Source organism: Mustelus asterias, chromosome 5 (genome assembly GCF_964213995.1).
Source record: "Mustelus asterias chromosome 5, sMusAst1.hap1.1, whole genome shotgun sequence".
Lineage (NCBI taxonomy): Eukaryota > Metazoa > Chordata > Chondrichthyes > Carcharhiniformes > Triakidae > Mustelus > Mustelus asterias.
Genome location: NC_135805.1, coordinates 28878995 through 29131118, shown reverse-complemented (window position 1 = coordinate 29131118; position 252124 = coordinate 28878995). Strand labels below are relative to the sequence as shown.

At 44.8% G+C, this 252124-nt stretch overlaps 2 protein-coding genes and 3 pseudogenes across 5 annotated transcripts; 3 read left to right on the top strand and 2 right to left on the bottom strand.

Annotated features, from left to right (window-relative positions):
* Positions 1–9567: 9567 nt before the first annotated feature.
* Positions 9568–9737, top strand: LOC144494531 (U2 spliceosomal RNA; annotated as a pseudogene).
* A 507-nt stretch (positions 9738–10244) lies between these two features.
* Positions 10245–10450, bottom strand: LOC144494543 (U2 spliceosomal RNA; annotated as a pseudogene).
* Positions 10451–28473: 18023 nt separating this feature from the next.
* Positions 28474–46020, top strand: slc60a2b (solute carrier family 60 member 2b). Of its 2 annotated transcripts, XM_078212349.1 has the most exons (4): positions 28474–28639; positions 34807–34923; positions 38957–40026; positions 40072–46020. In XM_078212349.1, exons 1-4 carry the CDS (start codon positions 28474–28476, stop codon positions 40177–40179), a joined length of 1461 nt encoding a protein of 486 aa, XP_078068475.1. In that variant the 3' UTR covers positions 40180–46020. The 2 variants fall into 2 exon arrangements, with proteins under 2 accessions (XP_078068475.1, XP_078068474.1); XM_078212348.1 differs by having other exon boundaries at positions 38957–46020.
* On the top strand, positions 36763–36881 carry LOC144494456 (5S ribosomal RNA; annotated as a pseudogene).
* A 5239-nt stretch (positions 46021–51259) lies between the features above and the next one.
* On the bottom strand, positions 51260–241347 carry rev3l (REV3 like, DNA directed polymerase zeta catalytic subunit). Of its 3 annotated transcripts, XM_078212340.1 has the most exons (33): positions 240785–241305; positions 166305–166494; positions 161777–161851; positions 157018–157178; positions 151727–151907; positions 148516–148610; positions 148091–148195; positions 144682–144766; positions 144458–144597; positions 143210–143335; positions 140323–140566; positions 137746–137888; positions 133444–133590; positions 129003–132966; positions 125246–126165; positions 122048–122130; positions 115644–115766; positions 113581–113788; positions 111850–111961; positions 104795–104910; positions 100387–100505; positions 97708–97826; positions 95322–95463; positions 83284–83528; positions 80232–80340; positions 78917–79123; positions 76428–76537; positions 72456–72570; positions 70557–70694; positions 69356–69546; positions 62199–62445; positions 54544–54753; positions 51260–52260 (listed from the first exon to the last, which is right to left on the bottom strand). In XM_078212340.1, exons 1-33 carry the CDS (start codon positions 240921–240923, stop codon positions 52120–52122), a joined length of 9450 nt encoding a protein of 3149 aa, XP_078068466.1. In that variant the 5' UTR covers positions 240924–241305; the 3' UTR covers positions 51260–52119. The 3 variants fall into 3 exon arrangements, with proteins under 3 accessions (XP_078068466.1, XP_078068464.1, XP_078068465.1); XM_078212338.1 differs by having other exon boundaries at positions 129003–133590; positions 240785–241347; XM_078212339.1 differs by having other exon boundaries at positions 111850–111958; positions 129003–133590; positions 240785–241347.
* Positions 241348–252124: the final 10777 nt, after the last annotated feature.

Here is a 252124-nt window from a genome sequence, read left to right as displayed (position 1 = left end):
GGATGGAGGGGTGGAGGGGGTGATGGTGGAGGAGGGGTGGAGGGGGTGATGGTGGAGGAGGGGTGGAGGGGGTGATGGTGGAGGAGGGGTGGAGGGGGTGATGGTGGAGGAGGGGTGGAGGGGGTGATGGTGGAGGAGGGGTGGAGGGGGTGATGGTGGAGGAGGGGTGGAGGGGGTGATGGTGGAGGAGGGGTGGAGGGGGTGATGGTGGAGGAGGGGTGGAGGGGGTGATGGTGGAGGAGGGGTGGGAGGGGGGGGTGATGGTGGAGGAGGGGTGGAGGGGGTGATGGTGGAGGGAGGGGTGGAGGGGGTGATGGTGGAGGGGGTGATGGTGGAGGGGGTGATGGTGGAGGGGGTGATGGTGGAGGGGGTGATGGTGGAGGGGGTGATGGTGGAGGGGGTGATGGTGGAGGGGGTGATGGTGGAGGGGGTGATGGTGGAGGGGGTGATGGTGGAGGGGGTGATGGTGGAGGGGGTGATGGTGGAGGGGGTGATGGTGGAGGGGGTGATGGTGGAGGAGGGGTGGAGGGGGTGATGGTGGAGGGGGTGATGGTGGAGGGGGTGATGGTGGAGGAGGGGTGGAGGGGGTGATGGTGGAGGAGGGGTGGAGGGGGTGATGGTGGAGGAGGGGTGGAGGGGGTGATGGTGGAGGAGGGGTGGAGGGGGTGATGGTGGAGGAGGGGTGGAGGGGGTGATGGTGGAGGGGGTGATGGTGGAGGGGGTGATGGTGGAGGGGGTGATGGTGGAGGGGGTGATGGTGGAGGGGGTGATGGTGGAGGGGGTGATGGTGGAGGGGGTGATGGTGGAGGGGGTGATGGAGGAGGGGGTAATGGTGGAGGGGGTGATGGAGGAGGGGGTAAGAGGGGTGAGATGGGGAGGGGGTAATGGGGGTGATGAGGAGGAGGGTGACGGGGGGGGGTGTGATAGTGGGGGAGGGGGTGATAAGGTAGGTGGGGGAGGGAGTAGTGATGGGGGGTGATGTGGGGAGGGGGTAAGGGCGGAGGTGGGGGTGATGGGGAGGAGGTGATGGGGGTGTGATTGGGGAGGGGGGTTTTGGGGGGAGGGGCTGATGGGGGGAGGGGGGGTTTTGGGGGGATGGGGAGAGGATGAGGGAGGTGATTGGGGGGAGGGGTGTGATGGAGGGAGAGGGAGTGAATGAAGGGTGATGAGGAGGGGGGTGATGGGGTGGGGGAGGGGTAGTGATGGGGAGGGGATTGTGTGGGGAGGGGGGATGATGGGGGAGGGGGGTCAGGGTGAGGGGGAAGTTGATGGGGGAGGGGGTGAGGGTGTGATTGGGGAGGGGTGAGGGTGATGGGGGGAGGGGGTGAGGGTAAGGGGTGAGGGAGGGGGAGGTGGTGAGGGGGAGAGGGGTTTTGGGGGAGGAGGGGATGGGGAGAGGGTGAGGGAGGTGATTGGGGGGAGGGGATGATGGAGGGGTCTGATGGAGGGAGGGGGAGTAAATGAGGGGCGAGTGGGGGCAGTGTCTGTGAGTGAGGGGAGGGGGTGAGGTGGGGAGTGAGTCTGAGTGAGGGAGAGGATCAGGGGAGAGACAGGGAAGGGGGGATTAATTTTGGTCGTTGGGGAGTGGGGAGGGGGTTGGGGAGGGGGCAGGGGTAGTTGGGATTGGTTTGGGAGGGTTTGGGGGAGATTGTCGGTGAGGGTGGGATGTGGTGGAGACTCAGCATGATGTGGGCGATATGGTGGCACAGTGGTTAGCACTGTTGCCTCACAGCACCAGGACCCGGGCTCATTCCCGGCTTGGGTCACTGTCTGTGTGGAGTTTGCACATTCTCCCCGTATCTGCATGGGTTTCCTCCGGGTGCTCCGGTTTCCTCCCACATTCCGAAGATGTGCGGGTTAGATGGATTGGCTATACTAAATTGCCCCTTGGTGTCAGGGAACTAGCTAGTGTAAATGCATGGAGTTACGGGGATATGGCCTGGCTGGGATTGTGGTCGGTGCAGACTCAATGGGCCAAATGGCCTCCTTCTGCACAGTAGGGATTCTATGATTCTACCTACATTATTATCCACGATTCACTCACTCAGAGAAATATATGTTCATAGAAACCCTACAGTGCAGAAGGAGGCCATTCGGCCCGTTCTGTGTTATTTACGGAAAGTCAGCCTCAATTTGTGGACAAAGAACCAAGAAAATTACAGCACAGGAACAGGCCCTTCGGCCCTCCAAGCCTGCACCGACCATGCTGCCCGACTTAACTAAAACCCCCTACCCTTCCGGGGACCATATCCCTCTATTCCCATCTCATTCATGTTATTGTCAAGTGGGAATAAATCCTGTCTCGAAGAATCCTCTCCAATAATTTCCCTCCCACTGATGTAAGGCTCACCGGCCTGTAATTACCTGGATTATTCTTGCTACCCTTCGTAAACAAAGGAACAACATTGGCTATTCTCCAATCCTCCGGGACCTCCCCTGTAGCCAGTGAGGATACAAAGATTTCTCTCAAGGCCCCAGCAATTTCCTCCCTTGCCTCTCTCAGTATTCTGGGGTATATCCCATCAGGCCCTGGGGACTTGTCTACCTTAATGTTTCTCAAGAACCCCAATACCACCTCCTTTTTGATCTCAACATGACTCAAACTATCCACACATCCTTTCCCAGACTCATCATCCACCAAATCCTTCTCTTTGGTGAATACTGACGCAAAGTACTCATTTAATACCTTGCCCATTTCTTCTGGCTCCACGCATAGATTCCGTCCCCTGTCCTTGAGTGGGCCAACCCTCTCCCTGGCTACCCTCGAGCTCTTTTTTCCATTGAAATAGTGTAATAGTGTTTGACTAACTTGCTGGAGGTTTTCAAGGAGTTAACAAAGAGGGTCGATGGGAGTAATGCTGCTTGATGTGCAATGCATGGACTTTCAAAAGGCATTTGATACAGTGCCACACAACAGACTTGTGAGAAAAGTCGCAGCTTCTGGTGTGAAAGCTAGGGACATTGGATATGGAATTGATTATGTGATGGGAAGAATCGTTTTTAATGGATGTTCTCTGGGTTGAAGGTCGGTTGAGGAAAAGTGGAGTTCCCAGGAGTTGGTGTTCAAACCGCAATTTGATCTGAAGACCTTAAGGCAGGATTGTTGCCATGTAGGCAGCAAGATCAGGTTGGGAAGATTCCCTGCCTGGGCTGACCTGTCTTCGTGGAAACACCCCCCCCCCCCCTCCCCGGGAAACCAGAGGACCCGGAGGATTTAAATAATTTCAGATCACGACATTTAAACAGATCTGATCTGCCCATCAAGAGTATTTATGCATCCTTCATTAATCTTTACTTTGATACTATGGGTTAATACCCAACGAATGAGGAGAATGGAATCTATGTGAACCTAGCACAAATTTCAGATGTCCTGCTGAGTTTGACTTTCTACCTGTCTGATTCATACTGTGCCCCCTTCCCCCTGTTAACAAAAATGAAATGGGATCTGCCAGAAATGGGGAGTGGAACGTTTGAATCTCTCCCCTTGCCATTTTTCAGAATTTCTGGATGACACAAACTTGGGAGTATAGAATCATAGAATCCAACAGTGCAGAAGGAGGTCATTCAGCGTATTGAGTCTGCACCGACCACAATCCCACTCAGGCCCTATCCCCACAACCCATTGCATCCACCCTAGCTTGTCCCCCTGACATTAAGGGGCAATTTAGCATGGCCAATCCAGCTAACCCACACATCTTTGGACTATGGGAGGAAACCCACGCAGACACGGGGAGGATGTGCAGACTCCACACAGACAGTGACCCAAACCGGGAATCGAACCCTGGTCCCTGACGCTGTGAGGCAGCAGTGCTAGCCACTGTGCCACCGTGCCATCCCATATGGGTGACGGAATATCATGAACTTCATGAGGACATTGGTCAAATGGGTGGAGAACCAGAGGGTGTTGATTTCAAAAGAACAAAAACAATTTTTATGCAGTGTGTGTGTTAGGATCTGGAATGCACTGCCTGAGAATGTGGTTCAAACTGATCCAAATGGGGCTTTCAAAGGGGAATCGGATAAGGTCCTGAAGAGGAAAAAGAATACAAGGCGCTGAGAGCCAGAATGGAGATGATGGACTGAATGGCCTCCTCTGCTGTAACCATTCCATGATTCTACTTGTATATTTATTCACACCGGGAAGAGTAGTGATACCCTTGGTTACACAAGTGCTAGATTTGCACACTGCCCATGTTACACTCCAAAATAGTACTCGTATGAATGTACCTCACACACGCTACCACACAAACTCACTGTCACAAGCCAAATTGTTGGAGTTAAGTCTCCTGGAGAATTTTCCCCAGCCTGTCACCCATGTGCTTTGCATTCTGCAGCACCCCGCCTGTCAGGTGACTTGCTCTTACCCAGTGAATAATTATTTAACTCTGTAATGGTTCGAGTTTTCTCCTTTTAATTTAAAATGGAAGGGTGGGCTATGTGGAAGATATGTTTGTGAATGATGCCCCAAAGCCTCCTGTCCACATTGTAAGGATTATTTATGGGAGTTTTGGAAGAAAAGGCTGACTTGCATTTATTAAGTGTCTTTCACAATGTCAAAGAACTTTACAGCCAATGGAATAATTTTTCTGGGATGTAGTTGCAGTGTAACCGGTTTGTTCACATTACAGTACATCGTGAAAAACAGTGAGTTGGTGTCCTATTAATTTGATTTTAATGATATTGACTGAGAAATAATTCTGGACCCTGGGGCTAACCTCCCCCATTCTTCATCAAAATCAAAGAATCCTACACTGCAGGAGGCCCATCGAGTCTGCACCGACCACAATTCCACTCAGGCCCTGTCTCCACAGCCCCATGCACGGAGGCACAGTGCTTATCACTGCTGCCTCACAGCGCCAGGGACCTGGGTTCATTTCCCGGTTTGGGTGACTGTGTGGAGTTTGCATGTTCTCCCTGTGTCTGCATGGGTTTCCTCCGGATGTTCCAGTTTCCTCCCACAGTCTGAAAGATATGCTGGTTAGATGCATTGGCCATGGTAAATTCTCCCTCCGTGTACCCGAACAGGTGCCGGAGTGTGGCGACTAGGGGATTCTCACAGTAGCTTCACTGCAATGTTAATGTAAGGCTGCTTGTGACACTATTAAATAAACTTTAAAATCAGTGCCAAGTGCCTGGAATTGGGGTTAGGGAGAGAGCAGTCGGCAAGGAAGAGATCCAGAGACTGAGGAAAGAGGCAGAGAAATTAACCAATTGGAGAGGATTTATGTGACATTCAAATACTCACCAACAGGCAGTCAACTTAAAATATTCTCACCCAACTCAGACTGATCGATTCACACCATTCTCCATTCAGACTGTGATCGATTCACACCATTCTCCATTCAGACTGATCGATTCACACCATTCTCCATTCAGACTGATCGATTCACACCATTCTCCATTCAGACTGATCGTTTCACACCATTCTCCATTCAGACTGATCGATTCACACCATTCTCCATTCAGACTGATCGTTTCACACCATTCTCCATTCAGACTGATCGTTTCACACCATTCTCCATTCAGACTGATCGTTTCACACCATTCTCCATTCAGACTGATCGTTTCACACCATTCTCCATTCAGACTGATCGTTTCACACCATTCTCCATTCAGACTGATCGTTTCACACCATTCTCCATTCAGACTGATCGTTTCACACCATTCTCCATTCAGACTGATCGATTCACACCATTCTCCATTCAGACTGATCGTTTCACACCATTCTCCATTCAGACTGATCGTTTCACACCATTCTCCATTCAGACTGATCGTTTCACACCATTCTCCATTCAGACTGATCGATTCACACGATTCTCCATTCAGACTGATCGTTTCACACCATTCTCCATTCAGACTGTGATCATTTCATCTCCTTCTAGAACCAGAGAATCGTCGACTCCTACAGTACAGCTGGCCCTTCGGCCCATCGAGTCTGCACAACCACAATCCCACCCATGCCCTATCCCCATAACCCCATGCATTTACCTGAGGTAGTGCTCCTGACACTAAGGGGTAATGTAGCATAGCCAATCCACCTAACCCGCACATCTTTGGACTGTGGGAGGAAACTGGAGCACCCGGAGGAAACCCATGCAGACACGGGCAGAATGTGCTAACTCCACACAAACAGTGACTCAAGCTGGGAATCGAACCACTGTGCCACCGTGCCGTGAGATCTTATTAATTATCCTCTGAACACTATCTTTTTGGCGAGTGGTTAGGTGGACTGGCCTTGCTAAATTGCCCCTTTAGTGTTCCATGACTGTACTGGACTGTATGGATTGTCCTGTAAAGTCGATAGCAGTGGGCCCATCTCCTTGAACTGCTGCAGTCCTTGTGATGGTGTTTCTAAAATGATGTTAGCGTGTGGACTTTGAGGATATTGCCAATGTAGGGACCATGGTCCGAGTCAGTCCATGTCTTTGAGGTGATTGCATTCCCACAATATGGTGGTCTTCAACATTAGAGGTCACAACGACAGAGATCCTATTGAAGTGCTACTTCTGAAGCCGATTGCCATGATGTTGGGTAGTGTCCGTTGTGTTTTCTAGTGGCGAGAGATGTCAATAGTCCTCTGTAGACTATGACTCGTTACTTGCTTTACACTGCAAAGCGTGTCAGTGCCTCTAAGGTGGTTTGTAATGTGTTGAGATTGTGAAAGTCGATTTCGTAATGAAAGTCTAGGGTAGGTACAGGGGAGGTGTTATCCTCTGCTGGGGAAAGCAGGAGATTTACACAGAACATAGAACAGTACAGCACAGAACAGGCCCTTCGGCCCACAATGTTGTGCCGAGCTTTATCTGAAACCAAGATCAAGCTATCCCACTCCCTATCATCCTGGTGTGCTCCATGTGCCTATCCAATAACCGCTTAAATGTTCCTAAAGTGTCTGACTCCACTATCACTGCAGGCAGTCCATTCCACACCCAACCACTCTCTGAGTAAAGAACCTACCTCGGACATCCTTCCTATATCTCCCACCATGAACCCTATAGTTATGCCCCCTTGTAATAGCTCCATCCACCCAAGGAAATAGTCTTTGAACGTTCACTCTATCTATCCCCTTCATCATTTTATAAACCTCTATTAAGTCTCCCCTCAACCTCCTCCGCTCCAGAGAGAACAGCCCTCGCTCCCTCAACCTTTCCTCATAAGACCTACCCTCCAAAACAGGCAGCATCCTGGTAAACCTCCTTTGCACTCTTTCCAGCGCTTCCACATCCTTCTTATAGTGAGGTGACCAGAACTGCACACAATATTCCAAATGTGGTCTCACCAAGGTCCTGTACAGTTGCAGCATAACCCCACGGCTCTTAAACTCCAACCCCCTGTTAATAAAAGCTAACATACTATAGGCCTTCTTCACAGCTCTATCCACTTGAGTGGCAACCTTCAGAGATCTGTGGATATGGACCCAAGATCTCTCTGTTCCTCCACAGCCTTCAGAACCCTACCTTTGACCCTGTAATCCACATTTAAATCTGTCCTACCAAAATGAATCACCTCACATTTATCAGGGTTAAACTCCATCTGCCATTTTTCAGCCCAGCTTTGCATCCTATGTCTCTTTGCAGCCTACAACAGCCCTTCACCTCATCCACTACTCCACCAATCTTGGTGTCATCAGCAAATTTACTGATCCACCCTTCAGCCCCCTCTAAGTCATTAATAAAAATCACAAATAGCAGAGGACCAAACACGGATTCCTGTGGCACTCCGCTAGCAACCTGCCTCCAGTCTGAAAATTTTCCATCCACCACCACCCTCTATCTTCTATCAGATAGCCAGTTACCTATCCAATCGGCCAACTTTCCCTCTATCCCACACCTCCTTACTTTCATCATAAGCCGACCATGGGGGATCTTATCAAACGCCTTACTAAAATCCATGTATATGACATCAACTGCCCTACCTTCATCAACACACTTAGTTACCTCCTCAAAAAATTCTATCAAATTTGTGAGGCACGACTTGCCCTTCACAAATCCGTGCTGACTATCCCGGATTAATCCGCATCTTTCTAAATGGTCGTAAATCCCATCCCTAAGGACCTTTTCCACCAATTTACCAACCACCGAAGTAAGACTAACCGGCCTATAATTACCAGGGCCTTTTCTATTCCCTTTCTTAAACAGAGGAACAACATTCGCCACTCTCCAGTCCTCTGGCACCATCCCCGTGGACAAAGATCAAAGCCAAAGGCTCTGCAATCTCATCCCTTGCCTCCCAAAGAATCCTAGGATATATTTCATCAGGCCCAGGGGACTTATCGACCTTCAGTTTATTCAAAACTGCGAGTACATCCTCCCTCCGAACATCTATTTCCTCCAGCCTATTAGCCTGTAACACCTTCTCTTCCTCAAAAACATGGCCCCTCTCCTTGGTGAACACTGAAGAAAAGTATTCATTCATCACCTCTCCTATCTCTACTGACTCCATACACAAGATCCCACTACTGTCCTTGACCAGCCCTAACCTCACCCTGGTCATTCTTTTATTCCTCACATAAGAGTAAAAAGCCTTGGGGTTTTCCTTGATCCGACCCGCCAAGGACTTCTCATGCCCCCTCCAAGCTCTCCGAAGCCCCTTTTTCAGCTCATTCCTTGCTAACTTGTAATCCTCAATCGAGCCATCTGAACCTTGTTTCCTCATCCCTACATAAGCTTCCCTCTTCCTTTTTACAAGACATTCCACCTCTTGTGAACCATGGTTCCCTCATTCGGCCATTTCCTCCCTGCCTGACGGACATACCTATCAAGGACACACAGTATTTGTTCCTTGAACAAGTTTTGGATTTGATCAGTTGCATGAAATGAACAGCAGGTCCATCGTTGAGTACAAATCTTAGCCCAGCCAGCGTCAACTTCAATTCAGCGTACAGCCAGCACGTTCATACAGTGCAGAAGGAGGCCATTTGGCCCATTGAGCCTGCCCTGTCAACAATCCCAACTGGACCCTTTTCCCATAACCCCACGTATTTGTCCTGCTAATCTCCCTGACACTAAAGGTCAATTTAGCACGGCCAACCCACCTAACCCGCACATCTTTGGACTGTGGGAGGAAACCGGAGCACCCGGAGGAAACCCATGCAGACACTGGGAGAACGTGCAAACTCCACGCAGACAGTGCCCCGAGGCTGGAATTGAACCTGGGTCCCTGGCACTGTGAGGCAGCAATGCTAACCCACTGTGCCACCCCGTTGTCAGTCAAAGTGCTGAATCTTGTGTTTCTTTGGGAACAGAAATCTGGTGAAGCTTTCTTTTGTCACCTGACAGTTGAACGATGAGCTTTCAGATAGTGCTGTAGTGCTCTCAATTTAAGCTGAATCTTGGTGCTGAATCAGGAAGATTTCCGCCAACGCTCCCTCTCCCCCTGTTTTTATTTAAGGATTTCTAATGCAAATATTAGCAAGTAGCTGGTACTTTTGAACTGGTTTCTAATGTTTGGCCTTCCCTGAAGCATGCCAAATTAACATATTTTATAAAACGCATACTGCATTATTGGCAAGCTATAATGAATGTAAATAATACGTAAGTGTTGTCTTTGGTGAGTTCTTGCTTGTAAATCGCTTCTCGGCCTTTTGGCTAAGATCAAGTGTAGTATGGACGGTATGGATTGCCCGTCTGTGCTGTGCTTGGTTGGGGTCATTAGGTTGTATTATAAGCTTCATTTAAAAATGAAGCAATTTTAAAAACCGGCATCTCGGCCTTTTTTGGCTGAGATGCAAATGAGATCAGCCTTGGAGGAGGTGGGCTTGCGCCTGCTCCAATCAGCTTGTCTCATGTAGATCAAGCCCGAGACGGGGGCTGTAGAACCTGGTATGGCCACAGGGGATGCCGACTCTGTCAACGCCGGCATCTCCACATCTTGTCAGCTTGGATCAGGAATGTCTCAACTTGTTGAGACTTTGAATTGGATTTGATTTGATTGAATTGGAAAAGTACAAAAAAAGGCTCAGGAGATTTGCTAGTTTGCACTAACTGACCCACAGCACAGGTGTTTATCTGTTTGTTCTGTCAACTGACCCTTACTTTTAAATCATACTGAGTTTTCTATCCCCACCCCCCTGACCCGAGTCCCATCCTCCTGGTGACACCAGTTTTTTTAAATGCTTTTCCAATTCAATCAAATCAAATCAAATCCAATTCAGAGTCTCAACAAGTTGAGACATTTCAGATCCAGGCTGACAAGACAGGGCAAGCGACCAAACCACCCTGTCCTGGGCCTGATCTACATGAGCCAAGCTGATTGGAGAAGGGGGAGGTTCCTCCTCCAAGACTTGAGCTCATTTGCAGCTTAGCCAAAAGGCCGAGATGCCGCTTTAAAAAATCGCTTCATATGAAACATATGAAGCTTCAGTGTAACCTAATGACCTCAACCAAGTGCGGCCGACCATGGGCTGCCGACCATACTACACTTGATCTTAGCCAAAAGGCCGAGAAGTGATTTAAAAAAATTTTATTTCAAAAAAATATACTTTATTCACAAAAAAAAACTCTCCAATAAAACATTGCAAAATTACAGATCCAAAAGTCATAAACAGTGCAAGAAAAGAATCATTTTTACAGTACAATACAGTGCTTATTTACAAAAACATTACATTTCGTTACATTTCATTTCTTAAAACTATTTCCATGTGTCAGAGTTTACTGTGTGCCGTTATTTTTCAGGTTGGCACACAGTTACGCAGGTCGAGGGTATTCTGCAGTTACCGGGCCCTCGGTCTGCCTCGGTTGAGACGCTTTACATGGTGGCCTTTCCCCATTGTGCCTTGGCGGCGGCTGCCCCAAGCTTGAGCGCGTCCCTGAGCACGTAGTCCTGGACCTTGGAATGTGCCAGTCTGCAACACTCGGTTGAGGACAATTCTTTCAGCTGGAAGATCAGCAAGTTTCGGGCGGACCAAAGCGCGTCCTTCACCGAGTTGATGACCCTCCAGCAGCAGTTGATATTTGTCTCGGTGTGCGTCCCCGGAAACAGCCCGTAGAGCACAGAGTCCTGCGTCACCGAGCTGCTCGGGACGAACCGCGACAAGTACCACTGCATCTCACTCCAGACCTTCTTTGCAAAGGCACATTCCACAAGGAGGTGTGCGACCGTCTCATCAGCCCCGCAGCCGCTTCGAGGGCAGCGTGCAGTGAGGTTGAGACCTCGGGCGTGCATAAAAGATCTGACGGGGAGTGCCCTTCTCACCACCAGCCAAGCCAGGTCTTGGTGCTTGTTTGTGAGTTCTGGTGATGAGGCATTCTGCCAGATGACATTGACAGTCCGCTCAGGGAACCATCCGACAGGATCTGCCGTCTCCTTTTCTCTCAGGGCCTCAAGGACATTACGTGCTGACCACTGCTTGATAGCCATGTGGTCAAAGGTGTGTTTCCGGAAGAATTTCTCCACGAAGGACAGGTGCTGCGGTATGGTCCAACTACTTGGAGCGTTCCGCGGCAATGTGGCCAGACCCATCCTCCGCAACACTTGGGACAGGTAGAACCTCAAAAAATAGTGGCACTTGCTGCTAGTGTACCAAGGATCTACACACAGCTTGATGCAGCCACACACAAAGGTTTGTGCATCGCCTCCCTCCGGACACGATCCATCTTTGATCTCCAGATGAACTTGAAGATGGCCCGGGTCACTGCTGCTGCGCAGGACTTGGGGAGCGGCCACACCTGCGCCATGTACAGCAACACGGACAGAACCTCGCATCGGATCACAAGGTTCTTCCCAGTGATGGAGAGGGAGCGTTGCTCCCACAATCCCAATTTTTGTCTGGCTTTGGCGATGCGCTCCTCCCAGTTTTTGGCGCATGCCCCTGCCGCTCCAAACCATATCCCCAGCACCTTGAGGTAGTCTACCCTAATGGTGAAAGGGATAAAGGATGTGTCAGGCCAGTTCCCAAAGAACATGGCCTCACTCTTACCCTGGTTGACTTTGGCCCCCGAGGCCAGCTCGAACTGCTCACAGACTCGAAGAAGCCTGCGAACAGACGAGGGGTCCGAGCAGAAAACAGCCACATCATCCATGTAGAGGGAGGCTTTGACTTGCGTCCCTCCGCTGCCTGGGATTGTAACCCCTTTGATGCCTGGGTCGCTTCTGAGGGCCTCGGCAAAGGGTTCAATGCAACACACAAAAAGGACGGAGGAGAGAGGGCAGCCCTGTCTGACTCCAGACCTGATTTGAAACATATCTGATTCCCACCCATTGATTGAAACTGCGCTACTGATGTCTGTGTAGAGCAGTTGGATCCAATTGCAGATTCCCTCCCCAAAGCCCATTTTGGAGAGCACATCCATCATGTAGCTGTGCGATATTCTGTCAAATGCCTTTTCCTGGTCTAGACTGATGAGGCAGGTGTCCACCTGCCTGTCCTGCACGTAGGCGATCGTATCCCTGAGTAGCGCGAGGCTATCAGAGATCTTCCTGCCGGGTACAGCACAGGTTTGATCAGTATGGATCACTGACCCCAGAGCAGACTTGACCCGGTTGGCGATGACCTTGGCCAGAATCTTGTAATCCACATTCAATAGTGAAATAGGTTTCTAATTTCTTCCCTTTCCCCCTTCTGCTTGTAGATGAGGGTAATGATGCCTTTCCTCATGGATTCTGACCTCCTGGAAGTATACTCTCGTATACTTCCAGGAGGTCCGGGCCCGTCAAGTCCCACAACGCCGAGTAAAACTCAGCCGGTAAGCCGTCGCTGCCAGGAGTTTTACCCTTCTGAAGGGACTCGACTGCCTTTGTCAGCTCATCCAGAGCTACCGGTCTGTCCAGGCTCTCCCGCTCGCCGTCGTCCAAGACTTGCGTGATAGACGACAGGAAAGACTGGGAGGCCGTGCTGTCTGTTGGCTTCAGGTCATACAGTCCGGTATAGAAGGATTTGCAAATCCTCAGAATGTCAGACTGCGATGACCTTACAGAGCCATCTTCTTCCTTCAGGCTTGTGATCACAGAGGTTTCTCTGTGCACCTTCTGGAAGAAGAAGCGCGAGCACGTTTCGTCCTGCTCCACGGAGCGGACCCTGGACCGGAAGATAACCTTGGAGGCCTCCGAGGCAAAGAGCGAGGCTTGCTGGCTCTTCACCTCCCGGAGGTCCTCCTTGACATCAACCCCCATCAACTGCAGTTGGAGTAGCTCCTGCATGCTTTTCTGGAGTCGGGACATTTCCCCCCGTCTCTCCCTGGCCTTCTGAACCCCTTTTCGGGTAAAGAACCTCTTGATGTTGCCCTTGATGGTTTCCCACCAGAGCGATGGAGACTCAAAGAAGGGTTTCACGGTTCTCCAACCATGGTAAACCCTCTTGAGTTCCTCGAGGTTCTCTGGGGTCAACAGTTCTACATTAAGCTTCCAGGACCCCCTGCCCACTTTCTGGTTTTCCTCCAGCTGACATTCTGCCAGCAGGAGGCAGTGGTCAGAGAAGAACACCGGCTTGACGTCGGTGGACCTGACCGTGAGCGCGTGGGATGCAAACATGAAGTCGATCCTGGAGTGGACAGACCCGTCTGGCCGCGACCACGTGTATCTACGCTGCCCTCCGTCTGCTTGGTCGCTGAAGACGTCGAGTAGCTTGGCATCTTTGACTGTTTCCAGCAGGGCTCTGGACGTAGCGTCCAGTTTACTTTCGGCCCTGTTGGATCGGCCGGCCTTGTCAATGATACAGTTAAAATCCCCACCCAGTATGATTGGCCTGGAGGTGGTGAGTAGCAGTGGCAGCTGTTCAAAAAGTGCCAGCCGCTCGGTCTTGACGGCAGGGGCATACACATTAATCAGCCTGAGAGGGCAGTTTTTGTATGTGATGTCTGCTACGAGGAGGCGTCCTTCCACCACCTCCTTAACTTCGGAGACGGTGAAGTCGCCCCCCCCCACAGCAGAATGCCTAGGCCGGATGAACGGCAGTCGTTCCCACCTGACCAGATGGACGGTGCGTGGGACCACACACTCGACCAGCGCCTGTAGTTGCTGAGGTGGGGTATTCCACACTCCTGCAGGAACAGCAGGTCGGCCTTGACCTTGGCCAGGTAGGACAAGCTGGCTGCACATCTCAGACTATCTTTAACACTGCGAACATTTAAAGATGCAAACTTTAAAGACATTTTAATGTTTAAAAGGTTTGTCAGTTCTTACGTGTCCTTCAGTCAGCCTCCTCCAGGTGCTGCATTCCTGTGGCGCTGACGAAATTCTGCAGGGCTGAGGTAGCAGTCCGACCCTGCCTCAGGTCCCCGACCACGACTGGGTGACATGGTCGGTGTCGTGTAGCCCTCGGTTGGTGCCGGGCTTGCGGGCCGATCTCCGCCTTGGGCGTCGTCGGTGTCCTCGTTCCTGTTGTCCGGGGTTTGGGGGGCCTCGGCCGCACTGCTGCATCCGTCGGCTGGATGGTCCCCGGCTGCTTTGTGGTCGTTGGTCCGAGTCCGTTGTGGTTCCCGTGCCGCTTTTCTATGGAGCCGTTTGATACTTTGTCGGCTGCCCGTTTTGTTTTCCTCGTCTGAGGAGACGTCGCCACTGGAGACCCTAGCTGCGTAGGATTTCCTTTTCTGGGTGCTTTTCTTTTTCTTTACCACCTGCCAGGGGCCCTCGGGATCTCCGTTCTCCTGCTCCATGTCCTTTGCGCCCTCTGCTGGTGGTGGTGTGGATGTGTCATCATCCTGCTGCACTGGGGGGGTCCACCTTTGCTTCAGAAGCTTTCTCCGTGCCAGCTTCTTTTGCTGTGGACTTCTTGTTCCCTGAGGCAGCAGGAGCACTCGCCTTCCTCGCTCCGCCTCCGGTGATCTGGGCGTAAGTGACCTTCCGCTTGGGGCAGACTCTGTAAACATGGCCAGTCTCCCCACACAGGTTGCAACATTTGCTGTCTTTGCACTCATCGGTCGAGTGCCCCTCCTTCAGGCAGTTTCTGCATACGGTGACGCTGCAGCTTGCGGCAAAATGGCCGGTTTTGGCACAGTTGTGGCTGGCCCGTGTAGTACAGGAAGCCTCGATTCCCTCCGATGGCAAAATTGGAGGGCGGGTGCAGAAGGCCTCCCTTGGGGTCAGTCTTCAGGGTGACTCTCACCTGCCTTTTACAGGTCCATATTCCGTACTGGTCCATGACGTCCACGCTCTCTCCCTTCACCTCCACGTACCTGGAGAGGAACGTCAGCACATCAGCCGCAGGGACGTAGTGGTTATACATTTGGAATGTGATAACCTGGTTCCGCTGGGACGGCATGGTGAACAGGGGCTCCGCCGTCAGGATAGAGAGGGGCCCCTCTTTGCCTTTCTCCTTCACCACTGTCAGGAGCTTGACGCATCCTGACAGGCTTCTGAAGCTGACATCCACGTGCGGCGGCTTGCTGTACTCAGCCACACCGTAGATGTCTGCTGCTTGGAATCCGCAGCACTCGAACAATACCTTCTTCACGAGATAATCGCGGCCCACAGGCGAGCCTCCTCCCGAAGGCTTCACCCGGATGGTGTTGGGCTGCCTTTGGCCTGTAGCTTTCAGAGCAGCTGCAGCCATAGCTCGAAAACACTGAGTCTTACTGTACCGGCGTTAGGTCCAAGCCAGAGGCTTGAAACCAGCATAAAGATCCACCAGTAGCAGCAGAGCTCAAGTGTTGCAGACGGTCGTCTGCCGGTCGTCCGACGCCTGCTTCTTCAATCCACAATCCCCATCGAAACTCGATAGCTCCTTGCGAAATCCGAGCCCTTGGCTTTGATCATACACTTGATCTTAGCCAAAAGGCCGAGAAGCGATTACTGAAGTGACACTTGCCAAGCAGCCTGTTCACGGATGCTCAATTTGGGTTCCGCCAGGGTCACTCAGTTCCCAACCTCATTACAGTCTTGGTTCAAACATGGACAAAAGAGCTGAAACCTAGAGGTGAGGTGAGGTGACATCAAGGCAGCATTTGACCCAGTGTGGCATCAAGGAGCCCGAGCAAAACTGGGGTCAATGGGAATCAGGGGGAAAGCCCTCCACTGTTTGGAATCATACCTGTCACAAAGGAAGATGGTTGTGGTTGTTGGAGGTCAATCATCCCATCTCAGTTCCAGGACATCACTGCAGGAGTTCCTCAGGCTAGTGTCCTAGGCCCGACCATCTTCAGCTACTTCATCAATGACCTTCCTTCGTAAGATCAAAAGTAGGGGTGTTTGCTGATGACTGCACAATGTTCAGCACCATTCACAACTCCTCAGATACTGAAGCAGTCCATGTCCAAATACAGCAGGACCTGGACAATATCCAGGCTTGGGCTGACAAGTGGCAAATAACATTAAAACCACACAAGCGTTAGGCAATGATCACCGCCAGCAAGAGAGAGAATCTAACCTTCACTTCTTGACATTCAATGGCATTACAATCGCTGAATCCACCACTGCCAACATCCTGGGGATCACCATTGACCAGAAACTGAACTGGATGAACCATATAATTACCATGGCTATCGGAGCAGGTCTGAGGCTAGCAATCCTCTGGCAAATAACTCGCCTCATGACTCCCCAAAGCTTGTCCACCATCTACAAGGCACGTCAGGAGTGTGATGGAATACTCCTCACTTGCCTGGATGGGTGCAGCTCCAACAACACTCGAGAAGCTCAATGCCATCCAGGATGGAGCAGTCCATTGATTGGCACCACATCCACAAACCATCCACTCCCTTCACCACTGATGCTCAGTGGCAGCAGGAAGTCACCAAGATTCCTTAGACAGCACCTCCAAACCCACAACCACTACCATCTAGCAGGACAAGGGTGTGTTACATGGGAACACCACCACCTGCAAGTTCCCCTCCAAGTACCTCACCATCATAACTTGGAAATATATCGCTGTTCCTTCGCAGTTGCTGGGTCAAAATCCCAGAGCTCCCTCTAACAGCACTGTGGGTCTACCTACACCACATGGATTGCAGCGTTTCAAGAAGGCAGCTCACTCCACCACCTCAAGGGCAGTTGGGGAGGGGCAACAAAGGCTGGCCTCGCCAGTGATGCCAACATTTCAAGAATTAATTTTTTTTTAAAAAATCTCCTCTTCCCTTGACCCAAGCCCCACCCTCTTGGTGACAGCAGCTACTGAGTGCTGACAGGTCAGAGCACTGAGTGTCAGAAGGCCCGCAGCCTCATGACGTGCCCCAGTGCGGAGTCTGGATGGGGCTCTCTCAAGCTGTGCTTCCTCAGAGGTGCTGAGTGGCACTGTTTTCTCCGGCTCTCGAGTGAACTTTGTGAATAAAAGAACTTTGTGATCCCACACAGTGCAGCACAAAGTCATAGCTAGTTTGAAGATTTATTTGGGTTAGTGTAAGGAGTAGGGATACATGGCTTGATTTCAGTTGTTAACTCATAGAATCCCTACAGTGCAGGAGATCATTCAGCCCATCAAGCCTGCACCGACTCTGACAGCATCTTACCCAGGCCCACCTCCATCCACACCTCCAGTCCTATCCCCGTAACCCCACGTATTTACCCCACTAAACCCCCTAACCATGGAACACTAAGGGGCAATTTAGCATGGCCAATCCACCTAACCTGCCCATCTTTGAACTGTGGGAGGAAACTGGAGCACCCGGAGAAAACCCACGCAGACATGGGGAGAATGTGCAAACTCCACACAGTGACCCAAGCCGGGACCCTGGTGCTGTGAGGCAGCAGTGCTAACCATTGTGCCACCGTGCTGCCATCTTGCGATTTCGAAAGCAGGTTTAGATTTAGATTGAAATAATGACTATATTTGGCTATGATGCGCTTAATTAGTAGAATTTACTGGCAAATTCTGGAAGTACTTATCCAAATAGTTTGTGTTAACTGGTTGTGCGTTCATTACGAATCAGCATGAATGAAGTGCCAATTGTGTAAGGATTCAGATAGATGAAGTCTTGTTGGTATGTTACCTGGCTCTTCTGCTCCATTACTGACCATCTAGGAGCTATACACATGGCAAGTAACAGGTCTGTGTTCTGTATTGGACAGTGAATGTGTGCATGATGCCAACAAAGATTCATCATGTGATGTAATCATGTAATGTAATCACTACAGTGCAGTAGAAGGCCATTCAGCCCATCGAGCCTGCACCGACGACAATCCCACCCAGGTCCTATCCCCATAACCCCATGCATTTACCCTATCTAGTTCCCCTGACATTAAGGGGCAATTAAGCATGGCCAATCCACCTAACGCGCACATCTTGGTCTGTGGGAGGAAATCGGAGCACCCGGAGGAAACCCACGCAGACATGGGGAGAACATGCAGACTCTACACGGTCAACCAAGCCAGGAACCGAACCCGAGTCCCTGGCGCTGTGATGCAGCAGTGCCACGGGCACATGTCACATATTACTTGCCCTGCCTGTGGAACTTGCTCCCTCCTTGTTGCTGTCTGCTTGTGCAGAGAAGAGAAGATAGAGGATTTGCATTATTTATTCAGGCAGTGTTGGAGAGGACACAAGGCGGTGAGCACGCTCTGGGGTCAGTGGTTGGGGCTGACTCGGACAGACATCTGAAGCCAAGACGCTATCTTACAGCCTTGAGAATCGTTTCTATTCAGGGATTTGCGGATTTGTTAAATTGAGGTGAATTATCTGAATCTCCTGTGGATGATGTTGTCGTGTTGGCTGCTTCACTCTGCCATGTGACAGGAGGCACTGCCTTTCTAAAACAAAATCTCACTTTATTAAGGAACCGTTAAAAATGATGTCACTGAGGCAGTTGCTTCCGAGATTAGCACATCCTGTTAGTAAAATGATTTAGTAAGAGTTTTAACAACAGGTTAAAGTCCAACAGGTTTATTTGGTAGCAAATGCCATTAGCTTTCGGAGAGCTGCTCCTTCGTCAGATGGAGTGGAAATCTGCTCTCAAACAGGGCACAGAGACACAAAATCAAGTTACAGAATACTGATTAGAATGCGAATCTCTACAACCAACCAGGTCTTAAAGATACAGACAATGTGAGTGGAGGGAGCATTAAGCACAGGTTAAAGAGATGTGTATTGTCTCCAGACAGGACAGCCAGCAAGTCCAGGAGACAAGCTGTGGGGGTTACTGATAGTGTGACATAAAGCCAACATGAAGGCCGTTGGAAGGGTCCTGTAACCCCGCCAACAGCTGCAAATCGTGCCGGACACCATCACCGACACTAATCTGAACGTTGATGCCTGTGGAAGACACCTTAAACCCCGCCAACCGCTGCAAACCTAGCCAGCCCCGCCTGACACTGTCACCGACACTAATCTGAACGTTGATGCCCGTGGAAGACTTCTGCAACCCCACCAACTGCTGGCCTTTATGACACACGACAGCGCTGAGCAGAAACTGATAGCCAAGTTCCACACACATGAGGACGGCCTAAACCGGGATGTTGGCTTTATGTCACACTATCAGTCACCCCCACAGCTTGCCTTCTGGACTTGCTGGCTGTCCTGTCTGGAGACAATACACATCGCTTTAACCTGTGCTTAATGTTCCCTCCACTCACATTGTCTGTATCTTTAAGACCTGGTTGGTTGTAGAGATTCGCATTCTAATCAGTATTCTGTACCTCGATTTTGTGTCTCTGTGCCCTGTTTGAGAGCAGATTTCCACTCCATCTGACGAAGGAGCAGCGCTCCGAAAGCTAATGGCATTTGCTACCAAATAAACCTGTTGGACTTTAATCTGGTGTTGTTAAAACCCTTACTGTGTTTACCCCAGTCCAACGCCGGCATCTCCGCATAGTGAAATGATTGACAGAAGCAGAATATTTGAACATTGCTCTTGTTGTGGTTTAGGGTTATGGAATAACAGATGGATTTTAATTTTGACTAATGCAGAGTGATGTTTGTTAGGTCAAGGCGCATGTCAAGGTGAAGATGATGGCTAGGAAAATAGGGAAGGATCTGGTGTGATTTGTGACTGCAATGTGAAACTTATCAAGTCTCGTTGAGTACCAGAGTGGATTCTTTGATTAGAATTCAATCTAATTTAATGCAATCTTGGAGACATGTAGAGTTGGGACTGTTGGGACTATCGAGCTTCCTGAAGGACATTAGTACATTCTAAAAATGTTCAGAGAACAAATAATGAGGATGATTCAGGTAAAACTGGGCAAGTGCTCACTTAATGAACAAAAACTGTAATCCCCCCTGCACCACCACCACCACCACGGGATAGCGCCGATGTGCAACAGACTCACAAAAAAGTAAATTAGTTAACACTTTCCCACAAGGTGCTCCACAAAGCTGTGTCCTCAACCCCCTACTATACTCCTTATACACCCATGACTGTGTGGCCAAATTCCCCTCCAACTCAATTTTCAAGTTTGCTGATGACACCACTGTAGTGGGTCAGATCTCAAACAATGATGAGACAGAGTGCAGGAAAGAGATAGAGAATCTGGTGAACTGGTGCAATGACAATAATCTCTCCCTCAATGTTAACAAAACGAAGGAGATAGTCATCAACTTAAGGAAGTGCAGTGGAGGACATACCCCTGTCTACAGCAATGGGGACAAAGTAGAAATAGTAGAGAGCTTCGGATTTTAGGTGTCCAGATCACCAACAACTTGTCCTGGTCCCCCCCCATGCCTACAGTTAAGAAAGCTCACCGACGCCTCTACTTTCTCAGGAGACCAAGGAAATTTGGCATGTCCACTACGACTGTCATCAACTTATACAGATGCACCATAGAAAACATTCTTTCTGGATGTATCTTTGGCATAGCTCCTGCTCTGTCCAAGATCGCAAGAATGAAGCCCAGTCCATCACTCAAACCAGCCTCCTACCCATTGACGCTGTCTACACTTCCAGCTGCCTTGGAAAAGCAGCCAGCATAATCCAGAACCCCTCGCACCCCGGACATACTCTCTTCCACCTTCTTCCGCCAGGTAAAAGATACAAAAGTCTGAGGTCATGTAGACTCAAGAACAGCTTCTTCCCTGCTGCCATCAGACTTTTGAATGGACCTACCTCACATTAAGTTGATCTTTCTCTACACCCTAGCTATGACTGTAACACATTCTGCACTCTCTCCTTCTCTACGTATGGTATGCTTTGTCTGTATAGCGTGCAAGAAACAATACTTTTCACATTATGCTAATACATATGACAATAATAAATCAAATCAAAAAGCTTTCGTATCCGATTTGGATGAGTACTTGGTTGGGAATGGAATTGGAAATGACAAGAAAACAGGGACAGAGTGAGAGAATGCAATGCAACACGTAGCCCACTGGAGCTTTGAGTGGGTCCATGGAAGGCAGCAGGCCAGGATTATTTTGGGATGGATACTATTCTCAGTGGGAAGATGATGAGGGGGGAGAGGTTATGATGAGAGAACCCAGGTGACCATATCTTTACTGAGGTTCTTTCAGGCTGCAGAGAAATACAAATGTAGAATTACACTGAGACTATTTGCATACTAATCCATAGCTTTGCAAGTTAAATTTCAGAGTCGATTTCAGACATGGGGTGCTGATGTGGTTTTTGGAACTCTCTTGATGTGGGAGAATCATATTGTGCAGGGCCAGTGGTTAGGCCCTGTTATATTGGCAGCCGCACGGACATTATGTGAAATCTGCTCCATTCCCTCCATAGCAGAAGGACAAAGGTCATTTGTTGCAGCTAAATGAGCAGGAATTAAGTTGCGTGAGCTATGTTGATACAGGCTCTGGTGCTCGCTGCTGCCTGACTTCAGAGTGAAGTGAGCCGGCCTGCTGGAGGCTTGCTTTGCGATTTTGAGCTTAATCCGATTAAACCCTGCTAATTCTCATTTGGATAAGTTCCAATCGTGCTTTTAATCGGAATAAAAGCCATTTCCCTGATGAAGTGGCGCTGAAAGTGTTGGTGTTTGCATGCCTTTGCTCCGTTGTGATGGGTCCATTAGTGAGAGGCAGTATCGACATCATGTGCACTTCCGTAGGGCTGGGGAAAGGAGTTGAGGGTGGCTGTAAATAACAACAACCATTAACTCCTCTCAATTCGGCTTGGTGAGAGCATTCTCAGTCAAAAAGGTCTTGATGGGTTCAAGCACACTTCAGACCCTGAGCTCCCGTTCCAGGTTGAAACTCCAGTGCGTTACTGAGGGAGTGCTTCCTTGTTGTCGGTGCTGCCTTTCAAAGATCCCCCTGCACCATCTGAAGGGGAGGAGTAGAGGAATTTTCCTGGTCTCTCATTCCTCAGCCAGCAAACTGGCTGCTGTGTTTGTCAGTAACAACAGTGTTAGTGCTTCAAATCGGAATCATAGAATCCTACAGTACAGAAGGAGGCCATTCAGTCCATCGAGCCTGCACCAACCACAATCCCACCTAGGCCCTATCCCCGTAACCCCGAGCATTTGCCCTAGCTAGTCCCCCGAAACGAAGGGTCAATTTAGCATGGTCAATCCATAAATAGTGATGTCTTGAGTGTACATATGACAGAGGAGGTGGTGCTGGAAGTCTTAAAGCACATCAAGGTAGATCAATCCCCGTGACCTGATGAAGTGTATCCCAGGACACTGGGAGGCTAGGGAGGAAATTGCGGGTCCCCTGGCAGAGATATTTGAATCATCAGATGGAGTTTAATTTGGATAAATGCGAGGTGACGCATTTTGGTAGATTGAACCAGGGCAGGACTTACTCAGTTAATGGCAAGGTGTTGGAGAGAGTTACAGAACAAAGAGATCTATGGGTACAGATTCATAGTTCCTTGCAAGTGGAGTTGCAGGTGGACAGAGTGGTGAAGAATACATTCAGTATGCTTGGTTTCCTTGGTCAGAACATTGAATACAGGAGTTGGGACGTCTTGTTGAAGTTGTACAAGACATTGGTAAGGCCACACTTGGAATACTGTGTACAGTTCTAGTCATCCTATTATAGAAAGGATATTATTAAACGAGAAAGAATATTATTAAACTAGAAAGAGTGCAGGAAAGTCTTACTAGGATGCTACCGGGACTTGATGGTTTGAGTTATAAGGAGAGGCTGGATAGATTGGGACTTTTTTCTCTGGAGCGTAGGAGACTGAGGGGTGATCTTATAGAGGTCTATAAAATAATGAGGGGCACAGACCAGCTAGATAGTCAATATCTTTTCCCAAAGGTAGGGGAGTCTAAAACTAGAGGGCATGGGTTTAAGGTGGGAGGGCAGAGATACAAAAGGGTCTCGAGGGGCAATTTTTTCACACAGAGGGTGGTGAGTGTCTGGAACGAGTTGCCAGAGGCAGTAGTAGAGGCAGGTACAATTTTATCTTCTTAGAAGCATTTAGACAGTTACATGGGTAGGATGGGTATAGAGGGATATGGGACAAACGCGGGCAATTGGGACTAACTTCGTGGTTAAAAACAAATGGGCGGCATGGACAAGTTGGGCCGAAGGGCCTGTTTCCATACTGTAAACCCATCATAACTGTATGACTCTATAATCCACCTAACCCACACATCTTTGGACTGTGGGAGGAAACCGGAGCATCCGGAAGAAACCACACAGACACGGAGAGAACGTGCAAACTCCACACAGACAGTGACCCAAGCCGGGAATTGAACCCGGGTCCCTGGTGCTGTGAGGCAGCAACGCTAACCACTGTGCCACCCGAGGGCACTTGGGGGTGTGAAAGGTGCATATAAATGCATGTTTTCCGTTTGAGTATTCATTATCTTTATCATCCTTTGTTTCTTCCAGAACATTTTTGTTGATTAAATTGAGAGATTTTTCATTTTAAACATTTTATTTATTTTGGGCCCGAGACATTGATTTATTTTCAGTTGATTTTGTGTGATTCCCTTTTTAAAGTAAACTCGGGCGATCACAGTCCCCTCACCAGAGAAACACCAAGCATCACAATCAGTAACAGTCGGAATTTTCCTGTCCCGCCTGATTATTGTCCCTTACACCAGCTGTTCCCAACCTTTTCACAACACGACACACTTCAATGAGAGTAACAATTCCACGGCGCACCCACTTTTTTCAGCTGATTCGATTGCTCATTAACACCACATTTACTATGCTTATAGTCAACAGCTGCACAAGCTTGAAGGGTGGCAGAGGGCGGGCAAGTGGGGACTGGGAGGAGAACAGCTGCTTGGCCTGGGAACCCAGCCTCGGATACTCTGGCACTGACTGGGAGGAGGGACAGCAGCCCCCTGGTCTGGGAGCCCAGCCTCGGATTCCCTGTGGGACTGACTGGGAGGTACATCAAATAAAAACAGAAGAATGACCCAGATTTGCTCCAAACTTCCAAGTGATTAAAGCCATTGATCCCAGTGTGGTGAAGCGACGCAACTCACACACACAGCACGGTGGCACAGTGGTTAGCACTGCTGCCTCACAGCGCCAGGGACCCAGGTTCAATTCCCAGCTTGGGTGACTGTCTGTGCGGAGTCTGCACGCACTCCCCGTTTCTGCGTGGGTTTCCTCCGGATGCTCCGGTTTCCTCCCACAGTCCGAAAGATGCGCTGGTTAGGTGCATTGGCCATGCTAAATTCTCCCTCAGTATTACCTGAACAGGCGCCGGAGTGTGGTGCCTAGGGGATTTTCACAGTAACTTCATTGCAATGGAAGACTACTTGTGACTAAAAAAAAACACGTACAAGAAAAGTTACGGGGAGCCTTTTCACTGGTGAAATAGCCTTGTCTTGGCCCCAACCTCGTCCCCAGCCTCTATGCTTATTGACCTATTGTTCTGGACCCCCGCCACCCCCGCCCACCACCTCCATGCAGCCAAAAGGTGACTCTAAAAAGAAAATGCAAAATAAGTGACTATTCCAGTACTTCACTGCCAAAGAAACTTCAGCCCCTCTCTCAGGCTGCCTCAGTTATCCTGACTTCCTGAGTATGCTCCTCTCATGATCATTGCTCAGCCCCTGGTCATTTTCCCAGTTGGAGTTTTCTCAGGTTAACAGGTTCTCCCAAGAAGGATCCACACTCCCTTCCCATCCCTTCTCTAAGAAACCAAACTCCCAGAAAGAAATCTTTCCATTCCTTGTCGCAATCCTACTTTTTAAAAAGAAAAGCCCATTGCAAAACTAAACTAAAACGAATTAGTGGATCACTGGGAAGTCTTCAAGAGAGGATGGCACCTGTACAAGAAGGACGGATTGCACCTAAACTGGAGGGGTACGAATATCCTAGCTGGGAGTTTTGCTCGTGTGGTTCAAACTAATGTGGCAGGGGGGTGGGGATCAGAACAATAGGTCAATAAGCATAGAGGCTGGGGACGAGGTTGGGCCAAGACAAGGCTATCTAAGAGGAAGAGCATTCTGGGGGAGGATGACCTCAGTGGGCCTGGAGGTCTGGAGTGCATCTGCTTCAATGCAAGGAGCATCACAGGCAAGACAGACGAGCTCAGAGCCTTAATGCTTGCGCGGAACGTGGATGTGGTTGCAGTGATGGAGACTTGGTTAAAAGAAGGACAGGACTGGCAGCTGAATATTCCGGGGTATAAGTGTTTTAGGCGAGCCAGAGGAGGGGCGAGGAGAGGTGGGGGAGTAGCAATGCTGGTTAGGGAGCATATTACAGCGGTACAGAGGGTGGGCAATATGGAAGGGTCAGGTAACGAGTCACTGTGGGTGGAGCTCAGAAACAGGAAGGGCGCAGTCACTATGCTGGGGGTATACTACAAGCCTCCCAACAGCCCACGGGAAGTTGAGGAACAGATATGCAAGGAGATTCTGGACAGGTGCAGAAAAAATAGGGTTGTTGTAGTGGGAGATTTTAATTTCCCTCACATGGACTGGAAATCGTTTAGGGCTAGGGGCCTGGATAGGGAAGAATTTATAAAATGTGTACAGGAAGGTTCTTTGGAACAATATGTTGACAGTCCAACTAGAGAGTATACTGGACCTCGTACTGGGGAATGAGCCCGGTCAGGTCATCAAAGTTGCAGTAGGGGAACATGTGGCAAATAGTGATGACAATTCTGTAAACTTTAGGATAGTAATGGAAAAAGATGAGTGTTGTCCTATGGATAAGGTGCTGAATTGGGGGAAGGCTAACTACAGCCGGATTAGGCAGGATTTGGTGGCTGTTGATTGGGAGAGGCTGTTTGAGGGTAAATCCACATCTGGCATGTGGGAGTCTTTTAAGGAGCAGTTGATAGGACTGCAGGACAGGCATGTGCCTGTAAAGAGGAAGGATAGGAAAGGTAGGATTCAAGAGCCGTGGATAGCCAGTGAAATTGTGGGTCTAATCAAAAAGAAAAAAGAGGCATACATGAGGTCCAGGCAGCTAAAAACAGATGGAGCACTAGAGGAATACAGAGAAAGTAGAAAAGAACTCAAACAGGGACTTAGAAAGGCAAAAAGGGGTCACTAAATGTCCTTGGCAGACAGGATTAAGGAGAATCCTAAGGCATTTTATACATACGTTAGGAACAAGAGGGTTGTTAGGGAAAAAAATCGGACCTCTCAGGGACAAAGGAGGGGAATTATGCTTAGAACCAAAGGAAGTAGGTGAAATCCTAAATGAATACTTTGCATCAGTATTCACAAAGGAGAGGGACATGTTGACTGGTATTGTCTCAGAGAGATGTGTTGACCCGTTAGAAAAAATCTCAATTGCAAGGGAGGAAGTGTTGAGGTTTTTTAGGAAACATTAAGATAGACAAATCCCCAGGGCCAGATGGCATCTATCCTAGACTCCTCAGGGAGGCGAGAGATGCAATTGCTGGGCCTCTAACAGAAATCTTTGTCTCTTCACTGGACACAGGTGAGGTCCCAGAGGATTGGAGGATAGCAAATGTGGTCCCGTTATTTAAGAAGGGTAGCAAGGATAACCCGGGCAATTATAGGCCGGTGAGCTTGACGTCCATGGTAGGGAAGTTGTTGGAGAAGATTCTTAGAGGTAGGATATATGCGCATTTAGAACTGAATAATCTCATTAGCGATTGACAGCATGGTTTTGTATGAGGGAGGTCATGCCTCACAAATTTGGTTGAGTTTTTTGAGGAGGTGACAAAAACGATTGACGAGGGAAGGGCCGTGGATGTCGTCTATATGGATTTTAGTAAAGCGTTTGACAAGGTCCCTCATGGCAGGCTGGTGCAAAAGGTTAAATCTCACGGGATAAAAGGTGAGCTAGCTAGATGGGTGGAGAATTGGCTTAGCCATAGAAGACAGAGGGTAGCAGTGGAGGGGTCTTTTTCTGGTTGGAGGTCTGTGACTAGTGGTGTTCCGCAGGGCTCTGTACTGGGACCTCTGCTGTTTGTGATATATATAAATGATTTGGAGGAAGATATAACTGGTGTGATCAGTAAGTTTGCGGACGACACGAGGATTGCTGGAGTTGAGGATAGTGATGAACATTGTCAGAGAATACAGCAGGATATAGATAGGCTGGAACATTGGGCAGAGAAATGGCAGATGGAATTTAATCCAGATAAATGCGAAGTGATGCATTTTGGTAGATCTAATGTAAGGGGGAGCTATACAATAAATGGCAGAACCATCAGGAGTATAGACACACACAGGGACCTGGGTGTACAAGTCCACAGATCCTTAAAGGTGGCAGCACAGGTGGAGAGGGGGTGAAGAAGGCATATGGCATGCTTGCCTTTATTGGACAGGGCATAGAATATAAAAGTTGGCATATGATGTTGCAGCTGTATAGAATGATGGTTAGGCCACATTTGGAATACTGCGTCCAGTTCTGGTCGCCACACTACCAGAAGGACGTGGAGGCTTTGGAGAGAGTACAGAGAAGGTTTACCAGGATGTTGCCTGGTATGGAGGGGAGATTGGGTAAACTGGGGTTGTTCTCCCTGGAAAGACGGAGGATGAGGGGCGACCTAATAGAGGTGTATAAAATTATGAAGGGCATAGAGCATAGAACATTACAGCGCAGTACAGGCCCTCGATGTTGCGCCGACCAGTGAAACCAATCTAAAGCCCATCTAACCTACACTATTCCAATATCATCCATATGTTTATCCAATAACCATTTGAATGCTCTTAATGTTGACGAGTCCACTACTGCTGCAGGCAGGGCATTCCACGCCCTTACTACTCTCTGAGTAAAGAACCTACCTCTAACATCTGTCCTATATCTATCACATAGATAGGGTGAACAGTGGGAAGCTTTTTCCCAGGTCGGAGGTGACGAACACAAGGGTTCACGGGTTCAAGGTGAGGGGGGCAAAGTTCAACACAGACATCAGGGGGACGTATTTTACACAGAGGGTAGTGGGGGCCTGGAATGCACTGCCAAGCAAGGTGATTGAGGCGGACACACTGGGATCATTTAAGACTTACCTAGATAGCCACATGAACAGACTGGGAATAGAGGGATACAAAAGAATGGTCGAGTGGGCACATGAGCGGCGCAGGCTTGGAGGGCCGAAGGGCCTGTTCCTGGCTGTATTGTCCTTTGTTCTAAAGAATGAAAAATAAAATGCAAATCGGAAATGTAGGCAGAAGATGTGGGGATGACATGAGGCAGGTTAACCTGGTACTGAGGAGCATTGTGGAGTTAACAGCTTAGTGCTGCACAAAAGCTGTTTACTTGTGTTACCTGTCGTCTATGATATCTAGTGACTACTGTTTGTTTTCCTTCTTTCTGCTCAGGGGATGACGATTGCTATTCTGGGACCTACGTTTAAAGAGTTGGCAACCAACGTTGACAAAAATATCAGCGACATCTCCTATATCTTTGTGGGCCGTTCTCTGGGCTATGTAGGAGGCTGTCTGACTGGCGGGGTACTCTTTGACCACATAAATCCTCATTTGTTAATTGGTAAGTTCAAGACATCAACAGTAGAGTGAACAGAGAATGGTCTTGTCAAATGACCACAGGTGGCACAGTGGTTAGCGCTGCTTCTTCACAGCGCCAGGGACCCGGGTTCGATTCCCGGCTTGGGTCACTGTCTGTGTGGAGTTTGCTCGTTCTCCCCGTGTCTGTGGGTTTCCTCCGGGTCCTCCAGTTTCCTCCCACAGTCTAAAGATGTGCAGGTCATGTGGATTGGCCGTGCTAAATTGACCCTAAGTGTCAGGGGGACTAGCTAGGGTAAATGCATGGTGTTATGGGGATAGAGCCTGGGTGGGATTGTGGCCGGTGCAGACTCGATGGGCTGAATGGCCAGCTGTACTGGAGGATTCGATGATTCACTGATTCTAGAATGGTGTGAAATGATCACAGTCTGAATGGAGAATGGTGTGAAACGATCAGTCTGAATGGAGAATGGTGTGAATCGATCAGACTGAATGGAGAATGGTGTGAATCGATCAGTCTGAATGGAGAATGGTGTGAATCGATCAGTCTGAATGGAGAATGGTGTGAATCGATCAGTCTGAATGGAGAATGGTGTGAAACGATCAGTCTGAATGGAGAATGGTGTGAATCGATCAGTCTGAATGGAGAATGGTGTGAAACGATCAGTCTGAGTGGAGAATGGTGTGAAACGATCAGTCTGAATGGAGAATGGTGTGAAACGATCAGTCTGAATGGAGAATGGTGTGAATCGATCAGTCTGAATGGAGAATGGTGTGAATCGATCAGTCTGAATGGAGAATGGTGTGAATCGATCAGTCTGAATGGAGAATGGTGTGAATCGATCAGTCTGAATGGAGAATGGTGTGAATCGATCAGTCTGAATGGAGAATGGTGTGAATCGATCAGTCTGAATGGAGAATGGTGTGAATCGATCAGTCTGAATGGAGAATGGTGTGAATCGATCAGTCTGAATGGAGAATGGTGTGAATCGATCAGTCTGAATGGAGAATGGTGTGAATCGATCACAGTCTGAATGGAGAATGATGTGAAACGATCAGTCTGAATGGAGAATGGTGTGAATCGATCAGTCTGAATGGAGAATGGTGTGAATCGATCACAGTCTGAATGGAGAATGGTGTGAATCGATCAGTCTGAATGGAGAATGGTGTGAATCGATCAGTCTGAACGGAGAATGGTGTGAAACGATCACAGTCTGAATGGAGAATGGTGTGAATCGATCACAGTCTGAATGGAGAATGGTGTGAATCGATCAGTCTGAATGGAGAATGGTGTGAAACGATCACAGTCTGAATGGAGAATGGTGTGAAACGATCAGTCTGAATGGAGAATGGTGTGAATCGATCAGTCTGAATGGAGAATGGTGTGAAACGATCAGTCTGAATGGAGAATGGTGTGAATCGATCACAGTCTGAATGGAGAATGGTGTGAAACGATCAGTCTGAATGGAGAATGGTGTGAATCGATCACAGTCTGAGTGGAGAATGGTGTGAATCGATCACAGTCTGAGTGGAGAATGGTGTGAATCGATCACAGTCTGAGTGGAGAATGGTGTGAATCGATCAGTCTGAATGGAGAATGGTGTGAAACGATCAGTCTGAATGGAGAATGGTGTGAATCGATCAGTCTGAATGGAGAATGGTGTGAATCGATCAGTCTGAATGGAGAATGGTGTGAATCGATCAGTCTGAATTGAGAATGGTGTGAAACGATCAGTCTGAATGGAGAATGGTGTGAATCGATCAGTCTGAATGGAGAATGGTGTGAATCGATCAGTCTGAATGGAGAATGGTGTGAAACGCTCAGTCTGAGTGGAGAATGGTGTGAATCGATCAGTCTGAATGGAGAATGGTGTGAATCGATCAGTCTGAATGGAGAATGGTGTGAATCGATCAGTCTGAATGGAGAATGGTGTGAAACGATCAGTCTGAATGGAGAATGGTGTGAAACGATCAGTCTGAATGGAGAATGGTGTGAATCGATCAGTCTGAATGGAGAATGGTGTGAATCGATCACAGTCTGAATGGAGAATGGTGTGAAACGATCAGTCTGAATGGAGAATGGTGTGAATCGATCAGTCTGAATGGAGAATGGTGTGAATCGATCAGTCTGAATGGAGAATGGTGTGAATCGATCAGTCTGAATGGAGAATGGTGTGAAACGATCAGTCTGAATGGAGAATGGTGTGAATCGATCAGTCTGAATGGAGAATGGTGTGAATCGATCAGTCTGAATGGAGAATGGTGTGAATCGATCAGTCTGAATTGAGAATGGTGTGAAACGATCAGTCTGAATGGAGAATGGTGTGAATCGATCAGTCTGAATGGAGAATGGTGTGAATCGATCAGTCTGAATGGAGAATGGTGTGAAACGCTCAGTCTGAGTGGAGAATGGTGTGAATCGATCAGTCTGAATGGAGAATGGTGTGAATCGATCAGTCTGAATGGAGAATGGTGTGAATCGATCAGTCTGAATGGAGAATGGTGTGAAACGATCAGTCTGAATGGAGAATGGTGTGAAACGATCAGTCTGAATGGAGAATGGTGTGAATCGATCAGTCTGAATGGAGAATGGTGTGAATCGATCACAGTCTGAATGGAGAATGGTGTGAAACGATCAGTCTGAATGGAGAATGGTGTGAATCGATCAGTCTGAATGGAGAATGGTGTGAATCGATCACAGTCTGAATGGAGAATGGTGTGAATCGATCAGTCTGAATGGAGAATGGTGTGAATCGATCAGTCTGAATGGAGAATGGTGTGAAACGATCAGTCTGAATGGAGAATGGTGTGAAACGATCAGTCTGAATGGAGAATGGTGTGAAACGATCAGTCTGAATGGAGAATGGTGTGAATCGATCAGTCTGAATGGAGAATGGTGTGAATCGATCAGTCTGAATGGAGAATGGTGTGAATCGATCACAGTCTGAATGGAGAATGGTGTGAATCGATCAGTCTGAATGGAGAATGGTGTGAAACGATCACAGTCTGAATGGAGAATGGTGTGAATCGATCACAGTCTGAATGGAGAATGGTGTGAATCGATCAGTCTGAATGGAGAATGGTGTGAAACGATCAGTCTGAGTGGAGAATGGTGTGAAACGATCAGTCTGAATGGAGAATGGTGTGAATCGATCAGTCTGAATGGAGAATGGTGTGAATCGATCAGTCTGAATGGAGAATGGTGTGAATCGATCAGTCTGAATGGAGAATGGTGTGAATCGATCAGTCTGAATGGAGTTTGGTGTGAATCGATCAGTCTGAATGGAGAATGGTGTGAATCGATCAGTCTGAATGGAGAATGGTGTGAATCGATCAGTCTGAATGGAGAATGGTGTGAAACGCTCAGTCTGAATGGAGAATGGTGTGAATCGATCAGTCTGAATGGAGAATGGTGTGAATCGATCAGTCTGAATGGAGAATGGTGTGAATCGATCAGTCTGAATGGAGAATGGTGTGAAACGATCGGTCTGAATGGAGAATGGTGTGAATCGATAGCAGTCTGAATGGAGAATGGTGTGAATCGATCAGTCTGAATGGAGAATGGTGTGAATCGATCAGTCTGAATGGAGAATGGTGTGAATCGATCACAGTCTGAATGGAGAATGGTGTGAAACGATCAGTCTGAATGGAGAATGGTGTGAAACGATCAGTCTGAATGGAGAATGGTGTGAATCGATCACAGTCTGAATGGAGAATGGTGTGAATCGATCAGTCTGAATGGAGAATGGTGTGAATCGATCAGTCTGAATGGAGAATGGTGTGAAACGATCAGTCTGAATGGAGAATGGTGTGAAACGATCAGTCTGAGTTGGGTGAGGATATTTTACACTGAATGCCTGTTGGTGAGTATTTGAATGTGACATTAACCTGAGGCAGCACGGTTTCAGCATTGACATTCATTTAGAAGCAGTTTAATCATTCACTCTCTATTGGGTAAACTATTAACAGAAATGTCGATTACAAAGGTGCCGGTTGATTAACGGTGAAGTTTGCGAATGACACGAAGATGGCTGGACTTGCGGATAGCGATGAACATTGTCGGACAATACAGCAGGATATAGATAGGCTGGAAAATTGGGCGGAGGAATGGCAGATGGAATTTAAGGAATTGAATTGAAGGAATCGAATTGAAGGAAAGGAATTGAAGGAGCAGTGCTCCGAAAGCTTATGGTATTTGCTACCAAATAAACCTGTTGGACTTTAACCTGGTGTTGTGAGACTTCTTAGATGGAATTTAATCCAGATAAACGCGAAGTGATGCATTTTGGAAGAACTAATGTAGGGGGGAGTTATACAATAAATGGCAGAGCCATCAGGAGTATAGAAACACAAAGGGACCTAGGTGCGCAAGTCCACAAATCCTTGAAGGTGGCAGCACAGGTGGAGAAGGCGGTGAAGAAGGCATATGGTATGCTTGCCTTTATAGGACGGGGTATAGAGTATAAAAGCTGGAGTCTGATGTTGCAGCTGTATAGAATGCTGGTTAGGCCACATTTGGAGTACTGCCTCCAGTTCTGGTCGCCGCACTACCAGAAGGACATGGAGGCTTTAGAGAGAGTGCAGAGAAGGTTCACCAGGATGTTGCCTGGCTATGAGGAGAGATTGGGTTAACTGGGCTTGTTCTCCCTGGAAAGACAGAGAATGAGGGGAGACCTAATAGAGGTGTACTAAATTATGAAGCGTATAGATAGGGTGAACAGTGGGAAGCTTTTTCCCAGGTCGGAGGTGACGATCACGAGGGGTCACGGGCTCAAGGTGAGAGGGGCGAGGTATAACTCAGATATTAGAGGGATGTTTTTTTACACAGAGGGTGGTGGGGGCCTGGAATGCGCTGCCAAGTAGGGTGGTGGAGGCAGACACGCTGGCATCGTTTTAAGACTTACCTGGATAGTCACATGAGCAGTCTGGGAATGGAGCGATACAAACGATTGGTCTAGTTGGACTAATGAGCGGCACAGGCTTGGAGGGCCGAAGGGCCTGTTTCCTGTGCTGTACTGTTCTTTGTTCTTTGAGTGTGATGGGCCGTATGGCCTTTTATGCCATTTGATATTAATTTTTTTATATTCATTTGTGGGACATGGGCGTTGCTGTCAGATTTTAGCCCATGTCAGGTCCGCAAGCTGTTTCAATTACCTGTTAAAGTGTAATCCGCCTGACAAGGAGAATCTGGCCGGGACTGCTGCAAGATATGAGAGGTGGTTAATAGGTGAGCTCTACAGGTTTGGTATTGTGTATAATGAGCATTGGCTTTAACACCATCACACCCACTATAAATGGTGGGTCGGTACGTTATAGGATTATACAGACCAAGAGAATTAGTGTTACAAAGAATTAGTGTTACCACGTTAACATCCTCTCCAATTGGTTAATTTCTCTGCCTCTTTCCCTAGTCCCTGGATTTCTTCCTTGCCGACTGCTCTCTCCCTAACCCCAATTCCAGGCACTTGGCACTGATTTTGCACTGATTTTAAAGTTTATTTAATAGTGTCACAAGCAGCCTTACATTAACACTGCAATGAAGTTACTGCGAAAATCCCCTAGGCGCTTGTTTGGCTACACTGAGGGAGAATTTAGCATGGCCAATACACCTAGCCAGCACGTCTTTCGGATTGTGGGAGGAAACCGGAGCTCCCGGAGGAAACCCACGCAGAGATGGGGAGAACGTGCAGACTCCGCACAGACAGTGACCCAAGCCGGGAATTGAAACTGGATCCGTGGCGCTGAGGCAGCAGTGCTAACCATTCTGCCACCACCGCCCCCGCCCCCCCCCTCCCCACACTGATTATTTGAGAGGATAAAAGGTGATTTTTTTCCTCACTGAAATGAAAACTGGTGAGCAGGTGCTGCCTGAAATCGGCAAGTTAAAATGAATCTGCTGCTTGAGGGCGGAAAGCAGTCAATGCGATCTCACCTTTACAGCAAACACAATTTGCTCATTATACATGAACAGTGGAGCCAAAATGTTTGTTACCTGCAAATCTCACCTATTAACCGCCTCTCCTAACTAGCAGCAGACTCCTCGCTAAGGTGATTACACTTTAACGAGGTGAAAAGGGATGAATGAAACAGCTCGAGGATCTGAGCTGTCTCAAACCTTCAGAGATACGAGAACCTGTTTTGTACGAATCCTGACTAAGTAGTTGACGCTGTTCCTATTGGAAACCTCCTCAGGGATTTCGATGCTGATGACTGCGTTAGGAATGTTCACTATTCCGTGGTGTACGAAGGCTGTACTACTGACGGCTTTGATGTCCCTCATTGGAATTTCAATGGGCTTCCTGGACACAGGTTAGTAAAATCCTTTGAAATGCACGACTGTCCCTTGTTTAGCACACCTAATGTCTTTTTAAAAACCGCTTACTAAAGGAAAATCACTCTTCTATAAGAAACCATGTGATAAGGATGGGTTAAACTTTATTAGCGTCACGAGTAGGTTTATATTAACACTGCAATGAAGTTACTGTGAAAATCCCCTAGTCGCCACACTCCGGCGCCTGTTCGGGTACACTGAGGGAGAATTTAGCATGGCCAATGCACCCAATCAGCACGTCTTTTCGACTGTGGGAGGAAACCGGAGCACCCGGAGGAAACCCATGCAGACACGAGGAGAATGTGCAGACTCCACACAGACAGTGACCCAAGCCAGGAATTGAACCCGTGTCCCTGGTGCTGTGAGGCAGCAATGCTAACCACTGCGCCACCATGCCGCCCTTCGGAACATAGGACATGGGTTAGGAACAGGAGTAGGCCATTTAGCCTATTAAGTCTGTGTCATCATTCAGTTTAAATCCTAGCTGATCCTCTACCTCAACACTTTCCTTTACTAACTCCATATTCCTTGATGTCAGTCTCCAGAAATCTATCTGCCTTGAACATGCTCAGTGATTGAGCTTCCACACCCCTTTGGAATAGAGAATTCCAACGATTCACCAGCCTCTAAGTGAAGAACTTCCTTCTCATAAGAACATAAGAAATAGGAGCAGGAGTAGGCCATCTAGCCCCTCGAGCCTGCCCCGCCATTCAATAAGATCATGGCTGATCTGATAGTGGTTTAGTTTCACTTACCCGTCCGCTCCCCATAACCCTTAATTCCCTTATTGATCAGAAATCTATCTACCTGTGACTTAAACATATTTAACGAGGTAGCCTCCACTGCTTCAGTGGGCAGAGAATTCCAGAGATTCACTACCCTCTGAGAGAAGAAGTCCCTCCTCAACTCTGTTCTAAACTGACTCCCCTTTTTTTGAAGCTGTGTCCTCTAGTTCTTGTTTCCTTTCTAAGTGGAAAGAATCTCTCTGCCTCTACCCTGTCGATCCCCTTCATTATCTTATATGTCTCTATAAGATCTCCCCTCAGCCTTCTAAACTCCAACGAGTACAGACCCAATCTACTCAATCTCTCCTCATAAGCTAACCCCCTCATCTCCGGTATCAACCTGGTGAACCTTCTCTGTACCCCCTCCAAGGCCAATATATCCTTCTGCAAATAAGGGGACCAAAATTGCACACAGTATTCCAGCTGCGGCCTCACCAGTACCTTGTACAATTGCAGCAAGACCTCCCTGCTTTTATACTCCATCCCCTTCGCGATAAAGGCCAACATTCCATTTGTCGTCTTGATCACCTGCTGCTCCTGCAAACTGAGTTTTTGCGATTCATGCACAAGGACTCCCAGGTCCCTCTGCACAGTAGCATGTTGTAATTTTTCACCATTTAAATAATAGTCCATTTTACTATTATTACTTCCAAAGTGGATAACCTCACACTTGTCAACGTTATGCTCCATCTGCCAGATCATCTGCCAGATCCTCGCCCACTCACTTAGCCTATCCAAATCTCTCTGCAGACTTTCCGCATCCTCCACGCAATTCGCTTTCCCACTCATCTTTGTGTCATCCACAAACTTTGTTACCCTACACTTGGTTCCCTCCTCCAGATCGTCTATGTATATGGTAAACAGTTCTCATCTGGGTCTTAAATGGCCAAGCCCTCATTCTGAGACTGTGTCCCCTGATCCCAGACTCACCAGCCAGGGGAGATATCCTATCCACGTCGACTCTGTCATGCCCTGAAAGAATTTTGTTAGTTTCAATTAAATCATTCTTCGAAACTCCGGCCCGTTTCCTCAACCTACGGCCATACTAGTCTGAAAACGCCTGATCTCGTCTGATCTTGGAAGCTAAGCAGACTCAGGCCTGGTTAACACTTGGATGGGAGACTGCCTGGGAACACCAGGTGCAGTAGGCTTTCTGGGTGACACAGTGGTTAGCACTGCTGCCTCACAGCGCCAAGGACCTGGATTCAATTCTGGCCATGGGTCATTGTCTGTGTGGAGTTTGCACGTTCTCCCCGTGTCTGCGTGGGTTTCCTCTGGGTGCACCGGTTTCCTCCCACAGTCCAAAAGACGTGCTGGTTAGGTGCATTGGCCGTGCTAAATTCTCTCTGTGTACCCGAACAGGTGCCGGAGTGTGGTGACTGGGGGATTTTCGCAGTAACTTTATTGCAGGGTTAATTTAATCCCACTTGTGAAACTAATAAATAAACTTTAAACAGAAGCAAGAGTACCCACTCCATCTGACAAAGGAGCAGCGCTCCGAAAGCTAATGGCATTTGCTACCAAATAAACCTGTTGGACTTTAACCTGGTGTTGTTAAAACTCTTACTGTGTTTACCCCAGTCCAACGCCGGCATCTCCACATCATTTCTTGTATAGGTCAGTGTTGCCTGACTTGAACGCCTCAGACCTGGACTTCAGCAAGCAGTGGATATTCCTGTTCATCCATGGTTTCCAGTTGGGAAACATACGGATTTGCTGCTTTGGTACACAGGCTTCTACACACTTACTAATGAAGTCAGTAACCGTAGTGGCGTACCCGTTCAGGGTAATGCAGAGTGGCTAGTTAAAATCTCCACCTGGAGTCCATGTGAAGTACCCTGAACCCTTTAACTGTTTCTATTCTTCTGTAGGATGTGGCCGCAGTTCAGAGTCAATGAATCAAAGGGGCAGCGATATTCTAAAGGAGCATTAGTGAACCGGATGACAATGGTCATCATTAAACTTTATCATTTTCCACTGGCTGTGGCGGGATTTGAACCCAGGTTCCCCCTGAACATTACCCTGGGTCTCTGGATTACTAGATGACAATACCACTACACCACCTTTGGCTACTGTGGTAGTAGATTTTGCCACATTAAACTGAGCTTGACAGTCCCGAATATCCTGACAGTTACTTTGTGTTGGTGTTTTAGGTTTCAACAATAAAAGTCTTTGTTCTTTCCGTTAAGCTTCTACACCAATTTGGCCGTGCAGTACACTCCCCCACCATCCTGGGGATCCAGATCAAATTCAGATTCCATTGTCAGACTGTGTTTACAAAGGCTGTCCATTTACCTCCGTATTCATACTTCTGAAGGTCTTCCCCACACTAATCTTGCGCCAGCTCTTTCAATCAGTTAGGATCATGTGTGAATCTGAGGAGCTGCAACCACCACCGAATTCTTATATCTGAACTTGCCAGCAACTTCCAAACTTGTTGCCACCGTCACCGAGATTAGCAGAACATCGACACATCCTGACTTAGAGTCATAGAGGTTGACAGCATGGAAACAGACTCTTCAGCCCAACTTGTCCATGCCGACCTTTTTTTTTTAACCACTAAGCTAGTCCCAATTGCTCGTGTTTGGCCCAAATCCCTCTATACCCATCTTACCCATGTAACTGTCTAAATGTTTTTTAAAAGACAAAATTGTACCCGCCTCTACTACTGCCGTTGGCAGCTTGTTCCTGACACTCCCACAAAAAATTGCTGAGTGAACCCATTTGTACCTCTCCCCTCACCTTAAACCTGTGCCCTCTAGTTTTAGACTCCCCTACTTTGGGAAAAGATATTGACTATCTAGCTGATCTGTGCCCCTCATTATTTTATAGACCTCTATAAGATCACCCCTCAGCCTTCTACACTCCAGAGAAAAGCGTAGACTTGGAAATATATCGCCGTTTCTTCACTGTCACTGGATCAAAATCCTGGAACTCCCTCCCTAACAGCACAATAGATATACCTGCACCTTAGGGACTGCAGTGTTTCAAGAAGATGGCTCATCATCGCCTTCTCGAGGGCGACTAGGGATGGGCAATAAATGCTGGAGAGAGGCTCCTGTAAATATTAAAAAATAGCCTGTGCTGCTCTATATATGTCCAGTGCTTATAGCTATTGCGTTTTAATGATAGCATCATTAGTTTTTCAGATAACTGAGAAGTGCTGACCTTGCCTGGGGTTTGAAACTGTCGCAGCGAATAACCAGTCTTACTGCTTTGTTCACAGGTGGCAATTTGCTGATTTTGCTGACATGGGGCAGGAAAGTCGGGCCCTACATGCAGGCCTTGCACTTCAGTTTTGCTTTGGGTGCATTTGTGGCTCCGATCCTGGCAAAGCCGCTGCTGGGCAGCTTGGGGAAGAGCATCAACGGGAGCGGGAATAACCTCTTGACCAACACGAGAAACAGCTCGCAAAGCAAAGTGGCCAGACTGGTGGACATGCTGAAAACAGCTGACCCTTTCACCTGGACGTACCTTGTTATTGGAAGCTTTGTGTTGTTAATTTCTGTATCCTTCTTCATTATTTACTTAAAGAACGGTCCCAGCCGGAACAGGCCTGGTAATTCTTCAGCAGAGGCTCAATTCACAAGGTACCACAATGTTATTCTCTTCCTCCTCTCCTCCTTCTTCTTCTGGTATGTGGGTGCTGAGGTGGCCTATGGATCCTACATCTTTACTTATGCCAAAGACTTTGTTCACTTTGATGACAACCAGGCCGCAGGCTTAAACTCCTTGTTCTGGGGGACGTTTGCCACTGGAAGAGGAATCGCAATATTCTTAGCCACGTGCTTTCACCCGGGAACTCTGATACTGCTCAGTCTAATCGGCTGCACCATCTCTTCCCTGCTTCTAGCGCTCTACAACACTAACATCATTGCTCTGTGGCTGGGCACCGGTCTCTATGGAATCTCGATGGCAGCCACCTTTCCCAGTGGCGTGTCCTGGGTCAAGCAGTACACACACACCACCGGGAAGTCGGCAGCTCTGTTTGTCTTTGGCGCCGCGTTGGGCGAAATGGTGGTTCCAGCTTTGGTAGGGTTTCTCCAGGGCATCAGTGCCATCAAGCATTACCCTATCTTGATGCTGACGGCTTTGGGGACCTCAGCAATGACAGCCATCTTGTTCCCGGTGATGTATAAGCTGGCTTCCTCCCCGAGCAGTGTCCAGCCGGTAAGCGATGACCGGAAAGCTCTGTTGGGGTCAGGGCCTGACGAAGATGAAATCAGCGAGGAGCTGCCCGAGGATTGGAATGATGCCGATTTTGAAGTGATTGAAATGAGTGACGTAAAGAATGACATAGATGGCACGCCAGCTAGAAATGCTTCTACAAGGACCACTGACCGATTCTCTCCAGAACACAGCGTGTTCCCTTCACTCTCCTCCCCTGTGTATCTCGGTGGCTCACCAAAAAAGAAACTACTGCAGTTGGAGAGAGAAAAAAATGACTGAACACTATAAAACTAAGCCGAAATTTGGGTATGTTTACAGGTGTGTCAGCGGACAACAGGCTGGAAGAATTCGAGATGACTCGATACTTGAACTATATTTAATCCTCGCGTGTCTGTTTTTAAAATGTGACTACATAAGCAGATTGCTTGTAATTCTGTGATTATTAGGCTAAATTAGCATTGGTTTAAATGAGTGTAAATTTTATGTTGATTTTGATGTCTGAATTTGCATGACAATTTCTGGCTCGGGTGCAGGGAAGTTTTGCTGACAGCAGATTTACAGACTGTCAATCTGTGGGGAACTAGTCCTGATTATGCTCGATGTTGTTTCTCTTTGATTATCTGTCAGATTTTTAACCCTAATCTCCCTTCAACCGGTCCACCCATTGGGCTGCAGAACTAGTTTTAGAAAGAGCATCATGTGGCAAATATTCTCTTTGTAATTCACCTCCCTTACTGCGGGAGGGAATCCCGAAAACCTCTGTTTCACTACACTTTTGGGGAAAAGGTTGGATGTGAAATGTGTAATTCAGACACTCGGCTTCGTGCGGGTGCCGTGTGCGTGAAACATACGGGAAATACAAGGATAATGACTTGAAAATGAAAAAAAAAAATTTGTGTGAAGTTAAAGAGCAGGGAAAATGGAGAGCAGGTCCAGATGTGATGGGCTGAATGGCCAGCTCCTGTGCTGCATTATTCCAAGGTTCCATGCACTTATTATCTTTAAAAAAGACCCATTTGGTATTTGTTAAAGCCACTGGGCTGAACTGCATTTTAAGGCGCTCGGAGCAGAAACTCTCAGGTTGTGGTACAACCAATGGCAATGTTAAACACAGGAAATCAAAGACTTTTGAATGTCTCAGAAACATGGCTTGCTTCTGGAAGCAGGCGCAACCCCTGATCGCACTACGGTTCTAGCTTAAAAAGAATGCAAAAGGTGGGTCTCTCTGGTCTTTCTGTATGTGGGGCTTGTCCCGACTGGAAGGCTGTGCACTTGGGGGTGGGGGTGGGGTGGGGGAGGAGTAAGGAACTCTGCAGGTTTGGAATTCTCAGTAGTTTTGTTTGGACACCATGAAATGTCGTAACGACCGACTGAAAATGCATCAGTAACTTCATGCAAAGCAGATTCTGTGGGATAAAAATATCAAAACTACATTTCCATTATTCCAAATGAATTAGTCACAGTACTGCGAGTTCTGGTCACTGATGTTATACCGTCCAAGGTAACAATATCTTACTCCAGAACCACTGAAAATTTGAGAAGTCCCTTCATTGGAGTGTTTGGAAAGTTTAATTCTGTTAGTATATGTTGTGAACTGACCGCACAAGCTGTGAGATTTGAATATTGTGCTGGATAATCACATTGGAATATCCCGAAAACTGAATTTTAAAAAAAATTAGCCATCGACTATATATAGGGTGGAAGTTAGTCTCTGGTATGTGAAAGCAGTTTGATTTGTAAATAGCTACTTGATATTTTATAAAAGAAACTATCTCCATGTTTGCTTTACATATGCTGGTGAGAGATTTATTTATTTAGTTGGTGTTTTTTTTCCTTTATTTTTCGAGTAGTATGTTTTCTTTTCTTAATTTTAAACTGAAAACCGGAAGTGAGCCGCTAAGGAGTCTGGGAAGGTTTTTTTTTAAGCGCGTGAAGTATAAAAGGTAGGCTGCAGTATACAGCGGGCAGCGTCGGGAGCGGGCAGCGGAGTGAGCAGGGAGCAGAGTGTGAGCTATAAGGGCTTTGGCTCACAGGCCTTCGGGGGACAGGGCGAGCAGGGGTGAGTTTTTAATTCTTCTTTACTTTTCTCTGTGCACCTTGGTATAAAGGGTCAAATATGAGTGAGAAGCCACTGTGTTGTTCCCAGTGTAGGATGTGGGAGGTCCTGGAGGCACCTGGCCTCCCGGACATCCACATCTGTGAGGGGTGTGTCGAGCTGCAGTTCCTGAGGGACCGTGTTAAGGAGCTGGAACTGCAGCTCGAGGATCTTAGGCTGTTAAGGGAGAATGAGGAGGTGATAGACAAGAGCTATCATCAGGTGGTCACACCAGGGCCACGGGTGGAGGCCAAGTGGGTGACGGCCAGGAAAGGTAAAGCTCGGGTGATTGAGAGCACCCCAGTGGATGTGCCCCTACACAACAAGTACTCCTGCCTGAGTACTGCTGGGGGGACAGCCCGCCTGGGGGAAGCAGCAGTGGCCGTGTCTCCGGAGTGGAGTCCGGCCCTGTAACTCAGAGGGCTAAGGAAAAGAGGAGGAAGGCAGTGTTAATTGGGGACTCGACAGTAAGGGGGTCGGACAGGCGATTTTGCGGAGGCAGGCGGGAGTCTCGGATGGTGGTCTGCCTCCCTGGGGCCGGGATCCAGGATGTCGCTGGTCGGCTCCCAGAAATCCTGAGGGGGGAGGGAGAGGAGCCAGAGGTAGCAGTACATATTGGTACCGCTGATGTGGGAAGGAAGGGGTCATGAAAAGAGAGTATAGGGAATTAGGGAGACAGCTGAGAAGGAGGAAAGCAAAGGTAGTAATCTCAGGATTGCTGCCTGTGCCACGGGAGGGTGAGGGCAGGAATGGGGTGAGGTGGAGGATGAATGTGTGGCTGAGGGACTGGTGCAGGGGGCAGGGAATCAGATTCCTGGACCATTGGGACTTCTTTAGGGGCAGGTGTGTGACCTGTACACAAAGAAACAGGTGGCACTTGAATCCCAGGGGGACCAATATCCTGGCGGGAAGGTTGGCTGAGGCTACTGGGAAGAGTTTAAACTAGATAGGTTGGGGGGAGGGGATCGAGACGAGGTGACTGGGAGCGAGGAAGTTAGCTCGCAAACAGAGAAGGGTTATAGACAGTGCAAGAGGGAGGATGGACGGGGGATAGAGAAGGGGAGAGCTCAGACCAAAGGATTGAGTTGTGTTTCCTTTAATGCCAGGAGTATAGTGAATAAAGGGGATGAGCTCAGAGCGTGGATCGATGCCTGGAAGTCTGATGTGGTGGCCATTACGGAGACTTGGATGTCTCAGGGACAGGACTGGATACTCCAGGTGCCGGGATTCAGATGTTTCAGGAAGGATAGGGAGGGAGGCAAGAGAGGGGGTGGAGTGGCACTGCTGATCAGGGTTAGTGTCACAGCTGTAGAGAAGGTGTATGCTGTGGAGGGATTGTCTACAGAGTCTCTGTGGGTGGAAGTTTGGAGTGGGAAGGGGTCGATCACTTTGCTGGGAGTTTTCTATAGGCCGCCCAATAGTAACAGGGAGGTGGAGGAGCAGATAGGGAAACAGATCCTGGAGAGTTGCAATATTAGCAGAGTTGTTGTGATGGGAGACTTTAATTTCCCAAACATAGATTGGAATATCCCTAGGGTAAGGGGATTGGATGGGGAGGAGTTCGTTAGGTGTGTTCAGGAGGGTTTCCTGACACAGCATGTGGACAAGCCTACGAGAGGAGAGGCTGTACTTGATCTGATACTGACCAATGAACCTGGACAGGTGTCAGATCTCTCAGTGGGAGAGCATCTTGGGGATAGCGATCATAACTCTATCTCCTTTATGTTTGCATTGGAAAAAGAGAGGATCAGGCAAGCTAGGAAAGCGTTTATATGGAGTAAGGGGAAATATGAAGACATAAGGCAGCAAATTAGGGGAGTAAATTGGAAGGAGGTATTCTCGGGGAAATGTACTGAAGAGAGATGGCAGTTTTTCAAGGAATGTCTGTCTAGAGTTCTACAGGACAATGTTCCGAGCAGACTGAGAGGTGTTGGTAGGTTAAAGGAACCGTGGTGCACGAAAGCTGTGCGGGACCTAGTCGAGAAGAAAAGGAAAGCGTACAAAAGGTTCAGAGAGCTTGGCGAAGACAGGGATCTAGATGAGTATATGGCTTGTAGGAAGGGACTAAAGAAGGAAATTAGGAGAGCCAGAAGGGGTCACGCGAAGGCCTTGGCAGGTAGGATTAAGGAAAACCCTAAGGCGTTCTATAAATATGTGAAGAGTAAAAGGATGAGACGTGAAGGAATAGGGCCTATAAAAGGTGAAGGTGGGAAAATCTGTACGGAACCAGTAGAAATGGCAGAGGTGCTTAATGAGTATTTTGCCTTGGTTTTCACAGAGAAGGACCTGGGTGGATGTACTGTGGGCTTGCGGTGGACTGAAAAGATTGAGTATGTGGACTTTAACAAAGAGGTTGGAATCTTTGAATGGCATCAAGATAGATAAGTCGCCGGGTCCGGATGGGATGTACCCCAGGTTACTGTGGGAGGCGAGGGAAGAGATTGCAGAGCCTCTGGCGATGATCTTTGCGTCGTCGATGGAGACGGGAGAGGTGCCGGAGGATTGGAGGATTGCGGATGTGGTTCCTATTTTCAAGAAAGGGAATAGTGATAGCCCAGGAAATTGCTGTTTGTCATTTTCATAAATGACCTGGATGAGGAAGTGGAGGGATGGGTTGGTAAGTTTGCCGACGACACGAAGGTTGCTGGGGTTGTGGATAGTCTGGAGGGATGTCAGAAGTTACAGAGGGACATAGATAGGATGCAAGACTGGGCGGAGAAGTGGCAGATGGATTTCAATCCAGATGAATGCGTAGTGGTCCATTTTGGCAGGTCAAATGGGATGAAGGAGTACAATATAAAGGGAAAGACTCTTAGTACTGTAGAGGGTCAGAAGGACCTTGGGGTCCGGGTCCATAGAACTCTAAAATCGGCCCCGCAGGTGGAGGAGGTGGTTAAAAAGGCGTATGTTGTGCTGGCCTTTATCAATCGAGGGATTGAGTTTAGGAGTCCGGGGATAATGATGCAGCTATATAAGACCCTCGTCAGACCCCACTTGGAGTACTGTGCTCAGTTCTGGTCACCTCACTACTGGAAGGATGTGGAAAAGATTGAAAGGGTGCAGAGGCGATTTACAAGGATGTTGCCTGGATTGAGTGGCATGCCTTATGAGGATAGGCTGAGGGAGCTCGGTCTTTTCTCCTTGGAGAGACATAGGATGAGAGGAGACCTAATAGAGGTATATAAGATGTTGAGAGGCATAGATCGGGTGGACTCTGAGGCTTTTTCCCAGGGTGGAAATGACTGCTACGAGAGGACACAGGTTTAAGGTGCTGGGGGGTGGGTACAGGGGAAATGTTAGGGGGAAGTTTTTCACACAGGGTGGTGGGCAAGTGGAATCGGCTGCTGTCAGTGGTGGTGGAGGCAAACTCCAAAGGGTCTTTTAAGAGACTCCTGGAGGAGTACATGGGACTTAATAGGATGGAGGGTTATAGGTAGGCCTAAAAGGTAGGGATATGTTCGGCACAGCTTGTGGGGCCGAAGGGCCTGTTTTGTGCTGTAGTTTTTCTATGTTTCTATAATTACAGCTATTTAATTGTAACTGTGATTTGGACTGTACACACATCTCCAACCTATTATGTTTTTTCAATTTTCTTTCCAGATATTAATATTTGTGAATTTCTAAGAACTGTCTCTGGAATCCAGCTGTTTATCAGTTTCACAATTCAGCCTCCCAGTGCAGCAGTTTAATTAAATGTGCTTTCCAATCCATTCAGTTGAGGCTACATTTTCAGGAACACCCTTATATACACAAATTGGCAAATTATGTTACAATTGTATAAAACGTTGGTTAGGCCACATTTGGAATACTGTGTCCAGTTCTGGGAGCCACACTACCAGATCGACGTGGAAGCTTTGGAGGGAATACAGAAAAGGTTTACCAGGATGTTGCATAAACTGGGATTGTTCTCCCTGGAAAGACGGAGGCTAAAGGGCGACTTGATAGAAGTTTATAAAATTATGAGGGGTACGGATAGGATGAACCGTTGGAAGCTTTTTCCCAGGGCAGAAATTACAAGGGGGCACAAGATCAAGATAAGGGAGGGGGGAAAGGTTCAGTGGAGATGTGTGCGGGGAAGTTTTTTTATACAGAGGGTGGTGGGGGCCTGGAAATGCACTGCCAAGTGAGGTGGTTGAGGCAGATATGTTAGTGACGTTTATCTGGATAGACACATGAACAGGTGGGGAATAGAGGGATACCGGCAGTTGGTTTAGATAGCACAACATGATCAGCGCAAGCTTGGTAGGCCGAAGGGCCTGTTCCTGTATTGTCCTTTGTTCAACCAGAAAAACCCCCAGGAATATTCATTTTTATGGATCTGGACATGGCTTGAACAAAGCCTCAAGCTGTGCATAGCAAGCCTTTAGGTTGAAACAAAGAACAATACAGCACAGGAACAGGCCCTTCGGCCCTCCAAGCCTGCATGTGTTCCTAACTAGACCATCCGTTTGTATCCCTCTATTCCCAGTCTGTTCACGTGGCTATCTAGATAAGTCTTAAATGATCCTAGCATGTCTGCCTCAACCACCTTGCTTGGTAGTGCATTCCAGGCCCCCACCACCCTCTGTGTAAAATACGTCCCCCGCATATCTGTATTGAACCTTGCCCCCCTTACCTTGAACTTGTGACCCCTTGTGTTTGTCATTTCTGACCTGGGAAAAACCTTCCAACTGTTCACCCTATCTATGTCCTTCATAATTTTATAAACTTCTATTAGGTCACCCGTCAACCTCAGTCTTTCCAGGGAGAACAACCCTAGTTTACTCAATCTCACCTCGTAGCTAATACCCTCCATACCAGGCAACATCCTGGTAAACCTTTTCTGCACTCTCTCTCTCCAAAGCCTCCACGTCCTTCTGGTAGTGTGGCGACCAGAACTGGACGCAGTATTCCAAATGTGGCCTAAACGGCGTTCTATATAACTGCAACATCATATGCCAACTTTTATACTCTATGCCCTGTCCAATAAAGGCAAGCATGCCATATGCCACCTTCACCACCTTTTTCACCTGTGCTGCCACCTTTAAAGGATCTGTGGGCTTGCACACCCAGATCCCTCTGTGTCTATACTCCTGATGGTTCTGCCATTTATTGTATAGCTCCCCCTGCATTAGATCTACCAAAATGCATCACTTCACATTTATCTGGATTAAATTCCATCTGCCATTTCTCCACCCAATTTTCCAGCCTATCTATATTCTGCTGTATTCTCTGACAATGTTCATCACTATCCGCAACTCCAGCAATCTTTGTGTCGTCTGCAAACTTAGTCAGACCAGCTACATCATCTTCCAAATCATTTATATATATCACAAACAGCAGAGGTCCCAGTGCGGAACACCACTAGTCACAGACCTCCAACTGGAAAAAGACCCCTCCACTGCTACCCTCTGTCTTCTATGGCCAAGCCAGTTCTGTACCCTTCTAGCTAGTTCATCTTTTGCACCAGCCTGCCATGAGGGACCTTGTCAAGTGCTTTACTAAAATCCATGTAGATGACATCCACGGCCCTTGCCTTGCAAATCATTTTTGTCACCTCAAAAAAACTCAACCAAATTAGTGAGGCATGACCTCCCTCGTATTAAACCATGTTGTCTATGGCTAATGAGACTATTCAGTTCTAAATGTGTATAGATCCTATCTCTAAGAATCTTCTCCAACAATTCCCTACCATGGATGTCAAGCTCACTGACCTATAATTACCTGGGTTATCCTTGCTACCCTTCTTAAATAACGGGACCACATTTGCTATCCTCCAATCCTCTGGGACCTCACCTGTGTCCAATGAAGAAACAAAGATTTCTGTTGGAGGCCCAGCAATTCCATCTCTTGTCTCTCTCAGTAATCTAGGACAGATGCCATCTGGCCCTGGGGATTTGTCTACCTTAATGCTTCCTAAAACACCTAACATTTCCTCCCTTGTAATTGCGATTTGTTCTAACGGGTCTACACATCCCTCTGAGACACTACCAATCAACGTGTCCCTCTCCTTTGTGAATACTGATGTAAAGTATTCATTTAGGATCTCACCTACTTCCTTGGGTTCCAAGCATAATTCCCCATCTTTGTTCTGGAGAGGTCTGACTCTTTCTCTGACAACCCTCTTGTTCCTAACGTATGTATTAAAATGCCTTGGGATTCTCCTTAATCCTGTCTGCCAAGGACATTTAGTGACCCCTTTTTTCCTTTCTAAGTCCCTGTTTGAGTTCTTTTCTACTTTCTCCGTATTCCTCTAGTGCTTCATCTGTTTTTAGCTGCCTGGACCTTATGTATGCCTCTTTTCTTTTTGATTAGACCCACAATTTCTCTGGTTATCCTTTCCTGTCCTTTTTACAGGCATATATATGCCTGTCCTGCACTCCTATCAACTGCTCCTTAAAAGACTCCCACGTGCCAGATGTGGATTTACCCTCGAACAGCCTCTCTCAATCAACAGCTGCCTAATCCAGCTATAGTTAGCCTTCCCCCAATTCAGCACCTTATCCATAGGACAACACTCATCCTTTTCCATGACAATCCGAAAGTTTAGAGAATTGTGGTCACTTCGCCACATGTTCCCCCACTGAAACTTTGATGACCTGACCGGGCTCATTCCCCAGTACTAGGTCCAGTATAGCCCCCTCTCTCGTTGGACTATCAACATATTGTTCCAAAGAACCTTCCTGGACACATTTTACAAATTCATCCCCATCCGGACCCCCAGCCCCAAGGGATTTCCAGTCTATATAAGGGAAATTAAAGTCTTCCACTACAACAACCCTATTTTTTCTACACCTGTCCAGAGTCTCCTTACATATCCGTTCCTCAACTTCCCGTGCGCTGTTGGGCCTGTAGTATACCCCCAGCATAGTGACTGTGCCCTTCCTGTTTGAGTTCTACCCCCAGTGTCTCGTTCCATGATCCTTCCAAATTGTCCACCCTCTGTACCGCTGTAATATGCTCCCTAACCAGTATTGCTACTCCCCCACCTCTTCTAGCCCCTCCTCTGTCACACCTAAACACTTATACCCCAGAATATTCAGCTGCCAGTCCTGTCCTTTTAACCAAGTCTCTATCACTGCAACCACATTCAAGTTCCACACATGAATTAAGGCTCAAAGTTCATCTGTCTTGCCTGTTGGGCAAGTGAGGGGAATGCAATCTCATACATAACAGAATCGGTCATTATTGCCTTGACTAAAATGAGTTCCAAGTTTACTTGCTTTACATGACTGATGTGTGCAGCATGTCACAGGTAGTGAATAGCACTGATGATTGTGGATGAAATTGTTTTGTAGTACAGGAATAAGTTCAGTAGCTGATCAGTTCTGTTGCACTGGGATATTTTACGCCAACTTAATCAGGTTTTATAAATCTCATCACTGGGAGTTCCAGAGGATATGGCCTTAACAGTTAAACTGGAATTCATTTACACTGAAAATCAAACTTGTACAAATGGCTGCTTACAATGAAATGTATCAGCTACCAATGCCTTCTTTATATCCAGCAAAGAAGCTCTGCTTTAATTACTGACAAATTATCACAAATCATAATACCAATTTGCTGTAATCTGGTTTATTGAGCAGTAGCTATTGCACAATGGAAATATTCTCCTAAAATGTGCCATTTTACACACGCACCCCTGCCCCCCCTCCTCGTAAATGAATGTTAGAATCCTCATCACATGAGAGGCAGAGGGAGTTCCACTATGATCCTTTAGGCAGAGTAATAATTCTGAATTTGATGGATGTAGTTGAATGGCAAACTAGTTACTGTCCATTGGATGTATGATGGAATTGCTAGCTGAACTGTGGTATTTCCACGAGTCCTGTACTTTGATAATGAAGAGAGTTGTGAATATTAGGATACCTCTCACTGATTAATAAGTAAAGACTGCACCAGTTGTTTTGATATAGATCTTAACATGAAACTGCAGGCACCCTCCTTAACAAGTACACTGATCTGCTTTTCAGTGGATGGGTGAAATTTCTGCAGTTTGTGACACCTATGTAACTTCAGAAACTTAGAAGAGGAGCTTTATTAATCCTTTCAAAAGGCAACAAAGCTTCCAAGTTATGTAAAATGTGTGTCAGCGTGCCGGAATCAGAGATTCCTCTACATTTTCATTTGTTATCTCACTGGAGATATATGTACTTGTTTCTTCAATGAGAGTATTGAACAAATCCTTTCATTTACTCGCTGTCTGAATCTTTTTGTGACATTTAACGGTTGTGGCCATTGTACCATGGAATCCATATTCCAATGCACATCTACAAATTAAAGCCTTTCCACCTGGGAAGAATTCTGTATTTACGGATTGATTTGTATTGTTGAGTCAATGTAAAAAATATAGCAATTGAGTAAATGTGCGTGTTGCTGGGTTAATTGCACTCAAACCTGCATAACCAACATTACACTGTGACCCTGATCCTTTTCCTGGATTTTCACAAGTCTCAAATGTTGATGGCACAATACCCATCGGATAAAGATGCTTTTAAAGTTATTATGGCCGGAAACCAAAATAACTATCAGCCAACTGGAGTTGAATCACAAAATTAAGTTGCAATTTTCCTGTTGAAAATGAAGAATCTTGAACTGGTTAAAGAAACATCCCTAGGAACAATATCCTGGTTTCAGGAATTTTCTTCTGGGCCCACTCCAGGTCGGTTTTTAACCTACACTGTGCGGCAAATCAAAGCGGTACCAATTCTTTTCAGAATTGTCCTGAAGTTTCTTTCAGTTTGAGAGATTGAATAAACTGGCATTGTTCTCCCTGGAAAGACAGAGGCTGAGGGACGACCTGATAAAATTATGAGGGGTATAGATAGGGTGAACAGTTGGAAGCTTCTTCCCAGGACAGAAATGACAATCACAAGGGTGCACAAGTTCAAGATAAGGGGGAGAAAGTTTCAGTGGAGATGTGCAGGGGAAGATTTTTTTTTACAGAGGGTGGTGGGGGCCTGGAATGCATTGCCAAGTGAGGTGGTTGAGGCAGATACGTTAGCGACATTTAAGACTTATCGAGAGGCATATGAACAAACGGGGAATAGGGGACATGAGGAATTCTCGAGTGCAAGTTCCCATGGTCTTTGCCAGTCCATGTGTGTCCCACAGTTTGATTTCCCACCCCCAAAACAGACCACCTGGTTTTTCAAACAAGGTACATTTTTAATAATCTGATTTATTCTAATTCAGCGACAATGTCAAAAAATATTTTTGAAAGAAAAATTCCAAAGTTCACAGGATGGTTAGAAGAGTCCAACAAATCAGAAGCTACAAAATAAACAGGATCATATAATTCCTTTATATTTCCATACAACTTTACAACCATTGAAAAAAAGTACCTCATTTGTACAAATTTTGGCAAATCAGACTGGACATAATGAGAAACTTGTTAAGCTTTTCTTTGAAAACAATATAAACTTTTAAAAAGGACATGAAGTGCCATAATATATAATCCGAATAAATAATCAAGATATTGCAACAACCCCACACAGCACTGTTTCCAAAATCTTGTCTAGCCATGATTGTTTTCGTAGCAAAGCACCCAGAAACATCAACATGACAGTGCTCTTAACAAACTGCTACATTTTGTACTGCAAGTTTACTACGGTGCACACTAGAGAAAGCAACTATCAAAAAAAGTAAACAAAAAATATATATAATTGAAAAAAGTTGTTAAAACATACAACACATAAAACTTCAATATAGTAGAAAATCATCTGTAAACATACGCAGCTTGAAATTTGCACCATTGATAATTACCCCCATTTCAGTGCCCATAGATCAGAACTCCATTTACCATAATTGCATATGAAATATTACTGTACACTTATTTACAGGGCTGTTCAATCACCCATTACAATGGAAATGATACAGGTTCACAATTTTAGCTTTTAAAAAAAAAGATCTCCCAACAAGTGAAATGATTACCTAATAGACCCTTCCTCGGCACTGCAACAGACAGCGTACTGTTCACACAAAAGTAGATATGGCAAACGCTTCAACTGAGTCGGCTGTAAAAGCTCAGCTTTTGCAGTCATGGCACAACTCACCACGACCAGGATTGCTGTGCACACAATAAAAATGCAAATGAGCAAAATCGGCCACGTGCCCCAGCCAATGCCCCAAGTGGATTCGAGTTGTTAAAACTGGTCCAACAATTGATGAAGATATGGGGCCTTTGTAAGGTCACGAGTGACGCTGAACAGCTTATACAGGACTGGGCAATCCAGCGACACACACTGAACTTGTCTATCCACACAGCCCGTGCAATTCCTGCAAATCTAAAAACAAAACAAATTCATGACTAATCAGCTACTCAAAAGAAGACAAAGAGTTCTTAACAACTGCAGTCTGTTAGGCATTAGAAATTAACAGCAAACCAACCACAGAATGGTGTTTGACATCACAATTCAAAAATGCAACTCATGTAAGTTAGCTTAACTTCCTGACTTTCCATAAGCCATTATCTTGGTGCATTTGGTTTTCAAAGTGGGAGAGCTAAAAGTGGTACAGAGGAGAGGGGGAGGTGAAAAATACATGCATTACATAGATGATTTGGAGTTGGGGACTGAGTGTAGTGTGTCAAAGTTCACAGAAGACACTAAGATGGCAGAGAAAAATGTGCAGAGCACACTGAAGGTCTGCAGAGGGATATAGATAGGCTAAGCGAGTGGGCGGGGGTCTGGCAGATGGAGTACAATGTTGGCAAATGCGAGGTCATCCATTTTGGTAGGAATAACAGCAAAATGGACTATTATTTAAATGGGAAAAAAATTGTAGCATGCTGCTGTGCAGAGGGATCTGGGTGTCCTTGTGCAAGAATCACAAAAAGGTGGTTTGCAGGTGCAGCAGGTAATTAAGGCGGCCAATGGAATTTTGTCCTTCATTGCTAGAGGGATGGGGTTTAAAAGCAAGGAGGTTATGTTGCAGCTGTATAAGGTGCTGGTGAGGCCACACCTGGAATACTGTGTACAGTTTTGGTCTCCTTATTTGAGAAAGGATATACTGGCACTGGAGGGGGTGCAGAGGAGATTCACTAGGTTGATTCTGGGGTTGAGAGGACTGGTTTATGAAGGGAATAGATAAGATAGAAGCAGGGAGATTGTTTCCACTGGCAGGTGAATCTAGAACTAGGGATCATGGCCTCAAAATAAGGGGAAGCAGATTTAGGACTGAGTTGAGGAGGAACTTCTTCAACCAAAGGGTTGTGAATCTGTGGAATTCCCTGCCCAGTGAAGCAGTTGAGACTACCTCATTTAATGTTTTTAAGGCAAGGATAGATAAATTTTTGAACAGTAAAGGAATTAAGGGTTATGGTGAGCAGGCGGGTAAGTGGAGCTAAAGATCAGCCATGATCTCATTAAATGGCGGAGCAGGCTCGAGGGGTCAGATGGCCTACTCCTGCTCCTAGTTTGTATGTTCTTATAGACTCTCAAAAGACACAGAAAGGAGGGAGATAGAGAGGGGATTGGACAATGAGACAGTGGAGATGAAGACAAGGAAGGAATAAACTTCTATTTGAAATCTTGTCACTGCAAAGAGTCATTACACATGCTGGAAGCACTCACAAACACAAATCACAGAATTGATGGCGTTTCAGCCATGTTCATCAGGACCCCAAAAGAAAACCTCAAACTTAAATCTCAGACACTTGTTTATACAAGGGATGTTGAAAATAAGTCTTCTGAATTAGTGCTCAGTCCATAGAATTTATAGATAACCACTAAAGGTAAATATTCAAGGAAAGTAGGAACAGCAGTTGGCCGTTTGACCCCTCGAGCCTGCTCCACCATTCAATAGGATTACGGATAATCCAACATTCCTCATGTCCACTTTCCTGCCCTTTCCCATATATATTTCCCAATCATAACCCTCGATTCCCTTACTAATCAAAAATCTCTTTCAGCCTTAAATATACGGAAGGACTTTGCTCCCATAGCTCTCTGTGGCAAGGAGTCTTAAATTGGTGCCCCTTTATTCTGAGACTATGCCCTCTGGTTGTAGACTCTCCCATGAGGGGGAACATCCTCTCAGCATTTAGCCTGTCAAGCCCCTTAAGAATCCTATATGTTTCAATGAAATCCCCTCTCATTCTTCTAAATTCCAATGAGTCCCAACCTGTTTAACCTTTCCTCATAAGACAATCCCTCCATACCGGCGAACATCCTACTGAACCTTCTCTGAATTGCTTCCAATGAAAGAAAATCTCTCCTCAAATAAGGGGATTAAAACAGAGAGAGAGAGAAAGGAAGACCCCAAAAGAAGGACCTCAAGTGAGGGAGAAAGGGAGAGAAACCTCGAGCGAGAGTGAGAGAGAAAAAGGAATTGCAGTCAGGGCTAGGCAGCAGTAGGCTTCACCATCAGACACTCTGCTATTCTGGGGTAGAATGGGGAGGAAAATCTAGCCTAAAATGTTCAATTTATTTATTGTTAAAATTGCTCGTGAGATTCATTAAGAGAATTTTAAATGGTTGTCCATTTAGATCCCTTATGTTGTTTCAGCCTTTGCTTTTTAGGCAGAGCACCCGCTTATCTTCTAAGTTTTAAAAATTGAGCACAAGTACCTTTAGCAGCTGAGCTTGTTTCCATTCCCACTCTCGAATCTCCTGGTGAAGGATCACAGCCACTTGCTGAGGATTGCTTCGACACTTGCTACAGATACCTAGCTGGGTCAACTCATCACAGACTGGACAGTGCAAGGTGGTGAAATACTGGGAGATAGTTCCTTTACGACTATCCTGTATATTGCGAGCTGTGGAAAATGCCTTCTGGACCTAAAAAAAAAACCAGGTTAAACATAAAGATTAGGAGCACTTGATTTAGTTGCTTTACATTTTGAGTGTAGGTTTGTAGTGTAGAAGACTGTTTCAAAAAATAAAAGAAGAAAATTACAGCACAGGAACAGGCCTTTCGGCCCTCCAAGCCTGCACCGACCATGCTGCCCGACTGAACTAAAACCCCCTACCCTTCCATATCCCTCTATTCCCATCCTATTCATGTATTTGTCCAGACGCCCCTTAAAAGTCACTATCGTATCTTCTTCCACTACATCCCCTGGCAGAATGTTCCAGGTACCCACCACCCTCTGTGTAAAAAACTTGCCTCGTACATCTCCTTTAAACCTTGTCCCTCGCACCTTAAACCTATGCCCCCTGGTAATGGACTCTTCCACCCTGGGAAAAAGTTTCTGACTATCCCCTGACAGACTCTGTCCATGCCCCTCATAATCTTGTAGACTTCTATCAGGTCGCCCCTCAACCTCCGTCACTCCAGTGAGAACAAACCAAGTTTCTCCAACCTCTTCTCATAGCTAATGCCCTCCATACCAGGCAACACTCTGGTAAATCTTTTCTGTAACCTCTCCAAAGCCTCCACATCCTTCTGGTAGTGTGGCAACCAGAATTGAACACTATATTCAAGTGCGGCCTAACTAAAGTTCTATGAAGCTGCAACACGACTTGCCAATTTTTAAACTCAATGCCCCGGCCAATGAAGGCAAGCATGCCGTATGCCTTCTTGACTACCTTCTCCACCTGCGTTGCCACTTTCAGTGACCTGTGTACCTGTACACCCAGATCCCTCTGCCTTTCAATACTCTTAAGGGTTCTGCCATTTACTGTATATTTCCTATCTTTATTAGGCCTTCCAAAATGCATTACCTCACATTTATCCGGATTAAACTCCATCTGCCATCTCTCCGCCCAAGCCACCAACCGATCTGCATCCTGCTGTATCCTCTGATGGTCCTCATCGCTATCCGCAAATCCACCAACCTTTGTGTCGTCCGCAAACTTACTAATCAATCCAGTTACCTTTTCCTCCAAATCATTTATATATATTACAAACAGCAAAGGTCCCAGCACTGATCCCTGAGGAATGCCACTTGTCACAGCCCTCCATTCAGAAACACACCCTCCCACTGCTACCCTCTGTCTTCTACGAAATGCCCTGTTTGAGAGCACATTTCCACTCCATCTGACGAAGGAGCAGCGCTCCGAAAGCTAATGGTATTTGCTACCAAATAAAGCTGTTGGACTTTAACCTGGTGTTGTTAAAACTCTTACTGGGACCTCCCCTGTAGCCAGTGAGGATACAAATATTTCTCTCAAGGCCCCAGCAATTTCCTCCCTTGCCACTCAGTATTTTGGGGTATATCCCATCAGGCCCTGGGGACTTGTCTACCTTAATATTTCTCAGGAACCCCAATACCACCTCCTTTTTGATCTCAACATGATTCAAACTGCACACCCTTTCCCAGATTCATCATTACACCAAATCCTTCTCTTTGGTGAATACTGACTCAAAGTACTCATTTAATACCTCGTCCATTTTCTCTGGCTCCATGCATTGATTCCCTCCCTTGTCCTTGAGTGGGCCAACCCTCTCCCTGGCTACCCTCTTGCTCTTTATATATGGAAAAAGCCTTGAGATTTTCCTTAATCCTGCTGGCCAATGATTTTTCTTGACCCCTTTTAGCCCTCCTTACTCCTTGCTTAAGTTTCTTTCTACTTTCTTTTAAAGTATTCAGATAAAATCAAAATGAGATGACAGGCAGACATCTCCATGGCAAAAAGCAAGTTTACAATTTGCTGACTGTTGTTCTTTATTTGGAAGTATGTAACAGTCACACCCATCATGAATTAGACTGTCAAAGAACAGTACAGCACAGGAACAGGCCCTTCGGCCCACCAAGCCTGCGCCAACGCATGATACTTTTCTAAAGACCTTTTGCCTCTACGCCGTCTGTATCCCTTTATTCCCGGCCTATTGATGTATCTGTCAAGAGTGAGGCGGCACGGTAGCACAGTGGTTAGCACTGCTGCTTCACAGCTCCAGGGACCTGGGTTCGATTCCCGACTTGGGTCACTGTCTGTGTGGAGTTTGCACATTCTTCTCGTGTCTGCGTGGGTTTCCTCCGGGTGCTCTGGTTTCCTCCCACAGTCCAAAGATGTGCGGGTTAGGTTGATTGGCCATGCTAAAATTGCCCTTAGTGTCTTGAGATGCATAGGTTAGAGGGATTAGTGGGTAAAATATGTAGGGGTATGGGGGTAGGGCTTGGGTGGGATTGTGGTCGGTGCAGACTCGATGGGCCGAATGGCCTCTTTCTGTGGTGTAGGGTTTCTATGATCTATGATTTCTATGCCTCAAACATTGCTATTGTATCTGCTTCCACCACTTCCTCTGGCAGCACATTCCAGACACTTCAATGCAGACAGACGATCGGTAACGTTTCTATGTTTCTAATAAAAGCAAAATGCTGCAGTTCTGGAAATCTGAAATATTGGCAATGTTGTTGTCACTGGGCTGTAACCCAGGCTCTGTACTTACAAGGTAAGAGCAGGTCCTGCTGTCCTAACAAAGCCATCCATTATAACAAACTTAGACACAGGTCCACAAATCTGTGCTCAAGGAATGACACCTTTAGTGCTGAAGTGCGAAAGCCCACGTACAATTCTGTGAGGTGTTTACTGGAGAGACCAAGGTGTCGGGGTACACTTACAGAACAGTTAATTACGAGACACAGCACGCTATTTTGACACAAAACCTCAGTTAACCCTCAATTAAAATACTGAGTCTGTTTTGGTTCCCGCACATAGCAGGTTTAGAAGCTTTGGAAAGGGTGAACGGGATGGAGTTGGGACTAATTCCCAGTTTAAAACATCTTAGTTATCACAATAGGCAAACCCTGGGGGACCGCACTATCTCCTGCCCAGACTGAAGAACTATTCTACCCTCTACTTTTTATTCCTCAGCCAATTTCTTAAGCAGCCACTTTAATCTTATGCTCTTCAATTTTGATAAAATGTCCATTATATGATACTATCAATTGCCTTTTCTAAGTCCATGATACATCATCAACCATGCCATCATTAAGTTAGTCAAACATGATGGGCTTCAACGGGCGGCACGGTAGCGCAGTGGTTAGCACTGCTGCTTCACAGCTCCAGGGACCTGGGTTCGATTCCCGGCTTGGGTCACTGTCTGTGTGGAGTTTGCACATTCTCGTGTCTGCATGGGTTTCCTCCGGGTGCCCCGGTTTCCTCCCACAGTCCAAAGATGTGCGGGTTAGGTTGATTGGCCAGGTTAAAAATTGCCCCTTAGAATCCTGAGATGCGTAGGTTAGAGGGATTAGCGGGTAAATATGTGGAGGTAGGGCCTGGGTGGGATTGTGGTCGGTGCAGATCTGATGGGCCGAATGGCCTCCTTCTGCACTGTAGGGTTTCTATATCTATGCAGCCTTCTTTTATTAGCTCATATTTTTCTAAGTCACAAATATGTCTCAAACTATTCCCTCGGGCTGTCGCCAGGCCAACCGGCCTGGAGTCCTTGGGTTTAATCATTTCCCTTTTCTTGAAGACGGATTTAAATGTTTACAATTCTCCAGACCTGTGCCACCACTCTCGAATACGAGGGGGGTTGGAAAATTGCAACCAAAACTTCTATACTTTCCACATTTACTTCCCTCAGCATCCTAGATACATCCTATCCAGACTGGGTGACTATTTTCCTCTTTGTTCAATATTAACCTTTTCAGTGCCTCCTATTTGTATCTTATCCAATTTCTCGACCACCTTCTCCTCTCCAACTATCGACCCTCTCAAGAACAGCTTCTTCCCTGCTGCCATCAGACTTTTGAATGGACCTATCGTATATTAAGTTGCTCTTTCTCTATACCCTTGCTATGACTGTAACACTATATTCCATACTCTCTCCTTTCCTTCTCTTCTATGTACTCTATGAATGGTATACTTTGTCTGTACAGCGCACAAGAAAGAATACTTTTCACTGTATCCCAATACATGTGACAATAATAAACCAAATCAAATCCAGTGACATGGGCAACATCCTGTGCTTTACTGAAATCAGATGCAAAGTATTTAGTACATCTCTGCCCCCACAAGATGATCTCCTTGTTGAGTCTTAATTTGCCCCCATCCTTCCTTCGAATATCTTCACCCTACAGATGCTTTTAAAGAATTTTGGGCTTTTTTTGTTAGCAACTAATCTATTCTCATATCTGCCGCTTGTCCCTTTTTCAGTCATCTTCTGTACTGTGTGCGTTCACCTTGAATCTGTACTGAATTATAAACCTGGCATTCAACACGAGCCCCTCCCTCAGTAGAATTTTAATCTGACTATACGCGTTGCTATGTATTGGTATTGTTCCGATTTTGTCCGTGCTCTGTACAGCCATTCATCCAAGTGGATCAAAAATTTAAAATGCAAGCTACTTATAATTACAGAAACACTAGTTAGAATAGTTTAAACATTAATGGATCTGCAAGGTCATTTTATTCTGGATGAGTATTAGAAAGAGATCAGGTTGAGTGCTTTCAGACATACTATACGAGAACAGGATACAGGGTCGCATTGTGCAGGTGGTTTGGAACAGAGAGATGAATTAATCCATGGAAAAGATGATCCGAGTTGTGACAAAGAAGCAGCGCTAGCTCAGATTTAAACGGGTGTTAGTTCTGATGTTAATTCCGAAGCAGCGAATAGCAATAAGGGCAATAACTAGTTGGGGGGGGCCACAGGGATCAGTACTGGGACCGCAGCTCATCACGATATACACTAATGATTTGGAGAATGGAACAGCGTGTACTGTGGTCAAATGGAGGATGATACAAAGGTGGGAGAGAAAACAGAGTGTAAGGAGGATGTAAATAGTTTACAAAGATATATTAACAGGTTAAGTGAGTGGGCAGAACATTAGCAAATGGAATTCAATGCAGGAAGATAAGGGATTACTCATTTTGGAAGAAAGAATCAGAAGCCAGATTATTTAGAGAGAGAGAGACTGAGGAAAGCTCTTTGACAAAGGGACTTGGGGGTCCTTGCTCATGAATCCCTGAATGCTAGCACACAGGTGCAGAAAGTAAATGGAAAACTGGCTGTTATTTCAAGGTGGCTGGAGTACAAAAGTAGTGTTGTTGTAGCTGTACAAGGTATTAGCGAAGACACATTTAGAATAGTGTGCGCAGTTTTGGTCCCCTTATTTAAGGGAAATATATATTGGAGACAGTGCAGAGAAGTCTTTCTAGGATGTTACCGGTTATGGAGGGAATGTCATACGAGGAAAGATTAAAAGATTAAAGGTTGGGTTTGTGCACCTTGGAGTTCAGAAGAATGAGAGGTGATAGGATTGAAACATAAGATTCTTAGGGGTCAGACAAGTAAATGTTGGGAGGATGTTTCCACTCATGGGAGTGTGGAGGACCAGAGGTTGCAGAATAGCGTTATTTAAGATGGATTTGAGGAAGAATTTCTTCCTCTCAAAAGAGTGGTGAATCTTTGGAATTCTTTACTCCAGAAAGCTGCGAGTCCTTGAACATTCTCAAAACTGAGATAAGTGTTATGGAGAGAAAGCAGGAAAGTGGATTTAGTGAGTCAGCCATGATCTTTTTGAATGGGAGAGCAGATTTGAAGGGCTGAATGGCCTACTCCTGTTCCTATTTCTTATGGTCTACATGAGCCAAAAGGCAGACTAGGGTCAAGTCTGGAAGCAGCCCGAGACCTCAATATCTTTATTACGAGGTATAAAATCTAAACTTTTATTTCTACATTTCAAATGCACTTTGTTACTCTGGTTTAGATTGTGACTGCCATCATTCAACATCATCGACTCTTTTGCCAGGCCACAGAATCTGAGGCTGCCTTCAGCCTGGAAGCACTGGCCATTCCCCTCCAAAGTCTAGTGACCCCATCCAGTAGCCTGGAGAAAGGATAGATCAATTTGTCCAGGCCAGTGAATAGCAAGTTAGCAACCAATTTCCAACCCAAGTCTTAGAAAAAATGTATCCAGGATTGTAAAATGTGTGCAGTATGGGGTTGGAACAGGGAATAACTGGCCTCGAGTATGAATCATAGAATCCCTACAGTACAGAAGGAGACTTCCAGCCCATCGCATCTGTACCAACCGCAATCCCACCCAGACCCTAGTCCTGTAACCCCACACATTTACCCTAGCTAATCCCCCTGACACTAGGGTCAATTTAGCATGGCCAATCCACCTAACCCGCACATCTTTGAACTGTGGGAGGAAACACACGCAGACACAGGGAGAACGTGCAGACAATAGCCCAAGCCGGGAATTGAACCCGGGTCCCTGGCGCTGTGAAACACAGTAAGAAGTTTAACAACACCAGGTTAAAGTCCAACAGGTTTATTGGTAGAAACAGCAGTGCTAACCACTGTGCCACCTCTAGAGTATGGCTTCAGAATTACTGATAACTCACCAGCAGCTAGTCCAAGTGACCATTGTACCCGGATGAGCCTGGAGTGTTGGGAGAGATATTTGATACAAGGTGACTGTTGTGCATACTCTATAACTGGGCTCACTGGATAACTGTCACCAGCTGGATTACTGACCAATTTACTTCCATTCCTAACCCAGGCGTGCAGAAGCCAATTCAAAAGCAGATCTCCTACTTCTGTAGCTGAAATCGTGCAGCGTAGAGAGTGAAAACTTATAGCCACCCCATTTTTAAGTTTTGGTATCATGCTGAGAAATGGAGTTACTGGATCATTGAGAAAGGACTGACCTTCCATCTTCCAAACGGAGTGAGATTATACAACTGTTTTTTCTGCTGTTCTTTTTAAATTGTAACAGTAGGAAATCCTGGCCAACATTCCTTCATCACGATCAGAAACAGTTCCTTTTACCAATCTACCATTGTGTTGTGTTTGCTGTGCTTGAACAGCACTGTGTCTCATCACGTAACCAAGACTCCCTGATCAAGAGGGAGCATGAACCACCAAGGTGAATGTGGGCACTGAAACAGACACTGCAGCCATTGGGAGAGAACTGGGCCAGCTTTCTCCCACTGTGGACAATCATTGTAACAGTGCAAAATAACACAGTTCAGAACAACAGCCTTTTCTGAGCTCCTTTGCATTAGCGTCTTGTTGATATTCCCGATAGTCTGAGACTTAAATACAACTCAGTGAGCAGATCAATGAAAACAAGATACAAATCTAATGCTTGCTTGGAGGAAAAAGCAAATTATTGCGGATGCTGGAATCTGAAGCCAAAAAAAATGTTGGAAAGTCTCAGCAGGTCTGGCAGCATCTGTAAGGAGAGAGAAGAGTTGACGTTTCCAGTCCAGGTGACCCTTTGTCAAAGCTCTTTTCTCTCCTTACAGATGCTGCCAGACCTGCTGAGATTTTCCAGCATTTTCTCTTTTGGCTTGTTTTGAGAAATCGGAGTGATTCTTACCCTGGGTAACTCATGGTACCAGCTGAAGACATCCACACCGATCAGAGAGAATATCCTGTTGAGGGGTGGCAGGATCTGTTTCATGATGTAGTAGGTAGCATTCAGTCTCACGCTGGGATCCTGCAGCACCTCAATCGGCCGTCGGACCAGCTGAATGAGGGGCAGGCCTGGCACTCCATACACAATGACGTAAGGAACTCTCTCGCCTGCCCTGGGCTCAGAACGGCGATCATATGACAGCATCCTCCTGTTTAGAAGCAAGGCCAGTGTTAGCAATTTGTGCAGTTAATATTTACTGCCTCAATGTGAGGACCTGGCAAGACTACCATTATTTCAATAGCTCCTTCGCCCCTTTCCTCTACCCGGATGCACTCATCAGGATTTATTGCATTAATGGGATTTGAAGGCCCTTTTGTGTTAATGTTTTGTGTTTTAAAATATTCCATTCAAATTGCTTCAATGCAACTTCACTGGACACTGCAAATTCTGCATTAACCAACAGATGGCGTCACGTGGAAGCATCCTTCAACCGCAGGCTGAAAAAAATGACAAATTAAACAGACATACCCTTCCAGAATGTTGCTAAGCAAATCGTACATTCCTGTAACACACAGAAAATGTAAAGGCATCTCAGAACTTTACAGGCAATGGACCTGGCACTTGACAATACATATATTTTTCAAAAACCAGGAAGGGATGTTACAAGATACAGGTGTGGAGATGCTGGTGTTGGACTGGGGTGAGCACAGTAAGAAGTCTCACAACACCTGGTTAAAGTCCAACAGGTTTATTTGGTAGCAAATACCATAAGCTTTCGGAGCGCTGCTCCTTCGTCAGATGGAGTGGAAATGTGCTCTCAAACAGTGCACAGAGACACAACATCAAGTTACAGAATACTGATTAGAATGCAAATCCCTAAAGATACAGATGCAAGGGAGGGAGCAATGAGGGCAGAAGGAGGAACGAGATAGCACTGAAGACCTGGAAGATTCCGGCTGGAATATTGGGACTGGAGGAAATCAGAGAGATCAAGTAAACCTTGTGAATTTGTTTGCATGTCGGTCCTTTTCTGGCCCACTTTCAATACACTGGGCTATTGTACAACCAACCTACTGAACACAGAACAGTTCAAATTCCACCACAGCAGCGAGTGACACAGAACAGCATAAAGATACAAAGCAGGTGGAGACATGCGACTGGCCACGGTCCAACTCCCACACCCACCAAAATAAGACTTAAGAAATGCAGGAGACGTTTGAAAAGAACAAATTCAGACATTGCATATATTGTTCACTTAAGTGGAATATATGGACCTGGATTCCCCATTTTCCAACCTGAAGGAACACAAGTGATACAAATGACAACCTAAACACTATCCATTGGGCATGGATTTTGGGATCGCTTTTCTGTATGTTACAAGGTACGGCGGCACGGTGGCACAGTGGTCAGCCTGCTGTCTCACAGCTCCAGGGACCCGGGTTCAATTCCCAGCTTGAGTCACTGTCTGTGCAGCATCTGCACATTCTCCCCGTATCTGTGTGGGTTTCCTCCGGGTGCTCCAGTTTCCTCCCACAGTCTGAAAGACGTGCTGGTTAGGTGCATTGGCCATGCTAAATCCTCTCTCAGTGTACCCGAACAGGCACCGGAGTGTGGCGACTAGGGGATTTTCACAGTAACTTCATTGCAGTGTTAATGTAAGCCCACTTATGACACTAATAAATAAAGGTAAAAGGGATGTGAACTAGAAAGATTTGAAAGCACAATGGAACAGTTTTAAAAAAGCAGTGTAATTGTGTAGAATGTAAAGGACCAATATTTCCCCCTCCACTCAAAGTTTGAGCGCTTGTTTCCATAAAAAGGACACATCAGAATGAGACCTTGCCTCTCAGGCAGTGCTTCGGACCGAATTCACAGCAGCCCCTGGAACAGTTTTCTTTTTGAATGTTTTATGACTCGAATTGATATCTTCTGATGTTCCAACATCATTCTGAACAGTGAGCCACGATATTACAGCAGTTAATCTTCAGCAAGGGCAGGGACAAAAATAAGGGTCATTTCCAGTGGAATCTGACCATTTACACTGTCAAGATGGTGCTGAAATGTTGGTTCTGTGGCGCTGAACAAAGCGGTCACCGAAAAGAGCGGGCGCAGGGCTGCAGGTGGAATGGCATTCTCCCCAGGTGCCAGTAACTCTGCTGCCCCTGTTTCAGGAGCAGTGCTGCATCGGAATGCCTGCCTTTTGCTGTCTCAGCTCCCACAGGGGAGGCAGCAACCATCCTCCCCAACTTTAATCTAGAATCTGTTCCTCACAATCCTCATGATGCATTTTAGCCGGTGACCCACAGCCCATCCACACTTGGACAACAGCAGCAGTTTTCTATGAAGTAAACTCTCAAAACATAAAAGAGTTGGGGCTGAGGATAAGTTATTCAGCCAGATCCTATCCGAATGGTTCATTAACTTACAATACACTACACAATACACTCGTTTATCTTTCCACCTTCATTTTCTTACCTGGAAAAAAGTGTTTCAAATTCTCAGCAGTATGAGCAAATACTTTTTGTTTGGTACCTGTATTAAGTGTATTTATCAACCATAATTCAGTCTCTGATCCTGGCTGGTGTATTTTGAGGTAACATTTACTGGATCTACACTGTTTAATACATTGCAGTCTTCTTCCCATAGCCATCTTTTTATTGACTTTAAATCTCATGCTTCTGCGATTTTCCCCCCAAACCTTCACATTTGGATGAGTCTTTTTCTGATTTTCCCACAACATACGGTAGTGATTTTCCTGTAACATACGGTAGTGACTTTTAAGAGGCCTCTTGACAAATACATGAATAGGATGGGAATAGAGGGATATGGTCCCCGGAAGGGTAGGGGGTTTTAGTTAAGTCGGGCAGCATGGTCGGTGCAGGCTTGGAGGGCCGAAGGGCCTGTTCCTGTGCTGTAATTTTCTTTGTTCTTTATACCGTGCTAACTGCTGGTCAAAGTTAAACACAGTATTCAGTGCTGTCGGCCATTTTGAGTGAGTTGAAGGATGAGAGACTGAAAAAAATAAATTGCCCCACATTCAGAGAGTGGGGCAGAGGCAAGCCCACAGGCCCATTAAAATCACCTCAGAAATTTGGAAAACAAATTGAACCAGCCATCAGGAACTAGGTGGAAGGATGCCCATCTGAAAATAACCCAATGGCAGCCAACAAATCTGGAAGGGACAGACTTTGTCTGATCAACCGTAGGCAATTTAAAAGAAAAATTGGATCGCGTTGTGCTCCCTCATCACGAACGATGAATATATTTATTTACTAAAAAAGGACAATTTACAGAACTGTTCACTGAGTGATGTTAAATTGAATACAAGAGCTGATATTCCAAGTTAATAGCTGGAGAGACCTATAGGAACATTGAAAATAGACGGAGGAGGCCATTCGGCCCTTCGAGTCTGCACCACCATTCAATATGATCATGGCTGATCATGCACTTTCAGTATCTCACTCCCACTTTCTCTCAATACCCCTTGATCCCTTCAGCCACAAGGGTCACATCCAGCTCCCCCTTGAACATATTTAACGAACTGGGCCCAACAGCTTGCTGAGTGAAGTTCTTCCTCATCTCAGTCCTGAATGGCTTACCTCTTATTCTTACACTGTGACCCCTCGTTCTGGACTTTTCCAACATTGGGAACATTCTTTCCATATCCAGCCTGTCCAGTCCCATCAGGACTTTACATGTTTCAATGAGATCCCCTCTCATTCTTCTAAACTGCAGTGAGTACAAGCCCAGTCTCTCTTCATTTGTCAGCCCTGCCATTCCAGGAGTCAGTCTGGTGAACCTTCGATGGACTCCTGCAATAGCAAGAATGTCCTTCCTTCGACCAGGGGACCAAAACTGCACACAATACTCAAGGTGTGGCCTCACCAAGGCTCTGTATAAGTGCAGCAAGACATCTTTACTCCTATACTCGAATCCTCTTGCTCTGAAGGCCAGCGTGCCAAAAGCTTTCCTCACTGCCTGCTGTACTGCATTCAAACCTTCAGCGATTGTTCCAACATAACACCCAGATCACGCTGCGCTTCCCTTTTGCCTAAACTGCCACCATTTAGATAATAATCTTCCTTCCCGTTTTTGCTACCATAGTGGATAACCTCACATTTATCCACATTATATTGCATTTGTCAAATGTTTGCCCACTCATCCAGCCTGTCCAAGTCACCGTGCAGCCTCTTCGCACCCTACTCCACAGCACACACTGCCGCCCAGCTTAGTGTCGTCTGCAAATTTGGAGATATTGCATTCAATTCCTTCGTCCAAATCATTGATGTATATTCTGAATAGCTGGGGTTCCAGCACTGAACCCTGCGGTACCCCACTAGTCACTGCCTGCCACTCTGAAAAGGACCCGTTTATTCCCACTTTGTTTCCTGTCTGCCAACCAGTTCTCTATCCACATCAATACATTACCCCCAATACCATGAGCTTTAATTTGGCTCACTAATCTCTTGTGTGGGACCTTGTCAAAAGACAGCAGAGTACATCAGTAATGGCGAAAAGGAAATAATTAGAGGACAGTCTTGAGAGATTTATGGTCACATTCAGTGAGGGAGATCTGACTGACTACAGGAGATGGTGGCACTGGACTGGTAATCCAGAGGGCCAGGCTCATACCATGGGGGTCACTGGTTCAAATCCCACACAGCAGCCAGCAGAATTTCAGTTGAATTACTTAAATTCAATTGAAAGCTGCTCTCAAAAATGCATCTTGAAGCTATTAATTACTATAGAAACCCATCTGGGGGCTTCACTAATGTCCTTCAGAGGGGGCAATATGCTTACCTGGTCTGCATGCGACTCCAGGCCCACAGCAATGTGGTTGTCTTAACAGCTCTCTGCAATTGCCCAGTCGTAGCAAACAGCTACAGCAAAATTAAAAGTGAATAAAACCGGACACACTGCCTGGCATTGACTTGGGCACTGGAAACAATGGCATACTCAGCCCTGCAAAGTCCTCCTTATTAATGTCTGGGGTCATCTGCCAAAATTGGGGGAACAATCTCAGCAGTGAGCCAAGCAAAAGCCTGACAGTTACATTTACTGAATTTACTGATAGGCGGCACGGTGGCACAGTGGCTAGCACTGCTGCCTCTCAGCTCCAGGGACCTGGGTTCGACTCCAGCCTCGGGTCACTGTCTGTGTACAGCTTGTACATTCTCCCCGTGTCTGCGTGGGTTCTTCCGGGTGCTCCGGTTTCCTCCCACAGTCCAAAGCTGTGCGGGTTAGGTTGATTGGCCATGATAAATTGCCCATAGTGACCCGAGATGTGTAGGCTAGAGGGATTAGCAGGGTAAATGTGTGGGGTTGTGGGGATAGGGCCTGGGATAGGATTGTTGTCAGTGCAGACTCGATGGGCCAAATGGCCTCCTTTTGCACTGTAGGGTTTCTATGATATCTTACACAATGTCTTGGACTCCGCCATCATCATCTATGTGCTGTTCCACAGGCAGGACAGACCCAGCACAGGGGGCATCACAGTAGAACAGTCAGGAGGGAAATGCTCAGGAAGTCCTTAATATCGACTCTGGACCCCACTAAGTCTCATGGCATCAGGTCAAGCGCAGGCAAGGAAATGTCTGGCTGATTACCGCATACTGCCACTTACCACACACACACCTCTCAGCTGATGAATCAGTACGCCTCCACATTGAGCACCATTTGGAAAGGCAGAGACTTCTCTGGTTGGGAGATTTCAATGTCTCTCAGGACTGGCTCGGTAGCACCATTACTGATGGAACTGGCCAAGGACATTGCTGAGAGACTGGGTTTGCGGCAGGTGGAACCAAAGGACATGGAGATTGGGAGAAAAAGTGGAATTGAGACTGATGATCAGCCACGATTGTAGTCAATGGTGGAGCAGGCTCGAGGGGTCTTAAGTTAGTCTACAACTGTTTCTATTGACTGTACACTTATTGTAACTATTCACCTGCATTCAATGGTGGTGTAACCGCACTGATGAAAGAAAGCTTTCATTCACTCCAATGTTTCAATTTGAATAGCTTTATCATTTTATTACTGATCTAAAATGTTGGGAGTTAGCAGTGTCCGAGTTGCTCATCTACAAACAGATTTAGATGTTCTGAGGGATTGGCCTTTGGCCAACAATGTTTAACTCGGAAAAATTTATTTCTGTGGCGATAAATTATTTAAATCAGATGGATTAGAGGAAGAGCTTACAATTTATCTAATAGGTTGGGTATTAGGCAGTTCTTTTTTTCCCTACAGAAAAATGAACCAATGGAACAGGCTTGTGTGGTGAATGCTAGGTCACTGGGTACCTTCAAGAAAGAATTAGATCAGTCTCTGCCTGGGGCAGGGATCACCTCATACTAAAAGTATGCATCATTAGGGCCAACAAGATAGTCTGGACTCATTTTGATTGGCGGGGCGGGGGGGCACATTCTCATCTGCATCTTAAAACAGAGGCCTCTTATCTTTAAACTGTGCCCCTAGTTCTAGTCACCTCCACAAGAGGAAACATCTGCCTGGAACTATTCCATCATCCTTTTGCAGTCCAGCCACCGTTGTCCAGTCCCGTTTATTCTCACCACTGCTTGCCGATTCTTCCAATACATTGCTCTTACTCAATCTTTCTTCAACAATTTGGTGTGCACATTATGTGGCCATGGGGATTTGTTGGTTTTAATAAATTGGAGGAGGATGTTGAATGCTGGAACTGGACCACAGCTTAGCACTATCCTGGGGGATACTTCTGTGAATGTTAATTGAATGTGTTTCAACTTTTCTATTTATATTCAATAGCGCTAATAAGTTTTCATCCACTCCAGAGCTGGTACTTAAATAGCCTTCTAATTTTATTAGCAGCCTAATTAAACTTTTAATTACAATTTTTATTCAAATAAGATTTACAAATCCTCCAGAGAATGAGACACAGCTGTGAGATGTAATTTACCACAGTGCACTGGTTGCTTTGTTCTAACCAGGAGGCATTCTTCCCCCCCCCCCCCCCCCCGCCCCCCCGACTTCCATAGGCTTATGTTGACCTAAATGCTACATTCACAGAGTTACTTTTCAAACCACTCAACAGAACCAACAACCATTCATCCCTCCTGAAACCAATATCAGCACCACTCACTCACCTGGTCAGTTCAAGAGCGGGGACACATGCCCCCGGGCGATAGGAATCTCTTCCACGGTACTCTTTGGCAAAAGTCAGATCCTGCATGCTGGCTTTCCCTTCCAGTACCTTGGTGCATTGCCTCTGAACATACTGCTTGATCTGACTGATGTCTCTTGTTTCAAACAGCAGCTTTATTGAGCGCTCTAGAATCTGTAGAAAGGTTCACAAATGAAACAACAGCAGATATCCCTGTGATACACAAAGCATTTGGCTCAAAACTAGCTATAAATATATCTGTACCTCATTAAAATAACACCCACATTACTGGAATCATGACATCTCTGGATAGGTTTGGGAACATACCTTAAAAAGCAAATGAACATTTTTCACACGCACAGATCTCATTTCTTGGATTCCAAGTCTCTTTCAAGAGACTTCAGACAAAGAATAGAAGATCGGAACTTTGTTTGGCCATAGCTCTTACAACTGCAGAGAACCAAGTCAGCCGTGAACTATCCACCCCACTTGTCACTCAGCAGTCCACCCCCACTATTCAAATTCATTCATTTCTGCTGCTTGCTTATGGAAGAGTATGGAACAGTAGGCGTTCATTTTTGGACTTATCCAGAAGTTGTGCAGTATTAACCCTATGTGCTAAAGCAGCCAAACTAATTTCAAAATTAGAATGCCAAATGATTTGGGTAGAACTCTCACTTCTGTCAGTAGGTTGTAGGTTGAAGCCCCACACCGAGACTTGCATAACCTAGGCTGGCCCTTGACTGTCTTCGAGTGAGGTCCCATTTTATCAGCATCGCTGACAATCAAATGTCAACAATCTGGATTATAAACATTGCTTTTGCTGTTTTTTAAAAAATTCATTCATTGGACATGGGCATCGCTAGCTGGCCAGCATTTATTGCCCATCTCTTGTCCTTGGAGTGCAGTTGAGAGCGAACGACATGGCTGTGGAGTGACATGTAGGCCAGACCATGTATGGATGGCAGATTTCCTCCCCTAAAGGACATTAGTGAACCAGATGGGTTTTTCCTGACAATTGACAATGGCTTCATAGTCATCAGTAGATTCTTAATTCCAGATTTTTTTTTTATTGAATTCAAATTCCACCATCTACCATGGTAGGATTTGAACCTGGGTCCCCAGAACATTAGCTCTGAATTTGTACATTCTATGCAATAAAAATATATACAAGTACATCTTACCTTGGAGACAGCAGGACAAGAGTCTCTCCGCACAGTTTCGATTCCCTTGGCATCGAATACAGGATCTTTCTGATCTAAACTCTCATACATATAACCAACATATCTTTTCTTCGATTGTAAAACACATGGTAAGTAAACCTATTAGAACAAAACAAAACATCCTATAACTCCTTAGAGTTTGTGACTTTTGGTTAAGCAACAGAACATCACAAGCAAAGCAAATTGTGATTAACCTGGGACTGTTTAAACTGTCAAATTGTTTTCATGAAATATTGAGGATGTGATGAGCTCTTCTTCATTTTCATCATATTGGAATGATGTGCAAGAGTAATATAAGCCACAACCCTATTTACATCATTATGTTGTCCTTACTAAGAATAGAATTGAGTATCCCTTTTAATTTAGGCGAAACAGTTAAATTACTTGTACATCAAAAGCAGTGTCTTGTGATACTTGGTCAAGGACGTTGAAGCTGTAACAGTCATATAGAATCCCCACCACTACTGATGTTATTCGCTGCTTCTCAGGCAGACTCTCAAACTTTCAAAGGAACTGGAACTTGAAAAAGAGCCTAGGAATTTACTGGCATTACCTGATCTTCAATATGTTAATATCTCTTCAAAACTGTATGATCAAGATCAGGCAACTCGATCAGCAAGATCTTTGAAACATAGAAGATAGGAGCAGGAGGAGGCCATTCGGCCCTTCGAGTCTGCTCTGTCATTCATTACAATCATGGCTGATCGTCCAACTCAATAGCCTAATCCTGCTTTCTCCCCGTAACCTTTGATTCCATTTACCCCAAGTGCTATATCCAGCCGCCTCTTGAATATATTCAATGTTTTGGCATCAACTGCTTCCTGTGGTAATGAATTCCACTGGCTCACCACTCTTTATGTGAAGAAATGTCTCCTCACCTCCATCCTAAATGGTCTACCCTGTATCCTCAGAATGTGACCCCTGGTTCTGGACACCCCCACCATCAGGAACATCCTCCCTGCATCTACCCTATCTAGACCTGTTAGAATTTTATAAGTCTCTATGAGATCCCCCCTTATTCATCTGAACTCCAGCCAAAATAATTCTAGCTGAGTCAATCTCGCTTCATACATCAGTCCCGCCATCCTCGGAATCAGCCTGGCAAACCTTCGCTGCACTCCCTCCTTCCTCAGAAAAGGAGATCAAAACTGCAAACAATACTCTAGATGTGGCCTCACCAAGGCCCTGTATAATTGCATCCCTGCTCCTGTACTCTAAACCCCTCGCAATGAAGGCCAACATACCATTTGCCTTCTTTACTGCCTGCTGCACCTGCATACTTACCTTCAGTGACTGGTGCATAAGGACACCCAGGTCCCGCTGCACATTCCCCTTTCCCATTAAGGTAGTAATCTGCTTTCTTGTTTTTGCTTCCAAAGTGAATAACGTCACATTTATCCAAATTATACTGCATCTGCTATTGATTTGCCCACTTACCCATCCTGCCCAGATCATGCTGAAGGATCTCTGCATCCTCAGGGTCACAGTTCACCCTCTCACCCAACTTGGGATCATCTGCAAACTTTGAGATGTTACATTTTGTTCCCTCATCCAAATTATTAATATATATTGTGAATAGTTGGGGACCAGCACCAATCCCTGTGGCACCCCACTAGTTACTGCCTGCCAATTTGAAAAGCACCCATTAATTCCTACTCTTTGTTTCCTCTCTGCCAACCAGGTTTCTATCCATCTCAATACACTTCCCCCAATCCCATGCCACTTTAATCTTGCACGATAATCTCTTATGCGGGACTTTGTCAAACGCTTTGCAAAGTAACTTGCTCAGCAGGAAATGCAGACTAACGTAGTTACATCTGTGCTCTACTTTCTCCCCATTACTGAAAGGGGGCACCTTACCTTCTCAAACTTTAGTTTCACAGGCTTTGGGTTTGTGGCAGTCACAGCATCGGCAATCTCCTGTCCAATCCTGAAAGCCTGTTCCTTGGTGGCTCCTTTCAATAGCACAAACATGCTGCACAAGAACAAAATCAACTCAGACAACCACAGCAAATAGTAACAACGTTTGCCGTTTTAATTTACATTTGCAGTTTGGCTTCTCTTGTTTTACTTTGTGCGGGCCTCACCGATACTTTTTTCCGTTTAGAAGAATGAGGGATGATCCCATTTGAAACATCCCATCAAATTCATTCAGAATTTTCTCAGAGGTTATTTCTCCCACTGGGGAATCCACAGCGTGAGTGCACAGCCTCGGGGGAAGGAATGATCATTTCAGACTGAGATGAGGAGACATTTCTTCACTCAGGAGGGCTGTGAATCTTTGAAATTCTTCATCTACCCCCCCATTGAATATATTTACCACAGAGTTAGAAAGATTATTGACCAAGGAATCAAGAGATATACAGGGCAAGGATGGGCAACTGGAGGGAAGCACATGATCAGCCATGGTCATACTGAGTGTTGGAGCAGGTTCGACAGGCCATACGATCTACTCCGGTTTCTATTTCTAACGTGCTAATGTTTCAATTGTCCACCATTCCCACATTTTGCTATTTTTTCTGGCTATGGAATTATAAATGGTCTTTTAGCACTAGTGTTTGGTTATGAAGCAGTTTGCAGGTTATTCAACTCATTTATTCCCTCATTACGGTTCTTTCAATTTAAAAAATAAACAGATGACCTGAACCATTATTTGCTTCGAGTGGCTGGAAAAACAGGCATTATTGCCCATCCCAAGTTGTCTTGAAGGTGTCCCGTGAAAGTGAGTGCTAGACCAATGACAATATTGTAAGAAGTCGCAAAACACCCAGGTTAAAGTCCAACAGGTTTATTTGGTATCACGAGCTTTCGGAGCATTGTTCCTTCATCAGGTGAGTGAGCCACTCACCTGATGAAGGAGCAGCGCTCCGAAAGCTCGTGATACCAAATAAACATGTTGGACTTTAACCTGGTGTTTTGAGACTTCTTACTGTGCCCACCCCAGTCCAATGCCGACATCTCCATATAATGACCATATTGGTGTGGGAGTTTAGACACATGTAGGCCAGACTGGGCAAAGACCACACGTTTTCTTACCTGCAAGGGGCATACTGTTTTTGTCATAATCTGATAGCTTCGTAGACTGTTTCATGAATAAAAACTTTTTTTAAGATTAAAAAGAATCCAAATTCTTGAGCTACCACCTTTATCTTGTTCTGAAGGGTTACACAGCCAAAATATTAATTAACATCTGTCTTTTCTCTTTAGGTACTGACAGATCAGTGATGTCTTTTCAGGATTTTAAGCTTCCGTTTTACAGGAATGGATTAAGTCCCACGAAACACCATTAAAATGATATGCCTCTTCAGAGCCACATAAAGCGATACTCAGGCAGATGACTCAATGCTTGGTCAATGAGTTAGGTTTTAAGTAGAAGGGGGTAAAGAGATGAAGTAGTTTAGGAAGTGTATTTTAAGAGGTTAGCAGCCCTACCAACAGTGGACTGATTAAAATCAGGGTTGTTCAAAAGCCCAGAGTTAGAGGATTTTAAAAATTCAATTTTTATCAGATGTGAGCTTCGTTGGCTAGGCCAGCATTTACTGAGAGGCAGCATGGTGGCACAGTGGTTAGCACTGCTGCTTCACAGTGCCAGGGACCCAGGTTCGATTCCTGGCTTGGGTCACTGTCAGTGTGGAGTCTGCATGTTCTCCCCGTGTCCGCATGGGTTTCCTCCGGTTTCCTCCCACAGTCCAAAGATGTGCAGGTTAAGTGCATTGGCCATGCTAAATTGCCCCTTAGTATCCCGGGATATGTAGGTTAGAGGGATTAGTGAGGTGTGGGGATAAGACCTAGGTGGGATTGTTGTTGGTGCAGACCCGATGGGCCAAATGGCCTCCTTCTACACTGTCGGGTTTCTATGATCTCAGTGACTGCAGTTATCTCAGTTGTGGGAGCTAGAGGAGATTTGAAATGTTTCACGTATTCTTTCATAAGATGAAGATGTCGCTGGCAAGGCATTCAATTCCTAAACTGAATGGCTTGTTAGGCCATTTCAAAGGGCAGTTAAGAGGGCAATTAAGAGGAAACAACAGGTCAGTTAGCTTAGCATCTATCGTAGGGAAATCTTTAGAAACTATGTTACAACAGAGCACTTAGATGAATTCAAGATAATCATGGTTTTGTAAAAGGAAATAGAGTTGGCTTAAATAGGTAATTTTCTGGTTGGTAGGATGTGACGAGTGTTGTGCCACTGGGGCCTCAGATTTTGACAATTAAATAATGGCTTGCACAAAAGGAACAAAGGTATGGTTGCTAAATTTGCTGATGACACAAAGATAGGGAGGAAAGTGAGTTATGAAGAGGACACTTTGGGGCTACAAAATAATAAAGATAGGTGAGGTGTGTGGCAAATGGATGTGATGTCGGAATATGTGAGCGTGCCCACAATAAAAAAGTATATTATCTAAATGGTGAGAGATTGCACAGCTGAGATGCAGAACGATCTGGCATGGATTGCAAAAAGGTTGGTATGCAGGTACAGCAAGTAATACAGCAAGGTTAACAGAATGTTATTGTTCATTGCAAGGCGAACTGAACACATGAGTAGGGAGGTTATGCTTCAGTTATATGGATTATTAGTGAGAATGGATCTGGAGTACAGTGTACAGTTTTGGACACTTTATTTAAATGCATTGGAAGCAATTCAGGGAAAGTTTACTCGACTAATATCTGGAATGGATAACAGAAACAGAAAATGCTGGAAAATCTCAGCAGGTCCAACAGCATCTGTGAGGAGAGAATAGAGCCAACATTTCGAGTCTAGATGACCCTTTGTGAGAGCTAAGAGAATCAGCAGAGATTTATACTATGAGAGTGGGGGGATGGAATGGGAAAAAGGGAATGTAAATGAAGATACAGAAGGCTGAGAAAGGTGCTGAAAGTGTCCATTAAGTGATCAGAATGTGTGAAAAGAGGTAAAGAGGTTGTTTGGTGTTGGATTAGTCAAGTCTAGAGATAACACAGGCATGGATGACGGTTTCAGCAGCAGGTAAGCTGAGACAGAAGTGGAATCGGATGAGTTAAGAGGTGGAAATAGGCAGTCTTAATCATGGTCTGGGTATACGGCCAGGATACATTTGATGCCACAGATTTTTAGAACACATTCTTGTACTTAGGAAATTTGGTTGACTTGTGTACTGGTATGCAAATACTCTTCTCAGCTATTGAGGCAAGATAGTCCAAGATCAATGTTCCCATGGCAGCTCACTACTGAGATTTCTATCCTTTACAAATATTCTCTAAGGTTGGCCAAGTGGGCCCATATGAGGAACTCGGAACGATGCCAGTCAAAAACTGGGCTCCCTCTGAGCAGCAAACCCAGTAATCAGGCTTTCATGTCGAAAGCAGTTTGGATGAAAGGTGATATGTAAAACATTACCCCTCTTTACATGTAGATCAGCAATCATTAGCACTGCTGCCTCACTGCGCCTGGGTTCAATTCCGGCCTTGGATCACTCTGTGTGGAGTCAGCGCGTTCTCCCCGTGTCTGTGTGGGTTTCCTCCGGGTGCTTCGGTTTCCTCCCACAGTCCAAAGATGCGCGGCTAAGGTTGATTGGTCACGATAAATTGACACTGTCAGGGGGATTGGGAGGGTAAATGTGTGGGGTCACGGGAATAGGGACTGGGTGGGACTGTGGTCAGTGCAGACTCGATGGGCCGAATGGCCTCCTTCTGCACTGTAGGGATTCTATGAATATTTCCAGATGAGATTATCAACATTTGTATTTTGGTTTTGATCTTTGCCAGCTACATGGAAATCTGGTATTGGCTACATTAACTATTAAATAGCTATTTAACACAGCAGTTGATTATAGTTTGATCAACAGTTGGTACCTATCAGTGTCTCCGTACACAACATGGGCTCCCCACTTCTTTGTCTCATTCACCAACTTTATTGCCCGCTCAAGGGTCTCTCTTGCTTTGAGAACAATGCTGTCACCAATCTATATAAAAAAAAATCAAAAAAATTATTCAGTACAAACAAGATATATTACATCCTAATTTGACACAACTTTTACCTGATACAGAAAAATTCTTCACAGCATTCTTTCATATGTTTTAATAAAAGTAGAAAACGTTAAATTTACCCAGAGGTGACAAACATTTCAAAGTATCAAAAGATGGTTGTGGCAGAGAAGGCCGCCATTTGACCCATCATGTCTGTACCAGCTTCTCCAAATGAGCATCATGACTAGTGCCACTCCCCTGCCTTTCCTCCCCATACCTCTGCACAGTGTTTCTATTCAGATAAACATCTAACGCCCTCTTCAATGCCTTGATTGAACCTGCCTCCATCACACCTCCAGGCAGTGCATTCCAGACCCCAATCACTCACCACGTTGAAAAGTTTTTTCTTGCATCACATTTGCTCCTTTTGCAAATCACTTTAAATCTGTGCCCTCTCGTTCTTGATCCTTTTACAAGGGGGAACAGCTTCTCCCTATCTGCTCTGTCCAGCTCCCTCGTGATTTTGAACATCTCTATCAAATCTCCTCTTAGCCTTCTTCTCTCCCAGGAGAACAGCCCCAACCTCTCCAATCTACCTCATAACTGAAGTTGCCCATCCCTGGAACCACTCTTGTAAACCTCTTTCAAATGCGTTCACATCCTTCCTACAGTGTGGTGCCCAGAACAGTACAGAACACCCCAGCTGATGAGATTCAGCATAACCTTCTTGCTCTTGTACTCTGTGTCCCTATTAATACAGCCCAGAATACAGTAAGCTTTATTAACTGCTCTCTCCAGTTGCCCTGCCATTGTCAATGATACATGCACATATACACCAAGGTCCCTCTGCTCCTGCACTCCTTAACAATTTATTTATTAACTTTTATTTTGTATTGTCTCCCCATATTCCACCGACCAAAATGCATCACCACACATTTCTCAGCATTCTCTATCACCTATCTGCCCACTCCGCCAACTTGCCCATGTCCTTCTGAAGTTCTTCACCATCCTCCTCACAGTGTACAATATTTTGAAGTTTTGTATCATCTGCACCTTTGAAATTGTTCCTTGCACACCAAGATCTAGATCATTAATGTATATCAAGACTTAGAAAATTAAAATTTAGACCACACTACTCGAGTGAATTAACAGTTATTTGTATGAAGGTAAACTGAGATTCAGATCCATGGCCTTTGGAAAAGGGTAAGAGTTTTAACAAAACCAGGTTAAAGTCCAACAGGTTTATTTGGTAGCAAATACCATAAGCTTTCAGAGCGCTGCTCCTTCGTCAGATGGAGTGGAAATGCGCGCTCAAACAGTGCACAGAGACACAAAATCAAGTTACAGAATACTGATTAGAATGCGAATCCCTACAACCAGCCAGGTCTTAAAGATACAGACAATGTGGGTGGAGGGAGCATTAAGCACAGGTTAATGCTCCCTCCACCCACATTGTCTGTATCTTTAAGACCTGGCTGGCTGTAGGGATTTGCATTCTAATCAGTATTCTGTAACTTGATTTTGTGACTCTGTATGCCCTGTTTGAGAGCAGATATCCACTCCATCTGACAAAGGAGCAGCGCTCCAAAAGCTAATGGCATTTGCTACCAAATAAACCTGTTGGACGTTAACCTGTTGTTAAAACTCTTACCATGAGAATAATGACAGAGATGAGAAGCGAAGCTTGAAATGTAGGAGTTATTTCTACTGGAGCAGAAAAGGCAAAGTGTAAATTTAATGAAAGTGGGAATTATGAAGAAGGTTTTTGAGAAATTTGGGTCAGATTGGGGTTTTCTTGGATTTGAAGTTTCTGCGACTGGTGCCATAAAGTCAAAACTTTCATTTAATAGAGAAATTAGGATGTTTAAAATTGCACAGTAGTCTCAGCTGGCCTAACTATTCCAATATACATATTCATCATTACCTCTTCTGAGTACTGTGTTCTAGTTATAAACCCCAAAATATTGTCTGATTTCTTATAGTTGCAATTATGCAATTGCATCACTTGTCTCCTATACAGCCACATACTTCCATTCAGAGTGAATGCCCATTCCTGGTTTAATTCCCCAAATCTATTAGCTCATACTTGTACTTGTCTACATTAAGTTGCATTTGTCACCTAGCTGCCCATACCACTAATGTCAGTACTCCTAAAAATTATTGCTGTATCATTCCAGCAATAATAATAGCATACAATAAACAATTTCAGCTATATTTGCATACGAGTTCAGCAAATAAATAGGCCCAAATAAAGCTCAAAGCCACTCAGTACATTTACATAATTATACATTGAGGCAGCCCACATTTGGTTAAAATGGAGGCTTTATATTGAGAAAGATCACTTTGGAAAATGTGTATTTGACAGATTAACATACCTCAACACATGGCATTCTTCCAGAAAAGTTAGCAGCAGTGTAACCATAAGTGAAGTTGGCGATGAGCTTCAGACCCAGCTGTCGAGCGTGAAGCAATTTTGTAAGTGCTTTGTCCTTCTTGTGGGCTTTCATGCACTGTTTCACCATTATTCTGGTCTTCAATATTTCTTCGAGCATGCATGGCAACACACCTTTGCGCACAGATGGCTGCAAATCCAACAACAAGTTGCTGAAAAAGTTGCATCTTAGAAAGACATTTAAACCTTGCCCCACAGTATTAACCTCTGTTTTGCAGTTTTCCTTAATTTGAATCAGTCCAGAGACAAGTGGATTCAATGCTTAGAAATTTATCGACATCAATCACAAGGCCATAAGAAATAGGAACAGGAATAGGCCATTCGGTCCTTTGAGCATGCTCTACCATTCACTAGGATCATGGCCAACAAGGTTACGCCTGTGCTAATGCACTTCCTACCCCTCTTCATTTAACCTGCATGTCCTCCTGTTCCTGTCCTCATGTACTTATCAATTACATCTTAAATGCAATTTGTCTCAGCTACTCGTGTGGTAGCGAATCCCACATTCTAACCACTCGGTATACATAAAGTTATTCTCAAGTTCCTTATTAGGTTTATTAAAGACTCCTAGTTTTAGTCTCCTGCACAGTGGGAACATCTCTGTCTATCCTACCAATTTTAAAATACTTTGTGTCAAATCACCCCTCAAACTTAACTCAGGCTCAAGAGCCCCAGCCAGTTCAGTCTTTACCTGACTAATGAAAGCAATTTCCGTTGCCAACAGAGCTGCCACTGATTTTTTTTAGCCTGTCCCTGGTACATTGCAGGGTCACGCCAGAGAAGACTCACAACTGAACACAGTTCCTTGAGAAGATATGGGAGAGAGATTCGCCTCTCTTTCTTCATTGGTGCTTGGGAAGAGCAAAAACAAATTCTTCACATACATATCCCAATGTTCAACCCCAGACATCAGTACAAAGGCTTTTTTGGAGCAGATGATTTTAAAATAAGGTTTAGGATCAACAATGCATGAACAGGTGAGATTTGTGCTTTTGGCCACTTTTGCTGATACTGGGCCACCAATAAACTTCTCTGCTCAAAGTTGGTCCCACTATTTAATGTGAACCAGGCAGGTGGTGTGTGTTTAGTTCACTGCATACTGTCCACAGCACCCTACACTCAGGTATTCCAATCAATAATAATCCCAATAATAGAGCATTCAATATCCTTGGAATGATTTTAAAACATCCCTCGACTAGTTTTACCTTCAGTACTGTATAGAGTTGACTAATTCATACCTTAACAAAGGCCACCCCGTTAGGTGATATAGTGATATCATTCCAAAGTCGATGAAGTAATTCTGGAGGCACTTTCTGGGAAATGCAGCCAAACTTAAACTCTTCTTCCCTGATGAAAGATAGAAGGACAATGTTTAAGATAAACACAAAATATGGCGGATACTGGAATCGGAAACAAAAACAGAAAAATGTTGGAAAATCTCAGCAGGTCTGACAGCATCCATACAGCCAATGCTGCGAGTCCAGATGACCCTTTGTCAGAGCGGTTTTGTTTTGTTTTTCCTGGCAAATACCACAACACAGAACCTTTCCCTCTCCTCGCCTCCTGTGCCATCAGTGTAACTCAGCACTTTCTCCAGCAGACTGTCTGCTGGACTCAGGCCTGAAGGCATTTGACAAGGTGCCAAACCAAAGGCTGCTACATAAGATAAAGGTGCACGGTGTTACGGGTAATGTATTAGCATGGATAGAGGATTGGTTAACTAACAGAAAGCAAACAGTGGGGGTAAATGGGTGTTTTTCTGGTTGGCGATCAGTGACTAGTGGTGTGCCTCAGGGATCAGTGTTGGGACCGCAATTGTTTACTATTTACATAGATGATTTGGAGTTGGGGACCAAGTGTAGTGTGTCAAAGTTCGCAGATGACACTAAGATGGGTGGAAGAGCAAAGTGTGCAGAGGACGCTGAAAGTCTGCAAAGGAATAAAGATAGTCTAAGTGAGTGGGCGAGGGTCTGGCAGATGGAGTACAATGTTGGTAAATGTGAGGTCATCCATTTTGGTAGGAATAACAGCAACATGGACTATTATTTAAATGGTAAAAAATTGCAGCGTGCTGCTGTGCAGAGGGACCTGGGTGTCCTTGTGCAAGAATCGCGAGTTGGTTTGCGGTGCAGCAGGTAATTAAGGCAGCAAATGGAATTTTGTCCTTCATCACTAGAGAGATGGAGTTTAAAAACAGCGAGGTTCTGTTGCAGCTGTATAAGGTGCTGGTGAGACCACACCTGGAGTACTTTGTACAGTTTTGGTCTCCTTACTTGAGAAAGGATACACTGGCACTGGAGGGGGTGCAGAGGAGATTCACTAGGTTGATTCCGGAGTTGAGAGGGTTAGCTTATGAGGAGAGACTGAGTAGATTCGGGCTATACTCATTGGAATTCGGGAGAATGAGGGGAGATCTTATAGAAACATAAGATTATGAAGGGAATAGATAAGATAGAAGCAGGGAAGTTGTTTTCACTGGCGGGTGAAACTAGAACTAGGGGGCATAGCCTCAAAATAAGGGGAAGCAGATTTAGGACTGAGTTGAGGAGGAACTTCTTCACAAAGGGTTGTGAATCTGTGGAATTCCCTGCCCAGTGAAGCAGTTGAAGCTACCGCATTGAACGTTTTTAAGGCAAGGATAGATACATTTTTGAACAGTAGAGGAATTAAGGGTTATGGTGAGCGGGCAGGTAAGTGGAGCTGAGTCCACGAAAAGATCAGCCATGATCTTATTGAATGGCGGAGCAGGCTCGAGGGACCAGATGGCCTACTCCTGCTCCGAGTTCTTATGTTCTTATGACAAAGTGATGGCATCTTCACAACTGCCTTTCTCCTTCCTCATTTTTATGAGGAGACAGTCAAATCTGGCTTGTGAGCACAGATTGTGATCAGCAATGAAACACAACAGACTGCCAGTGAATGGCACCACTTCACCTCGTGTTGTTTCCCTCCTGGTTAGGGAGCAATCAACATTGTAAGGTGGGTAGAGACAGAGCTCACTTTTGAAGCAACTTCAGATTCTCAAAATGCAAACACCTTTCAGGTTGGAAACTCAAAAAGTCAATATTTCACAATCAGTTGATTACATTGAAAGTACTAGAACAATTACACCTTCATGGTTTTTAAATTTTTTTTTACTCCATTCTCAAAGTGACAAAGCCAATGCTCAGTGGACCAGGCAAACCCAAATCCATTCTTTACTCGCCCCAAAAACCAAATTCAAATTCCAACTGAATCCAATTCATGGTCCCCACAAAAGACAAACAAGATCCAAGCTGAGAAGATAAGGCATTGGACCCAATCTTGGCTTGATCCGACCGACGCTTGATCTAAACCAAAAAGGCCGAGATGCTTGCATCTTCATGGTACTATTGAAAATGAGATAAATTGGCAGGAATTATACTGTATAGTTAGTTTAAGCTTAATTTTTAAAGGGAATTACTGCCTCATTTAGCTGAACATAGCTGGACAACTGACCATGGCCACGTATGTTAAAAACCTCAGTTAGACAATTTCAATTAGTGTATTTTCAGTTTTATAGCAAATCTTCACTTTTTTCTACAAGATAAACTGACCTTTGTTGCACTATTACACTGGTTGCATCACTTGGGCATAGGTTTACGGTGAGGGGGGAGAGATACAAAAGGGTCCAGAGGGGCAATCTTTTCACTCAGAGGGGGAGTCTGGAACAAGCTGCCAGAGGTAGTAGTAGAGGCGGGTACAATTTTGTCTTTTAAAAAGCATTTAGACAGTTACATGAGTAAGATGGGTATAGAGGGATATGGGCCAAACGCGGGCAATTGAGACTAGCTTAGTGGTTAAAAACTGGGCAGCATGGACAAGTTGGGCCGAAGGGCCTGTTTCCATGCTGTAAACCTCTATGACTCTAAGTTGATTGATCCTCAACAGAAAATAAATTCTGCTGCGATATTGCTGCGTTATTTTACAGATTATTTATTATGTAGTAGAATGCAAATGAGCTCCAGTAGAATCAGTTACTGTCCAATTGGAATAAAATTTAAGCTGTTTAAATGGCCACCTGAGGACAGTCTGGTTTTAATGTTATTTTTTGGAACCGTCTCAGATCCAATCGTCATTGAGGCTAATCAGTGAACAGAGACTTCCTCTGGTTCCATGTGGGATAATGGGCAGTAGGACTCTGCCACCAGCCCCGTCTATCACAATCTCTTTTACTCCAGACCAGGTAGTGCCCTGTGCGTGGGAGGCCCCTTCTGCCACATCAGCGGATAGCACAACTCAAAATACAATTAGAAAAGAAAGAGGTCTTACTTTCCAAGGTAGTCAATATTGCCCAGGCACGTAGAGTAGCAATAGTTGTAAGCGATGATGATGGAAGGGTACAGGGACTGAAAATCCAGAACCAGGACTGAGTTGCTGTAGAAGCGTGATTCAGGTTCCATCACCAGAGGAATGCACTGAGGAGCTCTCATATGAGATCGTTGTTGGACACTGGGAGTTACAGCGATGTAGTTCATTGGTTTCGCAAAACGGAACATCATTGACTCCACACGATACTGGAAACATAGCAATGTGTTACACAGACTGCTTGTTGGTCAACCATAACATTTTTGTTTCGCCCATTTCTTTCCTTTATTGAATCATAGAATCCTACAGTGCAGAAGGCAGCAATTTGGCCCATCAAGTCTGCCTCTCCATTTTTTTTTGTTGTCCCAAAAGTTTTTACTAAACTAAACTGGTATCTTTCCTATCCAGTGATATTCTTTTTAACAGGCTGAGATGGGAGTGCTGGCAGATGATTCATCGTAAGAAGTCTCACAACACCAGGTTAAAGTCCAACAGGTTTATTTGGTAGCAAAAGCCACTAGCTTTCAGAGCGCTGCCCCTTCGTCAGGTAAATGGGAGTTCTGTTCACAAACAGGACATATAAAGACACAAACTCAATTTACAAAATAATGGTTGGAATGCGAGTCTTTACAGGTAATCAAGTCTTGAAGGTCCTGTGTGGTGAAGAGGTCTTGTTCGAACCTGTGCATGAAGATGTTGGCATATCGAGGTGCGAATTTAGTCCCCATGGCTGTTCCGTGTGTCTGGATGAAGAACTGGTTGTTGAAGGTGAAGACATTATGGTCCAGGATTAAACGGATGAGTTGTAAAATTGTATCTGGAGATTGGCAGTTGTCGGCATTGAGTACTGAGGCAGTTGCAGCAATGCCGTAGTTGTGGGGGATGCTGGTGTAGAGTGCCGAGACATCCATTGTGACGAGGAGTGCTCCTGGTTCAACTGCTCCATGTGTGTTGAGTTTCTGTAGGAAGTCCGTAGTGTTGCGACAAAAGCTGGGGGTTCTTTGTACAATGGGTTTCAGGATGCCCTCAACATAGCTGGAGAGGTTCTCGCACAGGGTCCCATTGCCTGATACGACGGGACGGCCGGGTGTGTTTGCCTTGTGTATCTTCGGGAGGCTGTAGAGATCTCCAACGCGGGGGGTACGTGGGATGAGAGCACGGAGGGTGCTCTGAAGATCCGGATCAAAGGTCTTGATCAGTCTGTTGAGTTGACAGGCGTGTTCTTTGGTCAGATCTGCAGGTAACTCAGCACACACGGAGCAGTTGAACCAGGAGCACTCCTCGTCACAATGGATGTCTCGGCACTCTACACCAGCATCCCCCACGACGATGGCATTGCTGCAACTGCCTCAGTACTCAACGCCGACAACTGCCAATCTCCGGATGCAATTTTACAACTCATCCGCTTCATCCTGGACTGCAATGTCTTCACCTTCAACAACCAGTTCTTCATCCAGACACGGAACAGCCATGGAGACCAAATTCGCACCTCAATATGCCAACATCTTCATGCACAGGTTCGAACAAGACCTCTTCACCGCACAGGACCTTCAAGACTTGATTACCTGTAAAGACTCACATTCCAACCATTATTTTGTAAATTGAGTTTGTGTCTTTATATGCCCTGATTGTGAACAGAACTCCCACTTACCTGACGAAGGGGCAGTGCTCCGAAAGCGAGTAGCTTTTGCTTCCAAATAAACCTGTTGGACTTTAACCTGGCGTTGTGAGACTTCTTACTGTGTTTACCCCAGTCCAACGCCGGCATCTCCACAAGATGATTCATCCACAGGGAGAGAAGTAGGGATGTCAGATCACAAACTCAGTTATTTCTTCATTAGTGCCCTCTGCATGAGGGGCCGCTGGGCAGCTTTTGGGGAACCTAGAAGAGTATATCCTGGTTGTGAGTATTCAGAGATTGACAGCTGATCTCACAGTGCCCTAGATGAAGATCAAGTAACTACACAGACTTAAACATAGCTCAATCCCACTGGATTTAGAAGCAAGTTTACAAAGTAAGCAAATAGTGTTTGTACAACTATTATTTACACTGAATATATCATAGAATTCCTTCAGTGCAAAAGGAGGCCATTTGGCCCATCGAGTCAACTCTCCAAGAGTATCTTACCCAAGCCCACCCCCAGCATTTACCATGGCCCATCCACCTAACTTGCGCATCTTTGGAGCACCCAGAGGAACCCTGCTGACACAGGGAGAAGTCGCAAACTCCACACAGACTCCACCCAAGGCCGGAATTGAACCTGTTCCCTGGCTGTGAAGCAGCAGTGCTAACCACCGTGTCACCTTCAACCTTGGGGAGTTCTGTACTCTGAGGTGAGGCAAAAATTTCAAAGACCCTCTTCCAGGGCAAATACTGCACTTACAGCAGAATCAAGCTCTCTTCCACCCAACCCAACAAGGTGGTTCAGTCTGCTCAAATTATGAAAGACAGGTGCTGCACCAACGTGACATTGGGCGCGATTCATCCGAATTGATTCCAAGCGTTCCCACCAGTGGGAAAACCAGCGTGCTCCCCACTGGTGTTAGCAGTGCCTGAGAGGATGGGATTCACCTACCTGAACAATGCAAATAAAGGCATACCGCAGCACAAGCCTGCCAGCCCACCTTCAGAGAGATCAGGGCACTGTTTTTAAATGGACACACTGATCTCAGCGTCCAGAGACAGTCCTCCCATATCCCCACAATGGAAATGGCGACCCTCTACCCCCACTCCCCACAAATGACAAGGGGAGCACCCCCCAACTCCTCAGCACAGAGAAGCATCCTCCCCCCCCCCCCCCCCCCCCACCACTAAAAGAATGGCTGACCTACGCCATGTAGGCACGAGGGTGCCCCCCCGCCCCATTCATAGGCCTCACCAACCCCTCACAAGAAAAGCAGTCCAATATGGGGTCCCTCAGGCTCCCCTTTCAGGTTCCGCCCCTTGGCAGTGCCAACCTTGCACTGGCCTGGCCCCTGACATTGACATCTTGGCAGTGACACCCTGACCTCCGTTGGGGGAGGGGGGGGGGGAGGGAGGAGAAGAGGAGGGGGGGGGGGGGGAGGAGGAAGGAGAAAGAAGAGGGACAAGGAGGCAAGGGTTATGCCCATCTGCCACTGCCAGGCTGCAGAGGGCAGGTCCCTCAAGGGTCCTGGGGGTTGAGTGAGCTTGGGCTAGGGGAAAGGCGTTAGCCTTGGGATTCTCCCCCAGGATGGGAGTTCCGTGGCTAGGCTAGCCCTGGGAAATCTGAAGATAACTCTCGACATGATTTTAGGCAACTTTCTGTTCAACATCCTCATTCTTGTCTGTGTACTCTGAAATCTTTCAAGTGGCTTGGTCACTTTAAAATTCATGCCCCCCAATCACAGTAGCAATCCATTCTGTAGAAGTGATTACCCCTTCTCTCTCACAGATGCTCCAGATGTGAGAAGATCCCTTCGAAGTCCTCAGAATGACAGGGGGGAATCCCTTTTGTAGCCTGGATGAGCAGCAGGTGCAGCCTGGCCACTTTGATGTATTGTGATTGACAACTGAACAGCAGATCAGTCATTTCATTGCTGTTACAAGCTAGTAAGTATCTTTCCCTTTGCACCACAGGTTCTCTCTCAAAAAAAATGCTGTGTTCAAACAATGAGGCTAAGTTTCTGAGCCTTCCGAGAAAGCTCAAAAGCTTTGAAAACCTTTGTTTTCATTCAATTCCACACTCCAGTACCACAGCCTTTGACTGACAGCTTGATGCTTTACCACAACAGGGAAGAACATAAGAAATAGGAGCAGGAGTAGGCCATCTGGCCCTTTGAGCCTGCCCCACCATTCAACAAGATCATGGCTGATCTGAAGCGAATCAGTTCCACTTACCCGCCTGCTCCCCATAACCCCTAATTCCCTTATCGATCAGAAAACTATCTACCCGTGATTTAAACATATTCAACGAGGAAGCCTCCACCACTTCAATGGGCAGAGAATTCCAGAGAATTCCAACTCTTTGTTGCTTTGGAGAAAGGCAGAGGTGTGACTGGTGACAGGATTTTTGGGGTAAGATTTAATTTAAAGTACTTTTTCGCGGGTGTTATTTATTTATTTAATTATTTTTAAATTTTGGCGTGAAACAGGCAGTGGCCGCGGGGTTTACTGGGAAGGGTCTTTTGAGTTTTTTTTAGTGCACGGGAGGTTTAAAAGGCAGGCCCCACTATCTAACGGGCAGCGTTGGGAGAGGGCAGCGGAGTGAGAGGGAGCTGAGTGAGAACTGAGGGGCTTTGGCTCATCGGGCTTAGGCAGAAAGGGCGAGCAGGGGTGAGTTTCTTATTTTTTTATTTATAATTTACTTTTCTCTGTGTACCTTGGAAGAAAGGGTGAAATATGAGTGTTAAGCCAGTGTGTTGCTCGCAGTGCAGTATGTGGGAGGTCCTGGAGGCACCTGGCCTCCCGGACATCCACATCTGTGAGGGGTGTGTCGAGCTGCGGTTCCTGAGGGACCGTGTTAAGGAGCTGGAACTGCAGCTCGAGGATCTTAGGCTGTTAAGGGAGAATGAGGTGGTGATAGACAAGAGCTATCATCAGGTGGTCACACCAGGGCCACGGGAGGAGGCCAAGTGGGTGACAGCCAGGAAGGGTAAAACACGGGTGATTGAGAGCACCCCGGTGGAAGTGCCCCTACACAACAAGTACTCCTGCCTGAGTACTGTTGGGGGGGACAGCCCATCTGGGGGAAGCAGCAGTGGCCGTGTCTCCGGGATGGAGTCCGGCCCTGCAACTCAGAGGGCTAAGGAAAGGAGGAGGAAGGCGGTATTAATCGGGGACTCAACAGTCAGGGGGACGGACAGGCGATTTTGCGGAGGCAGGCGGGAGTCTCGCATGGTGGTCTGCCTCCCTGGGGCTGGGATCCAGGATGTCGCTGGGCGAGTCCCAGAAATCCTGAGGTGGGAGGGAGAGGAGCCGGAGGTAGCGGTACATATTGGTACCGCTGATGTGGGTAAGAAGGGGGAAGGGAACATGAAAAAAGAGTATAGGGAATTAGGGAGACAGCTGAGGAGGAGGAAAGCAAAGGTAGTAATCTCGGGATTGCTGCCTGTGCCACGGGAAGGTGAGGAAAGGAATGGAGTGAGGTGGAGGATGAATGTGTGGCTGAGGGAATGGTGCAGGGGGCAGGGATTCAGGTTCCTGGACCATTGGGACCTCTTTAGGGGCAGGTGTGACCTGTATACTAAAAACGGGTGGCACTTGAATCCCAGGGGGACCAATATCCTGGCAGGAAGGTTGGCTAAGGCTACTGGGGTGAGTTTAAACTAGATAGGTTGGGGGGAGGGGATCAAAGTGACGTGACAGAGTGAGGAAGGTAGCTCGCAAACAGAAGGGTTATAGGCAGTGCAAGAGGGCAGGTGGACTGGGAACAGAGAAGGGGAGAGGTCAGACCATAGGATTGAGAGGTGTCTACTCTAATGCCAGGAGTATAGTGAATAAACAACTAGCTAAAGGAGGAGGGGGCTTGGGAGATGTTAGTAGTGCTTCAACAAACCGGGTCCAGATAAAGGCTGGCATAAAGACACTTTGCCTGAATGCACGAAGCATTCGAAACAAAGTAAATGAGTTGATGGCACAAATCCATACAAATGAATATGATCTAATGTCCATCACAGAAACGTGGTTGCAGGGTGACCGGGACTGGGAACTGAATATACAGGGTTATCAGGCATTGAGGAAGGATAGACAGGTAGAAAAAGGAGGTGGGGTAGCTTTGTTAATAAAGGATAATATCAGGACGGTTGTGAGAGACGACATAGGCTCTAAGGAGCAAAACGTGGAATCGTTGTGGGTGGAGATAAGGAATAGTAGGGGGAGAAAGACACTGGTAGGCGTGGTCTATAGGCCCCCAAATAATAACTTAGAGGTGGGGAGGGCTATAAACAAGCAAATAATGGTTGCGTGCAAAAGTGGAACGGCAATAATCATGGGGGATTTTAACCTACATATTGATTGGTCGACTCAAATTGGACATGGAGGGCTTGAGGTTGAGTTCTTGGAATGCTGTCGGGATTGTTTCATTGAACAGTATGTTACAGAACCTACGAGAGAGCGAGCTATCTTGGATCTGGTTCTGTGCAATGAGACAGGTAGGATTAAGGATCTTCTTGTGAAGGATCCTCTTGGGATGAGTGATCATAATATGGTGGAATTTCTGATACAGATGGAGGGTGAGAAAGTAGGGTCCCAAACCAGTGTCCTCTGCTTGAACAGAGGGGAGTACGATAGGATGAGGGTGGAATTGGCTAATGTAGACTGGGCGAGCAGACTGGTAGGTAGGACAGCTGAGGAACAGTGGAGGATTTTTAAGGAGATTTTTTTAAGTACTCAGCAAAAATATATTCCGGTGATAAAGGAGGACTGTAAGAAAAAGGATAACCGGATGTGGATAACGAAGGAAATAAAGGAGAGTATTAAAATAAAATCAGATGCGTACAGAGTGGCCAAAAATAGTGGAGAATTAGTGGATTGGGAAAGCTTTAAAGAAAAACAAAGAACGACTAAGAAAGCGATTAAGAAAGGAAAGATAGATTATGAAACTAAACTAGCTCAAAATATAAAAAATGATAGTAAAAGTTTTTACAAGTATATAAAAAGGAATAGAGTGGCTAGAGTGAATGTTGGACCCTTGGAAGATGAGAGGGGGGATTTAATAGTGGAAAACGAGGAAATGGCTGAGACTTTAAATAAGTTCTTTGTGTCGGTCTTCACGGTGGAAGACACAAATAGTTTGCCGAATATTAGAGATCGAGAGTTGGTGGGAGGGGAGGTCCTTAATACAATTACTGTTACTAAGGAGGTGGTGCTTGGTAGACTAATAGGACTGAAGGTAGACAAGTCCCCGGGCCCGGATGGAATGCATCCCAGGGTACTGAAAGAAATGGCTGAGGTAATAGCAGATGCGTTAGTAGTAATTTATCAAAATTCGCTGGACTCTGGGGTAGTGCCGGCTGACTGGAAAACAGCTACTGTTACGCCACTGTTTAAAAAAGGAAGTAGACAAAAGGCGGGTAACTACAGGCCGGTTAGCTTAACGTCCGTAGTTGGGAAGATGCTAGAGTCCATTATTAAAGAGGAAATAACAGAGCACCTGAATAAGAATGGTTCGATCAAGCAGACGCAGCATGGATTCATTTAGGGAAAGTCGTGTTTGACGAATCTACTGGACTTTTATGAAGATGTCACTAGTGCGGTTGACAGAGGGGAACCGGTGGATGTGGTGTTTTTAGATTTCCAGAAGGCGTTCAATAAGGTGCCTCACAAAAGGTTGCTGCAGAAGATTGGGGTACACGGAGTTAGGGGTAAGGTGTTGGCGTGGATTGGGGATTGGCTCTCTAACAGGAAGCAGAAAGTTGGGATAAATGGGTGCTTTTCTGGTTGGCAGTTGGTGACCAGTGGCGTGCCGCAGGGGTCGGTGCTGGGGCCTCAATTGTTTACCATTTACGTAGATGATCTGGAGGAGGGGACTGAATGTAGGGCATTCAAGTTTGCTGATGACACGAAGGTGAGTGGGAAAGCGAATTGCGTGGAGGACACGGAAAGTCTGCAGAGAGATTTGGATAGGCTGAGCGAGTGGGCGAGGATCTGGCAGATGGAATATAACGTTAGCAAATGTGAGGTTATCCACTTTGGAAGAAATAATAGTAAATTGGAATATTATTTAAATGGAGAAAAATTACATCGTGCGACTGTGCAGAGGGACCTGGGGGTCCTTGTGCACGAATCGCAAAAACTCAGTCTGCAGGTGCAGCAGGTGATCAAGGCGGCGAATGGAATGTTGGCCTTTATCGCGAGGGGGATAGAATATAAAGGCAGGGAGGTCTTGCTGCAACTGTACAAGGCACTGGTGAGGCCGCAACTGGAGTACTGTGTGCAGTTTTGGTCCCCTTATTTGCGAAAGGATATATTGGCCTTGGAGGGAGTGCAGAGAAGGTTCACCAGGTTGATACCGGAGATGAGGGGTGTAGCTTATGAGGAGAGATTAAACAGATTGGGTCTGTACTCGTTGGAGTTTAGAAGGATGAGGGGTGATCTTATAGAGACATATAAGATAATGAAGGGGCTGGATAGGGTAGAGGTGGAGAGATTCTTTCCACTTAGAAGGGAAACCAGAACTAGAGGGCACAGCCTCAAAATAAGGGGGGGCCGGTTCAGAACAGAGTTGAGGGGGAACTTCTTCTCTCAGAGGGTAGTGAATCTCTGGAGCTTTCAGTTCCTCTTTTCTAAACAATGTTTATAAACATAATTTCTCTGGCTATTTGGACCCAACAAGGATGTTTCTAAACATTGCCATTAGAAAGGAGCAACCGAAAGCTCTCCCCTGCTGTTTTAAAGCATCAAGCTGTCAATCAAAGGCTAGTTAAAGGTATTGGAGTGAGAAATTGAATGAAAACAAAGCTTTCCAAAGGGATTCAAAGCTTTTAAAGGGTTTTCAGCTTTTTAGGAAGACTCAGAATGTCTAAACGGAGTGAGCACCTGTGGTGAAAAGGGAAAGATACCTGCTCGCTTGAAACAACAATGAAGTGTGTGGTCTGCTGTTCAGCTGTCTATCCGAGTAGATCAAAGTGGCCAGACTGCACCTGCTGCTCATTCAGGGTACAAAATGAAAATCTCCCTTTCCAAAACTGACATTCCCTGTCAGTCTGAGCACTTCAAAAGGATCTTTTCACATCTTGGGCATCTGAAAGAGAAAGAGCAATCCCTTCCGCACAATGGAGTGCTGTCTTGATTTTGAAAGCTTCTAAGTGCCCAGGGGGCATGGATAGTAAAGTGACCAGGGCACCTCAAAGGTTTCACAGCATACAGACAAGGATGAAGATTCTGAACAGACAGCTGCCTGAAATTACCATGTCAAGCGTGATTGTCAGGTTTTCCAGGGCTAGAAGGGGCAGCCCAGCCTTGGGATCTCCACCCCAAGGAAGAACCCAAGGTCAGCTTTCGACATTTATCCACCTTTAAGAAGTTTTTTAAAAAAAAGTAATGTTCTCTGCAGCCATCACAGCTTTGGGTTTTTTTTTTGTTGCTGCCAGGCTTCCTGGAGAAGTCCTTTATTGCTGCTTCAATGGGGTTTTGTTTATTTTTACTGTGGGCCTCAGGTACTTTTTGGAATTTGTTTTATGACCCTGCATTGTTAGGAGGAAGACTGGCCGACAGGTCAGGTGACAGGAGCTCTTTCGGTTTCAATTCTGAGTTGCTGTTTTAGTTTAGAAGGGGGTGACCATCAGACTGGAAAGTAGTGTTTCTCCCTCGCTTTATCTGGTTTTGGAAATTCTGCTGTTAGCTGGAAGCAAGGTTCCTGGCCTTCCTGGAGAAGAGAATCTGCAGTTGGAAGTTGGCTTGACCAAAATCTCTCTCCCTGGTGTTTTGGGAAGCTGTCCTGACTCCAAGCTTGCCTGTGTGTGCCTCAAGAGAACTGCAGCGTTCAACCAAAGGATTAAATTCCAGTATCACGCGAGCACTAGTCTTTGCTGTGTTAAACCTGCAGAAAAGGTTTTTGTTTATGGGATGTTTGTTTGTTTGATTGGGACATTTCCTATATCCTCTTGTTTGTAAAAGTTATTGCTAATTTTCTTTCCATACATGTTAACAATATACTTAAATAAACTTTGTTTGATAAAAGCTCCCTAGTGGGTCAGTTGAATCATACCCGAAGTGAAATATCTCATGTTCACCCTAGCTAAATTCAAATAGCAAAACTCATGATTCAGGTGGACTTCAAGAAACACTTTGGAGTTTCTAACCTGAATTATAACAAGCTCCTTGCCCCCAGCCAGCACTCTCCCAACCCAGAAGACCCTTGGGGGACCTTTCCACTTCAGTCCGGCACTCTTTACCCCCACCCCCCGAATCCAAGGCGTCAGGGTCCCTGCATTTCATGAGCAGCAACAAAGCCCGCCAGGCAGACCTCCCTCTGGGGAGTCAGGTGCATGGCCGGAGGCCCCTGAATCGGGCTTTTCGTCCACTTATTACATTACAATGAACAGTTTTGTATAATGAACAGGATCCCGACCAATCTGGGCAGGAACCTGGTCGGGGGCAGCACAGCGTGCTGGGTGAATCACAACAGGTTTAATGCCCGTCGAAAATCCTGTTTTAGCCCTAATACTTGATTCAATAAGTGGCCAGGATTCCTGTTAGCAGCTGGTGGGCCTGGTGAATCCCCCCACTATTTCTCAGTGTTAAATTAGAAGCAATTTTTACCATGAGCTCACATCCATTAAAACATCACTTGACAGTCAAAATTCATTTCTCATTTCATATTCAATGAACAGGACAGCACGGTGGCACAGTGGTTAGCATTGCTGGCTCACAGCGCCAGGGACCCAGCTTCGATTCCCAGCCTTGGGTCACTGTCTGTGTGGAGTTTGCGGGTGAAACTACAACTAGGGGGTATGGCCTCAAAATAAGGGGGAGCAGATTTAGGAATACTTGGGCGGCTCGGTGGCACAGTGGTTAGCACTGCTGCCTCACAGCGCCAGGGACCCGGGTTCGATTCCTGGCGTGGGTCACTGTCTGTGTGGAGTTTGCACGTTCTCCCCATGTCTGCGTGGGTTTCCTCTCGGTGCTCCGGTTTCCTCCCACAGTCCGAAAGATGTGCTGGTTAGGTGCATTGGCCATGCTAAATTCCTCAGTGTACCCGAACAGGTGCCAGAGTGTGGCGACTAGGGGATTTTCACAGTAACTTCATTGCAGTGTTAATGTAAGCCTACTCGTGACACCAATAAATAAACTTTAAACTTCACTTGAAGTGCTGATTAAGTGTCAACTTTCTAATCAAAGACTGGATAATTAACACATTAGAGTAAACTTTCCTGAGAAACATAAGAACATAAGAACTAGGAGCAGGAGTAGGCCATCTGGCCCCTCGAGCCTGCTCCGCCATTCAATAAGATCATGGCTGATCTTTTCATGGACTCAGCTCCACTTACTCACCTGCTCTCCATAACCCTCAACTCCTTTACTGTTCAAAAATTTATCTATCCTTGCCTTAAAAACATTCAATGAGGTAGCCTCAACTGCTTCACTGGGCAGAGAATTCCACAGATTCACAACCCTTTCTGTGAAGAAGTTCCTCCTCAACGCAGTCCTAAATCTGCTCCCCCTTATTTTGAGGCCATACCCCCTAGTTGTAGTTTCACCCGCCAGTGGAAACAACTTCCCTGCTTCTATCTTATCTATTCCCTTCATAATCTTATATATTTCTAAGGTACCCCTCTTTCGGCACATGCCCCCAGATGTTAGTAGCAGGGCTGGGTTTGCTGCTGTTGTTTTCTAGGTCGATGCTGAGTGGTCTGTCTGGTTTCATTTCTTTTATTACACTTTGTAGCAGTTTGATCCAACTGAGTGGTATGCAGGCCAGAGCCCTTCCCTGAAGGACATGAGTTGGGTTTTTATGACAATGTTTTATAGTTACTGTAACTTGTAATTGCAGAGTTATTAATGGTATTCAAATTCCACCTGCTACTACCTTAGGCTTTGAACCCATGCCCCCAGAGCATTAGCCTGGGCCTCTCGATTATTAGCCCAGCAGCATTACCACTACACCAACACTTTTCCCTCCCCTTTTCCAAAGGGATTTCCAAAAGATAGTTCAGCTTAAATTTCAGAGAACAAGGTTGCCTGGAAAATGCTTCGGTAAGAGGCGATTCAGGGCAGTGCTGTTGCCATGCCTCACTGTCAAAGGTTCAAATGAACAAAAACTCTATTTGCAGACAAAAGGTAAAGTGCCAGAAAAACTTTGCATGATTTTCTTCAATGTCTTTCTTGTTCATGAGAATTTGAATACTTGCAAATTACAAATGCCACAGGAAAAAGATAAAAAGTCATTAGTATGTGTTTTACACAGATATATTACCCTAACATCTTCTAAACAGTTTGCATTCAACTTACATATTGCAAAGGAAGGCTAATTGTAGTAAATGGTGATATACAAGAACAACAGGATCACTTCTGCACCAGGCACAGAGTTTAAACCACTAACCTGTGCACCCCTCGTTAGCACATGGTAGAACAGGATACCGAACAACCGTGCCAATTCACTTGTCCTTCCGATTAAATCCAGTTGTTCCAGCAACTGTAGATTTCCACGTACACGACAAATATAATGGTCAACCATTTTCCACCTGCAATCATGAAATGAACTCCTAAACGTTGGAAGCACCAAAACACTCCAGAGGTTAATGGGTTTATTATGGAATTCTGCCTACAAAGGAATTCTCGGTTGTGTCTTATTCAAAGTCATGAACATTCTTCTAAATTCATTTGCGCTCAGCGCAGAAACGTAGGCCGGCACAGTGGTTAGCACTGCTGCCTCTCAGCGCCAGGGACCCGGATTCGATTCCCAGCTTGGGGTCACTGTGTGTGCGGAGTCTGCACGTTCTCCCCATGTCTGCGTGAGTTTCCTCTGGGTGCTCCAGTTTCCTCCCACAGTCCAAAGATGTGTGGGTTAGGTGCACTGGCCATGCTAAATTGCCCCTCAATGTCAGGGGATTAACAGGGTAAATATGTGGGGTTGCAGGAATAGGGTCTGGGTGGGATTGTGATCCGTGCAGACTGGATGGGCCAAATGGCCTCCTTCTGCACTGTAGGGATTCCATAGGCCATGATTCTCCCAGCCCACTGCGCTGCCAGGAGAATCGCGTGTCAGCCGACTCGCAAGTTTCCTGCGAGAGTTCGCGCTGCGTTTGCGTCTCCTGAGGCAGATTTCCAGCAGTGTCTGAGCCGTGCTGGAAACCGGCTGGGAGACGGGGTCAGCATTTACATCATATTTAGCATACTATTCAAATACTATTCGCGGACCCGGGACTGAATTTTCTGGGCCCTCTAGCACCTCCCATCACACCAGATTGTTTCATAGACTCACAGAAACCCTACAGTGCAGAAAGAGGCCATTTGGCCCATCGAGTCTGCACCGACCACAATCCCACCCAGGCCCTACCCTCTTATCCCTACATATGGACCTGCTAATCCCTCTAACCTACACATCTCAGGACTCTAAGGAGCAAATTTTAGCATGGCCAATCAACCTAACCCGCACATCTTTGGAGTGTGGGAGGAAACCGGGGCACCCGGAGGAAACCCATGCAGACACGAGGAGAATGTGCAAACTCCACACAGACAGGAGTCGAACCCAGGTCCCTGGAGCTGTGAAGCAGCAGCACTAACCACTGTGCTACCGTGCTGCTCACTCCATCCGTTTCACTCCAGCGGGTATTGCTATAGCTCCCCACTAATGGGGAGCGGACGGCCCGGCCCTACTGGAGTCAAGAGGGCGGGCAATCGGGGGCCCCTTGGGGGTCGGACGATTGGGGGGGGGGGGGGGGGGGGGGGGGTGTCCCCTGGGCATGGGCACCCTGGGAGTGCCAGCCTATGCAGCCTAGCACTACCAAGGTGGCAGGGCCTGATGGAGGGGTGGTCGATCTGGGGGGAGGGGAAGAGAAAGAGAGGGGGTCCTGCTACCACTGGGATTGATGGGGGCAGGTGGGAGGCCACCAATCAGGGTGGGGGGGACTGGCACTGCAGGGTGCTGGAGATCAGGATGGTCCTGCACTGGGTTGAGGTTGGCCCGAATGGTTTTGGGGGGGGGGGGGCTGTTGGTGATAGGGTTGGTGGGGGCGGGGGGGCTGTTGGTGATAGGGTTGGTGGGGGCGGGGGGGCTGTTGGTGATAGGGTTGGTGGGGTGGGGGGGGGGCAGCACTACAGGGTTCGCTGGTTGGCCAGCAAACAGGAGGCTGATAGTTCGGGGCCACTGCACATGCTCAGAGGCCTGCTGGTTTTGGCCTTTCGGGTGGGAATAGGCCCCGCCCCCTGAAATCTAACGACATTCACGCTGGTGGCCTCTGCATTTCACAGAGTGTGGGGGGATTCTAGTGTGAACTCCCACTGAAAAAAACAGCGTGAATTACTCCAGTTTTCCCACGAATTCAACACTTCAGAATCTTTTGGCAGAATTCCAGCCATACTTTGTCATTTACGGAAGTGAATAAATCCACCCTCATTCTTTTTGGTTTATGATGGTTAAGGATGTAAACACTAAAATACGATAGAGTCTCAATTTTAAGTCAGAGTGTGTACATTCAGAAACATCAGTCACTGAACGTGTACGGGTGTCCATCAACTCCGCCGATCAAACATTTGGAGAAGCAAAAGGAGGGTGTGCCCAAGTTTAATTTAATTAACTATTTTTACTTTGTATTGCAGGTCTGCTACTCCTGGTTCTTGGTGTGGTTGCTTTATTGCTTCATTTAACATTAGCTAGATTGAGTAACTTAATATGAATCAAAGAGTTGTAAACTGGAATCTAAAAATAATCCAGATCTAAGCTTTCTAGTTAACTATTAAAATATAGCTGCAGGACAAACATTTACCTGTACAGATCGGTCTTATTATCAAACCAGTCAGACAGGACACGGAAGGAAAAGAGTGGAAATCGCTGATGAAGAACGTGAAAGACTACGTTCTCAAAAGAGTAATTGTTGAGAGCAACCTGTCGGGGGGAAAAAAAACAATACTGTACAAAAATCACTGCATTTTGTACACATTTCTAGACATTGTACAGTTACCTGGGCATACAAAATAGGAGAAGTAGGCCATTCAGCCCTTCGAGCCTACTCTGCCATTCCATAAGGTCATAGCTGATCGGTTTGTGTTTTGAATTCTACATTCTCATCAACCCCGATAACCTTGCCGATCTACCTCTGCCTGAAAAAATATTCAGTGACCCCGCTTCAAAAACCTTCTGAGGCAAAGAGCTGCAAAATCGCAACCACTCAGAAAAAAATTCTCTTCATCAGTACTCCTTAGTCCTGGACTCTCCCATGAGAGGAAACATCCTTTCAATGTCCACCTCGCCAATACCATTCAGGATCTTATCTACTTCAATAAAGTCTGCCCTCAACTCTTCTAAACTCCAATGGAAACAAGGTCAGCATTTCCCACCTACCCTCATAAGACAACCCGCTCATTAGAGGTATCAGTCTACTAAACCTCCTCTGAACCGCCTCCAAGACATTTATATCCTTCCTTAAATATGGAGACGAAAACTGCACACAGTATTCATGATGTGGTCTCACCAATTCCCTGCATAACATGAAGGTAATCAAGAGCATGCCAGTGAAGGTATCACACAATAATGTTCAGGTTGAAATTTGCTCCGTTGAGATAGGTTTGGGAACAAAAAGACGAAATATCTACTAAATGTCTATCATGGTTCAGACAGGGAAGATATCGGACAGCTGTCAGTTACTGGAACGGATTAGAAGATGTAAATTTTACATTGCATACTGGCCATCTTTAGAGGAACAATGTAATTATGGCAATTAAAGCATGGTATTGCAAATGTGTAACAATGATTGAATCATATTGAGACCAATGCTTTCCCCATGAACTGTATTCAGTTGCAAAATGTACTAAACAGCTCCCATTCCATTCAGCTTCCAAAGTCTTTTATTGTAACTGGCAATGAGTTTGCTGGGTGGCATTTCTTTTAAGCAATTGAAGATTTAGCTGTAATGCCAACCAGTGTTTGGTTGGACATTTAATCTCTTAAAATGCTTCTGCAGGATGTTTCAAAATAAACCGCAGTGTGGGTCAAAATGTAAAAAATTGTTTATTCATTACAAACTGCTACTCACTTGAGTTAATTAATTAAACCTCATGTTTTGTTTTTAATTATGGCCAGAGTTCCTATGGTAAGAGAGAGAAAGCTTGTAAACAAACCCAACGATTTCCCTTCGATCTGTCCAAGTTGTCCGTTTAGAAACTAAGGACAACGGAAGTAAATTTACATAACACAAAGGACAAGAAACCCAGAACAGATCTCTGCTCAACACCACTAATCAATGTTCCCCCGACAGTTTTGGCCTGTGCTGCAAATTATTTCAAAATGTCCTACAAATGTGTTCTAAAGGGATGCGTAACCAAGCATCTGCCATCATTTCAGCTGAAATTTCAAAGACGGTTCTATTAGAAGCTATAGAATCCAATTAAAATGCTCAGGAAGTTGCAACAAAGACTTTGGAACCAAAAGGAAAAGGAGATTATTTAGAACACTTTGCTGCACAGCACAGCTTAGGAAAGACATTTGCCTGAAAAGATAATTTGTTCAAGTTTACATGTAGAGATTAAACCTGTCTCATTCCCCCAACAAAAGGACAACTGTTCTTTCAGAACCACTTTTGCACTATAGGAATGCAGCTGTTTGCAGATGTATGGATACCTTCCTTTGACTGAATTGTGGTGTAGGCAAAACATAGGAACCAGTTGCTTGCGATTTTTTGTCAGTGTAAAGAAGCCAACGTAGGATTGTTTAACTCTTTGGAAATCTGTATAAAAGTGGAGCCCAGCACATAGACATTGATTCCCCAGTACAAATGTGAGAGTGGCATACGGATAAATTCTTTTGGAGCTGTACGTTGTAAACTTGAGCACATGGTTTTCTGGTGATCATGGATATCATTTATTGCAAGATTATTTTACTGTGTATTGTTGTCACATAATGCACAGGACACCACTTCAAGTAAACTCAGATAACATGATAACAGGGCACTCAACCCAAAATGGGCGGCACGGTAGTTAGCACTGCTGCCTCACAGCACCAGGGACCTGGGTTCGATTCCCGACTTGGTTCACTGTGTGTGGAGTTTGCACCTTCTCCCAGTGTGTGTGGGTTTCCTCCAGGTGTTCCGGTTTCATCCCACGCTCCAAAGATGTGCAGGTTAGGTGGATTGACCATGCTAAATTGCCCCTTAGTGTCAGGGGGACTAGCTAGGGTAAATGCATGGGGCTATGGGGATAGGGCCCAGGTGGGAATTTGGTAGGTGCAGACTCGATGGCTGAATGGCCTCCTTCTGCACTGTAGGATTCTATGAATCATGACCAGTGTTTGCCCTATAAACAAACAAACAGATTTAATAATTTACCCATTTCAACATCCCTTCAATTCCTTTCATTCAACTAAGCTTGATAAAGTTGATATAGTTTCTACCTCAGCTAATGCAAAGTTACCCAGTTTCTGCCACTTATACGTTACAAAGATGAGCAGTTACCTCGCTCCTCATCATTCTCCATACGTTGAGAATGATCCGTCCCACAACATTTATCTCGGACATGGCAGTGGCACCATATTCATCTCTCTCTGGAGCAAACCGATTCTCTTTATTATCATCTAATAAAACAAAAAGTGTTAGAATTCCATAACGTACTTGTGCCAAGTTATTTTTGGAACCTCTTTGTACTAGTCTTAAAATAATGTTTGCTTTGTATTCTGCACCTGGTGCAGAAGGTGAAGTCGCATGGGATCAGAGGTGAGCTGGCAAGGTGGATACAAAACTGGCTCGGTCAAAGAAGACAGAGGGTAGCAGTGGAAGGGTGCGTTTCTGAATGGAGGGTCATGACAAGTGGTGTTCCTCAGGGATCAGTGCTGGGACCTTAATATATAAATGGTTTGGAGGAAAATGTAACTGGATTGATTAGTAAGTTTGCGGACGACACAAAGGTTGGTGGATTTACGGATAGCGATGAGGACCATCAGAGGATACAGCAGGATATAGATCAGTTGGAGACTTGGGTGGAGAGATGGCAGATGGAGTTTAATCCGGACAAATGTGAGGTAATGCATTTTGGAAGGTCTAATACAGAGAGGAAATATACAGTAAATGGCAGAACCCTTAACAGTATTGATAGACAAAAGGGATCTGGGTGTACAGGTATACAGGTCACTGAAATGGCAGTACAGGTGGAGAAGGTAGTCAAGAAGGAAATGGCATGCCTGCCTTCATCGGCCGGGGCATGGAGTTTAAAAATTGGCAAGTCATGTTGCAGCTTTACAGAACCTAAGTTAGGCCGCACTTGGAATAGTGTTCAATTCTGGTCGCTACACTACCAGAAGGATGTGGAGGCTTTGGAGAGGGTACAGAAAAGATTTACCAGGATGTTGCCTGGTATGGAGGGCATTAGCTATGAGGAGAGGTTGGAGAAACTTGGTTTGTTCTCACTGGAGCGACGGAAGTGGAGGGGAGACCTGATAGAAGTCTACAAGATTATGAGAGGCATGGACAGAGTGGATATCAGAAGCTTTTTCCCAGGGTGGAAGAGTCAATTACTAGGGGGCATAGGTTTAAGGTGCGAGGGGCAAGGTTTAAAGGAGATGTACAAGGCAGATTCTTTACAGAGAGTAGTGGGGGCCGGGAGCTCGTTGCCGGGGGAGGTAGTGGAAGCGGATACGATAGTGACTTTTAAGGGGCGTCTTGACAAGTACATGAATAGGATGGGAATAGAGGGATATGGTCCCCGGAAGGGTAGGGGGTTTTAGTTAAGTAAGTCGGGCAGCATGGCCGGTGCAGGCTTGGAGGGCCGAAGGGCCTGTTCCTGTGCTGTAATTTTCTTTGTATTCTGAGTAATAGTGATAATTTATATACATGTCCATGCCTGATTAAGCATTTTAAGTACAATTAGATTTGATATCATTTAACGAGGACTCGATCATAAATGAGAAATCAAAATAAACAATTTTACTTGAAAGCTCATGTAAATATTTCAATTTATTTGAGATAAATTTAAATATCTGTAATTCATTATTCCCTTTCAAGTAATGGAAATTTTAAACACACATTCAATTTGCTGTAAATTCTGCGGGTGGAGGGTGGTTCCCCGCACAGGGCCAGGTCCAGAAGTTGGGCTATCAGCCAGATAATGGGAATAAGGTGGAGAAGCAGAGGGTGGAATTTAATGCCCTCCTCTGAGGCGAGTTTGGAGGTGGGGCAGAAATGTAGCAGGTGGGGACCCCATTGCCTTGATTAAGCCTCTAACAGGACTAGACAGGGTAGATGTTCCCGATGGTGGGGGAGTCCAGAACCAGGGGTCACAGTCTGAGGATTCAGGGTAGACCATTTAGGACGGAGGTGAGGAGACATTGTGTCACCCAAAGAGTGGTGAGCCTGTGGAATTCATTACCACAGGAAGGAGTTGATGCCAAAACATTGAATGTATTCAAGAGGCGGCTGGATATAGCACTTGGGGTGAATGCGATCAAAGGTTATGGGGAAAAAGCAGGATTAGGCTATTGAGTTGGACGATCAGCCATGATCGTGATGAATGGTGGAGCAGGCTCGAAGGGCCAAATGGCCTCCTCCTATCTTCTATGTTTCTATGCAAGTCTGGGGCAGGAAGGCCAGTGCCTGGTATTTACCCAACAGCGGCAATGGATTCCTGTTGGCGTTGCTGGCAGACCTCTGGGGTGGGGGTGGGGCGGGTTTGTTCAAAGGACTGATCAAGGGCAGGGGACAGTCACCTCCTTCTATTGTTGCCAACACCCCCTTGGCAGCAACCACAGTCCTCCTAGTGATAGATATGGATATCTATGGTGTGCTGAAATGTACAAATGCCCTGTCAGTTTAAATGCATAATGCTGCAAGATCAGGCAGATTGACGAGCCAAATGGCCCAACTTTCAGGATTGCATATTATATTGTACTGCCGAGCAATACAGATCTGCCAGCCTCCTATTGGCTGGCTGCTCTCAATGGGCAAGACTTCTGACCTTGGGGTCCTTGATCTGAGGGAAGGCCTAGTTTAGTGCCCAATAGTTAGTTAATGCAGTAGGCCTTCCCAAATAGAGACAACATGGGCGAGACGCTGTCACCTACATTAGACTCCACCCAGGCAATGTACAGCAAATGGACAAGATCAGCTCAGAGGCTCAAAGACTGTGATCTCTAAACTTCAAATGGTCCCCCTTATTGTGTCAACTTTTACAGCTGGTATATTTCTGCTTCTACAATACCATTTTGCAATACTTGATACTGTACTGTTCAATGGTTTGATTGATCTGTGTTTGGTTATGCTAGTCTGTTCGCTGATCTCCATGCGCTGCACTTGATTGCTTAAACCTGTACATGGAGCTAGAGTGTTAAATGACTGACACCATCCAGGTGTTTCTGGAATCTTGGCTGAGTGCATGTGAAAAAAATCCTGTATTTGCTGAGGTACTTTAAATACTATAAATAAACCTGTTGTAGATTTAGAACTAATTTCATCTTTGCATGGAGATAAGTCAGATATATAAAGGCATAGAAACAAAATGGTGAATACATAACAAAAAGTGGAGGTAGGAATGGTTGAGAAAAGTTCAACTTTACCAACTCCAGAACCAGGAGGCCCTTCCATTTCCTGGGAGCAATACCTATTGCTTACTACAACAATGGACAGCTTGGATGCGATACTCACACATTGTCTTAGAGCAGAAAGCCAGCAAATATTTAAGCAGCTTACAGAAGGTACATTTATGTTTAATACAGCAGTAACTGCTCTTGGAAGATTCTTCGGACCAAGGAAAAGTATGATGATCCGATGATATACATTCTGCTAGAAGTCCCAGGGAATTGGCGAACCCATCAAACAATACATGCCAGCATTGCAGCAACTGGCTTCTACATGTAAATTTGGCACATTATTCAATCAATTGGTTATAAATGAGTTTGTTGGTTAGAGTTCAGTTTAATGAATGAGGAAATGTTTCCTCATGGAAAAAAAACACAACCTTGACAGTCCAAATTGAACTTGCCATGTTAGGTTCAAAGAGGTTACGCAGCAATGCATCCATAGACTCAGAGTCTAAGCCCAACCAACTCTAGTGCAAGGGTTACAGACAAAGAGGTCTCAAGCACTCTCATCAACATTACCCTATCACGGTCACATACCTTCTGAACAATACCCAAATTGTGGAAACACTCTGAGCCAATTAAGTGTAACACATGCTTTGAGTGGAAACATTTTGCAAAGATGTGCAGGCTGTTGAATAAGAATTCATTGGTTTGACATGTGGAAGAGTCTCTCTACTCGAGTGTGTGGTAAAACATGTGTACACCATCACGCACAGTAAAGCACCAGCTCATTTTAAGGAGGGCTCAGTCAGGTTCGCAGACAATCTCAGTCAATCAAACCACTGAACACTACAGATACCACTGGCAAAACTGCAGACAATCTGCTAGCTACATTTAATTGTTGAAAATATAGGTGATTCGCCTCAGCACTTTTGACAGCAAAATAAAAATCATGAATCATTCTGTAAACTGATTCGCTGTCTTCTACACTTTCTATGAATCTCAATTCCACCCCAACCATCACTTCAATTTCTCTCTCCCTTCAGCAAGTCTGTTCTGGTCTCCCAGTTGCATACTAAATGTCAAAAGTGCCATTATGCTGAAATGATTCAAACAAGTAAGGCAAGTATGAGGGAGAGAGGAATAGAATGGGTCTGCTGACAGGATTAGATGAAGGAGACTTGTGTGGAGCAGAAATACTGACAGATCTGTTTGGCCAAAGGGAGTGTTTCTATGTTGCAAATTCTGTTCTTTTATGCAAGGCAACTTATTCAGAGGTTATCCCTCCTTTAGTATATAATGCCTTGGCTTCATTTTTCTCAAGAGGTGTATTTGCCAACTTTAATCAGTATTACCTGGAATGCGGGAGATCATTCGGCAAAGATCAAATTCTAACGCAGCAGCTCGGTGAAAAAGGTAGCCCCAAGAATGCATCTGGACTTCATATCCCAGCAGGATATCAGGATCGTACCTAACACAAGTTCAATATGATTATTTAATTAACTATCCATTCAGTTTCATTGTGCAGAAAGATTAAAATACAAGATGCACAAACCATTTGGAAAGCCAGAATTTGCAGAGTGAGAACATTTCAAAGGAACTTTCTCAGGTGCTCTTGGTGCCTTACCCTTGCATTCGCCCTGGCACCTTGTCTGTACATGGTGCCTGTGTGTATGTACCCTCCCTCAGTTCTTTCGAAGAACATATGAAAGCACTAGTACAAGGGAGAAGAGCATTTGCAGCAATGTCTTCTATTCCCACCTCTCCTCACATAGCTAGCTGCAGAGTCCCTATCAAGGTTACAACCTCTCCCTATTCCTCACCCACAGTGATATCTCCCAACGACATGGCGCCAGTCTCTATGCACACACTGATGATTAACAACTTCAGCTCTCCACCACTTCTCTTGATCCCATGCCTGTCTGTTTTGTCAGCTTCTTCATCCAACATCCAAATGTGGAGGAGCCGCAATTTCCTCAGCAGTCTTCGGAACTACCACAAACTCGCCAGCCCTCGTCATCGATTCCATCCCCTTCCCTAGTCACTGTCTCAGGCTAAACTCAACTTTTCACAATCTCAGTGACTTACCACTCTGCAAACTGAGTCTCTGATCCCATATCTTACTCTGTCACCAAATATTGCCAACTTCCATCACTGTGACACCATCCATCTCAGCCCATCAATGTTTGCTGTCGACATATATTCGCAAGTGCTAATTCCTATAAAATGCATCACCCATGGCTCAGTTGGTGACATACTCTCCTCTGAATCGCAAGCTTCCAGACTCAAGTCCCACTCCAGGGTTTGAGCACAAAAATCAAGGCTGACACTCCAGTATAGTACTGAGGGAGTGCTGCAGGGTTGGGGATGCCATCTTTCAGATGAGACATTAAAACGATGCCCCATCTGCCTACTTGGTGGCTATAAATGAAAGAAGATCTATTTAGAAGAGGAGCCTGGGAGTTAATCCCCAGTTTGTTGGCCAATATCGATCCTTCAACTAACATCACACAATTATCTGGTCATTATCACATGGCTGCTTGTGAGTTTGCAAATTAGCTCGGTACTTGATAAAATTTCTCTCTGTAGTCTTCCACCAAGGAATTTTCACAGGAGGTACACAATGAATGTAGGTGATGGTCACATTAATTTCAAAAGTTCAATAGAATTCCCTTCAATGAATCCCGAGAGGACATGGAGATTAAGGTTTGTGGAAAATTGTTTGAGTTCTAGACCTTGACTGTTCTTGGTAAAAAGGAATTAGCAAAGGAAACACTTGGGGTGCCACATATGTTACATGACAACGGCGACTACACTTCAAGAACTTTCATTGGCTGTAAACTCAGACATCCCGTAGGCATGAATGCAAGTCTTAATTTTCTTCTAAAGGCTTCACCATTGAAATCTGGTCTTTAAATTCCTTTATGGCCTCTCTTCAAGGAGTTGCAGCCTGCATCACCCTAATGTCAACTCTCATGCCCTTCGTTAACTAGCTGGTCATTTATGCACCTCCCTTTCCATTCATTCCACGACAGCCCCACTTCTCAGGAACTCCTGTCCCCCACCCAACTCTTTCAGAACCCATCTTTTCAGCTCAACTTTTGGTCCATTGCCACTGGTGAACACATCCCGTGAAATACGGAAAATAGAATCATAACAGCGCAGAAAGTGGCCATTCGGCCCATCATGTCCATGCTCATACTAGCTCTCTACAAGAGCCCCACACATTTATCTTCAGGTACTTATCCAATACCCTTTCGAAAGACTCGATAGAATCTACTTCCACCACACAGGCAGTGTCCCCCAGACCTAACCACGTGCTGCGTAACTCATGTTTCCTTTGGTTTTATGGTCAGTCACCTTAAATCTGTGCCTTGTGGTTCTCAAACCCTCTGCTAAAGAAAATAGTCTCTCTACCTACTCTGTCTAGACACCTCATGATCAAAATCTTCTATCAAATCTTTCAATTTTCTCTTCTGCATGGAGAACAACCTCAGCTTCTCCAATTCATCTAGAAACCAATTTTGTGAATCTTTTCTGCATCTTCGCTAACGCCTTGACTCCCTTCCTCAAGTGCAGTGCCCAGAACTGGACAATTCATCCTCATTTCCTTACTTTTATATCCTATGCCTTTATTTAAAAAGCCGAGGAATAAATTTGCCTTTTCAATCTGTTTCTCAATCTACCCCACCACCACGATGAGTAGATCACATATACCCACTGCACTCAGTCCAGAATCACACTTTTCCTCTCCTCGTCCTTCCTACCGAAATGCAAGACTTCAAATTTTTCTGCATTAAGTTTGCTCTGCCAAGTGTTCACACATTCTGCCAGCCCAAGTCCTCAAAGTTTACCAAAGTCCAAAGATCCAAAAATCGGTGGATTGGCCATGCTAAAGTGCTCCTTAGTGTCCAAAGCTGTGTGGGTTAGGGGGATTAGAACACAAGAACAAGGAGCAGGAGTAGGCCATCTGGCCCCTAGAGCCTGCTCCGCCATTCAATAAGATCATGGCTGATCTTTATGGACTCAGCTCCACTTACCCACCCGCTCACCATAACCCTTAATTCCTTTACTGTTCAAAAATTTATCTATACTTGCCTTAAAAACATTTAATGAGGCAGCCTCAACTGCTTCACTGGGCAGGGAATTCCACAGATTCACAACCCTTTCTGTGAAAAAGTTCCTCCTCAACTCAGTCCTAAATCTGCTTCCCCTTATTTTGAGGCTGTGCCCCCTAGTTCTAGTTTCACCCGCCAGTGGAAACAACTTCCCAGCTTCGATCTTATCTATTCCCTTCATAATATGTTTCTATAAGATCTCCCCTCAATCTTCTGAATTCCAATGAGTATCGCCCCAGTCTACTCAGTCTCTCCTCATAAGCCAACCCTCTCAACTCCAGAATCAACCTAGTGAATCTCCTCTGCACCCCCCCCAGTGCCAGTATAATCCTTTCTCAAGTGAGACCAAAACTGTACACAGTACTCCAGGTGTGGCCTCACCAGCACTTTATACAGCTGCAACATAATCTCACTGTTTTTAAACTCCATCCCTCTAGCAACGAAGGACAAAATTCCATTTGCCTTCTTAATTACCTGCTGCACCTGCAAACCAGCTCCTTGAGATTCCTGCACAAGGACACCCAGGTCCCTCTGCATAGCAGCATGCTGCAATTTTTTACCATTTAAATAATAGTCCATTTTGCTGTTATTCCTACCAAAATGGATGACCTCACATTTACCAACATTGTGCTCCGTCTGCCAGACCCTCGCCCACTCACTTAGACTATCTATATCCCTTTGCAGACTTTCAGCGTCCTCTGCACACTTTGCTCTTCCACCCAACTTGGTGTCATCTGAGAATTTTGACACATTACACTTGGTCCTCAACTCCAAATCATCTATGTAAATTGCAAACAATTGCGGTCCCAACACTGATCCCTGAGGCACACCACTAGACACTGATCGCCAACCAGAAAAACACTCATTTACCTCCACTCTGCTTTCTGTTAGTTATCCAATCCTCTATCCATGCTAATACATTACCTGTAACACTGTGCATGTTATATCTTATGTAACAGCCTTTGGTGCGGCACCTTGTCAAATGCCTTCTGGAAATCCAGATACACCACATCCACAAGTTCCCCATTGTCCACTGCACATGTAATGTTCTCAAAGAATTCCACCAAATTAGTCAAACATGACCTGCCCTTCATGAACCCATGCTGCATCTTCCCAATGGGACAATTGATATCCAGATGTCTCGCTATTTCTTCCTTGATGATAGATTCAAGCATACTACAGAAGTTAAGCTAACCGGCCTATAGTTATGTCTTTTGTCTACCTCCTTTCTTAAACAGTAGCGTCGCATTTGCTGTTTTCCAATCTGTGGGATAATTAGTGGGATAAATACATTGGTTACAGGCAGGATGCTCTGTTGAAGAGACTTGATGGGCTGAATGGCCTCCATCTGCACTGTAGGGATTCCATGATCCTCCTCACAGTTTACAACACCAAATTTCATGGCATCTGTGAATTTTGAAATTGTTCTCTGTACCCAAGTCTACCTCATTAGCAGTGATCCTAATGCAAACCCCAGACAAATTCACCCAGTCTGAAACAACCATTCACCACTACAAATGGCTAAGGAATTTGTCTTCACAAAGGCGGCATGAACAATGTATCTACCAGAAATTGAGAAACATAAGTTTTAGTGAGGACCTGAAGGAAATCAGTATTAGCAGAAAAATGGTTTTGTGGAAATTAATGGAATTGAAGGCGGATAAATCTCCAGGGCCTGATAATCCCAGAGTACTTAAGGAACTGGCCCTAAAAATGGGTGGATCCATTCATGGTCATTTTCCAAAATTCTTTGGACTCAGGAATGGTTCCTACAGATTGGAGAGTAGCTAATGTAAGCCCATAATTCAAAAAGACAGAGGGATTTTTTAAAATTCATTCGTGGGACACGGACGTCACTGGCTGGCCAGCATTTATTACCCATCCCTAGTTGCCCGAGGGTACTTAAGAGTCAACCACATTGCTGTGGCTCTGGAGTCACATGTAGGCCAGACCAGGTAAGGACAGCAGATTTCCTTCCCTAAAGGTCATTGATTCATGGTCATCAGTAGATTCTTAATTCCAGACATTTTTAATTGAATTCAAATTCCACCACCTGCCCTGGTGGGATTCAAACTTGGGTCCCCAGAACATTAGTTGAGTTTCTGGATTAATAGTCTAGCAATAATACCACTAGGCCATCGCCTCTCCTATAGACCTGTGAGCCTAACGCCAGTAGTAGAGAAGTTGCTAGAGTCCATTATCAAGGATTTCATGGCACAGCATTTGGAAAGCAGTGGTATCAGACAAAGTCTGCATGGATTTACAAAAGGAAAATCATGCTTGGCAAATCTACTGGAATTCTTTGAAGATGTAACCAGTAGAGTTGGCCGAGGAGAACTTGTGGATGTAGTTTAGACTTTCTAAAAGCTCTCATTAGCAGATTGCTATGTAATGTTAAAGTGGATGGGATTGCAGGTAACATGTTGAGATGGATAGAAAGCTAGTTAGTAGGCACGAAGTAGAGCTGAAGTAAATGGGTCTTTTTCCAGTTGGCAGGCAGTGACTAGCGGGTACCACAGGATCTGTGCTAGTACCCCAACTGTTCATATTATTAATGCATTATCTCCAAATTTGCAGATGATTCAAAGTTGGGAGGGTGAGTTGTGAGGAGGATGCAGCGATGCTTCAGCATGATTTGGACAGGCTGAGTGTGTGGGCATATGCATGGCAGATGCAGTATAATGTGGATAAATGTGAGGTTATCCACTTTGGTAGCAATAATAGGAAGGCAGATTATTATTTGAATTGGTGTAAATTGAGAGAGGTAGATACTCAGCAAGACCTTGGTGTCTTTATGCATCAGTCACTGATTCCTGGGATGGCAGGTGTCATTTGAGGAGAAACAAAGTTGGTTAGCATTATATTCACTGGAGTTTAGAAGACTAAGAGAGGCTCTCAGAAATTTATAAAATTCTAACAGGATTAGACAGAGTAGATACAGGAAACATGTTCCTGATGGTGGGGGAATCCAGAACTAAGGGTCACAGATTGAGGATAAGGGGTAAACCTTTTAGGACTGAGAAATTTCTTCACCCAAGAGTGGTGAATCTGTGGAATTCACTACCACAGAAAGTAGTTGAGGCCATAACGTTGTATGATTTCAAGAAGGAATTAGATATAGCCTTTGGGGCTAAAGGGGTCAGGGGATATGGGGAGAAGCGGGGGGGTGATAATCAGCTATGATCATAATGAATGGTGGAGCAGACTCAAAGGGCCGAATGGTCACTCTTGCTTCTACATGTTTCTTTGTAATTCCATATTCTGTCACTCGGCCAACTTTGCTGATAAGCCTATTAATGGCACTTCTCCAAATGCTTTTTGGAAGTCCACATACAAGTCAACGCATTACCCTCAAACACCTCTGCTATCTCAAAACACTGAATCAAGACAGGTAAGCACAATTTGCCTTTAACAAATCCAATAAAATCAAAATACCGCGTTGCTGGAAATCTGAAATAAAAACCGAAAATACTGGGTAAACTCAGCAGGACTGGCAGCATCTGTAGAGACAAACAGAGTTAGCATTTCTTTAAAGAATTGTAAAAAGGGTCATTTAGAGCTGAAAAGTTCACTCTGCTTCTGTTGAGTACATGATGTGGAGATGCCGGCGTTGGACTGGGGTGAACACAGTAAGAGTTTTAACAACACCAGGTTAAAGTCAGGCAGGTTTATTTGGTAGCAAATACCATTAGCTTTCGGAGCGCTGCTCCTTCGTCAGATGGAGTGGAAATGTGCTCTCAAACAGGGCACAGAGACACAAAATCAAGTTACAGAATACTGATTAGAATGCGAATCCCTACAACCAACCAGATCTTAAAGATGCAGACAATGTGGGTGGAGGGATTCGCATTCTAATCAGTATTCTGTAACGTGATTTTGTGTCTCTGTGCCCTGTTTGAGAGCACATTTCCACTCCATCTGACGAAGGAGCAGCGCTCCGAAAGCTAATGGTATTTGCTACCAAATAAACCTGTCGGACTTTAACCTGGTGTTGTTAAAACTCTTACTCTGTTGAGTACAACATTCCCCTCGTGAATAGTAGCTTTTCCCTTCTCTTTACAGAACATGCATTAATCAAAAACATTAACGCAAACAGATACCATCACTGAGCAACAATCAGCAACATCATGCCAAATGCAGATCAATCACTAGAGTATGTTAGCATTACTCTGGTGGGCCCACAAAGCTAAAGTTATTCCCATCAGCCATTAAGACACCACCCAAATTCACTCCCTTTCAAAGAAACAGATTTTATTACCCAAAGGGGGGGGGGGGGGTTATAAAAAAAATACCTTCTGATGTTATTAATGAGTTCCTGAAATAGCTCCTTCTCGTCATTCACGTAAGAAACCTGAAGACCTGTGACACCAGATCGAACAAGCAGTGGGGGTTTGCTCCCGACTCCTGAAATAGTGAATAAACACTTTGCCATTAACGTAACAGAGCCTGGAAATTCAGAGTAACATCTGGTGCTGTAAAACAGTACATCAGCTCAGAGCATCTGGCGTAAAGCAAGGCCTCTGTTATTCATTAAAATAAAACCGTGGCTTACTTATTTTCCCAGATGATCTTAGTTAGAGAGGAAACAATATAAAATATTACCAACTAGAAGGCAGCGTGCACATTGAACAATGCAGCTTTAAATAGATGGTGAGCAGAATTTTACAGGAGGGAATCTAATGTTTTATAAGCTTGTCATCAGCTAACTCAGTCAATCTGCAATGGCTGATTTTTAAATCATTAAGTAAAGATATCATTTTCTGGTATCCAAGTATTAACATGGAGTCTCCCCCACTACACATCAGTGGGTTTACAGCTGGGCATTGGAACTGGTCTCAGTGTCCAAGTGTAGGAAAGGAAGAAAGGATCGCTATCCGTGGTTGCTATGCAGTTACCACAGTTAGAAAGTAGTCATGTTGGCAAGGACAGGATTGGTCACTAATGCGATGTCTTTATAATACTAAGTCACACAAGAATGACTACTTCAACAATTTGGTGAATTAGAAAGATTGACATGTATAGGAACACCTTATTCAAGAATCGCTGATAACAAGAGATTCTGCATTTTTCAACTGCACGTTCTTGAGGTTAACACTTGTACCAAGATTTGTACATCTGTATAGTCCGACCTTGGCCCATTCACAAATAGCATACAGTCATTGAATATTTTTCTACATTAAAGGGCACTATGTAAATGCAGGTTGTTATTGTAATCACAGAATTCCTACAGTGCAGAGAGGTGCCATTCGGCCCATCGAGTCTGCACCGACAACAATCCCACCCAGGCCCTATCCCCATAGCCACACGTGTTTACCCTGCTAGCCCCCCTGATACTAAAGGACCAATTTAGCATGGCCAATCAACCTAACTTGCACATTTTTGGACTGTGGAAGGAAACCGCAGCACCCAAAGGAAACCCATGCAGACACAGGGAGAATGTGCAAACTCTACACTGACAGTGACCCGAGGCTGGAATTGAACCCAGGTCCCTGGTGTTGTGAGGCCGCAGTGCTAACCACTGTGCCACCCATATACAATAATATAGTACGCAGGGTTTGTTTAGCGGGGGGTCAAGACCACCAAATTATGGATTAATTTAAGAAGCAATCAGTGAATTAATTACAGCAATTAATTCATTCCATTTAACTACAATTATTTTTCAAATGAGTAAAGCGTAAGAGGGCGCTGAGTGGATTCCAGCAGCAAATTGAATAAATGTAAATACTGAAGTGCACTTAGTCACCTGAATGAATATTTGTCTTCATAAAACAAATGTGAACAAAAGTGGTTTGCTCTCCCTCAAAATGTAAAACACTGGCACAGCAATTACACAATAGGCCATTGATTCTGGTGATAGTGTGCGGCTTATTGAACAGTTTCTGTATTCTCCAGTGTTCATGCACACTGTTGATATTATTTTAGTTATTTATCATACTGTATCTAACAATTATTGATACCAATTATGGCCAACTATTAACAGCAGCAATAAATAACAAGTGACTATTTGGCCTATTGCTTCATACCAGAAGGAGAAGCACCTCTGTTGGAGCAGATATGGCCCTTATCAATTACTATAGCACCGATAACTTCAGTTTTGTTTGTTTGTGGTAGTAGTGCATCAGAAGATATGCAGTAGAATAAGGCACAGATGGGATCAAATTCAGGATCAGGCTCCAAATCACGCCTGGAACGGGCATGTAACTCCATACTCATGAGTACAAGGTACTGCACCTGAAAGGAGAAATAGGTCAGAGAACTAATGCACATTGCAGTTAAATGTTAATCATAAAAACTGTCTAAGCATTACTTCAAGCAGAGGGTGTAAAAAAATCATGAATAAAAACAGAAAATGCTGGAAATACTCAGTCGGTCAGGCAGCATCTTGAGAGAAAAATAGAATTAACATTTCAGGTCTGAAAATTTTCTTCAGAGACCTGAAATGTTGCCACAGGTGCTGCCCAACCCGTTTTGTTTTAAAGTTTATTTATTAGTGTCACAAATAGGCTTACATCAACTGCAATGAAGTTACTGCGAAAATCCCGTAGTCGCCACCGCACTCCGGCACCTGTTCGGGTTACACCGAGGGAGAATTTAGCACGGCCAACGCACCTAACCAGCACGTCTTTCGGACTGTGGGAGGAAACCGGAGCACCCGGAGGAAACCCAAGCAGACACGGGGAGAACGTGCAAACTCCACACAGACAGTGACCCAAGGCTGGAATCGAAACTGGGTCCCTGGCGCTGTGAGGCAGCAGTGCTAACCACTGTGCCGCCCACCTGTTGAGTGTTTACAGCATTTCCTGTTTTTATTTCAGATTTCCAGCATCCACAGTATTTTGCTTTCGTGAAGAAATGCAGTTTTCTTTTAAAAAAAAGTATTTTTTAAAAAAAAACGAATTCAACATGAATTAGGAAAGTGCACTGAGGCATGCAAAATCAAAGTTTCAATCCATCTGGAATTATGCGCTCAAAACTATATTCTAAAACAAAAAGGACTTTTAACCTTCTTGGATAGTGAATAGAGCCAAACTTCAAAAGATATATTGGTCTTGGGGAGGGGGTGGGGGGGGGGGGGAGGGTGTATAGGAGGACAGGTTCCATAAATTGGTTGGTGCCCCTTTAAGTATAAACAGTTGACAAATTGTCTAATCAGATTGCTTAAGTCAAGATAATAAAGGGATTTCAAAAAGGTAGATAAGAAAATATGACACCTGATGGGTTGGGTAAACGAGTACAAGGGGATACAACCTTAAAAGTAAAACAAACCTTCATCGAACCTCTTTCTGTTCCTCTCTTTCTCTCATTTTCATCTAGCTTTTCCTTAAATGTGTCTTTGCTTGTTGACTCACCATCCACTTGTAGTACAGAGCTCCATGTGGTTAAAGAAGCTTCTCCTGAATTTACACTTGGATTTACTCATTAGCTCATCCTTACAGACATTAGTCCTGGTCTCCCCAGCCAGTGGATACACTATATCTATCCTAACAAACCTCATTGTTTTATTTACTTTATTGGATGTGGGCCTCACTGGCAAAGCCAGCCTCTGTCACCCTTGGGCTGAGTGGCTTGCCAGGTCATTTCAGAGGGTAGTTCAGAATCACATTGCTACGGGTCTGGAGTCACACCATAAAGTGCGTTAGTGAACTAGATGGATTTTTATAGTGTCTTGTGTCACCATTACGGAGACAAATTCCAGATTTATTAATCGACCCCGAATTCCACCAGCTGCCATGGTGGGATTTGAACCCGTGTCCTTGGAGTATTAGCCTGGACCTCTGAATTACTAATCCAGTGATATTACTCCAATGTTGCCCTTCTAAGAGGGCCCCAAATCTGTTCAATCTTTTCTGATAGGTATCTCAGTCTGGTATCATTCTAGTGAATCTTTTTTGCATCCTCTCCAATGCCTCCATGTTCTTCCTTTTAAGTGGAGGCCAGCAATGTTCCCAGAACCGCAAGTGCAGTAGAGTCTATACAAATTAAAACAAACTTTTCTTTTCACTTCTATTGCTATACAAACGAAGCCGTGCTTTGCTTACTTTTTTTTTAAAAAATGACCTTAACCTGCATAGAGAAAATACAATACCTCATGCAAAGCTTTTGCCTCCTGGAGGTTTTGTTGGCTGACTTTAAAGCCGTAAGAGTTGTTCAGAGTTGGCCCCTCTATCTGAGACACGCTTTTCTTTGCAGACTGAAAAGCAAACTGGTTCTGGAATAAAATGCAAAGTTTAAACTTTATTTTAAAGTTCATTCATTTATTAGTGTCACAAGTAGCCTTACATTAACACGGCAATGAAGTTACTGTAAAAATCCCCTAGTCACAACACTCCGGCACCTGTTCGGGTACACTGAGGGAGAATTTAGCACAGCCAATGCACATAACCAGCACATCTTTCGAACTGTGGGAGGAAACCAGAGCACCCAGAGGACACCAACGCAGACACGGGGAGAATGTGCAGACTCCGCACAGACAGTGACCCAAACCGGGAATCAATATGCAGTTGCTCAAGTGCCAAAAACAGATTTACTTTGATATACAGTATTTCAATTCATGGAATAGAATTCCTACAGTGCAGAAGGAGGCCATTCGGCCCATCGAACCTGCACTGACAACAATCCCACCCAGGCCCTATCTCCGTAACCCCACGTATTTACCCAGTTATTCCCCTTAACACTAACGGGCAATTTAGTATGGCCAATCAACCTAATCTTTGGAGTGTGGGAGGAAATCCACGCAGACACAGGGAGAACATGCAAACTCCACACAGAAAGTGACTCGAGGCCGGAATTGAACCTGGATCCCTGATGCTGTGAGGCAATGTGAACCACTGTGCCACCGCACCCGCCCATTGCAGTTGTGTTTCTAGATGTTGACTAACCAAGAGGAGAACCACTCAAGACCTTGAGCTACCTCAATGTGAAATAAACTGGTATCATAAATCTGCACATTGTATACCACGGCTTTAATGCAAACGTCCATCGAATGACAGTGTGTTTGTGGGATGTTGCTCGTACCTGCAGCAACACCAGTTTCAGATGCTATCTGAAAGCAAGTTCTTTGTTTGCAGATGCATCATGCAAAACCCACTGGGCTCTGCGTCAATAACCACTGTAACCAACAAGCTAGCTCGAAAGGGCTGTTCAGCATCAGAATATTAAAAGCATGAGCTACAGTCTGTCAAGAAATCAAAGAACCTTCAGAATGACAATCAGTTAGGCAGATGTTTGCTCAGTTCTGAAGAGCCATTTTGGATATTACCTTCATTAGCCAGGGCATCAAGTATAAAAGTTGGCAAATTATGTTACAGTCATACAAAATGCTGGTTTGGGCACAATTGGAATACTGTGTCCAATTCTGATTGCCACATAACCAGAAAGACAGAGGCTTTGGAGTACAGAACAGAAAACGTTTACCAGGATGTTGCCTGGTACGGAGGGTATTAGCTATGAAGCGAGATTGAATAAACTGGGATTGTTCTCCCTGGAAAGACGGAGGCTGAGGGGAGACCTGATAGAAGTTTATAAAATTATGAGGGGTATAGATAGGGTGAACAGTTGGAAGCTTTTTCCCAGGGCAGAAATGACAATTACACGGGGGCACAAGTTCAAGGTAAGGGGGGAAAGGTTCAGAGGAGATGTGCGGGGGACGTATTTTTACACAGAGGGTGGTGGGGGCCTGGAATGCACTGCCAAGTGAGGTGGTGGAGACAGACACGTTAGCGACATTTAAGATTTATCTGGATAGACACATGAACAGGTGGGGAATAGAGGGATACAGGTCTAGATAGAACAACATGATCAGCCCAGGCTTGGTGCGTCAAAGGACCTGTTCCTGTGCTTTACTGTTCTTGGTTCTTGATAATGTTGGAAAAAGACATTTTGTTGAAGTTTTTCATCTTGCACTCATCAGGACAATTGCAAGAATACCAATGTCAGTTTGTCTGTTTCTCTCAAATTCAGTCAGGCTGGCTGAGTTTTTCCAGCACTTTGTTTTTATTTCAGGTCTCTAGCAGCTACAATTTATTCTAATACCCAGCACATGAATTGTACATTCAGCACGCGCACACTGTTCATCAGCACAGTAGCAGTAAATCAGAGAGTGGGGGAGGCTTTGCAAGAGTTTTAAAGTTGAGAAAGTTGACAGTTCCACAGAGATCAGTGCTATCGAAGCTGTTGGATAAGATCGTGCACCTAAATCGTTCAAATCCTGCATTTGACTAAAACATTTCCAAGATTAAACATCCATGTTGCTGGCGACAAAAGGAGTGAACAATGAGGTGCAAACAAAAGGCATGGTCTGTTAAAGCCTATTACAATATCCATTTTACGTAATGCAGCAACTCAACTCCCAACTCCCCAAGGCACAAGTCCGGAGTGTAATGGAATACTCTCCACTTGTCTGGATGAGTGCCGCTCCAACAACACTTAAAGTTCAACACCATTCAGGACTACACAGCCCACTTGATTGGCACCCATTTCAAACATTCACAACCTCCGGCACCAGTGTCAGCAGCATGTACTGTCTACAAGGTGTGGAGATGCCGGCGTTGGACTGGGGTAAGCACAGTAAGTCGTCTCAACACCAGGTTAAACTCCAACAGGTTTATTTGGTAGCACAAGCTTGCGGAGCGCTGCGCCTTCATCAGGTGAGTGGAGAATTGGGTTCACAAACAAGGCATATATAGACACAGACTTAATTACAAGATAATGGTTGGAATGCGAGTCTTAACAGGTAATCAAGTCTTTACAGGTGCAGACAATCTGAATGGAGAGAGGGTTAAACACAGATTAAAGAGGTTTGAATCGTCTCAAGCCAGAACAGCTAGTAAAATTTTGCAAATCCAGGCAAGTCGTGGGGTTTACAGATAGTGTGACATGAACCCAAGATCCCGGTTGAGGCCGTCCTCATGTGTGTGGAACTTGGCTATCGGTTTCTGCTCGGCGATTCTGCGTTGTCGTATGTCGTGAAGGCCACCTTGGAGAACGCTTGCCCGAAGATCAGAGGCTGAATGCCCTTGACTGCTGAAGTGTTCCTCGACAGAAAGGGAACACTCCTGCCTGTGACTGTCGAGCGGTGTCCATTCATCCATTGTCGCAGCGTCAGCATGGCCTCACCGATGTACCATGCCTCAGGACAACCTTTCCTGCAGCGTATCAGGTAGACAACGTTGGCTGAGTCGCAAGAGTATGTACCGTGTACCTGGTGGATGGTGTTCTCACGTGAGATGATGGCATCCGTGTCGATGATCTGGCACGTCTTGCAGAGGTTGCTGTGGCAGGGTTGTGTGGTGTTGTGGTCACTGTTCTCCGGAAGGCTGGGTATGCTGCGAACAATGGTCTGTTTGAGGTTGCGCGGTTGTTTGAAGGCAAGTAGTGGGAGTGTGGGGATGGTCTTGGCGAGATGTTCGTCTTCAGCGATGACATGTTGAAGGCTCCAAAGATGTCATAGCTTCTCCGCTCCGGGGAAGTACTGGACGACAAAGGGTACTCTGTCCGCCATGTCCGTGTTTGTCTTCAGAAGAGGTTGGTGTGGTTTTTCGCTGTGGCGCGTCGGAACTGTCGATCGATGAGTCGAGCTCCATATCCTATTCTTACGAGGGTGCCTTTCAGTGTCTGTTGCATTCCTCCTCATCTGAGCAGATCCTGTGTATATGGAGGGCTTGTCCATAGGGAATGGCTTCTTTTAACTTAGGGTGGAAGCTGGAGAAGTGGAGCATCGTGAGGTTACCTATAGGTTTGCAGTACAGTGAAGTGTTGAGGTGACCGTCCTTGATGGAGATGCGTGTGTCCAAGAATGCAACCGATTCTGGAGAATAGTCCATGGTGAGTCTGATCGTGGGATGGAACTTGATGTCATCACCTAGTTGTTTCAGTAATTGCTCGCCGTGAGTCCCAAGGAAGAAAATGTCATCGATGTACTTAGTGTATAGCGTTGGTTGAAGGTCCTGTGCGGTGAAGAGGTCTTGTTCGAACCTGTGCATGAAGATGTTGGCATATTGAGGTGCGAATTTGGTCCCTCCCCATGGCTGTTCCATGTGTCTGGATGAAGAACTGGTTGTTGAAGGTGAAGACCTTCAAACAGAAGGTGTTGCTGCAACTGTACAAGGTACTAGTGAGACCACATTTAGAAGTGCAGTGGAGGATATACCTCTGTCTACATCAATGGGGATGGAGTGGAAATGGTTGAGAGCTTCAAGTTTCTAGGTGTCCAGATCACCAACAACCTGTCCTGGTCCCTCCACGCCAATGCGATAGTGAAAAAAGCCCACCAACACCTCCACTTTCTCAGAAGGCACCATAGAAAGCATTCTTTCTGGTTGTACCACAGCTTGGTATGGCTCCTGCTCTGCCCAGGATCGCAATAAACTACAAGGGTCATGAACGAAACCCAATCCATCACGCAAAACAATCTCCCATCCATTGACTCTGTCTACACTTCCTGCTGCCTCGGCAAAACAGCCAGCATAATTAAGGACTCCACGCACCCCGGACATTCTCTCTTCCACCTTCTTCAGTCAGGAAAAAGATACAGAAGTCTGGGGACATGTACCAACTGACTCAAGAAAAGCTTCTTCCCTGCTGCCATCAGACTTTTGAATGGACCTACCTTGCATTCAGTTGATCTTTCTCTAAACCCTAGCTATGACTGTAACACTACATTCTGCACCCGCTCCTTTCCTTCTCTATGAACGGTATGCTTTGTCTGTACAGCACGCAAGAAACAATACTTTTACTGTATACTAATACATGTGACAATAATAAATCAAATCAAGAATACTGTGTACAGTTTTGATCCCTTATTAAAGGAAAGATACATCATGATTGGAGGCAGTACAGAGGAAGTTTACTAGGATGATCCTGGGTATGGAGGGACTGTCATATGAGGAAAGATTCATTAGGTTTGGTCAGTACTCCTTGGCATTCAGAAGAATGAGATGATTCAAGCATTCTTAGGGGGTTAGACAGGGCAAATGTTGGGAGGTTGTTTCCACTCATGGGAGTGTGTGGAACCAGAGGGCATAGTCGCAGAATAAGGGGGTCTTCATTTAGGATGGATGAGGAAGAATGTCTTCTCTTGAGTGGTGAACCTTTGGAATTCTTTACCCCAGGAAGCTGTGGACGCCGCATCCTTGAACATTTTCAGTTAACAGATGGAAGGATAACTGGAACCGAATAATGTGACAGAATAGAATGAAAAATGTGGATGATATAAATTTAGATAATACATTTATAACGCAGCATAGTGGCACAGTGGTCAGCACTGCTGCCTCACAGCTCCAGGGACCAGGGTTTGACTCCCGGCTTGGGTCACTGTCTGTGTGGAGTCTGTACATTCTCCCCATGTCTGTGTGGGTTTCCTCAGGGTGCTCGGTTTCTTCCCACAGTCCAAAGATGTGCGGGTTAGGTGCATTGGCCATGCACCGGGACACGTAGGTCAGCAGGATTAGTGGGGTAAATATGTGGGGTTACGAGGATAGGGCCTAGGTGGGATTATTGTCGGTGCAGGCACAACAGGCCGAATGGCCTCCTTCTGCACTGTAAGGAATCTATGATCTGATGATATAATTTGTACAATAAATTTATAGAGCTAGAAATATGTTTATTCTATAAAGTAATATTTTATATCAATTTTAGATGTAAAGATAAAGTACAGATCTTGAATCTTGTGGAAAAGAGAGACATGTTGCTGAATTTTCCACCTTGTACTCATCAGGACAAATATAATTGGCGTTCTTGTGTTTTGTCCTGGTGAGTGCAAGATGAAACGCTTCAGCAACATGTCTCGCTTTTCAGCAAGAAGATATCTCCACCTTGGCCCCTCACAATTTTACACTTAAGGCAGCACCCTCGGCAAGAGGGAGATCTTAATTACTTAATTCAGCTCTTTGCAACATGCAATAAATGTTACAAATGTTATATTCCTCACCAGAAATCAGTTTTTCTCCAAAATTATCCAGCGGCAAATTTATCATTGAATTTATTCTTAAAATGTATTTCTTAGTGTCACAAGTAGGCTTACATTAACACTGCAACGACGTTAGTGAAAATTCCCTAGTCACCACAATCCGGCGCCTGTTCGGGTACAGAGGGAGAATTTAGCACGGCCAATGCACCTAACCAGCACGTCTTTCGAATTGAGGGAGGAAACCGGAACATCCTGAGGAAACCCACACAGACACGGGGAGAACGTGCAGACTCCGCACAGACAGTGACCCAAACTAGGAATCAAACCTGGGTCCCTGGCGCTGTGAGGCAGCAGTGCTAGCCACTGTGCCACATAGCAAGCACTGGGTAACATTTTAACCAGTCTCACCTCTGCTAAGACATTCACAACAAATCAGAAACATAAGAATGCCAAGACATTCACAGGCTGGATAAACTTTGTTGAATTTACTTAGCATCTTCAAATGCCTGCAGGGGAACAAAATCTGCACATCCAATGCATATTTAAAAACACTGCAATACATGAACATTCAGCTTGTGCATTACCTTAAGTTGAGTAGTCAGTAGCACTCTCCTCAAGGTATCAGAATTACTTGCCCTTCTTTGACTCATCTTCTGAAGCCTGGGCTCTGAATATATTAAAATAATTTGTATATTAAACAAAAAAATCATAAATCCAAACCAGTAAAGTTCACCGAGGTATACACTATATCCAGTTTAACTAGGACCAGAATTTGATAAATAAGTGAGGAGATGCTATTAAACCCAGGCTGACATCTGACCGAGAATCAGAGTAAACCTTAAACATCACCTATTATTGCTGGACAAAATTATAGAATCTTTAAATGCTGTAACATCCATATGGTTTGAATGGCTCATTCAGTACAATGCATTTTTGTAAGTAAAAGGACCCATTATACATTATTTGCTGCATCTAGCTGTCTCGTGGCATTGGAATAGTCAAGTAATAATGCCACTGAGAGGAGCCTATGAAATGCTTCACGAGTTGCAGACTTAATTTAACAATGAGCAAGCTAAAATACTGGACTATCAAGAGAATGAAGAGATTCATTCGGTTGATTCCAAAGTTGATAGAGTTGGCTTATGAGGAGAGACTGAGTAGACTGGGACTATACTCATCGGAATTCAGAAGAATAAGGGGAGATCTTACAGAAACATATCAGATTACGAAGGGAATAGATAAGATACAAGCAGGGAAGTTGTTTCCACTGGCAGGTGAAACTAGAACTAGGGGGCATAGCCTCAAAATAAGGGGGAACAGATTTAGGACTGAGTTGAGGAGGAAGTTCCTTACCCAAAAGATTGTGAATCTGTGGAATTCTCTGCCCAGTGAAGCAGTTGAGGCTACCTCGTTAAATGATTTTAAGGCAAGGATAGATACATTTTTGAACAGTAATGGAATTAAGGATTATGGTGAGCGGGCGGGTAAGTGGAGCTGAGTCCACAAAAGAAAAATCAGCCAAATGCCTACTCCTGCTCCTTGTTCTTATGTTCGAATGAGCATCGCCTCCTCCATCCGTTTACCACCCTCTTCTCTTTTAAGCTCCTCCTTATAACGCCTCTTTGACCAAGTCTACGATAATAACCCTTCTTTAGCTCAGCACCCATTACTGTCAGATTTTTGAAATATTTGTTCAGGGGATGTGGATGTCGCTGGCTGGGCCAGCATTGATTGCCCATCCCTAATTGCCCTTGAACTGAGTGGTTCGCTAGGGTATTTCTGAGGGCATTTAACAGTCAACCACATTGCTGTGGCTCTGGAGTCACATGTAGACCAGGTAAGGATGGCAGAATTCCTTCTCTAAAAGACATCAGTGAATTAGATGGGTTTTTACAACAACCAACAATGGTTTCGTGGTCCTCAGTTGATTCTTAATTCCAGATTTAAAAAAAACTGAACTCAAATTTCACCATCTGCCTTGGTTGAGCATTACCCTGGGTCTCAGGTTTACTCGTCTAGTGACGATATCACTACGCTTACCCCTTTCCCAGATTACACGCTTCTACAACCTTGAAGAACAAGGCAACAGATGCATGGAAACACCTCCATCTGCAAGTTCCCCTCCAAGCCTTACACCATCCAGACTTGGAATTATGTCATTGTCCCTTCAATCACTGGGTCAAAGTCAAGCAATTCCCTCCCTAATGGCACTGTGTACTTGCACTTGGAGTGCAGTGGTTCAATGTGGGGGTCTCAAGGGCAATAAATGCTGGCCGAGCCATCGACACCCACATCTTATGAAAGAGTAAAAAAACACCTTTACAAAGTGCCTTGTGACTTCCCATCCAGAACAGTGTCAACTGAGTCAACAAGGAACCATTCCAATCTGGGACTTTCAAAAGCAGTTCTGGGGTTGTGAACAAAAAGAGAAAACACTCTGCTCTTTTGCACTTCCTAGTACTGACTCAGAACAGCACAAGGCAGCAAAAAGTAGAAAGCCTTCTTTTGTGTCGGACAGATTTTAACTATTTGCAGGTGGTCAGGCAAAAAGCCAGCAAGCGCATCTAAATGGAGTGGTGCAGGTACACACACAGTGCCATTAGGAAGGGAGTTTGATGATTTTGACACCACAACAGTGAAGGAACAGCAATATAATTCTAAGGATGGTGAGGGGCTTGGGGAGAGCTTGCAGGAGCTTCCATGCATCTATTGCCCTTGTCCTTTGAGGCAGTAGAGGCCACATTGAAAAGAGGAATGGATGCTGAACAAAAGAAGCATTATTGTAGACTTGGTCAAAGTGGTGTTATAAGGAGGAGCTTAAAGGAGAAGAGAGGGGTAAACAGATGGAGGAGGTATTTAAGGAGGTGATGTTCATTCTGTAATTCTCTTGGTTGTCCAGTATTTTAACTTGCTTGTGGTTTAATTAAATCTGCAACTAGCAAAGCGGTTCCTCTCAATAGCATCGTTACTGAACTACTTTAATGCCTAGAGACAGCTGGAATAACCCAATTTACATTTGCCCACACAGTGACTGGATAGATCAGGTTTGCGTGGGCAGTGCTCAGGTGACAGCAGGAAGTTCAACGTGAGAAAATACAAGCACAACAGATTCACAGTACCCTGAATCCCATGATGAAGTATCTGGCAATGACTGTTTGAAAGCAGGAATTGAGTGGAGTTGACAGATACCTTGCCTAAAACAGAACTTATTTTAACCTGGCTATCGCATGCTGTTAAACAGCAGCAGTTATTTTTAAAGTTACAATGTGGTAAGAACAGAGGTAAGAGAATGAGAACACACTTCCTACAGGCAACGCCAAATTTAAATGTTGAACATATTGATATGCTACTTCTTCCGTTGGCTACAGTTTTCAGAATGGAGGAAATCCTTAGTCTACAGAAATCGGAGTTTGATATCTAGGCTCCAGGTTCTAGAAGATAAAGATAATTTTGACATCATTTCATCAAAACCTAATTTTTTTTTAACCTTAAAACACTGGACCGAAATAAAGTGCCCAAATCTCTGACTTTAATAATGGATTAAAACATTCACACTTCGTTTGAACAAAACCTCAAATAATACAATCTAGTCATTGACATTTTGAAAATAAAGGGGGCAATTAAACCCAGTAGAAATTAAATCTGAGCATTTTTTTGGGGGAGGTCCTACTAAAACTTATACAAAAGGTGTTATACTGAAATTTCAACATGAAATCAGCAGCAGAGAATTACAGTAATATCTAATAAAACAGTTCAAGAGCTGAAAATGAATGACTACTCACCCATTTGTATAGGGGTGCAGTAAAGAACATCAGGAATTCCATCACTTCTAACCCGTTGTGCGATAGGTGTGCTATGTCGAGCAGGTGCAGAATTCTCAGCAGTTTTTTCTTTAGGCTGAGGAGGTGACCTTGGTGGCTGTTGCTCATCACACTGTCCCGCGCTCGAAGACACGCTATCGTTGGTCGGCGATGGACAATTCTCTGCTGCAGTCTCCGTGCTGAAGGCTGCTGTTGGTTTAAGGGTGTCCCTACCTTCTTCATTTGGTTCCCACTGCCTTGCATTCGGAGAAGCTGGTTGCTGCCACGGGGATAACAGCGGTGAATCAGGAGAACTGTAGCCACGGTAGTAATCGTCATCATCTTCAAGTGGCTGCGTTACTTTTGGTAACTGGCTTGCTGGCGAGGGAGGTTTCACGTTGTTCTGCTCTGGGACTTTGAGCAGCGGTGTTTCAGGAGAGGAGGAAGCTTCACTTGGCTGCGCTTCCTCCTGCTCTGCAACTGCAGAAATCACCACAGCCAACTCTTCAGCCAGAGAAGTCCTACCTTCTTGTGAAGGCTGCAAGCAAGGATTCTGGTTGGTATGCTCAGCAAGACCAGGCTGATTTTTTGAGCGTTTCTTTGAATGCTCGTATTCTCTTTTGGCCTGAAGCCACAGCTGCACGCGCTGTAAACTAGGTGGACTTTTACATGGCAGGATTATAATCTTTCGGTCTTCAGAAGCTCCTAGACCAGCCCCCAGCTTTTGCACAGTAGAATGTCTATTCGCAGTAAAAGCTGGGGAGCCGGGTCTCGCGTTTTGCGTCATCGCTGACAAAGCTGTCTTCCAGAACTGCAGCCCTTCCAACGAAAAATCGCCATCAAACTCCGACAATTCATTAGGTAATCTAGTTTCAACCATCAATAGCCGTCCTCCTATCTCCCTATCATTGAAGGAAAAAAAAATTTAGTCAGCTGGATATTCCTCATCTCACTCTGTAATCAAAGCCGCACCAGTTGTAAGTTAAAATCCTCCTGCATCTTGTGCACATGAGTAATTATAAAAACCACAAAATTCTTACCATCTGACACTTGTGCTTCATCACTTGCTTACCTCTACTGTTCTAATCAGGCGAGATAATCGCCCTAAACTTCCATTTTGCCAAAGTCAAGAAAGATCGAGTCTCTGCTTTGTTTTGAAGAATCTAATGAAGAAATTTATAATTGCAAGTATCTATAAAACTCATCTCACTTCTGAGACTTTTGTTGGTGTTTTTGGTGTGTTCTTTACAATAAAAAAAGTTAAAGTTTATTATTTATTAGTCACAAGTAGGCTTACATTAACACTACAATGAAGTTGTTGTGAAAATCCCCTCATCGCCACACTCCGGCGCCTGTTCGGGTACACTGAGGGAGAATTTAGCATGGCCAATGCACCTAACCTGCACATCTTTGGACTATGGGAGGAAACCAGAGCACCTGGAGGAAACGCACGCAGACACACAGGGAACATGCAGACGCCACATAGACAGTGACCCAAGCCGGGAATTGAACCCGGGTCCCTGGCACTGTGAGGCAGCAATGCTAACCACTATGCCCCAAGTGTTGCACCCAGCACTGAGGCAGAATGACTATATTGGGAAACAATTGCAGTTGTATTTGTTTTGCAAGAAATTATCTGCATTTACCTTTACAAAAGAAACAACATTGAAACAGGACCCTGTGGAAATTCTTACATCAATTTCCTGTTGATTTGTCAGCACCTTCTCCAAGTTTTCTAAGACCTACCATGGGTTTATCACCACCACTCTTAGAAAACCACCAAGGTAAACACCTCCGAGGTGACACTGTGGCTGTCTATAGAAAGCACTCACCACCAAACAAGGTACTATAAAATCAAAGATAGGTTACTTGCCTGATATTAGTGCACACAATTTAAATTTATAGGGCCTCACACATTGCACCAAAGTCTAGAGAGATTAAGCGGAGATTAGCAAAAAACAAGAGGTAACCAACTAAAAATGTTCAGTTTACCAGCACAAAGCTGGTGTTTGTTTGCAACAAACTTTTCTCTCTACTCCGTCCAGACCCCTCATGATTTTCAGCACTCGTTGCATACTCAGCCCAGTTTACCTTGTAGTACAACAGTGAGTGGTCAAAATGCCAACAATTCTGGTAACAGAACCAAGGAGGAATAAACCTGAAGAATCAGAACGTTACAGCACAGAAGGGAGAGATTGATTTTGAAACGCGAATTCTGAAAGAAACAGATTGCAAGGGGGGCAAATATGGAATCTGCGGGCATTCTGGATACAAAGCACCAAACAAACACCGTACCACTCAGCTGACCCACAGACTTCAAGAAGCACGGAGGGTGGGGGGTTGGGAGCAAACTTCCAAAAGATCCGGAGGCTTCAAAATGCGCGAGAGAGAGGGTGAGACAGAGCAGGTGCGGTGCTGATGCTGCCGGTGGTGGGACTCACTGTGGGCTGTCCACATTCGGAGAAAATCAAGTGGGACATCAGAGAACCAGATAAATCATTGGCTGGTGAGTATTTAGGTGCGGCACGGTGGCACAGGTTCCCGGCTTGGGTCACTGTCTCTGTGGAGTTTGCATGTTCTCCCCGTGTCTGCGTGGGTTTCCTCCTGGTGCTCCGGTTTCCTCCCACAGTCCAAAAGACGTGGTTAGGTGCATTGACCATGCTAAATTCTTCCTCATTGTACCCAAACAAGCACCAGAGTGTGGTGACTAGGGGATTTTCACAGTAACTTCATCGTCGTGTTAATGTAAGCCTACTTGTGACACTAATAAATAAAAAAGTCAGGAGGGTGTGGAGCTTGAAGGAAGGGGAACACTCAGGTGGTGGTGTTCCTATGTATCTGCTACCAATTCCAGCACAGTGTTTTAGGAAGAATATGAAACTTTACAGGGTACAGCGTAGATTTAGAATGGTTCCAGGATGAAAGTACATGGGAGAAGCTGGGGCTGTTCTCCTTAAAGAGAAGGTTGCGAGGAGATTTGATAGGTGCTTTCAAAATCATGAGGGGTCTGGACGGAGGAGAGAGAAAAGTTGTTCCCTTTGTTGGAAGGGCCAAAAACCAGAGGATAAATTTAAAGTGATGAGCAAAAGAATCAAATGCAACAGGAAGAAAACTTTTGTTTAAAACATAGCAAGTGTGTACAATCTGGAACGCACTGAGTGTGGTCGAGACAAATACTGTGAAAAGCACCTGCAAGGAAAAGGAACGGCAGGATTACCCGGAAAGGGGCTGGCTGAACTGCTTTCGCAGAGAGCCAGTGTGGACTCCAATCAGCCAGATGGTCCCCTTCTGTGCTCTAACCAGTTTCTGGATTCTAATCTACTTCCTAAAATAATCTACTTATGCAAAAATTAATAAAACTGCTAAACAAATACAATAATGGTTATGGCAACAGGAAATTTATTGGCAAGAATATTAAAAGATTAGAGCTCGATTCCAGGTAGTTAAGAATTCATCTAAATTACTGACAGTGAATTTCTAAGAGGGTGCAGAGATTGTATATGTTAAATATCACTCCAGAAGAACCAGTTTTAGAGCATCAATATTTATACAAAAACAAGAAAATAATTAAGTTACACAGTCTGAATATCATACCTTTATCAATCTACAAATCAAAATAGTTTAAACCAATGTTTCTGTCATTATGGGGCAACATCATATAATTAATTCTAAAATAGGACTTTCCTTAGTTAATATGTTCATGATTTTACATTGCTGGAGGGGCAGTTAGACTTCTCACCTGGGTTTCTCCGGAGCATCCGAAGGGTCACTGCAGAATGGTTCTTGGTAGACAGTTTCTGCCAGGTTATGATCAAACAGGGTTGCCACAATTTCCTCTCGGCTTGGTGGTGACATTAAAGGCTTTAAAATGTGAGCGCCCGACATGCGGCTGATGTAACAGCTATTTTTGGTCTGTAACGGGGAGCTAACGGATGCTGGAGAGCTATGAGATGTCGCTGGGGAACCATTGCTGTACTTGGAAGCACAGAGCTCTGGATCGTCACAGCTGATTGCCGCCATGTCGTCCCCAATAAACCCTACAGCTCCATTGGGACTTGAACCAGTGGAGAGGGCAGACAAACAAACATCAGAGCGGTCACATTCTCTTCCACTTCCTTCATCCAGCAGCATCATTTGGCAACTGGATGACTTTACAGGACTACAGGAAGTTCCATCCTCCAAAGAGTCATGATCAGGGGTTTGATCCTTCAGCTCCACAGTCGACATTCCAGACAAATGGGTACTAGATGACTCCGAGGAGCTTGACAGTGCATTCTGAATGGGCATTTCAGAGGTTTCATTTAATTGTTTCAACTTGTCTCCGCTGTCTAAAAAGGACTTTTCAAACAGATCGGGGCTGATCGAGCCAGACCTGGCCCACTCGGTACTCTCTGCAGACTGGTGCACTTGGTCAGAGTGTTGCATTTTACTGTTCTGGGACTTGTAAGCGCAAGTCTCCATAACGGCCTGGGATGGAACAGACTCCTGAACAACATCACTCAAAAACTTCTGAGGCAGATTTTGTTCAGCTGCTGGCATGAACTGACACCCAGAATATATGGTACAATATCTGGTTTGCCCAACGGTGTTGATGTCAAAGTTGTAAGATGGCGGGAGCTCGGGCGATAAACTGTCAAAACTGTAACTATCAAAGCCTGCGTCTGAATGAAAAACAGGGCTGTCGTCAGAAAAGGGACATTTAGATTGCGAAGTCTGAGATTTCTTAGTGAGCTCTCTTTTTGAAGGTTTGGCCTTTTTCGGTGCAATCTTTGCACTTCTGGTGTTTTTAGTCTTTTTAGAACCAGCATCCTTTGGGGACTTGGAATCAGCAGCCGGGAGAAAACCAGAAAAATCAATGTTAGCGGAACTTTTATTGAGTTCACTTTGCTCACTTGGGCAAGAAATACTTCGATGAAACAGTGCTTTTGGTGAAGGGGCTTGAACATTTCCTTGGTGTGCTTTCTGCTGCCTTTTCTGCAGCAACTCTCTCAAAACGGTGAGACTAGACTGACTGTTACCAACAGGTGCTTGGCCATCTATCCTTAGACTGAGTTCAGGTTTCTGAGATTGAGGCAGGATATTGGCTTCCAGGAAAGTTTCCGACACGGATCTTGGCTTTATTCTAGGAGGTGTGAAATCTGATATGTCCAAAATGTTGCCAGTTTCTTGCTCCCTTTCCAAAACTTTCTTCAAGTTATTGTGGCTACATGGTGTAAAGTTAAGACACTGACCGTCCTTCTCACTGGCTAGTGGAGAAATCCTGACAGGCAAATCTGTGACACTATTTGCTTGTGGATATGCTGAATGTTGATTTACCTCAGAAATCAATAAAGCAGCGGGTTTTGACTGCTGATGACTTTTGGATCGCTGGAATGATTGGGGCGGATAATTTACTTTGCCATCAATCTCCAGCTCCGATTGAGAAAACGTGGACTTCTGGTCAGATTTATACATTTGCATGCTCTCTCCATTTTGCCTCTCTCGCGCTTCAGAAACATGCAGACCACCGCCAGTTTTTGTGCGGTTCATAAGCTGTGACCTCTGCTGCATTGGATTGTTTCTCTGTAGTCTGAACACGTCTTCGGTTGACTGAACTGGCAGGGGAGAGTACTGTAAAGACTGCGGGTGAGGCTGATCTATCGAAGGGGCTGTTAAGTGATCAAAACAATGCTCACCTTGAGGAAGACTCAAAGGTGCCTGTGACGTGAGGTTCGTGCCCATTGACAATGGGAAATTCTCTGTCATTTGAGCTTTGTTATCCAACACGTAAATAGACTCGGAGTGTCCGCATGAAGAACTCGTTTTACTTAGACTGAAAGGCAGACTGGGATGCAGCTGGGACTGAGAACATGTGGCCAATTGAGATAGAGAGTCTGAGACGTGCTCACCTGGTGGATAAGAGAAGTCAGGCAGGTTTGTGTTATCATCGGCTTCCAGCAGAGAACAATAGTAGCCCGCAGAATCGCCCTGAATTTCCTCAGAATAAGGCTGTGTTGAAGGAACATGCCCTGTTGAACAGATGCTGAGGGGAACGTTGGGTTGCTCATCAGTGTTGGGAACGGGGTCTGATTCCGCAACATGCACATTATCAAAATTTCCACAAAACCTATTGATGGCTCTCTCTTTGGAGGACAAATTCGGTTCACTAGCGATGAGCTCGGGGCTTCCCTTTTGCTCGTGCGGTTCTGAACTTTGAAGTGTTCCCTGCTTCTCAGCAGGTTCTGGAACTGTACTTTTTTGTTTCCGAGTCCATCTTTTTCTCGTTTTCTTGTGCTGCTTTAACTGTTGATCATCTTTTTCACCATCTGTCACTTGCTTGGCTTTCTGGGATACTCTCCTCTTTTTAGCTGCAGTGCCAGCCGTGCAAGGGGATTTTTTCCTGGATTTTAAACATTGCTTTTTGCCACGATTTCTACTGCTTTGCAACAAATGGTCAGAACTGTTTAAAACACAGGGGTCACTATCTCTTACAAGTGCGTTGTCTTCTGTTGATGCAATGGATGGCATTTCACCCTCTTGCATTTCACTTGGTGACCAGCAACGAGGTGGTGATGGTTTAGAAGGGCTTGGCAGTCTCTCAGACATAAAACCGAGCTTATACATTACGTCTTTATATTCAGTTGTACAGTCATCAGCCTCAGCACTGTAACAAGGCGAAGGTGGGGAAAGTGGCGAAAATTCTACTTTTTTTGCACTTCTTCTTACTTGAGTTTGGCTAGCGACGCTAATTTTCTCCTTTCTTTTGAATCTTCCAGCTCTCTTTTTTAAGCTCGACTGAACTTTTGGTTTTTTCCCTCTCTTTGGTGTAGGTGTTGCAAAAGGTTTGATAACAAGAGGAGGTTCAGTGACTTTGGGCCACCAGTCTTTTAATGGTGAAATCTTGTGATATTTTTGCAGTTTATCTTCATTGAGCATAACGTGGTCTTCGTTTGAATCCACTTTCCCGATCTTAACCAGCATATTCTTCCTACCCTTGAATCGGTTAATAATAATGTATTTTATAATCACAGGGGGTTCCTTCTTGTTAAGCCTTCTCCTTTTGCGTGATCGCTGAGAACGGTCTGTACTGTTATCATTGGCTTTCGAATATTCTGGCCGAATCGGATTGGTCTTGAAGATTTCTGAACCGTGGCCGTGTTCACCATCTTCCGCTTCGTAGCTTACTTTCCGCTTTGTTCGGAGTGTATACTTACTGCAAGCTAACCGAAACGACTGCCCCTCTAGGTTATTGTCCAGCGACCCTTCCTTGTTAAAAGGTTCAGATTCCAAAGGAAGACCGTTATCTAAAGATTTTAGCGAATGATGATCCGGCGACATGTCATTTTGCAGTACCCTGCTGCCACAAGAGTTCAGTTCGGTGGATTGGGCACTTTTTATTTTTGGAGCTGTAGAGTGTCCTGTCAACCGGGTAATATTGGATTTCTTTTTACTCAACTTGAGCTTTAGCCTGCGGTCATCTTGTTTCTGAAGTTTAGATGTCCTGTTGAAGACTTTTTCTGGACATTTCAAGCAGTTGGGAAGTACCACACTGGGGAAAAACGTGTACTGTGCCTCATGCTGATCAATAACAGTCTTCTCTCTTTGGGTTGCTTGGAAGTCTTCATATCTGATTTTAAGTTCACTACGGCTTTTCTCAATGTTGCTTTCAGCATCTGTTGCAGTAGTTTTATGTTCTTCAAAAAGTTGAACCCCATTTTTTAGACCTATTAGGGGAATCAAAGGTTTATCATACACACTGTTTTCTTTTTTATTGGATACATGAGGCACTTTATTAGCTATCCGCCCGACTAAGCAACTGAGAGTTGAGTTACTATGAAATTCATCTTCACTGGTTAGGTTTGTCTGGTGCGTAAATGACAAATGCTTCTCACAGTTAATGCTGATATAATGCTTTACCCTCTGAAGTCTATCAGTGTGTGATGGCACATGACTTTCATAGTCACTGGTTATATGTTTGTTTTCACAGACTGCATCTGCAGATCTATCTACCATATTAGCATCCGCAAACTTCATGTTGCAAAGGCCAATTTCTTCACTAGGTGCGCTGTACTTTAAATCATAACCGGTTTCATTCGTAAAGTTAGAAACAGAGTGTTCAGGCTTTTTTGTTGTGATGAATGAGTTTTGATACGAAGGTAATTCTGTAGAGTTCAAACCATCAAGTGTATGCGGTGTGGTACCTGCATGATTGTACTGCAGCTCAACATGATCAGATGATGGCAGGTCTAATATCACAGGCTCTTTGTGAAACGTAGTCTTTGTCAGCACTTTGTCTCGTACTGCTAACGTAGAATGAGTTCTTGAACCATCTTCATTTAAAGTGTTATCTAAAATTCAATAAGTTCAATAAAACAGCCACGGAATTACTGAAGGATAAAAGAACATGAAAATAGTTCAACTCAATGCAATAAAATGCCAACAGATTTTGTAATATTGAAAGCACATTGGCACCAACTTTCGCTCTCTCTTCCTATGCTGTCCACTTGTATCTAAGCTGAGGTTAGTTCATGGGACAAATCTTCACACATCAGCATCTCGCTGGGCCCCAGACTTGAAAAGTATTCAAAGCAGTCACTTCTTTTCCTCCCCAAAACAAAGTAAAATTATCAAATTTAAAGCAATTGCAACAGTCCTGTGATCGATATATGCAAAGTTGTTTATTTAGGGTAACTTACACTGAGCACTGGCCCACAAGAGCTGAGGGCAAGTCATTCTTGATGTTGCACCCATCACCTTGTTGTAAGTTTAAAAAATAGTAACAAAGGCCTCTGACCAAGTATGTTGCAAGTATTCGAGTGATAAATCACTCAGCACAGGAGGCCATTCAGGTCTTTCATGCTTGTGCTCACTCTTTCAAAATACTACCATTTAGGCCCACTCCCCTGTTCTTTCCCTACAACCCTACTCCTTTTCAGGTAGATGTGGCACGTGGTCAGAGGAACTAACAAGAGGAGGAAAAGAATTGCTGGGCAAAACTGCAAGGAAGTGACAATTTCTGGATAAACACATCGACTTTTGAATTATATTTAAACACAACACTGACGGGATCCACGCAGCCAGAACAGGGAAGAGGAGATAGATGTCTATCTCAGGTAAAGTACGAGAACATTTCAGATCCGTGTGTGTGAACTTGATAATTTGTTTAATGTAGAAAGCAAGCAGACAGCTCATCCCAGAAATGACTGGAGGTGACAAAAGGATGCCACTGTGGCGTCAAAAACAAGTACAGCATTGGTTTGACATGAATGGCACCACGCTGGGGAGTTTGACAATTAGAGATTTCTAGACGCTTTCAATACGCTGCCAATATTAGAGGTTTCATGTTTCATAAATATCATATCCACAACTGAATGTCCATTGAACTATAAAACTATCTTGTCTAATCTGAAAGTGCCCCAAAGCCCTTCAGCAGTTTAATCATCAAAAAAAAATCAAACTAATTAACCCTGTGATGCCCTCAGGGATACCCCAAGAGGCACTTTATAAATTAAAGTTTGTACCTTATTTGCATTTGCACCTCCTTGAAAAGCAATAGAAGCACTTTGCTAAATAATAACACTAACCAACAAAACCATCTACAAATTTATCTTCGGTTAGCCAGTTAGTGGCTGCAAAGTCAACAATGTGCAAAATAAAAAGCAAATTCCAATTGCAAAGTAGCAGTTAAAGCTCTGGGGAATTTATCTAATCAACCCTCATCATCGGGTCAAGACAGGCCGTTTCTGTTTAGGAAAATTAACAGTGTTTTTCACATTTCAGCTCGAAGAGAGTTGACCAATCCAATGAGCTGTTAACATGAGGTGAGAAAGTGCAAAGAGAAGTGGGAAGGCAGCAGAGGAAGAGAGAGAAAAGGAGATACTGAGAACAGTGTGGTGAGGGTGACAGGTCCTGGCTACACTCTTATTTGATTAAGAAAAAGGAGCTTATCTCAACTGACTCGCAGTCACTATGACCCACAGCTCCTGTTTCCTTGACATGGAGACAGATTAAAGGGCCACTCTCTCCAAAGGAATGCTGCCTGCGGTGCTTTCCGGTTACCTCAGTATGCTTATTCTGCCATTGTATTGGATACCAACTAAAATATGAACATTGCGAATAGTACCACTATCATTCCTACCCCCTTAAACTACAAAATACACTGAATTTTCAGTGTTAATGAAAGATCCCGTAATAGACATTTGCCTGCATTCTAAGTTTATTTACAGAACCATAAAATGGCTACAGCGGAGGAGGCCATTTGGCCTGTCGAGCCTCTGCCAGCTATTCAACTGAGCTACTCTGCTAATGTCACCTGCCCTTCATTTCCCTAGAGCCCTGCAGATTCTCTCTTCAGATAATTATCCAATTCCCTTCTGAAAACCCCGATTTAAACCTGCCTTTATCACCCTCAGTGTATTCCAGATTCTAACCGCTCACTGCATAAAAGTATTTCCTCACCACGCCAATCATCTCAAATCTGTCTCCTCTGGTTCTCCGCCCTTCCACTAATGTGAATAGTGTCTCCATCTACTCTGTCCAGAACTCTCATGATTTTGAACACCTCAATCAAATCTCCTCTCAACCTTCTCATCTCTCAGGAGACAGCCTCGTCTGTTTTTTTTAAAAACCAATTTATCCACATAACGGAAAGCCCTCATCCAAGAACCATTCTTTTTTCACCCTCTCCAACATTTTCACTTCCTACATGAAGTGTGCTGCCAGAACTGGACACACTATTCCAGTTAAGACTGAACCATCATTTTCTTATTTTTGTACTCTTCTGCCTCTAGTTACAAAGCCCAGGCCCCGGTGTGTCTTATTAACCGCTTTCTCAACCTGCCCTATCACCTTCAATGATTTGTGTACATTTACCTCCAGGTCCCTCTGTTCCTCAGCAACATTGAGAATCGAATCCTTTTTCTTTTAATATTGCCTTTCCTCACTCTTTGCACCACAATAAATCACCTCATGCTTCACCACATCACATTTTAGCCTCCCACCTGTTTGCCCTTTCCACCAGCCCCCCTATGTCCATGTTTATCACTATCCTCCCCACAATTCACAATACTTCCAAGTTTTGTGACATCTGCAAAGGTTGAAATTATGCTCTACACACCCACGTCATGGTCATTAATATAGATTTAAAAAGCAATGGTCCAAATACCGAGTCCTGAGGGAACACCACTATAGAACCATAGAAAAGTTACTGTGCAGAAAGAGACCATTCAGTTCATCATGTCTGAGCTGGCCAGAGAAAAAAGACAAAGAAACTCGTCATTCATTTTAATCCCATTTTCTAACAGCTAGTCCATAGCTTTGCTGGTTACAGCATTCCAGGTGCGGATCTAGGTACCTTTTAAAGGAGTCAAGCGTTTCAGCCTCAATCACCAATTCAGGCAGTGAATTCCAAACGCTCACCACCCTCTGGGTGAAAAAGGGTTTCCTCGTGTTCCCTCCAATCCTTCTATCAATCTGTGATCCCTGGCAATTGACCCCTCAGCGAGGGGAAAACAAGTCTTTCCTGTCAACCCATTCCATGCCCCTCAATTTTGAACATTTCCATTAGGTCACCACTCGCCTCTTCTGTTCCAAGGAAAACAATCCTAATCTCTCCTCATAGCTGCAATTTTCAAGCCCGACCAACATTCTTCACATCTCTTGTTGTCACCACAACAATTCTGCTCTTCCTGTAATGTAGTGACCAGAACTGTACACAAAACTCCAGCAGTGGCTGCATGAGCATTTTATACAGTTCCAGCGTTACAATCCCTGCTGCTTTTCATTCAATATCTTATCCAATAAAGGAAAACATCCTTGACCACCTTGTCCACCTGTCCTGCCACCTTCAGGGACCTGTGGACATGCACTCCAAGGTCTCATACTTCCTCAAGCCCGGTTGTCAAGAAAAATCTACTGAAGCGTTAGGGCACATAGAAAATTATAAAAAAAGCAAATCACTGCGGATGCTGGAATCTGAAACCAAAGAGAAAAAATGGTGGAAAATCTCAGCAGGTGCGGCTGCATCTATAAGTAGAGAAAAAAGCTGACGTTTCGAGTCCAGATGACCCTTTGTCAAAGCTGAAAATTATAATGATTAGGCAGAGTCAACATAGCTTTACTGAACAATTAAGTGGGGATTCACTGTGCACTTATGAAGCAGAACAGATCAAAACAGTGGGGGCTTGGGTTAGGAGGAGCATGCTTGTAATGTGAATGTCTGTACATGAAAACCTATAAAAGTACAGGTTCCAGCTCTATCCTACAGGGTCTGGCTTTCTGGAATAGAACAATTTTGTTTGACAAAGCTATTGGATCTTCAAGTATGTAACAAGCAGGTAGCTAAAGGGGATCTTCAATCTTGCCACAGCCTGAAATTAATCCATAGCATCAAGAATGTAATTATCCACCTCCCCTCCCAATCCATCAAATACCTGCACGTTACGCAAGCTTATCTAGCCCTTCAAATCACAATGGGTGACACCATAGACAACAAAGACACATACCAGTGTTCTCATCTGCAGCTCCATCAAGTTGAGGGATGGAAAGATTAGCCATCATGTTCCGATTTCCTCGCCACTCCGTCTGACCATCAGAGAACGCGTTATCTTCCTCTGATGAGCAATCACTAAGATTCTTCTCTGAAAATCTGAAACATTACGCCTTTTCAAATAACTCTGCACCATCGACTTCATGTATTTTCAGCATAAGCAATAGCCTATTAGATTGAAAAACTTACTGCATCCAGGTTTGCTGACAACACAAAAGGTTATTTCCCCTGGTTGGGGACTGTGGAATAGGGGATCAGAGTGTCAGGATAAGGGATCAAACATTTTAAGGTTTAAAATTTATTTATTAGTGTCACAAGTCGGCTTACATTAACATGGCAATGAAGTTGCTGTGAAAATCCCCTAGTTGCCACATGCTGGTGCCTGTTCGGGCACACCGAGGGAGAATGTAACATGGCCAATCCACCTAACCAGCACGTCTTTCGGACTGTGAGAGGAAACTGGAGCACCTGGAGGAAACCCACGCAGACATGGGGAGAACGCACAAACTCCAAAGACAGTGACCCAAGCCAGGAATTGAACCCAGGTTCCTGGCGCTGTGAGGCAGCAGTGCTAACCATTGTGCCACCGTGCCAAACTGAGTAAGATGAGAAATTTCTTCACTCGGGAATTGCAAATCTTTGGAATTCTCTAACTCCAAGGATCGCAGATCCTCAATTGTTTACCAGACAGGTTGGAATAGTCTGACTTTTGCCTTTTCTGGGAATCAAGTAATATTGGGACCCAAGTGGAGTCAAGGCAGATCAATCATCATCGGTATTGGATGGCAGAGCAAGCTTGAAGGGCCGTATGGTTCTATTCCTGCTCCTATTTCATATTCGCTTAAGACTTATTCACCAAAGCTACGATTCCCCAGAGTCAATCTCAAATCCTGAAGGAATGAAGGTAAACTCTCCCGTAACTGAGAATTCTTCAAAGTGAGTTAAATTCTGTGTCAATTGGTCAGTTGAAATTTCACAAAACTGCAAATTATTGGATGCTTACACCTCAGCTACATGCCTTGAGAGATCGGAGACCGGTTACCAGATCCCTGCTGCATAGTGATCAAAACACCAGAGGGGTGGATTACTGCATTTAACCACTGGTGCGATGACACTACAGAATTTAATTAAAATTCTTTAAAAATGGATTGAATTCTCTTCAATAACATAAAAGCAAAATACTGCAGATGCTGAAATCTGAAACAAACAGAAAATGCTGGAAAAGCTCAGCTGGTCGGACAGCATCCGTGGAGAGGGAACACAGCCAACGTCGAGTCTGGATGACCCTTCGTCAGAGCATAAATTCTCTTCAATCCATTCCCTAACCTTTTGCATAATGAACTACTCTTGATTATCCATTTTTCTTTAAATCCACATCAAATTATGCAAAGGCCTTTTTAGGTATAATTTAAATTAGTGAATTAAGCAACTTTGAACTAACATGTGTATATCTCTACAATTCATTTTAAAAAGCAGATTTTCAATGCATACCTGCATTGAGAACTTCAGTAAGTCTCTGGCTTCAATAACAATTTCCCCCCCTCACCTAACTGTCAGAAAATGGATGGATTATGGGGTTCGAAGTTCAACTGGACAGGGCACACAGATTGCAAGCGAACTGATTCAGCCGAAAGATAGTGCTGGAGAAGGTTGCAAGAAGAGTTTTTACCAAGAGCCAAAGGAGGTAGCTTTGGTCACCTGAACATCTAATACTGGTCAACTGAAACTGAAATATTTCAAGTCAACAATTAAATAGCAAATGCAGATAACATGACAGCATTTGTGCTCTGGTGGTAGAGTGTGCTAATATTAGAGCTAAAACTTATACCATACTGTCCTTCCTTTGGTTCAATATCAAATAAATATTGTCGCTAGATGGACAAGACATTGGTAAGGCCACACTTGGAATACTGTGTGCAATTCTGGTCACCCTATTATAGAAAGGATATTATTAAACTAGAAAGAGTCCAGAAAAGATTTACTAGGATGCTCCTGGGACTTGATGGTTTGAGTTTTAAGGAGAGGCTGAATAGACTGGGACTTTTTTCTCTGGAGCGTAGGAGGCTGAGGGGTGACCTTATAGAGGTCTACAAAATAATGAGGGCATAGACAAGGTAGATAGTCAATATCTTTTCCCAAAGGTAGGGGAGTCTAAAACTAGAGGGCATAGGTTTAAGGTGAGAGGGGAGATGCATAAAAGTGTCCAGAGGGGCAATTTTTTCACAGAGGATGGTGAGTGTCTGGAACAAGCTGCCAGAGGTAGTAGTAGAGGCGGATACAATTTTATCTTTTAAAAAGCATTTAGATAGTTACATGGGTACGATGGGTATAGAGGGATATGGGCCAAATGCGGGCAATTGTGATTAGTTTAGGGGTTTAAAAAAAAAAAGGGCAGCATGGACAATTTGGGCTGGAGGGCCTGTTTCCATGCTGTAAACCTCTATGACAAGAATAAAAATTAAGTACTCAAAAATCATCGGCTAAAAATCGGCTTTTCCAAGAGTTTGATACACTAGATCTATAAATTTCTTACCTCATTTTCCCAACATTATCTGAAAAATCACCGTCCCAACGCTGAGACATGATTAGACTGAGTTCCAATTCTTCTTTTTGAATTTTGGGCTCATTTTCTTCATCATCACTATTCTGTTGGTAGCTACAGTTTCCTGCAGATTGTTGTGAAGATCGACCGAGTGCAAACGGGGATCTTGCATTCCCAAATCCGTCTTCCTCTAACCCAGCTAACAGATGCACCATTGCCTGGTCCTGGCTGGCATCTATTTGAACAGGTTACATATTGAAAAGTGTTAGTTTGCAAACATTAAATCTCACCCACTTACAAAACTGAGCGCCTTGAGGTAAAAGCAAATTACTGCAGGTGCTGGAATCTGAAACCAAAAGAGAAAATGCGGAAAAATCTCAGCAGGTCTGGCAGCATCTGTAAAGGGAGAAAAGAGCTGACGTCGAGTCCAGATGACCCTTTGTCAAAACTAAAAAGCATAGAAAGTGGGAGACACTTATACTGTAGTGTGAGGGAATGAAAGATGGTTATGAGGAGAGATTGGGGAAACTGGGGTTGTTCTCCTTGGAAAGACAGAGGATGAGGGGAGACTTAATAGAGGTGTATAAAATTATGAAAGGCATAGATAGGGTGAACGGTGGGAAGCTTTTCCCCGGGTCGGTGGTGACGTTCACGAGGGGTCATAGGTTCAAGGTGAAGGGGGGGAGGTTTAACACAGATATCAGAAGGACATATTTCACACAGAGGGTCGTGGGGGCCTGGAATGTGTTGCCGGGCAAGGTGGTGGAGGCGGACACACTGGGAACGTTTAAGACTTATCTAGACAGCTATATGAACGGAGTGGGAATGGAGGGATACAAAAGAGTGGTCTAGTTTGGACCAGGGAGCGGCGCGGGCTAATTGTTCCTGGTTTCTCGTTTCAAGGCTTCATTCTATGATCATCTTGCTGGTGCCAGTACAGAGTGAGACTGCGGATAGTTGGGAACCTGTCTCGGGGGCAGGGAATTCATATGGTGTTCGTGGAAGTGGAAATGACTAGGGTTGGGAAGCATTTTCCGATCGGGGCCATTGTGATCTCCTGGACTCGTTTCGATCGCCTCAGGGGGTCGGAGAGGAATTTCCCAGATTTTTTTTCCCCATATTGGCCCTGGGGTTTTTCACTCTTGGTTTTCGCCTCTCCCTGGAGATCACATGGTCTGGAATGGGGGGGTGGGGGTAAGTTAATAGGTTGTAATGAACAAAGCATCGTAGCTGTGAGGGACAGCTCGGTGGATAGGATATTGGTATGTAGATAGGCTGGAAAATTGGGCGGGGATCCTGGATTCAGGATTCAATCCTGGACCGGGGAGCGGCGCGGGCTTGGAGGGCCGAAGGGCCTGTTCCTGTGCTGTATTGTTCTTTGTTCATAGTCACAAAAACAAGGGGAAAGGCTGCTAATGGCAGTCCATAGAGAGAGTAAAGGGTGTGAATGGCCAAACGGCAGAGCTAAAATCAGAGGGTAAGCTGCGACAGAAGATGATATGGGGAGTCATTTTATTAAATTTTTAAACTGTTCTCTACCTTTGTTTCTTTATTGCCTTTCTGTATTTTTCTCCCCCCGCCCCCACTCTTTCCTCCTTTCCTTACCTTTTCTCCCCCCTTTTCTCAATTCTACCTCTCTCCCATCCATCTCCCCCCTACCTCCACATTTTCATCTGGACTCAAAACGTCAGCTCTTTTCTCTCATTACAGATGCTGCCAGACCTGCTGAGGTTTTCCAGCATTTTCTCTTTTGGTTTGAGTACCTTGAGGTTTTGTTTTCAAAGTAGATACTTCTAAGTTATTTATGATGGTCATACTGACATAGCAGTTGAAAACAAATGAGAAAGACAGCACCAGGGGGGGAAGGAACAGGAAGGGTTGAGGGGGAATGGATATGATAGAGAGCCCAGGGGTGCAAGTGTCAGAGGGTGAGAGGGTCATAGAATCCCTACAGTGCAGGAGGTGGTTATTTGGCCCATTGATCTGCATCAATCATAATCCCACCTAGGCCCTATTCCTTGAGAGAATCAGACAAGCATGCCAGGGGCACAGGGGCATGGGAGGATAGTGGACTTTGAATTTTTTTCAGCTGGGAATTAAAAACAAGTTAACATGACCACTATTTAAGTTATTACAGCTACAAAGTTTGGGAAGAGGAGCAGGAACAGTGCACCCTGTCCACAGTCATACAGTATCTTATTTGTGACTGATTAGGGCTCATCTCAGGACTGCAGGAAACTTGAATGGTAGGATTCAAACTTGAATTGTAGGAAAGGTTTAAAATTCAAGTTTATTTATTAGTGTAGGCTTACATTAACACTGCAATGAAGTTACTGTGAAAATCCCCTAGTCGCCACACTCCGGCACCTGCTCAGGTACTCGGAGGGAGAATTTAGCATGGCCAATACACCTAACCAGCATGTCTTTCGGACTGTGGGAGGAAACCGGAGCACCCGGAGGAAACCCACGCAGACACGGGGACAACGTGCAGACTCTGCACTGACAGTGACCCAAGCCAGGAATTGAATCCGGGACCCTGGCGCTGAGAGGCAGCAGTGCTAACCATTGTGCTCCCGTGCTGCCCCTGCTTACCTACAGATAATTTATTTGATGTGAAGTACACTGAAGTAACCACTGTGTGAAAGGTAAGCACACAATTGGAAGGCTCAATACGCACAAGGACTGGAGAGGAAAATTAAGTTGAGGGAGTGTGGTTTTTGAACAAGGTTTTGCTGAAGGGGTAAGTACAACAGTTTGAGGTAGGGCAGGATATCTACCAGGGAGAGGAATAATTAACAGAGGATTTTCAGAATACTGAATTTCAGTTTTGTCAAAAATGTAAATGGTACAAAATTGGTGTCGAACCTTACATACTCACTGAGAATTGGAGACTGAATTAACCTTTGTGAAGAGGGCTGGAACGTCTGACTGTTCTCCATTAGGTTTAGAATGGTTCCTTCATCAACTATTGCTTCTTCAGTCTCTGGATTTCCTTGACTCACTCCTGCGTTTTTTTTTAGGGAGGGAAGAAAAATTCCATAAAAAAATTAATGGTAGTTCACTTTATAGACTTAACCGATAAATCTATTGCTTAGAATAGATTCTTTACAATTCCAAGTCATATTTGCACTAAAGATTTGAATATAGATAATCTGATTTAAATACCTTGGATTTTCAGAGGAACAGAATATACCACAAAGCTCTTAATATAATGCAGTTGTATTAGTTATTGCAGGAAAAAGCTTTCCCACATTTTTCGGTACGAACTAGGGTTATTTATTAAACAAGAGTCCTCCTCCTAACTAACAGTCAATGAATCTGATTGTTTGAATGCCACATAAAAATCAGCATTGAGTGATTAATACAAAGAAAGGTGTCTTACTCACTATTTAGAATCGCTTCTCCTATGGTTTGGTCACAGATCAGAACTGTGCGAGGGTGAAGTTACGTACCTAGCCTTTTGAATGAGGACTTTTGAACAACTGTTGTTAAAAAAGGCCATTCCTATTAAGTTATATTGTCCAGTTAATGTTAATCCAGTTAATGACGAATGGGTAGAAATGTCAAATACTAGGGGACATGGGTTTAAGGTAAAAAGGGGAAAGTTTAAAGGAGATGTGAGGGGCAAGTTTTTTTAAAAAAAACACAGAAGGTGGCAAGTGCCCGGAATGCGCTGCCAGAGGGGTTGGTGGAAGCAATTACAATAGCAACACTTGAGACCCTGACAGATACATCAATAGGTCGAGATTAGAGGATACGGACTGCGTAGAGGCAAAAGGTCTTTAGTTTAGAAAGGCATCATGCGTCAGCGCAGGCTTGGTGGGCCGAAGGGCCTGTTCCTGTGTTGTTCTTTGTTCAGTTAGTACAGAGAGCTTTGCTTTCTGCTGAGTCATGCTTTCTTGAGTCAATAATAATTACTTTGCCACTTCCCACACAATTACCAGCCCCAACTACAAAATTCACAAGTGTGAAACTGGGAAGCATCATTCAAAATAAATTGACAGTGAAATACATATAGATGGATAGGACCTGTATCATTTTTACCCTTTAGCTCAAGTCTGGCAGTACAAGTAAATTAAAAAACACAAGTTACAACAAATGAGAGTTCAGATCTAATATTTCTTACTTCTCTCATCACTGTGTATTTCAACCAGATTAGCAGGTGTACAGGTAAGGGCTTCAGGAGACGTCGTGTCTACATGCAATGTCAAGTTAGAAGGGAACGCTTCAAACTCTTCACTTTCCTCCACCGATTGTGACAAAAATCTAGTTTACAACAGCAAAGAAATCTTTCAAAAACCTTGATCAAAATAATCAAAATGTGTATAAATGAGAAAAGAAGCTTCTTACACTGAATAGTTATTTTGCTGCAGAATCTCCTTTATTCTGCGTTGGAAGATTCTTTCACTTTCAGTAACATTTACAGCTCCACGATCTACAGATAAAAAATATTGATATCATTCCGGAGGCTTCAGGAACGTTTAGTTATTAGTGTCACAAGTGGGCTCACATTAACACTGCAATGAAGTTACTGTGAAAATCCCCTAGTCGCCACACTCCGGCGCCTGTTCAGGTACACTGAGGGAGAATTTAGCATGGCCAATGCACCTAACCAGCATGTCTTTCGGACTGAGGGGGAAAACTGGAGCTCCCGGAGGAAACCCATGCACCCATGGAGAACGTGCAGACTCTGCACAGACAGTGACCTAAGCCAGGAATCGAACCTGGGTCCCTGGCACTATGAGGCTACAGTGCTAACCGCTGTGCCACCGCTGCTTGCCTATAAATAATTTATTTGATCTGAGGTACCTTATCATAGGAACACAGTAGCATAAGTACACCATTTGGCCATTCGAACCTGCTCCACCATTCAGTAAGATCATGGCTGATCTGGCAGTGGTCTCAGCTCCATTTTTCTGTCAGTCCCCTACTCAGGATCTTTATACATGCTCTCTGATTTTTTTGGGGGGGGGGGGGGGTATAGAATTCTTAGTATGAGGTCCTTCATTTTAATTTTGGTATAATAATGTACCTTAAACGGCACGGTAGCACAGTGGTTAGCACTGCTGCTTCACAGCTCCAGGGTCCTGGATTCGATTCCCGGCTCGGGTCACTGTCTGTGTGGAGTTTGCACATTCTCCTCGTGTCTGCGTGGGTTTCCTCCGGGTGCTCCGGTTTCCTCCCACAGTCCAAAGATGTGCGGGTTAGGTTGATTGGCCAGGTTAAAAATTGCCCCTTAGAGTCCTGAGATGCGTAGGTTAGAGGGATTAGTGGATAAAAATATGTGGGGGTAGGGCCAGGGTGGGGTTGTGGTCGGTGCAGACTCAATGGGCCGAATGGCCTCCTTCTGCACTGTAGGGTTTCTATGATTCTATGAAACTGTATTTTCAATATACATGTAGACAGGCCAAATTCTTTTCATACAATGGAGCACAGAAAGGCAGCTTCTGTTATCTGTTTTTGGATATGGAAAAGGCAAGTTTAATAGGCCTGGTATTTAAGGGAGTAAATTCATTCATGGGTAGCGAGGCTGGAGTAGTCTCTCAAGCTGATAAAAGCGGCCCCAGTTCCAGCGAGAGAGCAACTCCTTTCACCAATTAAAAATCACATATGCCTTGGACACTGGGTTAGGTTTCCTAGGTAAAGGGGAAGGAATCTACATGGGCAGTGAGCTAATAATCTATTCCTGTTGACAGGTGGAACATTATTGGCTAAGGTAATAATGTCTAATATCGTGATTGGACCCTCCAGTCTGATTGACGAGACTGGATGGGATATTGAAATGTTCAGAATAATATAATAATTTTACCTTGCAATATTAGCTCAGAGGACAGTCAACCCTCATTAACTGTGACTCCCTCCTGATGCATGCATTAGCAAATAAATTCCTTTCCATTCTTTAACTATATACTGACTTTCGCAGTCTATGTATTGGTTGAGTGAGGTCAACGATATACAGGGCATCCCGGGGACGCCTCAAATTCCTTTTACACTCTCCAAGAAAAATTACAGAAAAAATAGTATACAGCACAGATTAAGTTCTTTTTGTCAACAAAATAGTATATAGAATACTGCAGGAAAACATTGGATCCATACAGTGAAGGAAGTCACAAGAATGAACATCAAATGTTTTTAATACCAAGGTTATCCATTTATCCCTTGCCGTAATACTTTCAGGATTTCTTCTCACTGTCCTTCGAGCGATTAACTCCTAACAGTGAGCATTTACTCACTTCATCCATGATAACTTTCCTAGTATCTGTAAACATTCCTACAGCTTTTACTGTTTAAACTCCAAGTTATTAAGTGGTAATCCAGCGGAATGCAGAAAAGGCCATGCTCCATATGGAACAGAAGATCATTTGATGGCCTTTATTGCAAGAGGGTTTGAGTACAGGATAAAGATATTGCTGCAATTGAGCTTTGGTGAGACCACAACTGGGGTAGTGTGTACAATTTTGGTCGCTTTTCCCAAGGAAGGATATACTTTTTTAAATTCATTCATGGGACATGGACGTTGCTGGCTGGCCAGCATTTATTGCCCATCCCGAGTTGCCCGAGGACAGTTGAGAGTCAACCACATTGCTGTGGCTCTGGAGTCACATGTAGGCCAGACCAGATAAGGACGGCAGATTTCCTTCCCTAAAGGACCTTAATGAACCAGATGGGTTTTTCCGACAATCGACAATGGTTTCACAGTCATCAGTGGATTCATGTTCCAGATTTGTTTTATTATTGAATTCAAATTCCACCACCTGCCGTGACGGGATTTGAACCCGGGTCCCCAGAACCATTGTGTACAAGATGTTGAGAGGTATAGATCGGGTGGATTCTCAGAGGCTTTTTCCCAGGGCTGAAATGGCTGCTACGAGAGAACACAGGTTTAAGATGCTGGGGAGTAGGTACAGAGGAGATGTCAGGGGTAAGTTTTTCACTTAGAGGGTGGTGGGTGAGTGGAATCGGCTGCCGTCAATGGTGGTGGAGGCAAACTCGATAGGGTCTTTTAAGAGACTTCTGGACTTAATAGGATTGAGGGTTATAGGTAAGCCTATATATAGGCCTAGGTAGGTGGGGACATGACCGGCGCAACTTGTGGGCCGAAGGGCCTGTTTGTGCTGTAGTTTTTCTATGTTCTAACATTAGCCGTGTCTCTGGATTAATAGTCTAGCGATAATACCACTAGGCCATCACCTTCCCTTACTTGTCATAGAAAGAGCACAACGCAGGTTCTCCAGACTGGTTCCTGGGACGGCAGATTGCCCTATGAGAAGAGACTGAGGAGACTGGGCCTGTCTTCTTAAAGGTCAGAAGGAGGCGATCTCATCGAAACATACAACATTCTGAAAAGGGCGCAACAGAGTAGATGCAGGATGGATGTTTCTCCTGGCAGGTAATTCCAGAACCATGGACACAATCTCAGAACAAGAGGCTGATTAGTGGAATAACTCAGCAGTCACACTGATGCTGTGCTTAAACCACAAGAGGTGAGCTAAAATTCAAACCCAATAACTAATGAGTTTTACATATGGTCATTTAAGCTGACAATCCAACTCCATTTTTGGCAGCAACACAGATAGAATAGCGCAGAGGGAGAAGTGACAGAATTGAATATTCTGGTGTACATTGATGACGTTACTTTTTTGGTCTCTACTGTTATTTATACTATAGATGGAGCTACGGAGTAACCATGAGATTTTCCTGTTCTCACAATCAGTGCACATGACAGAAAACCTGTGCTTTTGTAAGTTGCAGCAGTTACCCTGTGAATCCGGTGACTCGATCTGTGAGGACATATTGTTTTCACGACGACGCTGTTTCTCATCATCCCATATGGCCTGCAAACCAGGGTTTCTCCCAACCTGAGCTACAGAGGAAAAACAGAGGAAAGTCGTCAACACTCCTATCCCAAAGCAACCAACCGGACCCGACCTCTAAATTAGAACATACATCCTTGTTCCAAATTAAAACACTGTATGCATTCAACTTCTAAAAAAATTAACAGTACTTGAAATCCTGAAGATATGCGGACATATTGCTGAACCAGACTGCTCATATGAAATGCGTTCAACATAAAATTATTTTCGCAAGATGCAAATCATATACTGTTTCTACATGAAGCAAATGTTACAGTGAGAAAGCTAGAGAATTATATCCTCTAATGTATTCTATATATATTTATAATACCTTCAATTTCTGAACGGTTTAATATATCAGCTGCAACAGCATCCACTTCAAGTTCACAGGTGCTTTGCCGATCAATATCCTCAAGCACTAAGGAACTACAGCATAACCAAGAGTTGAATTAATGCCTTGTGCAAACGAGAATACTTTCATTACTAATTTATTCAATAAAACTGCACATCATTCACATACACTGGGATCAGTGCAAACTGATCAAATCCAGCATCTTCAAACAGAAATAGTTATAAATCACACAATGTACTCTCAGGCAGAAATTCAATATGAAGGAGCCCCAGCATGCTAGTGGATAATTTGCACACACATGTCAAAATACCAGTGGAAATAGGTTTCCCACTAAACAAAACATGGAAAAATGATACCAGGAATCTCGTAACTCGGCCTAGATTGCAGACCTCTTGTGATTCAGGGGGATCCAGGTACCCTAGTGTGTGAAATACAAAAGGTCAGTATACAGGGAAGTAATTAGGAGAGCTAGTCGGGTGTTATTATTTCTCGAGAGGGGGATCGATTATAAAAGTAGGGAGATTTTGCTTCAGTGGTGCAGGGCATTGGTGAGACCACATTTGGAGTACAGTACAGTAATTTCTCTCCTTATTTAAGGAAAGATGTAAATGTATTAGCAGTTCAGAGAAGGTTTACTAGATTAATACCTGGAACGGGCGGGTTGTCTTACAAGGAAAGGTTGGACAGGTTAGGTTTGGAGAACTGGAGTTTAGAAGAGCAAGAGGTGACTTGATCGAAACTTTTGAGATCCTGAGGGGTATTGACAGGGTGGATGTGGAGAGGATGTTTCCTCCTGTCAGAGAATCTAGAACTAGGGGTCGGTGTTTAATAATAAGGGGTCGCCCATTTAAGACTGAGGTGAGGAGAATTATTTTTCTCTCGGAGCTCAGGAACTCTCTTCCTCAAAAGGTGCTGTACTTATCACCTGATGGAGCAGCGCTCCAAAAGTTCCTGATACCAAATAAACCTGTTGGACTTTAACCTGGTGTTGAGACTTCTTACTATATTTTTCTTTGTTCTTTAAGCTGCAGAGCCATGAAAGGAGCACTGAAAATGGTGCAAAGGGGGCAAAGTGGAGCAATAAATGAAGCGACACTGATGGAAGAATGGAAGGCGCGAGCTTGGGGCCCAAGAACTGGTTAATGCTTTGGATGAACTTGTAAAATGGAAAAATTAAAAAGAATCTAGGCACTGAGGACAAGAAGCTGGTGGAACGCAATGAAGATGGAAATGATTGAAGAGCTACTCTATCTGGAACATAAATTCTAAAAGCTGGACTGGTAGTGAATAGAAGCAGACTGAGCAAAGCCACTCTACCTTCAAGAAAAGTGCAACCAGGTTACACCAGTTCTGAAGTACCTCCAGATGGAACCGACCAAGTTTAGAATTGTTTTAAAAAAGATCCTTTGGAAAACAGCTTCAAATAATGAGAAAAAAATAGACTGAAGGCACGGTTGGGTTATATACAGTAAAGGATTGCCCAGAGCAGCAAACAAACTCCCCATATAAAAGCAAAGTACTGCAGATGATGGAAATCTGAAATAAATCCGTAAACGTGGCAAACAGGAGGACAGGCAACATTTGTGGAGGGAGAGAGGTAATATTGCAGTTCAATGATTGAAACAAAGAACTCTCAATGGGTAGAAATCCTTCAGTCTATTCCTGGAAATACATGGGAGGGTAAACAAATATGGCTGAATAATACACCGCCTTGTTCAATATATCAGAAATCCTTCCTAAAACACAGAGAACCACAAGAATGAGCTTTTTCTCAAGATACTCTGCTTCCCCATTACGATATACTAAAGGTCAGGTGACTTCATAGAATCCCTACAATACAGGCCGCCGCCATTTGGCCCATCTGGTCTGTACCGATCACAATCCCTTCCAGGCCCTATTCCCGTAACCCTCATTTACCCTGCTAATCCCCCTGACATTAGGGTTAATTTAGCATGGCCAATCAACCTAACCCGCACATCTTTGGAGCGTGGGAAGGAACCAGAGCACCCGGTGGAAACCCACGCAGACATGGGGAGAAAGTGCAAACTCCACACAGACAGTGACCCAAGGCCGGAATGGAACCCAGGTCCCTGCCGCTGAGGCAACAGTGCTAACCACTGTGCCACCCAGACTTAATCAAGATCTGACAACACCACTCTTACTCCAAGCACTGGGAATTGTAGAGGCGAAATCTGGGCAACTTACTCTTTCAGGAAGTTCCTGCCTTCTCCTCAGCACAACTTCCCCCAAAGTAACAGGGTTATGTTGAGAATGACCAATTTGGATAAGTCAGAGGTGTCACACCTCAGGATTCCAAAACCAATCTTCATTTTTTTAAAAATCAAAACACAGTTCTCAATATTACTTAAGCAATGTGGGCATCACTGCAAAAGCCCACGCTTATCCCCAATTGCCCTCGAGATAGTGGTGGTATGTCACCTTCTTTACCATAACAGAGTGACTTGCTAAGTCTTTTCGGAGGACAGTTCAAGATTAACTACGTGGGAGTCACATGGGTATGAACAGAAGATTTTCTTCCCTCAAGGACATTAGTGAACCAAATAACTTTTAACGACAATTCAGTAGCTTCATGGTCACCACTATTAATACTAGTTTCTTAAATTCCGGATATTTAAACTTTATTTGTGTCACAAGTAGGTTTACATTAACACTGCAATGAAGGGACCGTGAAAATCCCCTAGTTGTCACACTCTGGCGCCTGTTCAGGTACACGGAGGGAGAATTTAGCATGGCCAATGCACCTAACCAGCACATTTTTCAGACTGTGGGGGGAAACCAGAGCACCCGAAGGAAACCCACGCAGACACGGTGAGAATGTACGAACTGCACAGACAGTGACCCAAGCCAGGAATCGAACCCGGGTCCCTGGCACTGTGAGGCAGCAGTGCTAACCACTGTGCCACCATCCCCAATGTCTATTATCTCCACCCAATGCCCATCCCTTAATTTAATTAAACTTAATTGACTTTATGATGGGATTTGATCTCATGTCTCTGGGTCATTAGTCCAGGTTTCTGGGTTACTCTACTGTGTCCATGTTAAATAGCAAAATAATATTGTAATCATGTATAGCTCAATACAGGAATCACAACAAACAGAAATCTAAAGCTGAAAGCCAAATTTGGGCTTTCAAAGATGAAAAGCAAAATATTTTTAATTACTGGCTAACCTTGGTATGTCATCTTCTTCCCACCTCACAAAGGAGCAAGTAAAGGACTTCTCCGTTGGTGTTGGTGATCCCTTAGACTTGGTAGAGATGGGGCTTTTCCACGACTTTTCATTCTCTTTGCTACTGGTGTTGCTGAACTCTGAACCGGCTTTTTCAGGAGGGCATTTTTCGTATTGATCACCTGTGGTTAAAACCGAATCCCATTGAACTTGCCATGTCACCATAAGCAAACACATGTCATCAAACAGAGGAAAAATAACCTCATCTCCGACTCCCTTGCAACACAGATCACTCCCAGCACACCACAGGCATATTATGGAGATAGTAACACAACAGCTTTTCCCTCCTGGGACTGGCCACTGGGGAAAGCTAGGGTGTAAACTGCTTGTTAATTGTATATCAGTTGTGTTTAATTATAAGCAGGTAGACAGCATTATCTGGAGTCAATTAAATACACATAAAGAGACACTGAAATCATGGAATAGTAGGAGGTGCACGCTTGTAATATTTCACTCTATAAACAAATGCTCGGCTGAAGAAAGGATTGGTTCCAGAACTATCCTCCGCCAACCAGCTATCTGAAGTATAACACTGTACTCCTGAGGTGTCGAAGGGTCTTTGAATACAGGGTAGAGATGGGCTGACTGACATTTCACACAAAGTTAGACACAAAGATTAAATACTAACTGATTGACCAGATGCACAGGCGTGTAGATGTGGTCTAACTGGGCATGCGGAAATGCATGCTAAATGTCCATTCTGCTCATTCATCCCTGTGGTTTTGTGGCTGAAACCGCTGTTTGAATCCTCTCCACCAGCATCAGAGTTTGTTGCAAGAAATTGTAAACATGGTCTGCACTGTGCTGGTCAGCGAGAGCTTTGTTGTGCTAGGATGACTGGCTGTGATTCTCCCATCCCACTGTGCTAATTTAGCACAGTGGGCCGGGAGAATTGCGGGGGGGGGGGGGGGGGGGGGGGGGCAATGTGCAGGATTCACGCTCCACTAGCATCTCCTAGTGCCAGACCTCGGGCACGGTCTGCTGGAAATCGGCATGGTGACGGAGCCGCCATTTCAATGATATTTTAAATATAATTTAAATACTATTAGCGGGCCCAGGACTAAATTCTCCAGGCCTGCTAGCCTCTCCCCACTCTGCCAGAGTGTTTCACTCCAGTGTGGTTTACAACAGCTCTCCCCCCGCCACTTTCGGGGCATTAGTGGAACGAGCCTGCTGGAGTGAAGAGGGCGGGGCCAATCAGGGTTCCTCAGGGGTTGGGGGATGGTGGGTGGTGCCCCCAGAGCATGGGCATCCTGGCAATGCCAATCTGCCCCCGGCACTGCCCACCAGGCATTCGGCAATGCCAAGGGGGCAATCGGGGGGTCCCACTGCCACTGGGATTGGTCAACTAAGGAGGGAGGCCAGCGATTGGGGTGGGCTGGAGCTGGCCTGGAGGCCCCAGACTGGCCAGCAATTGGGATGTGCAGAGGCTCACTGGTTTCAGCTTCCTGGGTGGGAATAGGCCCCACTGACTGATTTATAATGATATTCACACTGGTGGCTTCTGCAGTGCAGAGTGGGGGAGATTCTACTGAAAAAAGTTTGAATTACTGCAGTTTTCACACGAATTCAACACTTAGAATTTTTTTTGGGAGAACTCCGGCCAGTGTCTCATCACACCCGTTTTAAAATCACTTTCTGATGAGCTTGAACTGTCGGACATCGAGGGTTTAGTTTTATTTTATTTATTAGTGTCACAAGTAGGCTTACATTAACACTGCAATGAAGTTACGGTGAAAATCCCCTAGTCGCCGCACTCCGGCGTCTGTTCAGGTACACTGAGGGAGAATTTAGCACGGCCAAGGCACCTAACCAGCACGTCTTTCTGACCCTGGGAGGAAACCGGAACACCCGGAGGAAGCCCATGCAGACACGGGGAGGACGTGCAGACTCCGCACAGACAGCGACCCAAACTGAATGCAAGTCCCTGGCGCGGTGAGGCAGCAGTGCTACTGTGCTGCCCCTTAGAAGAGAAGTTAGCAGAGAACATGTCACATAGTCAGGCTTTGTACTGGTACAGCGCAGCACTGAAGCATGGTATCAGACTAGAACTGACTTGCTCTACTCAGGGATGTCTGCATATGGATTGCCTGTTACCTATCCTCAGAACACATTCACATTACTATTACACTATTTCCTCCAAGTTACACTATTTCCTCCAAGTCCAAAGATGTGCGGGTTAGGTTGATTGGCGATGCTAAAATTGCCCCTTAGTGTCCTGAGATGCGTAGGTTAGTGGGATTAGTGGGTAAAATATGTAGGGATATGGCCTGGGTGGGATTGTGGTCGGTGCAGACTCGATGGGCCGAATGGCCTCCTTCTGCACTGTAGGGTTTCTATGATTTCTATGATTTATGTGGTTTATAGGACAAAAAAGGTGATGCAGAACAACTAAGTTGGATTAGAGCCAGTGTGTTGGTGGGACACAAACAGCAGTTTAGCCAATTATGCTGCTTTTGTTACTTAACTCTGGTGGTGCCCATGGACATTACATGAATGCTTCAACAGGTTATCCGACCTCAGAAGCATGGCTGGGATTGTTTACCCTTGTGTTGCATATATTTACCTAAAAAGGAATCCTCAGACAGCTTAACTGGGCAAGTACAGAAACTCCTCAGCGGCTTTCAAAATGTACTTTCATTTCAACTAGACTTTCATTCAGATAATTTCGTAATTTCTTTTAGCTTCTGGGCACTCCCATTTCTTACACCTGTCCCAAACAAAAATGTACAGAAGCACTCAATCCACAAGCTTTAGCCAATTCCACTCTGTCGACAAAGATACCCAAGAGAATTCTGAACAACAGAGAAAGATCAAGAAGTACATTACTCAGAATCAATAAATCTCAGTGACAATTCTATGTTTTTTTTTAAATACTTGTTGATGGGATGTGGGCTAGTTAGACCAGAATGTATTGCTCATCCTTAAATTTTTCATGAGGTGATGTACTGCCCTCTTGAAACGCTGCAATCCATGTTGTGCAGGTATGCCCATAGTGCTCATTAGGAGGGTGTTCCAGTGGCAGTGAAGGAATGACAATATATTTTCAAGCCAGGATGGCGAGTGGCTTGCAAGGGAACTTGGAGGTGGTGACGGTGTTTACATGTGTCTGCTTCCCTAGTCCTATTAGATGGTAGAGGTTGTGGATTTGGAAGGTGTAGTCTAAGGAGGCTTGGTGAGTTCCTGCAGTGCATCTTGTAGAGGGTACACACGGCTGCCTCTGTGCACCGGTGGTGGATGGAGTGAATATTTGTGAGTGGGATACCAATTTAGTGGGCTGCTTTGTCCCGGATGGTGTCGAGCTTCTTGCTTTGTTGGAGCTGTAATCGCCCAGGCAACTGGAGAGCATTCCAACACATTCCTGACTTGTGCCTTGTAGATCAAAGGTGCCCAAAACAATGGCCGTGGTTGACCAGTCAATCAGGAACTAGTTTCCAGTTGACCGCATGTTCTCTGTGCACTGCACATTTAGAGTCAGCAGTGCATTCTTGTTGTACACTGCACATGTACAGAGTTGGTGCAAACAGTGCACGCTTTCTGCATGGAAAAGGTTAAGAGTAACTTTATATGAGACAATGGAAACCAAATTAGGTGCTTATTGTGCACTTTTGGTAAAGGCAGCTGCTAAAATCCTGCATAAAATACTTCTAGTATGTTGGAGCAGCACGGTGGCAAACTGGTTAGCATGGCTGCCTCAGTGCCAGGGACCCGGGTTCAATTTCAGCTGGGGTCGCTGTCTGTGTGCAGTTTGCACATTCTCCCCATGTCTTCGTGGGTTTCCTCCCACAGTCCAAAGATCTGCGGGTTAGGTGGATTGGCCATGCTAAATTGCCCTTTGGTGTCAGGAAGACTAGCTAGGGTAAATGCATGAGGTTATGGGGATAGGGCCTGGATGGGTTGTGGTCGGTACAGACATGATGGGCTGAATAGCCTCCTCCTGCACTGTAGGATTCCATGATTCTATGAAAGCAGAATACAGTTGAGACAGATTTAGGACACTTTCACTTGTTAACTGGGTTAGACATTGGCCTTGCAGCTTTGAACTTAGATTTTGTTCAGGCTGATGAAAAGTAACTCCCACCCACTCCTGTTGACTGCAAAAGTCTCATGCAAAAGCAGCAGTCTTTCCCGTATTATTGTAAGATTTTATCCTTGGGTCACAACCCAATTCAGAGTGGGTAAGGATCAACAGCACAAAACTGTCCTCACTTATTTGCATTCATATTAAAAATAAAAGACATCCTGGACCCATGGTACAAATGCCAACTGAATATTACACAACATTAAACCTTTGCTACTGGAGCACAGTAGCATATGTTATATCATAAGATTTGTAATCCAGAGGCCTCAGCGCCAGGGACTCGGGTTCGAGTCCCAGTCTTGGGTCACTGTCAGTGTGGGGTCTGCACATTCTCCCCGTGTCAGCGTGGGTTTCCTCCGGGTGCTCCAGTTTCCTCCCACAGTCTAAAGATGTGTGGGTTAGGTAGATTGGCCATGCTAAATTGCCCCTTAGTGTCAGGGGGATTAGCAGGGTAAATGTGGGGTTACGGGGATAGGACCGGGGTGGGATTGTTGTTGGTGCAGACGCGATGGGCCAAATGTCCTCCTTCTGCACCGTAGGGATTCTATAATTATCTGAACGACAAGAGTTTAAATCTCATCGTGCAGTTGGAGAATTTAAATTCAATTAAACTAGGTTAAAATTCTGGAATTGTTGGCCACAAAAGTATCAGATTGTTGTGAGAACCCACCTGCCTTCCTAATGCCCTTTAGGGGACGAAATCTTTGCATAATAGTGCGCAAGAGTGCATTTTTCTTCTTTTGATCCATAGACAGGCAGTATAAAGCTTATATTATGCATCGTGCTTGAATGTCCCTGTGAGGGAGTGTGGAAAGACCAAGCTGGTAGATCGTGATAGGATATGTGTCAACAAAAAGTAGACCGCAAGTCTCTAAAGTCTGGACACCCCTGTTGTTCATGGTGGACAGGTTTTCGGGAGTCAGGAGGTGAGTTAGTTGCCACAGGGTTCCTAGCCTCTGACCTGCTCTTGTAGCCAAAATATGTATATGGCTGTCTAGTACAGTTTCTGGTCGATGGTAACCCCCAGGATGTTGACAGTGGGGGATTCGGTGATGTTAATGCTAATGAATGTCAAGGGGCAATGGTTAGATTTTGCTATCTCACATGCTTGCCCCAAGGCTCTTTTCTAAATGCCACTAATTGTAGCTTACCTTTTCTTCGGGTTTTTCTGAATTTTACTGCTGCAAGGTGAATAAGATTCATTCCATACAGATTATGATCAATGAAGAGTTGCAGGAGATAAGGCAGATGAGCTTCATATGGCTGGTAGGATTTGTTCATAACAGCTCCTCCTTGTAACAACTCACAAACCCTAAAAAGCAATACAAAAGTTACGATAATTGATCCAAACTGATCAAAATGCACTTGGATTCTCAGTACTAATTCCTGACAGCATAATGGTGGAGAAGTTTATTTTTGCTAATGTCGCACCATGTGAAAGTACGGAGAAAAGTTTTGTGTGAACACTGCTATAGCCACAACACCTACCACTTCCTTCCAACCTTCATGAGCTTAACACACCAAAACAAGATAAACACCCAAGTGGCCTCTACACGCTAGCATGACCATTTTCCACATTATTCATCCTGCTAGCATCTCCATTTAGAATGGTTATATCAAATTAATACAATAATGAATGTGCAATAGACTGAAGACTGTAGAGAAGCTTTCATTTCACAAAGCATTAGAGTGGAGGTATATTCTTGGCATCTGTCAGGGTCGATTCCAAACACATGTCTCAAAGGCTCAATCCAGACACCAACCCATTTGCTTAATTTTCATCATTAGGTAATGACACAATTCACCTTTGGCTTGGTGTCAATTCTGAATCGTGCAAACTAAATCTCTCTTTAAATATTTGATGGATTTGAGAATAAGGCACGCATGACAAAGCAAAAAGCATTCATTGAATGCACTGATACAGAAAATTCTCTCAACAGTTGTACAGATTTTCAAGCCAAGTGGCTTATAGAGGAAGTGATGGCCTAATGGTATTATCGATGGACTATTAATCCAGAAACTCAGCTAATGTTCTGGGGACCAGGGTTCAAATCCCATCACTGCAGATGGTGGAATTTGAATTCAAAAATATCTGGAATTAAGAATTTACTGATGACCATGAAACCATTGATGATTTTCGGAAAAACCCATCTGGTGCTTTAGGGAAGGAAATCTGGCCTACATTTGACTCCACAGCCACGTAGTTGACTCTCAACTGCCCTCCAAGGGCAACTAGGGATGGGCAATAAATGCTGGACAGCCAGCGACACCCATGTCCCACAAATGAATTTTTAAAAAAGGTTTGCTGAAGTTAAGGTGTTACAGGATGCACACATACAAAGCTGGTCAAAGGATGGAAAGCAGTCAATAGATTTCAAACTGGAGGGATGTAAACAATGTCCAACTCAAAACCAATCAGCCATGATTGTAATGAATGGCAGAGCAGGCTCGAAGGGACAAATGGCCTCCTCCTGCCCCTATCTTCTATGTTTCTATGTAATGGTATAGAAATGAGGCAATGCAGTTTGATGGAAGAGGAGGAAATAAGCACAACATTACAAAAAAATGAAGACAAGTTGAAAGTGTAAAAAGAACATGAAATGCTAGACTTTAACAAATGGGAGTATGGAGTACAAGGGCGAAATAGCAGCTAAAATATAGTGCCCAGTTTGGAGTATCGTACTGATGAAGGGTCTCAAAGTCATGGCGGGTTTGAGAAGACAGTTAGGAAGAAGGCATTGAGGATCAGGGTGTTTAATTGAGAAAAAGGAGAATATTGCATTTCTTTCATTGGAGAAGGTCAAGAGGAGATCTGATCAAAGAGATGCTAACCGCTTAACTTTCCTTTGTGGCTTCAATGCTAGTTGATACTGTAAACCTGTTGTCACCCATCAAACCACCCATAACGCTGAAAAGGCCCTGAGCAAAGTCACAAGTTACATCCTCCAGGAGTATGTTGTATTATCTCTCTGTCTGCAGCCTTTAACAGGGTCAACCACACACCATCCTCATTTGCTGTCCAGCTGAATGGGGCTCCCTCTCCTCGTTTTACTCCAACCTATTCAGTAATAGATAGATAATCCCTGCAGCAAAGGCTTCTCTTCCCATCCATGCACCATCATCTCTGAAGTCCCTCAATGAAACTTTACTTCGGTGGCTTCTATTTTTCAGCCACGTCACCTCTCAGAAACATCGTGCAGGGACATGACAACAGCTAGCTCTATCACATCATCACCTTTCTCATTCTTCCATTCCCGCTATTGTGCAAGAATTTTCTTCCAACATCCAGTTCTGGGTGAGTTGCAATTTCCTCCAATTAAACATTGGAAAGACCGAAGACATAGCCTTTGACACCTGCCACTGATTCCATCTCCCTCACAGGCCACCAACTCAGCTGAATCAGACTGTCACAACCTTGACACCCTCATTATTTTTATTTACTTATTAGTATCACAAGTAGGCCTAAACTAACACTGCAATGAAGTTACTGTGAAAATTCCCTAGTTGCCACACTCTGGTGCCTGTTCGGGTACACGGAGGGAGAATTTAGCATGGCCAATGCACCTAACCAGCACGTCTTCTGGACTGTGGGAGAAACCAGAACACCCGGAGGAAACCCACGCAGACATGGGAAGAGCATGCAGATTTTACAGTGGCCCAAGCCGGGAATCGAACCCAGGGCCCTGGTGCTGTGAGGCAGCAGCGCCAACCACGGTGCCACCCCAAGTTAAGATTCCAAATCCATATCCACCGTGACAAAGTCCAGTCATTTCCACCTGGGTATTTTGTTCATCTCCATCCATACTGCCCATGATTTGTTACCTCCAGACTGAACTATTCTAATGCTCCCCTGGGCTATCACCCATTTTCTACCTTTCATAAATTTCATCTTATTCAAACCACTGCTGGTGTTGCTAATCATACTATCCCAGTAACCTATTACTGGTGCTGCTGACCTAACAGTGGCTCCCGGGTCGACCAAATCCCGTTCAAAAATTCAGTCATTTTTCAATCTATGGACTCTTCTCCCCCCATCTCCATAACCTTCTCCAGCCTCACACCACACTGAATTGTCTGTTTCTTCAACTCTAACCTCACATACCTCTTACACTGTTCCATCAACAGTAGCTGTTCCCTCAACTACACATATTCCATGCTCTGAAAGTGCATCCCTAAATCACTGTCTATCCACGACCCTCTTTAAAACTTCTCTTCAATCACACTCTACCCTAATATCTCCTGCTTTGGTTCAATATTAATTTTCTGTAGGATTACATGCAGATGAAGAGCCACAGGATATTTTGTTAGAAGCGCTACACAAGTGCTGAGGCATTCAAAATTAATAGTTCTCATTAGGTGCAATGTTTCCACTGGACAGTCTTTAACAGGAAACACAAACAAAGAGAGATATCAAGAGAATATATTTTTAATCAGACTTATTAGATTAAAAAAATGATAGTGGCGTACAACTCAAAAGCGGATATTTGAGAAAGAAAATTGAGGATTTGGAAGAAACCACTCAACAAACTCCTCCTTCAGAAAGCTGACAGCATCCATCGACCTTCTAATGGCATTCAGATTTCTCAAGAGCAGTTAGCAGCAAAATGCCTCAATAGCTCTTTAATATCACAGTAAAGACTAAGCTTACAAATATTCACATTTGTGGAACTATACAACAGTCAGGAAGATATGGAAGCAGAAACAAAACATTATCAAGACTTTCAAACTTCAGGAGATGTGCGGGGGAAGATTTATTTTTACAGAGGGTGGTGGGGGCCTGGAATGCACTGCCAAGCGAGGTGGCGGAGGCAGACATGTTAGTGGCATTTAAGGCTTCTCTGGATAGACATGAACAGACGGGGAATAGAGGGATATAAGCGGTTGGTCTAGATAGGACAATGTGACCCGGCGCAGGCTTGGAGGGCCGAAGGGCCTGATCCTGTGCTGTTCTTTTACTCAAGATCACTTTTAAATAAAAATCCTACTAGTGTTGTAACAATTGATGATGAATTAGGAGTGCACCAGCTCACTGGAAGGCTAAATTTCCATTTACAATACGAGTCAGGAACACTACACCTTACGGATTTTTAAAAAATGGACAAACTTACCTGCAATAAATGTGTCACATTTATTGGGAGCTACATCCTTTTTCCAATTTGTCCCAATTTTGAAGTTAGGGATTGTACAGTACAATCCCCAAGTTCAATACAATGGAAAGTAGTACTTTATTAAAACAGACAAGCAGGGTGGAACAAAATTTCAACCTGGCTTTATTCAGGAATGTTATGCAAGACAGCTTCCTCTTAGCTCATCAGGGTGGACCAAAGGCTCGCACTGCTACCTCACTGCCAGGGACCCAAGTGAACGTGTGGCGTTTGTATCTTTTCCATGTCTGTGTGGGTTTCTGCCGGGTGCTCCGGTTTCCTTCCACAGTCCAAAGATGTGCGGGTTAGGTGGATTGGCCATGCTAAAATGCCGTTTAGTGTCCAGGGATGTGTAGGTTAGGTGGTAAATGCACGGGATTACAGGGATAGAACAGAGGGCAGAGTCTGGGTGAGATGCTCTTTTGGAGAGCTGGTGCAGACTTGATGGGCTAGATGGCCTCTTTCTGCACTGTAGGGATTCTATGGTTTATGTGGCAAGGGACAGCATGGGGACAGCATGGGGACACTGCACTAATGGGTTGAAAGACTTACTCCACTTTTTTCACCTCTTACAGTCAAAGAAAAGGTATCATTCAGAACAGATATCAAATAACAGAAGTTTATCTAACATCTCGCCACCATCTATCAATCCATCAGAAGTTATGCAATAGCCAAAACTCTGTGGTTATCATGGCATGGGTAAATAAGTTCCGGATTTATGACAATTGAAAAACGACATGTAAATACCTAGTTAACTTCACTGTACCTTTTAACCATCAGAGGATTGTACAGATAAATCTTCATGAACTGCTTTTCTTTCTCGTGAAAACCATAAAAAGGCCTGTAACACAACAATACAATTTTAGCCATTTTATGCAAAGTAATGTGCAATGTTCGTTAGAAAATCTTGGCCGGGGTAGGGGGAAGGATGTGGGGACAAGAGGAAGGAGAAACTGGGGCAAAGGGGAATCTGAGAAAAAGAACCAGTTTTATCAGCAAGATACTTGAAATGTAATGAAATGTGAAATGGCCCTCAGAATCCGTCAAGCCTACCACAGAACATAAATAGGTTACGCTCCATCTCACTGTATAGAATATATCACAAATGGAACATTTGATGGTTTAACACATTAAAAACCACAATACTCAATGGAATGTTAGGCCAATGCAGCAGCTAGCACCAGATGTAAAGCTTCTAGTTTCATATAAGAATCAAAGTCTCTGCCTTAAACCAACAGCTGAAAAGCTTTTTTCCAGTCTTGTTTTTTAAAAACTTTCTTTTAGGAGTCACATGAACTGAGCCAAGGTGGGTTTGTTAATCTGAACAACTACAACCCTTCAAACACACAGTTTATCCCCCAGTCCAGATGCTTTACAGACATAAAAGTTGTGTCCTAAAGCAGGTCTGCATCTTTTAAGAATAACCTTGCCTTCAATCACTTACAATCACACTTTTCATCTGGGGCCAAAGCGAGCTGACATTCTAAAGACTCTTTCAGCAGATGCTGCTTTTCCTCCCTCCCAAAAACAGCCATCACAATCTCTGTTTCAGCCTCCCTTTCCTCTCCAAAAACCTGGAATGTAAAATAAGCTCAAAAGCTCTTGCTCATTTTCCCCCCCAATTCCACATGTAACTCCTTTCAATTACTAATCCGCTATAAACACAAAGATAGCCCACATCGATCACGAATTACATCCACTCACTGGAGCGACGGAGGTTGAGAGGCAGCCTGATAGATGTCTACAAGATTATGAGGGGCATGGACAGAGTGGATAGTCAGAAGCTTGTTCCCCAGGGTGGAAGAGTCAATTACTAGGGGGCAAAGGTTTAAGGTGCGAGGGAAGGTTTAAAGGAGATGTACGAGGCAAGCTTTAACACAGAGGGTGGTGGGTGCCTGGAACTCGCTGCCGGGGGAGGTAGTGGAAGAACATACTTAGTGAGTTTTAAGGTGCGTCTGGACAAATGCATGAATAGGATGGGAATAGAGGGATATGGTCCCCGGAAGGGTAGGGGGGTTTTAGTTCAGTCGGGAAGCATCATCGGTGCAGACTTGGAGGGCCGAAGGGCCTGTTCCTGTGCTGTAATTTTCTTTGTTCACTGTGACCATGTACTCTAATCCTCCTTGTAATTCCCTGCTACAGCCACACCACTCTTCTCTGATGCCACTGTCTATTCTCCTGCTCAGTAGGACTTGACTGCACTCTTGCCCATCCAATCATGGTCAGAGCATCTTCCGCAATGGTTTCACTTCTTGTTCCCACACAGTTGTCTCTGCAGTCCCTCAAGGATCACTCCATGAATGCCTCCTCTCTCTCTCATCTACATGCAACCCCTTGGCAACACATGCAAACCATGGAATCTGCTTCCACTTGTATGTTGGCATCCACCTCTAGATTTTCATAAATGCAAAATGTTGGGGAACCTCGAAATCAGAATAAAAACATGGAAAATACTCAGACCAGGCAGCAGCTGTGAAGGAAAAAGAACGAGTGTTACAGTTTTGGGGTTTTGATGTCCTTCCACTGTCTGTGCTGTCATTTACTTGCCTGACATTCAGTCTCAGAGAAACTGCAACATTGTCCAATTAACAATGAGCAGCTACCATCTTGGAGGCAGCCATACCTGCTGCTAATTAGGCACTCAATGGGATGTCTGCCCTTCAGCTGGGGGTGGGTGGGTATGTGGTGGGATTGGCACCTGCCGTATTTTACATGCCCACCTGCCCCCACTCCCTCCCAAAAACACACAAAATGCAGCCCACTATCTTTCTCCTAGAATCATAGAAACTCTACAGTACAGAAAGAGGCCATTCGGCCCATCGAGTCTGCACCGACCACAATCCCACCCAGGCCCTACCCCCATATCCCTACATATTTACCCACTAATCCCTCTAACCTACGCATCTCAGGACACGAAGGGCAATTTTTAGCATGGCCAATCAACCTAACCCGCACATTTTTTGAACTGTGGGAGGAAACCGGAGCACCCAGAGGAAACCCACGCAGACACGAGGAGAATGTGCAAACTCCACACAGACAGGGACCCAAGACAGGAATCGAACCCAGGTCCCTGGAGCTATGAAGCAGCAGTGCTAACCACTGTGCGACCGTGCCGCCCTCTACCCAAACTCTAATCTTGCCCGCAGTTTCATTGCCCGAAGAAAGAAGGGAAGGAGGGAAGGAAGGGAGGGAGGGAGGGAGGGAGGGAGGGAGGGAAGGGAGGGAAGGAGGGAGGGAGGGAGGGAGGGAGGGAGGGAGGGAGGGAGGGAAGGGAGGGAGGGAGGGAGGGAGGGAGGGAGGGAGGGAGGGAGGGAGGGAGGGAGGGAGGGAGGGAGGGAGGGAGGGAGGGAGGGAGGGAGGGAGGGAGGGAGGGAGGGAGGGAGGGAGGGAGGGAGGGAGGGAGGGAGGGAGGGAGGGAGGGAGGGAGGGAGGGAGGGAGGGAGGGAGGGAGGGAGGGAGGGAGGGAGGGAGGGAGGGAGGGAGGGAGGGAGGGAGGGAGGGAGGGAGGGAGGGAGGGAGGGAGGGAGGGAGGGAGGGAGGGAGGGAGGGAGGGAGGGAGGGAGGGAGGGAGGGAGGGAGGGAGGGAGGGAGGGAGGGAGGGAGGGAGGGAGGGAGGGAGGGAGGGAGGGAGGGAGGGAGGGAGGGAGGGAGGGAGGGAGGGAGGGAGGGAGGGAGGGAGGGAGGGAGGGAGGGAGGGAGGGAGGGAGGGAGGGAGGGAGGGAGGGAGGGAGGGAGGGAGGGAGGGAGGGAGGGAGGGAGGGAGGGAGGGAGGGAGGGAGGGAGGGAGGGAGGGAGGGAAGGAAGGAAGGAAGGAAGGAAGGAAGGAAGGAAGGAAGGAAGGAAGGAAGGAAGGAAGGAAGGAAGGAAGGAAGGAAGGAAGGAAGGAAGGAAGGAAGGAAGGAAGGAAGGAAGGAAGGAAGGAAGGAAGGAAGGAAAGAAAGAAAGAAAGAAAGAAAGAAAGAAAGAAAGAAAGAAAGAAAGAAAGAAAGAAAGAAAGAAAGAAAGAAAGAAAGAAAGAAAGAAAGAAAGAAAGAAAGAAAGAAAGAAAGAAAGAAAGAAAGAAAGAAAGAAAGAAAGAAAGAAAGAAAGAAAGAAAGAAAGAAAGAAAAGAGGCTCCCATAAGAGATAGGAACAGAATTAGGCCATTCGGCCCAAGGTGTCTGATCTGTCATTCAATCGTGGCTGATATTTTTCTCATCCCCGTTACCCCTGATCCCCTTATCAATCAAGAACCTGTCTATATCTGTCTTAAAGACACTCAATGACACTTTCAGCAGTAAAAGTGCAGCAGATGAAAGGCTCACAAGTGGCGAGGGTTTGGGAAAAGGCCTGCAGAGCCGGGAAGATACTGGAAGGTTGGCAACTCTCTGCCCTGAGCCACTGGGGTAAAGGTAACCCTCTGGAGCAATGGTGTTCTGCTCAGTGTGGCTGTGTCTCAGTGCTGGAGTGCAGACTTGGGAATTCAGGGGAAGAAAGACTCGAAGGACAAGACTGAAACTCTGGGAGGCAAGCAGTCATTGATGTAGTCCAAGTTGGAGATCTTTGCAGGAAGTTCAGAGGCTAGATCTTTGATGAAGACTGGAAATCCCTTATGGGGGAGGCAAGTTTTAACAAGATTATGGAACTGAGAGGATACTGGCCCCAATCTAGATAGTTTGCGGAAAAATTCATGGGGTCTCAGAGTCAGAGTTTTACACCACGGAGAAGCCCTCCAGCCCATCGTGTCCACGCTGGCCATCACGTACCTATCTATTCCAATCCTATTTTCCAGCACATGGCCCATAGCCATAAAATCCTTACAGTGCAGGAGGAGGCCATTTGGCCCATCGAGTCTGCACCGTCTACAATCCCACGCAGGCCCTATCCCCCTAGGGATGTATCTTGTAGGATTGTAGCCTGTAGAGATGTGCCTTGGTCACATCTGCCATTTATCGATAGTGCAGTGTGTTCTGAACATTAGAGTACAAGATAGATATTGTTGCAGGCTTGAACGGCCAAATGACCTACTCCTGCACCTATTTTCTATGTTTCTATGGTCCTAAGCTTACTATTAGACCATCTACCTGAAAAGGCCCTGGAACAATTGTAAGCATATTGTTGTTTTTAATTTAAATTACATTTTGGCATTTAAAAAGTATTCAGCATAGGCAGAACTGAGAACTGTATTATTAATTTTATTAAAAGCCAAGGAAAAGCACACAGGCAAAGTAGTTTATATTCACATTACTACACTCACTCTGCCCAAACTCAACGAATCAGTACAACACCTGTTGTAAGACAAGGGTTTTACTTACATGCCAGTTACAAGTGATACCCTGAACACATGCTGGACAGCAGAGGAAGGATTTCCCATGGATACATTTAATGCTCGGTCGATACTGAAAGCCAGCTGACGAAGATGCCGCTCCGGCCGTTGTCCGTAACCATCGTATGGAACATAAAGGTATGGAAATGTGCCGTGCAAATGGAGACATGTCTTCTGACCTAGAAAAAGAGGCAGGGAAAAGGAGTAAATTTTAAATAACAAAACAAGCCATCAAACCTTCACTGGAAAATAAACTACACAACAGTACTCAATAATACAAAATATCTGAATATGTTAGTCTGAAACATCAGTGCAGCGAGGATGTTATATTTTAAAAGCTATGTAAATCAGTATTTTTCCAATCTGAGGGACACCACTTCCTATTCCTGCGTCCCTGGATCGCATCACTTAGTCACGCTTAATTCCAGGCTCCATCCAATGCTATCTTCAGCCAGCTCCAAGGAGATGCATCAGATTATGTGAGGTGATAACACCTGCAGTCAACATCTGTCCACAGCAATACAGTAACAATTGTAAATTCTGTGGTTGGGAGGGAATTGAACCAGTTGTCATTACTGTGGAACCACACACACTATACCATCAGCCCAAAGAAACTGAATCGAGTTCATTAGTCACTGTATAACAGCACAGTCAGTTCAAGGCCATTCCCAAATAGTGTACGACACCCGAATCATTGCGCAGAATTTATTCCACGAGTTGTGGAAAGGTGGTTTCAACATTATAGACATGTCCAAAGCCCCAATCATCTTCAGCTACTTCATCAATTTCCACTTTCAAAGATGTCTAACCATATCCCCAATGACATTCATCAAGGACTTTCCATCCATCGCAAGGTCAGAAGTGGGAATAGTCACATCTCCTGGGGTAATGAGGCTGCTCCTGCTGACATATAGCAAGACCTGGATGACATTCAGGCTTGGGCCAGTAAGGGACAAGTAATATTTGTATGCAAGTGCGACGCAATAACCATTTCCAGAGTGGCTAACCCAGTGGTTCCCAAAGGGTGCGGCGCGCCACACTGGTGCAGCGAGAGGATGGCAAGTGTGGCGGGAAGATTCAAGGACAAAGAAACATTTAAACATGGATAGATATTTTTCCAAAGCGAGAGCAAAAGCATCAAGTGATGTATTGTTTTATCCTTTCTGGATGTCCCATGATCATATTATAAAGTAGTTGTGTTCTATGTTATGAATCAAGCACTACGAGTTGTTTTTTTTTGTTTTTGGATGTATTTATGTATTTATCATCAATAAAAAATCTGGTGTGGCACAAGCAAATTTTTATTCCGAAAGTGCGGCCCAGTGAAAAAAGTTTGGGAACCACTGGTCTAACCACTGTCCATGATCTTCAACAGCATTACAACTGCTAAACCCAGGAGTGATTTCTCGCCCATTTGGTAAAGCTCCATTCACACGTCCTTTGCTTACTCTGCTCCAGCTAATTTTCAGAATTTTACCAAATTCCGTGCCTTTCTGCCCTGTGGGTTACAACTTGCACCTAAATTTGGAACCAATTTGAAATTTACAATCAAATTTAATTCCGAATTACTAAACTAAATGAATATGTTGATAACATGTCAGAAAAATCTTTACTCTGGGACTAAACACTTGGGATAACCACACGAGTGAACACATTGTAGACTCTTGTATCAAAATGTTTAATTGCACAAGAGGAGCAATGCTCAATGGGATAAATGGCTTTTTGTAAAGTCTGAGATCTATGATGAATAAAAGAGGTAACATTGTGGAATACCAATTATCCATTTAGAAACCTGAGCAGGACATTGGCCCTCATCAAACACTGTTTCCCTCCCAACAATACTTAAAATATAGCACTCACATCTGGTATCAGAACAGAAAGTGCCACAATTGCTGAGATCAGACAACTATAGAGAAAGATAGATGATCTTTAGAAAGATAGATGATCTTCCCATATTTTACAGTTTTGCAAGTCCAATTATGTACCATTTTAACATATGGTTATTTTGTTAACTAGGTGACAGCACACTTAATATTCACTCAAAGGTTTTTACCATGTAGCTGCTTCAAACAGTGAGTGTTAAAATTAATGGGAGTGATTCAAGTACTAGAATGGCATATTGGCTTCTTCTATCATTAGGTTGGTCCCCCAGGTTTACAAATTAGTTGCTGACAAAGTTTCCTTGATATGGTATCTCTCTTCCAAGGACTTTCAGGACTGGTTTTAGGATTTTCCTTCCTAAGACCAAACAAAGTAAAACATCAGGGGCGCACGCCTCTCTATGTGGTTAGCCACTTAAATGACTCAGAATACAATCATCTTGCAAGCGGAATTTCTGCTTTTGCGAGAGCCAACAGAAATCTTGTTGTAGGCACTTCCTAATTTCCTGCGCTTCTTGCTGGTACACACCGCTTGATTTTCTGTTGTAAAATATCCCCCATTAACATCAACTGAGGAGAACAAAGAACAGTACAGCACAGGAAACAGGCCCTTCGGCCCTCCAAGCCTGTGCCGCTCCTTGGTCCAACTAGACCAAACGTTTGTATCCCTCCATTCCCAGGCTGCTCATGTGACTATCCAGGTAAGTCTTAAATGATGTCAGCGTGCCTGCCTCCACCACCCTCCTTGGCAGCGCATTCCAGGCCCCCACCACCCTCTGTGTAAAAAACATCCCTCTAATATCTGAGTTATACTTCGCCCCTCTCACCTTGAGCCTGTGACCCCTCGTGATCGTCACTTCTGATCTGGGAAAAAGCTTCCCACTGTTCACCCTATCTATACCCTTCATAATATTGTACACCTCTATTAGATCTCCCCTCATTCTCCGTCTTTCCAAGGAGAACAACCCCAGTCTACCCAATCTCTCCTCATAGCTAAGACCCTCCATACCAGGCAACATCCTGGTAAACCTTCTCTGCACTCTCTCCAATGCCTCCACGTCCTTCTGGTAGTGCGGCGACCAGAACGGGACGCAGTACTCCAAATGTGGCCTAACCAGCGTTCTATACAGCTGCATCATCAGACTCCAGCTTTTATACTCTATACCCCGTCCTATAAAACCAAGCATACCATATGCCTTCTTCACCACCTTCTCCACCTGTGTTGCCACCTTCAAGGATTTGTGGACTTGCACACCTAGGTCCCTCTGTGTTTCCATACTCCTGATGACTCTGCCATTTATTGTATAACTCCTCCCTACATTATTTCCTCCAAAATGCATCACTTCGCATTTATCCGGATTAAATTCCATCTGCCACCTCTCCGCCCAATTTTCCAGCCTATCTATATCCTGCTGTATTGCCCGACAATGCTCTTCACTAACCTCAATTCCAGCCACCTTCGTGTCATCCGTAAACTTGCTGATTACACCAGTTACACCTTCTTCCAAATCATTTATATATATCACAAATAGCAGAGGTCCCAGTACAGAGCCCTGCGGAACACCACTGGTCACAGACCTCCAGCTGGAAAAAGACCCTTCGACCACTACCCTCTGTCTCCTATGGCCAAGCCAGTTCTCCACCCATCTAGCCACTTCTCCTTGTATCCCATGAGCCTTAACCTTCTTAACCAACCTGCCATGTGGGACTTTGTCAAATGCCTTACTGAAATCCATATAGATGACATCCACGGCCCTTCCTTCATCAACCGTTTTTGTCACTTCCTCAAAAAACTCCACCAAATTTGTAAGGCACGACCTCCCTCTTACAAAACCATGCTGTCTGTCACTAATGAGATTGTTCCGTTCTAAATGCACATACATCCTGTCTCTAAGAATCCTCTCCAACAACTTCCCTACCACGGACGTCAAGTTCACCGGCCTATAATTTCCTGGGTTATCCCTGCTACCCTTCTTAAACAACGGGACCACATTCGCTATCCTCCAATCCTCAGGGACCTCACCCGTGTCCAAAGAAGCGACAAAGATTTCCGTCAGAGGCCCAGCAATTTCACCTCTCGTCTCCCTGAGCAGTCGAGGATAGATGCCATCAGGCCCTGGGGCTTTGTCAGTTTTAATGTTCCCTAAAAAACCTAACACTTCCTCTCTCGTAATGGAGATTTTCTCTAACGGGTCAACACCTCCCTCCGAGACACTCCCGGTTAACACGCCCCTCTCCTTCGTGAATACCGATGCAAAGTATTCATTTAGGATCTCCCCTATTCCCTTGGGTTCTAAGCATAATTCCCCTCCTTTGTCCCTGAGAGGTCCGATTTTCTCCCTGACAACTCTTTTGTTCCTAACGTATGAATAGAATGCCTTAGGATTCTCCTTAATTCTGCCTGCCAAGAACATCTCGTGACCTCTTTTTGCCCTTCTGACTCCCCGTTTGAGTTCTTTCCTACTCTCTCTGTATTCCTCCAGAGCTCCATCTGTTTTCAGTTGCCTGGACTTAACGTACGCCTCCCTTTTCATTTTAATCAGATCCTCAATTTCCCTGGTTATCCACGGCTCTCGAATCCTTCCTTTCCTATCTTTCCTTTTTACAGGCACATGCCTATCCTGCAGCCTTATCAATAGTTCCTTAAAAGACTCCCACATGCCAGACGCGGACTTACCCCCGAACATCCTCTCCCAATCAACATCCACCAATTCCTGCCTAAGTTCGGAAAATTTGCCATTAGGGTTAGAGTGACTGGGCGCGGTTTTGATCGTTTTTAAATTCGCTCAGGGGATTTGAGCGTTGCGAGCTGGGCCAGTATTTATTGCCCAGCTCTAACTGCCCTGGAACTGAGTGCTCAGCCATTTCAGAGAGCATTTAAATGTCACATTGCTGTGGCTCTGGAGTCCCATGTAGGCCAGCCAGCAAGGGTTTCAAGCAGATTTTCTTCCCTAAAAGGACATCAGTGAACCAGATGGGTTTTTACAACAGTCGACAATGGTTTCATGGTCATTATACTTTTAATTCCAGATTTTTATTGAACTCAAATTGCACCATCTGCCATGGTGGGATTTGAACCTGGGTTTTGATTTGATTTGATTTATTATTGTCACATGTATTAACCTACAGTCAAAAGTATTGTTTCTTGCACACTATACAGACAGAGCATACCATTCATAAAGGAGGAAAGGAGAGAGTGCAGAATGTAGTGTTACAGTCACAGCTAGGGTGTAGAGAACGATCAACTTAATGCAAGGTAGGTCCATTCAAAAGTCTGATGGCAGCAGGGAAGAAGCTGTTCTTGAGTCGGTTGGTACGTGACCTCAGACTTTTGTATCTTTTTCTCGACGGAAGGTGGAGGAAGAGAGAATGTCCGGGGTGCGTGGGGTCCTTAATTATGCTGGCTGCTTTGCCGAGGCAGCGGGAAGTGTAGACAGAGTCAATGGATGGGAGGCTGGTTTGCGTGATGGATTGGGCTACATTCACGATCTTTTGTAGTTTCTTGCAGTCTTGGGCAGAACAGGAGTCACACCAAGCTGTGATACGGCCAGAAAGAATGCTTTCTATGGTGCATCTGTAAAAGTTGATGGGAGTCGTAGCTGACATACCAAATTTCCTTAGTCTTCTGAGAAATCATAGAAACCCTGCAGTACAGAAAGAGGCCATTCGGCCCATTGAGTCTGCACCGACCACAATCCCACCAAGGCCCTACTCCCATATCCCTACATATTTACCCACTAATCCCTCTAACCGATGCATCTCAGGACACTAAGGGCAATTTTTAGCATGGCCAATCAACCTAACCCGTACATCTTTGGACTGTGGGAGGAAACCAGAGCACCCGGAGGAAACCCACGCAGACACGAGGAGAATGTGCAAACTCCACACAGACAGTGACCCAAGCCGGGAATCGAACCCAGGTCCCTGGAGCTGTGAAGCAGCAGTGCTAACCACTGTGCTACCGTGCTGCCCCATGAACAGTAGAAGCGTTGGTGGGCTTTCTTAACTATAGTGTCAGCATGGAGGAACCAGGACAGGTTGTTGGTGATCTGGACACACTGATCTGGATCTGGTGATCTGGGTTCCCAGAGTATTACCTTGGGTGTCTGGATTATTAGCCCAGTGACCATACCTCTACACCATCACCTCTTCATGAGACAAGTCATGTGATCATCATCTAGAATTCTATCGATCCTGGAATGGTAGCTGCAGGTTTGAAGGTAGCAAACATAACCTCACTATTTAAGAAAGGAGGGATCATCACTGACATATTCACTATCTCTACAGCCACCTCTGTCAGTGATTCGTACATAATCAGGTTCAGGGGATTTAGCAACTTTCAGTCAGTTCTACGTTTTTACTGACAATTAGTTCTTTCAGACCCTTAATCTCAAGTCCCTTGGATCAGCCTTGCCCAGCAATGCTCATTTTGAGTGATTATGAACTTGATGCAGGGCATTCTGGTTTGGGAGAGGATGTTGCTGTTGGGTCATCTTTCTTGCCACCGAATTTGGAAGATCTGGTGGTACTTCCCCAGTGCTTTGGAGTGCCTGCCGTACATTGCCCAAGTCTCCACGCATATGGTAGTGCAGGGATTAGTGCTGCCCAGCAAACCATGATCTTAGCCTAAGGTTTCAGATTCTGATCCTCAAATATTCTTTTCTCAGTCAGTGAAGGTTGAGCTGGCACATTGAAGGCAATGATTAATTCGGTCATCTCTTACTGCCTAGAACAACAAGGGCAGCAGGTGCATGGGAACACCACAACTTTCTCAAGGGTAAAACTTACTGGCCTTGCCAGTTATGCCCACACCCAATGCGCAAACAACAACAAAAATAATCAAAAAGGAAGAAATTATGGCTTTTATTTCAAGATGACTGGAATTCAAAGGGGTGAAAGTTATGTTGGTTCTAAGGAGCCCTGGTTAAATCCCCCTGGAGATATTGTATCCAAACCTCAGGAAGGAAGCACTGGCCTTGGAGGAATCATAGAAGCCCTACAGTGCAGAAGGAGGCTACTTGGCCCATCGAGTCTGCATGGACCACAATGCCAGCCAGACCCTTTCTCCATAACCCCACTTATCCACCTTGCTAGCCCCCCTGACACAAAGGGGCAATTTACCATGGCTAATCAACGTCACCCACACATCTTTGGACTGTGGGAGGAAACCAGAGCACCCGGAGGAAACCCACGCAGACACGGGGAGAACGTGCAAACACCACGCAGACTGTCACCAGAGGTCGGATTTGAACCCCGGTCCCTGCACTGTGAGGCAGCAGTGCTAACCACTGTGCTACCGTGCCGCCTCTGGAGTGCACTGCCAATTCAACAGAATAATACCAGGGCTTAAAGTGTTAAATGAAGACATGCACACATTTGGCTCAAGTACCAGGGTGTTTAAAGTATTAGATGGATTTGAAAGGGTAGATATGGAAAATCAATTTCTTCTGGCAGGGGAATTGTGAAGCGGTAAACAAAATCAAAATTAGAGTTAAGCTAGTTAGCAGAAAAAATTAGGAAGTACTTTCCCACAAAAAGGGTAGTAGAAATATGAAACTCACTCTCTGAAAATGTTGTGGTTGCATAGACAACTGGAATTTTCATAAGACAGATATTTGTTAGATACTTGTTGTGACTGTACAGTACACATTATGGTGTAGGCTTCCCTTAGATTTAAGCCAAGTTTGTCCCAAGGCATTTTTAAGTGGTCCTCCAATTGTAGGTAACAGTTCCCAACTTCAAAACTTCCCAGAAAGAATTTCAACAAATGTTCAATGTTTGCTCAGCCAATTTCCGCCTGCTTTCTCCATCTATTGCATAGGGTGAAAGCATCCTGCGATTGGATGAGCTGGGTAAGTTTTGAACATCTTTACTTCTGGCAGGGGACCATGCAGTGCGGCAAGTTCAATGGATACAGGTGGGTTGTTCGTTTGCTTTCAACAGTGGGAGGGTGCTGGAGGAATGAGTATCGGGATTGGGTAGAAAACAACTGCTGTGGGTTGTGGGTGAGGCAAAAGTTCTCTCACTGTGGTATAGCATGGGTGAGATACAGAAAACTTCCTCGAACAGTCCCATCAAACACTCCACTAGCATGAAAAACAGAAGACCCAATACTGAGCCCTCCCCACCCGCTGGGTGCCACCTCCCCGCCTGCCGCCCAATAGTTATCCTTTGTTCCTGTCACTGGGCCAATTTTGCATCAAGCTTTCCAGTTATCCTGGGAATGCACAGACATTTGCATGGTATTTTTCTTGACCAGTCTGCCATATGGAACCCATATAGACTATATCAAATGTGCTTTCCTCATTGATCCTTCTGTTCCTCAAATAATTCAAATCGCATTAATCAGACTCTTCCTTAAACCCATGCTGACTGACCTTGATAAATCTGTGCCTAAATGACAATTTATACTCCCCCCAGAATTTCTCCAATAATTTGCCACCAAAATCAAGTTGACTGGCCTGCAATTACTTGGGGCATCCCTTCTTCCCTTTATAAACATTGGTACAATGTTGACAGCCCTCTGCCGACACACCTGCAACAAGGGGGGAGGGATCGGAAAATGGTTAAAATCTTCACCATTTGGTCCATTCCTTTTCTTAGCGTGGGAGAGACACATTCTCAGAAAGCTATCCATTTACAAATATGCTACACCCCTTAATACATCTTCTGTGTTTGCGCCATCCAACATTTCACACTTGGTAACTACAATTTCTGCATCTCACCCTGCTTTGTGAAAATAGATGCAAAGTATTCATTACAAACCATGCCCATGTCGGTCGCCCACAAAAAGAAATGACCTTTTTGATCTCTAATTGGCTCTACTTTTTCCTTTACTAGCCTCTTGTTCCAATGTATTTATAAAACATCTTTGGATTTCATTTGTTGCTGAAATCTGAAAATCAAGTCACAATTGAGATACAAGTGTGAAGATTCTTGTGCCACAATTACGAGGTAGTTTAGCAGCATATATTTCTCTTTTACTGTGATCTAAAATGCAAAAGAACCCTAATATCTTGAGGAAGAGTTGAGAAAAATATAGAGATACCCATTAAAGAATGGACAACAGGCTGACTTTTCAATATTTAAGCAACTATCGTAGATTGCGACAGATAATGAGAGATTGGCACATGCAATTTGTAAACTCTGGGGCTGAAACAGCAGGAAGCTGCAATGAATGGCTTTTGGTCAGCAAATAGTAACAGAAGACAGTTTTCTTCAAACCACAAGGCAAGGTGTCGAACGCCAAGCTAAATTTTCCAGTTCAGCTTTGAGTCAGTTAAGAATCAACGCATACTTAAAATAGCCAACACCTTTCAACAATGGTATATATGAGCTTCTAAAATAAAATGTAGAAGCTCTGTCCCCCAATGGTGAGGGTTTCAATGTGACGTCTATACTTCTTGCATATTCAGTCAGCAGGTTTAGATCTCCAAAATGAGTTTCTTAGAACAGGAAGGAGCACATTCACCTGTTCTAAAAGTGCCCTACTTCATCCCTATACGGTCACTAGTTAACCCGCTTCGGTAATTGACTCCACATCTGCCTTAGCTCATTCGCTGCTGAAATCCTCATCCACACCTCCTGGCCAGCCTCACATCTGCCACCCTGACAAAACTGAAGGCCACCTAAACTACTGCTGCTTTATCTCAATTTACTCAAACTCTCATTCACCCAACATCCCTGCGTGTACTGACCTACATTGGCTCCCAGTCCAAAAATTCCTCACCTTTGGCAACACAGGTGGAGGTGGTGGTGAAGGCGGCATATGGTATGCTTGTCTTTATAGGACGGGGTATAGAGTATAAAAGCTGGAGTCTGATGATGCAGCTGTATAGAACGCTGGTGAGGCCACATTCGGAGTACTGCGTCCAGTTCTGGTTGCCGCACTACCAGAAGGACGTGGAGGCGTTAGAGAGAGTGCAGAGAAGGTTTACCAGGATGTTGCCTGGTTTGGAGGGTCTTAGCTATGAGGAGAGATTGGGTGAACTGGGGTTGTTCTCCCTGGAAAGTCGGAGAATGAGGGGAGATCTAATAGAGGTGTACAAAATTATGAAGGGGATAGATAGGGTGAACGTTGGGAAGCTTTTTCCCAGATCAGAAGTGACGATCACGAGGGGTCACAGGCTCAAGGTGAGAGGGGCGAAGTATAACTCAGATATTAGAGGAATGTTTTTTACACAGAGGGTGGTGGGGGCCTGGAATGCGCTGCCAAGTAGGGTGGTGGAGGCAGGCACGCTGACATCGTTTAAGACTTACCTGGATAGTCACATGAGCAGCCTGGGAGTGGAGGGATACAAACGATTGGTCTAGTTGGACCAAGGAGCGGCACAGGCTTGGAGGGCCGAAGGGCCCGTTTCCTGTGCTGTACTGTTCTTTGTTTTCCGATTACTCCATGGCCTCGTGCTCCCCATCTCTAGAATCTCCTCTTGTCCCAACAGAAAGAGCTCTACACATGTTCAATCCTGGCCTCTTCCTGCCCTGATTCTAATGGCTCCACCATTAGCAGCTGTGCCTTTAGCTGCCTTGGACCCAAGCACTGGAATTTCCTCTCTAAGTATCGCTTCCTTTAAGGAGCTCCTCTTTTGCCACTTTTAACAAGTTTTTGGGCATTTGTGCTAATGTCTCCTTTTGTGGCAAGGTGCTTTTATTGATAATTTGTTAGGCACCATTTGAAGTTTTGCTTTGTTAAAAGCACAACATAAAAGTAGCTACTGAATCATAACCAGAATAATTTAGTTATTAAGAAATCTTGCAAAAATACATTCTATATATATTATATGAATATTGGCTGCGGTTCCCCAAGGGTGGCACAGTGGTTCGCACTGCTACACCTCAGCACCAGAGACCATGGTTCGATTCTGGCCCCTCTCGCTGGGTTTGTGGGTTTCCTCCCACAGTCCAAAGGTGTTAAGGTTAGGTGGATTAGCGTGGGTTTGCGGGGGCCGACTGCAACAACTCTCTCTGTCGGTGTAAACTTGACGGGCCGAATGGCCTCCTTCTGCACTGAGAGGATTCTAAGACTTTAGTACAATTTGCCAATGCAATTATATTTCTTCAAATGTTCTTTCTTTCTCATGTGAACAAAAGGTAAGGTAACTTGCATTTATATACCACCTTTAACTTAGTCTAATCATCCCTAGATGCTTCACAGGAGCTTTGAATAAAATTTGAAAACAAACCACATAAGGAGGTATAGGGTAGGTGAACAAAAGCTTGGTCAAAGTGGGTAGGTACTGAGGAATAACCAGGGAGAGGGGCAGACTGGTTAAGGGACAAATTCCATAGCTGAGGACCTTGGCAACTGAAGGCAGTCACCATCAGTGGAGCAGTGAAAATGGGAGATGTACAAGAGGACAGAGTTGAAGTAGCGCAGAACGTGCTTATGTACGGAGGGCATGTCTTCTGCTCCTTTCTCCACAGCTGATGCACATTCCTCTTCAGTTGCTTACACAAGCCCCTCATTTTTCAATTTCAATGGGCAGTGAGCAATAGGGAAAAAGAGTACATGAGGTGGTTTCCCAATGCCTTCCTCATACGTGCTTCAAGAGAAAACAATCCTCTTCCCCAAGGATCCAGCAGCTGTAGTTCCTTGAGATTCTAGCTCCTCCTCCATCATCAACGAAAATTCACTTTTTCTGCCTTGGCCATGACTCAACCACGAGCACAGGACCCTTCCTTGGGCATGCAAAGACCACCTGGTGCCTCAAATGACCCTACTACAGTGGCTAGCAACATCCTATCATTTTATCAAAACAATATTGTGGTAGCGTGCCCCTTGAAGGGGTGAGTTCTCGACAGGTCATGTGACCCATTTGGCCAATTGGAGCAGAGCATGCAAATAGAACAAAGAAAATTACAGCACTGGAACAGGCCCTTCGGCCCTCCAAGCCTGCACCGACCATGCTGCCTGACTTAACTAAAACACCCTACCCTCCCAGGGACCATACCCCTCTATTCCCATCCTATTCATGTATTTGTCAAGATGCCCCTTACGAACAAAGAACAAAGAAGAACAATACAGCACAGGAACAGGCCCTTCGGCCCTCCAAGCCCAGGCTGCTCCCTGGTCCAAACTAGACCATTCTTTTGTATCCCTCCATTCCCACTCCGTTCATATGGTTATCTAGATAAGTCTTAAACGTTCCCAGTGTCCCCACCTCCACCACCTTGCCTGGCAGCGCATTCCAGGCCCCCACCACCCTCTGTGTAAAATATGTCCTTCTGATATCTGTATTAAACCTCCCCCCCTTCACCTTGAACCTATGACTCCTCGTGAACGTCACCACCGACCTGGGGAAAAGCTTCCCACCGTTCACCCTATCTATGCCTTTCATAGCTTTATACACCTCTATTAAGTCTCCCCTCATCCTCCGTCTTTCCAGGGAGAACAACCCCAGTTTACCCAATCTCTCCTCATAACTAAGCCCCTCCATACCAGGCAACATCCTGGTAAACCTCCTCTGTACTCTCTCCAAAACCTCCACGTCCTTCTGGTAGTGTGGCGACCAGAACTGGACGCAGTATTCCAAATGCGGCCGAACCAACGTTCTATACATCTGCAACATCAGACCCCAACTTTTATACTCTATGCCCCGTCCTATAAAGGCAAGCATGCCATATGCCTTCTTCACCACCTTCTCCACCTGTGACGTCACCTTCAAGGATCTGTGGACTTGCACACCCAGGTCCCTCTGCGTATCTACACCCTTTATGGTTCTGCCATTTATCATATAGCTCCTCCCTACATTATTTCTACCAAAATGCATCACTTCGCATTTATCAGGATTGAACTCCATCTGCCATTTCTTTGCCCAAATTTCCAGCCTATCTATATCCTTCTGTAGCTTCTGACAATGCTCCTCACTATCTGCAAGTCCTGCCAATTTTGTGTCATCGGCAAACTTACTGATCACCCCAGTTACATCTTCTTCCAGATCGTTTATATAAATCACAAACAGCAGAGGTCCCAATACAGAGCCCTGCGGAACACCACTAGTCACAGACCTCCAGCCGGAAAAAGACCCTTCCACTACCACCCTCTGTCTTCTGTGACTAAGCCAGTTCTCCACCCATCTAGCCACCTCCCCCTTTATCCCATGAGATCCAACCTTTTTCACCAGCCTACCATGAGGGACTTTGTCAAACGCTTTACTAAAGTCCATATAGACGACATCCACGGCCCTTCCCTCGTTAACCATTCTGGTCACTTCTTCAAAAAACTCCACCAGGTTAGTGAGGCATGACCTCCCTCTCACAAAACCATGCTGACTATCGTTAATGAGTTTATTCCTTTCTAAATACGCATACATCCTATCTCTAAGAATCTTCTCCAACAACTTCCCCACCACGGACGTCAAGCTCACCGGCCTATAATTACCCGGGTTATCCTTCCTACCCTTCTTAAATAACGGGACCACATTAGCTATCCTCCAATCCTCTGGGACCTCACCTGCGTCCAGTGACGAGACAAAGATTTGCGTCAGAGGCCCAGCGATTTCATCTCTCGTCTCCCTGAGCAGCCTTGGATAGATTCCATCAGGCCCTGGGGATTTGTCAGTCTTTATATTCTCTAACAAACCTAACACTTCCTCCCTTGTAATGGAGATTTTCTCCAACGGTTCAACACTCCCCTCCGAGACACTCCCAGTCAACACATCCCTCTCCTTTGTGAATACCGACGCAAAGTATTCATTTAGGATCTCCCCTACTTCTTTGGGCTCCAAGCATAATTCCCCACTTTTGTCCCTGAGAGGACCGATTTTTTCCCTGACAACCCTTTTGTTCCTAACGTACGAATAAAATGCCTTGGGGTTCTCCTTAATCCTGTCTGCCAAGGACATTTCGTGACCCCTTTTTGCCCTTCTAATTCCCCGTTTGAGTTCTTTCCTACTTTCTTTGTACTCCTCCAGAGCTCCCTCAGTTTTTAGCTGCCTGGACCTAACATACGCCTCTCTTTTCTTTTTGACCAGTCCCTCAATTTCCCTGGTTATCCACGGCACTACCGTATCCGCTTAAAAGTCACTACCGTATCCGCTTCCATTACCTCCCCCGGCAACAAGTTCCAGGCATCCACTACTCTGTGTAAAAAATCTGCCCTGTACATCTCCTTTAAACCTATGCCCCCTAGTAATTGATCCTGGGGCTGAGCACGGGTTTTCCCTGCAGTTAAGAGTCTGGATTCGTGGAGTTCAGTAGCCTTCATGTCACTCTGTAAATAGTGATTTTCATCCAATAAACCTTCATTTATTAATCTACTTGGTGGTCGCCTGTCTTTGAAGATACTACAAACATGATTACCTTATAATTCAATTAGCCCAAGGGTCCCTCCTCCAAAATACAAGTGTTCAGAATAGAACAGACAAATTGAGGATTTCCCAGTGACACTGTGCCTCCAATCAGAATTTCTTGTTTAACAAGCAAGTTGCAACGGCTTATGAAACAGATCAAAAATCAAGACAACTTGCTTCAAATGGCAGACCCCATTTCAAATTAAACAGGACTGAAGTATAAAAAGTGCAACACTCTTCTAAAATAATTGTTTCTAAAGTTAGGCATGTTTTTGCTCATGTCTGGTTACCGACAGATGGCAGAGGATTTTTGACTGTGCACCTCATTGAACAAAGGGGCGAGGTGGTCTACTGGGCTTCCTTTTTAGGGCCCAAGACTAAAGTCTCTTCTATTGTCTGGTTATAAAGGTCATTTTTGAAACCACTGTGTATGGTTTTAGTTGGTCATGCACAATAAGCGACCTAATTTAGCACTTATTGGTAACCTCATTCAAACCACAGGAAACCAGGTGAGAGAAGTGGAAAGATACCACATGGGTACAACTGTCCTTCTTGCAGTTGAAACACAGGAAACGTAGGGGAAAAGTAAAGGGAGGTTAATTTTCTATTTAACAGCAGTGCTGTACCTGATCCAAAAATGAAAGACATCGAGAATAGCTAACGCAATGAAAGTATTCCATTTAACATATCTCACCTCGATTAGCTCAGAAGTCACCAAAAACAAAATACAGACTAGAGTAGGAACCACAAATGAAATCAGTTTCCTTAAGAAGCTCTGAAAGCAAAGGTTCCCCAGCATTCTTGGCTTGGTTCATTGTCTGTGTGGAGTTTGCACGTTCTCCCCGTGTCTATGTGGGTTTCCTCCGGGTGCTCCGGTTTCCTCCCACAGTCTGAAAGACGTGCTGGTTAGGTACATTGACCCGAACAGGCGCCGCCGTGTGGTGACTAAGGGAATTTCACACTAACTTCATTGCAGTATTAATGTAAGCCTTACTTGTGACTAATAAAAGCGGAGAATGTGAAGCAGTAATGGAATAAACTATATACTGCAGAAGATAAATACCCAAATATCCAATTTATGCACAGCAATATTAAGTTAAAGTTTATTTATTAAAAAGGATATTAAAGAGGCAAACTGCACACAGACAGTGACCTAAACTGGGAATCAAACTTGGGTCCCTGGAGCTGTGAAGCATTGCTGCACTATGTGAAGCACAGCAACACTATGTCACCGTGCCGCCCTACAGGGAAACTGCATATTGGCCCTGGGGTTTTCACTCTGGGTTTTCGCCTCTCCCTGGAGATCACATGGTCTGGAATGGGGGGGTAGGGGTGAGTTAATAGGTTGTGATGAACAAAGCATCATAGCTGTGAGGGACAGCTCGGTGGATAGGATATTAGTATGTAGATAGGCTGGAAAATTGGGCGGGGATCCTGGATTCAGGATTCAATCCTGGACCGGGGAGCGGCACGGGCTTGGAGGGCCGAAGGGCCTGTTCCTGTGCTGTATTGTTCTTTGTTCTTTGTGAAACATTAAACATCTACAATGATTTTAAAACACCCACAAGGGAAGGGAGACACGAAACAGATTAATAGCAAAACTCCCTCAAAAAAAAAATCGAACTATCCTTTTTGTCAAAGTGACGGTGGCTGCTTCCCGAGACATGACTCGATGTATTGGTGATTTCTGAAATCCTTACTCCATTACAGTTTGGTACACTACACTGCTTTTCCAACTAATTATGTTTTGAAATGGAATCATCTTCTCATTGAATAGGATGATCTCTGCAGGCTCCATCTGTACCCCAAGCCCTGAAGGGATCAAACACCTGTCTAGACTACAGTGTTATCAAACGCTCTAAGGATTCCTAGGAGAGGTAAAGTTTATCCTCACGCAGTGAACACACTATGAACTCCAGGACATGAGCAAAAAAAGCAGAGCTTCCCGTTCAATTAAAAAATCTAACAAATTGACTCAAAGTCGATGAAAAAGTTGAAGAATGAATATTCTTCATTCGTGGAACATGGGCATCGCTGGTTGGGCCAACATTAATTGTCCATTCCGAGTTGCCCTTGTTCAGAGGGCTCTGGAGTTGCATGTAAGTCAGACCAGGTAAGGATGGCAGATTTCCTTCCCTAAAGGACATGAGTGAACCAGATGGGTTTTTCCGACAATCGATGATGGCTTCATGGTCATTAGTAGGTTCTTAATTCCAGATTTTTTTTTAATACATTGGATTCAAATTCCACCATCTGCCATGGCAGGATTCATTAGAACATAAGAACCAAGAGCAGGAGTAGGCCATCCAGCCCCTCGAGCCTGCTCCACCATTCAATAAGATCATGGCTGATCTTTTCGTGGACTCAGCTCCACTTACCTGCCCGCTCACCATAACCTTTAATTCCTTTACGGTTCAAAAATCTATCTTGGCCTTAAAAACATTCAATGAGGTAGCCTCAACTGCTTCACTGGGCAGGGAATTCCACAGATTCACAACCCTTTGGGTGAAGTTTCTCCTCAACTCGGTCCTAAATCTGCTTATTTTGAGGCCATGCCCCCTAGTTCTAGTTTCACCTGGCAGTGGAACAACCTCCCTGCTTCTATCTAATCTATTCCCTCCATAATTTGTGTTTCTATAAGATCCCCCCCTCATTCTTCTGAATTCCAATGAGTATAGCCCCAGTCTACTCAGTCTCTCCTCATAAGAGGCGGCACGGTAGCACAGTGGTTAGCACTGCTGCTTCACAGCTCCAGGGTCCCTGGTTCGATTCCCGACTCGGGTCACTGTCTGTGTGGAGTTTGCACATTCTCCTCGTGTCTGCGTGGGTTTCCTCCGGGTGCTCCGGTTTCCTCCCACAGTCCAAAGATGTGCGGGTTAGGTTGATTGGCCAGGTTAAAAATTGCCCCTTAGAGTCCTGAGATGCGTAGGTTAGAGGGATTAGCGGGTAAAATATGTGGGGGTAGGGCCTGGGTGGGATTGTGGTCGGTGCAGACTCGATGGGCCGAATGGCCTCCTTCTGCACTGTAGGGATTCTATGATTCTATTCTATGATAAGCCAATCCTCTCAACTCCGGAATCAACTAGTGAATCTCCTCTGCACCCCCTCCAGCGCCAGTATAGCCTTTCTCAAGTAAGGAGTCCAAAACTGTACACAGTACTCCAGGTGTGGCCTCACCATCCAGCTGCAACATAACCCTCCAGCAATGGAGGACAAAATTCCATTTGCCTCCTTAATTACCTGCAAACCAACTTTTTATGATTCATGCACAAGGATACCCAGGTCCCTCTGCACAGCAGCATTCTGGTTTTTTTTTAAACCATTTAAACAATAGTGCATTTTGCTGTTATTCCTATCAAAATGGATAACCTCACATCTACCAACATCGCACTCTATCTGCCAGACCCTTGCTCACTCACAAACTATCTATATCCCTCTGCAGACTTTGTGTCCTCTTCTCACTTTGCTCTGCCACTCATCTTACTGTCATCTGTGAACTTTGACACGCTACACTTGGTCCCCAACTCCAAATTATCTATAAATTGTAAACAATTGCGGTCCCAACACTGATCCCTGAGGCACACTATTAGCCACTAATCGCCAACCAGTAAAACACCCATTTATTCCCACTCCTTGCTTTGTTAGTTAACCAATCCTCTATCCATGCTAATACATTACCGTAACGCTGTACACCTTTATCTTATGCAGCAACCTTTTGTGCGGCACCTTGTCGAATGCTTTCTAGAAATCCAGATACACCACATCCACCGGTCCCCTGTTGCCCACCGTGCTTGTAATGTCCTCAAAGAATTCCAGTAAATTAGTTAAACATGATCTTTCATGAACCCATAGTGTGTCTGCCCAATGGGACAATTTCTATCCAGACGTCTTGCTATCTCTTCCTTGATAATAGATTCAAGCATTTCTCTACTGCAGAAGTTAAGCTAACCAGCCTATAGTCACCCGTTTTTTGACTACCTCCTTTTTTTTAAAAACAGTGGCGTCACATTTGCTGCTTTCCAATCTGCTGGAGCGGTCCCAGAGTCCAGCAAATTTTGGCAAATTACCATGAGCGCATTTGCTATTTCCCCCGCCATCTCTTTTAGTACCCTGGGATGCATTCCATCAGGGCCAGGAGAGTAGTCTGCGCCAATAGCTTGCCCAAAACTATCTCTTTAGTGATGATCATTTCTAGGTCCTCACCTGCCATAGCCTCCGTGTCATTTATTTTTGGCATGTTATTTGTGTCTTCCACTGTGAAGACCAACACAAAATGCTAGACTATTAATCCAGAACGGCACGGGGCGGCACGGTAGCACAGTGGTTAGCACTGCTGCTTCACAGCTCCAGGGTCCCGGGTTCGATTCCCGGCTCGGGTCACTGTCTGTGTGGAGTTTGCACATTCTCCTCGTGTCTGCGTGGGTTTCCTCCGGGTGCTCTGGTTTCCTCCCACAGTCCAAAGATGTGCGGGTTAGGTTGATTGGCCAGGTTAAAAATAAAAATTGCCCCTTAGAGTCCTGGGATGTGTTGGTTAGAGGGATTAGCGGGTAAAATATGTGGGGGTCGGGCCTGGGTGGGATTGCGGTCGGTGCAGACTCGATGGACCGAATGGCCTCCTTCTGCACTGTAGGGTTTCTATTTAAAAAAAATACCTGTTCAATGCCTCGGCCATTTCCTCATTTTTTTGGATTTGAACCTAGATCCCCAGAACATTAGCCGAGTTTCTGGATTAATAGTCTAGCAATAATACCGCTAGGCCATCACGTCCCTTTGTGGTTAAGTGTTAACATTTTATAACAAGTTGTCAGCTCAGATATTGCTTTAGAACAGCATAAAGTGCTGCCAATCAAAACTTTCCTTAAACCATATCCACTTCATAGGAAGATTAAATTATGTAAATCTTACCATTTTGATTTATGGAAGTTGCAAATTGTTCAATAGGTTTTGGTGAAAAGGGTATTTGCTTTTTAAAAAGTCACCATTAACAGAGAGTTAACATATATATATGGCTTTTCACAAAGCACGTTGATAAAGTGCCACAATAGACTCATTAGCAAAATTGAAGTCCATGGGATTGAAGGAGCAATGGCAGCACAAATACAAAATTGACTGAGACACAAAGCAGTCAACAAGCTATTTATCAAAACTGCACGGGTTAGTGTCAGAACTACAGTGCTTTCTAATATACAATAATGAGCTGGAGTTATGTTGGGAGGCATTACTTTCATGTTTGAAGATGAGACACAGCTGTGAACTTTACTAAACAAAGGAGATAGTAACAAACTTCAGGAGAACAAGAGCGGCAAAATAGCCCCCCACGTAGCAGCAAAGAATGAACAAAGAACAAAGAAAATTACAGCACAGGAACAGGTCCCTTGCCATGCTGTCCATCTGAACTAAAACCCCCTATCTTTCCGGGGACTATATCCCTCTATTCCCATCCTATTCATGAATTTGTCCAGACAACCCTTAAAAGTCACTACCATATCCGCTTCCACTACCTTCCCCGGCAGCGAGTTCCAGGCCCCCACTACCCTCTGTAAAAAAAAAACTTGCCTCGTACATTTCCTTTAAACCTTGCTCCTCGCACCTTAAACCCGTGCCCTCTAGTAATTGACTCTTCCATCTTGGGGAAAAAGCTTCTGACAATCCACTCTGTCCATGCCCCTCATAATCTTGTAGACTTCTATCAGGTCACCCCTCAATCTCCGTCGTTCCAGTGAGAACTAATCAAGTTTTTCCAATCTCTCCTCTTAGCTAATGCCCCCCATACCAGGAAACATCCTAGTAAATCTTTTCTGTACCCTCTCCATAGCCTCCACATCCTTCTGGTAGTATTTGGAGTGATGGAGTGTATGGAGTGATACATTCTGGAAGGAAAAATGAGGGCAATATAAACCAATGTATACAATTTTACAAAACGGTTCCAGGAAAGAGGAGCTTCAGACTGGAGAAACTGAAATTTTACTCCTCAGCACAAGGCAAGTTAACGGGATAATTCACTGATGTTAAATTGAGAGCTGAATAGATCGGGTGAAACTATTTTCACTGGTAGGACAGTGAGTAACCAAAGAACACAGAGTTATCATTGACAAAATAGGTCAAGGGAGAATGAGATTTATTTTCTTGCGCAGTGGGTCATGAAGATATGGATGGGATGCAGTGCGTGAAAGAGGATGCAAGCAGATTCAACAGTAAGTTTGAAATGGTTAAATACTTGGGAGGTGAAATTTGCAGGGCTATGGAGAGAGTCAGCATTGCATTGGATAGCATTTCCAATAAGAGCCCGAACAAAATGATGAGCCAAATATGCTGTGAGATTCATCTTATTTTTAATTTTACCCTTCACAAGGAGCTCTCAACGGAGTGCAGGTCTCTAGCAATGCAGTGCACTACAGATCACACTCTTTTTTTCCCCACTCAAAAAACAACCAAACTACATCAAACAATTTGCCAACTCAGGGCATACTGCCAGCTTTCAGGGCACAAACTCTACTTTTTCAGAATAGAAAGTACCGTCTCTCATTCAAGACCACCTCCCCCCAAAACCAAAGGATCCTTGATACGGCTTTCAAAAAGATTTCTGACAGCCGACCCAAACCTTTACAATGAGTTCTCCTTTTTACTATCTACACTGACATGGATGGGAGGACAACCCACATCTCCCTGCCAAGGAACAGCTAGATCCTGTTTTTAGGCGGTCCTGAACAGTGTAATTTTGTTTTGATGTTGTTAAAAATTTACCATCGGTTTTTTCACTTAATGTACAAGTTATCTCGTTACAAAGCAGTTTGTCAAATGTTTGGTAAACATGGGCACAGTTCAAAAAGATGCTGGACTTTGAGTGCTTGAGTAGGCCTTTGTGTACTCAACATTCTGTGCTAGCCTAAGGACCCAGGCTCGCAACCGCAAGATCAACATTCCATACAGCTCGAGGGATTTCTTCCAAAAGTATGAAAGAAGCAAGTTTTTATACACATGCATGAAAAGTTCAAGGCAGCCCTTCAGGCAGTTTACAACAAGTGCACCACATTCGGGAAAGAGTGCCCCAGAAGATGGGCAACTGGCAAGGTCGCATAAGGTGTTGCACCATTTTGGTTCTCAATTTGACCCTGTAAAATGGGAGTAAAGTCTGCAAGATGGCTAGCAAGCATGCATTAAATGACAAGGATTGCATTATTCCCAAAAAGGAGGCGGCAAACCATTACTTTGCAACAGAAATTAGAAGTGCTAGCATGTGGTGACACTGATAAGGAAGCAGAGGCTATAACACAGTTCTCTTGTGTGTCCACTAATAGAAACCTAGAAAACAGCAGCTGGAGTAGGTCATTTGGTCCTTCAAATCTACTCCACGATTAATTATGATCATGGCTGATCATCCAACTCAGTAACCTGTTCCCGCTTCTCTTCCCCCATCCCACATCTTGGATCTCTTTAGCCCCAAAAGCTATATCTATCTCCTTGAAAACAGCAAGAAGTCTCACAACACCAGGTTAAAGTCCAACAGGTTTATTTGGAATCATGAGCTTTTGGAATGTTGCTTCTTCATCAGGTGAGTGATCATTCACCTGATGAAGGAGCAAGGCTCCAAAAGCTCGTGATAAAGCTCCAAATAAACCTGTTGCACTTTAACCTGGTGTTGTTAGACTTCTTACTGTGTCTAGACTCTCCTGCCATTGGGAACATCCTTTCTGCATCTACACTGTCTAGCCCTGTTAGAATTTTATAAGTTTCTGAGATCCCCCCTTATTCTCCTAAACTCCAGCAAATATAGTCCTAACCGACTATCTTTTCTCACATGACACACCTGCCATCCCAGGAATTAGTGTGGTAAACCTTCACTGCACTCTCTCTATAGCAAGAACATTCTTCCTCAGATAAGGACACCAAAACTGCACACAATATTCCAGGTGTGGTCTCACCAAGGCCCTCAATACTTACAGCAAGACGTCCCTGCTCTTGTACTCGAATCCTCTTGCTATGAAGGCCAATAGACTATTTGCCTTCTTCACCGCCTACTGCACCTCCTTGCTTACTTTGTGACCGGTGTACATGGACACCCTGGTCTTGTTGCATATTCCCCTCTCTCAATCTACAGTCATTCTGATAATAATGTCATGTTTTTGCTACAAAAGTGGACAACCCCACATTTATCCACATTATTCAGCATGCCATGCATTTATTTGCCTACTTACTCAGCTTACCCAAAACACACTGAACCCATCAAGTCTCCACCGACCCTCCAAAAGAGCACTCTATCTGGGCCCACTCCCCCGCCCTATTCCCACACATTGATCATGGCAAATCCACCTAACCTGCACATCCCCGCACATTGATCATGGTAAATCTACCTAACCTGCACATCTTTGGACTGAGGGGAGAAATTGGAACAGCCGGAAGAAACCCACGCAGACAGGATAACGCGCAAACTCCTCAGTCACCCAAGGCTGGAATTGAACCCGGGTCTCTGGTGCTGCGTTAGCAATGCTAACCACTGTGCCGCCATCTGCAACCACCTCAAAGCTTACCCTCCCACCCAGCTGTGTATCATCTGCAAATTTGGAGATATTACATTTAGTTCCCTCATCTAAATAATTAATATATATTGTGAATAGCTGGAATCCCAGCACCTATCCCTACCTGCCACCTGACAAAATACCTATTTATTCCTACTCTTTTCTGCGAACCAGAATGAGTGGCAAAGCTGCCAATACAGACAGTGAAGCAGTCAGTAATTACCCTTCCAAGCTGAAGGCCATTATTGAGGGAGGCTACACACCACAGCCAATTTTCAATGTGGATGAGACGGGCCTTTTTTGGAACCGAATACCCAACAGGACACATTTCAACCAAAGAAAAACATGCATTCTATTAGAAGGTGAAGAGGAGGAGGGATCAGAAGACAAGGCACAGTGGCAAGCACTGCCACTTCACAGTGCCAGGGACCCGGGTTCAATTCCGGCCTCCGGTCACTGTCCGTGTGGAGTCTGCACATTCTCCCCGTGTCTGCATGGGTTTCCTCCAGGTGCTCCGGTTTCCTCGCACAGTCCAAAGATTTGCAGGTTAGGGGGACTGGCCATGCTAAATTGCCCCTTAGTGTCAGGGGGGACTACCATGGGGTTATGGGGATAAGGCCTGGGTGGGATTGTTGTCAGTGCAGACTCGATGGGCCAAATGGCCTCCTTCTGCACTGTTTTATTTTATTCCAATTCAATCAAATCAAGTCCAATTCAGAGTCTCAACAAGTTGAGACATTCCCGATCCAAGCTGACAAGACAGGGCTCTCACCTCCTGTCTTGGGCTTGGTCTACATGATCCAAGCTGATTGGAGTAGGCGTAGCTCCTCCTCCAAGGCTTGATCTCATTTGCATCTTAGCCAAAAGGCCGAGATGACACTGAAGAAGGGAAAGGGTTAATGTTTTTTGTACTCAATGTATTTTGTACCTAAAAGGTTGAACTTTGTACTTAGAATGTATCACATAGTTGCCAATGCAAACTGACCATTTAGAATGCAGTATTAAGATCCGCAGGATATAGTGATTTACGAATGTATAATAGTTTAATATTCTGTAACCTGGTTAAAATTATGTACTGCAGTTGGAATTTTATGTGCTATCTATTGTTCAAAGTTTGCCAAATATTGAGCACTGTCAAGCTTAAAATCTAGCCAGTTAAAATCAAACCAAAATGTTTCTGATTAATTAACTAGTATGTATTGTACCTACTTGGTTTTGATTTGGCGCCTGTTGTTTTCCTCGAGTGCGGGGGGGGGGGGTTTGATCTGGAGGTCAGTTTAAAATTGGAAATGGCTTGGATTAAAAGGGTTTGGATCTCACAATTATGATGTGTAAAGTGGTATGATACTATTGCCACTTGATTATTTTTATTATACAGTATAGCACTGCTATATAGACCCGAAAATAAAATAAAATCCTGAAAAGCCTTCACCAATTTTGTATAATATAGTTATATATTATATGTTGTGTATTGATAAAACATAATTCTGTAGGAGCTTCCTGTTTTCCTTGCCATACAAATGATTCGAGATAATGTTGGGGTACATTATATAAAGATTGGAGCTGCATGGTATGTGATTTTAATGGGGAATGCGATGTTTTTTTGATGAGATTATATACAAATGAATGGATGTCCAGCTGCAGCCAAAAAGCCAGTGTAAAGTGTTATTTAATTCACACTAAGCTTTCTATGGAAGGGAGGTATGTAGTTAACTGTATAATGTACTAGCTAAAGCCATACAGATATCGGGAAATTGTGGACAGAGATATTGCCCACTATACTAATGAGATTAAGAGTTACCACAAACCGGACAACCGGATTAACCCCTTATGAATTAATGACAGAATGGGCGATGATGTAGGTTCACTAAAAGATGAATTCAGAAGATATGTTCTGGAACTAAGCACTCAACTAAAAGGGATGCGCAAATTGGTAAAAGACAATCTGGAACAAAGAGACAGAGAGAGAGAGAGAGAGCTTGAAATGCTCCCTGACGGGCGGGAAGTTGCGTCCTAGTAAAAGCACTACTTGACAAACCTGGGTTCGCCCCTAAATGGAAGGGCCCTATGAGGTTAAAATTGTGTAGTGTGCTTGATTCACAGATATGAGACGGTTGACCTTCAAGCAAGCTGAACAGGTTCGCGGGCAGTAGCGCGCGGGCGGTATAGCCTTTGGACCATTGTATAACAGACGCGCGGGTTATTAGTTCAGTGATAGGATGATTTTCTTGCTGCTTCTCACGACCCTTGCCCTGCTAGTTACGGAGGGGAAGTATAGGTGGAATTGTGTAGACTTGGGGGACAGAGCATCGCAAGCATCTCTGTAACGATGGCTCTGTCTATTGTAACCTTCCGACACATGGAAAAGGTCCCTGGGAGGTAACCCGTAGGGACTGCTGCTTCGGATTCCTTAACCATGCCATGTTGCCAACTCTGTTGGAGGGGCGAGGTGATTGGGGTCTCCCATGCAATGTAATGTGGTGTAACTGGAATTTTTGGTGTTTAGCTGAGGGACTGGGATGGACCTGTACCCGGCATCAGCAGAGGGCTCAGGAGGAAGTAGGAAACGGAACCATATTTGTTGGCCGTAGCTACTGCACCCAGCAGGTTAATGTCACCAGTGGTGCCTGGGCTTTGGTGCAACAGATTACAATCCATTGCCCCACTGCTGATGTCCTGGTCAGCCTCTCCTCTACTTATGTGAGCAGCATGACTGCATATGATGGACCCGTTTTGTCTGTGGTAACAATGCCTACCCATGGCTTCCTTGGGATTGGGTAGGATTGTGTTATTTAGCATATGTGGTACCCTATATTCACCATTAGTGAGACAGAACAGTTCTCCATGATAGCTTTCCCACTTTATGGGACAGCAAAAGCAGCACAGGATCTTATACATATGGCCTTGACCTGCTATCCGGACTGTTGCTTTACAGGACCGATTGACACTTGATTATGTGTTGGCTTTCCAGGGAGGAATGTGCGCTCCGAATGCTGCACGTATATCCCAGATGATTAAAATATAACTCGTTTGGCAGATCATATCCAACGAGTAGCGAAGACAATACGGGATGAAGGGAGCCAATATCATAATTAGAACCCTCCGGGATGGCTAAGGCAATGGTTTGGGTCGTGGAGATCATACCTGATGCATGGGTTGATTGTATTGTCATTGTTATTGCTTGTTGTATTTATATGACATTATTGAACGAACAGCCCAAATTATGCCAAGTGCAAGTGTCTAGGCAGAAGGGGCAGTCTTCCTGATGGAGGTAGGCCCATATATATTGGTAACCTTTGGCTCGGAATTGGTCATGGGGCCATGTTTGAACTTGTCCCCGACCAAAAGGGGGGATTGAAGGAGGGAAAGGGTTAATTTTTTTGTACCTAAAAGGTTGAACTTTGTACTTAGAATATACCACAAGCATAACCCTTCATTATGGCTAACCCCCTTGTTTATACTGCTTCTGACATTAATACAAGTTGACTTCTATTCTTATAACAATAAATAGTCAAATGTAAATGTGAATGTGTTTGCAGACATGCAAGTCTTACCTTTTCTACAGGCTTGCGTGGTAAATGTAAACGGAAGACGACATTACAAGATGTGGAGTGCAATACGGCCGTTTGAAGAGGAACTCCCGCTGGGGCAGCTGGAAGAGCGTCGGAACTTCAAAGGGGAACCGCGGGAAGAACAGGAAACAGAAGACCTGCGCTTCATGAGCTGAGGATGCCAGATACACTGGTTTATGGTCAAGAAGCTATCAATGTATTTTTTGTAGCTGGTCTGGAAGCTTGCTTCGTGACCAGCAGTTGTAAATTGTATTTCTGAGTCATGACTGGTCTGGGGTTGATTCGTGACCAGTATTAGAAGCCATGCTGTATATATATCCCCACTTTTGTGTTCAGGGAGAACTTTGGCTTCCGCTTTCAAGGGGTCAGGTTCTCCCGCAAGCTTGTGAGAATAAAGCCTACTCTATTTTGACTCATACCAGCCTCAGAGGTATTTTTTTTTACCTACTACAACGCTTTTAAAAATTGCTTCAAATGAAGCTAAAATGTAACCTAATAACTTCAACCAAGCACAGCATGTTGATACTACACTTGATCTTGGCCAAAAGGCCGAGATTCTATGAAGTAACTTACATTGCAACACATTTGAGGTTTTCCAGCTGCTATACGTAGCTGTGCCAAAGAAAGGACAGTGTGTAACAATTTATTCAAGCATTCTTCAAACCTACAGTCAGACAAAAGAAAACCCACCTCTCTGATTGTGCGCATTATCAGGTTTTATGAATTGCGCAGTGTAAATTGTAGGGTGTTAATATTTTAAACTTAGAAGTAATGCGTATTTCAGCCTTTGGGGCTGAAAATCCTGGGTTGGGAATGCATCTCCTGATTTTACATACATTTAAACAGGAAACCTTGCTTCAATATAAAGCAGTGGTTTCCATGAACGTATTTACTACATTGCACTACCTAAATTGGAGGTTTGCTGAATAAAGGTGAATGCACTCTTAACACCACCACTGAATACATGTAACCATGAATCATACAACCGCAGGACATGAACTGAAAGTCACTTTACAAAGTGGAACATACCACCATCGAGGGGAATGCACTGCACATCATAGGAATGTAATGTACAAAACTGGAATGCCTCATTTGCCCTTCAGGTTGCGTGCGTTGACAGCTTTGTGATACTTCAGTAACAACACAAGTTTGTTTCGTGATTCTTCATGTCTTAGAAGCTGTCAAGACAGACATTTTCCAACCTGCTCCAAGTCCAACACTGGGAAAGTGTGATCAAGAGCAACAAAACACAGCAGGTTAAAACAGGCAGCAGTAAGCAGCCATGTGATTAAAAACACAGGGTCAACTGAATGCTGCGCTGAATTACAAGATAAAGCATTTATTCTTCAGTCAAATCTGGAACGCTCAGACAATATTCCGATGTTGTAACATCCTCTTCCACACACCCCAGAGTCAAGCCTCCTGGGCAGCACCTGAGCCCGAAGGTAGTCACGTGCTCAAAGTTCACACTTTTACTTTAAACATTGTTAATTGATGAATCAATGGGCCAAATGGCTTGTAATCCTATGTAATGCTGGGATTATACTCAAAAACATTGCTCAGAATACAAACCTCACAGGGAGAAGCAACAAAGAAGAAGACCAGTGACACACCAGACAGAAAATACCACAGAAGAATCTGATCAGGAAGCTGACAAATTAGCCAGGATTTTATAAATGAATGTAACGACTTCAAATCATTTCTATTTTCAGTGAAATACTTGGGCTAGAGAAATGTAGCTTTTAAAACAGCCAAAATTTTCCTACACTGTGCTTTACCATGGGAGAAAGGTGAAAAGACCATCAGGTCTGATGTTGTTTAATCTCAACCAATTCTTTTATAGAGCTAGGATTATGATTGAGGTTGAAACAACTGCAAAGTACACACAAATGATTTTAGTGACACAAACATCACCAGACCCTGCGTGCCAACGCTACAGTTACAAAAGCTCACCAACGCCTCTACTTTCTCAGGAGGGTAAGGAAATTTGGCATGTCCACTACGACTCTCACCAACTTTTACAGATGCACCATAGAAATCATTCTCTCTGGTTGTATCACAGCTCGGTATGGCTCCTGCTCTGTCCAAGACTGCAAGGAACTACAAAGGGTTGTGAACATAGCCGAGTCGATTACACAAACCAGCCTCCCATCCATTGACTCTGTCGACACTTTCCGCTGCCTCGGGAAAGCAGCCAGCATAATTAAAGGACCCCACGCACCTCGGACATACTCTCAAACAATACTTTTCACTGTATCTCAGTACACGCAACAATAAATTAAATCAAATCACGTAGTCAAAGAGTCTTCAACTGAGGAGAATTTAATATCGGTGGTTCCACCGAGGGGAATTTTACAGTAACTTCATTGCAGTGTTAATGTAAGCCTTACTTGTGACTAATAAATAAACTTTAATTTTCCAAGGACCATTTAAAAACAATTGTTTAAAAATGGTGGAAAATGTCACATTAATGGAATTGTCCAGCTACTACGAAATAATAGTGGAACACAGCTGTCTGCTGCAGTCACTCTGGTGACTGTTCCCCTGCATGTGGACATTAGTAGGAAACCACAGGACATCAACCCAGAAATGCAGACACAGCGATAAATTTCCAAGTCAGCACGATGCATGCCTTAGAGGGGAAAATAGGTTTGATGGTGCCATAACCTTTTTGTTCTTGTCCTACACAAAGCAGGTGGTCGGTAGGCACTATTGAAGCTGCAGAAGGCAATGCATTGTAAATTTAGATTCTGCAGCCTTAGCGTGCCAGTCACAGAGGTGGTGGAAAATGAGTCCATTGGTAGCACCAGTCAAGCACATGGTCCTGTCGCGGATGTGTTGCTGTGTTAGCATCCACCCAGGCCACTACTCCATCACACTTCTGACTCAAACCTCAGAGCAGATAGGTTTGGGGGGGGTGGTGGTCAGGTGTGTGCATGTGCATCAGAACTAGGAGACACAGCCCAAAAATAAGGGCTCCTATTTAAGATGACGAGGAACCTTTTCTTTCAGAGGGTAATTTCATTACTCTTTACAATTCTGTTCCACAGAAAACAGTGGAGGCTGGGCCATTAATATATTCAAGGCCGAATTAGACAGATTTTGATCAACAAGGGAATTCAGGCCACAGTCAGATCAGCCACGATCTTATTGAAGCATGGAACAGGTCTGATGGGCCAAAAGGCCTGCCCCCGGCTCCTATCCTATGATCTTACGACCACATCCTTGATAAGGCTGTTCCAGTGCAGCTCAGTGACGGTGGGGGACACAGTGAAGGTGATGTTATTGAAAGCAAGATCATCTGATTTTCACTGGGGTAGAATTTATGTTTCTAACAGCAAGGATGATTTGTGCAGACTTGGATACAATGGTGAAGTCTAATTATGTTGCACGATATAATCAAAGAATCACAAATTTGACCTTGGCTCACATCCTGATATGAAATATTGATTAAGTTGTTTTCCCTGTCAAGTCATCAGCAGTGGTGCCAATGAAAACAATTTTTTGACGGAAGATTAGAAACTCAAGTCACACAGCTGCATTTTATTTTAGTTTGAACAATTCCCATGATCACAGAGCAGCTGTGCCAATAAAGGTCTCACAATGATCGTAAACATCTTTGATCTTGAGGGCAGGTATCCCTCTTTGAAGTTATGGTTGTAGGTTTAGGACTGTGTTAGGATACCGGACCAGAACCTCAAGATATTTTGTGAAGCCAGACTAGACCCCAACAATTTTTCTACCTTGGCATAAAAGTGGGGATAGGATGCTTCCCTCTAGGAGTAATTCTACTGACAAACAAGGGATCTTTTATCGTTAAAAACAAACCTTACTTAATCACACCGTTTAAATATAAATAACAAATGAAGCAACTTAATAACAGTTCAACAATATTTTTTAAAAAGGAAACAACTTTAATTTCTAACTTATCATTGTTTCAATTCCAAAGCAGCAACATTCCTCTTACAGACTTAAATGCCACTTTATAGCAAGTATATTTATAGTTGCTGACTGGATTTAGAGTGTACTCAGCCTTGAAACATTGAGAAAATGAGTTTCAGAGCAGCTTGCAGAGTCCCGTCTTCAAACAATTCCCAGCTAGAACTAACTGCTTTCCGCAAAAGTTTTAGTGCTTTCTGCTACAGACCAAGCTCTGCCCATAAACCACATCATCACATGACCCTGTCAATCACTTTAATCAGAAGTTCCAAGAGAACTTAAGTACAGTTAAGAGACTTTTGTTTACTTAACACAAACAGTTGCAAGGCTAAAATTAGGAATTATCCTGCTCTCCCATCGTCTGAGATGCATTCCTCCAGACATACCGACTATCTGTACAACAAAGCTGAATTTTTAAACATTCTCTTAAACACAATATCCATCTCAAGTTTAAGTTTATTTATTGGTGTCACAAGTAGGGTTACATTAGCACTGCAATGAAGTTATTGTGAAAATCCCCTAGTCACCACGCTCCAGCACCTGTTCGGGTACACTGAGGGAGAATTTAGCATGGCCAATGCACCTAACAAGCAAGTCTTTCAAATTGTAGAAAAGAAACCAAAGCACCCAGAGGAAACCCATGCAAACACAGGGAGAACGCACAGACTCCGCACAGACAATGACCAAAGCCGGGAATTGAACCCGAGTCCCAGGCGCCGTGAGCGAGCAGTGCTAACCGCTGTGCTGCCCAATGTGCCACTGTGCCGTTTAATTGCATGATCACAACTGTACCCGAGCTTTGAATCAAGGGAGCTTGCCGTGTTTTAAATATCAAGTTGTCTTTCCAGGTCTATTGTCGCACTTGTACTTGCAAACCCTTGCTGTTGTCCTGTCTCACTCCTGGGAACATGGTGCATCAGGAGAGGTGACAGCTAGTAAGTTAGCAATGAGCTCAACAGGCAGAAAGCTGGGAAGTTTAGCCTAGCATACGGAATTTTAAAAATCCTGCAAGATTAGGTGCTTTTACCCCCTCAGCACTTCAACTGAAATGAAAACACTCAATTCTTCACGCACCATGGCCTGATCTCTTTGGAGAGCCAGACACCCATCAGGTCCAAACAGGAGACAGACTATGTACGAAATTGGCGACAGCATAGTGCTAATTAGGCAGTAGGGCAGAGGATAAAAGAACCTAGACATGCGCGAGCAGTGCTCAATATATTTGGGGAGTAGAACAGACATTAGATAGATTTCACCCCTGTGGGTATCAACACAAGATGAGGGTTGTTACAGGGATTTCACAACTTGCCCATATTGCTACAATCAGTGTATGGCAGATATACTGCAGTCACGTTAACAAATGGATACGATTTAGTATATTGTCGCAGTTGGAGACAATGGGGGAGCATTATCTAGAGAATGTGCTGAGCTGGTTTTAATACCAAACCAAAGAACACTACTTACGGAGGAAACAAACGGTCAAAATCAAACAAAAATCCCCCCCATCCAGCCAAGATATAATTACCGGCAGAACTACAAAGGTCTCATGCAGTTAGCACTTTGTAATGTTGTCTCAGGATTGTGGGATTTTGCAGAGAATTTATTTAGGGGTTCAATGGGATAACAGCCCCTCTATATCACTTAAAGGGTAATCCTGGTAAAGACCAGTACTTGAGGACTGAAGCTTAGAGTCCCGGCAAGAACTTGAAAGTCTAAAAAAAGCACTCTCCCAGACTCTAACCTTGCAGAGACCCGATCCCGCAGAAGACTTTTACTACTAATATGGCGAGGGACAAACCAATGGATTCTATATGTTGCAAAAATATAGGTGGATAGAAAGGATAGTCAAGTAGGATAGTTCTCACAGACACTCATCCATGATAAGATTAGGAAATAGGACGTAGCCATTTTGCTCTGTAGAGCAATCCAGTCAGTCACATTCCACTCCCACTTTAACCCTGCAGCTTTACAAATTTATTTCTCCCAAGCGCCCACACAATTTCCTTTTGAAATTTATCATCTCCCTTCCATCACACGCAACGGTTTCCGGGTCATTGTCACTCGCTGCAGAAAAAAGTTCTTCCCGACATCACTACCCATCCACACCTCTCGCCCAATAACAAATCTGTGGCCCCATACCTTGTGTTGTCAGTTAATAAGAACAGCCTTGTTAACTTTATCTAAAGCTGCCATAATCCTGTACACAATCAAGTCTCCACTCAATCTTCTTTGGTTCAAAGAGAAAAACCTCAGCTTCTCTATCCTAACCATTAGCTAAAATCTCTCATCCCTGGAACCATTCAGGTAAATCTCCTCTGCACCCTCTCGAAACAGCTTCACATTCAGAAACACCTGGTCGCAATTCTCAAATTGTGGCTGAACCAGTGGATTGTAAAGGTTCAGCAAAACCTCCCTGATTTTCTACACAAGATCCCATATGATTTGTTCACCATTCTCTCAATATCTCCAGCTGCCTTCAAAGATCAATGCACATAAACCCCCAGGTCCCTCCACACTCTAAAATGGTACCATTTACCAACAATTTACAATGTTTTCTGTCCTAAAGCCAAACTGATACAAACTCTCTTATTTCACAAGCATCAATTTTGGTAATCATCCTCTTGTGTAGCACTTTGTCAAATGCTTTCTTAACATCCATATAGACAACATCCACTTCATTCTCTTCATAAAACCATTCAAATTTGATTAGTCAAGCATGATCATTTACAAAGTTGTCTTGACTCTCCTTAGCTGACAGACCTCTCCAAGTGTCTCCAAGTGTCTATTATCCCGATTATTGTATACAAAACCTTATCCAATACTGATGTTAAACTCACTGACCTGTAGTAGCTAGGACTGTCCTTATACCATTTATTGGAGAAGGCGGACACTTATGCCACTCTCCATTCCTCTGGAATTGCCCTGCATCAGGGAAAGTGGAAGATTATAGCAAGCTCTTCTGCTAGCTCCAATTCAGTAATCTGGGATGCCAAGTCATCGGATAAGACAGCCTTTCCACGCAATCTTCCTAGTGCCTCCTCTGTATCAATTTCCATACCATCCATTAATTCTACCATCTCCGCTTCTGAGATTTTGCCAGTATCCTCTTTCTTAGTAAACACTGATGCGATTGGAGAATGCCTAGCCTTGTGTGCACCTCGAGGCAGTGATCACCCTCTCTGTACCCACTAACATAGAAACTAGGAACACGAGTAGGCCATTCAAACCTTCGAGCCTGCTCCACCAATCATTATGATCATGGCTGATCATCCAACTCAATAGCCTGACCCTGCCTTCCCCCCATATGCTCTGATCCCCTTCGCTCCAAGAGCTATATCTAACTCCTTCTTGAAAACAATGTTTTGGCCTCAACTACTTTCTGTGGTAGCAAATTCCATAGGCGTACCACTCTGTGGGTGAAGAAATTTCTCCTCATCTCAGACCTAAAAGGTTTACCCCTTATCCTCAGACAGTGGCCCCTGGTTCTGGGCACACCTACCAGTGGCGTCTGTGTTGTCAAGTGTTTCCTAAGTGCCTGGTATTGCAACCTTTTCTAGTATTTTCCCTACTACTGATGCTAGGCTAACCAGTCTGTAATTTCCTCCCTCCCTCCTTGTTTAAATGGCAGGGTTACATTTGCTCTGAACTGATCCCAATCCATAAGACTATAAGAAATAGGAACAAGAGTGGGCCATTAGGCCCTTCGAGCCTGCTCCAACATTCAATAGGATCATGGCTGATCCAACATTCCTCAAATCCCGCCCTTTTCCCATAACCTTTGATTCTCTTATTGATCAAAAATCTATCTACCTCAGTCTTAAATGTACACAAGGACTCTGTCTCCACAGCTCTCTGCGGCAAGGAGTCCCAAAGATTCAACCCTCAAAGAAATTCTTCCTCATCTCAGTCTTAAATTGGCTCCCCTTTATTTTGAGACCATGCCTTCTGGTTCTAGACTCTCCCACAAGGGGAAATATCCTCTCAGCATTTACCCCGTTAAGCCTCTTAAGAATCCTATACTATCTAGACACAATCCTTGCAACATTTTACAAAACATGTTTCTAATCTTGTTCCCAATCAAATTTCTCTGCAGGAACTGCTTGATACTGAAGCTCTGCATGTATAACACCAAGTTCAAATACTCCCTTTCTCTCAGCAACAAGTCTGATTGGAGATCGCCTTCATGTGCAAGATGGTGTCCATTACTCAGGTCATGCCTGTGTCTTAAACAGGAAGAGGGCCAGGAGTGGAGCAGTGTAATGAACAAATTGGAAACAGAGTAGGCTGTGATCTGAGAGCTGGAACCAAAGTGACAGGACAAGGAGTTGTGGGGGGAGTACACTATGAAGGTTTTAATTTAATCTAATCAACTATGAAGCAGTTTTAATATATAAAACAGTATGAAATTGGCTTTTTTGTTATCATCATTAATCAATGTGATCAAGGGTATAAAGTTAAAATTAAAAGTAACAATAATGCCAAGGTGTTCTGAATTGCCAATAAATTAAAGCGGAGGTTTTTAGATAAGAGTAAAAACATTTCAGCTAATCTCCCCAAAAGGTGAAGTGAGCTCAGGATAAGAAGCAGCTGACTGGTGAGTCTATGTATTTAAGACAAACTTTTCACAGAGAGAAATGGCTAGACACTTTGATCCCATGGTGTTCCCTGTGGGAACTCTAGGGCATTTTTAAAATTCATTCGTGGGACATGGGCGTCGCTGGCTGGCCAGCATTTATTGCCCATCCCTAGTTGCCGTTGAGACGGTGGTGGTGAGCTGCCTTCTTGAATCACTGCAGTCCATGTTCTGTAGGTTGACCGAAAATGCGGTTAGGGAGGGAATGCCAGGATTTTGACCCAGCGATTGCGAAAGAACGGTGATATATATTTCCAAGTCAGGATGGTGAGTGGCTTGGAGGGAAACTTGCAGATATTTATAAATATAGTCACCCTACATCTTAAGGGTTTGCAGGCAGACAGGGAATAGGTGAATGCCAAGCTGTCATAGGGGACCAGGCAGGTAGTGTAGGAGACCGCTCAAGTCTACATCACTCTCCAACCAGTACTCGGATGAATACTGGGGAGAGTGATGGGTACTCTGGAGAGTGCCGTCAGAATCAAATCCACTGGTTCAGCTGTTTTGGGGAGGAACATTTAAAAAGCAACAGTGATAAGAGATTAGATAGAGGAAATCTGCAGCTGCTATGAATCCAGAATAGTGCTTTGCCTCTTTGATGCCAAGGTCAAGAATGTCACAGAACATCTAAAGAGTACAGAGGGGGAAAGGTGAAAAGACAGCTGTGGTCCATAATCAATCACCAATGGCATAGGTAAAAATATGGATGTGATATTACAGACAGACTTTAGGGAGCTGGGAAAGAACCTCAAAAGGTAGAATTACTTCCAGTAGCGTGTGCTAGCGAGTGTAGAAGTTGGAGAACAAATCAGATGATTGCGTGGCAGGATATTTAATTAAGTTAGAATAGTTTTCCTTGGGGAAAATAAAGTCAAGAGAAGATTTGACGGAGGTATTCAAAATGAGGGGTCCGGACATATTAGATAAGGAGAAACTGTTTCCACTTGTGAAAGGATTCATTGCCGCTTAGTAAGAGGGAGAAGCATGTCACCAAAACTTTTCTTCTTGCACTCATCAGGACAAACACAAGAATGCCAAATTTCAAATAAACACACCAATTTCTACTTCAGGAAGAAAGGATGATTATGTGGCCAAGTATCAGAAGGGATACAAATATGGATAATAATACTTACAGAATTTCTTTGAATGAGATCAAAATTCAAGCAACTATCAGGAGATCCCAGATAAAGGAAACTAGCAACTAATGATCACAGTGAATTAGAACAAATGGAAACAGACCGAGACTCCGGAAATTCTTTTCTCAAATGTATGTCTCGAATGGGGTTCTCCATGATGGGGAAGTGTCAGCGACATAATAAAGTATCTAGAAACTGGATCCAGATAAATTTAACCAATGCTGAGGAAAAATCTGGGTTGTAAAATAATCAAAAAACCAAATGTTAATAACTTGAACCAAATGGGAATGTTTGATTTTTGTTTAAGATATTGTGAGCTCATTGTATTGAACAGTTAAAATTGCTTCAGGGTCCATGAATGAAATAGAATGCTAATTAATGGGATGTCCCACTGAGGATGCAAGGGAGCTAGAAAGAGGAAAACTCCACCACTGAGGATTCTTTTCTCAAATCATTTTACTAGTTGAATCAGAAGAAATCACATGGGCATAATTCACAAAAGCCAATGTACATTCTTACAAAAGTCAGGAACATGTTGAATATTCAAGTGTTAATTTTCTCTTGCTATATCTGCATATTGCCTATGAACTTAATTGTATTTGATAGCCTGGTCACTACCCAAAATATTGGGACTATATAGGGGGAGATCAACGATGATCTCCAAATCAGGTAACCCCCATCTTTGTGTGTGGCATGACAGGGGAACACTGGGGTGCATGCAGAGATGTGATTTGTTACACGTGAACATGTTGTTACAACTGACATGTGGAAAGGTGGCAAAGGGAATTAACACTGAAGGACAGGTCTCATAACATGTTCAGCAACTTGGAAAACAGCACGGCTTGAAATGGATGTGACTCAGCAGAGAAAGACAACTTTTTAAAAATCAATAAGGCATTGAAGCATACTCAGAAACTGACGTTGAGGCGGATAATGAAGCAATCAGAATAGACAAACACACTGGTACCTATTCGAGGGATTTAAATACATGTACCAGGGAAATGGACTTTGGATTGAAACAATGGCTCCGGAGAAAAAGTACTGAGGAGGAATTATTTATCTACCAGATATGGGTAAAGGATAGAGATAAAAATGTTCATAATCTATTAATGATATGATAAACTGTATCTTTCACTATCATATGCTGCTTCAGAGGTGCGATTGATTGTACCATTATCGCTCTTAGCAGCCATATGTAGTAACCAACTCTATCATTTTCCAATGTTAAAGCTTGTTGAATTACAGTTAAAGTTAAATATTAAGTTTACTAGGCTACAGTTTCAACAACTTCAATAAAAGGAGAAAATAAAAATAATGGTATTTAAATTAGGATTGCCTTACTGCTCTGGAATGGTCATTAGTTCAAGGTCTCACTAACTGCTGAAGAAAGAGTGAGAATTATTTTTTAAAAGTGTGAGAATTGAACTAACATTTAGCCCGCAGGTAGATAAGGTACAGATCACAAAAATATAAAAGATCTATTGCAACGAGGGTTTAAAAAAAAAACAAAGGCACCGAGAAGTTAGAAAATTAGTTTAGCAGAATAAAAAAAACCACTGCTGCAAGATAAGGCGCTTTGTAATTAATGACACCAGTGACTGGGCCTTAGTAAGGCTGCCACAAAGGCAGCCTTTAGCTGTAAAAGTTTGAAAGGCAAGAGAGTTGTTAAAGCGGGGAGACTTAATAGAGGTTTATAAAATGATGAAGGGGATAGATAGAGTGAACGTTCAAAGACTATTTCCTCGGGTGGATGGAGCTATTACAAGGGGGCATAACTATAGGGTTCGTGGTGGGAGATATAGGAAGGATATCAGAGGTAGGTTCTTTACGCAGAGAGTGGTTGGGGTGTGGAATGGACTGCCTGCAGTGATAGTGGAGTCAGACACTTTAGGAACATTTAAGCGGTTATTGGATAGGCACATGGAGCACACCAGGATGATAGGGAGTGGGATAGCTTGATCTTGGTTTCAGATAAAGCTCGGCACAACATCATGGGCCGAAGGGCCTGTTCTGTGCTGTACTGTTCTATGTTCTATGTTCCCTTTGCAATTTACCAAATATCAGACCCCAAGGGAAAAGATTACAGGCAGGAGAAACATGGGCTTTAAGCCAGAGAAAGAAGAAAAGTCAAGTTTGGTCAAATGGTAGAGGGAATCCAATCAAATGAACAGAGGGGCAGATTTGAGTTTATAATGGAATCTGAAATACAGATAAAGAGGCAGTGTTTTGAAAGTAGCGTAGTGTAGTGCAGTGAAGATGTACATGTTCAGATGTGCTGTATTGTTACAAATCTTTGCTGAAGAAAAATAAAAATCCGAATTCAGATGAGGCCATTTAGGAATACAAGTAAATGAGAACACTCACCCCGATACCAACATTCACCCCAACAGAGAGACCTAATACTCCAAATGCTTGATATGGATGATGCTTGATGCAGTATGTGCTTAAGGATGTAGGTAAATGCATTGTAAGCAGTTCAGAGGAGTTTGGTGGATGAATACCAGGAATAGGTAGGTACCTTGATTAAAAGTCGTGATTGGACAGAATACAGGTTGATCACGTGCCACTAATTAGATACCTTGTCCAAGGAGAAAATGGGAGGAAAAAGTTCCCACACAACTTCAAACAAAGGGGCGGCAGTGGTTAGCACTGCTGCTTCACAACGCCAGGGACCCAGGTTCGATTCCCAGCTTGGGTCACTGTCTGTGTGGAGTTTGCACGTCCTCCCCGTGTCTGTGTGGGTTTCTGTTCCGGTTTCCTCCCACAGTCCAAAGATGTGCAGGTTAGGTGAATTGGCCGTGCTAAATTCTCCCTCAGTGTACCCGAACAGGCGCCGGAGTGTGGCAACTAGGGGATTTTCACAGTAACTTCATTGCAGTGTGAATGTAAGTAAGCCTGCTTGTGACTAATAAATAAACTTTACTTTAAAAAGAACATACCTCTTGACCTATGACCGTTTTACACTGAAGTAAATTTCTCCCACCTATCTTACTTTCTAAATACCGACTGAATACCAAGTCAGGAAGCAGAGAAATTAATCTGATCTTCACTTCCACATCCTTAAGATACAAACTTCAACTATCAACTTGCCTTTTCTCTTTAAGGTGCTGACTGTTGGGCTTTTCTAGCAATGTATTTTCATTTCACATTTGCAGGTTTGCTATCATTGCTTATACTTCACCGCATTGCTGTCAGAAAGAGATGTCTGATACAATGAAAGCTGATAAAACTGCACTAACGACTGGAAGTTGCAGTCTTTGTAAAGTAGGGGATATGTCTTAAGCAGTTGTGGAGGCAAATATCTTTGTTAATGGGGTTTACCAATCTTTCAAAACAAGTCTTTATGGTAAGCAAAAATACAATTCAACATATTTCAAATACTTCAGAATTATCCACAAGTTTCCAAAACTTTAGACTAGTGCTAAGATAATTATTGAGGATTAATCCCTTCCCATTTATGAGTACTCACATTCTCACTCATCAGAAACTGTCATTTGAATTTTATTTATTTTAAACATCAATAGGCTTAAAGTTCCTCTACTTCTACCTTCTTTAAAGTAAACTAAAAATATCGACTTCCCAGAAAGTTGAGACTCTTGCGTTCATGGGCCATAAAGTAGATACCGTATACCACTGTTATCACAAATGAAAGATTTTGTTATCACAGGTCAACAAAAGATTTTATCATAGGTCAAAGAAAGATTTTGTTATCACAGGTTAAATGTGTGGCAAAAGTCACAGGTTTGCCCTTTCATGTTTGCAAAGTTACTCAATCTCAGCAGGAGATAGGAATGGAATACAAATTATTCACTTACTGTCATTGCCAAGTAGAAATTCTTCATTAAATGGACAACATTCTTGCTAGAAACATCCCTTTGAGGACAAGTCTTGCCTGGCTCTGATGAGGTGTCGTTGCCTATCCTGACTGATTGCGGTCCGTGTATAACACTACATTCAGCACTCTCTCCTTTCCTTCTCTATGAACGCTATCCTTTGTCTATAGCGGGCAAGAAACAATACTTTTCACTGAATCTCAATACATGTGACAATAATAAACCAAATGGTAGAAAATAATGGAAACCATCAGCACATAGCCCATGAGGGTTTCAATGTATTGATCCTGGCATCGGTCATAAGCTCTTTTTCTTAATTTCTCTCCTCATCCAGCACTCTGGCTTTGTTTGTCCTACCTTCACCTTTCAAGTGAATACACCTGGACTGTGCCAGCGCACACTCTTCTTTGAAGATATCCCATTATTCAGCTACTATTATTTCACCAACTTTAAACACCTATTTATTTGGATGAGATCCATTCTTACCTCATTGAAGTTGGCTTTCCTCCAGTTGTTCGTAGTCCGGATTGTTCTTTGTCTTTTTCCATCGTCAGCCTAAACGTTACGATTAAATGATCATTGTCCTCTGAATGTGTTCTTACTGACACCTGATCCACTTTGCCCGGAAACATGCTGCTATTGAAAATTCTCCTAAACACACACTCCGGACTCTTGCCCCTCTCTGTCTTTCACACTACTATCCCCTTCTATATTTGGATAATTAAAGTCCTTCGCTAAATCTACTCTATAATTTTTGGACTCATTAGTATACTTCTACAAGTTACACATTAGTTCTGGCATTGATATGTTAAAGAACAAGATATTCCTTGTCATTAAGATAGGTTTTTATTCAATATTTCCGAGGGGATGCTGACTTTAAGCATACAGCAGCAGAGTTTCATTTAAGGTGATAACTTCGATAGCAGCTCAGTAGTGTGGGAAGAAATCGGAGTGAAGCTATTTTTAAACCAGCGAGCAGAGCTAAAAAAAATGGGCAGTAAATATGGCACTGAGCTCAAAACAATTGTTTGGTTCACACCAAAAAGTAATTTGCAACACAGTGTTGCTTAACTTGTTCCCTCAGCAATTTCTACAGCCAAAACTGTTGTGGGGGACATTTTGAAGATGAAAGCATCCATCATCGCAAAATACATCTTTACATACTTTAACTTAAGAGGGAACAGACAATAAAATACCCAATTCCTTCACTACTGAAGTTTTTGATGAGTACCGTCAATTGCCCTACAAAGAACTTTCTGGAAAGCTGTCAAAAACAGTGAACATGAGCGCACACTCTCTCATTATACCTCTGAAGTATAGATTGTTTTAGACTTAAAAATACAGACAACCTCTTGCAGCAGAAGGGACAGAAAAGTCCTGTCCGCACCACCCCAGCCTGCTCCTTAATCTGGAAAATAGGGGATCAGGCCACTAAGCTACAGATGGTTAGTAACCAAAGGTGGAAGCCTGTGCTTGGTGTAGGACGAGGCACACCAGCTGTAGGCCAAACCCCTACTGTGCCAATTAAATTGAATACCTGGACCCGGTGGGAAGAATTAATACAACTCATGAAGTGAAGAGGTCAATTTTTTTTTTTAAAAGGGTGAAGCCTAATTATCTAAAGACACTTGGGCTGCTTCAAGTTCCAAATCAATTTTAAAGGGTAGCAGTCTGAATAATTACACAATAGGAACTCTGGCATTTTCTGCTTTATCCATCTTTTCGGAATCCATGCCAAAGCCTGCTCTCTGCACCAGTTGTAACACTAGTGATTTTTTTGGGGACACCATTAATTATACTGCTACTTGGTTTAATATTTTTTAAACTTGCCATCTCTTTTCTTTTTAAAGGTAGTTTTGTTTTCTTCACATTGAGGCACAACAGCTTTTGATTATTTTTAGTCGCATCACAGTTGCTCATCTTGAAATACCCACCAATTATGGCAAGATCTACATGACCTAACAGGTTGAAGGCATGTAGAAACACAGGCAACAATGCACCCCTCCCCGATGAGTTCAATGCATTCTATGCCCGTTTTGAGCAAGAGGTCAGCAAAAGGATGTCATCCGCCCCAGATGCGTCGGACGAACGGTATCAGAGGTCACCATCGCAGACGTCAGATCAGCTTTCTTGAAATTTAACCCATGGAAAGCAACAAGCCCGGATGGGGTACCCAGACGAGTACTCAGATCCTGCATGGATCAGCCGCCGGGGTATTTGCAGACACCTTTAACCACTCCTTACTCCGACCTGAGGTCCCTACCTGCTTCAAGAAGATGACCAAAGGCCAAGCAGCGTGCCTTAATGACTAACACCCAGTGGCTCTGAATTATTATGAAGTGCTTTGGAAGGTTAATCATGGCACACCAACTCCGGTCTCCCAGATTGCCTGGATCCACTACAGTTAGCCTACCTTCGCAACAGGTCCACAGCAGAAGCCATTTCCCTGGCCCTGTACTCAACCTTGGAATACCTGGATAACAAGGATACCCATGTCAGATTCCTATTAATTGACTACAACTCAGTCTTCAACACCATTATCCCTACAATACTCATCTCCAAACTGGCCTTTGGTTTGGTTCCTCGCTCTGCGATTAGATCTTAGACTTCCTAACCCACAGACCACAATCAGTAAGGATAGGCAACAACACCTCCTCCATGATCATCCTCAACACCGGTGCCCCACAAGGCTGTGTCCTCAGCCCCTTACGACTGTGGGGCCAAATTCTGCTCCAACTCCATTTTCAAGTTTGCTGATGACACCACCGTAGTGGGTCGGACCTCAACCAATAACGAGACGGAGTACAGTAAAGAGAGAGAATCTGGTGAAATGGTACGACAATAACCTCTCCCTCAATGTCAACAAAATGAAGGAGATAGTCATCAACTTCAGGAAGCGCAGTGGAGGGCATGCCCATGTCTACATCAGCAGTGAAGTGGAAATAGAACATAGAACATAACAGCACAGTACAGGTCCTTCGGCCCTCGATGTTGTGCCGACCAGTGAAACCAATCTAAAGCCCATCTAACCTACACTATTCCAATATCATCCATACGCTTATCCAATGACCATTTAAATGCCCTTAATGTTGGCAAGTCCACTACTGCTGCAGGCAGAGCATTCCACGCCCTTACTACTGAGTGATGAACCTACCTCTGACATCTGTCCTATATCTATCACCCCTCAATTTAAAGCTATGTCCACTCGTGCTGGCTACCACCATCCGAGGAAAAAGGCTCTCACTATCCACCCTGTCTAATCCTCTGATCATCTTGTATGCCTCTATTAAGTCACCTCTTAACCTTCTTCTCTCTAACGAAAACAACTTCAAGTCCTTCAGCCTTTCCTCATAAGACCTTCCCACCATACCAGGCAACATCCTGGTAAATCTCCTCTGCACCCTTTCCAATGCTTCCACATCCTTCATATAATGCGGCGACCAGAACTGTACGCAATACTCCAAGTGCGGCCGTAGAATGTAGTGTTACAGTCATAGCTAGGGTGTAGAGAAAGATCAACTTGGTGCGAGTTAAATGCTATAGTTGCTCATCAGTTTAGCTCCAGGAGTGGCTGGTTTTCTGGAGTTTAGACGAGAGAGAGAGAGACAATCTCTTTGAAATGCACAAAATTCTGAGGGTGCTTGATGGGATGAACATTGAGTGATAGATTCCCCGACCAGCGGAAACAAAAACACAGGGGCACAATCTGAGGATAAGGAACAGACACTTAGGACTGAGATGCAGGGAAATTACTTCACTCAGGGGTTGTGAATCTTTGGATTTCTCTACCCAGAGGGATAAGGATGCTCCAACATTGAATACATTTGAGGCTGGGATAAGACAGATTTTTGGTCTCTCGGAGAATTAAGGATTATGGGGAGGGAGTGAGCTGGAAAATATAGTTGAAGCCAGATCAGTGATGATCGCATTGAACAGTGGAGCAGGCTCGATACTCAAGCTGCTATTTCTTATGTTCTGCTCAGATGCAGTGAAAAAAATCTACAGGTTGAAAATTAGAGACTGCCAAAAATGGATCTTGTTCTTCATTAACTTAAATTTATACTGCTTAAAAAGAGCAGTTTATGGACCCCATTAGCAAAGAAAACATACAGATCAACAAGAGCATGCAAACTGAGGCCATTTTGTCTAGCATCAAAAATGGCCATTATGGAAGGTAAAATCATTGCATGACATTGGCTAACAAGCTATTTCAAACTGTTGTATTATGTGACCCCAAACTAAAGAATCAGCCAGTCATACATACAAAGCAAAGTCCTATTTTTCATGCCTCACAAGGTCCTGACCCCTGCATCATAGGATGTGGTGATCCATCTGCTGGATGCTGCAAAAAGTACGACAGCATTCCGTTTGAACTTATTGCAACGCCATTCTTATGGCAGAGTAATAGCAATTTGCAGCTGTGTACACATTCCTTGCACCTGTGGCACTGAGTTATGAAGCTCGTGCGTGGTTTTACTTACCAGAAGCCACCAGTCTCTGGAATACATCTACAATTTGCAATGTGTTTTTTTTAAATGACTTGTATTAAAAGTTTATTTTTAAATACAAGTCATTTTTAAAATACCAGGTCTGTTGGTATTTTCTCCCCTTCTCACCTCATCTCTATAATAATCACAATTATGAATGGTGTCCCCCTGAATTTACCCCGAGCTCGAAACATATCTAAACGTGCAATAAGCTCCTTGTTCTTACAACCCTTCCTTGCACTCCTTTGACAGTCTTTAGGCATTTAAAGAGCCAATTCACAGGTTTAAACTGGCCTAGAATGGCTGTTAACATTCATGTCGAGAGGGCTAGAGTACAAGAGTAGGGATGTACTTCTGAGGTTGTATAAGGCTCTGGTCAGATCCCATTTGGAGTATTGTAAGCAGTTTTAGGCCCCATATGCAAGAAGGATGTGCTGGCCTTGGAAAGGGTCCAGAGGTGGTTCACAAGAATGATCCCTGGAATGAAGTGCTTGTCGTATGAGGAACAGTTGAGGACTCTGTACTCAGAGTTTAGAAGGATGAGGGGGGATCTTATTGAAACTTACAGGATACTGCGAGGACTGGATAGGGTGGATGCGGAGAGGATGTTTCCACTAGTAGGAAAAACTAAAGCAGAGGGCACAACCTCAGGCTAAAGGGACGATCCTTTAAAACAGAGATGAAGGAATTTCTTCAGCCAGAGAGTGGTGAATCTGTGGAACTCTTTGCCGCAAAAGGCTGTGGAGGTCAGATTATTGAGTGTCTTTTAGAGATAGGTAGGTTCTTGATTAATAAGGGGATCAGGGGTTATGGGGAAAAGGCAGGAGAATGGGGAGAAAAATATCAGCCATGATTGAATGGCAGAGCAGACTCGATGGGCCGATTGGCCTAATTCTGCTTGTATGTCTTATGGTTAGACTCGGTATTGTTAAAAAATTAACTCTTCTTTGCCGTCTCATCATCCAAAATGTATATATTTTGCCTCATCTGAATGACTTATTGACATAAAACTGTTCTTATCTTCTCAGCCACAGGTGGTAATCTGCATTAAGGGCCTTTGATCTGTCACTTTGGTTTCTCAAAATTACACAAGCTGAATTGTAGACTTATTGAATTTACGACGTGCAGACCTGAAGCTGAACTCCAATTAAACATTTTGCAGAAAATTCATTAAAGTCTTAGACAGGTTTACTTTTTAAAAGATATACTGATCTGCATATTGTTTTATCTTATGGTCTACTATTGATCTCAACAAATAAAGTCCGCAAAATCTAATATTTCCTGGTTCCAAAATAAGGCACTTCCATATCATCTCAGACTTTCGGCTTCAGTCAGATGTGCTAATGAAGCTACCGGTAGAATCAAAGGCACAAGATACATGGAAGGAGGTTGCTGGGTACGCTTTCCAATTAAGAGACGAGCAAGGTGAAGTTATCAATACTCCTCATTTTTGTTCAGGTCTTTGAGAGGCAAATATATCTACTGCACAAACCCACTTTGGAAGCCATCAGATATGGGAGGCATCATTTGAACAACCGTGCACAACCATTACACTTTCATCATGCCAAAGCTGCCTGACATATATTGCTCAAAGGTGAAGATGGCAGTCCAGGTATAAACAGTTCCAAGTCATTTAGGCTGGTCTGCACCTTTGCTGTGGAGCAGTTTCCAGTTTTATAGAGAGTTTCAGGAAAAGGAATGATTGAATTTACCAAAGTTCCAGGATTGTGTCAGGCTTTCCGTCTCATAGAACAGAAACATTAGTAATGTTAGGAATGCGTGCAAAGAAAGCTTCCAGTAGATTAGAAGGCTTGCGATCTTTTAGAAGGCACCCAGTCAGCTGGGCATCCACTATATACAGAAATGCATCACTACGAGCAAGCGTGCTCAATCCAAACTGGTATAAACCTATAGAGTGTAGTCCACAGTAAAACTATAAGAGCCAGTGTGTATGGATATAGGTGAGTGATCAAAAATAGTTGGAAAATAGGACTGAGCAGTCAATAAAAGACAAAATTTTTAACTGGCAACAATTACATGGGTTTCTTCATGAACAAGTGGATGATTTCCGAAGTTGCAGCCATTATAACCATCTTTCACTGGGATGAAATAATGCCTGTAATGTAGTGAGATATTCATGTTTATTCCAAAGACTAACAGCTTCTGATCAAAAAAAGGGAGTAGTTGTAAGTATTTTTAAGCATGTGCAGTAATCATTAAGCCCGGCAATAGATTCCACGGGGACTAAATGGAGCTCTGGGCCCTCTGCCCCCGAGAAGATTCAGTAAGAGTTTTAACAGCACCAGGTTAAAGTCCAACAGGTTTATTTGGTAGCACAAGCCACTAGCTTTCGGAGCGCTGCTCCTTCGTCAGATGGAGTGGAAATCCCAGATGGAGTGAGATTTCCACTCCGAAAGCTAATGGTATTTGCTACCAAATAAACCTGTTGGACTTTAACCTGGTGTTGTTAAAACTCTTATTGTGTTTACCCCAGTCCAACGCCGGCATCTCCACATCCTGAGAAGATTCAGCAGTCTTCAGTTTTAGGTGCTCTGTACGTGATACAATGCTACAGTGCAGAAGGTGAGCGTTCAACTCATTGTGTCTGTGCAGGCTAACTGAAATGTTATCCAGCTACAATCCCACTCTTATTCTTTCCCACATTTATTCCCTCTTCAAAATAGTTATCCAATTCCCTTTTCAAAGTTAGCACACAATAACCTCTCTGATCATAGAAATCATAGAATCCCTACAGTACAGAAAGAGGCCATTCGGCACATCGAGTCTGCACCGACCACAATCCCATCCAGGCCCTACCCCCACATCCCTACATATTTTACCCACTAATCCCTCTAACCTACACATCTCAGGACCCTAAGGGGCAATTTAATCATGGCCAATCAACCTAACCCGCACATCTTTGGAATGTGGGAGGAAACCGGAGCACCCGGAGGAAACGCACGCAGACACGAGGAGAATGTGCAAACTCCACACAGACAGTGACCTGAGCCGGGAATTGAACCCAGGTCCCTGGAGCTGTGAAGCAGCAGTGCTAACCACTGTGCTGCCGTGATCTGGAATGCTTGGGACCAAGAAATTTCCGACGGCTCTGGATTATAGAATGCCAATGAGTACAAGTGAGAGAACCAGAAAATACTTTGGATATAAATATTTACCTGAAGCACAAACCATTATAAAGCAGTCATGAAATTGGTTTTACTTTTCCAAACGCTGCATCTTCCATGTGTGAAGTATTGTACAAAATTAACCTAAAATGATATTGCTAGGGATGATTCGGAATAATAGATTTACAGGCTGGGAAGGTTAGTGCAGTGGATTTTATGCTGAAGTAATTTGTTCCTATTGGTTGTAATCGCCTGTCCAAAATTTCAGCATCTTGTTTATTGTTGTACAATAATATTTCGCCACTGAAATATTTGACATTCAAGTCTGTCAAAATGTAATTTTTTTTCAAAAACACTTGTTTCAAATCTAGTTCCAGATCAAAACTCTACATCGGAACCATTAGCTGCCAAAGTTCTGCATGTTATACACCAAAAGTACAATGGCACCTTTCTCTCAGCAACAAAACGCGTATCCTTCCTATTCCCGATCTGGAACACAGTCAGAGGCTACTTTAACCTGAGCCTGTGGCATGAGTACCTGGGAGGAGCGGAGAGGACAACAGCAAACATGGCAACAAAGTTGGCAGAGAAACAAGAGCCATGAGCATCTCTCCTCCTCAGCTGTACTCGTACACCAATAGCCTCTCCCCTGGGGCGATCCAGTTTCTGTCTACTAATCATATTCCCCCAGGGACCAAGTAGTACACGGTTAGAAAACAGAGCAGAAATAAAAAAATATATGCAACTGAGAAACGTATACCACAAAGCAAAAGCCGTGCTTCAAGTACTGCATTCAAGGTTACTTCCGTCATCCAAACAGCAAGTTTCACCAAATTATTTTGTAATGGCATCAGATGCACAATCATAAAATGGGAATCACTTTTGAGCAGGAGCTTGTGGTATAGATGAGCTTTATTCTATCAACACCGCTCAAAACGTAACACCCACACTTTTCTAGAAACCACTCTAGGTCCAAGGTTTGTTCCCACACAAAGTCTGATTGTTGTTGTCAAACAGCAAAGGGGAAAGGAAACAGTGGCAATCAATTTTTTTTAAAAAACACCGATTTACTCCATCTCTTATATGAGCTAATTGACAAGAAAAAAACTTTTATTCATCTACAAGACCAAAATGATTATCCTTCCTGATTGGACTGTTGTGTGGTCAGTCAATACTTCACGTATCTACACAACTCCACAAGACAACTGAAGAGGTCTAGGTTTAATTTATTAATGCATCTGCATTCACACAGATCATACAGAACCCACTAAATGCAAGCAGAGAACTTGGGACTGTGACTTTTCTCCTGAATGAAAAGCAGCCCATTTTTGTAAACCTTTAAGAGCTAAAATAGCGCCCACTGTTCAGTTCATGCCTGTTAAATGTTATACATGTTGAGGCACACTCTCTTTCAGGAACCTGAGGGGATGGCAATATAAAAGTTAAACAAGCCGGAACTTGGAATCTTATTTACACCTGTGAATGAGCCAATTGTAGAAATAGGCTGCACACCTGCCCTCTGTGGTAGGGTATGTTTCAAGTAATAAGAAAACTAGGATAAAGTTGATTAATGAGTCAGTAACCTGATCATAGAATGAAAGTCAACCAAATATGGCAATGTGCCATTTACCAGTCCCAAATTAACATTTAGACTATTTAGATACTTCCCTTTTAACAGCCGATTCCCTCTGGAGAGTGATCAAATAAAACGGCATTCTCCTCCATGCCAATTTTGACAATTCTCTGGAGATGTGCACTTCTGGCATATCAGACAAAACAGCCCTTTTGTTTGCCTCCCCTGTGGGTGCAATGCCTAGGGTCTCAACTGTGAACCAATGAACCCATCAAACTTATGCATTACACACAACCAGACTGTTGGAGCATTAGGCCAATGGAAGACTGCTTTTTTTGTGCTCCTAGTTACCTTCAGGCTCAGTTCGGAGATAGTTATTTTAATTAAGCAGCACTGTGTAATTGTAAGAATACAGTTACAATAACATTAAGGTTTTTAAACCACCTATTGATTAACCAGTTGACTTCTAACCTGCAAGTGGGTTACAGCACAAGTGGGAGTTGGCTTCCTTTATAGATTTCTCAATACAAGACTTGTAAAAGACAATTCAAAACAAAGCACCCAATGTACAAGAATCATCTTGCTTTTATGTCAAGATATAAAAACAAAATGCCATTAAGTTACACTAATGTGCACTATGTAACACTGTTTATTTCACAGTATTTATTTGAATAGCACGTGCTTGGGATATTCCATCAATAACAATGCTAATTACTTAATATAGCTGCATTAATGTCTATGCTTTGGAGGCTATTTATGGATGATTCACTGTAACTGGCAATGTGCAGAATTATAACAAGCTATATTAAATGAGTGTATGATTGCTACCTTGAATAAATTGAAGTTTTTAAAAAATTTTGCTTCAAAAATGCACCATTAAGATCATGGGATCTATTTTTCAAATTTTAATTTCCTTGGCTAATTTCAGAAAGACTGGTTATGATAAACAAATTAAAGAGTTTGTCTACACTGCAGCCAATGAAGATTGTTACAGTAGAAACTGACTTTTACAAATAGATATGATCCTCCAGCCCATGCTTGCAAAACCCAAAATCAAACATCTATTGTTAAATGTGATTCAGTGATGGGGCAGCACTTTCTGAACAGCCCCAAGTGCACTAAAAACTACACTAACAAATTTAAGATAATCAGTCAAGTCATAATTCAAACACAGGAACCTGTTCCCTGCAAACAAAAGGAATATGCTCAAGCCTTGCATCTATTTTGAATTACCTGTCAGCTTGAGGAGCCTATAGTTCCTTTCTTCACTGTCAACTTCCCAACCAATCAGCACCCTTTCCTCCTGTAGTATAAATTGTGATCACTTGAAATTTGGCATTCTGATAAGTGCAAGATGAAAAGCTTCAACAACACACATCTCTTTTCAGCAATATTAAAGTAAAATTGCCATAATCTTAGATGACCATAAGCTACTCGCCCCTTTGAGGGGGCGAGCTGACTGGTGGTGACTTAACCTGAGGATCACCGCACCTCAGGCGAGAGGCATGTTTGAGAAGGCAAGCCTTCATGAAAAACCACAGCCATTCACTCTGCATCACTATCAGCCAGCTGAGCTAAACCAACCCAATATTACCAATATGCCCCTCAAAGCAAATGCAGTAGAACTATGACATTGCACCTCCAATTTGAAAGTTGTAACTTTGTGCATATAGTTCCCCACACAATAAGTTTTTGGTATTGACAGTGCCATCCTCAGGAGCACAGGTGAAGCACAAAAGATAGCCAGTCACAGGTTCTGCACACATTAGATGCAGTAAGGAGAGATGAGGAAATGCAGTGCTTGTTCCTTTGCCAGGGTGGAGGGAGCATGTGTTTGAAGAATGGAAAATACACTTACATGCTGCTTTCATGGTACAATGTCAACCATTTCAACCTGACTGAATCAGTACCTTGGTTCACTATCTTGATTTGATTTATTTATTATTGTCACATGTATTAATATAGTGAAAAGTATTGTTTCTTGTACGCTATACAGAAAACATACCATTCATAGAGAAGGAAACGAGAGAGTGCAGAATGTAGTGTTACAGTCATAGCTAGGGTGTAGAGAAAGATCAACTTAATGCAAGGCAAGTGCATTCAAAAGTCTGACGGCAACAGGGAAGAAGCTGTTCTTATGTCAGTCGGTTGGTACGTGACCTCAGACTCTTGTATCTTTTTCCCGACGGAAAAGGTGGAAGAGAGAATGTCCGGGGTACGTGGGGTCCTTAATTATGCTGGCTGCTTTGCCGAGGCCGCGGGAAGTGTAGACAGAGTCAATGGATGAGTCAAAGTGTTGTGGTTGACAAGTAGAGTTTAGTAATATCTTTTGCAGATTCATGGCAAAGATTTTAGATCTTCAGTAGGAAACTCAGTCACTGAGTTCGCTACAGCTGCTGACCACAATTCACTAATTGTTATAAATCCACTACCAAATCATGTCCATCAAACCCAAGCACATTTCAACAAAGCTAATGGCAGTACAGTCGTGGTTAGGGTACAGCTAACAATATACAAGTGAAATTCAAATACCTGCTAGGATACACATTCTTAAAAACATTATCTCAGCCACAACTCCACCATGTCTAAAAAAGTCAGCAAGAGGTTCATGGCGGTTATTTTGTTATTTGCAAGCTGTTTTGTCTTCACAAACTTCTAACATTTCAGGATAAGTGAGTCAATGAAAATGAACAAAGTCATTAAAGAAAGATCAAGGTGTGATGTTTTTTCACTAAAAGGAGGGCTTTCAACTTGTAGACCTGGAATTAAAGTATATTTACACAGGGACAGCGACAAACTTTGAACATTGTACCCCCCAACACTGCTATGTGCACACCTGCTTGCCCTACCCCTCCAGAGATAACCTTCGAAAGTTCAAGGCAAGACCAGTTTCTAAAAGTCAGGACCATTAATGCTTAACTTAAAGTCTACTTAAACTGCCATAGAAAATTGAGAAATATCACAACGCAGCCTTTATAAGATGTTTTAACCTGGTCTATGTTGGGCAGAAGCATGGTCATGTTACCATCTTTAACGTTCTGTCGCTCATGGGCAACAAGTAAACAGTTAAATCTGTAAATGTAAAGAGAGAAAAAAAACACTTTTTTATGCAGTTTCTGGATTTACACTAATTCAATTCTGTGTGAAGAGCACTGCAGTGGGTCTTCTTGCTTTCAAAACCAGACTTGCATATGGAATAAAAACAGAAACATAAAATGCTGGAAAATCTCAGCAGGTCTGACAGCATCTGTAGGGAGAGAATAGAGCCAATGTTGAGTCTGGATGACCCTTTGTCAGCTAAGAGCAAAGAAAATCAGAGATTTATACTATAAGAGGGAGGGGCGGGGGGGGGGGGCGGTGGCTGGAATGGGACAAAGGGAGTGTAAATGAGGATAGGCTAAAAATGTCCATTAAGTGAACAGAATGTGAGATTGGCAAAACAGCATTACAGATGATTAAGCAACTGTTTGGGGATTATGGAAATTGCCCTGTAAGGGGAAGGAGGGGGGCAAGGAGGGAGGAAAGCTGGAATGGAGAAGTGGTAAAATGGAAGAGAGAAAGAAGGATGATAAAGTGGATGAACGAGATGAAACGAAATGAAACATGATAAAAATGGAAATAGGGTAAAGGTGGAGGGGAGTGTACATGTTCTGAAGTTGTTGAACTCAATGTTCAGTCCGGAAGGCTGTACAGTGCCCAATCGGAAGATGACGTGCTGTTCCTCCAGTTTGCACTGGGGTTCACTAGGGGTTGGGGGTTCGTTGGGGTGTGCATTTAGTGTCCTTTTGTTTCAGATTCCAGCATCCACAGTATTTTGCTTTTAGCTTGCATATGGAATAATAGACTGGCTCAGAGAAGTTCTGAAATGTTGAAAGAGTTTCTACAACCTTTGCCTGCATTTTGCATAACAACATGTTCTGCTATTTAACAAACTCATTTGACTAGGTCCCAGTTACAAATAGTCCCATTGTCCCCACACAGCAAGACTCTCCTCCATACAAAAGGTAGAAATTATTTTTGCAAGTCAGAGCTCCATTTTGAGTTCATAATATTTGACCTAAAATTGAATGTACATGTACACTTTTTTTTAAGTTTGCAGCAAAACCTGGCTTTAGTTCCCGTCAATCAGTACCCAAGTGTCTCCTAGCCCTTCACAAGAACTAAGAGGAGGGCCAGGTTGCAATTAATAGCGGAATATTTCACTCCCTCCAGATGTAACAGAGATTCTGTTTGTAACTTTTACGCAGATGCTTTCTCCTCCAAATTATGCTGACACCGTGTTCACCTGCTTCGGCCTGGCTTTTTTCCTGGCGATTCATGATACCCCTCCACTCTTTCTCCCTTTAAAGTGGGCACAGCCTCACTAACTCAGGGATTCTCCCACACCAACCCAGCCCAAGATTCGGATACCTGCCCCCTCTCAAAATGCTACTGCCAGCTCACCCCAAAATACCATTCACTTCTACTTCCTTCAGGCTATTCTCCTTTTCCGTATCGTTCATTCAAAGAACAATACAGCACAGGAACAAGCCCTTCGGCCCTCCAAATCCGCGCCGCTCCCTGGCTAATCTAGACCATTCTTTTGTATCCCTCCATTCCCACTCCGTTCATGTGGCTATCTAGATAAGTCTTAAACGTTCCCAGTGTGTCCGCCTCCACCACCTCACCCGGCAGTGCATTCCAGGCCCCCACCACCCTGTGTAAAATACGTCCGTCTGATATCCGTGTTAAACCTCCCCCCCTCACCTTGAACTTATGACCCCTCGTGAACGTCACCATCGACCTGGGAAAAAGCTTCCCACCGTTCACCCTATCTATGCCTTTCATAATTTTATACACCTCTATTAGGTCACCCCTCATCCTCCGTCTTTCCAGGGAGAACAACCCCAGTTTACCCAATCTCTCCTCATAACTAAGCCCTTCCATACCAGGCAACATCCTGGTAAACCTCCTCTGCATTCTCTCTAAAGCCTCCAAAGTTAGGATATAGATAGGCTGGAAATTTGGGCAAAGAAATGGCAGATGGAGTTCAATCCTGATAAATGCGAAGTGATGCATTTTGGTAGAAATAATGTAGGGAGGAGCTATATGATAAATGGCAGAATCATAAAGGGTGTAGATACGCAGAGGGACCTGGGTGTGCAAGTCCACAGATCATTGAAGGTGATGTCACAGGTGGAGAAGGTGGTGAAGAAGGCATATGGCATGCTTGCCTTTATAGGACGGGGCATAAAGTATAAAAGTTGGGGTCTGATGTTGCAGATGTATAGAACGTTGGTTTGGCCGCATTTGGAATACTGCATCCAGTTCTGGTCGCCACACTACCAGAAGGACGTGGAGGCTTTGGAGAGAGTACAGAGGAGGTTTACCAGGATGTTGCCTGGTATGGAGGGGCTTAGTTATGAGGAGAGATTGGGTAAACTGGGGTTGTTCTCCCTGGAAAGACGGAGGATGAGGGAAGACTTAATAGAGGTGTATAAAATTATGAAAGGCATGGATAGGGTGAACGGTGGGAAGCTTTTCCCCAGGTCGGTGGTGACGTTCACGAGGGGTCATAGGTTCAAGGTGAAGGGGGGGAGGTTTAACACATATCAGAAGGACATATTTTACACAGAGGGTGGTGGGGGCCTGGAATGCGCTGCCAGGCAAGGTGGTGGAGGCGGACACACTGGAAACGTTTAAAACTTATCTAGATAGCCATATGAACGGAATGGGAATGGAGGGATACAAAAGAATGGTCTAGTTGGACCAGGGAGCGGCACAGGCTTGGAGGGCCGAAGGGCCTGTTCCTGTGCTGTATTGTTCTTTGTCCTTCTGGTAGTGTGGCGACCAGAACTGGACGCAGTATTCCAAATGCGGCCAAACCAACGTTCTATACAACTGCAACATCAGACCCCAACTTTTATACTCTATGCCCCATCCTATAAAGGCAAGCATGCCATATGCCTTATTCACTACCTTCTCCACCTGTGACGTCGCCTTCAAGGATCTGTGGACTTGCACACCCAGGTCCCTCTGCATATCTACACCCTTTATGGTTCTGCCATTTATCGTATAGCTCCCCCCTACGTTAGTTCTACCAAAATACATCACTTCGCATTTATCTGGATTAAACTCCATCTGCCATTTCTTTGCCCAAATTTCCAGCCTGTCTATATCCTTCTGTGGCCTCTGACAATGTTCCTCACTATCTGCAAGTCCAGCCATTTTCGTGTCGCCCGCAAACTTACTGATCACCCCAGTTACACCTTCTTCCAGATCCTACGCACCTTCCTCGCTGCATTTCTTGTTCACATCTGCCTTCTCCACTACTGCCATTCTCACACAAGCACAGCAGCTAATGAAAGCAATCTAGTTACAAGTGCAGCCCAGTAAGAGGTGTTAGAGATGGTGGCTTAATGGTAATGTCACCAGACTAATAATCTAGAAGCCCGGGCTAATGCTCTGGGGACATAGGTTCAAATCCCACCAAGGAATTTAAATTCAATTTGGAAAACAAAGCTAGTCTCAGTGATGGTGACCCTGAAACGATCACATTGTTGTAAAACCCCAACTGGGGTTCACATAAGCCCCTTTAGGGAATGGAATCCGTCATCCTTACTTGGTATGGTCTACATATGACTCCAGACCCACAGCAATGTGGTTCACTCTTAACTACCCTCAGTTAAAGGGCAATTGGGGAAAAGCAACAAATGCTGGCTTTTCCAGTGACACCCACATGCCATGAAAGAATTTTTAAAATTGACTATTCTTCCAAGGTGATTTTCTTGATGAAACTCTTCCTGACCGGTCACCTGCCCTCTGGTTACAGTATCTGTACTTTTCATTATCTCAGAATGTGAGGGATGATAGGAGGTCACTTTTTCACCCATCTCTTACTGGCTTGAAAAATAAACGGTGAGCTTTTAACTGCTGCAGCCTTTAATGAAGGTGCGCCTCTAATGGCACTGAACTTTAAAGCAATAATTTAATGTTTACCTTTCTGATGCTAGCCCACAATTTAACAGATTCAATTACATTTTGAGCTATTCTTTTAGGACGAGAGAAATGGTGAAAAACGTTTGCAACAGAGTCCAAAGAGACTTCAGAGTCTCGATACAAGATTAAAATGTCATGAATAGGTAATGAAAATAATCCAAAAGGCTGAAGGAATGCTGGTCTTCAAATAGGATATACAGCACAGAGATCGAGAGAACTAGATTACGGGAGTATGGTGTTGAGATGGAGGATTAGCCAGGATCATACGGAATGGTAGGCAGGCTCAAAGGGTCGAATGGCCTAAACCTGCTTCTATTTTCTACATTTTTATAATGGGATAGAAGTTATGTTCAGCAATATAAAAGCACTTGGCTACACCAAATCACAAGTACTCCTGGCACCATACATTAGGAAGGACATTTTGGTCTTGGAAGGTTTCAGCATAGATTTGAGAGAATGATATCTGGAGCTTAAAGGATCATACTGCAAAAAGAGAGAGATTACACAAACTATGTTTGCATTCCATGGAACTTAAAAAAGGTTAAGGAATAAGTTGATTGACCAAATCAGAAGCACAGTGGCACAGTGGTTAGCACTGCTGCCTCAGCGCCAGGGGCCCGGGTTCGATTCCCAGCTTGGGTCACTGTCTGTGTGGAGTCTGCACAGTCTCCACGTCTGCGTGGGTTTCCTCCGGGTGCTCCGGTTTCCTCCCACAGAAAGATGTGCCGGTTAGGTGAATTGGGCGTGCTAAATTCTCCCTCAGTGTATCCGAGTGCGCTGGAATGTGGCGACTAGGGGATTTTCACAGTAACTTCATTGCTGTGTTCATGTAAGCCTATTTGTGACACTAATAAATAAACTTTTTTTTAAGAAGAGGATCAAGGGGAAATTTATAGCGCAGACAGAATTTATTTCCACGGTTCAGGAAGTCTAGACTGGAAGTATAGTCTAGGCATTACATAAATCCTTCCAGGATTAAAGTTAGGAAACACACAACCAGTGCAAGATGATTGGAACTCTGCTGCAAATGGTGATCAAGGACAATCATTAATTCTGAACCAGAGATTAACAAATGTGTGTTAAACAAAAAAGGTGTGGTTTAAGATCACAGATCAGTAATAATCTTATTGAAGGCAGACCAGAAAGGCTACGTGGCCTATTTCTACATCACCATTATTTAAACTTGACCAGGGTGCTAGTCTAGTATTACCATTACTAAGTTACCATGGCTCATAGTAATATTTTCCTCATCAGTACAATTTAGTATCAAACTTGCATAATCTCCCCCTCTGCCACCCACTGTCAATAGTTTACTCCCTAATACTCTAGATTTGCCACAACTCAAAAAAAAACTCTGCCTCGACCCAAATCAGAGTTCTGATGGTGCAGTCTGGCCAAAACACTACAACTTTAACATCTTCCAAATGACACTTAACTGATTCAGCAATATAATTCCGCATTTTTTTTTTACACAATGGGAGGAGGAGCAGAAGATCATACAACCCGCCATTCAACACACTCATGGCTGATCAGTAACTTCAACTCCACTCTCCCATTCACACCCCATATCCCTCAATTGCCTGACAGACCAAAACTCAGAATATATTTAAGGCTGGGGTAGACAATGATGGAGCATCCACGACTCCCTGGGATAGAGAATTCTAGATCCAGTGAAAACCATTTCTCCTCATCACAGTGTTAAATTTAGTTTAAAAATAAGGAGTCGCCCATCTAAAATGGAGATGAGAAGAAATGTTTTCTCTCAGAGGGTCATGAATCTTTGGAACTCTGTTCCCAAGAAAGTGGTGGTGGCAAGGTCATCAAATACTTTTAAGGCAGAGAATGATAGAACCTTGACTAACAAAGGAGTCAAAGATTATTTGGGTTAGGTGGAATCTGGAGTTGAGGCCACAATCAGATCGGTCATGATTTAGAGACGTGGAAAAGGTCAAGGGGCTGAATAGCCTACAACTGCTCATAAATTGTATGTAAATGATCATGTCCTCAACCTGAAACAATGTCCCCTTTTTCTAGATTCCACTGTATCCACCCTGTACTATCGAGTGTTGTTGGAATGTCACTCATTCTGGAGCTGTAAGAGGAAAGTATTCCATCACACGCCTGACCTGTGCCTTATAGATGGTGGACAGGAGTCAGGAGTCTGGAGGTGAGCTGCCCGCCTCAGAATTCCCTAACCTAGTAGCCACAGTATTTATGTTGCTAGTCCGGGTCAGTTTCTGGTCAGTGGTAACCTCCCCAGGATGTTAATGGGACATTAGTGCAATGCACAGGTCAAGGAGAGATGGTATGGATCTCTCTTGTTGGAAATGGAGATTACCTGGTTTTGTGGGGTGCGAATGTTAGTTGCCACATATCAGCTCAAGGGGAACGTTGACTCAGTTTTGATGCGCATGGGGACGCACTGCTTCAGTATGAATTGCAAACAGCCCTCAGCGAACATTCCGGTTCTCCATGATTCCCAGTGACTCCAGTTTTGATGCCCTAATTCAAGTCAAATGCTGCCTTGATGTCAACAGCAGTCCCTCTCACTTCGGGAGTTCAGTTATTTTGTCCATGTTCGGACAAAGGTTGGAATGAGATCTGGATCTGAGCATCCCTGGCAGAACCACTCCCCCCGCCAGTTCGAGCATGGCATCCAGTGCACTCTGGAGTGACTCCACATCATAAGACAACCTTGGTTTCTGGTAGCCCTCTGCTACTAGTAGATTCTCTCAATGCTTGTCCCAAAGCTGATTCCACGCTGACTTCAACTGTCCATCATTGCAAGAACACCAAAGATTTATACCCAGAACAAAAGGGTACCTCATTGTATTCCCAGATCAATGTGGCACACCCAGGATGTTCCAGACAGAAATTTAAACTAATCTCCATTTTTCCAACCCTTGCTTTTGATCTGAAAGTATATGGATACTTTAACACCTTCACTTGTTTACCAGTTGATTTCAAACCTCTGATCTAGGGAAATGCAGCAAATAATGTGGATGTCTAATGGGCAAACGGCAATCTTACCAGAATCACTGGTTCCATTACAAAGCGAAGCAAAGATAATCTATTCTTTATCATTTTCAGGATAATCTGTTCTTTATCATTTTCACATTCCTAACCCTAACACACCCTTTGCATTGTAACTATATTTGCGTAATTACCAGATTCTAAACCCAGGTTTTTGTCAGTTGGCTTGCATTTAACCTGCACAAAAAACTAAAGAAGTTAAACCCCCAATTAGACATTTATAACACAGTTGGTGCCAGTTTTGTAGCTGTACTGGAACAGCTAGTTCTAGAGGACACATCTTCAGAATTACAGCTGAGATCTTGGCCCATTGCCCTTCCTTTATCCCAGCGCCCTCAGCAATTTGATACCACATGGGAGTGAAGGAAGACCGGCATCAGTGATGCTGCGGACCAGAGATAGATCACTCAACACTTCCGGGTTAAGATAACCAAAAATACTTCAGGTCCTGAAGTACTTGTACTGACATGCTGGGTTCCCCCATCACTGATGTTTATGGAGCCTCCCCCCACTATTAATTGCCCACCTCCATGACCGAATGAGGCAGAGCCTCAGAGCTTTGACCTGATCTATTGGTTGTGGAATCGCTTTGCTCTGTTGCAGTTTGTTTCTATCTAATGTGCAGATAGTCCTGTATTGAAGCTGCTCTGCCTGGTGCTGCTGATGCATGCTCTCCGGCATTCCCCATTGAATCAGGGCGGTACGGTAGCACCGCTGCCTCACAGCACCAGGGCCCTGGGTTCGGTTCCCAACTTGGGTCAGTGTGTGTGGAGTTTGCACATTCTCCGTGTCTGCGTGAATTTCTTCCGGGTGCTCTGGTTTCCTCCTACAGTCCAAAGATGTGCAGGTTAGGTGATTGGCCATGCTAAATTGCCCTTACTGTCAGGGGGACTAGCTAGCGTAAATGCATGGGGTTATTGGGATAGGGCCTGGGTGGATTGCGGTCGGTGCAAACTCGATGGGCTGAATGGCCTCCTACTGCACTGCAGGATTCTATGATTCACAGTGAGGAACAAATCAGGCCATAGCTTCCAGGTTTTCTTTGCAAAAATATACCTTATTCATGTAAAGTCTAAAAGACACTACAAAACATTTCAAATTGTTATGACAGTAAAGTGCAATATTTACATTTTCTCCAGAGATCAAGATGCACTCTGAGGTGCTTCACTTCAGGATGAGAATGTTACATACATTCATTAGAGAGTAAAATTCTTTACAAACTATATACATTGGTCATGTTGCACTCTGCAGTGCTTCAGGTACAGTTACGTACAGTTAGGAACAGAGCATACAGTCCAGGGGTACCAGCCCCTCAGTGTACATTGGATGAAAGACCTTACACAGTGGCATTTCCTCACTGCACCTTGGAAGCAGCTGCCCCAAGCTTGAATGTATTCCTCAGCACAGAGTCCTGGGCTTTGGGATGTGGCAGTCTGCAACACTCAGTTGGGGACAATTCTTTGCATTAGAAGATCAACAAATTTCTGGCAGAAAAGAGCGTCTTTCATCGAGTTGATGATCCTCCAGGTCTCAGTGTGTGTCCCTGGGAACAAGCCCGTAGAGCACAAAGTCCTGTATCACTGAGCTACTTGGGATAAACCTCGACAAATACCACTTCATCTCTCTCCAGACTTTTTTTGCAAAGATACACAAGGAGGTTTGAAAGTTCTCGTGATCAAGCATTCTATCAGATGACTGGCAGTCTGCTCGGGGAGCTATCCGACAGGGTCCACCATCTCTTTTTCCTTCAGGGCCTCGAGGACCTTACCTGCAGACCACTGCTTGATCACCTTGTGGTCAAAGTTGTTTTTCTGAATAAATGTTTCCACAAGGGACTGGTGATATGGCACGGCCCAACTACTTGGAGCATCCTGCAGCAACGAGGCCAGACCAAACGTTGACAAATTCGGGGACAGAGAGAACCTCAGTATGTAGTGACACTGGTGTTTGCATATTGAGGACCCACACACAGCTTGAGGCAGCCGCACACAAAGGTGGCCATCAGGATGAGGGCAACTTTGGGTTCATTTTTTCCTCCCTTAACCAGAGATTTATGCATGGTGTCCCTTCAGACACGATCCACCTCGGATCTCCAGATGAACTTGGGAGATGGCGCAGGTGACTGCTGCAGCGCAGGATCATGGTATGAGCAAGACCTATGCTACGGACAGCAACCCCAAGAGCATCTCACACCCGACAACCAGGTTTTTGCCCACTCAGCTCTTGATCTCAGCCTTGCTCTAAGCATGGACAAACAGCTGAATTCTAGAGGCGAGGTAAGAGTGACTGCCCTTGACATAAAGGCAGCATTTGACAGAATGTGGCATCAAGGAGCCCTAGCAAAACTGAAGTCAACACAAACTGGTGGGAATTCCTCACTGGCTGGAGTCATACATACCTAGCACAAAGATGTTTGTCATTGGTGGAGGCCAATCATCACAGCCACACTTGGCCCTCAGGGCAGTGTCCTAGGCCCAACAGCTTCAGCTGCTTCAATGACCTTCCCTCCATCACAAGGTCAGCACTGAGGATGTTTGCACAATATTTAGTACCAAGGCCGAAAGATGGCAGATGGAATTTAACCTGGACAAATGTGAGGTGATGCAATTTGGAAGGTCTACTGCAAAAGGAAAGTATACAGTAAATGGTAGAGCCCTTAGAAACATTAGCATACAGAGGGACCTAGACCTGCAGATCCACAGTTCCCTAGAGGTGGCAACTCAGGTGGACAAGGTGGTCAAGGCAGCGTATGGCATGCTGGCCGTTATCGGTCGGGACACAGTGTAGGAATTGGAAAATCATGTTGCAGCTAGTCAGAGGAAGAGGGGGGAGCTGATAAAGGTTTACAAGATTATGATAGAGTGGATAGTCAGAGTCTTTTTCCCAGGGTCGAAGGATCAATTAGTAGGTTGTGTGAGGGGGAAAGTTTAAAAGAGACGCAAGGGGCAAGTTTTTCCCCACACAGGGTGGTGAATGCCTGGAACGCCCTGCCTGAGGAGGTGGAAGCAGATTCTATAACAATGTTCAAAAGGCATCTGGATAGATACGTGAATAGGCAGGGAAGAGGGGGATATGGACCATGTAGAGGCAAGAAAATATATTAGAAAGGCATCTGTGTTGGCACAGACTTGGTGGGCCGAAGGGCCTGTTCCTGTGCTATACTGTTCTTCGTTCCATTTGTAACTCTGCAGATACTGAACCTGCCCACAAAACCTGGACATTCAAGCTTGGATTAGCAAGTGGCATGTAACGTTCCCACCACACTAGTGTCAGGCAATGACCATCTGCAACGAGAGAGAATCTAACCACCTCCTTGGCATAGTGCCAGGGACCCGGGTTCAATTCCTGGTTTGGGTCAGGCTAAATTCTCCCTGTGTACCCGAACAGGCGCCGAGAGTGGTGACTAGGGGAATTTTACAGTAACTTCATTGCAGTGTTAATATAAGCCTACTTGTGACACTAATAAACTTTAAACTTAAAAAAGACATTCAATGGCAGTGTACAATACAGTCTGGCACATCTGCCAAAACATCTAAAGTTCTCCTTCTCTGGGTTACTGACTCCACTGAACCCCAGGACGGATGCTTCAGGGTGACAAGGCTAGCACCTGGAGGAAACTGATGACTGAGCAATCCCATGGGTCTGTCTTAGCCCCTAATCTGCTCAATTTATACATCAACAACCTGTCCCCAGCCTGATCCAGGAAGTTTATCTAGGCAGATGAAATCTGCTGTGGGACACAGGCTAAGACTTTCCCGAGCTGCGAGACACATTAAACAATATCGCAAAGCCAGCCAAAACTGCAAGATATAACGCCTACAAATGAACACACTCCATATTCACAATGCCAGAACTCAAACAGAACTGATCATCATCCTAGATGACCAGAGACTGAAACACAATCTCCACCCTGTTTATGTAGGCAAATCTCTGAGAAATGCAAAAAACAGTACAGCAGTAATATCAGGGGGTTTCAACGACTCCTATATTAACTGGGATAGTTTTAGCGTGGAAGGAATGGAGAGAGCAGAATTTTTAAAGTGAACCTTTATGGCCAGTATGTAGCAAGTAAAACAAGAGAGAGTGCAGTTCTGGACTTGGTTTAAGTAATGAAGCTGGCCAGGTGGAAGGAGTGACAATGGGGGAGCATTTTGGTGATAGCGATCATAATTCAGTTAACTTTAACATATTTATGAAAAAGGGCAAAGACAAAACAAAAATTTGGCAGAAAGCCAATTTTACTAGGCTGAGGAGTGATTTGGCAAATGTGAAGGTAAATCAGTGGTAGGACAGTGGGAGGCAAAGTGGAGATTCAAGTGGTTCACAATAAAGATGTCACCACAAAGAAAAAGGGTGGGACAGCCAAATCCCTGTATGTCCAGGGGCTTACATGGTAAATAAAACAGAAAAAATAAGGCAGAAAAGAAAAACCTATGTCAGCACCAAGAACTCAATACTACAGGAAGCCAAGAGGAGAATATAAAGAGGGTGAAGTCAAAAAAGTAGGAAAGCAATCAAGGGGCATGAAAGAATATTGGCAAGTAAAATCAAGGAGAACCCAAAGTAGTTTTGTCAATACATTATGAGTAAGAAGATAACTATGGAAAGAGTAGGGGCTCCTAAAAGACCAAAAAGATAACCTATTAGTGGAGGTGAAGGATGTGGGTCTGGCTCTTAATGAATACTTTGTCTTCACAAAAGAAGGGGACAATGCAGACATAGTTAAAGAGGGTTTTGAAGTATTGATGTGAGAAATGGAGAAAGGAAGTATTTATGGGGATTGGCATCCTTGAAAGTTGACACATCACCAGAGCCAGTTGAAACGTACTCCAGGAGCCAGGGTGGAAACTGAGAGGAGTCTCATCATAATTTTCCAATCTTCCTTGAATGCAGATGAGCTGCTGGAGGATTGGAGATCTGCTAACATTGCACTTTTGTTTAAAAAGACAGTGAGGTGTAGACCAAATAATTACAGGCCAGCTAGTAATTGAGAGACAGGGTAAACTGCTACATAGGTAGGCACGGATTAATAAAGGACAGTCAGTATGGATTTGTTAAGGATGTGTCTGAATAACTTGATTGAATTTTTTTGAGGAAGTAACAAAGAGGATTGAAGAGGGTAGTGCAGTTGATGTGGTCTACATGATTTTATGAAGGTTTTGGACATGGACCCACTAGGCAGACTGGTTAAAAAAAAATAAAAGCCTATGGGATCCAGGGGAATATAGCAAGCTGGATGCAAAATTGACTCAGTGACAGGAAACAAAGAACAACAGTTGATGGGTGTTTTAGTGACTGGAAAGTGGTTTCCAGTGATGCCCAGCAGGGCTCAGTCCTCGGTCCCCTGGTTTTTTTTCTAGTATATAGGAACATACGAAATAGGAGCAGAATTAGGCATTCAGAATGATTTGATGTAAAAGTAGGGGGAATGATCAAGAAGTTTGCAGGCAACATAAAAACAAAGCTACGCGATTGATAGTGAGGAGTGCTAAACTGCAGGAAGATATCAATGGACTCGTCAGGAGGGCAGTAAAGTGGAGAATGGAAGAATGGAGAAGTATGAGGTGATGCATTTGGGGAGGGCAAACAAGGCAAAGGATTATGCAATAAATGGGAGGATACAGAGGTAAAGTAAAGTTTATTTATTAGTCACAAGTAAGGCTTACTTTAACACTGCAATGAAGTTACTGTGAAATACTGTGTAGAGGAAAGGAGGGATCTTGGAGTGAACACCCACAGTCCTGATGGTCGGTGGACAGGTCAATAAGGTGGTTAAGCAGGCAGCAAATAGAATACTTTAATTTGTTAGCCAAGGCATAGAAGAGCAGAGATTAAGCCGGAACTATATAAGAACATAAGAAATAGGAGGAGTAGGCCATCTAGCCCCTCGAGCCTGCCCCGCCATTCAATAAGATCATGGCTGATCTGAAGTGAATCAGTTCCACTTACCCGCCTGCTCCCCATAACCTGTGCTGTACTGTTCTATGCTCCCCATAACCCTTAATTCCCTTACCGATCAGAAATCCATCTATCCGTGACTTAAACATATTCAACGAGGTAGCCTCCACCACTTCAGTGGGCAGAGAATTCCAGAGATTCACCACCCTCTGAGAAGAAGTTCCTCCTCAACTCTGTCCTAAACTGACCCCCCTTTATTGAGGCTGTGCCCTCTAGTTCTGGTTTCCTTTCTAAGTGGAAAGAATCTCTCCACTTCTACCCTATCCAGCCCCTTCATTATCTTATATGCCTCTATAAGATCACCCCTCAGCCTTCTAAACTCCAACGAGTACAAACCTAATCTGCTCAATCTCTCCTCATAATCTACACCCCTCATCTCCGGTATCAGCCTGGTGAACCTTCTCTGCACTCCCTCCAAGGCCAATATATCCTTTCGCAAGTAAGGGGACCAAAACTGCACACAGTATTCCAGCTGCGGCCTCACCAATGCCTTGTACAGATGCAGCAAGACTTCTCTGCGTTTATATTCTATCCCCCTCGCGATAAATGCCAACATCCCATTTGCCTTCTTGATCACCTGTTGTACTTGCAGACCGAGTTTTTGCGACTCATGCACAAGGACCCCCAGGTCCCTTTGCACAGTAGCATGTTGTAATTTTTTTCCATTTAAATAATAATCCAATTTGCTATTATTTCTTCCAAAGTGAATAACCTCACATTTGCCAACGTTATACTCCATCTGCCAGATCCTCGTCCACTCACTCAGCCTATTCAAATCTCTCTGCAGACCTTCCACTACCTCCGCGCAATTCACTTTCCCACTTATCTTCGTGTCGTCAGCAAACTTTGTTACCCTACACGCAGTCCCCTCCTCCAGATCATCTATATAAATGGTAAACAGTTTAGGCCCCAGTACTGATCCCTGTGGCATGCCACTAGTCACCATCTGCCAACCAGAAAACACCCATTTATTCCAACTCTCTGCTTCCTGTTGGATAGCCAATCCCCAATCCACGCTAACACCCTACCCCCAACTCCGTGTGCCCCAATCTTCTGCAGCAACCTTTTGCGAGGCACCTTATCGAATGCCTTTTGGAAATCCAAAAACACCACATCCACCGGTTCCCCTCCGTCAACCGCACTAGTCACATCTTCATAAAAATCAAGTAAGTTCGTCAAACATGACTTTCCCCTCATGAATCCATGCTGAGTCCAGTGGATTTTGATAAATAACCACTAACGCATCCGCTATTACCTCTAACATTTCTTTCAGTACCCTGGGATGCATTCCATCCGGGCCCGGGGACTTGTCCACCTTCTGTCCTCTTAGTCTACCAAGCACTGCCTCTCTAGTAACAATAATTGTATTGAGTACCTCTCCTCCTACCAACACTCGATCGTTAATATTCGGTAAACTATTTGTGTCTTCCACCGTGAAGACCGACACAAAAAACCTATTTAAAGTCTCAGCCATTTCCTCGTTTTCCACTATTAAATCCCCCCTCTCGTCCTCCAAGGGTCCAACATTCACTCTATTCCTTTTTATATATTTGTAAAAACTTTTACTATTATTTTTTATGTTTAGAGCTAGTTTAGTTTCATAATCTATCTTTCCTTTCTTTATCACTTTCTTAGTCGTTCTTTGTTTTTTAAAGCTTTCCCAATCTTCTCAGTCTCCACTATTTTTGGCCATTCTGTACGCATTGGTTTTTAATTTAATACTCTCCTTTATTTCCTTCGTTATCCACGGCTGGTTATCCCTTTTCTTACAGTCCTTCTTTATCACCAGAATATATTGCTGCTGAGTACTGAAAAAGATCTCCTTAAAAATCCTCCACTGTTCCTCAGCTGTCCTACCTACCAGTCTCTTCTCCCAGTCCACCTTAGCCAATTCAGCCCTCATCCTATCATACTCCCCTCTGTTCAAGCAGAGGGCATTGGTTTGGGACCCTACTTTCTCCCCCTCCATCTGCACCAGAAATTCGACCATATTGTGATCACTCGACCCAAGAGGGTCCTTCACAAGAACATCCTTAATTCTACCCGTCTCGTTACACATTACCAGATCCAAGATAACCCGTTCCCTTGTAGGTTCTGTAGCATACTGTTCAAGGAAACTATCCCGACAGCATTCTAAGAACTCTTCCTCCATCCCACCACGTCCAACTTGAGTCAGCCAATCAATATGCAGGTTAAAATCCCCCATGATTATTGCCGTTCCGTTTTTGCACGCATCCATTATTTGTTTGTTTATAGCCCTCCCCACCTCAACATTATTATTTGGGGGTCTATAGACCACGCCTACTAGTGTCTTTCTCCCCCTACTATTCCTTATCGCCACCCATAATGATTCCACGTTTTGCTCCTTAGAGCCTATGTCGTCCCTCACTACTACCCTGATATTATCCTTTATTAACAGCTACCCCACCACCTTTTCCATCCTGTCTATCCTTCCTAAATGCCTGATACCCCTGGATATTCATTTCCCAGTCCTGGTCACCCTGTAACCACGTTTCTGTAATGGCCACCAGATCATACCCATTTGTGCTGATTTGTGCCATCAACTCATTTACTTTGTTCCGAATGCTTCGTGCATTCAGGCAAAGTGTCCTTATTCCAGCTTTTATCTGGACCCAAATTGTTGAAATGTTATTAACCTCCTCCCTCTTACACTGTCTATAACCCATCTCTGTTTGCGAGCTAACTTCCTCGCTCCCAGTCACCTCATCTCGATCCCCCCCCCCCCACCAACCTATCTAGTTTAAATTCTCCCCAGTAGCCTTAGCCAACCTTCCCGCCAGGACATTGGTCCCCCTGGGATTCAAGTGCCACCGGTTTTGTGTGTACAGGTCACACCTGCCCCTGAAGAGCATTAGTTGGGCCACAATCCAAGTTCTGGTCACCTCATTACAGAAAGGATGCAAAACTGCAATAAAGGGGAGATTTACGAGGATGTTGCCAGAACTGGAAAATTATAGCAATGAGGAAAGATTGGATAGGCGGGGATTGTTCTTGGAACAGAGGAGGCCAAGCAAAGATTTGACTGAGATGTATAAAATTATGATGGACTTGGATAGAGTTGATTGGAAAGACACAGTCATTGTAGCAGAGAGGAACACAGATTTAAAGGGATTGATGGAAAGATTAGAAAAGATATGAAGAAAATCATTTCACCCAGAGGGTTGTGGGGGTGAGGAACTCACTGCCTGAAAGCTTAGCAGAAACCCTCAACTCATTTTAAAAGGTGTCCGAATATGCACCTAAAATGCTGTAACATGCAGCGTCACAGACCAAATGATGTAAAGTGGAGATTAGGCTGGGTGGCTCACTTTTTAGCTGGCACAGATACGATCTTTCTGTGCCACAAACTTCCCATGATTTCATCTGGGCATTATCCTTGACAGGACCTTCACAAATAGACAGTACCTGATCAAGACTGCAGAAAAAACTTAAACCCACACAACCTCCTCAGCAAACTGGCCAAGACCCTAAAAAGACCTCTGTTCTTGCCTTCACATTCTTGACTGCAGATTACTGTGCCCTAGTATGAGACCCATGTGCCCACACCACATTTATTGATGGGCAACTCAACAATGTGCATCATCATAGGAACTCTCTGACTAACACAGCTCCCAGTCCTGAGCAATATTGCAACCCCACATCCCCAACCCCATATGAGGGGGGAAATTGCAACAGACAGACTACGTGCAACACACACCTGCCCTCACTCGATGCCCACCTCAACCCACCAGCAGTCACTCCGAGTAGTAACAACTGAAGACCTATAGCAGGAGGATTAGCAGAAGGTAACCACCAGAAAGCATTCTCTCATCATGGACCCCACTGCTCATCCACCCAGCATTGATTCACCACCATGACAATGGGCCCTGTTAAAATGTTTTCGGACTGGCCAAAGCCTCTTTACAACCACCATCAGTGGGGTCACCAAGACCAGAGAGGCTGCAGCTATGGTGCAGACCAAACAATAACTCCCATTGTCGAGGAGTGTCTGCTGACTAAACTCACAGATGGACTTAAAGAACTTCACAGTCACTGACAAGCTATTGATTGACTCCGAGACTACGCAAACACTAAATATATACAGTTGCAGTGTTATGCAAGTTTTTTCTGAATTGAGTGAGTCTAACCACCATTGTTTTGTATATTCACGTGTTGAGCAATAAAGAAGTTTATTAAATACTGACCTCACCTTACAAAGTGATTACTCACCTGCCATTTAAACTTTTGGAAAGACACGGGGTGGCAGTGGTGAGAAAGACATGGATATCCAATTCAGATCACAAGGGCTCATTTTTGTTACAACCCTGAGTAATGCCATCATCTGAGTAGACATTGGTGGTGTAAGTCAATCCCTCTGACCCAGAGAGGGTATCCGCACGAGGTCAAACTCAATGACACTGTTCAGAGATTTATTTTGAAGAGTGTGGGGAGGTTAGAAACGAGGTTGCAATTTTCATGGACAGAGGGGGAAAGAGCTATTTCTAAAGGAAGTTCAATACTTGGAAGGAGGAAGACGTACACGGTTATCAAGGAGGATTAATAGATAGCTTTTTCATAAATCTAGCATGGGCTTGGTATGAATGGCAGGAAAAGGAAAAAACACCGAAAACACCAGTTAGGATCGGGGTCCCGAAAGAATGGGTTCAGTGAGAATGAAACAGATTGTGCAAGAAATGGATCTCAGACAGTGTGGGGGAAGAAAGGTTGGAAATTAGATAGGGTTATAATATATGAAAGCCATATAGCAGGGGTGCAGTAGTAGAGGGCCTGAACTGAATTCAAAGTAAAGCTTTTGTGGTCATTAAAGCCTTGATATAGGGACAGTTTCAGTTGTTGCTCAATCACAGCATGTCATCCGATTGCGTCCACTATGGTTCACTCGGTAGCACTCTCATCCGAGTCACAAGTCCCAGTCCCGGGCTCGAGCACATAAATCAAGGTCGACTCTAGTGCAGTATTAAGAGCTCTGCACTGTCAGAGGAGCCGTCTTTTGAAAAAGACAGTGAAGCGAGGCCCTGTTTACTCTGGTGCACTATTTCAAACAAGCGCAGGGGAGTTACCTCTGACACTGGGAAATACTCATCCCTCAATCAACACTGCAAAAAATGAACAGACTATCTGGTCATTATCACATTGCAATTTGTGGAACTTTGCAAAATACAAATTGGCTGCCGTGTTTTCTACATTATAACAGTGACTACACTTAAGTGGTTGCAGAGAGCACTGTGAGACATCCAGTGGTTGTGGAAAGTGCCACATAAACAAAGTCCTTTTTTGAGGAAAGAATTTTGCCACACAATGTTGACAATGACTGCTTAGAATTCACTGTTCCATCGTGTAACCATTTCACTGGCGCCATCCCTAGTAAGGGTGCTTACGCCATGAAGCTTGTCAGTCCATATAACGGAACTGATGCTGCAGCCACATATTAGGAAGTCCAGAAATGCCTCGTGGTCAATTGATCCCAGGGACGTACTCAGGTATGACAGCAAAAGGGAACCACAACTGGCCTCAGTGCCCAGAAGCCATGAAGAAAAAGGCCAACCAAAAAGATTCAGCCCCCCATTGACCTTTGTTGAGAATTTGGGTTTAGTGTTTAATGCCAAGACTCACCAAGAATTGACAATTATCAAGAAATTACAATGCAGAAACAGTAATCTGGAGCAAATAGTCTTTAATGTGTTTATCCTGCATACACAAACTCTCTCTCCATATTTCTAATCCCCATAGATACTCACCTACCCAACTTTGTCTCGTAGGTTGACACAAACTCTTCACTTATCATGGATTCTCAATCACTTGTGTACACTCTCTTGTTAAAGGGTCAGACTCAACGCCAAGGAAACCACTGCCTTGGTTACAACAATTAAGAACAAAATGAAAATAAGGGAAATGCGGAAAAATATATAAACAAAATCTAAATTTAAGAAAGGGAGGCAATGGAATTATTTATTAGTGTCACAATAGGCTCATATTAACACTGCAGTGAGGTTACTGTGAAAATTCTCTAGTCGCCACACTCTGGCGCCTGTTCGGGTACACTGAGGGAGAATTTAGCATGGCCAATGCACCTAACCAGCACGTCTTTCGGATTGTGGGAGGAAACCTGAGCACCCGGAGGAAACCCACGCAGATTCCGCACAGAGTAGCCCAAGTCCCTGACGCTGTGATGCAGCAGTGCTAACCACTGTGCCACCATGCCTGCCGCCCAAAGCAAAGGAAAGCCAATATGAAGAACAATTTGATCTGGTTTTTCAACAACAAAAATAAAATCAAAGCAAAATACACAGGTTTAAAATGTTACACCATCTCCAAAAATCCATAGAATCCCTACAGTGCAGAAGGCCATTCAGCCCATTGAATCTGCACCAATTCTCTGAAACAGCATCTTATCCAGGCCCACCCCACCACCCTATCCCTGTGTATTTATCATGACCAATCCACATAACACACATTTTTGGACACTATGGGGCAATTTAGCAAGGTCAATCCCCCTTACCGGCACATCTTCGGACTGTGGGAGGAAACCCACGCAGACACGGGGAGAATGACAATCACCCAAGGTCGGAATTGAACTCAGGTCCATGGTGCGGTGAAGCAGCAGTGCTAACTCACCACTCTGCCACCCCTATAATAATGCAATACAAGCAGAAAATTAAACCAATTGATTCCAGGCACCCAAATTACACTCGAGTTTCGTCAGTCAGGTCACAGTTACTGAATGATATTTGCAAATTTTCTATATTTCAAGACAGGTGCCAAGTGAGCACATTCACAATTCAACCTGAGGCACGCCTCCTCCTGGCCAACCACAAGTGAATAGGCAACAAGTAAAAGTCCATAAAAACGAAGTTCAGTTCACACTGCAGGAGGAAACAAAGACTGTGAGCTTATGTTGACGGGCAAAGATTTCTTAGAAAAAGGTGGGAAAGAACTATATTTGCATCAGACCTTTGAATGGACCTACCTCACATTAAGTTGATCTTTCTCTACACCCTAGCTATGACTGTAACACTACATTCTGCACTCTCTCGTTTCCTTCTCTATGTACAGTATGCTTTGTCTGTATAGTGCGCAAGAAACAATACTTTTCACTGGATCCCAATACATGTGACAATAATAAATCAAATATTTTTCTCCAACACGTTCTGAAGTCTTCAGTCACAGTGTCACTTGTGGACAGCACAATGCAACCAATAAGCTGCCAATAATAAAAGTCATACAGACACTTGCATGGACACCCAACTCCTACCATAAGCTCAAAAATTCAATAATTGCAGAATCAAAATCCACAACAGCTTCAATTACAGCAAATTGCAGCATATAAGTCAACCTAAAATACAAGAGACACCAAAAATCATGTTTTTGCATATATTCTGCAGGTAAGTCATTTTAAGCCACAGCTGGTAATAGCAGATGCAATTTTTCACCCCACAAATGCATGTTTTACTTACCCGCACTTCATAACTGGGCACAAGTTTACAAGTAGGCAACACGGGCTGTGGCGCAAAGATGCGCAGGAATTTAAGGCACACTCACCCTTTGCATTTGTGCTGATGACATTTCAAAATAGCAACCACTGACACCAGCGGTTCACTTTAATGCACAACATACAAATCCACCCCGCCGATTTTGGAGGGCTTCAGAGGTCAACTTATACGGCAGCGTCAATGGTAACAGCATGGAAGTCAGGAAGGACTAGTGTGTAAAGGTCCTGCCTAAGATCTGCTTTCAGGTTAATGCTGCAACATTACAGTAACAGCAAGATATTAAGCTGATAAAAAGTACAAGATAGCTCCAAAGCCTCATCTCACTTTGCTATATTAGCAAACAAAGTTGGGATTGCCACATTTTCAGATTATCAGCATTCGGAAATTTACACAAATACACTAAACATAATGTAATCTTATGCTGCACTTAAGACGACAAACCAATTTGTGCCCTAAATAATGACATACAATACTAGTGAAGTTCAGCATAATTAAATGCTCTTTAGGAGGATGCAAAGATTTACTTTAATTGACTGAATGCCATGCAGCTTAGTGGTTGTGAATTTTATAAATTAAATTTGTACTTAGTAATAAGGTGCACTACAAAACTGGCTCGACATAGATATCTTGCTGCAAACATATTTTCTTCAGGCCCAAATGCACTGTGAAAGCAAGAATGCCAGAGAGTGCTAATCTACAGATTTCAGGAAGTTACTCCCATCTTCTATGTTTCTCCACTTAAAAAAAGAGAGCCCTTTCCAAGGAGGAGGAATCACTGCCCCTCATTAGGATCCTCAAGGGGAAAAAAATCACGTCGATAAAATATAATCGAACATGTTCGGACAGCATGAGGGGAGAATTATCAGCTCAGTTCATTAACAGTAAATATACAACTGACATCTTGCAACAGCAGATCCATATTTGACAAGTGTGGTGGGGCTGTGACCAGAAAAACGATCTGCAGGTACTCCACAGTAAAAATGGCGACTAATGTCAACATTTATTACAATATGCAAATAAAAAATTTCAATACTGTGCATGGAGGATGAAAATGTGTTAACTAAAACCACACCTCTTTTTTTTCGTGACTGCGAGAGTGTGCATAGCAACGACCCGCTGCTTTTATCCCTTGAGCTTCACATTATTTTTAAACTAAAAGACAGCTTGTTCTGTCCCCAACACTTTTTTTTGTTGTGTGTGTAACGGTTCAACTTAATACAGGGAGCTGGCATGATGATGATCCAAACAAAAAAAAGTGACCTGGGACAGGGGGGGGTGGGGGGGAGATTTCTCTGCACAGTTAATGAAAAATCAGCAAATTTCCCTCCCTCCCACCAGACACATTCAGATCCCATTCAGAACCGTTGAATAGTTTGCAGCAGAAATCAAACCGCTAGTGGAAACACGAGAGAGAGTGTGAGCACCGCAGATGGAGATCTCCCACATTGCGGGGTGGGTTAGCACCATTACATGTACAACACGGTGGGTGGCCATATACATATATATCTCCATATACACACACAAAATTATATTATATATACACACAATTATATAATGCATACAGATATGTACACAATTATAACATACAGACACACAATTACATATATGTACACACACACGGAATGTACACAGACGTATAGACACAATATGTACAGACATACACAATTATATCTAACATGCAGACATATGCACACACATAGTATAGTTGCATATAACATACACGTAGTTATATAATATATAGACATATATATGCACATAGTTATATACAGCATATAGTTATAATAGTTATATATAACATATACAGTTATATATAACATATACACAGTTATATATAACATATACACACACTGCATATGTTACACAGCTCTTTGCTTCATGGCTGCCTGTGTTTTGCAGAGAGGACTTGACAAAATGGCAAGCGCTGACTGGGAGAGCCCAGCTCCCCCTGCCCTGCCCTCAGTGTGGGGCTAACATTCCAGTACAGTGAGAGCCAGGCCGGCCTTACCTGCTGCGGTGGGCCCGAAGATGCGAACCACGGGCACCAGGCTCACCTCACTCTCCCGGAACTCGGAGAAGCAAACGTCCAGCCCCTTGACCGGGCTGGACATGTAGTAGTCAGCGGTGACAATCCTGACCGCCAACATCCTCCGTGCCGGCTGAGGGAGGGATGTAATAATTATATATTCAAATAAATAACAGCCCCCCCAACTCAGGGTCAAGATCCAGGGAGGGAGGGAAGGACTGGCTGGGGCTGGGGGGGGGGGGGGGGGCGGTCAGGCTGAGCTGCCGCCGCTATGTGCAGCGCTCAGGGAGGCTGCAGGCCTGTCTCCATGCCGCTGTCTCCATGGCGCCGCTCCGCTCATCCTCCCGACACGACCTGCAGCTGCCCGCCCGCCTGGCGCATCCCTCCTCGGGGGCCCGGTGTGTGTGTGGAGAGGGTGGGTGTCCCTCACAGTCTCGCGCTCTCTCTCTCTCTATCTCCCTCCCTCTCTCTCAGCTGCACTGCAGCATCGCTCTCCCGGCTCCGCCGCCACACCGCGGGGGGTCGGATATCCCGCCCCCTTCCTCCCATTGGCTAGCCCCGGCCGCCCCTCCCGCACTCTGATTGGCCCAGCCTGCGGTTTGACGGGTAAGCTGACACCCGGCCCCGCCCACCCCGCCGCTCCCCATTGGCTGCAGCTCCATTGTTGCGCAATCTGGGTTCCATCCGCGCCGATTGGCTGCCGCTCCCGGCCATCCCCCCGCCTTCGCCCCCTTTGATTGACAGCTCCAGCTCTGCACTGCATTGTGTAAGGCTGAGGGCTAGGTTAGGGCAGGATGGCAGCCCTGGGTCTGCATTTCATTGTGTAAGGCTGAGGGCTAGGTTAGGGCAGGATGGCTGCTCCAGCTCTACATTGCATTGTGTGGGGTGAGGGCTAGGTTAGGGCAGGATGGCTGCTGCAGCTGTGCATTGCATTGTGTAAGGGTTAGGGCAGATGGCTGCTCCAGATCTGCATTGCTTTGTGTGGGGTGAGGGCTAGGTTAGGGCAGAATGGCTGCTCCAGCTCTGCATTACTTTGCATTGCATTGTGTAGGGGTGAGGGCCGGGTTAGGGCAGGGTAGCTGCTTGGCTGAGGATTAAATGAGCCTCCACCTTGAACAGCCAAGCACCCTGACTTTATTCCCTGACATTCTGGCCTCCACAACCAGTGGCTTTTCCCTGTTGGATGTTGGATTTATGTCACATTATCAGTAACCCCCACAGCTTGCCTCCTGATCTTGCAGAATCTTACTAGCTGTTCTGTCTGGAGACAATACACATCTCTTTAACCTGTGTTTAATGTTCCCTCCACCCACATTATCTGTACCTTTAAGACCTGGCTGGCTGTAGAGATTTGCATTCTAATTAGTATTCTGTAACTTGATGTTGTGTCTCTGTGCACTGTTGGAGAACAGATTTTCACTCCATCTGACGAAGGAGCAGCGCTCCGAAAGCTTATGGTATTTGCTACCAAATAAACCTGTTGGACTTTAACCTGGTGTTGTGAGACTTCTTACTGTGTTTTCCCTTCCAGACAGTTGATACCCTGAGGATGCATTTTACAGCCTGAGACTGAGCTTTCATTTGGACTGCATCTGTCAATTCCCCCCATCCTTGTGAGACCTCCACTGCCAATGCAGCTTGGCATTTCATGGGACCTTACCCAGGGACCACACAGTTGCCCCTTGTGCTGACCCTGTGATCTCACCTGCTCCCACCCACCTCCAACCTGCCCGTCAACGGAGAAATGACCACAAGCCCAGCAAAGGGGACCCGAGAAGTGAAACCAAGCACACCAGCTGCCAGACCCCCTAGAGGACAACAGCAGTGAAGGGCCTCTGAAGGCTCTAAGCAATCCACCCCCCCCCCCCCCCGCCACCTCCTCCCATCCCACCCCACACTGAGACACACGTGTGATCTTCTGCTTTTGAGCTCATGAATTATGGAGCTGCAAGGAGCTTGGCAAATTTCCTGATCAGTGGGGCAGGAAGCTGCCCATCCTGCCACTACCTCATGGGGTCGAAGGTCCTGGTGCTATATTTGAATGGAACTTGGTCAGATATTCAGTCACTGCAGGCCAGGAACTCTGCACCACTCCTCCAGAGTCCTTGTGGCCGCAGTTTGTACTGGAGAAGCTGGCAGATGTGAGCAACCACATGCCGGGACATACAAGGACACCTCTGGCATTGTCTTTCGCCCATCTCTAGATAAGAGCACCCTGCTCATAGGTGATAAGCTCATAGTCAGGCCAATGCTTGACATTGCCTTGGACCTCATTCACCAGAATCTTGACGTTAGAGGCCTCACTTCCTCTTGCTGCCTAGTCTCGTGCTCTTCCTGGCCCTGTTCCAACTAGCGATGGACTCTCTTCCTCATCTGAGTGAGACCAATTACCAAGACAGGGGTACCTGCAGCCTGCGATCGTCAGTTGATGTGTGACTGAGTCGGTGGCATGGCAGCACAGTGGTTAGCATTGCTGCCTCATAGTGCCAGGGACCCGGGTTCGATTCCCGGCTTGAGTCACTGTTTGTGTGTAGTTTGCACATTCTCCCTGTGTCTGCTTGGGTTTCCTCCGGGTGCTCCCATTTCTTCCCACAGTCCAAAAATGTGCGGGTTAGGTGGATTGGCCGTGCTAAATTACCAATTAGTGTCAGGGGGACTAGCTAGGGTAAACGTTTGGGGTTATGGGGATAGGACCTGGGTGGGATTGTGGTCGGTGCAGACTCGAAGTGCAGAAGGAGGCCATTCGGCCCAATGTGATTTTATGAAGTGACACATTTAGTGAGCGTGATCTTTACAGGTTTCCCTCTATGTCAAAGCCAGAAAACTTTTATGCCCTTCAGCTGGATCCTGTTTAGACAGGGCATCCCCACCCCACCCCTTCCCAGTAAGGAGGATCAGAGATCTGTGTTCCTCCCGTTCATACGTGACTCTGCATGGAGACATTTCTCTTTGACCTGTGTGATGAGACTCCTGTGCAAGCAGCCTCACTCAGTATGTTTTTCCACTTGTCTCCACCACCCTTTAAACTCTATATAGAGGCCATTGCCTTGGCAGCATAGAAAGATTAATCACATGGTCCCTTGGCAGCCATGACCATTCAGAGGTTTGGAGTCGTGAGTTAGCTTTTATCCACTAGCTATGTCCCTCGGAGTCATCCATCTCCCTCCCTTTAGCCCTGCCTCTGACTGCAGCTGATGACAAATGGCACAGAATGAAAGGCAGCTCCACATCTCAATGGGACGTTAGGAGGCCCACAAGTTGGGAACAAACCTGCTGCAATGCAGCCTTCACCAAGGAGAGAACGCGACACAGCATTTTTGATATCCCAATGCCTCATAATTATTAGGGTGTCCATTTAGCTACTTGTGCTGACGATAAACTCCACCAGCAGCTGCAAGGACCCTCCTCTCATCTCCAGGGATCTCATTGATTGTCTAACTATGTGGTGGAAAAGGATTGGATAAAATGGTGAGTGTCACATTTCAAACTCGCTCCACCACCTTTTACGCTCTCCCAGTCACCCACCAACATTCCCCCATTCCCCACAAACCCCCCACCCAATATCAGCATTCCCCTCCCCTTTCTGACCCTTGAACCTCCCCCATTACTCTGGATCCTATCACGATTCAACTCACCATCCCTCCCCTCAGAGACAACACCCACTACTGACTCCATGTCCATCCTGAACCTGCCCGCCCATTATCCAAGCCATCTGTCTTGTCCCTTTCCATAACCAGCTCTGCCCAAACAATGAGACCCTGACCTGCCAAATCCTCAACCTGGACTTGCCATATGAATGCAACCCCCCCCCCCCCCCCCCCCCCAACTCCTGTGACTGTTTCATCCTATCACCAGTTCCCCAAGTCCTCCTCCCGGACCTCACCATCCACAGCACAACCTAATCTTCTAAGACACTCCCACTTTCTTCCCCAGACACTTTCCCTCCCCCCACCCCGTTTTGTGGCTTCTCTCCCCATCCTTCCCCCGTTTTGCCTGCCTCCCCTTGGTCTTCCACCCTAGCTCCAGACTTCACCCACCTGTCATATCCAACCTTGACACAGTGTTTGCTAATAAACTTTGAGTGAATCTCTGTGAGGTCCCCAAGAAGAAGAAAGTCGCATCTACTGACCCCAAAGTCATAGAACAAAGAACCATACAGCACAGGAACAGGCCCTTCGGCCCTCCAAGCCTGCGCCACTCGTGTGCCCACGAGACCATTCTTTTGTATCCCTCTATTCCCAGTCTGTTCACGTGGCTATCTAGATAAGTCTTAGATCCCAGCGTGTCCGCCTCAATCACCTTGCTTGGCAGTGCATTCCAGGCCCCCACCACTCTCTGTGTAAAATACATCCCCCTGACATCTGTGTTGAAAGAGGTGGCATGGAAGAGGTGAAGGTACACCCACAGTGCGTTTAGGAGGGAATTCCAGGATTTTAACCCAGCAACAGTGAAGGAGCAATGATATATTTCCAAGTCAGGGTAGTGTGTGACTTGGAGGGGAACTTGCAGGTGGTGTTATTCCCAGGGATTTGGTGCTCTTGTACTCCTAGGTGATAGCATTTGTGGATTTGGGAGGTGCTGTCTAAGGAGCCTTGCTGAGTTCCTGCAGTGCATCTTGTCGATAGTACACATTGCTGCAACTTCTTGTCGATAGTACACATTGCTGCAACTATGTGTCAGCGGTGGAGGGAGTGAATGTTTGTGGATGGAGTGCCAATCAAGTGGGCTGCTTTGTTCTGGGTGTTGTTGGAGCTGCATTCATCCAGGCTAGTGTGGAGTATTCCATCACACTCTTGACTTGTACCTTGTAGATGGTGGACAGGTTTTGGGGAGTAAGGAGGTGAGTTACTCCCTGCAGGATTCCCAGCCTCTGACTTGCTCGTGTAGCCACAGTATTTATATGGCTAGTCCAGTTCAGTTTCAGGGAGAATTCAGCTGATTATTTAAACATGCTAATCTGGGACACACCCTTGCTGGGTATGAACTAGATTACGTCGAGGCACGGGGCTGGGAGAATCCCGAAACCCTCATGTATGTCTATGTATGATGCCTCCACTCCTCCCCTCCATCCTTTGTATACAACTCTTCCAAAACTCCCTGCACCCTAACCCACATCAGGTCCCCATTACCCATGAGCCCTGGCCTCAATGACTTACGCCATCCATCAATACCTCCAATTTAAAATCCTTATATTTGTGTTTCCTCAATCCTACAATGTATTCCTCTCTATCTCAATAAGTTCCCAACTCTATAAAAGCAACCACCCCCTCATTTTCTCCCCAACCAACTCACTGTCCCTCTGATTCAAACCTCTGGTGCTTTCACCTCTCGTTTTGATGCAAGACCTAGCTCCCTCAACCTTTCCTCATAAGACCTACCCTCCAAACCAGACAGCATCCCGGTAAATCTCCTCTGCACTCTCTCCAATGCTTCCACATCCTTCTTATAGTGAGGTGACCAGAACTGCACACAATATTCCAAACGTAGTCTCACCAAGGTCCTGTACAGTTGCAGCATAACCCCACGGCTCTTAAACTCAAACCCCCTGTTAATAAACGCTAACACACTATAGGCCTTCTTCACGGCTCTGTCCACTTGAGTGGCAACCTTCAGAGATCTGTGGATATGAACCCCAAGATCTCTCTGTTCCTCCACATTCCTCAGAACCCTGCCGTTGACCCTGTAATCCGCATTCAAATTAGTCCTACCAAAATGAATAACCTTGCACTTATCCGTGTTAAACTCCATCTGCCATTTTTTGGCCCAGCTCTGCATCCTATCAATGTCTCTTTGCAGCCTACAACAGCCCTCTACCTCAACCACTACTCCACCAATCTTGGTGTCATCAGCAAATTTACTGACCCACCCTTCAGCCCCTTCCTCCAAGTCATTGATAAAAATCACAAATAGCAGAGGACCCAGCACTGATCCCTGTGGTACACCGCTGGTAACTGGTCTCCAGTCTGAAAATTTTCCATCCACCACCACCCTCTGTCTTCTATGAGATAGTAAGAAGTTTAACAACACCAGGTTAAAGTCCAACAGGTTTATTTGGTAGCAAAAGCCACACAAGCTTTCGAGGCTCTAAGCCTCTTCTTCAGGTGAGTGGGAATTCTGTTCACAAACAGAACTTATAAAGACACAGACTCAATTTACATGAATAATGGTTGGAATGCGAATACTTACAACTAATCCAGTCTTTAAGAAACAAAACAATGGGAGTGGAGAGAGCATCAAGACAGGCTAAAAAGATGTGTATTGTCTCCAGACAAGACAGCCAGTGAAACTCTGCAGGTCCACGCAACTGTGGGAGTTACAAATAGTGTGACATAAACCCAATATCCCGGTTGAGGCCGTCCTTGTGTGTGCAGAATTTGGCTATCAGTTTCTGCTCAGCGACTCTGCGCTGTCGTGTGTCGCGAAGGCCGCCTTGGAGAACGCTTACCCGAATATCAGAGGCCGAATGCCCGTGACCGCTGAAGTGCTCCCCAACAGGAAGAGAACAGTCTTGCCTGGTGATTGTCGAGCGGTGTTCATTCATCCGTTGTCGCAGCGTCTGCATAGTTTCCCCAATGTACCATGCCTCGGGACATCCTTTCTTGCAGCGTATCAGGTAGACAACGTTGGCCGAGTTGCAAGAGTATGTACCGTGTACTCTATGAGATAGCCAGTATGTACCGTGTACTCTATGAGATAGCCAGTATGTACCGTGTACTCTATGAGATAGCCAGTTACTTATCATAGAACATAGAACAGTACAGCACAGAACAGGCCCTTCGGCCCACGATGTTGTGCCGAGCTTTATCTGAAACCAAGATCAAGCTATCCCACTCCCTATCATCCTGGTGTGCTCCATGTGCCTATCCAATAACCGCTTAAATGTTTCTAAAGTGTCTGACTCCACTATCACTGCAGGCAGTCCATTTCACACCCCAACCACTCTCTGCGTAAAGAACCTACCTCTGATATCCGTCCTGTATCTCCCACCACGAACCCTATAGTTATGCCCCCTTGTAATAGCTCCATCCACCCGAGGAAATAGTCTTTGAACGTTCACTCTATCTATCCCCTTCATCATTTTATACACCTCTATTAAGTCTCCCCTCAGCCTCCTCCGCTCCAGAGAGAACAGCCCTAGCTCCCTCAACCTTTCCTCATATGACCTACCCTCCAAACCAGGCAGCTTCCTGGTAAATCTCCTCTGCACTCTTTCCAGCGCCTCCACATCCTTCTTATAGTGAGGTGACCAGAACTGCACACAATATTCCAAATGTGGTCTCACCAAGGTCCTGTACAGTTGCAGCATAACCCCACGGCTCTTAAACTCCAACCCCCTGTTAATAAAAGCTAACACACTATAGGCCTTCTTCACAGCTCTATCCACTTGAGTGGCAACCTTTAGAGATCTGTGGATATGGACCCCAAGATCTCTCTGTTCCTCCACAGTCTTCAGAACCCTACCTTTGACCCTGTAATCCACATTTAAATTTGTCCTACCAAAATGAATCACCTCACATTTATCAGGGTTAAACTCCATTTGCCATTTTTCAGCCCAGCTTTGCATCCTATCTATGTCTCTTTGCAGCCTACAACAGCCCTCCACCTCATCCACTACTCCACCAATCTTGGTGTCATCAGCAAATTTACTGATCCACCCTTCAGCCCCCTCCTCTAAGTCATTAATAAAAATCACAAAGAGCAGAGGACCAAGCACTGATCCCTGCGGCACACCGCTAGCAACCTGCCTCCAATCCGAAAATTTTCCATCGACCACCACCCTCTGTCTTCGGTCAGACAGCCAGTTACCTATCCAATCGGCCAACTTTCCCTCTATCCCACACCTCCTCACTTTCATCATAAGCCGACCATGGGGGACCTTATCAAACGCCTTACTAAAATCCATGTATATGACATCAACTGCCCTACCTTCATCAACACACTTAGTTACCTCCTCAAAAAATTCTATCAAATTTGTGAGGCACGACTTGCCCTTCACGAATCCGTGCTGACTATCTCGGATTAATCCGCATCTTTCTAAATGGTCGTAAATCCCATCCCTAAGGACCCTTTCCATCAATTTACCAACCACCGAAGTAAGACTAACCAGTCTATAATTACCAGGGTCATTTCTATTCCCTTTCTTAAACAGAGGAACAACATTCGCCATTCTCCAGTCCTCTGGCACCATCCCCGTGGACAGCGAGGACCCAAAGATCAACGCCAAAGGCTCTGCAATCTCATCCCTTGCCTTCCACAGAATCCTAGGATACATTTCATCAGGCCCAGGGGACTTATCGACCTTCAGTTTATTCAAAACTGCCAAGACATCCTCCCTCCGAACATCTATTTCCTCCAGCCTATTAGCCTGTAACACCTTCTCTTCCTCAAAAACATGGCCCCTCTCCTTGGTGAACACTGAAGAAAAGTATTCATTCATCACCTCGCCTATCTCTACTGACTCCATACACAAGTTCCCACTACTGTCCTTGACCGGCCCTAACCTCACCCTGGTCATTCTTTTATTCCTCACATAAGAGTAAAAAGCCTTGGGGTTTTCCTTGATCCGACCCGCCAAGGACTTCTCATGTCCCCTCCTAGCTCTCCTAAGCCCCTTTTTCAGCTCATTCCTTGCTAACTTGTAACCCTCAATCGAGCCATCTGAACCTTGTTTCCTCATCCCTACATAAGCTTCCCTCTTCCTTTTCACAAGACATTCCACCTCTTTTGTGAACCATGGTTCCCTCACTCGGCCATTTCCTCCCTGCCTGACAGGAACATACCTATCAAGGACATCCAGTATTTGTTCCTTGAAAAAGTTCCACTTTTCATTAGTTCCTTTCTCTGACAGTTTCTGTTCCCAACTTATGCCCCCTAATTCTTGCCTAATCGCATCATAATTACCCCTCCCCCAATTGTAAAACTTGCCCTGCCGTACGGCCCTATCCCTCTCCATTGCAATAACAAAAGACACCGAATTGTGGTCACTATCTCCAAATTGCTCTCCCACAACCAAATCTAACACTTGGCCCGGTTCATTTCCCAGTACCAAATCCAATGTGGCCTCACCTCTAGTCGGCCCATCCACATATTGTGTCAGGAAACCCTCCCGCACACACTGCACAAAAACTGCCCCATCCAAACTATTTGACCTACAAAGGTTCCAATCAATATTTGGAAAGTTAAAGTCCCCCATGACAACTACCCTGTGACTCCCACACATATCCATAATCTGCTTAGCAATTTCTTCCTCCACATCTCTATTACTATTTGGGGGCCTATAGTAAACTCCTAGCAACGTGACCGCTCCTTTCCTATTTCTAACTTCAGCCCATATTACCTCAGTGTGCAGATCCCCCACGAAGTGCCTTTCCGCAGCCGTTAAACTATCCTTGATTAACAATGCCACTCCTCCACCTCTTTTACCAGCTTTTATCAGTGGCAGAAATATTAACCAGGAGTTGTGATACAATCAGTAGAGTTTTTCGATGAGCTCAAGTTTATTTGGGGTGTGTACAAAATTACGAGAGGAAGGGATAGAGTGGACAGGATAACGTTGTGTCCCTTGGTGGAGAATTCTAGATTCAAGGTAAGTGTCAGAAAGTGTGGAGGGGACATGAGGAAGAACTTCTTTATGCAAAATCTTACATTTGTATTTTAGACCCCATGACTACTGAAACCAGTAAACTCAGCTTATGTTCTGGGTTCGAATCCCACCACAGCAGATGGGTGGAATTTGAATTCAATAAAAAATATCTTGAATTAAAAATCTACTGATGACCATGAAACCATTGGCAATTGTTGGAAAAACCATCTGATTCACTAATGTCCTTTAGAGAAGGAAATCTGCCATCCTTATCTGGTTTGGCCTACATGTGACCCCATAGCCACAGCAATGTGGTTTACTTTCGACTGCCCTCTGAACAAGAAGTTAAGATGCAATCAGCAGAGTTGGTGGCCAGCCAGAGATGCCCATGTCCAATGAATAATTTTTTAAAATGTGAATAGAAAAGCAACATTTGAATGGAGAGAGACTGCAGAATTCTGTGGTACAGAGGGATCTGGGTGTCCTGGTACACACATCACAACAAGGCAATATGCAGGTACAGCAAATGATTAGGAAGGCAAATGGAAGATTGGTGTTTATTGCAAAACAAATCGAATCTAAAAGTAGGGAAGTATCACCACAGCTGGAGGCCCTTAGACTGTATCAGGAGTTTTGGTCTCTTTCATTATGACAGGGTATAAATGCATTAGAAGTAAATCAGAAAAGGTTCACTGGATTGATCCCTGGGATGAAGGGATTATCTAACAAGGAAAGGTTGAAATGGGAGTTTCGAAGAACGAGAGGTGGTCTTCTTGAAACATATAAGATGCTGAGGGAACTTGACAGGGTGGATGCTGAGAAGGTTATTCCCCTTGTGGGGGAAGTCTGGAATTAGGCAACACTGTTTAAAAATTAAAATAAAGTTTATTTATTAATGTCACAAGTAAGCTTACACTGCAATGAAGTTACTGTGAAAATCCCCTAGGATTTTGGGGTGAAGTCTGAGAAGAGGGGAAATCTTTTCTCTCGGGGGACCATTGTTATTTGGGATTCTCTTCCCCCAGACAGCAGTGGAGACTGGGTGTTGGAATATATTCAAGGCTCAGTTAGATTTCTGATCGACAAGCAAATCAAAGCTTATGTTGGGAACATGTAGCTGAGGTCATAATCAGATCGGTGACGGGGGGGGGGTGCTGGATCGAAGGGCCGAGTGGCCTAATTTTCGTGAATACCGGAAATCAGAAATAAAGGCCAGAATTTCCAGTCTCGCACAGCCCGCCACCACGGCTCGCGAGAGCCGAGAACTTGGCGCTTAGCCAAAACTCCATTCGCAGTGATGGGTCCGGAGAATCGCAGCCGCAGGCGAGGTTGGAGAATCGCAGCCGCGGGCGAGGTTGGAGAATCGCAGCCGCGGGCGAGGTTGGAGAATCGCAGCCGCGGGCGAGGTTGGAGAATCGCAGCCGCGGGCGAGTTTGGAGAATTCCTGCCCAAAACACACAGTGCTGGAAATACTCAACAGGCCTGGCAGCATCCGCGGAGAGGGAAATGCAGAGTTAATTAACGGAATCCTCCGACCTCGTCCCCGGCTGGGATTCTCCGGTGCTGCTGCAGTGATTGGAGTCTTGGCTGAGCGCCAAGTTCGCCTTCCTTGCTGGCAGCTACAGCGGGATGAACAAGATGGGGCAAACCCGCTCTATGTTTCAGGTCAAGGACCGTTCATCAGAGCTAAATAGCTCTTAGTTCAATTTGCCCCAAGTCCATAAGGTAACTTGGCAGTG

What these genes read in the sequence shown, in the direction of transcription:
- slc60a2b (XM_078212348.1), top strand. Translation starts at nt 28,474, where the DNA reads ATGACGATTGCTATTCTGGGACCTACGTTTAAAGAGTTGGCAACCAAC. An exon ending in AAATCCTCATTTGTTAATTG is followed by an intron (nt 28,640 to 34,806) that starts GTAAGTTCAAGA and finishes AAACCTCCTCAG; the next exon opens with GGATTTCGATGCTGATGACT. An exon ending in AATGGGCTTCCTGGACACAG is followed by an intron (nt 34,924 to 38,956) that starts GTTAGTAAAATC and finishes CTTTGTTCACAG; the next exon opens with GTGGCAATTTGCTGATTTTG.
- rev3l (XM_078212338.1), bottom strand. Translation starts at nt 240,923, where the DNA reads ATGTTGGCGGTCAGGATTGTCACCGCTGACTACTACATGTCCAGCCCG. An exon ending in GAAGAATGCCATGTGTTGAG is followed by an intron (nt 76,538 to 78,916) that starts GTATGTTAATCT and finishes TTTTTTATATAG; the next exon opens with ATTGGTGACAGCATTGTTCT. An exon ending in CCCGCTCTTGAACTGACCAG is followed by an intron (nt 62,446 to 69,355) that starts GTGAGTGAGTGG and finishes GCTTCTAAACAG; the next exon opens with GAGGATGCTGTCATATGATC.